Source organism: Chlamydotis macqueenii, chromosome 12 (genome assembly GCF_036417535.1).
Source record: "Chlamydotis macqueenii isolate bChlMac1 chromosome 12, bChlMac1.mat, whole genome shotgun sequence".
NCBI classification, from domain to species: domain Eukaryota; kingdom Metazoa; phylum Chordata; class Aves; order Otidiformes; family Otididae; genus Chlamydotis; species Chlamydotis macqueenii.
The window spans coordinates 18,906,798-19,129,044 of record NC_141567.1 but is presented as its reverse complement, the minus strand read 5'-3'; the positions used below and the strand labels follow the sequence as shown (position 1 = coordinate 19,129,044).

Sequence of the window (222,247 nt, the reverse complement as noted above, 5' to 3'; positions counted from 1 at the left end):
TCATAAACAAAAAGCATGTTACTTCACATGATTTGTTTGGTTTTATTATGGGATTGTTTTCCTCTCAAATATTCTACATTTAAAAAGCAGAATTGGCGATAAGCACAGCTCCCCTGTTAGAAGTGCTGTACTTTAGCATTGGGTAGGAGAATATTTAGTATTCCCTCGTTGAGCTGGAGGGCAGAAGCAGTGTCTAAGCACACAAGAAACATCTGCAAAATCTGTCCCAGAGCCAGAAAGGGATTTCAAGTTGTGAGACTGGTAGGCACTGTTGCCCTGTGGCCAAGTTTTCTGAAGCAGTATGAATTTATTTGCTAAACTATAAAGTTGTAACAGACTCCCTCCACAGTCACTAATGCATAGAAAATCTAATGCCACGCTCTCCCTCTCCTTTTTTCCCCTTGTCTCATATCTTTGCTATTTCAAACTCTAACCAGTTTATAGCTGTTTTCCCAGCACTCACTACTGTTGCACATCTCCCATCACATAGGGCTGGAAAGCACCTTGTGATGGGCTGGGCTGTTCCTGTGCTACAGTGAGACAACTTAGCTGGCACCAGGGACAAGTTTTTGGCACCTAAGTGGACTCTAAACTGACTGGGATTTCTGCTCTGCTTCAGTAAGATTTAAGCCATATAGCTCAATGAGAAGTGCTGCTGGCCGTTTTCAAGGAGGCAAAGTACAAAGGAACTAAGAGTGCAGTGACAGAGTAGCAGATGTATTTAGGCACTCAGTGATGTGAATAGACACTTGACAGAAGTTCTTTAAATGAGATTTTAAACAGCGTCTGAATTACACAGCTTGCACTTCCAGCTCAGGTGCTTTTACAGTCTGCACTGAGTCTATCTACATGGGCAGTTACATGCCTTCCTGAATGCAGCCCTGTAACAGTTCAGCTCTCACCCAAATCTATAGCAAAACATATACTGATTTCAGTCACATGCTGCATCTAGTTAAAGTCAGCTATGTCCAATCCCTTCCCGTGACTTCTAGACAAAGACGCACCTCACCCAACCTTCTCCATCTCTTATTGTAATGTTAACATCAACACTTACTGAAAAGTCACCAAAATATCTGTAAGCTAGTGCCAATTCCAGCCATTGACCAGGAAGGACCATTGACCTTTTTTCACTGGAACAAAACCCCATTTTTTTTCCATCTGGGTTGAGCTGGAAATCTGACTTACAGCCATTGTATTTTTGCTTTCTTAGATAACTGAAAAGTGAGTCACACTGGAGGCCTGATGCACACCCTGGGGCTGCAGGATGGGGAATGAAGCAGTATACCATTTAAGATGGCTGTACGGAGGGCACACTACCTACCTTACAAACAGGAAAGCAATAATGATCCCTGCTTGTTTCATGAGGCAGGCTGCATCCTGGGTTGATTCCTTACTGCATGTCATTCTTAATTTTCTGACACTCATTAAAACATTCAGTTGAGACCTGTGCATACGCCTCTCCTATGTGACAGCAGCATTGTTTTGATACTTTGGAATCATTGTCCCTACATCCAGCGGTGCTTCAACATGACGGCACCACGATCATGCAAAACCCTGGTCACTCTTATTAGCTCACAACAGATTGCAGCCTCAGCTTTGGAGAGCTTTCAGCTGAGTAAATGCAAATCTGCCTACCAGAGTGCAATGCATAAAAAGACAGGAAAGCAAGGGTGAATATCAAGCGTAAGATGATTTCATATTGTAAATCTTAACACAGAAAGGCTGCTCCTGCTTACAGCTACTGTGCTCAATTACTTGGACAGACCGGGTTCTATCAGCTTACTCCTACAGCTACTCAGATAAACTGGTACAGCAAATATCAGCTTCTATTTTCTGTTTTTGGCAAATCCTCCGAGGCCAGTATCTGCCTCACAAAAAGAAGCTATTACCATTGCAAACACAGGTAAGAGATGCTGTGCAACCATGTCCAGTTCACAGGGTGTCAGTGATGTCCCTTTCACTGTCTCCTAGGCAAAGGGGCAAATGTCCCTTTTGCTGTGTGGCCAGGGCACAAAGATCTGTGGTTACCACTACGGCAGAGATGACTTCACACTGTAGCTGCAAAGCTGGACTGCACAGCCTTCCCCTTCTCCTCCCTCCCCATTCAACTTCCTGCGTCAAATCAGTCTGTGCAACCAAAGTACACAAAACTACATTATGTTAACCAGACTGTGGAAGGTAACTACAGTATCAAAATATTTACAAAGTGATTCCAGGTTCCTAAACCTGTAAGAGAACTGCGGTTACACTTGCTTTCGCCACACTGCTATTCTTGGGCTGCAGTAGAGCATGATGAAAAAGTTCAGTTCGGGCAGGTAACAAGTGGAGAAATATCTCACATTTTTAGTGAATCATTACCTTCAAAAAGAGAGTTAAGGAAAATGGTGGGTTTTTTCCTTTCTACTTGCTCCCTATCCCCAAACATGCATGATACACAATAAACTAATGCTCCCTAGGGAAAGACTGAGATATCTGCAAAGCTTGCATGCCAGCCTTTGAGGGCAAAGGCTGGCACTGACACTGGAAAGCACCCTACAGAGCCTGTTCTGCTGCTGCAGGAGAGAAACTTCTGCCTCCCTAGCTGGTTAAGAAATATTTAACTATTTCGGTTTTATGAGTATAAAGTAACACTAAGTAAAATTCAAGTAGAACTGCTAGGGTAAATTCATAATAGGATACAACTGAATTAAATACTTCACAGATAAAAAACATTTCTGGGCAAGCTGTGTTTCTAATTTGTACGATATCTCTAGTTTGGCTCTGTTACATATTATTGAAGGAATGCTGAAATCATCCCTAAGGCAGAGTGGTTACATTTAGTACCGTCTAGCACCGCTTGCTGCAATACTCCAGCTGCCTGACTATAAAGTTATCCTGGCAACCTCGGCAGCAGTGAATGGAATAGCCCAGCACATTGTGTCACACAGGTTGCAGTCCTCACCTCTCTAAAAAATAGCTGATAAAACAGAACAATTAATCCTGTGATTTAGCTGTTGCTTCAACATCGTGCCAGCCATTTAATAAGATTCCCTAAACACCTGCACAGATAGAGAGTTGATATCTGGCAGGCCAGGGGTCAGATGCTGAGTTTAGGCTGTAAGGTATGACAGTAACACCTTTAAGTGCCTGCTGAGCCACAAAATAAGGCTCTGCCTCATCACTTCACTGTGTATTTTCTGCTTGTCAGGAAAGCAATGATGCTAGTGATAATGAGCAAGCTGCGCTAAGGCCTAATCCTGCCACACAGACTTCAGCAGGACTTGTGCCATCAACCTCAATATGTGCAAGATCGATCTGTAAAGGACAGGTTTCACAGATAAGGGCACAGATTAGCAGGACTTATGCTGATTTTCAGGATTGCAACAAGGGTCTATTGGCCGTTTTAGGTGACAGACACCTTTAGAAGACTGGTCCTTGCCCATTGAACTGTTTTTTCCTCAAAAAAAAAAAAAAAGGATGCCACTATAGACCTAACTGATTTTATCTTTTCATTTTCATTGCCACATTCACAACTCTCAACTATGATGCCATTGTGGAGACATTCAATCCTAGCTGCTGGATCTGGGCATAGAAAAAGAATCAGTGACACACAGTGCTTTGTCAGAGTGGTAGAAAAAGGCAATGCAAAGAAATAGTGACAAGCAGGAAAGGGATCTAAAGGTGCCGATAGTTACTGAAACTCTGAGAAATACGTTTAAAGTGGATTTCTTTTTTGAGCACTGTAACATGTAGATCAACTGACTACACATTTAATTGCATAGGTGAGTTATCACTGGATACTGAGGGCTGCACATTGTGGCACATTCCTCAAAGTGCAGTAGTGAAGGACAACTCATTTTTGCCCCTGGCATGGCAACATTCCTGCCAAATCCATCAATATTTGTCTCACATACAGCTGCACCTAAAATTGTGCAAATAAACCTCTATTGTATTTACTTAGATATTTGGAAGAATCTGCAGTCTGGACTCCTAGACAGAAATTCAGATCTCTGGCCAGTTTAGTGGCCATAGAAGAGATCATGCTTCTGGGCGAGGGAAGAGTATTCCATCTCATAAAGCCCGGCAGACAGAAACGGTTGGATGTCTGCCACTGGAGAAACTTATTCATTGGACTCAGCAACAATTGGAGGCATTACTACAGTTCTTTCTGGATAGAATTGTGGAAAGTAAAAGCAACACTTACTCAATGAGATGATTATTCATAGACTAACTTCTGCCACCAATTCAAAATCCGCTGCTTCTACATCCCTTCACAAAGCCTCACAATAACAAGAGCGTTCCCTGCAATTTTGACATCTGGAACAACTCTCCTGTATTTCTCCATCTTGTCACTTCTTCTGTCTTCAGACCTCGTAAGAGTCCACAGCTTGCTGCTCTGCTGGAACAGCTGAGTTCTTGCTCAATTGTTCTGCTAGTCTTTCATATTTCATTTCATGTAGGTCTAAGTATTTCATCTGTCTAAATATCCATGAATGTCTGCCAGCATTCAAAACAGTTTTATCTGAAGCTTTTTTAAAAAAAATGTTAGCTGTTTGGTTTATGTAAAGTGGCTAATGAGTAATTGTACACATTTTATTTGTAAGGCACAGTGAACGCAAGCCAACCACCAGAGCTGGCTCAAGGCTTCCTATCAGCATAAGCAAACAAAGTTGTGCTGCCCTGAGGATGAAGTGCCTATGTTACACCCAGAGCCGGCTTTTTCTGCCACTGAAAAGTGAATAGGATCCAGAAAAGGCTTACATGCCCCATTTTCCCAAAGAAGCTGCTGTTTCATACAATCTCATCACCTCTCCTGGCAGCAGCCACCACCAGTTTTGGGGGCTCTACCGGGACCTGTTCTGCCATCCCTATTGCTGCTTCCATTGCCTGTGCCTAGATCTAGCCCTGCCAAGCACCAAGAGATTAGCCTCATTCCAAAGTAAAGAAAGATCCCAACCTTGACTCTGCCTATGCTTTCTACCTGTGTATACATCTTCATCTCACTAGAAACTTAGATGTCAATAATTTTGTCTGCAAGGTTGAAACAGAACATTATGTGCATCTTTTTATACATTATGTACCACTTTCCACCTTGTCTGGATTTTAACTCTTAATGAAGTCTACAGCATTATGTTAAAAACCCATCTCTGCCCAAATTGCCAAGGTCACTAGTACGAATTGCTTCTCTCTGGTCAATTAACAAGGTAGGCATGTACACATACACATGTTTGCACAGACACCTGCTCCATTCAAAAGGGAATGTACTTGTTTTGTGCTTTATTTGAATAAGCAAATTGTTGCAAGGGCACTTAAAAATACAAACTATAAAGCCAGATATGCACAATACAGAGTGTAGGATGGTATGTAAGGGCCTAAATACGGGCCAAGTTCTCATTAGGATACATGCCCCAGTGAAATCTTAGCTCATATTTCATGATCAAGAGAGGTTTACTATCCTTTAAAAATCCCACAACATACTTTCTCCCTGAGCACAAGGCTGGAGTGACACAAGAGACCTTGTACTGTTCCCCTGCTGTGGGATACCTTTTTTCCTTAGCAACTGACCACAAAATGTGCAATAGTTCACATTCACATGCAATATATACCAACAAGGAAAGCATCAAGGATTTATCCATACAAAAGTTGGGGAGCAGATGCTTCTGCTGTGCTCTCATTTCCCCTTCCTGCACAACGAGGAGGGATTGCATGTAATACAATACAGACTAACCCATTCTGGAAGGAAAGCAAGTCTGCACTGAAACTGAGTTTTGCCCTTCAGGTGATGAATATAATCAGAGAAGAACAATCCTTTCTGCAGAATTCATTACATCTGTGGAAAGAAATCCAGTGTTTTCCAGAGTTGGGACAAGTTGTCTCAGGTCTAGCCTTGCAAAGTGCTGGGTCAGCTCTGAAAGGAAGGGGTGGCTTGGCAGAAATAGTAAAGCTAGTTAGGGAGTAAGGGAAAACTGCCAAATCCACAAGTCCTGATTACAATTAGTAGATTTAATAGACTCTTCTGCTATGAGATCTTTAAAATGGAAACAAAAAGATTAGAGAATATTTAGCCCTGTTGCAATGCACAGTTACATGCCTGTACATTAGCTCCTCAGGTCACCCCACTTTGTTTGCATTACATATGCAGCAGAAAATGGATGGAAACAGCCCATTCAAGGACTAATGTCCAGAGATGGGGTGTGATGTGCAGCACAGGGTTGGCAGTGCGGCTTCCTATAGAAATACAAGGGAAATGTGCTTGAAAGAGAGGATAGGAGAAGGAGCAATGCCAGCTGTCCTCGGTTTCCCACCACCCAGCAGGAGGCAGGGCAACTGAACCTAAGTGACACCAACTCTGGGCACTAAAATGTCCCCCAAAAAACCAGAAAGTATCAAATTGTCCCACAGCTGAACTTAAAATTAACAGAGAATCAGGGCTGTTACGTTTACATTCCCTCCAGACCTCAGGCATGCCAGAAGTAATACAGTTCTTGTTAATAATGCTGTGATTTTAAACAGGCTGTTAAATCAGCATTGACTTAATACATCAATAAGAGACCACAACAGTAAAGAGATTTATCAATGAAGTCACAGAAAAAGTAGCTTATTTGACGCAGCCTAAGATAAGAATACATAGGAAAGAAAATAAAGGATGCACTGATCTGTTTTTTTAATAAAATTATTTTATGTAATTCATATTTTTATACTAATTATGTGCTGTCAGTAATTTCATATGAAGAGTGTGAATTTTTTATTTTACTGAGGGAAGATCTAATTTGCTATTCCCATGAGTGAAAAGCTGATTATGTATGAATTTGATAATCAGAAATGATTAATTACTTGGTTGAACATGTTAGTCTTATAAACCTGGTCAGGTATGCACAAACAACAAGACGTGCTCTGACTAGAGGAGGAAGCAGATATAACTGTACTGGCATAAATATCTATAAATTCCTCTTCAAAAAGAAGAGTATCAAAAGATCTAGACATCATTTTAAGAGTTAAATACAGGCCATCCTGATACGCACAAAGAACACGCACACATGCTCAGCACTGATAGACAAGGACTCCACTTGCACATTTACCCTGAAGATACATTATGCAAAAGTTCGGAGTTGTGTCCATTTATACTCTCCCACTCAATGTCAGGAGTGGCTCTTTTCTTCCCACACAGTCCTTGTAACAAACTCATCTACTCCATCAGGTTTTTATAATATTGCATTCTTCACCCATTTGGATAGAGTTGGGTAAACTAACTTAAGACATTATTGTAGAAGACAGACTACAAAGAACCCACTGCCCTCTTTATAGCAACTCCTTTTGTCCGCTGAAGCTACATAGTTTTATGCAGCCATTTTGTTTATTGAGCAAAATTCCATCCATGTGTTGGGATCTCTTTCAGAGCTCCTCAATCTATTCAAAGCATTGGCACCAGCAATGAGGACTAACTTCCCTTATCTTCCACTCCTTTTTTTCCTCAGACATTAGGTGATTAGGTCAGCAATACAGTAAGATACTGTTGAGCAAATACTCTAGCATATTTCTACCACACAATAACCTATGTTTTTATGTAGGTATACTGCTTAACAAAAAGAAAAACAGAACTTTCCCACTTCTCCATCTGATGAGGCCCCAGGAGCTGGTTCACATACTAAAGAAACAACAAGAGACAACAAGAAACCAAATACCTGGGAAGAAATACAACCAGATTCTCACAGGGTATGGGAAGAGCTATTTTAAAAGATGTCGCAGTTCATCCCCAATCAAGACCAGACTACACAGTCTCTCTCTCACTCCCCTCACCCTCCAAGAGAAAAGGGGGAGATGATATAACAAAAACAGCTCGAGGTTTGAGATAAGGACAGGGAGAAAATCCTTAAAGTTACCGTTATGGGCAAAACAGACTTGACTTGGGGAAAACTATTCATTTATTTCTAAAATTAGCAGGAGAATGAGACAGGGAACAAGATAACCTCCCCCCACCCCTCCCTCTTCCCAGGCTTAACATTATCTCTACTACCTTCCCACCCCGAGCAGCACAGGGGGGAAGAGGGAATGGGGGTTGCAGTCAGTTCATCACACATTGTTTTACACTGCTGCTTCATTGTTGGGGGAAGAACTCCTTACATTCCTCCTCTGCTCCATCGTGGGGTCCCTCCCATGGGCCACAGTCCTTCGTGAAACTGCTCCGGCATGGGTCATCTCTTCCACGGAGTGTAGTCTCTCCAGAACAGCTGTCCCAGCGGGCCCTCCACAGGCCACAGCCTCCTTCAGGCCTCCACCTGCTCTGGCGTGGGGTCCTCCACAGGCTGCAGGTGGATCTCTGCCCCTCCGTGGACCTCCATGGGCTGCAGGGGGACAACCTGCTCCACCATGGTTATCACCACAGGCTGCAGGGGAATCTTGGCCAGGAGCCACATTACTGCTCCCCCTCTTTCTTCACTGACCTTGGCATCTGAGTCGTTCCTCACAACAGGCTGGCAGACGCCTCTCAGGATCCTTTTTACATCTTATTCACTTCTCATCTCCTCTCCACTTCCTGCAGCCAGGCTGGGCCGAGTCAGGCCCAGTCGGCTGCCCGGCGGGAGGCCAGAGGGTGAGGCCTGCAAGGCCCACAAGGCCTGCACCTCCCCCTGTCTGTCCCCACTCAGCTGCTTCACATCTTTTTTTTTTTTGCTGTTTCCCCCTTCTTAAATACATTATCACAGAACATTCTGTTACCAATCGGCTCGGCCTTGGCCAGCAGCGGGTCCGCGCTAGGCCCGGCCGAGTCCACTGAACAAAGGGGAGCGACTTCTAGCAGTTTCCTACAGAAGCTGCCACCTTAGGCCCCCTCTCACCAAACAAAACCAGAACAGAAGGTCAGCAACCTGGTACAGCAGAAGTAAGCACTCAGCAGGGCTTCCCTCTTGCTGTCCAACAAGCCAGAATCGCAAATCTTTGCAGAACATAAAAGCTCACTTACCCATGCTCAAGTTACACCTGCTCACAGCACCCACTCAGATTGCTAAGCATAAAGTAGGGTTCAAGGATGCAGGAAAGAAACAGAGAAGGGAGAAATAGACCGAGGAGGGAATGTAGGTGGCTTCCCATCAGCCAAGATGACAGATGTCTTCCTGTGCTCTGCCCGACCATGTGCCTTACATTAGAGGTAACCATCCCAAGACACCACTCCATTTTCCTGTGATTTCATTCCTTGGCTCTCCAGTGGAGATCAATAATTGCAGCAGTGCTAGCTGCCTGCAGAAGCCTGAGGCCATGCCATGGAAATCCCTGCATGGCCATAAAGAGAACACAGCAATTGAACAGGAGGCTCAGGAAGGAACAAAGCTTATCTAATGCTTCAGCTCCACAAACCCAAAGTAGTGCTGAAGTAGCATGTGACCCCAAAGCTGATACTCTGGGATGTTTTTTCTTGAGTGAAAAGTTTGCAAATAAATATTGATTTTGAAAAGGTATACTATTTGTACACATGAAGCTTACCCTGTGGGCCCAGATGTTAGTGCCTTATTAAAAACACACATGAGAAGAGACTCGCAATAAAGAATAGTGTGACTGCCGCCAATTTTTCTTTGGCAAGCTTCCAGCAGGAAATAATCCTGTGTCAACTATAGCTCTCTCCTTTGGTACTGCACAGACTCAGACAATGCATCTGTTGGATTCGTTTAAATATGTCCAAGTCTATGTTTCATTGTTTGAAAGCATCAAAGACTTTTGTTGTTATAAATCATAACAAATAATGAGTAATTCCAAACAATAAAACCACAGGATAAAAGTGAGGCGCAGCTGTTGCCAGTCATTGAAGGAGGTTGTAAGGAAACAGTTATGTACATTATAGTGCATGTTATCTGAATGATTTGTTTGAAGACAAGGTGCTAACAACATCTCGCATTTTAAAGGTGAAGATTTTTCTCTTACACTGAATACCACAGTTAAAAAAATACAGTAAAAACTACTCTTTATTCCAGCAAAAAACGTGGTGTATTGTAACATCTGGGGAGCCAGGGAAAGAGCAATGTATTTCCTAAAATACCTGGCATTGCTCCAGTGCTTTATCAGCATTCTTAAAATACAGGCAATTGAAAAAAACACCATTATTGCTGCATGGTATGAATTTCAGACAAAGTAAAGAGTTCAACATAATTCCATACTAGTCTCATGTGATTTGGATCACCATATATAATACCCAAGTAGTTTAGAAGACTAAATCCTATTTTCAAAATTGTAATACAGTATTTCCATGTGTACTTTGTGCAGCAAAGTTTGTTCTGTCTTTGGATACATACAAGAAAAAAATAAAGGTCTAAATTTTTAAAAACAAATGCTAATTTAATAGATGCTTTTAAAAACAACCATTAAAAAGTGTGTATATTTATACTCAGGAGTATCTGGAACCCAAGACTGCATCACTTACTGTTCATATTAAGAATTATCACTTAGCTAGATGCACATGGGTTTATGGACAGCAGTCCTCATGTTTACTTTCTGATCCTTCCCACAGCAATTTTGAAAACCTGGAAGTGTTCATCAGACCAGAATGTAGCTCAGCTGCAAACATTAATGTTAAAATGTGTTTGTCAGAAGCTACAGGGGGCTTGTAATCAAAAGGCAACTTGGGTTGCTGTCCAAGAGACAGCATTACAGAAGACACTGCTGTTTGGGAATTAGAATTTTTCTGATGATACAAATACCATGCTTGAGGGCAGCCAGACTGATTGACTGTGGGATCAATTTACAACCCTACCACTCTGGGTAGTATGTGGGATACACTGAGAGGGATGCTACTCTTGCTCTCAGTCTCCTGACCTCCCACATTGCCAAATCTGTGTCCCATTAACTTTGCTGGGACTGGCATTTTCTGTGGGAACCAGATCTGAATTACAATCTTATTCTTCATTCTCTTTGAGCTCTTGAAACTGCTGTTTCCTTTGAGATTAGGTACCAAAACATCTCCTTTGTTTTCTTCAGTCTTGGTCTTGAGTACTCCTTACCAAAAAAGGTTAACTCCAGCTCATTCTCTCATTTAGAAATGGCTAATTAATTTTCTGTAGGTATGACAACTACCACACAAGAGAAATACAATCTCAAAGAGAAGTTTTTCCATCATGACTGAAATTAGCAGAGCTGTGAAAAATTGATGAGGTCATGCACAGAGCTGTAGCAATCCTGAATACTGTAAGTCTGCTGGTACGAGAGGGAGGTGATCCCTTCTCTTACCTTATTTCTTTGTTAAGGGTAGTAGTCCAGAGATTTTTTTTTTTCTAGTAAATTAGTTTCTGAAAGTTACTGTGCAAACCTGAAGAGTAAGATTCAGCAATGCTATAAAGCCTCCTTAGAATAACTTATTTCCTGATGGAATTTGATCTCTATATGTTAAGTGGGGCCAGTAAGAAGTTTACTGGGAGGTCCGATAATTATGAGAACAAAAAAGCCAAAGCAAAACAAGAACACAGTTGTCATAACACAGCAATGTTGTGCTTTTTGTGTAGTGCAGTGGCATGGAATAGATAAGGAAAGTGGATGTAGTCTAAATGAAAAACACAGGAGTAGTGCTTATACAAGGCAAGCAGCAAATTTGTTACTCAAAATTCCACTTTCCCCCACATACCTAGGATCTTCACTGGATGTATTTAACATGAGATGTGGCATATGCTATCTTACACTCACTGATGGATAACATGCATCAAGAAGTAGGGGTTAAAAATGGCAAATAAAATCAGAACCATCTCCCTTCCTCTATGCCTTTTCCACCTGTAGCACAAGGGCCTTTTGCTGCCACTGCCTCTCTGCTCAGGAAGGTCTTGGGAGGTCACCCAAGGAAGGTGGGGTGAAGGAGGTGACTCTGACAAAGTCAAATGGCAGCAATGTGAGCCAAGGTAGCAGAGATACTGAAGCAGTATTTGTAAAGCCCACAAACTGCCCACAATACCAGGCACTATGGTATAAAGAAAACTATCTTTTGTGCATTCTTTGAACTAGCAGAGGTAACCTCTACAGTTTAAAACATCTATGAGTACTCCTGGATGAGAGTCTTAAGAGCAGTACAATAAGAAATCATCTAAATCAGCATCACAAATCTGGACTTGGTCCTTAAAGAAAGTTCCTAGTAAGGGCAGTGAAACACCAGAACCAGCTACATAAAGAGGCTGCAGCATCTCCTGGCCTGATGATTTTAACAAAGAGGTTAAGCAAACAGCATTTCTAGAGGACCTACACACCTTGCCATTGCACAGAAAGTTGGCCTCTAGAATTTCTCTCAGCCCTACATTTTTATAACTGCACAACTCATTATCACTTTGCATGTTATGAGGAACACCTCAGATACCTCTGAAGGCATGGTTTCCTTCTTATCTCTTTCAAACTTTCCTTTACTACAGCACTTTAAAGTAACAGACAATAGCTTACACTGCTAATACATGAAAACAGAAATATGCAATAGTGGCCACTAAGATCTTACTCACAGTCCCCACTTGTCTCATTCGATCTGCTGCTCCTTACAGCGTAGTTAGATAGTAAGCTCTTCACAGCAAGGGGCTGAGCTTTTATTCCACATTCACTTGACGGCTAACAAAATCTGATCTCCTTTTACAGTGAAAAAAAACTCCACCAATAGTATTAAAACAGTAAGGAATACATTAGTACTATAATAGTTTAAGAAAGTAGTTTGTACCTTGGCCTGTATCTGCCAGTGAGCAGAAAGTGCTAGCTGTCTCCTACACGGTGGGAAACATGGAGCTGCATACAATAACACAGCCAGCAGAGCAGAAGCCATCCCACAGTACCCAAGAAAGGGTAACAAGACCAACATTAGGAGAGCAGACAGGTTCATCCAAGAACACAGATCATTAGATAAGTTCACATCAATAAAGCAGGTCCAAGATACAGCTAGGAAATCATTCCACAGGTCAGGATGATGCCTAGCGAAGATAACCAAGGTCAAACACAGCCCAGTTGTCTCTACAGTAGGTCCATGTACCAGGCAGATCCACCCTCAGACCAGAAACTCAGTCTACAGACTAGAATCTAAACCAACAAAACCCATAACTAAAAGCAATCAATCCTTCAGCCTAGCTTGCACAGGGGCTACAAGCCCAGGGCTGAGCTTATATGGAGTTCCTGGGCCCATGGGCAGAGGGTGTGGGCAGGGGTCCCAGGTGAGCTTGGTCAGGGCAATGAAGGGCTATTAGTGTACTCAGCACCGTTACAGTATTACTGCCTGCTAATGCTAAAGTAATCACGACAGCACTGACTTTTGCCCAATGTTACTTATCAAGGATAAGTTTCAGTCATTATAAATGCCATTTGTATAACTAGAGGTCTTAAATTTATCTTTCCAAGCCTTCTAATGTAGTTATTAAAGTAGTCTGGTCACACACACATATTCTAGTTTACATGCTTGGCTATGAGTTATGCTGCATTTTAATGGACCTGTTCTGAGGCAGTGATTTAAAATATATTTGAGATGACAGATGAGAAAACTGTTTATAGTGTACTTCATTGAAGGCTTCTGCACACACGCTTGAGTAAGTTCTAGTTCCCCCGAAACATCAGTAAATATGCCAGTATTGCTGTCATCCACAGGCTATTTTAAGTACCAGAGTCCTACAATAACTCCAATACAAGGATTAACAGAGAGCTGTGAACAAGTAAGACAGCATTTATGAATAGTTTGTGTAGATTTTATGCCTCTGTTCTGGGGGATTGGTTAACATCTACCTCCTGAGATTAAAAAAAAAAAAAAATATCCCCAACCTTGCTGTCCCAGCTGGCAAACCACTAGAGAACATCCCTGATGTTCACACGCCAGTCCCATTTCACTTTGTAGAAGCACATAAGGTTGTAGTGCTTGCTCTGACAGAGCACACTTACCCTGACAGCTCTGGGGTTTAGTAATTAGGAGATGGAAAGATAGTGTCAGACCAGCTGGGATAGAAGGAAAACATAACCTCAGAAGTGAAGTCAGATGCCTGACAGAATGTCTTAATTTTAAAATGTTATCTGAATACAAATACAGACTAAAGATGTTATATTATTTTTTTTTAAATTGCTATTTTCCCACTCAATCACAACAAATCATAAACATTACCTGTTGCAGCTGGTAACTGCAACTGGAGTCTGATTTGATCTCAGGAGATTATTATGCTCTGTAGATACTAATGCAGCTATGACTGGTAAAATCAATTTAACAATATGTCCTGGTTCTGGCTAGGACAGAGTTAATTTTCACCCAAGCAGGGAGAGGGGCTGGAGCTGGTGGCACCTGTGGCTGGGCACACAGCCGGGACAGGTTACCAATTAGCCAACAGCTGGGGTAGGTTACCCAAATTGGCCCAAGGGCTACTCCATCCCCTGTGACACCTTGCTCAGTGTATCAGTGAGGAGGTTCTTACTGCTTTGGAGGTAGCTGTTCTACCGTAAGTTACGTGCTCCAGTGTTTTCAGTTATTGGGTTTTTTCTTTGTTTGTTTTCCATCTCTGTTTTCTTTTTTTTTTTTTTTTCCTGTTGTTCTTTTAAACTCTTTTAAAATTTCAATTCTTGAGTTTTGCTTTCTTTTCTTTACCACTTCTCTTCCCTGTCCCACTGGAGGGTGGGGGGAGTGAGTAAGAGACTGCATAGCTTGGTCCTGAGCAGGGCTAAACTACACGACGATACTCCAAGAAACCAGTGGCAGACTGAATAGGAAAGAAATGAAAGGCCAGACCTTCTGTAGAAATGATAAGTTGTGGATTATGTGAACACACTGATGTAAGGACTTTCAGATTCATCTATACTATAGTGATTTTCTTTTTTTTTTTTTTTTTTTTTTTTTTTTTTTTCCCTGATGGAAATGCATCTGATTAGCTGAACTAATGTAAAGGAACCAGGAAGTTATACTTCTGTTCTCTATATCCACTGTACTGTAGCAAAAATATGGATATTTCTCATTACTGAAATAAAAGCTGGATCCTCGGATTGACAGAATACCTCATTTATTATTGTAATAGTATAATAATGGATTGTTACTGTAGAACCCAGGTGTGTGCTCAGACTCCCTTGGATGTGGTATCATGCAGACAGAGAAAAATATAAAGCTGGTTTGTGCCCAAAAGCAAGTCACTAGTTGGGTACAAAGGGAGACTGTAAATGTGCCCAGACACACAGAGGTATAGGGAGCAGCGAGACATAGAAATTATACAGGGGAGCCTGGTCTTGCCATCACACTCCTTATCGTCGTAAAATTTTGTTCTTTGGGATGGGGGCTACTTTTGCTGACATCCTGATAAAGAGATTTCAAAGGAGCTGTTTGGAGGGCAGTGCAGTGCAGAGGTTTAAATGGCGTTCCTGTGAATTGAGAGGAAATAGGAGAACACAGAAATGACAGGGACAATGGAGACTGGAATTGTGGCCTTGCATGTCACTAGGCTAGGAAAAGGGATAAAAAATGAGGCTTATAAGGCAGAAAAAGCTAATGCAATGAAGTATAGCAATGGAGTACGGGAGGCTTCTTTTGAAGCAGTATTGCAGCCAGGAAACAGGATAATACTGCATGAAGAGCAGAATGACGTGATCGTTATGTACGCTGTGAGTGGGGAGGTTAAGTTGCATCCTGAATAGGGAAAGCCGCGCTGTGGGAAGGTTGTCATTGTGGCAAGTAAAAGGCCAGGAGAAAATGCTCTTCATGCAAAACGTTATGGCTGTTCACAGGTAATTTACATCTGCAAAACTACCTCCAAACCACAAGAAATACTTTAGTTATCGCTTCTTTTAATAACAGATGTGATAGTATCTCTTTAGTAACAAATATTATAATAATTACTAATTTGTAAACGAGGTATATTGTCAAGTATCTGCAAGTTATAAAGCAAGCACTGTGTAGTCTCTATTTTAGTGAAGAGGCCAAACGCTTCTTGTTCCTTTGCTGAAGCTGACGTAGTTTGGAGTGGTTATTATGGATGTTAACACTGTGGTGCTTTTAATTCTGTCGTGTGGCTGTATAAGATAACCTGGTTAGCTTCTGTAACTGCAGACTGTCTTAAATGTGCCCACCAAGAGCTGTATTGACAGAAATATAGCTACGTTGGACTGTGTCACAGTGCAATTGGATGTGAGCTCAGTGCCTTAAGGTTAATCTGTTGGGGCAAAACCAGCTGTAGAGTGGTGCAGCTCTTTTATCTGGTTACAAGGAAAAATGTTTACTAATGGCTGTTCTTAGAGAATCACAGGATGGTTTGGGTGGGATGGGACCTTTAAAGCCCATCCAGTCCAACCCCCTGCAAGGAGCAGGGACATCCTCAGCTAAATCAGATTCAATTATTTTAATTGTATGATTTTTAACTGTCACTGGGGCCTCTACCAGTAAGAAACTAATTCACATAAGGGGCTGGAGTTGGCATAACTATTGATTTTCTCATATTGATATCGACACATTGGTACAGAAACCACTCGCACCACTCTAGCAGTGGCGCAACAGTTAAACGATACCAGCAGTGTAAGGGAGGTCCTGAGCCTCCTTGGCCGCTACACCAGGCAATGTCTTGTCACTTGTAAACGCTTAATACACCCAATCCGAGGGCAGCCGGATCGCTTGTCCGGCGTACCGGCTGCTCCGCTGCTGCTCCGAGGCCGCCGGTGCCCGCAGGGCTCTGTCTGAAGCCTCGGGGCAAGGAGCAGGAGGGGCGAGCGTCCGGACAGCGCTGGGCGAGGTCAGCGCGCCCAGGTGTCGGTGCGGAGGCGGGGGGTGTGTGTGTGTGTGTGCAGGGCACGGCTGCGGGCCGTCAGCCCACATTTGCATTGTGCTGCGAGCCCGCCAAGCGCTGCAGCCCCGCGCGCCTCCGCGCCGCGCAGCGCCGGCACCGAGGCAGTAGCGGCGGGAAGCGCGCGCGCGCGTGCTGCCGCAGGGGTCGGGCGGGCGCCTCGCGCCTCCAGAGCAGCCCTTCCCGCGGGCGGCCCCCGCCCGGGGCTCGCTGCGCCCCTCAGCTCCATTTTCCTTCTCGGGGTGAAAAATCATGCGCTCCCCCGGTCTTCCTCCTCCTCCTCCCTGAGGAGCCGCCGTCCCCCCGGTGACTGGACCGGCAGAGCGGCAGCGACGGTACCGCTTCGCCGCGGCCGGCGGAGGTGCCGCTGTCTCACGGCCAGGTAAGGGGAGCCCTCAGCCCGGCGAGACAGCTGAGGCGGCGTTCCTCTCCCGCCGGTTTCCGGGCGCGGCAGAGGGCTGGACGGGCGGGAGCCGCGGGTCGCTCGGGCTGGCTGTGCGGGTGCGTGCGCGTCCCGGGCTTCCCGCGCCGTGGGCCAGGCGGTGGCGGAGCGGGCCGGGCCGTGCCGGGCGAAGGGCGGTGGAGCGGTCCCGGAGTGATGACGCGCTTCCTGCCCTCCCCGCCGGGGGTCTGCGCCTGGAGTCCGCAGCGGCGGCAGCTGCGGGCGGCGGTGGAGCAGGCGGGAGCGGGGGGGAAGGAAGGAAGGAAGGAGGCGAGCGAGCGGCGGGGCTTAGGCGCTTTGCAATGCTACAGTAACGTCTTTCCCGGTAGGAGCCCGCGAGGACCCCCTTGCCCTGCCCTGCCGTTGCACGTTGCATAGAGCGTCTGGTCCGTGCGGAGCCATGGAGAGGGGGAAGGCTCCGCGCGGGGGTGAGCGGCGGGAGCGCCGAGCCGCTCCGTGCCTGCGGCCGCCCCGGCTGCCGCTGGGTTTCGCAGGCGGGCGCTGCCTTGCCCGCAGGCGGCAGCTGCCGGTCGCCGGTTCCGCGGCGGGAGGCGGGAGCTGCGCTCGGTCCGGCACAGGCTCGCCCGCACGGAGCGCTGCCCGCCCAACAAGTTGCCGATTGCAGGGAGGATAGCAACAGTCCAGCCCAAAGCCCTGCGGGGAGCCCGGTTGCCACGGCCCGGTAGGGGCTCCGCCGCCGGGCGGTCCGAGCCCCGGGAAAGGGCGAGCGCCCCCGGCTCACCTTCCCTTCGTCAGGAGCCGGGCTGGGAGGGAAACCGCGGTCCTTTGGGATTCCCCCCTGTGCAGGATGGGGTTGGTGATGATGGGAGGCCGGCTCCTCCCGGCCCCTCGCAGCCTGTCTGGGGGAGCTTCGTGTGGCCGGGGCGGGGGCGGGGGGGTTTGCCCGAGGGACGGAGCTCTTCGCCGTTGGGCGCTACTGGTGACCGCGACGGAGGGGAAAAAAGCCCAACCCACCACCTTTTCGCAACACGTTGCGAAGCGACGACCTCCCAAGGACGATCGTGCCGCGTGTATCTGTATCTCTCCGTGTACACGTCCGCCTCTTCCCCCCAGAGCGGTGGGATGGCTCGGGTTGGAAGCGGGTCGCAGGCCGGTCCCCCGGGGCCACCCTGGAGGGGAGGGGAGGACGCGTCCGCCCCTGCGCAGCGCAGGGAGGGTGGGCGGGCGGGTGAGCCGCGCTGCTCCGCGGCCTCCCGCTTCCCCGTGCCGGCGGCTCTGAGATACCTGCCCCGGAGCAGCGGAGCGGCGTGCCAAAGCGCTAAACCTCTCCCGGTGCGAGGCGGCCGTGTGTGCTTGCAGAGGGCCTGTCCGTGTTGTGGGCTGATGTCCCCCTGTGTGTCCTGGCAGCTCTCTTTCCTCCATGCCCCTCTAGCAGATGGCTGTGGGGTGCAGGGCACAGTCTTGCCTTCGGGTGACTAGAGGGCCCCGACACAGGGCCGCTGCGTGGGAGCACCTGTCTGGGAACTGGGGCCTCTGCTGTCTTTGCGCTCACCTTCTGTGGTGCTTTTGTTCTGCTGACCAGCCACCTCAATTTATTTGGGCTCTACTTTTTGCATATTAAAACGCTACTGCAGTGTCTGGTTAGAAAGATCGTTGGGATGTGCATTGACTGAAAAAACTCTGACAGATTAAACACCGTCCGCTTCCCTCCAAATCTTTTAAGAGTTTATTTTGCAGACCTGTATTTTAGAGCCAAGTTTGAGCCATATTACGTTTCAAACCAGAAAGTCAGTTCTGCATTTGAAACTGTTATTTACAGGCATCAGTTCCACATCGTCAAGAGAGCCCAATAGCTGTGGAAAAATGTGCATATGTTTTAAAAGTGAACAAGCAATGCATTTCTGAGATTACTCTTGCTTATGTAAAACATCACTTGCTCATATGTGTATGGCAGAGTGTTGCAAGTATGAGTGCAAGCTGCCAGGGTTAATTATAAACACCATACGAATTGTACTATATGAAAGGCTTTCATATCTGTTTGAGATAATGGTCAAATGTTCTTCCAACAATACAGCTGTTAGCTAACTTAACTGGATTAAATTGGCTGAACTACCTTTTCTCCTTTAATATTCAAAACATGGTATTTTCAAGGCACTGCCTTGAGATTGAAGGTTACCACAAGGAGGGCAAGGGGGGGAATCTCTTCTTTCTGGAAGGTGCATTTCATGTGATTTTTATAATGCCTCATTTAACTCACAGGTCACTGCAAAACTAAAGGGTTGAGTGGAATTTTCGTCTAGATTGTTGGTGGCAAAATTATTGAGCTTAAGACAGACAAGAATACTTATTGTTTCTGGTTGCCAATCTAAATCTTTGGGTTAACTGTGAGAAACTTGGGCAATACTTAAGTTCTAAGTCTCAGTATAAAACTTGATAAAGACTACTGCAGTTTCATATAGGATACTCATTGATTTTACCATTCAAATTATAGCAGTTTACCCTGAATAATTGTCCTGTATGTTCTTAGAGTAACATCTGTTGCATGATATCATGTAATGGAATGTAGTACAGCCTAATTTAAGTTGATTTGAAATGTTGCCATTACACTGTAGTAGTGCCTGAGAGGGTGAGAGGTTTTTTGGTGTATGTGTGGTGGATGGATTTGGTAGGAGTAGATGGTGGTGAGAAACATGAACTTGCATTTGAACTGCAAAGGATTAAGTAATTTTACTCTGAGCTTGGTTTGTTGTACAGTTTTACTTAGAATTCTTTCATCGTTTCCCAGCTAATCTAGTCAGCGAATTCTACTTATGTTAGGAAATGTGTCTATAGTTATATTTGTAACTGACTAGTACAAAGCACGATTACAGTTGATTGAAGTCTTTTATTTTGGAGAGGGAAGAGTGGGCTTGAAAACTATCTGGCTGTGGCATAGCTTGAACTGCATAATCTTCGTGATGACTTAAATTTTTTGCTGTGAAAACCTTCTCTTATTTGGTATTGTTTCTACAAAGATTTGACTCTGCACAGCAAGGATGTTCTGAAGCACTAATATTTGGATTGTGTCACTTTATATGCTTACCTATTATATCTGTGCAAATTCAAGTTCTGGGCAGCTTCCAAAAATGCCAGTACTTAATTAGTCACTGCAGCTAGACAGTGGTACAGACATCCACCTCCATTCCTTCTTGTGGCATTGTAGTGTCAGATAGCTATTGGGATGTCAGTGTTGTATGTTCATGAAATGTGAGCAATTCTGTTTGCTGAAGCATCATTCCAATCCATAATTACGGCATTAACGTACCGGAAACACTATTTGAAGTAGTTCTCAGATCATAGTCCTATCTGAAGCTCAGAGATTTCAGTAAGCTGCCAAATGTGTAGGCATCCTGATTTTTTTTGAAATATGGAAAGTTTCTTCCTAATAAGTTCTTATCCAGATACTGCCTTTGCACCATGCCATAATTAGGAGAGAAGTGTGAATGTGTTTATAGACCACTGTATCCAGCTTTCAACATTCTTTTTTTTTTCCCTGCTCTTGAATCTTTAAAAGGTTTGGCAAGTCTGCTTATGCATGTTTTTGCAGACAGTAGAATGCTGATGCAAATTGAGAACAGCAAACAAAATGGTTGGGTGTTGTTGCAAATGGGGGGAGGCTGTCTTAATAGGCAGTATTTTGCTTATTACGTTTCATTTGTGTACCTTTGGATTTTAGTGTCTCAGTGGGGACAAATGTTACTGGGATATAGCTGGAAATTGTGGTTTCAGGTAGTCTTGTCTGTTAGTACCTGAAGGAGAGTGCAGATTTTTGCTTCTGGGGTTCTGCTTTTGACCACACATGGTTATAAGAGTATTAATTAAATTGAACTGAAGAACTTCTAGGGACAGGGAAGATGCAAATGATAGAGCAGAGTTGTTGGTTTTTTTGGGGTTTTATTTTTTTTTTTCAGAGTAGTCTGGCTCCCAAGTTCCAGAGGCTATGTTAAGCAGAATAATCAAGACTTTTGAAACTCTTTAGATTGTTATTATTATGGACATGGTGCTGTGTCTTAAGCTCTTTTATGCCGTATTTTTATTGTTGTGATTAAACAATCTGTTCCTTTTCAAAAAGAATGTCTGGTTGCCTTGAAGGTAGCCCGAGCTAGTTAGATGCATAAAGTGCTAGGCTGCTCCACAGGTTGCTGAAATCCTGGATCTGATTGCCATTTAAAGAATTGTGGCCATCTGTCTCTGGGTGCGGTAAAGACATGCCTTTTGAGTGAGACTGATACGCTTTAGGATGAGAAGGTGGCGAGGAGTCTGTGGTTAGTTTTGGTGCCAAACTTGTAACTGTGAACACTGAATTTTCTATGTTTCTGTCCCTGCTAATGCTGCTGAAAACCCATTTCACAGTAGTGTCAGAGAACCATTTCTCTGTGTTCTGCGCACACATGCTTATCTTGGAATTGAGTTTGAATTAGCCTGCATACTTGAAGCAATCGTGATAACATTTTGATGTTTTCCACTTCCAAGATGAGATTCCATCCCCAGAGATCCACCCCCTCAATTCTCAAAGCTCCAGTGCTTTTTTTACCCAAGCCTCTTCATAAAGCTAGAAAATGCACTGACTGACTTCATAAGGTGAAGTTGACCATACAACAACAAGTCTTGTCTTAAAACCCCTTTTACAGTATTACAGTGCTGACTTCTTACTTGTAGTCCCTTTACTTGGCAGCAGCCAGTTGAACTGCTGCCAAAATGGGTCAGACTGGCACTTGAAACTGCTTTCCTTGCATTCTCAGTAGGTAGCTCATCTTTCTGTCTTTGGGCAGCAGCAAGAAAATGTGAACTGTACAATTCACTGAAGCAAATTGTAAGTGAACCTGGTGTCTTGCTATCTGGCAGCTTTTGTGAGGTTGAGATTTCCTGTTTCTGTGAAAAAGTGACAGGCTCTCACTCTGCTAAATCACACCAAGTAACAACTGAGATAATAAAGGGTCCATGGTACTATGTGGGCTGTTTAGTTTTTCAGGTTGAATAACAATTTCAATTTCTCAGCTGTGGTAGAGAGGTTTGTTACTATAGTGTATCAATGTGTTCAGTGTTTTGCTGAAGTGTTTGGCATAGAGGTACGAGAACATCTTAAGTAATAGGATTGCCTTCAGAGTTGTGTGATGCTTTTCTCATTCCATGTTCTTGTTTAATTTCATATAATGATCTCTCTTACCTTTCTTAGGACTTGATATCTGTGATATGGCAAATAACCCTTTGTTTCAGTTACTTCAAGTCTAGCAAATACTGTGGTTTGTTGACAGTGGTGGTATGTACTGATGGGAAAGCTGTGATTTTTTTCCTGGGATGTGAGATTTAAAGTTCAGATAGAAATATATAAGCATAAAACAGTTTCAAAAACTTACTGATAGTAAAAATCAGGCACAAATTTGTACAGGTGGAAACATTAATTAACCTGAAAGGCACTTATGGCAAGTATCTTTTAGCTTTGAAATTAAATGTGCCAAATGCTGTGTAACAGCAAACAGCGAGGTGGCACTTGGCAGAGAGAATGGAAGCAGCAAAGGCAGGTTGTGAATGTCTGACAGAAATTATGATCCCTGTTGAATTAAAGACCTATGGTAATCTAATGGGAGGGATTGTGGCAGGAATGTGGTGGTGGTGTAGGACTGAAGCACATAATGCTTAGACGCAGTAAAAATGTTGGAATACCAGAACAGAGTCAAAATTTAGCAGTGGGGCTGCAAATAAATATGTGAGTAAATGAGATGAGGAAGCTGAACTTAAATATTATGATTCCCTGCAGCCTACAAGTTTTGTAATTCTTCCTTGTGATTTTCCCATTTTTTACTAAAATATTTTCTTAGATTATTTTTTTTCTTACAGTATAAGGAGACATCTGTTGGCAAGGAGGTATCTGAACTACCTGGAGAAAGGATCAAGTGGGAGCCACCACTGCACAGCAGAAATGCAGGGTCGAGCAGAAGCAACCAGTGGCATGTCTCCTGGGTCAGGGTATTACAAAAGGCAGTGTTACAGGGAGGAAGAGGTAAATGTCCAACTTCGATTTAAAAAAGCAAAGGTTCTGGGAAATGAGATCACTCTGTTGTGAAGTTTTAAGTACTCTTTGTAAATGTTATATGCAAAAGCTGACGATGAACCCCAAGAACCCAAGATCTTGTAGTACGTACCATCACTGAAAAATGTTTGTTTGTTTTTTAGTTTTTAAAAAATTCAGTGGCTGCATTTGCAGTTGTGAGTAAGGTCCAGATCAGCCTGATTGTAGCTGAATTGCCTGTTCAGCTGCACTGTGATACTAACCAGACTTAAAAGCAGCTGAGGAGAGAAGCATAACTGAACTGTGAAGACAAGGTAGTTAACTAAACTTTCCCTGGTGAGATTGGACAGACCAGACTATGGATTAAGTGCAGAACAAACCCAGACACGGAGAGAAGGAGAGTTGCAGTGGATCTAGTGGGCCTTGTCTGAGGCCTTTGTATGTAGAGGATGTGCATATCTAAGGAGTCATTTCAAATGGATTCACAGGTGCTGTACGGGTGAGTCATGTTTTGTCCTCTCTCTGTCCTTAGAAAGCCAAGAAAGCAAAGGCCAGGCTAAACAAAAATAACTTTTCCCAGGAGTAGGAAAGCAGTCTGTTAGTGGTGCTACCTGCATCCATTGCGCTAGCTGTGGGTAGTTGGAGGACCTAAGACCCTTCAGTCTTTTTCCTCTCCTTTTGCACGCTGCCAGTTTTGTTCAAAATGACCACCTAATTCCAGAACATGCAGATACTTACGTAGAATCAGAATAGTTTGGGTGGGAAGGCCAGGAATGGGACATCCATCACCAATCTCTTGCAGGGAGATGCTTAGCTGCTGCTGTGTGGCTGCTTCTGAAAGAAAATGGTCCAGTCTTGAAAAATCCCGTTGTAACAGTCGCAGCAAACCATCCAACATCAACATAAAGGCTTCTAGTACCATGGAAAATAATAATTTGAAGCTTGATGATCTTGAAGAGAAGAGCAGTTATGTTCAGTCAGTGACCACCTAGTGGCACAGTGCAGGTAGAAAGCCCAAGCGTGCAAATTTCTTGGTAGTATTTTTGAGGGGGGAAGGAGGAAGTGTCACTTTTGCTATCCTAACAACCTTTTTGCTGCTGCCTGTTTTGCAGCACTGACCCATCCATCCCAACAGTTGATGGTTGCCTGAGCTCTAGTGCAAATATTTCGTGAGTAAAATTGCTCCATGAGAAGATTTAGGGGTGCTGTTTGTTATCAGGTGACTTCTCCTTGATCAGTACTCTTAAAATTCTGGTTCTTTACTTCTTGTTTACTTCTTGAAAGCAAAGGCTTTCAGCAGCCTGTATTAATTGCCGTGATGATCAAGGTACAAGCCAAATTTTAATCCATTTTCTAACAAAAAGCAAGATATGTGAAATAAGAAACCATAGGATTTAAGCTTCACAATTCTTTTGCTTTCCTGTAAGGAATCCCATTTTGCCACAAGATAACTAGCAAGCCGCAGTGTGGGGATATGGCTTTCATGGTTACTCCTCATCCCGTTGCAAGGTATTATAAAGGTTCTACTATTTAAATATTTTGTTTTTATAAAGTCAACCATATCAATGACATTCTGTAGCACTTTGTATACTTCTGGCTCCAACTTTGCTGCAGTAGCTCACCTGTGAATGATGCAATGAAAGAATTTCACACATGGTTCTATCTGTAACCTTTATAACCTTTACACAGGATTTTTTTTTTTTAATTCCAGTCAAAGTGGAATCCATCAGTGATTACACTTGCAGAGTTTGTTCATAAAATGTTGTTTCTACTAAAAAAGAATTTACTGTTGAAGACATTGAGTCTTCTCCAGTACATCTTTCCTGTTGTGACTCACAAAAAAACCTAGTTCCCAGTGTATTTTATCGTTGGAACAATCTAGGATATACCCTAAGTTGAGACACGTCAGAAACATCTGTACTTTCAGCCAGCAGTATAGCAAACCTCCCACACTGCATAATTTGTTTCAGTACTTGTTACTTCAAATCTTTCGCTGTTTCGTATGAATCTTCCAGCAGTATTTGTGACAAAGGAATGTCATATTGTTTTCTGTATATTATTTCAGCCATTTTTTTTACTGCAGCAGGAAGACCAAGTGCTTCCCCAATGGTATGTGGCTTTGTTTCTGTTGCCATTGAGAAAGAAACCTTAAAAGAGGCTTCTGAAGATTTATAATTTTTTTTTTTTTTTTAGTAAAGTACTATATTGAGTATCACATGACTTGAAACCAATGCTGAAGAAATTGTAGAGATTTGTACTCATATTCTGGGTGCTTGTTTTTTCAATGTCTTGCTAGTCATGATGGCTTCATGCTATCATTAGCCAATATCTGAAGGAACAATGTTCATCATCAATGATAGCAGATGTAAATCCATGTTTCAGATAGTCATCTTCATAATTTCAGATTTTTTTGGCCAACTTTTTGTGAGATCTGATTAGATTGTTGATTTTACCTCATAATGTATCTGACAAGGAGCTTGTGCTGGGAGTAGGAGATCAGTTGATGCACATGGATTTTGAAGCAAAAGCAGTATCTGTCATGGCATCTGTATCTCTGATGTAACATAACACTTCAGAGTCCCCAAGGTCAGAGGTGACTTGAGCAAGATTGTGACTGTAGAGGGCCCTAAGCCATTTGTGCGTTTTGCTGGTTAGAATTCCTTGTCTTCATTTGCCTCACATTCTTGTACTTTAAGATATGGTATTTAGTAATGTGACCCACGTGTGTTGTGACAGCATGCAAATTTTTATGAGCATGCCTTTCTGAGTTGCGGCCTTAGGTCATACCAGTTATACTTTTAGAAATAAGCATTCCTAAATTATTAAAGTGTTGGTTGGTTGTTTTTTTTTTTTTTTTCTGTCTGGGACTTCTAAGAAGGGACAGCAGTTCTTATTCAGTTTGTTTAGCAGCCATCACAATGTAGTTCTCATCCTGCCTAAGGCTACAGCTTCTTCCCTTGAAGATAAATTTCGAGCACCTGCTAAACATCTGCTATCAGGCACCAGTACTGTCTTGGTACCCACCCAATAAGTGTATCTCTTCATGTACAGCTCAGCTTTCTGTAGCTGTCATACGAGTTGTAAGGAATGAAGTACAATTTTAGCTCCTGAAGAAGGTGCAAAAGCAAGGTGGGATTGCAGATAACAGTCCTTTGGGTAAAAAGGGAAGATTAAAGCAGGGAGTTGCTTTTTGAAAGTTGTTTACAAGGTACTTCTTGAAACCAAAGGAAGGAATGTAGAATGAAGACAGAAAATAAGAGTAAAAAGAAAAATGAGAAAAGCATCTCTTTTTTTTTTTTTTTTTTTTTAAAGCTGTAGTTTACAGCTTTGTAAAGACTGAAGATTTGCAGTAGTGTGGTATTGACTATGGGTTGTTTTTTTTTTCTGAACTGTATACTCACTTCAGATTTCTTGATTAAGGTGTGCTTTTCACTATTTAAACCAAAACTGTGGTGTTACTACCTGTGAAATAGTCTTTGTACTACCATTAGCAGATACAGAAAGCAATCATCTCTTCATAGAAACAGACTTTCGAGAACAGTTGTGATTATTTAGTAACAACACTTATTTCTGATGTCTTGAATCTATTTTTTTTTCCCCTCAAGTTCACTTAGTGTTTTTTAAGGTGTTGTTAATAATCATATAAGCTGGTAATGCACAATAGAGATAGTTATTGTTTAGGTTTTTGTGGTGACCAAGGGATGCTGAAAATTAAGGAAAATATGTTTGACTTCCTAGGGCCCTAGATTACATCTAAGTCTTATGGGTTTAGGCTTACAACTTAGACAAGTGCTTCTTCAGGCAATGTAGAAAACTGTACATATAATATAAAACACAGGTTTCTAATTAAGAGGGGGATTGTGGTAATGTTCAAGTAAAGAAAAGGTTTTTGTTGTTTTTTTGTGGAGATTTATAAACCTCACTCTGGAGATTTCCAGAGGGACCATGACAGGCTGGAGAGGTGGGCCTGTACAAACCTCATGAAGTTCAACCAGGCCAAGTGCAAGGTCCTGCACCTGGGTCATGGCAATCCCAGGCACAAATACCGGCTGGGTGGAGAATGGATTGAGAGCAGCCCTGAGGAGAAGGACTTGAGGGTGTTAGTAGACAAGAAGATCAACATGCACTCTTGGATCCCAGAAAGCCAACTACATCCTAGGCTGCATCACAAGAGGTGTGGCCAGCAGGTCGAGGGAGGGGATTCTGCCCCTCTACTCTGCTTTGGTGAGACCCCACCTGCAGCACTGTGTCCAGCTCTGGAGCCACCAACATCAGAAGGACATGGACCAGTTGGAGAAGGTCCAGAGAAGGCCAGGAAGATGATCAGAGGGCTGGAGCACCTCTCTTGTGAGGACAGGCTGAGAGAGTTAGGGCTGTTCAGCGTGGAGGAGAGAAGGCTCCAGGGAGACCTTATAGCAACCTTCCAGTACCTAAAAGGGACTACAGGAAAGATGGGGAGAAACTCTTCAGCAGGGCCTGTAGTGATGGGACAAGGGGTAATGGTTTTAAACTAAAAAAGGGTAGATTTAGACTAGATATAAAAAAGAAACTTTTTCCACTGAGGGTGGTGGAACACTGGCCCAGGTTGCCCAGAGAGGTGGTGGACGTCCCATCTCTGGAAACGCTCAAGGCCAGGTTGGATGAGGCTCTGAGCAACCTGATCTGGTTGGAGATGTCCCTGCTCCTTGCAGGGGGGTTGGACTGGATGGCCTTTGAAGGTCCCTTCCAACCCAAACTGTTCTGTGCTTCTATCGAGATGAGCTGCCATTTATAAATGGCTCTAAAAGCGTTTTATAAATAGTAGTTTGGGCTGCCTCCATGTCAAAAGAAGAACTTTGCTGTATGACAGTTACTACACTTCAAGACAATGTAAGTTACGAGATGGGGAAGCTGTGCTGTGTTGCATATACTTGATATCTTTTAATCTTCTGAACACAACTTTTCCCTTATACACAGAGGCATGAGTCAAAGCCTTTGAAGCACTATGGAAATCTGTGTATGGAAGAGTAATGACTCTGAGGGAATATGTGTTAAATAAATGGATAAAATAAGTGGGTATGATGTGTTGAATCTGTCTGAATGGGCACCAATACACCTGTGGCCTTGGCATTTGACTACTTATGGTATTTCAAACTACACAGTAAAATAAATCCACCTAATTAGTGTTGATGATCAGAAAGAACTATATATTCATTTATTTTGAAGAATGGAAATAATCTAATATTATTTGTTTAACTTCTTACAGATAAAGACTCACAAGTACATGGTATTTTGAATGCTTCAGCATGGTTATTCAAAGTCAGAGACAAGGACCAGTCTTTGTGCTGAAGTGTCTAGACGTGAATTGAAATCTGGAACTATTTTTGCAGCATTCTCTTACATAGAATGGTGATGTATCATACCCTGTATCAATGAATTCCTGCATTCCATTTTTGGTTTCTGCATTCTCTCATATAAGTGGTTTTGATAGTTCAAGGCTGAGTCTGATAGTTCATTTGCTTCACACAGCATGTGTTCAATCTATGGACTCTGGCACTCTTGAGGATCAGAGCTGGGTATCCATATGGGCAGGATTGATGTGGTTATGCACGCTATAGTAGAAGTCCTCAACTTCTGCTGCAGCACAATTTAAGTGGGAACAATTTTTTCCTTGCATTGCATATATAGAGTTGGCTGAGTAATGATTTTACTCTTCTCAGAATTGTTACAGGCATGTAATTGCGCTGTCAAAGGTGAAGGCAGAGACCTTGATAGGCAAGGGGGAAGTAACTATTTGTCTCATAGTAAATTGAGTTCCTGAGCCCAAATGTCAGGTTTGGATTTGAAATTTAATTTGAAATAGTGACTTTGCAGGTGTGTTCAGACCTAAGGCTTCAGTTTGAAGCTTTATTGAACTTGTATCCCTCTATCCCTTCTTTCACTTCTCATTCTTCAGTAATCTTTCACGTACTCATTCAGCATGACAGAGATAGCAAATCTGAATCTCTGTATTCTGATGATACTTGAGAAATTCTGAGAGTAGATTTTGCACATAAATGTTAAGAGTGTTAAAAGTATTTTCTTAATTTGCAAAAGTCTGTGCTTTTTCAGGAAACTTAATATGTTCAAATTGCTACATTATTTAAAAAAAAACAAACAACAAAACAAAAAAAACAACCCTGAAATTGGCAGCTTCCGGTGGTGGTCCACTGGAGGTCTGTCTGATAGATGCTAATTTAAATGTAGTCAACAAATTACATGCCTAACTTTATTGTTGTATGGCTTTTGTTTCTTGTGTAGCTGATACTCAGAATCCAGTGGTGTTTATAGTATCATTGAACGGGAATTACCCAAAATTCTAGGTAAAATGTAGCAACATTTTTTTCCTAAAATTATTAGTTAGCAGAATAAAAATAAACGAACAGTATAGGTGAACAAGGCTATTGTATTTAACGCTGTCTCTGTTTTAGGATAAGAACATGTGAAGCACGTCCTTCTGTTACAGGCTTGTATATCCAGTGTACTGGCATAATAATGTGAAAACCACTTCTGAAAACACTTGTTTCAGTATTTTTTTTTTTTACAATGCTGTACAGTGAGAAATTCAGTTATTTTTAGTGATGCAAGTTCATCTTCTGCCCTGGATGAGTGAATTGCCATCTCTTACAGTGAATTCTAAAAATCAAACCTAATGTTTTTGAGCTAGGTCACATACCTAATGATATTTTGTCTTGAGATAGTCAGCAGTTCAGGAAAGGTTACAAGTATTTGGTCCATTTTGCCTGGGGATATATTTCTCTTTTTGTACTCCAAGTGATGTAACTGACCCCATCTTGCAGTGACATGTAACTTATAGTTTATTCCAGCTTCCTGAGCATTAATGCCACTTTGGCCGAAGGACTTGTAAGGAGGCTTTTTTTGCTTCTGGCTTGATCTCTGCTTGTGCCTCGTTTAGGATTTTATATGTTACAAGATTGGTTAAAATTTAAATGAAGATTAACTATTAAGTGTGTGTTTTTAAGTTTCTTGCTTGGTTCTAATTGCAAAATAGAGGAAGTCATAGAAATAGTCAAAATAGTCAAAATTGTGTCTTACTGACTTACGAAGCTTTCCAGTTGCTGCCTTAGAATGTTGTGTTTGAAATATTTCTACCTTTTATTTTTCTTTCCCTCCCCTGCAGAAAAAGGTGCTTTGAGAACTGAGTGTTAAATTGGAAATGACCTTACTTGCCTTCAGTTATAAATAGCAGCAAGAGGGAAAGGGATTCCCCTGCTGCCAAACTCCATTCATGGCATTCTATTTTGGTTCAAACCATGTCTTACAATGCGCTTTGACTTCCAGCCCTCAACATGCAGCAACATATTTGGTTGTATTCCAAAAACTATATACTTGAGGTCATGATCAGGTAAAGTTACTGTGACTCAAGCGCCCTTTTTTTTTTTGTCTGGGAGTTAGTCGAGCTAGTGATGCCACAACATTTATTGAAAAAAGGCCCTTTTGATATTTGCTGCCATGTGCTATTTTGTGTGCTTCATGCATTGATCTGGGCTATGTAGAATCATGAGTTTAAAAGCTGTTAGTAGTGAAACACTACTGTGCCTGAAACTTGAAGGAAATAAGTCTTACGTGTGTGTCAGCTTGAAAGGACAATACATTTTCTTTGTTCATATGGCTTTCTCATATGTGACTACGGTTCTTGTGCTGTATCTATTATGGAAGCTAAGCACTTGAAATAAATGGTAAAATAACTCAGTAGTATTTTTGTATGTGTTCTTCCTTCAAGACAACATATTTAAACGTCATTTTAAAAAATCTGTTATGTGAAGCATTAGTAAGAATATACCCTTATTAAATAAGGTAATTAAATATTTATAGTGCAAACTGTTCTCAACCATTTCATTACATATATTGTGTGGCTGACGAGCTGATAAATTGTCTTACTAAAATACATCTTTGGTCAAATGCAGGTTAGTACTGGCATTCAGTTTACACCTTACCTTCAAGTCATACTGTTTATGTCTCAAACTTTGCAATGCAGTAAGTGTTGGTGTGTTGGGAGTGAGCATTGGTTACTTGAAATGTGATTGATGCTTGATCTTGAAAGTAATGCCACTGGGACAATGTGTTTCCTGATTCAATGGTTTCTAGTGGATTGAATTAAAAACACCCGACTTGTATAACAGTATCTGTATTGTGTAACAGCGTGCTCTGTATCTGTTAGGTGCATCACAGAGAAGAAGTAGTGGTGTACCATTATTTTTTACATCACTGTGATTTAGTTTTGAAGGGAAAATGAAGTTAAGTTTGGCTTCTGGCTTAGTTGAAGGGCTAGTTAAATCGATTTGATGTTAGTATTAGTTTTGTGTCATTTCCCAAATCAAGACAGCAAAACTGTGGGAGAAGGTAGAATTAGGATGAAAAACATGAGCTGCGGATAGGCTCATGTCAATCCTCTTCCATCCTTTTGCTCCTGTCGGACAAACTAAAACCAGATTTGTCTGGTTCATCCTCTCCATGATTGACACAAGTAGGTTTTGAGTGGTGATTGTTTCTTCACAGCATGCCTCACTTGTGTTCCCCCCTCCCACCCATTTGTTCATTGTGTTGAAATTCTCATTTAGAGATTGGACATTTTATAATTTAACAGCTTTAAACCTTTATGACATTTGTCATTTAGTTCAAAATGCTGGAGCGAAGACTGCTGAAGCAGTTAATGATGAACCAGTCTTTCAGATGTGTTCCTTGTTTCATGTCTTCCTTTCCACTATCTTCAGTACTCATTCAACAACAGCCACTCCTCTCCCAATTTATACTTAAGCCCGGCAACAAGTTTACAACTAGTTGAATTTAAGAAATGCGTCCTTAAATGCATCCTGGAGAATGTATGCTGCTTAATTTAAAAACTTCCAAACAGTTGCTGAGCATAAATCTAAGACAAATTGTAGAATTTTTCTGGTTGGAACCTGAACAGACCTACACAGCAAACCATACAACACTTAATAGATTTAGCATTGAATATCTCTGTGGGCATTTTGTAACTTACTAGGCAACATGCTATTAAAATCCGGCTAATGCTGTACTTAACTTGGTATCAGCTCAATTTCATGTGACTGAAACCCAAAAGAATGATAGTGGTGTTGGCTGTTCTCTTCCGGAATAGCTTGTGTTGCTTCTGGTGCCTATCTCCACGGTCCTGTGCAATGCATCTGCAATATGGTCATTGCAGTTTGGAGGACTTAAGCTTCTTTATGCACCAGCCATTGGTTTGAAGACTGAATAATTTTCTCTGTATGGGAAACCCTTGCTGCATAATTGAAAGTATAATGGGAAAATGTTAAGTTGTTCAAGTGGCTTGAAAAGGCCATGTCCCTGTTTTCCTGATCCTTAAGGTCAGAGGCTATATGTTTACAATTTTCCCTTACACGTGTGTGCGTGCACACGGCTCGTCTCTAATAACCAATTGCTGGATCCTCTTGACTACTGTTATACTGAAGTTGTAGGCTGGAATTGTAGCAATCTGAGTTTGAGAAACTGGGTCTACTTGCTCCTCCTGGTTCTTCTGTGGGCATTACCAGGCTCCCCAGATGATGTGAGGAGAGACAGTATAATACTCTTAACGCAAGTTTGTCACTTAGTTGGTAGCTATGGAATTGTCTTTGTTCACAGAAGTGTTTCTCAAATGTGTGAACGAAGGTGGAAACATTTTATACTTCAGAGCGATGTAACAGGAGTAATGCGTGTTTGGAGTTTTTTTTGTGTCCTGAAGACAGAAATATAAGGAAACAGAAGTCCGTGGTGGTGTGTAATGAGGAGGAAGCTGCTACTCTTGGCAAAAAATACCTCAAAAGTGGAGGTTTATATTTTCCTCCTCGTATGCACTTGAATTCTTACCTACCATGGATGAGGTATGAACCACAGTGTGGAAGGCATCTGTGGTAGGAGTGCAATGAGAAAAGAGGTTGCTCAGACTTTGCTGTTGAAGATAGGAGAGGGGAACAATGTGAGAAAGTTACCCGCAGTGATATGCACGCGGCTGCTAAATAAAAAGTCTAAAATACTGGAAAAGAGGGAACTTCTAGGGGGAGGTGATGTTGTCTAAATGTTGAGCAGGGGTTATGATGACAGATGTCAGACAAACTTTTATACCCACTAGTAAAGCTACAGAATCAGCAGAGTGATCTCTTTGGAAATGTTTGATATTTTGTCTGAGCTATTGATGGGCCAAATCCCAGAATAAAACACTGCCAGATAGCAGTCTCAGTAATTAGTCCAGGGTTTTGATACACAGGTCACTGGTAGAAGATGAGGTCCAGTGTCTTGTTTCACCTGAGTTGTCACCTCAAGTTTAAACACTTGGAATGTGAGCAGAATGCAGACAGGTGGCACAACTTTGATGTAAATTTGTCTTGTAATTGTGAACTTTTTTTGGTTTACAAATGTGACTTTTGGTCTTAAACTTAGATGACTGAAATATTAAACACGGTGATGTTTTGTTGAATAGCAGTCTTTGTTTTCAAAAAAGTATTACAGAAATTTGAATCACCCACATAGCCCTCCACAAAAAGTTTGTCAGACACTCAAAATTTTCTTTTAAGGTCAAATTCTCCTCACTTTTTTTTTTTGTTACTATGTGCAGCTGTGTCATAGTTTAGCCGTGTCATAGTTTAGCCCTGCTCAGGACCAAGTGAAAAATACCACCCAGTCAGTCACTGTCCCTCCCAGTGGGATGGGGAGGAGAATTGGTAAAGAAAAGAAGGCAAAACTGGTGGGTTGAGATAAGAACAGTTTAAGAGAACAAGAGAGGAAAAGAAAGCAGAGATGGAAAACAAACAAACAAAACCCAGTAACTGAAAACACTGGAGCACATAACTTACGGTAGAACAGCTCACAGTGGATCCTGATGCCCAGCTCCCTCCCAAGTAGCAGGATGCTCCCCTCAGCACCATCCCCACTGATACACTGAGCACGGTGTCACAGGGGAAGGTGTAGCCCTTGGGCCAATTTGGGTAACCTACCCCAGCTGTCGGCTAATTGGTAACCTGTCCCGGCTGTGTGCCCAGCCACAGGTGCCACCAGCTCCAGCCCCTCTCTCAGCACAAATGAAAATTAACTCTGTCCTAGCTGGAACCACTACAAGCCCATAGATGTTTCCTGTTAAGACAGGACTGTTATTTTAACTTGCCACTTCCCAACTCTGTTACTTACTGAATGAAACGAATATGTTATTTTTTTCTTTTAATTCTTCTTCTAAGCCAATTCTTTGCTCTTCTCCCTGAGATCTTAGCTCTTCATCTTTCCGAGAAAGGGTTGTGAATTCTAAAGGTATTATATAGATGAAGAGGAAGGTGTTTATCATGTGGTGGCTGTACACAAGAATCTAGGTATGCTTCTTCAGTGAAGAAGAGCAAGATAGTCAGTGAGGTGCCTGGGGATTTTACAGCTGTTTGTGTTTTGAGCCATAAAATTGCAGCATAGGTTAACCTCCTTCAAGTTGGACAGCAAAGCAGCTGCTCCTGCTTCATACAGCTACAATTCCATTGACTACATTTTACTACCTTTTAAGGGGTTTTTGAAACTGTAGAGCTAAGCCTAAGATAAGCTGTAATTCAAAACAGCAGAGTTGGAGTCGTGGTGCTACAGGTGTTATTAGCTCGGCATGATAGGATGGCTTTTTGTAGTGCTGAGAGCAAATATTAAGGAAATGAACTGCTGTGTTAGTCACCTTATTGCTTTTCTCCTATCTCCGTTGGTGATCTTTCAGCTTATTTCTATGGACATTTTCCTTTAAAGAAAGGAGAATAACAAATGTGAGTGTAAAATGGCTTGATAAAGAAACGCTGAACCCATATATCTTGTATGAGGAAAATACAGAAAGGTCAAAAGTCATTATCTCCTCTTTGGTGAAATTTTTTCAAATGTGACACTTGTAAATATACGGCCCAGATTTTTACAGGAATTTCACTTGCAACTGTCTAGTGCATTGAGCTGGTGTTAACGGAACAGATCACTTCTTGTCACTTGAAGTACTGCAATGAAGTGTCTTTCATACTTCAGGAAAGTGTGCTTGGTTCAGCTTTGAAGTATAATCTTTTTCAGTTATACTTTTTTGCAGAACAATAAATTCCTTAAGGAAGTATTAGTGAACCTAATACTGATACCTAAGTATTACCTAATAGTAATACCCAAGGAGTACTTAAGCAATACCTAATACTAATACCTAAGGAAGTATTAGTGACCTGCTGGCCACGTGTCTTTTTATGCTGCTCAGGACATGATTAGCTTTCTCTACTGCACGACAGTCTGATCTGCCAGTTGAGTAGACTAAAAGTATCTGTTATATGCTGCTAGTACACACACTTGTGGTGTATCCCGTACTTTCTTAAGGTGGAGAACTGCTAATCTATTAACTCTTCAGCTTTGACAGCTCCTTGATAAACTCATATCTTGTAAACATGAAGTAGTTGAAGACCTTTATGCTGTTGCATTCCAGATTGCTTGCTTGCCAAGTGTGTGGGGTAGGCCTTTCTGTATTTCTGACTTGTAAACAAAGCTTCTATTTATTCCAAATGAATGGCGGCTAAATAAAGTAGGCTGCAATATCTATGGCCTTTATTAAAAGCAAAGGCTTAAATGAGAATTGGGAGGAGGAAAAAGCCAGCTATCATTCCAGAGCAATGTAGCTTGCAAAAATTACTGTTTTTATTGTATGCCAGACTGTTTGTTCCCTTATGTTTCTGAAGGCCTGTGCTGTTCAGCTGTACTGTGCACTACAAACCTATGTTCACAAGGAGCTTTGACATCTGTAGCACCTGTGAAACCAGAAGATATGTTCATGTGTTTGCGGGGAACTCGTATTCAGTGCTGCTTTAGCTGTGAGAAAGCATCTTAATAAGACATGATAAATCCCATTTTTAGTCAAACTTGAGCTAGTTGGGGAATTTGAGTTGTTTCAGTGCTAGGAACACATTTCATGTTAAAAGTTTTAGGGACAGAATGGAGAAACTTTTGCTTTTTTAGAGAGCTGCTTTAGCTACTAAGGTAGAAGAGTTATCTCTTCTCTGGTTACAGCCCTACAGCTGAAAAATAAAATGCAGTCTCCCTAGCTGTGGAATGTTATTCTTAGGCACAAATGTAGAAAACAGAGGTGACTGCCATATCCAACCTGATGTTGATAAAATACTCTATTCCATTCTGTGTGTCTTGTAGTCTTCTACAAACATTGCAATGAAATATATGAAATCTTTATCTAAGTTAATTATTAAATGTTATCCATCTCATCCTATTAGCTATATATCATGTAAATTATGAATGCTAAGATGGATGAAGTGAGTGAATTTGGGGAGTGAAAAAGCATGATAATTTGTTTTTAAAAGGTGATAACCTTGTGTTGTCTGCCTTTGACAGAAGTTGCCATAAATGCTGTTCTTAACTTGGAATATAAACTGAATATTGATTATGCAGTTGTAAAAGCTGTGAAAGTGAAACCTGTTTGTTAGGCAGGTTTGCATAAATCTTTGTCCGGAAAAAGCTCATTGTTGTGCAAAATTACATGCACGTGAGAGCTTACCTTTTTCTGTACAGTGGAAACGGCAGAAGAGCGAGCCTAACTTTGAACTTCTCTGTTGTTCATCTACTCTAACAATAACTGCATCTGATGGAAAACCTCTTTGAGCTATTTCTTTGCTTCTGGAGCATCTGTGTTTGGGTATTTTCTCTTCATGAAGGATTTTAAAGGCTAGATCAGTAGTGCAGGCCTTCCTGATAACTTTACTATTAGACTGCAAAATCTATTCTGGTATGCTCTTCCTCCAAGGTTTCAGAACAGGTACTGTGACTGCTGTGAAGAGAAGACTTTTGCCTTTTCTGTTACCCGCAGAAGTCCTTCATGTCTAATTTGTATCCTGATAAGCACTATGTGTGAAAGGAAGGCTGTGGTGCATATAATATATGTTTACTGGGGTAGCAACACTTCTCTAAGGGTGCAATTCCAAGGTGGGTTGGTTTAGATTGAGTCAAGGTTGGTGCTGTCTTGCTCTTCCTTCCTTCTTCCCTTATGTCAACCTTAGCATTGGCCCGACTGTGCAGAGAGCTAGACTGGAAATTTCAGCCTGGTTGAAAACTAATATTGTGGAGAAGAGGGGTGCGGAGGGGGACGAAGTTGGATGGTTCAGCTTCCTGCATCTACTTGCTATGAGCAGGGCTGAGTGCCAGTGTAAGGTATGAATGGGAAAAACTGGGTAGTGGGGTAAAGGCAAGGATGGGGTTGTGGCAATGCTGACTGAGACGGGACCACACTCCCGGGGAACCTGCTTCTCTTAGTAGAAGTGATCTACTTGCTAGGGGTGAGATTCCCCATTATGAGCTTCTGTTTTGCGTTGGTTAAAAAGATTTCTTCTGGAGTGCAATTACAGATGCTAGGTTTGCTTTAATGCCTCCAAGCAGGCTCAGGTTATGCAGCAGTGCTTGACTACAGCTGACACCATTAGTCTCTTGTTTTCCTCGCGGCTTGGTAGTCTGATTGTCTGGTTGCAGTGGACCTCTGGGAAGGAAATGGTTATTTGAGCAGAGTTCAGTTTACATTGTTTCTTGTGTGATTGTTTTAAACTAAGCTGTAGTATGCAATTAAACACTGTAATGGACAATTTAATTTCTGTGTCTTTCCTGATACTCGTTTGCATGTCTCTTAAAACTCGAGCAGGAGTTGAAGAGGAGAGTGGATAGATATGAAGCGGGGGGGGAACCCCAATGTAGAAGCAAACTTATTGGGGGAAGATTTATTTCTTTATTAACCATCCTTGTATCTTGTATACATTTGTGGGCTTTCTGGATCAGTGTTGTTTCACTTGATTTCTTTAGTATTACTTTTTTTTTTTTTTTTTCTCTTTTCCTGACTCTTTCCAGTAAGCATGGGAAAGGACAGGGTCCTTTACCTGCAAAAAGGTAAATCTACTTTCAGCTGAAGAAAAGCTAGCTCTTTCAAAGATTTGAAGGTTGTATCATATCACTTTTGTTCTTTTGGCCAACTGGAGTAAGAGAATAACAAACAACTCTCAAATGTCATCTTTTACTGTGAGTAAAGATGACACTTCTTTCACTAGCATGCTCACCTGTGCTGGATTGTATAGGCATTGTAAACAGTGATGAATGTTCTTGTCACAAGGCACTAAGCATGTGTCATCTGAGAAGTAAACTAAATTATTTTTCTGTAACCCTACCTAAAACCATCCAGATGGCAGACTGCTGCTGTTCTGAGCACAGCTCTGAGAATCTCTGTGCTTTTCACTTGATCACATTTTAGAAATAGAGGCAGCAGGTGGGAGAAGAAGGTGGGAAGAGTGGACTTTAGGCACCTGTTCTGAGTGCTAATGCAAATGGAAAGGACTCAGCAGTCATTGTTGCACCAGTTTCCACTTTAATGATTTTGATAGAAGTAATTTTTAAATACCATTGGGTGACTTGTTAATTGAGACATTGACTGAGCTGTTATCTTGGCTGAGTTCATTTGATGCCCATAAGGGAAAATGGGTTTGAAGCAAGCAAACAACCCTGTGTTTGTTTTAACGGCTTTTTTTCGAGTCACAGCCAAATCAATGTGAAAAGCATGGTACTGTTTTGGAAAAGTTGTGTTATTGTGTGCCGTATAGAGAAATTTCTGTTAAGAGAAATGAATGGGGTAATGCCACTTGAATGTCCAGAACTGGAGAAGAGTATGAAGGGAAGATGCAAGAACAACTGAGTTAGAACTGATAGTGTTTGTTTGAAACCTCCTGGTCTTTGTTGTTAATAACACACAGTCTTGCATTTTATTCTGAAGGCTTTGCCCATGGAAGTGTAAGTGATTTGTGTCACAGTAGCTTTATTGCTGTTTGGAGTTTCTGAGTCCTCAGTGTTATGCTGTACAGCAAGATTACTGTTGAAGTATCTGCCTCAGGGCACTCTATATTTGAAGAGGTTTTTTATCTGAATCTTCTTGTGAGGTTCACTCAATATCAACTCCTAAAGAGCTGATCCTTCTGAAGAGTATTTCATTGCCTGCACTACTGTCAGGGAAGTTGGCTGAGCGTTTTAAAATCTGTCTCGATGGACTATTGTATATGCTGATGGTATTGTTACAGTACCAATTACAACTTAGCCTTCTGATTTGGGCAAGATTAGAAATGATAGTTTAAATAGCAGTTAAATGACCTGATAGTCTGATGGTTAGTTAATTGTGAATGACATACTTAGTAGGATCAAATGGTACTGCTGCAGGCTTTTGCAACTGGCATTGTGCATCAGAATTTGAGTGGCTGCAAATTTTTTGATGCAATTAAACTCCAAGCAGCTCTTGGATTTTGTGGATTTGGTTTTTTTTTTTTTGTTTTTGATTTTGGTTTTTAAGTTTACTTTTGTTACCTCAGTTGACATACATTAATAGGCAGAATTTCCTACCTAATTTAACTTTCATGTAGCTTTTTTTTTTTTTGAAGTGTCTAATAGGTGTTTTATAACTTGGATAAGTACAAATACTGTGCAACACACTTCAATGCGTCAGGCCATGCAAATATAGATTGACTGTTGTTCTGTTGAAATTATTTGGGAACATCCAGTGTGCTAATTAAATTTTGTCAATTAAAAGTTAATTAAGCATTATTTTCTGTACTTGAAGGCCAGTTTTGTGTAAAAGGTAATAAAATTACTTTTGTATCTGTTTCACACACACTGTTAGTACAAGCCTTGGATCAGTAGAAGAAACAAGTCATCCAGTATTGATCAGTGCTGTGCCACGTTATTTTAACACATCTAGTCCACTAGAGGCTAAGAAGATAATAAGAAAGTGCTTTGCAGGCAGCGTCATTAATGCCAGTACCCATTGTGCTTTGGAGTATGTATTAATAAACCTGAATTCAGGGGATAACAGCTTGCCCAGTGCATCTTCAATGTGTATGTGCATGTACCTAGGGATGTAAAGTCTTGTCTGGTTTTCCTGGTATGCACTTACCAGCCCTGTTGTTATTCTTGGATGCTGTGGTAAAAGGGTTGAAATGATAGCAGGAAATCTACGTAAAGCATCTCTTAGAGCTTGCGGGTTTCTTTAAAGTTCCCGTACAGCCCAGAACCTTTTCCAGTCCGTTTTTATTGTGTTGTGTTCTGGCAATGCTGACCATGCTGGTTGGCCATGAGATTGCATATGATTGTCCTAGAAAATCTTGGATCCACATGAAAGTCAAATCCATTACACTGGTAGAAAGTTGTCGTCTGACACGAAAGGGAGAGAGGAATATTTCTGCTTTTGGTTGTTGAGATTAAGAAACAACTACAATTGTGTGTTTTTCAGTGCTCAGCAGTAGTCTCTAAAATACATGAAGAAAGCTACTCAACTTCATCTCTTTCTTATTTGCACAGCTATTTTGTTGCAGCCGAGACCATTGCTTACATGTACCATGCATAATTATTTCAAGGATTAATGCATCCTGTGTGGAACTGCAGGAGATTGTAGAGTGCAGCATCAACTGTCTCTGGAGACAAGGCTGACTTTGGGGTAATTTAGCGTCATTTGATTTAGAAGTAGTAACAACAATCAGCTATTTTTTTCTTGTTGAGGAAAACAGCAACGGATCAGAATATTTATATAAATACCAGTCAGGGAAGATCTGTGACATATAATTAACTGGCTGAACTGCGTGTAAATAGGATCAGGTTTGTGTTATCTGTGTTTCACTGAGATGACTCTAATTATTTTTGAGTGACTAGCTTATCGATATTCAGTGCCTTGGCAATGTTTTCTTGATCTGACTCTGTTAACGATTTGAAAGCTGGATCTGAGCAGTAGTTTTTACTCAGCACTGCAAGGACTTTGACTTGCACAAACTGGAGCATCTTTAAATTCAACTCAGCTGTCATAGAGAAGAATCTGAATATTCTTTCAGTATCATTTACGGCCTGCTGCTAATATCTAAGTGCAGAAAGACTTGAAGCCCTTACTGTTCCCTGATCTGTGGTGGGCACTGCATATGCAGGAGAAGGCATCGCTGTTCATTGTGGAATTTTGTAGCATAGTACTACATCCTGTATCTTAAAAATCCAGAGATCATAGTTTCCCATTTTGGGAACAACCAGTCTTGTAAGAATTCTGCGAGACCTCAGTGAGTTCACCCAATGCTATAACAGTGTTGGCAGTGTTGCTTTCTCCAGAGTTGTCATCCAGTGGATTGCTGGAGTCTTACAGTTGCAGTGCTGAAACCTCAGAATTCAACGTGGCGTTTGACGCTCTGAGGTACAATTTCACCAGTATCCCTGACAGGTCAGCACTATTTACCTGGGCTATAGATAAAGATAGTGACAAACACAAATAGTATGGCTTCAGAATGCTATTCTTAACTCTTTGGATTACAAGTGGCCAAATTTGCAAGCTGAATGTTATAGAAAAATTTCTCAGAGGCGTTACTGTGAGTCTCTTCTGTTGATTATTATGGACATGACAGCTGCTACTTCTGTAAGCAATTTTAGAGGGAGAAAAATAGACTAACTCCAGGGTTGGAGTGGAGAGTCTTTGGAGCATTGAACACTTAGAGCAGGTTTATCAAGTGGATGTGCCTACTGCTCTCAGTCTAAGCAAATAACCTGCAAAACAAATGTTCAGGGTTGGCTATTGGGAGTCTAGAAGATTCTGCTGCAGTAGAAAAGCTGGTAGTTTTGTGCTGTTAGCTGTCAAGTACCTTAGGGGGAAAAAACCTAGTTTACCACTTAGCATTTTCTTTTGAAATAAATATGAAGCCACTAATTCCAGTCCTGAAGATGACAGAAATGTATTTTGTGTGCCTGGAATAATTTTGTTCTTCGTGACATGGAGATGTAAAGTTTACTTTGCGTTGGAGAAAGGGATATCTCAGTGTGACATACCCTGTTAAAGTCCCTTGAGAAGTTGCCCTGGAAATGTCACCTGCCTTGTTATTAGCAGACCAGTCTGAAAGGCAACTTCACGATTAAGCAGGTGCAGATATGTGTTTTAGTGTGAACCAGTTATATATGTGAATGGATGTGTGGGCTACTGGGGGTAAGGAGGGGGGCAGCTACGGTGCAACTCAGAGTAATTAGCTTTTATTCCATTTGGCTGAGCAAAGGAGAAGCAACACGAACTGATGCCATGGCACTTCTTGGCAACCTTTGTCTGCACCAGTAAAATGCTGTGAGTGAAGGCGTGGTGAGAGTGGAAGATATTCCTTACAATACTTTTGGCTGTTCAGGGGGAGTTTACTAGTAGTTGAGCTACTCAAAGAAAACAATTTTGTTTTACTAAAATATGGAGCTAATTGCAGATATAGGGCAAGTTATCATTGGATTGGCTTAACTTTTAACATCCTTTAAGTGGCAGACTTCCTGTTGAGCCACTTCTTTGTGTGTGGATCTGGGCACTCCAGTCTCCGACTGTGCCCCATGCCACAGCTCCTCTCATTGCCAGTCATATTAACAGAATGCCTGCACTGACAGTTTCCCTTTGGGGAGCTAGGATGGTACAGATTTGTAGTGCCAAAGATATCTTTAGAACGTATCATTAGTTATTCTTCCAAAACAGAAACTAAGTAAGTGACAGTGCTTCTAGGAGAGCACTGCTTCTCTGATCTACACAATCAATGCAGTTGCAGAGAAGGATTTAGAGCACTGACTCAGTATTTGCATGAGTTGAGTATGGAGATGAGGGATGATCTGGTCTGTCTTAAACATTTAAATCATCGAAAGATGCAAAATGTCTTAATTGATGCGTGAGGAAATAATAGTAAATATCAAATCAATGAGCTGTAAGTTGATCTCTAGTTTGCGTCACTTTTCTCGACAAGTCGCATGTGGTTTTCAGTTACAGTTGCAGATACTTATTTGGTATATGAGAGTCAATTTTCTACAATGAATTTAGGCTTTTTCTGTGCCACCTTGTATTTGTGTTTCTAAACCATGCAACAGAGACACTTGAAGAAACAAAATAAGACTGCCGTCTGGTGTCAGCAGGTAAGATCATTACCTACATAGATTACAGTGTATGTTTGTTTTCAATCGCAAATTATTTCTGCCATGCCTTCAGTTTTCTTAAGTAAAATTATTATTGCCATTATCTGTAAACTCTTGAGATGAAATGGCTTTAAATTAATCTGTCCATGTCTATGAATCTGTCTTTTTGCTGAGCCTTCGAATTGAAGAAAATCTATTAATATGCTTCAAGTTTTTTAATCAAAGGGAAAAAGCTAATATTTCACATTACTTTCATCCATTGTGTAGATGACTCTGCGCAGTTGTAGAGTAGTCGATTTTGATGCCCTTCTGTATTGGAGGGCAAGCAGGCAGACGCTCGTGCTGTGAATAACTGTCCAGCTTTACTGCATCAATGAGAAACTGTGCTGAAGTGAATGGTAATGATGGCTGCTATAGTTTCAAGACCAACAAATTACTTTATTTCCTAGGTTGGTTTTTTTTTCCTTCCTTTTTCTGTTTGGTTGGTTGGTTTTTGTTTTTTGTTTGTTGTTTTTTTTTGTTTTGTTTTGTTTTTGGGTTTTTTTTTTTGTGAAAAGCTAACCACTTGTGAAATAATCCTTGGAACCTCGAACAGCATATTACAGTGGCATGTTCGTTATTGAGACTGGCAATAATGAAACCAGTCAGAGTAAAAGGTACACTGTGTGTCTTGTATATCTGCATGCATATATATGGTTGCATGTGTATTTGCATCACTGGGTAACACATCAGCAGCTTCTAAGTTCTATTTAAACACTGTGAGTAAATCTTAAAAACTTTGTGATCATGTTACAAGTTTCAAAGGCAAATATTAAAATAACGAAAGTTATTTATTAGACCCACGTAATCTAAATTTCAGCTATTTGAAGGGAAGATGAGGTCGAGGAAGAAGCACTTCAATTGTAGACTGTACATTTCTCCTCAAATTAACACCTTACAACCAGTATTCTAACATTCATGAAAATCTGTCTTTTGATTGCAATATTTACTCCTTTACTAGCTGTAGTGTAAATTTTTTTGCTTAGTTTGCTGTGTGAAGTTTTAACCCAAATATGTAAATGTTGAATGAGAATACAACATGGGCTTTTTAAAAGCTGTGTAAAATATGACACTTCTTAAAGGTACTCTGTTATGATTTGGCCAAAATATTGTTGTTTTTTACAGTCTCAGACTGTTACTGACCCTCAGATTCATAAATGTCAGTGAGGAAAAATGGCTTTGGCATTTAAAGAGAAACTGGATTTGCAAACAACTTCTAGGTGCCTTAAGAGTCACCGATTTGCCATGGTATTTTACCACAGTTATCTTGAAAATAATAATAGTTTGTCTACAAACAAGTGTTGGGTGCTAGAAATAGTGACAGGGCATGTTACAATTATTTATCAAGAGTTTCCTTTTTCTCTACACATCTCTGATATGCACATTCTTGGGAGTGTTGATTAAACGCTGTAGATTTGCTGCAGCTCGTGTATGTTTGGATAGCAGTTACTGCTGTCAGGTCACTCTGGCTAAATTCTGCAATATGAGCTGCCCTGGTTTGTTATTAACTTCACTGTGAAGGACTGGAGCATGGGTCACTTTGCTGCCTCATTTTAAGTTGTTGGGAGTTTTTTTGTGATTTGGCTTGGTGTGCCTTATTCTGAAGAGCGGTGTCATAACATACTGTTGCTTTCACTGACCCCTTTGCTTCAGTAGACTATTAAAACTTTCATGCCCTTGCTTTTGAAATATGAACGCTTAAACTTGTCTGGAATTTTCGCCCCTAAAGAGTGTTTCAGCTGCTTACGGCCCTGTTGATACTTATCCCTCCTTTTCACGTACCTGGGCTTGTGCAAAGCATTTGACACCGTCCTGCACGACATCCTTGTCTCTAAACTGGAGAGGCATGGATTTGATGGGTGGACCATTCAGTGGACAAGGAGTTGGCTGGATGATAGCACTCAGAGTTGTGGTCCCGTTTGCATATTAACTCCTACAAGCTCCTAGTTTTAGTTTATTTAAATAGGCTGTAATAAATCTTAGTTGTATGCTAATTTTCTGTTGCATTGTGGTGTGGAGGGTTTTTTTTGAGGAAACAAACTGCTTTTAGGGAGGAGAGAGGAGTTGTAAAATTGCTTCTCCTACAAGAGGAGAGAATGTTCAGACTGACATACCCAAAGTTAGCCAACTTGCACCATTCCAACAATAAAGTTGCTATTTTGGCACAGCTTCCCAAGTTACTTGGCTTTTTGGCTTGTAAAGGCTGATCATGAGCAGAGTTTAACTTGCAACTGAAACGTTCTTTGTTGTAGGTAGGGCCTGTGCTGTATTGCTAATCCCACAGTGGTGCCAAAGTGACCTTGACTTCTGTTCAAATATGTTGTCACTCAACTTCTTTAAAAACTTACTACAACCTGACCTTACGTATTTGTATACTGCTGACAAGCATAGTTTGTGGCAGGTACAGTAGCTGACTGGATGTTATGACTACAAAATGTGCAACTCTTGATTTAATGTTTTTGTGCTGTCCTAATCAAGTGTGTTAAAAGGGGCCCGTAGCTCAAAGATGATTCTCAAAGTTCTTTTTGTGAGGCATATTGAAACTTTGTGAGGAGTGCTCAGTGCTGCTGTAATAAATTGCACTTGGAGACACAGAGCCAGTTTATGCAGCATAATCAAGAAAAGGTCAATGTTATGATTGAATTTTAGAAAGTCATGTCAATTTGTATTTGAGGAAACATAAAGCTTTAAAGAGGTTGTGTGGACTGTTGTAAAGCTAGATGGGTATTCCTTTGCCTTTTCTGGCAATGGGGAAAGGCTTCTTGGAACAGGGCTTTAAATATTTGTCCTGAAGCTAAAGTGAAGGTATTATTTTTGTTTTATTAAAAAAAAATAATAGTTAAATCAGGTATTAAATGGTATGATATAAGGCTTTTGTGACACTTGGCAATCAAGATATCTGGCTTATGAGTAGTGTTCATTATTATTATGGGAATATCTTGAGAATTTTCTGATGCTTTGTTGGTTCTGTTAGCTATTTTCAGCTGCTTTATCTTTCATTTTGTTTGAATGTCACTTTTACCTTTTGTCTTGACATGTACCATTTGTTGAGTGTTGTACAAATTTTGTTTTCACTCTTGGGTATTATCTGAAATTATTTGTAGCTAGCTACTCATGCTTTGTGGAGCTTCAGCTTATGGGAAGCATTTGCAAAGTCTTGGTGGAGAAGCAGGAAGATGTCGTAGGTATGTAGGCTCTGAAGGAATCAGAATTATTGGGGGGAGAGTGGTATGTGAAGGAATTGGAATTATTGAGGGAGAGAAGTGTTAGGCATTATATCTGCAGGAAATCACATTTGCTAGTCTTACTGCTCAAAATCAACAGTTTCTTCTTGATAATGTTAAGACCTTTTACTTGAGTGTCACAAAGATGAGGGCAGTTTGCAGATTGCTCATGTAATTTTTTGGGTGTGTCTGTTCCTATTCTAGAACTGTTGGAAGTCTTACCTATATCCTCATACATCCCAATATTGCATTAGCATTCTGCTTGTATGTCAGTCTCTCCCTGCTTTCTCCTCTCCAAAATCCCGCTAATGCCTGCTCCAGAGCAGCTTTTGAATTCAGTCCCAGAAGGCCATTGCTTCCCAAGGCAGCCACAGCAAAGAGTTGTTGCTTGGTTTGGTGTGGTGTTTGTTTGGTTTTTTTTTGGGTGGTGAGGGTTTTTTGAGCTGATGCTTTCCCCTTGCTTCTTTTTTTCCCCCTTATAGAGTGGACTTCCAACACTTTTTGTGGCAGGTCAGGGCTGCTTATTCTGATAGCTTCCTGGACATATAACTTGGGTTTAAACTATTGATGGGCTTGCTAATGGTTCATGAAATGCCTCACTGATTTCTGCTTTAAGTGGAGAGCAGTTAAGTGTTTTAGATTTGTATTTTCTTCGAGAAATGTTTATGTATCTGAGACCTGGCTTACGGAGAAAAGCTATTTTCTGAGAGAAAGAAGAGAGTGTGTTTATTTCACTGAAGTTGTGGGAGAAATTAGGTTTAAATATTCTGTCCTACTAAGTATTTTTTCCTTATATATGCTTTACATATTTCAAATAAATAGGTAAATGGTTCTGGCAGGTTGATTTTGGGATGCACCAGAAGCAGTTATCTTCATAAATAAATAGATGGGTAGTTAGTTATCTTTTGAAAATGTATGAAGAAATATTGAGTTCAAAACAGCTGTTCTGACAAAGTTAAATAGATGAACAAGATGCATTTTATGGCTAAGGAGAGACAGAAGGAAAGCTTAAACATTTTAGTGGCAGTGAAATAATACAATCAAAAGGTATGATATCCTGATGCTTCCGAGATGGATGACTTCGATATTAAACTTTATTTTTGCGATGAAGAAAAATAATCTTTATTTTAAAGTGCAACTTTTATTGCATTTTAAATTCATCTACCCCTTCAGGAATATTGAAACTGTTTGGTAAGTTAGTCTCTATTTATTAAGTGCATGAGCCACTGAGACATCAAGTATGCTGGAACTGTAGTACTAAAGTATTATACTTGGTGCATAATTGAAAATTTGTTTTTATGTCATCGCTGCATATATTCCCATAACAACATAGTTCTTTTCCTGGAATCTGAAGTGTACAGGAACTAGAAGCACAGCTAGCAGGAGGAAACTTAAACAGCTTCCAGTATCCAGAAGGTCATTGGCTGTGGTATTTGAAATGATTGAAAGGAATTACGTGTATCTATGATTTGCAGGGCCCTTTTATCAAGGGTCCTTTAAAGAAAGATCTTATATAGATGAGGGAAGGGAACTTTCTTAACTTGGAGTATTCAACATCATATAAATAATCTTTTATCTGAAATTATGTAAGATAAAGAAGCTATTAGTGGAGTTTCATACTCAGGACTTGAAGATTTTCAAGAAATGGGAGTGCTTTAGGGGTATACTGCCTTTTAGTCTTATAGAACAAACTTTACCTGGGTAAAAGCTCTGTAGCAGAAGTAATTTTTTACCCTCTTTGTTAACTGCAGATTCAATTACTGTCCAAGAGTTAAGCTACTTATTATTCTTCTTTTGCAAGATCAGTGACTTGCTGCTTTGCGTGTGAGGCAGCCAGCTGAAGAGAGCAAAAGCTCTCGAAATTGGCTCTGCAGCTTAGAATTTTTTCCATATTTCTGCAACTGTTCCTTTGATGGGTGGGAACTTCATAAGCAGCTGCTGTGATAAGATCCTTGCAAGATCTCGGGAAACTCTTTTAGAAAACTGAAAATGTAGAACAGAGTCTGTGTTGCAGCTGCGGACATTTGCTGGTCATCAAAAATGCATTCCCTGCCTGAGTAAACAAACTTTTGTAAGGTTCTTGCAAGGCAGCTCAGTGTAAATTGAGGAATAGATGGCTTTTGTATAATTGTGAATCTTAATTTTATTTTGCAGTCGAGCATTTAAAGATCCCACCACCTGAAAAATCCAGTATACTGTTTAACAAGCAATTATGTGAAACAAATAAAGCTTGCTATTGAGTAATTACATGTGCAGCTGTTGTGTGATGAGTTTTTTATTCTAATTATTTTGCTTTGACTAAATGAAAAGATATCTCTCATTTTGAACAGAAATAGGAAATACCAGACCGAATTTGAATTGCATGTGTGAACTTAAGAGGGGCTAGTTCCAGAAGCTACTTTCATGACTGGGATGTACAATGGCATCCTGTTTATCTTTCTTCTGTGATACTGTTACCATCCGCTGTTGCCAGAATATCTGCAACAAAATTCCTCCCTCCTACTTTGGGAACTGAGAAGAGCTACTCTAAGTGACAAGAAGAATATACAAAGTATTGGTTTTCTAGAGAAAGGTAAAAAGATAATACAAAGATATTATGACTTTTTTTTTGGATGTGGGATCAAAAAATCTGGGGAGGAATAAGCAACAAAGCTTGTTGAATTACAGCTTGGGGAAAAGCATAGGATCACTGTTGTAAACTAAATTTCTCTGGAAAGTGTCTACAGTACAGAATACAGTAAAGAATTTGCTAGGTAAAAATGCTGTTTTGTAGACCGCCTATTGTCTTTGGTAACTAAGCATTTAGATGTGCAGTATCTTGTAACTGTTGTGAGTGCCAAAATGTGGACAACTTGGTGTACTGCTCTAGACTGGTACTGAGGCTAGTATAAACTGTACCGTAGTCCATAAGGGAACATTACTGGTATTCCAGAGGTATGACAGTTCTGTTGGCTTTCTCTAAATTCCCTGAGATGCAGCAGCAAGATCAATCCTTAGAATTTTCAGGAAACAGATTACAAAGCGTACCACAGTAGTATGTTAAAGATGTAGCTTGAGGTAGCCTGTGTACAGTCGAAATCCAGGAGGCATGAGTCTTTGAGTTGAAGAAAAACGTTGATAAGCAGCAGGTGAACACTTACGCTCATCTGTTGTTGCTTGTATGTCTTGAGCTTGTTACAGCTGAGTTTTTAAGTGCTTACTTTGCTTAAACTCACATTATTACTGCTGCTTTCAGGTTGATTTTTCTTCAGAGGTGAATGAGGTGTTGCTTTTAGCTTCTGAAAATTTTTGGCTGTGTGGTCACTGCAAAAAAAGGGGATTTATGAGAAGCAGATGAAAGGTCTGTTGCATCTCTTGCTCAGTCCTGCTGATCCCTTGATCTGCGCATTGCAGTTCAAGCTCTCTGGGTTGTCTAGCACTGTGACTTCCTGGTGGCCACACATCTTTCCTCACTCCATGTGCCATACACTCTCTCATTTTTTTTTAATTGCCTGGCTGTTATCACACACCACCAGCCACTGGATAGGATGAAGACTCCTTAGGGTTCCAGCAAGAGATAAGAGTGAGCAAGTTAACTCAAATGAAAATTGTGGATTCCATAGGCAATGGGAGTAGGGGCTAGGGTACTCTCTTGGGCACTCTTAGGTGATTTTTCTGTGAACTGCTTGAAATTACCCTGCTGTTGTCTTCAACTTATACTCAAATTGGTCAAATGATTAGAAGTCCATATGAATGGTGGCAGCAGGGTGACATACTCATCTAGAGGTGGTCAGGGAAGTAAATGGAAAAAAAGCGGAGATATATTAGAGCTGTGGAAAACCAATATATATCACTTCGGACAACTGAGCTTTGCAAAAATTCTGTAATCAAATTCCACTGACTGTAGCACTTTTCCCATTGTCTCTAAAACTTCAACTTTGATGTTACTCTTGTGCTGCTGTCAAGATAACTAATGTGGTGATGTATACTGTATGAAGCTGAGACTGTAGAGGTCTGTTGGACTGAAGGTCCAACACTGGCGCATGGCTGTCAGTGGTTGAGCTGAATGTGGAAAAGTAGGAAGAAATAAGTGTCTGCAGCCTTTTTTCCTTATTAGAAGTATTGAGGGATTTATCTAATCCAGTCTTCACCAGATAGAAAATTTAGGAGGTTTTACATTCATTCAGTTTACGTGACAGGCTGTCCCCTTAATTTTCACTTGTTCACTTGGACTCTCTCCAAACTGTTTGGGGATCTTATTCAGGCTATCTCTTCTTCCATAGAAGATGATGAAAAGGAAACTAGTCCATATGGATTTGTCACTGTCAGGCTGCATCTGAGGCTTGATTTCGTTATTGTGTGCTTCTGTTTATTTTAATAGGAAGTTCAGCCAGGTCTCCATTTATGCACAGAAAAAAAAAAACCCTACGTTTTCATTCCCGTTGTTGCTCTAATGTAAAATTCTTTAGCTGTTGAAGTTCATAGTTGGATCATATTTGAATAAGAGTTTTGTTTGAGGTGAATGGAGTTATAGCAGCATGTCTTGTTCTAGTTATCTCAGATTTTTTTAATGTTTTCCTTCTGTTAATGCTACGGACACATATGCAACCCTTTGCTTTACAAACTACTACACTGTTGCGATTCTGACTGTCTTCAGCCTCCAGTATTGCTTCCATGTGTAGCACACTTAGCTTGTTCATCACCTGTGTGCTGTCAGCTTTTTCTTTTTCGGCACCTCACTTGGCTTTTTTACCTGCTTGCTACAGGAAGGCTTCTGAGGGAGCAACTGCATAAATGTCAAGTTTCCTTACTATCACAACTCTAATTTTTGGTTACTTAAAGTATTTTTTTTCGTGTTTTCCATTTTCAAATATTTTAAACTGTTTTCTATGGTCACAGTAATTTTTCTGTTGTTATTTAGAGTTAAGTAAGAGTGTTATGTGTGGTTTTGTTTGATTTTTTTTTTTTTTTTTTTTTTTTTTTTTTAGCTTAATATTGCTAACATTCAAGTGCCCCTACAAGTGCGGGGCTGTATTTCTTCCCATTGCATTGAGATGGAGTTGGTTTAGCCAAGAATCTGAGCTCTAAGCATGGGTCAGCAAATCGGTGATTTTTCTGTAATATTAAAGAACTCGACAGAGGCTCTGGTGATAAGGAAGCCAAAGCTGTAGCTCTGTGGTGGATGAGGCAGTGGTTTTGACAGCCACAAATTGTAGTTTGCCAGTTGTTCAGCCTTCTGTGGTTGAGCTGCTGTTACCAAGCTTCTTATGACCCAATGTGCATGCCACAGACAATCTTTTCAAAAACATTTTACAGGAGGAATTGCTGCCGAAGTCTTTCCAATATCTTTCCCCTTCAGCCTGCTATTTTCTACCCTTTGGCCTTCAGGTTATGCATTCATTACTGCTCCTTTTAAAGGCTGTATGCCTTGGAAAGGGCACTGTTACCCTCTCCACATCCAGAGAATGGAGGCAGCTGAACCAATCTCAAACTCTTGAGTTGCTGTGTTAGGCTGTGAAAGATTTCTTAGCTTGGCCACACAAAAGGAATACTCAGTTCTGATCATCTTCCTTTTGTGGTTTGTGTGGGTTGTTTCCCTTTCAGGGGTAAAGGGCTTGGAAACAGCAGGGCTAAGCTGTGATCTGGGAGTTGCTGGGAGTATGACGCCCCTGTTTGTATCTCAGCTTGGTTTGGAAAGGCTCTTCTCCACTAATAGGGAGAGCAATTAATCTCTTCCCATCTAAAATTGAGGAATTAATACAGGTACCTTTGAGAGCTAAAAAGTGGGACAAAGAAGATGTCCAAGTCCTCCCATATAATGCCCGAATTTTATATCTCTAGATAACTTGATGTAGGCCACATGAACTTTCCATTAGGACTTGTATGTTTACTCTTAACTGTTCTCATGAACACATGCGTTGCTTTTTAGAGTTAAACAGTAGTGTAATCTGAGATGAGAGCTGTAGTGCAGCAGCTAAATATATCCTTAACACATAGCCCAGAAGTCCAGCATTCAGAAATTAGTTTTTGCATATAAGGAGGACTCCAATATTTTTATAGCTATACCAGTAAACAGTTATTTTTTTTCATGTGGTAGTGTAATTTGATTTTAATTTATTTGTATGCTCTCCTGAAATACTGTTAGGTGCATAGGTGTTGGTGTAATAAAATTAACGTGAAGCAAATAAATTTCGGTTAAATGGTAATATTTAGTTTGCAGGGGCTGTGGAAATGCCTCTGTAATAAGGTGTCAGAGTTGAAGTAGTTGTAGGTGGCTGATGTATTTGTATGCTGCTAAACACACAAGGTGAAAAGCAAATTATTCTATTTGATGGCAGAAATGGGTGAAATTGTATTGAAGCTTCCAAGGTGGAGTGTGTTAATGGAATGTTAATGGGGAAATGCGTGGCCAGTGTGAATTTTTGTGTAATTACGGCAGAAAGTGTTGCATGCTAATTAAGCAGTTCAATTTTGTTTAGTCATGAGAAATGTGGAATGGAGGAAAAGTAATCTCTGAAGAAAACTTGAGTGGTCACAATTGAATTTCATGCATTTTATAATGCGTACATATGGAAATTAAAGAAACACTGGTGTTTGGCCTCTGCTCTTTGTTGAAGTCTTAACTATTATCTTTCTACAGTTGAATTGGTGTTGTATTCCAGAGGTAAGAAAATTGCCTGAGTTGCCTGACTTAGCTGGATTGTGCTTGGATTATAAACCGTATCAGTTTTCATGTAGGATTCTCCTCACTCGGAGCGTGTTACACGTTGTACTGAGCAGAGATACACAGCCAGAAAGCAAGAGGTGGTTTTGCAAACTGTGTTTTACAGATGAAGCCCATGTGAGCACGTCACTAGCATAAATGACTTTAGGTGCTTGGACAGCAAACTTTAGATTTTATTGGATTTTTGTACTTTGTAGATTCACTCATATATGTCGGTTGCAAACCAACATCCCAAAAATGGGCCTGAATGTCAACCTTTTTTCTAAACAGTTCTAGCAAAGTTACAGATGTTTATAAAAATAGTGGGCCAGTATGGGAAATGACATAATCTCTGTGAGGCGGCAACTAGGAAGGGAAGAGGATGCCAACTTCCTCCTATGACATGTGTAAGTTGTTTTGGATTTTCCACTCAATAAAGAAATAATTTTGAATAAATCTATTTGTAGTCAAGGTTATTTATCAGGTAGACTAGAAATGATGAAGATAGAGTTGAATGTTGCTAAGAACATCTTAAAAACTAGGTTTCACTAACTGAGGACAACTATAAGTAGTAAACAGGTGTCAGATTTGGCAATCTCGCCATATGGAGAGCATGACATAAAGCCATGTTGGTTGGGTCTTTTGCTTACTAGTTGTTTGTGTGGTGAAAGTACTGGCTTTTCTCTTTGAGAATGTTAGGAAAGAATTTGTGAGTTTCTGTTTGTTAACTGTAACTCCTTTGTTTTCCAAGAGCTTATGCCTTTCCAGAAACCCTGTGCGTGTAAATGAGGTGGTATTTCACAATGTAGGTTTTGGTGTTTGTCTGCCTTTTCATCATACTAATGACTGTCAGTGCTGTCCTGGGCTTGATTCTGCTCTACCTTTCCCTCCACTTGGCTAGGCCATCACTTAGACAGTAAGAAAGTATGCTGCAAAGGTGGTCTCTTGGATAATAGAGCTAAAAATGTAGATATCCACCTTTTTCCTATGCACTTTCGGCATTCCATTTCTGTAGGTTCTTCCTAAGCTGGATCAAGCAAGCTGACGGGAAGCCTTGTGAGAAACTTACCCTAGGCACGTGGGGCTGAAAGATGTGGCAAGGTGAAACACTGGTTGCCAGAGTATACATGGAGGAGTCTGTGGCAACTGTTGGAAAGGCTTCAAAATGGGTTGTAATGCTGAGAATAATTATTAGTCCAAAGCAGGTGTACGTTTTCAGAGGTGGCTTGTCTTGATAGTGGGTGTTGACAGTCAACAAAAGCAGGCTCATAGTTGCCTGTGCGGTTTTGTGTGCAAAGGAAATAATTGCAAGGTATGGCCCAAAGGATTTTGTTCAGAAAGGCAATAGATGACTGTAGCGTGCTGCCTGTCCAGAATTACCCTCTTCCATTTCTACTTTTTTTTGTAGAAAGGCAACAGGAGTCTGTTGTGCAAGAAGACTTCTTGTGTAACGCAGCAGTTTCTGCAATGCACAAGTGAATCTTAAAAGGTGTAAAAATGGTGCCTTTTGATCCTGGACTTTATGATTAAGTACAAAAGCCTCCTAGAGTGTGGAGGAGTTGTCTTCCTTTTTAAGACTGCAGGGAGGGTTTATGCAGAAACTGGTTTTCAGGCACTTTTAAAAAAGGTAGTTGAAGTAGCAGCTCAGCGGCAGAGGCTCACAAATGTGAGCCTTATTAAATGCACTGCGGCTTCCTTAGGAATGACTGACTTTCCCTGACCTCAGACACATGATGCTCAGTCTGCAACCGGGCAAATCAAACCATGCAGGAGTCAGAAGTTATTAAACTGTACCTTTAAACAATATAGTTGTCAAATTACCTGCTAACAAAGCATGCATAGCATATTAAAAGGTACAAAAGGTATTAACCTTTGATAGAGTATGCCAGTTTTGTTTTGTTTTGTTTTCCTTGCATGAGAACATTGTTCAACCAGAAACATTTACACTTAAGTAGAAAATACAAATACAGTGCAGAACTGTTGTACATTCAGGGAGTGGAGTGCTGATGCCCATTTCTTCCACACCATGGGCCAAGCCAAATCGAATTTAGTAGTTAAGTCTCTGAGCGTGCACACAAACTACCACACCCTGCATGGTGCCTCCAGACTTGCTGTTAAGTGAAGAACACTGTATTTTCTGATTCAGAATACTCTTTTTTTCAGAAGTATTTTTGTAAGAAAGAAATAACTTTCGCCACAGTTTTATTTAAGAAAAAGAAACAAAACAACCCCCTCAAAAGCTAGCAGGAAAAAATCCTCAAGAACAGTTTTTCCATGCAGGACTTCTTAGGTCAGCCTTTATTCTAATCTAACATCATAGATCCCGGAGAAACACATTTGAGAGAGATATCAGGATGCCTGATTGTGTGGTGAAAGAAGTTAAGCTTCCTGTTATGTTTTATCCAATAGCATGGCAAGTAATTGTGTTGCAGTTGCTACTTTTGTTTTAAAAACTTAGTTTTGCTTGTAAATTTGACTACTTGTTGAAGAACATTCTGACTTAATTACTGTGTACAAATCTTAGTTTTAGTTGCAGAAATTCTAGAATAACAATTGTTTTGAATATCATTGAAACTTGCAGCTTGTGTGGGTGGAGGAATTCCTTGGGTGGCTGGATCATGTAGTCCACCGAACTATTCTGCAAACTGTCTCACGACTGGGGGTTACTTGTTGCTGCAATATTTAATTTGGAGCAAGGGACCTTTGAAAATTTTGGAGTTAATAGCCACAGAAACATGGATTTTGTTCCCTGGGCTAAGTTCAAGTTTTGTGTTAGCTTGTATCACCCCACAGCAGTGTACTGGCTGAAGGTCACAGCTGGAATTTGACCATGTGGCTGAAATGTGCTTTGTTTTTTGACAATGTCTTCTCATTCTCAAACTCGTATTGCTGTGCACGTCACCTTCTGTGAAATAAAGCTCCAGAATTACAGTTTAAATTTGCTCTGGAGAACTGGATTAAAGCAGGGCTTTTATAACGCAAAGGAAGGTATGGAGGTAGAATGTAACTTCAGTGTTTTGCTGGTGTCTCTTATTGTCAGTGCTCAGCTTTATTCTACAATAGGTGTATTGCTTGGTTGCAATATGCTGTCGTCTTCAAAGTTTAATTTAGGGCCGGGGCATCTCTGCCGTAATTGTCGGCTCTTTGAAAGGCTGACAGCTTGCTAATTGTAGTCCTCAGAGGGGTGACTGCATTCGGGAAGCAGTAAAAATGGACCACAAGGCAGAAGCAACTGCTTGTTTCTTAGACCAGTGGCAAAGCTGGGAGAGCTTGTAAATCCCTGTGGAGAGTGAGAGAGGCCTTGGAAGATGTCCCGAGACTTGGTTGTTCAGAAGGAGTGCCTGGTGGGTGGAGCTGGAAAGCTGTTGTGGAACAGTTGCTGCTGGAAAGAGAAAAAAACCACCTTTGAGGAGGAAAACTCCTCCTTTGAAGAGGAGAACTTCAGGGAAACTGGGCTTCAAGGAGAGAGACAGCATAGAAGTCTCAGGGAGAATCACGAACCACTTTATGACCTTGAAGAAAGTTACTGTGTTTTTAGGACAATACATTTGGCTCCCTTGTATGAAAAACCCTAAGATAGCCAAAGAGCTGGGGTTTTTTACACTGGCCACTTTGCAGCTCAGTGTATTGCAGGTGTTGTTTCCCTCAATCTCTGAGGGAATCTTTTATTGTCCCAGAATTGTAAGGGCTGGGCAGGTGAGCATGGCTAGGTGTGCTTTTGTTCCCTGAAACCTGATCTGTGTGAAAGATTCTAGCAGCAAGTGGCCTGTCAGTTCAACTGAACTACAGTTGTCAGGCAGAAAGTTCTTCAGACACATTTCCCTGCAGATATTGCTATTAATGTTATGTATTTTGTGTTATCTTGATTTTGTTGTAAATGGCATTCTAATTGTTTTAAAAATCTACTTGCTAATAGTTGTATGACAGCCTTGTACACACTTCCTTTGTACAGAGGCATTTCCTTTAACTCTAATTTTTAGTGTGTCAGTATTACTTGTTAGTTGACTTTTTTTTTTTATTTGTTGAATGTCATCTCTGCTCCCTGTGTCACAAACAGGCTAGCATTGTGGAGATTATACACATTACACTTATGTCTAGGGAAAATAATTGAAGAAAAAAGTAAAACTTTAACTTTTGTTGGTTTTCTTTCATCTTTTTTTTACTGCTTTCCGTGTGATTAGAATTTCTGTGTCATAGTTTAAATAAAGTAGTTCTTTCACTTCAGGCATGTGTGCCCTTTAGATAGAAATGTAAAAGCTCAGAGACACTGTCAGTCATAGGGCTTTTTACTTGCTTCCCCAACCATCCAGTTGCTATGAAAAATCTTTGCTGCTGCTCAGATTTCTTAACTCTTCATTTCTGGATCCATGTCCAGAGGGACTTCTGCAATCCGAGCAAACTACGTCCTCCCAGCTTTTTGTGCAGCTGCAAAGATAAGAAGAGGTAGAACACAGTGCCTGAACAGGTCAGGCTTTTCTCAATTGCACGGGGGAAGTTCTAGGCAATTTTCAAGTCTTCTTCAGACTTAAGACCAAATCCTTGGTCTTTTCCCCGAGACAGTCAGACAGACACACACCACCACCACCCCCCCTCACCCAGCAATTCAGAAATGTTTCAGAAGAATTGATATCCTGGAAGTGATTATTTTCCATTGATAAAACTTTGTTCCTCTGCCTGTTATCTGTGTTTCTTTAAGCTGCACTGAGGCTGTACTGCATTTAGTCTTCTGTTTAATCCTAGAGTGGTACTTCCAAGCATAGGACTTGATCTGTCGTCTTCCATGCCCTCAGACTGATGTGTCCCCTGTTGCTTTCTCACCAAGAAAAAAAGTTGCCCCTCCTAAATGCTTGCCAGTTTCAAGTTCAGGGTGACATGCCAAGTGATAAATATGTCAACCAGAAGTGTGGTTCTTACCCCATACCAGTCCAGAAATGACTTGGATGTTCTTGGCTAGAATTGCTTCAAAAGCTTGTTGTCCATCTGTTCGTACAGCTACGTGCTGTCCAAGGAGCCAGTAAGCCATAGTTGTACGAGACTTGACTGTTAATCGTTCATGAGAGCAGCTGGAGTGTAAGTCAGTCCAGAAAACAGTTCTGAATTATCATAGACAAAAATTTGATGTTAAAGGATATTTTGCAGTTGCCTTCCTTTTGGATTAAGTTGATAAAAAGGTAGTTAATGTCTAGAAACATCTATGTCCCTTTAAGTGCCTGCTTTCAAGGTAGTAGCTCAAAAAAGTTTATGTACTATTAAAATGTGGGCTTGTTAATTGTGGTTTACCTGGAGGATAATTATTGTCTATACTGGGCTCAGTAATAGCTCAGAATTGTCACTAGCTTCTGTTATGGTTTAGCCCTAGTCACCACACAGTTGCTCACTCTCCCTCCCCCTCCCCAGCAGGATGGGGGAGAGAATTGGGAAGAAAGGAAAACTCATGGGTTGAGATGAAGACAGTTTACTAGAATGGCAAAGGGAAAAGACAACAATAATAAAATATAAAGATTCTAATGACACAAAATGAACAATGTACGATTTCTCACCACCCGATGTTCCAATGACCAATACAACCTGTCCCAAGCAGCGATCACAGACGCAAAACTGAGCAGCAAGCAAAGGAGCAAGAGAGGGAGATATGACCCCTCCACCTCTCCCCTTCCCCCCCAGCCAGCGAGCCCCCACTTCTATACTGAGCATGACCGTTATGGCATGGAACACTCTCTTTGGCCAGTTTGGGTCAACGGTTCTCACTGTATCCCTCCCAGCTTCCTGCACGTGCACATTAGTGAGACCTGGAAAGCTGGACAGTGTCCTTGGTCTCATTAGCAACAACTCATAATCAGTGTGTTTATCAACATTCTTCACATCCAAAATTGAAATCCAAAACACATCAGCTACTCAGAGGAAAATTAACTCCATCCCAGCCCAAACCAGGACAACTAGTTTCTCAAGTTGTATACACTCTGTACCTGAGTCGAGCTGCTCTGAATTTTCGGACAAGTCAGGAGTTTTGCTTCTAAAGTATACTGTGACAGAAGTGGATTCTATCCCTTAAAAGCATAATGAGGAGCAATTTAAGACTTTCATTATAAAATCCATGTAGTAACTGAAACACAGATTTAGAAACATAGCAATAAAGATGGAAGTTGAATTCTGACAGTCTCACTTGGCCTATTGACATGCTAAATGCATCCTACCAAAATGCAGGTGCATTATATCGCCAGTTTTCATGGACATGCTCGCTTCCCCTGTTCATTCAAATAGCTTGTGCATAGGTTTGTGGTAATAATTTACTTAATGTTGGTTCTTACAATCCTGTGGTCTATGAACAAAATTAATGTTCCCAAGCAGGTATTTTAGTTATTGCCTTCAACAACCGATTGTATTCTTTGTAGACTCTTGTATTTTAATTTTAAGGTCTTTGACTTCAGAGAGCAAAAGCTGTTTGAGCAAAAGTTTCTGACTTTTTACGCCTGTGACTAGTGTCTCTTCTCTGGTCATAGAGTCAAGCTGTAGTTGGGCTGTAACATTGCTAAGCTTTCAGATCGGAGTGTTACACATCAACTTCATTTATCGTTAACTTGAGTAGACCTGTGTTAGCTCTTGCTCTTGTTATATGACATAACTCACGTATCTGGGACAGTGAGGTCAATTGTTACCTATGTGCTAGCTTGTCCCAATAAATCCATTAAGTGCAGAATTTGATGTAGATTGTGATTATCAAATTTTGCTTTTAGTGCAAATTCAGATTTTTGGCAGAGAATGTCAAAAAGGTTAAGGAGTATTATATGCAGCAATTCAAGTTCCCAAATACTTTGCACATGTTTCAAGCAGCTTGCAATTTAAGTTTTGGTTAGTGTTCATCTTTCTTGTTAAATTGATTGTTCTGCCTAAAACTTGAATATGGGCTTTGTATACTTGGAGAATTAAGACACAGGAAACGTGTTTATTCTGAAGCGAGTCTCTGGGCTGAAAACCAGAGAGGCTTTAGCAGAGCTGTTAAGACAACCCAGCTGAGTTATAACAGTAATTTCTCCTGTCAAAATCTGGAAGCAATAAACACTTCAGATATGCTTTCTGAATTCAGGGGAATCAGTCCCTTGGGCAGCCAGTGTATGAAAAAACCTTTGGAATTAACTTTGGATATCAACGCGGTGATATTCTGAAAATATTGAAATGCTATATGTGTACTGAGGCTAAGAATGCAATGTTTTACCTTGTCCTGTCTAAAGCCTTGGTTCTGTGCAGGCTGGTGTCACAGTGACCTGTTTCAAAAAGACCAGATAGGAAAATTGCTTGATTTACTTGGGTTTTTTGGCTTCAACTCCGGGAGAATGAATGGAAAACCAGTGACAATATGTCTTTCTGGAGTCTCTGTTACTGAAAGTGTTAGGAGTCAGTCTACTCTTCCAAGTTCCAGCTTGACTTATTGCTAAAATGTAAGGGAATTTCGCATTTTGCATTGATTTTTTGGGGGGTTTTGTGTGTGTTTGTTTTTTTTTTTAAGCAATGCAACACTGTAGCTGTTCAGTGACCACTATGATAACTGCAGCTCTCAGTGGCAGGTCAAGGGCATTGTCTGTATCTGCAGCAGCAGTGTTGCCGATCTACAATCACGTTAAACAGCTGAAAACAGCGCTGAGTGGCTAAGCCAGTTAAATACTTAAGGTTTTGTAGTATTCGACTAGCTTATTTGAGAGCAAAGGCAAACAATGCTTTCTGCCTAGCAAAATGCTTGGAGTGACCTGATTTAAGTTTCTTGACAGAAAGATTGTGGAAGTGTGGGCTGGTATATGGAGGAAATTTTAAAGGTGAACCCTAGTGAGGTAGGGAGACATAGGGAGACATGAAACTGAAGCAGCTCCAGTATGGGGAGTGACTGACAAGGATAGTATTTGGGGTTAGACAACCTGTGCACACAAATGGAGGGCTAATTTGGTTGAAGACCATTTCATTGCAGAAGTGTGGTGTTTTACTTGCTCCTTACCCTACTGTATAAATACAAATTATATATATAAAAAACCCCTTGGTCTAAGACCACGTAGTTGGAAGTCGTGGAAGCATTTTGAAAAGGGTTGTTTTATGTTCTCCTACCTAGCTCGGACACTGCCTCAGTCCAGCAACACATGCTTAGAAAGCTTAGTCCTGTCAAGGGAAGACATCTCTCTTCCTTTTACTGGGAGCAGGGAGTGAGGAGAAGGAGGTTGTCCACCTCGCATGTTTGATTTTGATAAAGAGTATAAACAGCGTGTATTTCTTATGTATGTGTTTTTCAGCATTGTCTCTCCTTCTTCCCCCATTTAAATAGCCATTCCAGACAGCGTTCTCCCCTGGGACACAATGAGTGCTGTTCAACCTGACTGTGAATACTGCAAAGCATCATTTTTGTTCTTTGGGGCACTTGAAGTGAAGCAATTAAAATGACAGGAAGTGCTTGGGACTGAAAAATTTATGTCTGTGGGAAGACCTTACGAAATCCAAAGTATATTTTAATCAGAAGGAATTGATTTGGCAGCTGCATAGTTGAAGATGTGCTGTTTTTTTCTGAAATGTTAACGTCCTCCAAGACAAATCAGGCGGAAAGAGAGCTGCTTTATGCGTATCTCGTATAGTGTACGGCAGTTGTGTGTACACTCTGTAGAACTACTGAATTCTCAACCGCTGAGGAGCTCTAATAAGTAGTAGTGATTGAAGCTGCCTTTTAAATTCCTCTCCTGTCCGGTCATATCAAAAGACTTCTACGTCCTACAAGAAAACAAATCCTTAATGCAGGAGATAGCCACTCACCTTCTTAATCTATTTGATGTGGCTTCACTCACTTGCATAAATGACTGTTATTTGGAGAGGGAAGTGCATTGAAAGTAATTTACAAATCATAGATGACTAAGGTTGAAATACTGCATAGGAAGCTTGATACGAAGCCATTGTGCTGGGAAGATGAGCCTTAAGCATACAAGAAAATGAAAAAGTACTGCCTTGGAAATTCTCGTAAAACTTTATTACTGGTAATCTGCTCTGAGGAGCACATTTCTTCCTCTGGAGAGATCTAGAAAAGTTGCTGATGACATTGGGCTCGCTTCTTGCTAGGAGAATAGTGTCTGTGAAGCAGGAAGTGCTTCACTTCAGTTCTAGTCAACCACGTTCATTCTGGGTCATTTTTAATGCCAGTTGGTTTTGATCTCAACTTCTACAGCCTTTAGAGCTTGACTGGAGTGACAACCTCCATTGATGGAAGATGTCTGTGGAGCTCAGGTGGCTGCTTATTATTGGATTTTGGACTCCTGACAGCTATTTAAGGCATGCACACTAGTTACGTTAGCAGTTGCTGTTGCTAGAAAACAGATTTGGGTTTACTTATTTCATGACTGATTACTGAGGTGGTAGCAGACTAATTTTCAAGTACATTATGTTTCTTTTTTCATCTTAACTAGAATAAACTTAAGGAATTTATTTCCTGGAGACGGAAGTTTGAGCTTCGTTTCCTTATACAGTTAGACAAGTGTATAGAGGGAAAAGATATAGAATACTGAGATAGGGAACACCTGCATAATTTGCATAGCAGAAGTGTGGAGACTTCCTGAAATTTTAGCTCTTGCAATTATAAGGTGTTGTGAAACTCAGACATTAAATGATATCATAGTTATTTGGGGTAGTCTGATCCCCAGAAGTAGATAACTTTATCTACAAAGACTGTTTTTATAGGGAGAAATTGTGAGAGAACTGTATTTACCACTAAATTTTGAAAATCAAACTTTTTTTTTTTTAATGAGGTAAGTAATTTCACTTCCAAGACTTTTAAGCCAGTCACGGCAATTACAACCAACTTGTGTTAAGATATCTTACAATAAGTTATAGAGCTATAATGGTAAACATACACAGAAACCCGTAACTTGCTTTCTGGAACTGCATTTTGATACCTGATTGCCCTGGACAATCTGCTTGTGTGGTCTGTCAGAAGACAGTTTTCATTTGTGTAGTTTGGAAGCAAATTGTAACAATACTTTTTAAGATGTCTTGATAAATTACTGGCATTTCACTGGGATAATTTTTTTTTTTTTTTGAGAAGATTGCATCTCAAGCTGTGAAGTCTAAAGATTAGGCATGGTATGTGAATTTTTATTTTCTCTGCAGGAAATTGAGACTTAAAGAATAGCTTTCTGGAGCACAAGAGTGGAACAGAGGAATGAATCAATTTCATAGTTGTTACTTGAATTTGAGCACCTCTGTGGAGTTTGTTAGCAGATTGGTCTATTTTGGCATAAATTTTCTCCAGTGTTATGAAATCCTGTACTGTATTTGACTCCACATTCTTCCCTCCTTCAGCACTCTGAATTTGGTAGCATAGGTCTGTGTACTGCTGTCTCTTCAGAAATACATGCAATTTTAGTGGCTGAATGATAACTAGAATTATGTTTATGGGATTTTAACTGCTGAATTTCCTAGGCACAAAATATCGTGACTGATTTTTGTTCTAAAAATATCTAAATAATAAGAATAGAGATTGGAGGATTCTTCCAGTGGATGATTGGGTTTTCAAGCTGGAGTCTATCTCAAATGCAATAAACTTGCCTCTGTTGGAAACTTCTAGCCTTGACTGTGTCGAAAGTGCTGGGTGTGCAGTCTATATGTGATGGAGTGGAGACCTCCTGGCTAAAGCCATTATAAGCTCTGTGTGTGTTTGCATGTCTAAGGTAACAGTAACATATATGCACGTACGTGTGTGTATAGAGAGTTGGCCCGGAATCATTTATCTCCACGTCTCAGTGTAATTCTGTTTTCTTTGATAACTGCCTTTCACTCTGAGGAGATCTAGGGCTTGTTCATTTATTTGGAGATTCTCTGTAATGCACACAGACCTGGACAAGGTGATACATCAAATATTTGTTGGCATACTAACAAAAAGATTGGTTGGTAGTTAAGTTTGGTTTGTTTCGGTGAGTTTGGATCATTCTGATTTGAGTTCAATATAATTTCTCTTTCCAAATGTTATCAATTTATATGCTAACATGAACATCAAATTTTTAGTATATTTGTGATTCAGTACATTTCTACTGTCAGGGTATTTCATGTGTTGCCTAAGTTAGGTATTTAGTTATTTTGCCTGAATTTAAGGAAATGTTACAAGCCACTGTTCTTTAAAAAGAATCTCTTTGGTCTAGTAAAACCGTGACGATAATATAAAAACGAAAAATCCCCATTTTATTTCTATGGAAGTTGGATTTCCAGCAGTTTATATCTGGAGTCTCTGAACCATTACTATAGTAATGCTTTGAATGCAAATATAGAGCAGCCCAGCTTTCGAGGAATACGTTTGGAAAGTTGGCAAACTTCCCGTTAGCCATGCCAAAGAGGTAAATTGTATGCTTTGTCTGCTACAGTGTGAGTGGACGGTAGTTCTGTTGTGAACAGATTTAGCTGGCAAATTTTTTGCTAAATATAGACGGCTTGAGAATTACACCATTAGAATGGCAGGTGTCCTGTCTTGGTAATGTGCTGCGAAGAAATTGTACCAACAACAAAAACCTTGTGGTGTTGTGTTTTGTTTGGGTTTTTTTTTTTTTTTTTGGTCCTTTTTTTACCTGTCCATTGAAAGATTACTTTTGTTATTTTATTGCTTGTTCAGCTCATGCACAGACCCCAGAGATGAAATATCAACTCCTAAAACTATTGCTCATAGTGCTAATGACGTTATTTGCCGGTATTTAGCCAAAATCATACGTGAATTTCATTGCATCATTCAGGATGGACGTAGTCACATTACTACAAGGTTATAAAATTGAGGTTGCCTGTATCTCTAGAAAGTGACATAATAAGACTAATGTTGGCAATGCAATAGATTTTTGGTTTCAGTTAGCTTAACTGTCATTACTTGGAACCAGCCACCTTCATTACCCTTCCTGCAGGGGTTTTAATGTAAGACCTGGATCTGGTAATAGTTTTATTTTATGTGGGATTAAATGCTACCATGCACGTAGTCAAGCTGTTTAAAATTTTCTTATTAATGTGTTTTCTTGGTAGCTGTTGTAAAAGGCAGTCATTTTAATTGCCTAAGACTTTGGATTTTTTCTAAATTGCCTTATGCTGTAAATTCCTCTTTGATCCAACTGTAAGCCTAAGCTCGTGGTTGTTTTTGGGGTTTTTTTTTTGTGAAAATTAAGGTTAAATATGTTTCCCTGATGAGCAAAGCTTGACTGGGGATTGGGAGTAGGACCAGTGTTATGCCGTGGATTGATACGCCTTTCTTGGATGAGTAGTTGAAAGGGGAAATGTGAACCTACTATAAAAGATACTTATGTAGGAGAAGTGTTTGAGGCTCGAGTGATTCATGCCTTAACAGTAAGGAAAAAAACAGAAGTTCCCATGTTTTTTTTTTTAAATAGCAATTACAGCTGAACTCACGCTTTTTCATAAAGATGATGCAAGTATACTGTTGTCTATTTCTATTGCTGTAGAACTGCTGAGGTTCAATAGCTTCCGCTGAGGCAGTGAATCTTTGCAGTGGATTGCTGAATCATTGATGATGTAATGTATATCAGCATAAATGGATGAGAAATCTGATTAATTTTCACCGGAGTGCAGGTACATACTTGGATATTCTGAGTCTATAGCATCACAACATGGGAAGAAAATAGACCTTATGCTGAGGAATTTATTTCTGGTACTGTGGAGTTGTGTTTGCTGTTCAGGTGTTAGTAACCAGCAGAGAGCTGTAACTGTTCTAAGGCAAGCTGCATTTTGTTTTCCTGAAAAATAGGCTTAACATCTTGTTTACAGTTGTTAAACTGCTTACAGATTGTCTTGTTGGAAATGAAGGATAACGTTAGTGTAGATTCTGAATTGTAAGAGGTCAGAAATTACAGTTAATGTGAATGGTACCCTGATGAGCAAAGTGCCATGTACTCATGTTTGAAGACCTGTTATTTCGCATAATTACCTGTCACTTTCAATTACTATGTACCGTATCACGTGATTGAAAATGATGTATTTAGCTCTGTTTTTAAAAGACTATTCTATGCTCAAATGTAGAGCCAGGGATTTTATAATGAATGAAGAACCGTTGATGATGGCTGTAGTTAACTCCTTGCAGACATGGCGAGCCTGGCACACTTAATAGTGGTTGATATTTGTCATTCTGTAGGCACGTCCTGCCGTAGTTCTCGGAGGGTGCCACTTGCATTGTGACACAGTAATAGGTGGGACACATGGCACCTAGAGCGTGGTTTCTTAGGAGGGCAGTAAAGCACGACTGCCTTGTACTTCAGATCACGCCTGTGAATCAGTTAAATTTACTCTCTGTCATCAAAGGAAAGGCATTGCAGTTTGATGCCAGGGTGACATACTGTTCCGGGCAAACGTTTCGAAGAACTTGCCGAGCGTGACTGAATGTGAATATTTGCTGTAGCTTTTCCTGCTGTAGTAGTAATAACAACAGTAATAATAATAATTTAAAATTTTAAATAAGTTACCATCTACCTTTTGGTAAACCTTCTTTGCCTACCTTAAAAAGACTAAATTAACATCAAACAAGATTTTGTCTTTTTACTAGAAAATAAAGCTTGAACCTTTTTTCCTAACTTGCCTAGAGAGCGAGCTGGAGTTCAGAACAAGGTTTGAGTAATAACAACTCCTTTATGGAAAACTATCTACTGCTCCTGAAGAGCACTGAACAGGAAGACAGTAGTATTTGCCTGACAAAAACTTCAAATTCATAAAAATGCATGAAAATATTTATCTTTTATATTAATCTTAGAAAGTTTGCTCAGCCTCATAATGTAAGAGATCCAAGTTTTACATAATTTTGAAAATATAGCAGAGTATATTTGACTTTAAATGATCACAACAGGCACTTTTTCTGCTGTATACAAACATGAAGGGAAGAAATTAATGCCATGCTTTCCTCTTCTGTTGAAGAATTTACCTTTACGCCTTTTCATACTTCCTCAAACCCATCAATCCCATATGTGCGGGATGCTGTAAAGACTGACAAATAGAAGAACAGTAGTTGAGTCTTACAGAGTGAAGAAGTAATAGATCCTTAGATGTTGAAAGCTGACTTTTGGCAGACCAGTGCAGGGCTGAGCTACCACCGTCAGTGAGGTACAAAGTAAGAAAGCCTAGCTTGAGTGCTTCGGCTTGCACTGAAAGACCATTTTCATAAACTTCACAATTTTTAAGGAATAACGTTTAGTTTAATGTTGGTGTAATAATGGTTGTGGTATGATTGTTCAATTTTTCATTATTAGTGTAGTTAGAGTATCTTAGAGGAATGTTTATATTAAATATTTAAAGCTTTATCATAGTGACTTTTGGTAATGAACTGTTACCTAGATTAAAACCTAATACGAGCCACTTTGAAAATGTTTGCAATGAGAGTTTCTTCAAGTAGTGTCAGGCTAAGATTTCTGTTAGCTTTTAGTTAGACTCTCGGAATAATGGCTCATGGAATATAGAAGGGCATGACTGCCTTTCTCTGGTTTTGTTTCTGTGGCGGGCTCTTCATGCATTTGTCCTGGCATGGAGTGCGTATACCCACATCCTTGATCTCAGAACGCCCCGCTGGATGCCCCGATTGCTGGCAATTGCTGAGTTGCTTACCCTAGTTGAGCCGGTCTGTCCTGAAGAAAGGAAAGCCTGGGCATAACTGCAGTTAGCCTGTGGTTTTACTTGAGATGCATAAACTCAGTGTGTTGCTAATCCATCTGGTTTTGTGTGTGCTATAGCGTGCTTTAAGAGGAGGTAGCATATCTGTTCTCAGAAATCATCTGCAAAAATATACTTGTTGGTTACCAGAATGTTTAATGTGGTAAATGCCAGAGTGCTTCCATTGTGAAAAATCCTATCTTGGTCTACTACACAAAAACATTACTGGTGGTTTTTAATGTCAGTTTGGTAAGTAAAGTTGTATGTCAGCTCAGTTTTACTCAGGCTTATGGCCATTTCCAGTAAATGATCAGACAATTCTAAAGTTACTGGAGCTTTCAAGTATATTTTTGGTGGTGTTTTATCCCACCATTTCTTCACCCATAGGCCACGCAGTGCTATTGAGCTGAATACCACCTTAGTCTTGAAAGAGAACCCGAAATGCATGTTACTGGCACTTCCAAGTAGTCAGTTAAAATGTTAACTGACTTGAGTTTGTAGTATTTTTTTTTTTCCTTAACATTTTATCATCTGTTATCAGTAGGCCTGATGTTGTTGGCATGAATGCTATGTTTGCAAGCAGAGGGTAACTCAACATTTTTACGTGAATAAGAATGGGAAATCAGGGTCTAGATGCCTGAAAGCAGCATTCATTGCAAGGCAAACTTCTGAGTGATTCTTCTTTAGTGGTCGTGTGTATGTTTTTTATAGGAAGTGGTGAAGACCCTTGTCCGTGAAGACAGCCATCATATCAAGCATTACATTCAACAGCAACTTTGTATTATAACAGAATTAGGTTTTACCAATTATTCCTCTGATAAATTCACATGTCCTACTTAAATTGTGTTTGTACTAGCACACTCTGAAGCCGTCTTTTCTGTACTATAACTGTATGAGTTCTTATATTAGAATTTAGGAACTGATCTGTACTGGTCAGTAGGTCATCTTTACCCAATGAAGATGCTTTCTGCTTCACCTTCCAGGCTACCTGTTTGTTGTAGAGTTGGCTAAAAGCAGTTTTGAAGAGGATGGTTAAAATATCTGTGCCTCATAATATTACGTATTTCATATCCTTGTAGTAATTTACTCCCTTGTAGTCTTTAAGAGAATAATAAGAGTAGACATAAGTGGAGGAATTAAGAATTGAAAGAAGTCACACACTGCAAAGCAGCTAAATTAGTAGCAGATTAAAATAGCCATTCAATACCTTTATTGTGTGCAAGGAACATAAAGTTTTAAAGCACAGAACATACATCATAGAACTAAACTTCCCAATGTCTGGGGGGAGGGCTAGGGGACCTGTTCCCCTCTTTATAGTTCAAAATATTAAGCTGTTAGCAGATTCATTTAGCAAGGGTGATACAGTAATGTGGTGAGGAGTGCCAGCAGGATTAAAACGTAGGAAGTCCTGCTTTGTGTAAGGGACCATGTATTTTTACTTGCTTTTGGTTTTTACAGCAATGCTTGTCTAACAACAACATGAATAATTAAAAAAAAACAACAAAAACAAACCCAAACAACAAAAAAAACCACTAAAAACCCAAACAAAAAACTGCACACAAGACACAGTATAGGAAAACACACATAAACCCAAACGAAATAAATAGGCAGAAATATTTTTCACATTCAAAAAATGTAGTATAAGAGGATGCTGGAATTTATCCTTGTAGTCTTAATGAGCCTGTAATCCAAATGCTACTGAATTAAACTACATTATCCCCAAGAATTTTAAGAAAGCAGAATACTTAGGAAACAACTTTAAAGGACAAAACGATAGTTTGCCTGTAATTCACAGTGTAAGATCTGCAGTGGAATTGAGAAAGCACATTCTACTTCAGTATTTTTTTTAATTCAATCTTCTTGTTCTATAAGTAACACTACTAGCACTTGAACCAAAAACACTTAATAGAAGTGTAGCAGCAGCAAAGAAAAAAAAAAAAAAAAGGGAGTTGGGGACAGGGCATGAGGGGCTTATGCTAAAAGATACTTCAAATATTCAGAAAGCCCTGTTGAATTTTCTGTCAACTTCCAGAACTGGGTGCTTTATGCACTGCTTGCTCCCACCCTGCAATAGGTTAAGAATGTCAGTAAGTAGACTGATGCTGTGAACAAATCCAGGGTTCAGGGCAGCTGATTTGCTGACTGGGCTTTTGGGCAGTTGAGTTCCATATCTGACTGCATTCCAGGAAGTGAGGACAATAGAATAAGCAAACAGTGATTAGTAGCTGTTAGAATCTCTTTAGCTCCCGTTGGTAAGTAAAAAAATATATGTCTACTTCAGCAGTAACTAACCCAATTGAAAAATGAACCTTCTTTCCAGTTGCATTTGTTCAAGCTTGTCGTAAAATATAACACAATGTAAGCAGTTTTTGGTTTTGTCAGATTCCACAAGGTACATTTCATTTTTCTACTGTTAAGTGTTCAGATAACTGAAAATCTACTATTTTAAATGAAGTTGTAATTTTGAAACATGGTATTCTACTCATTAGCTTGCTCTGGTAGTATGTGCAAATGCTTTGGTTTGTTCTTTCTTTTGGTGTGAAATGTTAAGAGGGCAGTTTCTTCATCGCCTTCTTTCCCAGTCACATTTCTGATGAACGCTTACACGAGTAGGTAGACCCTCGTGATAAACTACAGAAAAATAAATTTCTAGGTCACCATGTTTGCTTTATAGCTTGAAAACAAGAGCAGATTTTTTTTTTTTAAGCAACAGTTCTATTATAGGACTACATCTGAAAAGAGCAGATTTCAAAGCAATTTCCCAACTATTTAAATCGCAATGAAGGTAAATGAATGTCTGTCGATTTTGAAAATTTATTTGGGGGCTTCTTTGTAACGAGAAGGAAGCAGTAGTACTAGGATGGTCACTTCACTGTCTGCTACATCAGGTTTTGTTGTCATCTAGATATGGTACGTTCTTCAGGTACTCCTTTTTTTATACCAGTCCAGTAAGCATCAGCCTTAACTGATGAAGGCTTTGGGTAGAGGTGAAGATGCTTCCAGCTAGTACTTGGTGCTCTCAGAACTTCAGCATTTGAAAGGACTTCTTATGTCTTTGTCAACAAAGGACTGAAAATGAAGATAGGTATCAGTGTTGCAAAAAACTGAAATACTTCACAATCGTGTTTGAAACACATTTTAGACATGTAAAATATGTGCAAGTATGAGAAATAAGTAGTGGCTTCCAGGAAGAAGGGTGGCTGGCAAATTCCCAGGCTGTGCTGAACAGGGTTTTGGCATGTTACTGTGGTACAAATACTTGGCACATCTTTTAATTAAACTTAATTGTACGTTCTTTGTGTGTTACTGGAGACTTGGTAGGTGTTGAAAAGTTGAATGCGTGTGGATTAGGGCTCTAGATTTCAAAGGAGCAAACTACTATAATTACAATTTTAATGCAGGTGCAGTTGATCCATTGGATGCTGAAATAATAGTCCTAATGTATTCTGCATTTAAAATGACCTGCAAGTAAATTTGTTAACCTGCAGTTAACAGTTGTCTTGGCATAGTGCTGATGTTGCTTGAAAGTCCACTGAAGGGAAAAAAAACCCAAACACTTGTCTAACCAACCTAGACAAGAAAAACATCCTATGATGAATGTATACTACTGGAAAAGTTTTTGCCAGCTTTGGTTGGTTAGAATTTGCAAGAATCCTTTAACTTCCTGGTCTTTCTGAATTGATAAATAAACTAGTTTCAAATTTGGATAGCTATTGTGGATCAGAAATTAATCTGAATTTTTTGGTTGCGGTAAGAGTGCTCCAAGAGATATGAAAGTGGGATAAAAGCCTTCCATAACTACAGGCCACGCACTGCGGAACATGCGCAGGCCTTTGCTAGCAGCTGGATCAAGGCCGTCTTCTGTTTCTCCAGAAATACTACTGTACCTGGAAAAGGGATCAATCTTGTAAATCTTCCGATACTTGAAGAGAAGGCAGTGTTTGTCTGATAGCACTGTGGGCGGCGGGACGGGGTAGGGGGCAGAATTGGTAAATTGGTAACTGTGTTCAGACTGACTCGGTCACCCTGATGAGATGAGCGTTAAACCCATATGTTCTATTAGCTTTTGTTTAGAGTAAAAAACTAACAAATGATCCTAAGAATCCTAGGAAAAAACAGATTACAAACTCTGAAAAACGAAGCCTAAAAATGTCGAAACAGCAAAGCCCACCTCCTCAAAACAGCCTTGAAATAGTTTGTCATCTTTTAAAAATGAAACAGAACTATTTATTCTATTTTTATTTTTCTGCACTAATACTCTCAAAAGGGGGTTTGCTGTGAAGGGAGGTTGCCTGGAGAGGCTTGTGCTGCACTGTTTTCTGCTAGGTTACTGCACACAGAGACTGTAAACCACAGAAAAGCACAGTTAAAGCAAAACAGATATCTTTCAGAGGTCAATGAGATGGTTTAATTTATATTAACACCCAGACTTGTGCTGCGAGTTTTTTAAGTGACTAGACAATTTCAGGGTATTTACCTGTATGAACTCAGAGTTCATTTACTGGGAGCTTTTAAATATGAGTAATTTGGAAGCCTGTATTGATTTTCACTTTCTTGGACTTAAAACTATTCTTTTTGGCAAGGCAAATTCTGACTCCCAAAGAGAACAGGAAACTTACAACTTCCTGAGTCGCTTCCTTTCCAGTGCATTGGCAGAAAGTACTTTAAAACTAGAAATGAGTGAACTGGGAATAAGAAAGTAACTTGTTTGTGTCTTGTGTTACAGACCTGGTTACTGGAAGCATTCCATATGGTCAAGCAGTACGTTCAGACAAGCTTATTTACTTTTAAATGAAGTTTGATTTTGAGGTAAGGCTCTGTTTAATTTTCTGTTATGCATACAATGACGTAAAAACTCCTCCAGTAATTAAAAAGTTTTATTTACTACCTGTATCTATTAGCATAACATTTTCTTTAGAGAATGTATGAAATGTATACAGCTGTGTCTGAAGAGAGAAAAATAAACGAGATGAATGAATATTGAAGCTCCAAGTAAACATTGTAATTAACAGCCACGAGACTAACTTGACCATTACAGCTGCTGACTATTTTTAAACAGTTTCCAGGGAGGCTGGAGAATATTATCATATAATAAATGAGTTCTCTCAGGCTTAAAAAAAAGGGCCATGCCCTTCATTGGTATGAGAACAAATAGCTGAGAAGATGACAACTTTTGTTTAATCTTATTACATGTAAGAGGAGTAGCAAAAAGAACAAGGAAAAATCATTGCTAGGATAGCTTCACGGATACATTACCATTTCTATACTGTAATAAAGGGAGAAAAGAATGTTAAAACCTGGTAAGACTGGCTTTGGGCAAAACGTTGATAAATCTTCCTCCAGATTCTTCATCTGTTGGAGTTATTTTGACCTTGTACACATTACTGTTCTAAATGTGTCTCTGGCTTTGACTGCTCATCTGGAAATGGTGCTTGTATTACTAAAAGGTCGCTAATGGAATTTTGTTCTGCTATTCTCCGTGTTTGAAAAATGTCTTTAGTGAACTTTCAAAGCAGCCTATAATTAAAGCAGCATATCAGTTTATATCAGATATGTCTAAGGGCAAGGTTAAATGAAGTAAAATCGCTAAGGAGTAAATAGTTATTTAGAATATCCATTTCATCATAGGTGCAAAACTTAAGAGAAGATGATACTACATGATGATTAGCAACACTGTTTTGTTCTTTTTGTGATACGATTGGAGATAAATGTGTATAGAGCATACTTATAATCAAGCCTATCAGCAAGAATCTTTTAAGTATTGTATTTTAAAGAATTAACACTGCATTAAGTCCTCTTTTGCAATGTCTATTTTCCTCATTTCACTGATGTTGCTGCCAGATCACTGTTATCAATTGTGGTATCAAATAAGACAGCTAATTAGCTTTTGATTTTAGACGTTTTTAGAAAGTGTTATCTCTTCTTGTAGCTAGACTAATGATGTCTGGCTGTACAACTGATTGAACTGCATTGGTAACTACTTACTAATCAGTGCTTTTGGGATTGTTCTTGGTTTACTACCTGTGAAAGGAGATTTCCCCCAGGAAATGTTTTTGATTCATTCATTCATGCTGGCCTGATTCAGCAATGAATCTCTCAAAGTCCACAACAATTTCCCTCCTTTCTGTCAGCAGTGTGTCAGTGCTGCAGGCTATCGTATATGTGAGTGGTAGGAGAGTAACCTTGTACTCAAGAAATTCAGTGACATCTTCACCAGGCATCTTGTTTAACTGATGAAACAGTATCTCAGTAGTAGCAGAAAGTAACCATAGTCACTAGTGGAATCACTGCCAGTGAAGAATATGGATAAAGCACGCTTCAAGCCCTCTTCATGCATATACTGGAAGGAAAACAGAAGCTAAAATTTCTGAAAATTCTTCCAGTTGGCTTTAAGTGGTATGTGATTGTCTTTTTGGAAATTCCATTCATTAGAAGACTTTTTGAGAGTTAATGGCATGTGTTTACTTGGAATTTACCAGCACAGAAATAGCCAAGGGAGCTGATTTTTGCCTGTCTGCCATGATTCAGTGTTTTTTGTGCATCAGGTAGTTCATATATTAGAACACGAGAAACCTGATGTTAAAGAAAACTTGCCATTATACAGCCTTGACAGGATGGCTCACTTGTCAATATTGAATGGATTTGAAAAGCTACTCGCATTGTTCCTCTTGAGTAGATTGGCTAGCAGTTCTTTGAGAAGAAAATCTTGACCTTGCTTAATTTGGTTGAAAGCACTATCGGTTTGTAAAACAGCAGAGCCAAACAAATGCTTGCATCGGATGGTAAGAAAAGTAAAACCTGTTTATAAAAACAAACAAACAAGCAAACAGGGTGTGTCTGCTAAATTGTTCTGTTTACTTATTCTTTCATAAGTGGAGAACATTCAACAGTATTGTTGTAGGAAAATGCACCTCCATGTCCTAATCCATATTATACAACATTAATTCTTAAAGAAAAAAAACCCTCATGTTTTACTTGGAGATTAGCTCACCGCAGTAGGCTGTTCCCTCTATGAAATCGAAGGCAATGAAGGCACATTCATTGCAGTAAGTTCTACCATCTATATTATTTTAACAGTGATGACAGCTGAATAACTTTTTTTTTTTTAAGCAGTCCTGATACCATGGTGGACAAAATGCTTATGGACTTACTCCAAAGATAAGTATTGTATGTCAGCATATAACTTCTGCAACGATTACAGTCATATAGGGCAGGCAGATCAGAAATAGGCCTTGTGCTGCAAGAATTCTTGAGTGTTTCTCCCTTCAATCTGATTTTTTGTTCGGTTTGAAATTTTTTTGTGGTGATTGTGTGTGTTGGATAGTTTAAATTATTCACTTTTTTCTGTAGTGTAATAGTCTTTGTAAACCACATTATCACCAATGGTGATCTGGTTTTAAGTCCTCGTCCTCGATCGCTGGATCAAGAGGATTTCCATGTACTGTATGTGTTGAATATTCAAAATCATCACCCCAAAATGGAAAGCTTTTAAATCTGTTTTGCTTCTGTTCTGTGGACTAAAACTCTCAGAAAAAAAAAAAGGCTTTGTGGAGTTCATTAATACAAGAACATGCTGATGTGTACAATTTTAGTTCTGGAAACACATAGACAAAAGATGAAAATAGTCGAAAGGCTATTGAATGACTGCTTTCTGAATTACTGTATCAGCACTGGAAGAACTTGCTCAAGTGAGAAAACATTTAATTGATTTATTGTTAAATCACTTATTCTGAAATATCTTTATCTTTTTCGTATGTGATCTGAACAAGAAATTTTAACTTCTTATTGATGCCATTATTTAGGGGGCATAAATAATCTGGTGAAAAGTTTTCCATCTATCTTCAGGGTGAATGAAAAATCATATTTAATTTTGTTACTTTCATTCAAATAGCAGTGTGTAGCTAACTTCTCTTTGAAATTTCCTATTCAATTCCCCTAAGTTTCCAGTGTTAAGATTATTAGACTCAACAAAACATAACCGTTGTCTTGAATGTGAGAAACTTGTAAGTTATTTAAACTTGTTTTCACGTACTTCAGGAAAAGCCAAATCCCATACTAAATCCAAAGCACAACTACTGGAAAGAAAACTAGGTCCATCCCAGCCGAAACCAGGACAGTTGGGTAAATGCCTAGTAGAAGAAGGCATTGTTGAAGGCCTGTGCTGGTTCTGACAAAGAATGGATGAGGAAGCAGAGACTCTCAGGGTGGAAGATGATCTAGGCAAATCGATGACCACATCTAAGTCTCTTTCCCTGAACAGTGTCTTAAACCCTAAACAGGGTCTTACTTTCAGGTTTTGTTAAGAGTGTCACTTAAACACTGAAGTTGCACTTAAAGCAACTGCTGTAGCACGCCTTTCTCAAGAGGTGAGCTCTCCAGTGAAGAGCAGTTGTGACACAGCACACAACAAGCAGGTAGGAAACTGAAATGAAATGGACATTCCTGCCAAAGCTGGGTAGATTCCTGTTTTTAAAACATGACTTGCTTGGTGATTTTTCAGTATTTAATTGTAGTGTTTTGGTGCTTTCCCCCCCATTTTGAATGAAGTGTATGTTTTATACCAAGAGAATAGGATGTAAATGGAACTGTGGAGAAATCTACTTGATGTTTTAATGCAAAATATGGAGTGAATTGGGAAATAGCGGTGTGGGGTTAAGTTGTAGTAAACAAGAAAGGTGTTACACAAGAAAACATTTCACTTTTGTCTAGTTGTTACAGTAAGGTACATTTTAGAGGGAAGGGATTGGATTTGCACAAGCCAATAAAACACTGCAGCATAAAAGGACTTTTCCCTGTAATGGAACATTGCTGTGAGAGTAAGAGGGATGTGGAAGACTTGCAAAAGTAGGGCAATTAATCACATGTTTGTGCAAAAGAATTCTAGTGTAGGTTTAAATTGTGTAATGCTCGGTGAATGCTGTACGTCATTCAGGTACGTAATATAAGATTTAGCACAGTGCTCTAAAGATGTTTTGATAAATATCTTGGAAAAATCAGTCATCTGTGGCATTTATTTTATTAACTGTGGTAGTAGCCCCCCGCCTGCCGAAAAAATGTTGGAGTAATGCCACTAGTATCAGCAATTATACTGAAGTTTTATTTCAAATTATTCCATTGAATGTTTTATCTATATCCTTCTGCTACCAGTTCATGGATAGGATTACTTCACATTTTTCAAGTATTGCATTATTAATCAGACCGTAAATATATAATTCAATATGAGCAATCCAATGAGCATTCCGTTGAAACTGGAGTTGATTAACGACGCTGAGCCTGCAGCGGCTGTAAGGAGATTGTATTTGAAATGCTTGCTGTGTGTTCTTAAATTCTTAAATGTACAGCTAAAGCAGTCAGCCATTCAGTCAGTGATGACAGGGGAGGGAGGAAGGGTAGGAGGGCTTTACACTAGAGTGCACTCCTGGCACTGGGCAGTGTACTGGGGAATTGTGTGCTCTCGAGTCCCTTTTCAATTGGGAACTCTCTCAATTACATGCAACATTTACAAGCCATGATGATTTTTAGGGATGTAGGTATTTATGTGCTTGTATCATACATACGCATATAGATATGCTGTATTTATGTAAAAGTGTGTGTATATGCACCAACCTAAAAATATAAATAGTATGTCAGAGCCAAGTAGTACTTCTAAAATTGAGCTTTGATATATCATTAAACATGTTATTTACCGTGTCAGTCACTGTAATAGCTTTTTACTGACACATGCATTTTTGAAAATAAAGCCTCTGAGTTCTTTAATAGTTTGATTGTGAACATGCTATTTGTTTCTACAGTTGTAGTTTATTTGTTCCTTTTTGGATGGTAATAGGTACCAAGATAGTTAACAGATCTTTATTAAGTACTGACGTAACCTCTTGCCCATATACATTGTGCTTTGTTATTGCTACAGAATAAGTGTGCTATGCACTGTCTGCAGAAGAAGATAACCTTGCTAAGACCAGATAAGGATGGATATGAATTTCTAACCCTTCCTTGTGTTTTTCTAGTATGAAGTTAGGGGGATGATGTTATAACATAATCTAGGTTTAATACAGGTCTATAGCTCTGTTGAATTTTCACAACATTAATAGCAGCTTAGGTTTAGGGATTCTGTTAGGCTTATTATTCCTATAAGCCAGGAATTGTTTTCAAAACTCATTTAAACACTTTAAAAGAAAATAAACAGAAAATTTAATGTATGACATCAGGACCTTGTGAACAATCTTCTGTTTCTTAGAAGGGAAGTGCTGATACCAGAAAAGATCTGTTTGCTGGGTGGCAAGTTGAGCCTACATCTCATGACAAACAGAAGTCTATGATTCTGTAGCTACTTGAAGCTAGAGAAATTTTACACAGTGATGGAAAGAATGAATCTCCCTGCACAACTGTCCCTCATGTTGTTATTTATCCAACTGTCATCTTACTGTCTTATCTTTCATGGATTTATTTTTGGAAGTGCCTGAAACTCACTGTGGAAGTTAGCAGTAAAAATTAAAGTTTTGGCACAGGAGTAAGAGCTGGGAACACCCTAGAAACTATGTAAAAATGAAAAATAAATCAATTTGACTGTGTGATGTGGTCTGCAGGAGTTACCTCTGAACTCTCCTCTGAGGCTAGAAAATGAGAAACATGAATTATAATATATTGTAGTGAAAAAGAGAGATATTCAACTGTTGTATTGCTTCTAGGTCTTTTAAATAAGTTGCCATAAAGTCATTTAGTTGTGATTTTTCCCTTTGAGGATATAGTCTGAGAAGAAGGTATTTTCAGACTATATATTTAGAATCGTTGGTGAATCTGTGAAATTTCCAGCTGGGAAATCTTGTTGCCCTACTTAGTCTAGCCTTCCTTAGCATAAGACCTTTTTTAATGGAAAATCTATTTGCAGGTAGAAAAACCCTACAGGGAGAATAAGGCAGCGTCTGTCCCCAGTTTGCAGCTCAGTTACTTGAATTGCAGTACTACTTCAAACATTTCTATCTCTGTTTAGGACATTCCTCTGATTCCCACCTAAATAACCATTAAGTAAAAAATCTTTAGTCTTCAAGAGTGATACTTGGTGAGTATCTCCTAGGCAGCCAAAATGTTAACTGTCAAAAGTTGAGCCCAGGTGAAACAAGTGGAAGCTGTAGTTGAAGTCTCGTGTATTTAGGTGATGGTGGTTCTAAATTGGATCTTGGGTTGATTATTTTCCCCACCTGCAGTTGGAAAAATAAGCTCCTCTCCTTTTTATACAGTAATTTTTTTGTTATCCCAAGTTTTTGGTTTTTTTTTTTTTGGTTTTTTTTTGGCACATTGCAAAGGGTTGTGGCTTAAACCTTTTAGGAGGCTGTAGGTAGTGCAGAATATTGCAATGAAATAAGAGTGAGTGTAATGGTCCAAAATGATGTTTCCTTTGTGGTCGCGTTTGATGTATGAATTTCCCCACTAAACTACATTCTCCATCGATGCTATTGACCATCAGCTCAGGTGGAGGAGGTCCTGGTAGGTCTTGTTATTCTGACTTAAGAAACTGGGTTTTCTGGAGAGATGGTTTCTGTGGAAAATGCACTCAGTAATCCTCTTCTGGATAGTGCTGTGACAGTGGTGGCTGGAGTTCAGTGCCTTTTGTTGTTGTTGTGAATTTATACCTATGTCACAAATACTAGCTTAAAGTCCTATCTTTTTGGTTGTGTACGTGCAAGTGTCTGTGTTTCTATACATATGTTCATGTATACATGTATATATTTATGTACGTAGGTGTAGAATGAATGTGTTCTTTGATGTGCAGCACAACCTAGTGTTTTCTTGCTCTGCATGAGTAATGAGTTGTCAGACACTTAGAGCTAATAGTTACAAAACACAAGAATCATCTAGTGGTTTGGGTACATCTTGAAATAGACTTTGCTAAGAAAAATAACGGAGTATCTGAATTCAGGCTCAGCCATTTGAAATCTGTGAAGGTGACTTCGAGCTTTTCAGTAGGATCACTGCCAGTCTCTTTCTGAGCGCATTTGATGTAGCGGGAGGTTTGACCTTAGATTAGCACACAGTTGGCAGTGTGCTAGGCTAAGTATAATCTAATTGACGTGTAATGTTTGCACACGCTGTTACACCCTGATAGAAGTTCAGCAGTGTTTTATGGTCTCTTCCTTTCTGTCTCTGTTGTAGGGGTAGCAGCTGCTTTGGGGTTTGATCCTGATCTCTTCAGAGATGTAGGTTTTTGTCAAGCTTAAACATCTTCAGAAATTTTCATAAGGATTACACCAGCTTGTAATGTCCTCTCTTATCCAGCAATTGTGAGCTTTTTGCCTTGGGAGCATGGAGTACTCTTAAAGCTGGAGTGGAATGAATACTGCGGTGCTTGCTTGAAGCGTTCACTCTGATGTGTGTTAGCTTTCTCGTGTGTCTCAGTCCGTGTTCTGTTTTGCGGCTGTCGCGGACGTTGATTTGACGGGTGCAAGTGCACTGTCCTTACTCAAACCTTCTGTTTTCGTTAGTGTCATTGATTCTGGTAGTAACTGAGCCTTCTGCAGTCTATTGCGATAGGTCTTCTTCCTTTCCTTAACAACTCTTCTTTTCTGTTTACCCCTCTACATGTTTTCCTCAATTCTTTTGACCAGCAATTCCACGTTTGCTTCTTCTGTTGATAAAGTGTTCATATTTAAAAAAAAAAAATAGTAATCAGAAAGCACAGAGAATTCTGATATCTCTACCAGGAATCTGATGTTTAGAAACATCATTACAATTAGCATTCAGCCTTTGAGCTGGCACGAAATGGTTAAGTTTGAGACACCCTGTTCTTCCTTGCCTCCTTCCTCCTCTGTTCAGTTGCTAGCATCAGTAAGGGAAAGGAGCATGCACTAAGCTCGTTCAAGCATGCTGCAATACCAAATCCATTGGTATTCCAGATATTGTAAACTATGACTGGTAACTGCATTTGTAGTAAATATCAAGATGATGGAGGTTGGAAGAGCAGGAAAATGTTTTTGGTTTTTTTTTTTTTGGTAGGCATTTTAACGTGTTGGAAGGAGATTGCATGATCTGCTGTTTTCCAGTTTGACATGTTTTATGAATTCATCATTTTGAGTTGTAGACTGTGTAAACTGTTGCGTATACTTCCGCAGCATTTGCCAGGATAGAATGAAATTGTCACTTTTTTGAAACTGCATTTAGTCTGATTGCTGTTGGGGAATAAAAGAGTAATAGTTTAAGTCTGGAAAAATATTTCACATTCACATGTATCTGATCTTAAGCAAAGTGTCCAGTGTCTTGGCTTCCAACATCCCACACTTGGTTTCAAGACTTAACTCAGCAACCTGTGGGGTAATTCCAGTGGATATAGCTATGTAAAGAAAATATTGAAGAAATACCATTAGTGAATCGTTCATGGAACTTCCAGCAAGCATTATTAAAAAATGCAGGGAGGAATTGCGTATAATAATTTACATTGTTCACTTCATGTCTTTTCAAGATGGATTTTGCAGGTGTCTACTTGGCCAGTCCTTTCCAGTGAATTGTCGCGTAACGTTTTTGCTAAAAGCTCCGTGCTATGACTCTTGTCTGAGGCCTTTTAATGAACATTTAGTGCAGAAAAAAATTGCATGGGTTGAGTCAGTAGGATCACTGTTCTTGTCCAATTGTTTTTGCAGGGAGAAATTAATGTTAGATTTCAACACTGGTAACACTCTGTGTAAGTGACTCCAGAAATGTATCTCCAATTCTGAAAAGTATCCGTGGGAAGCACTTAGTGTTTTTTTTCCATTTTGACTCCAGGCCCATAATCATATGTTCTGTGGTTCATGTTAGGAATCCAACGGGGAATTAGTTTGCTTGCAACAAATTCTATTAAAATACTACTGCCAGCTTGGTTGTTAGGTTGATGTTGACTCTTTGCAGTTTTAACCTTTAGGCTTTTTTTGTCTTACCCTAATTTAAGCTCAGTGTCAGATGGGTGATTTTACTCATGTTTTCTTTGTTCTGGGCTTCATTCTGTTTCAAGGAGAGATGTCCACAGTCACAGCAGAGTTCTGTTTGCATAACAAGTTTAAACCTAAAATTTCTGATGGTTGTTGGAAAAACAGCAATAATACTTGATGTTAGTCACAGTAAGAGGTGCCTAAATATTAAAGCAAAACATGACTATAAAATGTTATATGTACAGGTCAGAGAATCAAGGACTTAAAGTATTAGAAACATTAGTAATTCAGTCCTTTTATAGTTGCCTGTGCCGTATGGCTCCTGTACGCTTTCTAGTGCTGATTCTTAATTATGATTTTATTTAATTCTGTGTTAGCATGTAGTAGCTTCTTGAATGACCTTATCATATTTACCTCATACTTACCTATTCTTTAGTTTCTACTAATTGACTTTTCACAGTGGACTATCGGCAGAATATGTTTTTCTTTATTTTTGGACCGATGTTATATTATTGTAACTGTAAATAAGTATCTGACCTGTACAAAAGGCACATAGTGGTGGGGTTTAACAAGAAGACAGGAAGAATTAGTATGTGATGCTGCTTTGTATTTATGCAGACGTAGCATGTTATGGAAGTCAGTGTTATGTTGCATGCTGAGCATTTGGGATCGGAGGGCTTTGTACTGATATGACAGGTTCTGGACTTACATCCTGGCAGGAAAAACAAACAGATAGCATTCAGTGTACCCTTAGCTGCCTTTTTATTTGATTTTTTTTTTTTCTTTAAATCATGATCTTAGGACAAAAGACACTATAGGAATGGATGTTTCCTATGACAGTGATTTTTGCTATCGTTTGTATTCCTGACAAGCTCAGTAGCTACTGAAGGTTTAAGTAAAAATGGTAGCTCAAGCACTTGGGTTTGTATTGAACCATACAGTTTTGAAGTGCACTGCATCTGTCTGTGTATGGCTGCTTTAATATGGAATGAATTTTAGCGCATTCTGTGTACTTGAACAGAGAAAATATGAGTTAGCTTCCCTGGAGAGCAGCTATAACTTCCTGACTGGGACCTGCTCTGCTTGATTTAGATGATAGTCAGTCTCTAAGCTGTCAACCTAAATTTTCACTAAATGATTGAGCTCTTTACCAAGCATCTTGCTTTCCAAATGGGCCTGCAAGAAATAATGATTTTCCAAGTCAGGAATCTCTTCACCTTCATCCTCAATTTTGTGAAGATTCTGGATGAGCATTCATTGTGGAGATGATGGCTTGGTTGTCCACATGACTACCAGTTTGATGTAGTCCTCCTTCAAGTTTTTCTGAGTTTACTTAAATAGGTGGAATGCTAACCTGCTGGGCTACAGTTGCATTCATTCAAGTAACATTTTATAAGTTTGGAAAAAAAAAAAAAGGAAATGCAGAGTAGTATTTAGACCACAGTAGGTGAACCCAAGAGGTCATATCTTAGCCGTGTCATTTAATGACTAAATTAACAACTCTGAGTGGTTTGTTACATCCTACTTTGGAGCAGTTGCCAAGAATGGGAGGCACAGTTCAGAACTTTGCGTGGCAGCTTTGAATTAATTCAGGGCAAAAAAAACATTGAAGTGAGTGTCCTCAAAGGTTGTAAACCTAGACATAAAAGCTTTAAAATTGTCCTTCAAATCATTATAGCATTTCAGCAGTTGAAAATAGTGTGAATATACAGAACTATACAAGCCTGGATTTAACAGCCCACTGGGTAATTCAACCTATTATTATTGTTAGTGTGATTTAGAACCTGTGGGTGAAATACCTCAAATACTCAAATCTGCTGCTTTGGAAAATCGCTTTCGTATCAGCTGTAACTCTTCCACAGGGGGAAAAAAAAATATTTGTGGTCTTTCTCTATTCTTTGTATCCTGTAATTTACCTATATGCTTTTAAATTACCAGAAATCAGAAAACATATTTGAAGCTGTGCAAGTATATATCGCACGGTAAGCAACTTGCAGCCCTTGTGATGGACCTAGGTTAACCTTACAAGTCATTCTCTTGTACACACCCTCCCCAACAACAAACCCTTCAAAAACACCCGCAAAAAACAACCCAACAAAAAAAAAAAACCAACAAACAAAACCACACCAAGCAAAAATGTCTTCTGTATCTCAGATACTGTTTTAAGCATACTCCTAGCAACTGGGAACGTCTTTATTACCATCCTCCCAATGGCTTTCTTAAAAGGGTTCATTTCTACAGCAGAAACGCTTTATTTGGAGAGGAACCTAGCAAAAGGATGTTGATTCACTTCTGATTTCTACAGAAACTCATGTTCCCTGTTTTCAGCTTTCTCCTGCAGTGTTCTTGCAAAGTAAGAGCAAAAGCCTAGAAGATCTCTTCACAGAGTTTTGTCATTGACTGCCATATTGGAGGGTCCTACTCCTGAGGCTAATGGCTTCTGTGTAACAACTAGTTCCAGTCAAGCTCTGTGCTACTGTTCTCTAAAAGCTGTTTCAGCTCTGGAACAATGGCTTTTCTCCTGTAGTCCCTTGTAATTCATACTTCCTTTTGAAGATACATTCAAGCAAGTTAGTTTGCAAATATGCCTTTTGACTTAAAAAGCAATCTGTAGTTGAATTTTTAATAAGCTGTCCTATAAACAACTGTTAACCAGACTCAAATATTTTGGTATTTTACATAATTCTGCTTGAGGGTACATCCTTGCTGGGTTCTTAGCAAAATAGATGCTGTTCCTGTACAACTATAATGTGTGAACTGGGAACGGCATGCCAATGCTTACTAGTGATTAAAGCTTACTTTCAAAGCTTCCCTAGTTCACCTTTCTTTTACTGTTTTTCAAGTGGTTTGTTTTTAAGATTCAGTATTGCATGCTACATATAAATGCTGTGGTTTTTTTTTCTGAGATTCTTGAAAGTTTTAACTGTAAACTTGTTTATCAGAATGTATGGTGTGCATATAGAGGCTTTGTGACGGAGTAAAGCTTTCTTGGGGCAGGAGGCCTTGCATTTTAATTGTCCATGCACATTTTCAAACAGAGAATAAATGATGTTTTCTGTTGTACAGTGTTAAGTTTCTTGTATTGTAACTGAATGAAGGAAGGATTATGCTTTTTTTGCTTGCTTGTTCAAGCTTCAAGAGTTCTGACTAGCCACCCCAGACAACATGTGATGCGAGGGGCTGTCAGGCGTCTTTTGGGCTTGTCTGAGCTGATATCTTTGAACTCATTGCCTGTTTAGAATACCAACATTTAATCTATTGGTTTACTGCTCTTGTCTTCATCGTTGAGCTAATTAGAGGGAAATTGAGGGTTGGTTGTTTTTGGTTTGTTTTTTTTTTTGTTTGTTTGGTTGTTTTTTTTCTGGGTCACCAGAAGAGTGCATACCCACTTGCCTGCCTTGTAGTTCCGTCATCCTTGATTTTTAAAGGATGACACTTTCATTTGCATTCATAACTTCGGAAATATCAAAGGTAGCTATCAGTGCAACTGGGTTTATATTTTTGAGTGCCTGTTGCTTAAGGTCTTACCAGGCACCAGTCCACTAAACAAGTATTTGGTATGTTGCAATAGCATTAGATGTTCAACTGTCATGAATAACAGAAAATGTAATGTGTCTTGTTTTGCTGGTGCCCTGTGCCAGCAGGTGGGTAGTGGGAGTACTGAGAAGATTGGAGAACTTTTGTCCGGCTGGATTTTCTTATAAAGTTAATCTAGTATAAAAATGTATAGCTTTGCCTATACTAGCATGTACACACGCAGGCTTTTAGACTGTGACAGTCTCATGACCTAGATTTGTGTTTGCTCAAGTCTGAATGAACCAGTTAAGAAATATCTCCAGGGAGACAGACCTCTATTAAATCATAGCAGAGCTTTCTTCTAACCATAGCACTGGCGGTGGCAACTTCCCTTTATCTGAGTGGGTGTAGTCCATATTTGACAGTGTCAGTGTTAGCTGTTCCACATTTGCCTAGATTAGAAATGCAGATATTTTTGGATTGTGCTTGACTTCAAATGGGCTATTGGGATGGTGTGAAATGGAAGGTAAGTGTGTGTTCATAGCCTCGTAGCATGAAGCAGAGATAATATTAAGCTGCGATTTTTGCATTCTCTGTTTGCTTAGCAGTGTAGTTTGAAATATACAGGTAATATCATGGTCCCATCAGCTGTTCAGACACCACAGACGTTAGGGTAGGAATGATACAAATTAAGCCAGGCAGGTATGTGAATAATCAAGGAGGTCGGTGTACACTAATTGGTCTCCCCTCTAAATCTCATTTCTCCAATGCATCTGGTAAGCCATTCTTCTGCTGGTTTATTGTATGCTTTTAGCTTGATGATAGTTGATTGCTGTTGGAATTATGTGATGCAAACTTCCATCCACGTCAATATTCAGGGACACAGCCTTTTACCCTGGGTTACATGTCTCTTGAGAATCCTTGTAAAGTGCTTCTCAGGATAACTGCTCCCCCTTGCCTTAGTCTGTCTCTTTGTACAGCAGCTGATGAGGTAGTTGTAACATTGGTGCCACCACCTCAGTCTAGAAGAGCTGGGTGCTCAGGTACGATTTAGTTTCTTGGGGAATCTTTTGTGGAATTTCTATAACTGTCATTTTACTGTGCTGGATAATCTGAGCACGATACTGTGAGACAGAAACACGTTCTGTATGTTACCTCACACTCACGTGCGTAGTATTGATTTGACCTGTAAAATTTTAAAGTAGCACAGAGTTGGATCCCTCAGTGATTCAGCACTCACTTAATGGGCCTGATAAAAATCATATAAGCTTTCTAACTAGGGGAACTTAGAACTCAATCAGTATGGGTGTAATCTGTCTTAATGCTTTTAACATAGACAGATTCACAAACAGCAGACTAGTCATTACTACGTACTGTTATAGAAGGCTTTTTAAGGAGCTGGTTGGGAAAGCCATTTGTTGGAGCTGCAGAGAAGCTTACCAACAACCAAAGGATCCTCACGTTCCTTGGTGATGCTGTTTGCTTTGCTGTAGATTCTTCCCATGGTCAGAAGTCCGAAAGACAAAGAAGTTTCCCACTAGAGCAGAAGCTTACAGCTTGGGTCACTAGTACCCCTCCTTGCAATGGCTGGTGAGGTATGTCCTGGACAAAACCTCCTGACCAAACCCCATTCAGGTACCTCTCTGAAGCATGGAACCAATAGAGGAGATTGACATTGACTTCTGGACTCACTGGAATAAAAATTTGTCCAAGCAAATTTTAATACATTAAAACTTCCTTTGCTCTAGAAGTGTTTTTGCTGGGGAGAAATCATGTAGAGTTTTTCCTTAAATTTGCCTGAGAATGACTGGACAAGCTGCTGCTTAGGGCTGTAAATGTTTCCATGAGGTCTTTTTGTGACAAGCTAAGAAGAAGGTGTGCATACTGTACAAAGAAGGAAGAAATTATGGAGAAAAGGGACTATAGATTCCTGTTTCACTTCTTGTTATTGTTAACAGAAAATACTTTGGCCATGGAGTAGCACAAAGAAATTAGTAAAGATACATCAGCAGTGCACATCGGTTACTGTGATTAAGGTGATTTGGGAAACCTTTGGGTCTTTGTGAGTTTAAAAAAAAAAATCCACCAACTTCATCACTGTTAAAAAGCCAACTATTTACAATATTTTAGTGCTACCTTATATGGCAAATAACTGTAGTTCCTGTTTCTAGGAGATCTGTATTTTTTTCATTGTATTTTGATGCTGTGTTGCTCAATCAATTGGTAGGCAGACTGAGCCAGCAGCTACAGTAAGTCTTGTAAAGTGTCAGATCTGGTTGTCCGAATTTGTTAGCAATGTGTGGACGTAATATCGTGGCTAGGATTAGATGGCGCATTTTCTGAAAACTACTTTTCAATAGTTTTCATACAAACCATTCCAGTCAGTACAAAGGACCTACGCATTTGTCAGGATGTGCCAATCCTTGATGTGCTGCTTTTTAACACGTTCAGGAAGAATTTTAGGAGGAGGGGAGGTACTGTTGGTGCTAGTCGTCTGTTGGGAGGGGAAATATAGAGGACCAGGGGGAACCTGGAAGAAACGTTTTTCTTGTACCACTGGTTTGTTTTCCTATAGTTTATAGTTGTGGTAGGGAGTTTGTACCAGGGCCCTGAGTAAGGAGCACCTGTAACCGCGCAGCATTTATACGTACTTACAGTTGGGCATCCCTTAATCCTGTTACACTGCTGGTTTGGCATTGCTCACCTGTTGGGTTAATTTTCACAAGTTTAGTTCAAGTTCCAGATGCTGTTTCCTGGTTTTATTTTTTACTGATTTTGAACTGTAGTATAGTTACTCCAACAGCTGTGGCGTATTGATATTGCCTCAATTCCAGTGCTAGCTAGGTTGGCTGTGCTGTGTGGTTCTACTGAACAGAGCACGGGGCCATGAATCGCTGCTGAAAGTTGATCTGAAAACTAGATTTCTTGCTGACTGTGTACTCATATTGATGGCCCTCAACAAGAGACAGCCAAGCTGTATGGAAGAAGAAAGTTGGAGAGTAAGTCCACGTAAACGCTGATTTATTAGTTTGTGGCTTCCTGTCCATAGTTACCTTTGGTTTCTAGCTTATTTTATCTCAAACACATTAATAGAAAAGCATTTTATGGATGTATTTAACTTCAGGGAAGATAGAATGTTCTGATCTATAAATATTTGTAACTATTTCAGCAAATATCTTTTTTTTGTATTTAGTGTTCGAACTGTTTATAGAATCATAGAATGGTTTGGGTTGGAAGGGACCTTAAAGATCATCTAGTTCCAACTCCCCTGCCCTGGCTGAGGACACCTTCCACCAGACCAGGTCGCTCAAAGCCGCATCCAGCTTGGCTGTGGACACTTCCAGGGATGGGGCATCCACAGCTTCTCTGAGCAACCTGTTCCACTGCCTCACCACTGTCATTGGAAAAAAGTCTTCCTTAGGTCTAGTCTAAATCTACTCTCTGTCAGTTTAAAGCTATTTATTAACCCTTGTCCTGTCACTACATGCCCTTGTCAAAAGTCCCCCTACAGCTTTCCTGCAGCCCCCTTCAGGTACTGGAAGGCTGCTCTAAGGTCTCCCCAGAGCCTCCTCTTCTCCAGGCTGAACAGCCCCAACTCTCTCAGCCTGGCATCACAGGAGAGGTGCTCCAGCCTTCTAATCATCTTCATGGCCTCCTCTGGATTTGCTCCAACAGGTCCACGTCCTTCTGATGTTGGGGGCTCCAGAGCTGGGCACAGTACTCCAGGTGGGGTCTCACCAGAGCAGAGCAGAGGGGCAGAATCTCTTCCTTTGACCTCCTGGCTGCACTGCTTTTGATGCAGCCCGGGATGCAGTTGGCCTTCTGGGCTGCAAGCGCACATTTCTGGCTCGTGTTGAGCTTCTCATCCACCAGTACCCTGAAGTTCTCTACTCAGCCTGGATTTGTGCCTGCGATTGCCATGACCCATGTGCAGGACCTTGCACTTGGCCTTGTTGAGCTTCATGAGGTTTGCATGGGCCCACCTCTCCAGCCTGTCAAGGTCCCTGGGGATGGCAACAGCACCATGTAACTTGGTGTTGTCTGTGAACTTGCTGAGGGTGCACTCGATCCCACTGTCCAGGTCACCAACAAAGATGTTAAACAGCGTTTAACAGCATTTCCCTGAAAATACCTGCTTTACGAGAGATTGAGATGTTTGGTTTTGTAAATACTGGTCTCTAGAATTTCAGAATATGTCTTTTAATGAGGATAAATTGTTAAAGAAAAATAATTTAACTGTTCATTGAGTGTGTATCTGCTTCTAAGCCTACACCTATTGTAATTTAACAGTGATAGCTCTAGCTGTTGTGAGAATGTGTGTATGCAGGGAGCTTTTGGAAAGGATAGAATAATTTCAGCTGAGAACTGAAATAAGGCTGTGGAAATGGAAGTGCAGGTGCCTGCTGCAAGCTTGACCCCATCAAGGTGCAGTGACCAGAGGCTATGGTGACCCAGCTGGGACAGCAACCGTTCTTTACCACACATTGCTCCTTCTCTGCTGGAGAGTACTCCTGCCTTGGATTTTCTGGCAAATCATGTGTGTAATCATGCCATAAACCAGTTCTGGCAAACAGTAAGGGAAGGATTCTTCAAAAATGCAAGGGCCAATAGCAAAAAAGAAAAATCAGAATTGTTTGAGAAAGGGATTATGCGAACAGAAACGTTGGCAGCTGTGAGAGGGGCTGTCAGCTTGTGCAGCTGAAGGGGGGCTGCTTGCTGCTGCGGTTACGCTGTTGCTGAACTGCAGGCAGAAGGGCAGGCGTTCCTCCAGACTGAAGTTCCTTTACTGTAAATAACCTTGATATTGCCTCTTTCTTACGTTTTACTTTTCAGCACTTGATAATATCTTGGGTTTTATATGTTAGAAATATTTCTGCTTGTTTGCTTTGTTTGTAAGGTATCTCTGTGGGCACGCAGAGGCCTACTCGTTTTGATGCAGCCGCTGGTTATAATCTTGTTTTGTTGGGACTTCCCCGAACCTGGGCACTGTGATGGTTCGACTTGAGGTCTTGTCGTGCACGCTCTAGATACATACCTGCAGGCACTGGATTCTCTCACTGATGGTCTGTGGGTTTTTTTTTAAGAGCTCAGAGCTGCTGCTACTTCTCCCAAGCCTGTCAGATCCATAATTCATCACTTCAGTCTCCAGCCTTGCAAACACAGATCAGCTGCAGTATGATTTAGAAATTACCCACTCACAGAGCTTTAGACTTAGTACTGGGCAAGCCATTCCTTCCAAAATCCTCTGGATTTCTGGGAACGCTTTGACTTTTGGTCAGCCATTCCAGAGGCTGAGTGATACTGGGGAGCAGAATGAGTCCATTACCTGCGCAGAAAAATATTTAAATATGGTGTGAGTCAATGTATAGAAGATAAAGGGAACATGCAAGATATTTTTGTCTTCTGTTTCTCTGTGATCTCAGTGCTTTTTTTTTGACTAAGTTCTCAGTTGTTTTGAGAAAAAACAGCTGTCCTATTTTGGCTGTTACCCAGGAGATGGAAACAGCCTGTTCTGGTTATTACTGAAAGCCAAGTGGGGAGGTTTAGAGCCTGAGGGTAATTTGGAGAAGGCAGATGAAAACCTTTCTCTGAAGTTTGAGAACACAGTGCTGGGGGAAGCTGATAACTCATGGGCTCTTTTCACAAGCTATTTTTCAAATAAAGCGTCCTTTGGTATCTCTGAAACCAAGCGCACTGAGTTGAAGGAGACCAAAGTATATTTAGGTGTTTCCTTCTTTGAGGAGTTGAGTTTGACGTTGGAAAAAAGGACGGGCATTGGGAGGACACAGTAAGAGGTTCCTAACTTCTAGATTTATGCTGAAGATGATGGGGATCAATTTGCTATCTGTTTATGTAGGGCAGGGAAAAAAGGTTCTTTTGCAGAGTCAAAGACCTAGGTTGAAAGTTTGAGTGGATGGGGGGTAACCACCCAAAATGTAGAAGTAGTAAAAAGAAAAGATGGAGCAGCTTCTCTTAGTGGATGTTGTGGACTCCATTTCAGCGGAGCTTTGTTGGAACAGATTCAATGAGCATCTGGCAGGGGCAGCATAGGGATGCAGTGCAAGGGACTAGGCTAGGCTGCCTCTTGACGTTCCTTCTGACACGTTTTTATGGTTTCTGTGTGAAAATATTAACAAGCTGAGAAACTACTTAATGTATTTTAAAATAACCTTTTTTTTGTCTAAATTTTTAAGACTGGAGTCTCTACTTGTTTTTAAATTTATCAAGCGTGTGACAGAATGCTGTACTGGGTAAACTGCTTTCAAGTTCTGCCTTACTCTGTTCTGATCTCCCAGGTGAGATCAAGTTTGTCTGAATGCTCTGGTTTTCTAAATTTATGCTAGCCTAGTAAAAGCAGCAGTACGAACTGCAAAATCACAATAATTTTACCAGAGTATTTTGGTTTATTTTTTTCTTTTTCCAGTTCAATTTTCATGGTCAGTCTTCACCATTTGTTTTTTCTTTGCCGCTTTTTCTCCATTCATAAAGGGAGATGATGCCCTGGGATGAATTTGGATATTGCTTGATATAAGTTACTGCTTTTTTTAAAATCCCTTTTTTTGAGTGTTACATATAAAAGGGTTTGCTAAAAGAATAAGTGGATTTTTCTGTTTGCAAGTAACTGTATCTATTTTCATGCAATAACCTTGTGAACTTTCACCTTAAAATAAAATGTTATTTTCTGAAATATTAAAAGATTCAGCTATACATAGGAGCATAGTATTAAATCTCTATAACTTGCGCAAGACCCAATACTGTCAGTGCTGGTAATACAGAGTTTGTATGGCATGAAACGTTCAAGTCAGGTGCTAATTTATGACTGTTCAGTCACTTGTTTAGTATTCAGTACCAGAAAGCAATCAATTTCAGTACACACAAAGATTTTTTCACGTCAATCCTATTTCCTACCTTAAAAGAAGTAGTCTAGTTTCAGAAGCTGCTGCAATGCACCTGTGCAGCTATCCGCTGTTCACTTTGCTTTAATGTCAGAGAACACAAATTCAGTCGCCTGTATTACTCTGTTAGCAGAAGAGAGGAGGCCTGCTTTAATGCCTCTACTCAAGTTCTTTTTTAAAATGGTGATTGCTGACTGTGCTTACATTTTTTTCTGAATGACTGTTTGCCTTTAACCAAAGTAATGCATACAGAAAGTTAGGACTGCAGCCTCTTCATGGGAAAACTGATAGGAGAAGATCAGTATCCATTTTGCCTTTTAATCAGTATCCACTTTGCCTTAGACAAGATAATCAGATGAAGTCTGAAGACGTGTGTGTAATCTCAACTCTTAAGTATTCCCAAGAGTCTTAAGTCGTCTTCTCTTACTGCACTTTCAGGTGCAACAGAAAGCAAAGAGGAGAGGAAAGCTTTATCTAGAACTTACCTGTTCACTGGTGTCGCTTTATATCACTTTCTCTTTTAAGAGGAGTGGAAAACAGAGGGGAGAGAGGTCAGAGGGTTGCATTATAACGGACCTACTCTAACCCATTGACCAGAGAGAGGAGGGAGCAGGAGTTGTGTCTCAGCTTGCCACACTGGAAGCTAGCAGCCGGGTTTCAGAGGTCACCTGTGAGTTAGAACTTCCTTCTGAGCAGCTTGCTCAGGCTGTTTCCCAAGGTGATCTGTCTCTTTTCCAACTGTTTAGTGTGCCATCTTTTATGTTAACAGTGGACATGAGTGCACATGAACATAATTATTCTTCCTGGGACCATTCTGGATGGTGAAAAACTGTTCCAATCTGTGATTTCTTGGGATATTTTGTTTTGTAATGCTCTAAGCTTTGCTTATGTATAAATGATAAAGTGTTAAACTGAACCCAGTTATGGTGAATCTCTATGGAAATACTGCAGAGATTTATTTTTTGTCTTGCATTTATTTTTTGCTGCTGCTATACTGAACAACTACTTCTGAGACATAAAGACCTGTTGGATGGATTTTAGGACAAGTATTTGGTAGTAGGGAGAGATCTTTGTTAATTTATCAGATCTCTGCCTACAGTGATTGATTCAAAATACAGATTGTTTTGTTATCAGACACTGATAGGTGAGGAAAACATTGAGGTAAGTAAATTAGTGTTTCTTGTGTGTGTTTTCACTCCTTCACCCTTTTTCCTTTGTCAGATATATCTGGCATTTCATACTGCTAGTGAGTGGTCTTGGAAGTACTAAAAAAAAATCAGAAGTAGGATGATGTCGTAGTTCAGCCCTGATCAGGACCAGACTGCGCAGTCTCTCTCTCACTCCCCCCACTCTCCGAGAGAATAGGGGGAGATTATATAAGAAAAACAGCTCAAGTTTTGAGATAAGGATGGGGAGAAATCCTTAAAGTTACCGTCACGGGCAAAACGGACTTGACTTGGGGAAAACTATTCATTTATTACTACAAACAGCAGGATAATGAGACAGGGAACAAGATAACGTCCCCCCACCCCTCCCTCTTCCCGGGGCTTAACATTATCTCTACTACCTTCCCCCCGCGAGCAGCACAGTGGGGAAGAGGGAATGGGGGTTGCGGTCAGTTCATCACGCGTTGTTTTACACTGCTGCTTCATGGTCGGGGGAAGAACTCCTCACATTCCTCCCCTGCTCTGTTGTGGGTTCCCACCCCTACGCCACAGTCCTTCATGAAACTGCTCCAGCGTGGGTCATCTCTTCCATGGGGTGCAGTCCCTCTAGAACAGCTGCCCCAGTGGGCCCTCCACGGGCCACAGCTGCCTTCAGGCATTCACCTCCCCTGTTATGGGGTCCTCCACGGGCTGCAGGTAGATCTCTGCTCCTCCGTGGGCCTCCATGGGCTGCAGGGGGACAACCTGCTCCACCATGTTCATCACCACGGGCTGCAGGGGAATCTTGGCCAGGAGCCGCATTACTCCTCCCCCTCCCTCTGAACTGACCTTGGCGTCTGCAGCCGTTCCTCTCACAAGAAAAGTTCTTCACAACAGACTGGCAGACGCCTCTCAGAATCTCTTCACATCATCCAGCTCATCTCCTCTCCACCTCTTGCAGCCAGGCTGGACCGAGTCAGGCCCAGTCAGCTGCCTGGCGAGAGGCCAGAGGGTGAGGCCTGCAAGGCCCACGAGGCCTGTGCCTCCCCCTCTGCACCTCTGCTCCTGCTCAGCTTCTTCACATTTTCTCTTCTCTCTTTTTTTTTTTTTTTCTGTTTTCCCCTTCTTAAATACGTTATCGCAGAGGCATTATCACGGAACATTCTGTTACCAATCGGCTTGGCCTGGGCCAGCAGCAGATTCGCCCTAGGCCCGGCCGAGTCCCCTGAACAAAGGGGAGCGACTTCTAGCAGTTTCCTACAGAAGCTGCCACCTTAGGCCCCCCTCACCAAACAAAACCACAACAGATGATTTGCTTTTGAGAGGCAGATGGATGGGCACCACAATACGGGGGAAGGATGACATCTTAGAGCCAAAGCTGCTCCTAAATGTTATCAGTACATAAATGATTTGCCTGTTGTCTGTGCCTTGGAGAAGGGATGCAATCACTGAGCTCAGTGTGTTGGTGCATTGATCAGATATAAAATGGTGGTTCCATCCTATTCTTTAAAGTTTTGCTAAACAGTAGCCAGTATCTGGGTTGTAAAAAGATGCACAACTCGGGTTTAAATTTTTATTTAACTACTAGAATTTGTCCTACTCAAATTATCATTGGTGGCAGTAATCCTCCTATTTAAAACAGACATACGTGAATTTATGCGGAAAGGATTTGGGAATTCCAGTAGATTCTGTAATTATGCAGAAAGGACTTCAGTTCTGCAGAGTTCTTGGAGATGACTGTGGAAAGTCTAATGATGGAAGAGTGGCTTAGAGTGTTATGACAGCAAAGGGAGACACTTGAGACAAAACCCAGACTATCTAAAAAATGAAACAAAACAAAAAGCATCTGTAGCTTCCTGTTTCTGTAGACAAATGCTGTCAAATTCAGTGAAGTTTCTGAAATATAACGGAAATGAAAAATATGTCATTCTTGAAGCTCAGGGTAGCTGCACAACAGGATAAAAACATCTAGCAGGTCTATGTGGAAACTTGAAAAAAAATAACACAGTATTGTACATTTCAGAATTTTCAGAAAGGAGAAGGTATGTATTAAGAAAATCCTGCTTTCATTTACGTGGTTATTCCTAGCTGTTAGTTACCAGCTAATCTAAATGGTCTAATCAAAAGGTGTGGTGAAAGAAAATTAATTTTCAATCAGTAGTAAATATGTTGACAATATACCCAGTAAGTGTTTGCGTATCAAACTTTATGTATGTGTACACAAGTTTTTTTAAAAGTGAATTTCCAATATCCCGCAAAAAAATACATGTTTTGGATGGTTTCTAGCTTGATAATGCTAATGAGACTTTGTATAGAACTGCACTTGAATACATATAATTCTACTGAACTAATTTCATTTTTTTTAATGCAAAGTTGAGTATATTAAAGCATTGAAATGAAAATTCTAAGCAATAATACCCTTGCTGTTTTTTCAGATACTTTAATAGGAACTGGCAAGTGATTTGACACCATGGTAGCTCTTTCCTTGAAAATCTGTGTCCGCCAATGCAATGTAGTGAAGACGATGCAGTTTGAGCCATCAACTGCAGTGTATGATGCCTGTAGAGTCATTCGTGAACGAGTGCCAGAGGCTCAAACAGGGCAAGGTGAGTTCCTTTATTTGTCCTTAGTCAATTCATTGGCTGAATTGAAAATGAACATAGACCAATTGGGTTTTTACACTGTTCTGTTCCTCTATTTATCTTTCATGTTGGAGAGTTTGGGTTTTTTTTATTTTTTTATTTAAATCATAATGCTCTGTAATGAAAGGTACAAAGTGCAAACAGATTAAGTGACAAAAGGTACTTGTGTTTCTTTGTCTTCCTTCTGTCCTGACAGAGGTTTTTCTACAAAGGATACTTTTCTGTGGAACTTTGACTTATTAAATAAATTGCTTGTTTACTTGAAAGATACTTTTTCCTGCTTGGAGAGCAGTTTTTGTGGTACCATCTTTTTTAAAGCAATGTTTGTGGCAACGCTTTCAGGGAAAATCTGACCAGACTTATTTTGTGCCTCAGTAAAGGAAGGGAAGACACAAATTACAAAAGAATAGCTGGACATCTCCAAAATGTGCAAAGGGAAATGTTTGAAACTTGTCAATAAGTAAAAGTATCACCGTGCTGTGCATACAATATTCACAACACTGCTGTGTATTGGTCAAATTTAACTCTCTCTCTGCCTATTCAGCAAATTAGGTGAATGTAGACTGTGAAATATGACTTCGCTTGGACAAAAGCGAAGTCATACATTGGTTTAAATGTAGTAAAAGTTAAAAAAATTTCAGATTCTTCAGAATCCTGTTGTGCTGTACTGTATGTAATACCACTGGAATGTAATTCTTAATGGAGATTGTTTATTGAGTTTTATGCACAGCTCTCAACCTTTAGAGCTGTTTTGAAAGTCTTGTGCTGGACATTATTGCTACTACTTAGGAATGCTTCTCCTTTGCAGGAGACCTTAGGAAGTCTAGTTATACAGCTTCTGTTTTTCAGATACAAGCTGTGCATTTTAACATACTAATCTCTCAAGGGAGTTATTTTGAACAGCTATTGGTTCAGGGAAGCTGAGTAATTAATATCCCAGAACATTGTGAGCCTCATAGAAAAGCATAGGAACTCTCTTCACATTATACAGTAGTGCTTTTCCTGTGTATGTGATTGTGATGCAATTAAAAACTTCAAAGAACTTTATTAATTTGAGTGTTCAACGAAAATAGGGTTAGTAATATCTCCTTTCCCCTTCTTTGTGGCTATTAAAATGTGTGGGTTTGCTGTTAGTTCAGAAGAGGTACAGATGTGCAGTACAGACTGATCAAACTAGTTCCTGCACAGCAGAGAATGTAATTGTCCTGCACTGGCTGTCACCTGTGCACGTTTCACTTCCCCGCAAGCTTGCATGGTGGCACAAAGGTGGCTGTGATGTTAACTTACAAGTTGAACAGCTACTACTGTGTCGTTACTAGGTGCATCCCTGAAAAATGCCTGTCAGAGCAGTCTGTGCTTCCTCGGCAGTTCTGTGCTCTGTGCAAGGCGCATTGTGTGCTTCTAAAGGTCACAACCTATTTATAGGCACAAATTATAAAATTTTACACAACTGATTCTGTACTGAATTTGTCATAAACATCTCTACCTATGGATCACTTGGCTTTTCTGTGGAATTTTTGATTAAGGTTGACAGGAAAAGTCTTTCCTCTTACTCAGTTGGTTTGGAAAGGATTCTTCCCTCAAAATTGTTTATCTGTAACTCAGTTACACTTCTATTAATTAAGCGTAAGCTCGGTCATTTACGATGTCTGTGGTAGTGGATTGTACTCTCTACCAATTCTTCCTGCAAATGTTTATCAAGAAGAGATGCTTTGGATAGGCCCTAAATTTACAGTCATGGTTCCTCGTTTTGTGTACCTGGAGTTGAGTCTTTGAAGCCAAAGCCTGGGTTTGTTCTTCTGTCACAGTGAGAGTTTTATTACTTACTCATGATTGTGAAAGAATCAATTTGCATGTATTTAGCCTGCAACAGATGCAAGTTTTTCCTGAGATTTTTATTATGGATATAATTTTGGAAGCCTTGTATTTTTTAAATGCCTAAACCTGAAGCATTTACCAAAAAGATTACAAGCTTTTCCACATATTCCTTCAATATGTGACGGACTGAAAACAAATTGCATTTTTCAAAAAAAGAACTACTGCTTGAATTAGTATGCTATGTTTAAGCCTAAACTGCTTGTATTTTTGGTTAGTCAATTGCCAAGCAGGACCTATGAGCATTTTAAAAAGGTTGTCTTGAAGAGAAATAATTACCAATATAACACAAATCACACAGTAGATCTGACGTGTTCTTGTGTAGTGAAGCTTTTGTTCAAGTCTTATATAAAGCCTGATCTACCCTGCTATCTGCTGCTAAGCTAAATATTTTCTGAAGCACAGAAAAAAAATTCTATCCAAGTTTATTAAGAATGGAAGGTAAGTGTAATGGAAGCTTAACCCTGAAGCTGAATAACCTTGAGTTAAAACCATGCTGACTTTATTAGGTTTGATATATTTCAGTGAGTCTCTGTCTCTTCTGTTCCACAGCCTCTGACTATGGATTGTTCTTGTCAGATGAAGATCCTCGAAAAGGTATATGGCTGGAGGCTGGAAGAACGCTGGATTATTATATGCTGAGAAATGGGGTATGGTGCAAGTCTGTTGCTTCTTTCATCAACACATTTTTAGAAAATTTGTTTCCCAGATAACAAGAAGAATGTTTAGCATTTGGAGGGGTAGGAGGGTCTTGAGTTTGTTCCTGAAATTGGCCCACTTCTCTTCCTTGCTGTAGGTAGTTGTTTTCCTGCGTCTAGTTGTGACTGTAAGCTACTGTGGCCAGTAGTGTCTTTGCAGAACAGTTAGCAGGAAGATAAAAGATAAGTTTTGTAATAAGCTTTATATTTGATATGACCTTGCATTGTAGGGTAGTTTTCTTGTATCCTAAAGCTGATAAGGTCATACTTGCTCATATTATGGCCAAATTGCTTGCAACCAAAAGGCACCGCTATCCTTTTTAAATACTAAGTTAGTTTTTGCAGTACAAAGGTACTTTGGTCTCTAGTACCGTGCTTTGGTCTTGCCAGCTAGGAGAAGTTCTTGAAAAATGACATTCACAGAACTAGAGGTAGTCACTTCAGGCTTGCTATATGAATAAGTTTGCCTATACTATAGTAAAGGAAAAATCCAGCTTGGGAGGTGGGCAGAAAATCCTGGTTTAGGTATCTTAAGTTAGTGAAATGGCTTGTGTTGCCGTCCAAAAGCACTTAGAAACAGTATTATTTACTTCCTAGGATATACTGGAGTACAAAAAGAAACAGAGACCTCAGAAAATACGTATGTTGGATGGCTCAGTGAAAACGGTCATGGTGGATGACTCTAAAACAGTTGGTGAATTGCTGGTTACCATTTGCAGCAGGATAGGTAAGATTTTGTGACCCGCATAGTTTTTGTTTGGTTTTCTGCCATATTTGCGTCTTGATTCTTATGATGTTATGTGTATTACTGGCTAGGAATTAGCACATATGTAAAAAAAAAATTAAATTTGTTATCAGTTCGCACTTACCAAACACTTTCCTGAAATTTGTTTTATGGAAGTCAGTACAGTTAGCTGTACCCTTAAACTTCAGTATTTAGCGGTTGAAGGCACAAAGTTATCTGACAGTACAGTTCCACATTTTTTTGTTATATGTTACCTTTTACATACACTTTCCTGCTGTGTGGTAGAGAATTAGAAATAAACTTATACTTAATTTTAATGAGATAAAAGATAAATACTGTTGGCCTTGAAATATACCTAAGCTTAGGGCTCTATGTTAGCCCTAAGCTTAGGGCTATATGCAGCCCTGAGGAGAAAGACCTGGGAGTGTTGGTAGACGAGAGGTTCAACATGAGTGGGCAATGCGCCCTTGCGGCCCAGAAGGCCAACCGCATCCTGGGCTGCATCAAGAGGAGCGTGGCCAGCATGTCGAGGGAGGTGATTCTGCCCCTCTACTCTGCCCTGGTGAGACCCCACCTGGAGTACTGCGTCCAGTTCTGGAGCCCCCAACACAAGAAGGACATGGACCAGTTGGAAAGGGTCCAGAGGAGGCCACAAAGATAATCAGAGGGCTGGAGCACCTCTCCTATGAGGACAGGCTGAGAGAGTTGGGGCTGTTCAGCCTGGAGAAGAGAAGGCTCCGGGGAGACCTGATAGCGGTCTTCCAGTACCTCAAGGGGGCCTACAAGAAAGATGGGGAGAAGCTGTTCAGTAGGGCCTGTTGTGATAGAACAAGGGGTAATGGGTTTAAATTAGAAGGAGGTAGGTTTAGATTAGATATTAGAAAAAAATTTTTTACAGTGAAAGTTGTAGAGCACTGGCACAGGTTGCCCAGAGAGGTGGTTGATGCCCCATCCCTGGAATCGTTCAAGGCCAGGCTGAAGGAGGCTCTGAGCAACCTGATCTAGTCAGGGATGTCCCTGCTTCTTGCAGGGGGGTTGGACTAGATGACCGTTGAAGGTACCTTCCAACTCTAACTATTCTATGATTCTATGTTATGATTAAGAGTTGATCACAGTACTACATCATTTTTGAAACAACATATGGAAGCCATCCAGAGCAGCTGGTCAAAAATGTGTCATATTGGTTATAGTCTGTCTTTGTATTTATCTAAATAGAAATATTTTTGAAAACTAATTCATATTTAACTATAAACACGCATCCAACATGGATTTGTGTAAATAATCTTAAACTCTTGCTTAATTCTTAGTTAGAATTAAAATGGCCTTACTTTGAGTTAAATTAATTTACTTTGAAAGTGAATTAAGCTAAATTTAATTAATCAGTTTCAATTTTGTTTCAATGTTGCTATGCTGGATTCTTATGTACTGTAACTAATTTACTTGAAAAATCAATTTTGACTTATTTTTGTGAATGTGGTCATGTAGGTGAGCGTTTAATTTGCTTTCCTGCCTTACATAAACATGCTTTACCAAACAGTGGAAAAAACCAGGCAGAACAAAGAAATGAGAGCAACTTAGCACATATGCTAAATGTTGTGAACTGATTTTTGTTTAATGTAAAAGTGATAGGAAGAATAGAGTTTTAAAATTCTAAATAAAACATATATTTCACATGGTTTCTATTCCTCAGTCTGCTCTGCTACATTTCTTCTACACATGATGGGCAAGCTGAAATTACTCAGTTCCCAGGAGGCAATTGTAGGCATTCATGAAAAGAAGCTTACTATGATGTGTCTCCATTACAGAATTTACTGCTGTATTAAATTCCATCATGTTTTTAAACTGGCTACTTCTCTTGATAGATGACCAAAAAAACTTAATATCTTTCTGAAGGTGGCAAATGCAGCGCGTGACGAAGGAATGATGTATTTGAAGGATAATGATGGGTACTGGAGAAATGTTTTGAATGCAGCAATTGTACATTTTTCTTGGGATCTACTTCCCAATACGCTGTTTTAGCATTTCATCTAGAATATCTTTACTATACTTGAAATTAACCGTTAGTATTTTAATAATAAATAGAAAAGAATATTTCACATGTCCTAAAATGTATTAAATTTTTCTTGTTACAAACACTGGATTTATTAATAATTCCAGGAATAACAAATTATGAGGAATATTCCTTAATCCAGGAAAGCATCGAAGAGAAGAAAGAGGAGAGCACAGGAACGCTAAAGAAAGATAGGACATTGTTGCGTGATGAAAGAAAAATGGAAAAACTGAAGGCAAAGCTTCATACAGATGATGATTGTGAGTAGTGTATTCCAGGACAATTCTTTGATTAGTGTCTTTCCACAGTATAGAGCAGGAAAACTGTGCAGGAATGCATTTTTAGATTCTTCAGTGTGTTTCAGCTGGTCCCTACCTGTGTTTTTCATTATATATAATGCCGTCTACTACTAAGTATTTTTAAAATTAGATAAATGGACAAGTTGTTGCCTCTAGCTGTGAAAGTTAGCAGATCTTATGAGGTGTTTTTGGTTTCTTTTTTGGTCAGAGAGTTGTAACTTAACTGTGAAGAATCTTTTCCATAATGACCGTTTTCTTCCCTTCATTGAAGTTGAATATTTAATATTGATGCCTACTGAAAGCCATCAAAAAGTAGTTTTGCCTTTGAAGGTATGAATTTTTAGTGTAAATGGTGTTTACCACAGAGCTAAAACAGTATTTGATTGATCTGTTTTACATGTAAAGTAATGAGAACCATTTTTTTTCTGTTTTACGTTAAGGCACTAAGATAAACTGTGACTGGCAGGAAGATTTTGTAAAATTGTAGTGAGGGATAAGAAAAGTTAACAGAACAATTGCTTTTGGGGGAAAATGTCATAAACTTTTAAGTAATTTGGCAATGAAGCTTTGAAGATTAAATTTAGTAATAAGATGTTACTATAGTTGTTTCTTCAACGATATTAATGGTGTTCTATGCTGTAGTAAATTCATTTTTCTCTGTAGTGTTTTTCTTCAGTTCTCATTTTGTAGCAGCCTTCAACACTGATGACTAGAACCAGAAATGAAAGCAGCATTTTTTTGTGGAGTTTGCCCTTCCAGTGGAAATCCAGTTATCACATGATTTTTCACAACAGCTATTAACACTGGCAACACTGCCTATTTAACAATGTACATGTCTGTGGTTCTGTTACAGTAAATTGGCTAGATCACAGCCGAACATTTAGAGAACAAGGAGTCGATGAAAATGAAACACTGCTCTTGAGACGAAAGTTCTTTTATTCGGACCAGAATGTAGATTCAAGAGATCCTGTTCAGCTTAATTTGCTTTATGTTCAGGTACAGTATGTGGACTAGAAGTGCACTTTGTAGATTAATCAGAAAAAATTTGTTGCTGAAGTACTCCATCTTCTAGAATTCCAGTTCTGGATGTGTTTTGATTTGTACATATTTGTCCATCCCTCCAAGAGTGCATGGTAGTACAGGGGTAGTACAAATACTTTCAACCCAATAATGGACACTCAACCAAAAATCCACCAACTTTCACGTCCTTGTCCTGGTTTCCTTAAAATTAACGAATCTTATTAGTCTTTCAAGTTGTTATTTTTAGTTCTTCTTCCCATTCTCTTCTATAGGTGATGCTTTCTCTGTAATATAGAATCTCAGGTCAGTCTTGCAACCATCTTTCTGCTTCTCATCTCTTTTCTTTTCTGCCTGATAAGTCAGAGAGCTGCTTCCTCACTCCCTTTCCAGTCTTCAACCCAGACAGCACTCAAGGCAGGCAGGCTTCCTGTTCAAAGTGGACCATATCATGTAACATGGTGGGAGTCCACCTAGGCAGGTTCCCCAAACCGTTAGAGGTGCTATACATACCTTAGCAAAACTAAGAGTTCTATGCAAAATATACAATTTCATTCAAGGCTCCAGTGCAGTTGCCTGTAATGCAGTCTGGAAAAAGTAGGCTATTAAACTCATTGTTAAAGTTTGGTTGGTTTTTTTGTAAGTTAAAAAAACCCAACCCAACATTGAAAGTTTAATGGAATGTTCAGTTGTTACACTTGGAGCTGATTTAAGTGGAATTGCTCTAAATTACATTTTAAAACTCTGAGGCAAAAGATAAAGATGGCATTGCTTGTAAGACTGCATTATATTTTTCACGTATTTTAGAATTCTATGTCACACTGAGCTGTTCTCCTGCCACTTAAATATTTCTTTGAGGCTACTGCTAGGACAGTGTGTATTGATACTGCCTTGTCATTGTTTTGTCTAGGGATAGATGAGCCTTCTATTGCCAGCGCTGTAACATCCATCGTCTTCCGTGACCACTAAATTTAAACAAAAGGAAAATGCTGTTTTCTTTCTCCTTTGCCATTTCTATAATAGTAGTCTGGTTTTTACTTACTAGTTATGCAGATCATTTTTTCTGCTATTACAAGGTGGTAAGATGAAAGCTTGTACATATGTGTATGTACATACATACACATCCATATATCTGTGTTGTATTTTACATAAACATGGCAGGAAATGGGTGTCCAGTCCTCTTTATAAAAGTTGTTACAGTCTGGTTTCAGTAAGTCTCTGTAGATATTCACCAGAAAATAATCTAGCCCTTTTTTTTTATTTTATTAGTCATAAACACATCCAGAATGGAATAATAAAGACATTCAGACAGAAAAACATGTTGCTGGATTCTTGGGCTGTATTCAAGCTTTCAGGGAATTTCAGAGAGATAGTAGTTATTTTGGATGTCTCTTACATGTCTTTGCTTACCTCCTGTAGGCTCGTGATGACATTCTGAATGGTTCCCATCCTGTCTCCTTTGAGAAGGCTTGTGAGTTTGGAGGCTTTCAAGCACAGATCCAGTTTGGACCTCATGTAGAACACAAACACAAACCTGGATTTTTAGAGTAAATACTTCTAACTTCTAAATTTGGGTGACGTGAAGTGTAATGAATGTTGAGTTGTCACAGACTAAATGCATTTTAGAACTCCAGGCAGAGGTAATCAGATTCAGTGTGTTTTCTGTAGCAGTCTTCCTGTGAAAGGAGCCTTATTGCACAAATCAGCAACCCCAGCTGATGAGGGGACCTTTGGCAGTGGTTTATTAGGCAGTACAGAGCACCAGCTCTCCCCAGGGTGCCAGTTCAGTACACAGCCGGATTCCCCGACCACCTGGTAATGTGGGAGAACTGGGCTTTTGTTATTCCTTAGAAGTCTACTTCTGCCTGCATCTTGTAATGCCATGTGCCAGTTAAGTGTACATCAGTATATATCGCAGATGTCTGATGTTCTAGGAAAATACATAAATGGAAAGATGCTTTGTCATTTGGATATAGTTAATACTGCTGTGTGTCGAAGCTATGTTTTCTGAACTTTTTAGTGACATTAATCAGTTGTTCAGGTTCACCCTCTCATGTCACTGTATGAATGGAGATCTAGAACTGCACTCTGGTTCAGACATGAACAAGACTCCTGCTTACAAGTGACCCGTCCTTTAACCTTTATTGTGGTATTTACTTTACTGCTAGGAGCAGGGCAAGTTTAGTTTGATTGAAATTTAGTTGTCCCATTTTTCTACCAAGTTTGTTTTCTGATTGGTTTGCCTGCAGTAAAACTAACTGAGGGCCAGAGTCTGAGGAAAGGAATGTAGGAAGGTAAAAGAAAGCTATTTACTGCGCACTCCATTAAGCCTTGCCTGCTTATGAGGCTCATCGATACCTTAACGGGATACACAAAACAATGGGTGCATATTTGTTTACCGTCCTGTTTCACTGGCAGAGTGCTCAGTACTGACTCTGAAACTTCGTTTGTGAGCCTGAGTCTGGGGTTTACTGTATCTCAGGGAATCACTTCAAAATGGTGTCTTGCTTTGGAATGTGCAATGCTGCAACATTGCTTGTTGGAAACACTTCACTTTTGAAAGATTTTTCTAAAGTAGCAGTTCAGTTATGCAAATAAACCACGTGAAGAAACATCCTTCAGTTCCAATTAATAATCACAGAAGTGATTCTCTTTGCCATCTGTAGAGGAGCCTGCTCCAGAACCGTAGTCCCTAGTCATCGCCCTATAATTTCAAGTGTACGTGTTTTGTGATCTATTGTTGTGTGCATTTGGCTGTACATAGCCTTCATGATCGCCTTTTTGTGAAACCTCCTGCTTTTGGTTTGTTTTGAGTCTAAAGAAGCCAAGCGCTCCTGACTGATTGTGAACAATATATATAGTGTAGGTAAATACTGACTTTGATTTTTTTTTTTTTTTTTTTTTTTTCCTCTGAAAATGCATCTTTCATCCTTTCAGAAAAACCTATTAGGGTTTGGTTTTTTTTGTTGTTTTTTTTTTTTTTTTTAAAGATTGAGCTACTGGATTCATCCAACTATTTCCTATTGTTTGGTAAATGAACATTGATTCTATTCAAGAATGAAAGTAAAGTTTTCTCTAAACTGTATGCTGTACCTCGGTACGTGAAATACATTTGAGGTGTCTTATCACTCACCACTGAAACCTGAACATGCTACAGATTCCCTTAAGGAGAATCTGTGAACTCGTACAGCAAACAGCATCTTACACAATAGTAGTAGTATTTCATAGCATTGTTTTGGAACAGCTTAGTTTAGTTTGCTATGTGTTTATATAGAGAGATCTTTTGTATCCTTTTTTGTCATTGATAAATGATTCTTGGCACAGATAAAGATTATTGCCTGCATCTTGTTAACACTTTGGTATTGGTTGTTGGACTTTCCTTGAAGCTCATGCCAAAGTAAATTGTGAAAGCTCTTGAACTATCAGATTGCAAATAGTCCTCCTTCATGCACTTCCTCATACAGCTGCAGTTTTACATTGCACCTACAGAAGTACCCTGTGTTTGAATTTGCTGAGAGAATGTCTGATGAAGAACTCATGTTATTCACATGCAGATAGGACAGGAGCAGCTCAAACTGCCCACCTCTGCTTTTAATTTTTTCCACTTGTTTTGGAAGTGAATTTAACCAAACTGTTTTGAACCTATGAAAGCACTAGTTGTTTCAGAATAAAGACTCTAGCTTTTTAGGGTAATAAGCTGTATTCATTCCTTATCTACAGAATTAATTTGGCTCTCCAGCCTTCCTCACCCCATGATGTGTCTGTGTAAGTAAGTCCTGAGAAGAGATTTCATTATCATGTATTAGTGAGGTGTAACTACTGGAGCACTGGAAGAAAGATTAGCAAGGACAGTTGTTCTTACTTTGATTTATATTGCTAGAGCTTTACGGGAAGAACAAAACGAATTATCTCACTGAGTAGTATTTTGGAAGAAAGGACAAAATCCTGATTTAGTCTTTTGAGTTATTTTGCTTGTTGTCTGCAATGGCGGACTTCTGTGGTTAAAAACAAAAAAAAAAAACCCACAGTAAACCAAACAAAAACGCATCACAAACACACATCTCTGAAAAAACAAACCAACAACAAACCCCCTCCCTGCCCTGCAGAACAATAGAGCAAATTTTCTGGCAGTCTTGTTTAAAAAAATCGATCCTTCTCAATACTTGTGACTTTGCATTGTAGTAGGTAGTTCTACCTTTCTGTCCTAATAGTGTGCTCACTTACTGAATAAATCAAAATGAGGAGGAGATTCTCCAGATCCTTAGAAACCAGTTTTTTGAACAGTGGAAGTTTCTTCAGGGTGAACATGAACTGCTGACTATGTGATGTAGTTTCATTGGAGAAGAGTGTTCCAGATAGGAAGGTGCAATCCAGAAAGGACATCATGTTTGTAAAAGCATGATGTTGGTATGTCTTCAAGTTGGGATGATGTTTGGCTGAGATGGAAGGTTTATTTTATTATACAGCAAGGAGGTACAGGTGAGATGTTTAAAGATCCTCTCTGACTAAACTCTGTCATGGATACTGAACTTGTTCAGTTTACTTTGTATTCTGAGACCCTTAGTGTCTGAGTGCAACAGAAATTAAAAGTGGTTATTTATGACTTTGTTTTTGAGACAGTGACTGGTATTAAGTGTCCACTTAAAAGACTTTGCTGTTTTTCAGTAAAATATTAGTGTTCTAACATTTCTTGGAAGACACAAAGGAAGAACTTGGTCCTGCATGTCGGTAAATCAAAGTCCTACTGGAAAGCAATAGCAGCGTCTGAACTCAGACACAGAGTTGGTTCAAGCGTTGATGTCCCCTTCCTCCCCCAGATTACAGTGACTGTATTTGGGTTTAGATGTGAACCCCTCTGAAGACATCATATAGGTTAAGAATGGGAAGAGTCCCAGCTGTTATTTACTTTTGATGACTTTTCAAAACATGAAGAGGTATTACATGTGGATGTAACAAATGTGTTTTTCTTAATTCTGCAAGGTATCCTCTTGCTGTCAGCCTACTTAGCCAGAGTTTTGTTTCATTGTATAGGTGTTTTATGCCCATTTTAGGAAGCTTGGGGGACTTGATGCCAGTAAAGAGCATGGAAAGCACCCCTCCTCAAGAAGGCACCATTAACGAAGGAATTTTTGTTTGTTGTTTTTTTTTTCCTAGCCTAAAAGAATTCCTGCCTAAAGAATACACCAAACAAAGAGGGGCTGAAAAGAGAATATTTCAGGTAATTGTGAGGCTGAAAAAACCTACTGTAGTTTTACTTCCTTTATAAGAAAATCAGCAGCTTTCACAGGTGTATATTCTGTATATACTTGAATTATTAAACTATCAGAAAATCAAGTGTAAAGAATCTGACAGCTTTTTTTTTTCTTTCTTCAGCAGATTTATTGTCCTGATCCTTTTTTCTTCACTGATGATTATTCAGTGTACTTTGTTGAAGGGGAGAGAGTGAATATTCAGTATTCTTAAGACCTTTTTCTCAGTTGCATTGAAATGTAAGGATGTGTATTTGTACTAAAATAGAAGTACATCTAGGAAAACCATTTTTAATCACATGCCTTCATTATTCAAGCATGAGCTTCAAATAATATGGAAGCTAGGTAATTCTTGAGTTCAGTGGTGTGTCTGGGAATCACAGTTTTAAAAGACTGAAGCAATTGAATATAAAAGGTACTGATGCTGTTGGAAGTGGTCTCAGTGTAGATGCACTAAATATCTATGCCTACTGAAATACAAGTTTAGCAATACAGTGTAAGTTGAAAAATTCTGAGGTGAACAGCTGAAATCAAGTCATATGGTTTCTGGAAGGCCATACCAGTGATTTGTGAGCTCAACTTGGGAGACAAGTTGAAGAGCAGGAACAGGTCACATACTTTTCTGTGTCTATTACACTCCCAGTGTAGGAATTCTGTAACTTAGTAAGTCAGTTCTACCTTGAGCTTATAGTACTTCCTCATAGATGAGGATGTGTAATGCTTCTGTGTGTGTCTTTAGCTAGTGGTAGTGACATTGCAGTTCAGGCAAAAAAAAAAAAAAAAAAGATTCATTCACTTCTGAGGGTCATTATTGTGCTATTCATAGCATGTGGTTTTTGCCCATGTCTAACACGATCCATGAGTTGTTTCAATCATTACATACTTCAGTGCATGGACAAGAAGCTCATCAGTGAGGGCACTGATGCTGGGCAAAGATACAGCAGCAGTATAGAAAGAGCAAGCTGTCTTTTTGAAAAAAATCAGCTGTTTCCTTGAATTATGAAATTCTTGTGTTGGCAAGATTTTTCCAAAGTAGTCCATGTGCAATTGACTGCATTTCGGCTCTTAGCTCTTTTGGGATCCTGGTTGTGTGCTCTGTGCTGAACTTGACCGATATGATTGGTCTGTGTCCTTGGGATGCCAAAGGGTTTTTGGAGTTGCAGATGCTCCTCACAATGCTCCTCTGTGGAATATTGTCAAGATGGTAACAAACTGGAGCAGGAAAGTGTTTCCCATGTTCTTGGTGCTCCCCCTGCTGCTATCAGTCAGCATGAAAGAGGTGGCAACCAGAAGTTCAGAAGAATGGGAGGGGAAGGCAAACTATGACAGGGAATTCCACAAACAGTATTCAAATAGCGAGACATCGGGATAAGATTTTCAGCAGAATGGTCTAGGGTAGGAGAGCAGATGCTGAGATGAAGTTTGACTAGGTAATATTGGTAGTTGTCCTTACTTACAGGTCATAAAGTTTACAAATGAGTAAATAATTTTTAATCTTTTTTTTTTTTTCACATATTCAAACCGTAATGATTATTAACAAAGGATCTTTAAACAGATAAAAGCTGTGCCCTTTTTTGGCTTGTTCCCAGAAAGCATTGTTTCTGCCTAAGCAATGCTGAACTCTCATTACAGGAGCACAAAAACTGTGGTGAAATGACTGAAATAGAAGCCAAAGTGAAGTATGTGAAGCTAGCCCGATCCTTGCGAACCTATGGAGTGTCATTTTTTCTTGTTAAGGTATTGTAGATCTTGCTGACCGTATTGTATGGTTATGTGTTACCTCAGGTTCTTCACTAAGCAAAGGTCAAATATGTTCTTTCAGCCTTCTTCAGAAAGCAGCATTTGTAAAAAACTGTAGATTACTGTGTGGAACAGAATTATAGTTTCAGTTTAGATCCTTATCTTACTGCTTCCAGAAAGATTGTATTTCATGATTGTATTTCTTGAAATTGACATTTCTTCTTTTTTTTTCTTTTGATTACCTAAGTGCTGTCTTCAGAAAACCTTCACAGAGAACTCAAAAGTTGTTCCTGTTTAGAAATGCAATGATAATATGAATTTTATGCTGAAAAACTGCATCTGAAGAACAACTTAATCACCTGCATTATTAACTTTTTTTTTATTGCTTACAGTAAAACAGGTCATGGTCTTAAGGCTGTTGAAACAATTTAGTACCAAGATACCAACTGTGTGCTCTGAAAACAGGACTGGCAGCCCCCTTGTGATATTTACATGGGTTAGGATATTCTCATGGATGGAAAATAACTAAGATTTCAAATCCAAAATATGGGACAAATTACAGCTGATCTTGCCTAATTGTCAGCCTCAGTGAGCCTTCCTTTCCTTTATCTCTACAGAAATTTTGTAGAAAAATGGTGAGGACAACCTAACTTCTCAGTCCTCCTGATGCCAGTTTCCCATTCCACTTCTCCAATGTTGTTTTACAAAGGAAGGAGACAAGAGAGTGTCTTTTGAACTGCATAGTCAAGATCCAGTAAAGACCAGAGCTTCTTGATGTTAATTCATTGCTTGAAAATCACTGTCTGTGACCAGACAAACTGAGCCTGGAGTTTTAAATTGTCCTAGTCTGCATGCCAGTTGCTTCCCTTTGTCAGTATATTTCATCATGCTCTCTTTTCTCCTATGGCAAACTCCATTTGAATGAAAAACTATCTTTCACATCTTGCTATAGGAAAAAATGAAAGGCAAGAACAAGCTGGTTCCTCGTTTGCTGGGTGTCACCAAAGACTCGGTGATGCGTGTGGATGAGAAGACCAAGGAAGTGTTGCAGGAATGGCCACTAACAACTGTGAAACGCTGGGCTGCCTCACCTAAAAGCTTCACTCTGGTAATCTTTTTGTATATATTCAGAAGAAGAGGAATCTGTGTGGCAGGGATAAAGGAAGATGGACTTGTACACAGAACAGTTTCTTTGATGTAACTTGTTCTATCTGTAATTTTCTAGCATTATACAGTCACTGAGTCCTAAACTAATAAACTGGCCCATATTGGTGTCTAGGGTCTATCTGATTTTGATGTTTCTACACAGACCTGTTGCCCAAAAGTACTGTTTAAATTTTTTCAAAAACCACTGTTTTGATCAGTTCTGTGCCTAACCACTAAAACAGTTAAGAAAACATTATTATTCACACTTGCTTAAATCCTTAGTGTTTGCCATTCATAATGCATTTTGTGACTTGCAAGATATGAACACAAAGCTAGATTGTTCGCTAATACATTTGATAAGTATGGATTTCAAGAACTTTCATGAATGTGATGATTTGTTAATTATTTGGTCTATAAAAGACCACTGCAACAAGTATTTTGGATATGAGGAGGTTGTTTAAAGTGGTAGAGCAAGAGGCAGTGGCTAGAAAATTATATTCACTTTAATCATGTGCACATGATTTCCAATTGCATGGGTGATAATGTTTTATAATAAAATTTGAAAGACTTTTCTCCATTCTTCAGTGACTGAGTTTGATAAAATCAGACTAAGTATCTCTTGGTCCTCTGGCATTTCAATTTATGAAACATCTCTGATAAAGCTGCATTTAAAAGCATCCTTCCCCTCTCTTCCCTCACCCCCCATAAAGACTAGTTTAGAATGTTGGACCAGTGTGATTTACTATTGAATATAATAAAATGTTTATACAATTTTAAAATTGAAATTCTCTTACTTGTATTTGATACTGTTTATTCATTTATTACTTTCCATTTTCAAAGAGGTTGTTTTTTTTTTTTCCCCCCCTCTTCAGGATTTTGGTGAATATCAGGAAAGCTATTACTCAGTACAGACCACTGAAGGAGAACAGATCTCTCAATTAATTGCAGGTTACATTGATATCATCCTAAAGAAGGTATAATTTTAAGATAATGTGGTAAAAATGCAGTAAAAATCACTGTACAGCAGTGCAAAATTCAAATGTGTGCAAGCTGCAGTTTTCTTTCTCTTATGAAGCCAGTGTTGTGTCATAGGTTTTGATGTTACTTTTTTTACCTTTAAGTAATACAAGCTTTTTCTCTTTAACTTAGGTGAGTGTTTCTGGAAAATATACAGGCTGTTAAATAGAGGGGTAGTATGGGTCAGGCTCAGTGCAGCATGCCTGGGCTTTTTTTTTTTTTTTTTTTTTATTTTTCCTGTCTGGAAGGTGAGCTGCTGCCTATGAGTGCGTATCCAGAGAAGAGCTTAAAGCTTCAACTATGGATTTTAAGCTATGGATGAAAGTGGTGAATCAGGTGGGAAGAAGTGATCTTCTGGAAGCAGCATTTAAAACTACATTAAGGGCTACACAGTAGTTGTCCAGCAGCTCTTGTATATAATGCATCAAAGCTGAGAAAGTTTTTTGGCAAAACTTATGTTGCTTTAAAAATATTATGATCAGTAAAGCAAAGAATTATATCTCAGTTATGCAGAAGGAGGGATAAAATCTGTGTTTGTGAAGAGGCTAGACTGTCTTGGAACTTGATTTTATGGAGCGTGCCTGGCAGGAGAGAGGAGAGGCTGATATGCATCTCCAGCATTCAAAATATTCCCAAGTAAATAAGCTCAACAGCAAAAAATACCAAAGTTGTTGTTTGACAACAAATGTGGAGCTGAATGGTCATACTCTAAATATGTTGTATAGAAAAGTGAGATGTTTCAAATAGTACTGGTTGCTCCTTGACAATTTTTTTTCTTTATTAAGGCTCAACCGAACTACATTATTTGCTGTAATAGATTTGAATAGTAAAAAAAAAAAAAATAGAAAGCTAAGCAGCTCAGAAGAATTTATTACCTTTGTTCATGCAAACAGTGTAGGATGTAACATCACATGTTATGAAATCAGAGGTTGAGGAGGATTGCCAGAATTCATCACAGCACGTGCCTTTTCTCTGAGGCTGTCAGTCTCAGATTTAGTAAATAAACTGCAGGTTTCTATAGATGGTTTAAAACTTGATTCTAGCTGTTAAGCTTCAAAAGGAGCTTTGCTCTCTAGTGCCAAAGGACAGCAGCCTTTCTGTCTTGATAGATTACAGATAAGTGTATTTCCACTTCCTTCCAGGCCTTTGTTTTCTGCTTTACAATCTGCTGACACAGCCAGTTTTAAAATGAATAAATTATGAACAGGTTAAGTGATAAACACGCATGATGCTTCATAATGCGTATGAGAAGCATGCAGTTTTCAGTTGTCAAGCCCATGTTATCTCTGTGACGCATGCCTCAAAGTATCACAAAGGTTTATTGTTCTTAGTTGCCTAATGTTAATTATTGAGTGTTTTGGACTGATACAACTTATTTGCTCTGATGTGGATTTTTTTTTTGCTAAAGTATTATTGATGCAGTGCTCCCCAGCCTTCAACTCCTCTTGTCCCGCAATTTTAGGTCATTAATCATTTGAAAGCGAATGATGAACTTGAGTAATTTGTACCATTTTTAAATCTAGATATATTTTTTTACTTTGTATTAATATGGAAGAAAGGCACTATCTTGACTAGAAATAGGCGGTTTCAGTCCATGTAGAAACTCAAAGTATAATAGTAAGAACTTATTTGAAGTAAGTTGTCGGGGGTGTGTGTATGGATGTGGATGTGCATGAGGAGTTCCCATTAAATGTACCCACCGTCGTAGTGGATGTTTCTCTATTTATACATAGATACAGATATTCAGACTACAGATCACCTAACAAGGTGGAAAGCAGACAATATCTTTGATCACGAGTCCAAATTGACTGCTTTTACAAGGCACTACTTTTATAACTGATGATTGTTATTGTTATTTCTAGTGATTTAGACTTACTTCCTTTGTGTATATTCTCCTCCCTTGTACCACTATAAAAAACTACCTCAAAAAATCAGATGTGCAAACTGTCAGAAGCTTGAAGTAACTATGGTAAAATAACTTGGATACAGTATTAACTGTGTCGCCTCTCCTATGGGTATGTATTTCCTAGTGGTAGGTAGTACCACATAGTAAGGTTTCAGGATGCTAAGTGTGACTGACAACTGAGTTCTAGTTAACTGAGCCACTCTGATGTTCCTGAGTTAGAAGAGCATGGGAAAGGGGATGGTACGCGTCCTATTTATGCTGGGATTTGCTGTTGTTGCATATCACTCTGCCCTCAGAACGTTTTTTGTTCCATGAGAAAAGACAGTATCTCAGCACTTTCTCTGTACCGCTTTGTTCAAAAAGGCACCAATAGGCTTTTTCCTTTATGCACTTAATCTGCTGGGGCTTAAACCTGGTCTGTTGGATGCTGAAGGGCAGCTCTTCTGAGGTGGAGGTTTTATTGTTACACACTGCCAAAAAGTGTGGTGTTCAGCACGGGACAAGACTCTGCAAATTATTTGACTAGGGTTCTGATAAACAGCAAAGAAATGGTGGAGAGAAGCAAAAGCAACACATGTTGTTTAACTTTTTTTTTTTTTTTTTTTCCCCCTTTCCCCCTCCTTCCAGAAACAAAGTAAAGATAGATTTGGACTTGAAGGTGATGAGGAATCAACCATGTTGGAAGAATCTGTTTCACCTAAGAAGTGAGTGTATACAGCAGGAGGAAATGCTCTTTATTTAAAGAGTGACACCTGCTAGCTGTGGCAGCTTTTTTTCAAATGAAATAGTATAGTTATTATTATTAAAGAGTAATTTTCCACAGGATATTTTAATAGAAGGAAGTACTGTCCCCAGGCATTCAGCAGGCTCCTAGCTTCATATGAGGATTGAAAAGCAGATATTTGTCTCTAAAATTGTTGGTTAAGTCAACCAGTAGTGGTACCAGTTTGTGGTAACTTCACTGTTGAACAAAGGAACTCAGGCTGTGATTCAGTAAAATGCTGGGGGGTGAGTAATCATGTAGAGCTGAAAATGTTGTATTAGATTTTTGGTCTTCATGCAAACACCTAGGATTTGCAAGATTTTAGTTGCTTGTGTCTGCTAGGTCCATGTTTCCCTAAACTTCACTTCTGTCACTTTAATTCTATACTGTGTCGTGAACAGAGCTGGCTTATTTCACCGAACCACTTAAGACAAACCGATCAGAGGTGTGGTGTGGGTAGAGGTAAGGTTTAGGTACTTGTAGGTCAGGCTATGGTTCTGGTGGGAGGGTAATTGAATATAGCAAAAAGCAGAACTGTAAAGCTGGCCATACTCTTGAGAAGAAATATTGAATGTTTCCTTGCAGTGAAGGGGTAGAGATAGATTTGTGACGTTATAAGCTGTGATGAACCGCTCAGATCTCCTCTTAGAACTCTAAGGATGGCAGTGTCATCAGTGTGTATGTGAGAAGTCTGTTTGATTTATTGTTAAACGTACAGTTTATAGGCTATAGACTTGTTAGATGTTTAATGTGGCCTTATGTGAAATTTCAACTCTTGACAGGTCACACAGGTTCAGCTGTATTTTCTTTTGGCAATGCCCTTTCCAAATCGCTTCCAGAATATACTGTTAGCTAAGCACTGTGCAGAGAAGCCCAGAACTTGTAATAGATGAATACAAGCTTTTTCACAGTTGAAATTACTTTTTTTTCCAAAGCAAATGGTTGTTTTTAAAGCCGGAATTTCTGTCAATGCTTCTAGGTGTTGAAGCTTGAACCGTATTTAAATATGAGCAGTATATCTAGTCAAATGGTTCATGACCATGGATGACAGTAACTTTAATATTCTTGAAAGCGTCCTACCTGCCAGCCCTTTATCTGATAGGCTGCCAGATTATTAGCAAGTACTGTGTGTGCATGTGTGTATCAAGAGGGAAGAAAACATGTTAGTTTTTATTGCAAATCAAGGGATTGCCTGCAAAAGGCATCTCCTCAGGGTTCATGCTTCTATTTTCTATTGATCAGCCTATAATACAACTGAAACAAAGCAGTTGTTATGCCATAAACCTTGTTCTGGTTCCGTCTGTCGTGAATCTTAGAAGGGTAAAACCATTGTACCACATATACCAAAACTGCACATTGCCTTCTTTCCTTACTGCCTGCTTGTTAGTGCTGTTAATACTTGATCTGCCAATATCCCCAGATTAATTTAGGTTGGGTTTTTTTTTTTTCCTAATATGCTAGGAAAAAAAGACTGTAAAAGACTGTTTTCCAGTTTCTCAAAATGTTGTGAAATGCAATTTAAAATCCTAAAGGAAGAACATCTGGTAGGACTTGATTTGCAGGAGCTAACTAATTCTCCCTGTGTTGGATTTTTCTGTTTTCTTTTTTTTTTTTTTTTATTTTATGTTTTTGTTTATTTGGTTTGTTTTTTGTTTTGTTTTTGTTTTTGTTTTTTTTCCCTAGATCTACCATCTTGCAGCAGCAGTTTAACCGAACAGGGAAGGTGGAGCATGGCTCTGTGGCACTACCAGCTGTTATGCGTTCAGGGTCCAGTGGCCCAGAGACTTTCAACATTGGCATCATGCCTTCTCCCCAGCAACAAGTCACAATTGGTCAGATGCACAGAGGACATATGCCCCCGCTTGTGAGGAACCTTCTTGTTTTGTATTTGAAACTTTTTTTTTGCATTTGAAACTTGTCTGTGATGCAAGTAGTCAGAAATAGCCTGTTATACATATAACTCAGAGCAGGAGGAGGATATCGCGTATGGCTTCCTGGCTATCCTACAAAACCTAAGTTTTGAGCATTGCTGAAATATTTAGAGTATCACATTTTTACTTATTTTCTCATTTTCCTTAAAGCCAGCACTTCCAGCCTTGTGTTTACTTCTAAGTAGTTAAACTAGTGTTCGGAGATCAGAAAAAAAAAGAAGTTTAAAGACTGGCAAAAGTAAGCAATTTTAAGGAAAAAAGCTTACATTTAGCTTATCACTAGCCCACTAGTTTATAGTTTTTTAGCAGGCATAAAGCTGATGCTGAGTTTTTTCATTTAAATTAAATTAAAGGCCTTAACAGGCTGTAGAGAAGATATATGATCAATGCTTAAAACCACGACATAGCACTAGAAGTGTAGTATGTGTAGTGGGCCTTGGCTGCTTGCCAGACGCCCACCCAGCTACTCCTTTACTCCTGCTCTTCAACAAAGGGATTAGGAGAAAATAAAATTAAAAAAGCTTTCTCTCGACATAGGTCATCCTTTTCTGACATTGGTGTGTGCAGGGTTGTTTTTTGACCTTTTAATTCTCTTTACCTCTCGCTGACATGTGGTGTTTTGCCTTTTCTTAATGACGTTTTCCCAGAGATGCCACCAGCTTGGCTGCTGGGCTCAGCGGTGTCCTGTGGTGGGTCTGGTAGAGCAGTCCGGAGCCAGCTGTGCCCAGCATGAGGCCCCTGGCCTCTTCTCACAGAAGCCACCCGTGCAGCCAAAACCTTGTCACAGACATCCAGTACAGATAGCTGTCCTACTCTACCTAAAACTCTTCACTTTTATGTTAGCTTATGCATATTGATGGCAAATTAGTTTTAGAATTGTCCTTGGTAGGCTGTTCCAGGAAATCAATAATGATATCCTAGAAGGAAATTCAGTTTTCATTTTCCTAGATTGGAAGTCAATAAGACAACTTGGTGTTTTTGTGCCTGTCTGTTGGGCATTGTTTGATCTGAGGAAGTCCAACATTTCATAATGTGTGCAAGTACAGAGTATAAAATGGCACAGGCAGCAATAAGACTGAGAGAAGAGTGTTAGAGAGCTTTGCTTTCTCCGTTGCACCAGGGAAAAGCTAGCTATCTGAAATGGCCTGATGAGGTTGCTGGGTTGCTGTCTCTCACTGTCTCTTCGTGCATGTGTACCATCTGCTTTTGGAATAACACACAGCTATTTCATTGTTTTGCCTTTCAGACCTCAGCTCAGCAGGCCTTGATGGGGACTATTAACACCAGTATGCATGCTGTTCAGCAGGCACAGGCTGACCTCAGTGAAGTTGATAACCTACCACCTCTGGGGCAGGACATGGTGAGTTCTTCTAATCCCTTATAGAAGTGGATCTTAACGCTTTGGGGTGTTTACAGATCAGTTTAGTCATTTTCCCTGGGTCTAAAGTGATATCTCTAAAGTTTTTTAAATGAGATAAAAATTTTGTGCTCTCTTTAAGGAATTTGTGTAGTGTTCCACCTCACTCTCATCAGTCTTCTGAGATTAGATGTGGCAAGCTCCCTTTGCAAAGCTGTGTCTGGAATCCTATTTGTTTCATGCACATAAGTACAATTAAACGCAGACTGTGGACAGTATGGTGGGAATGCCTGCCTCCTGGACACTTGAAAAATGAGAACAACATACAATTCTGTTGGTTTTGATCCAGGTTAGGGCAGGAGGATACATCCGGAGACTATTGCTTTTGGGGGACTGTCAGTCAAGGGTTTAGCCTTCATGGATGCACTGTTAGTGGCATTTACCTGTGACAGCAATTCTGTAGTGAATGGTTCAGCAAAAGAAAATGCTTACTTTCATATTTCTCTTTAAGGCCTTAGTTGTTGTCCTGTGCTTCACTGTTAAAGGTTCGTGGAGGAACAAGAGATTGCATAGTATCTCTTCTCACAGAACCTCACAGCAATCCTTAATTCTTGTTTTTGTTATTGCTTTTCAGGCATCAAGAGTATGGGTTCAGAACAAGGTTGATGAATCAAAACATGAAATACACTCTCAAGTTGATGCTATCACTGCAGGAACTGCATCTGTTGTCAACCTTACAGCAGGTGAATTACAAAGAGCAGGGTTTCCTTGCAGTCTCCTGGTTAGTTATCAGTCTAATTCCAGTAACATAGGGACTGAGTATGGGGCAGCTGGAGAAAAATTTTCTTCAAAATACCCCAGTAGCGAAGTGCATTGACGTGTGGAACAGGCTTTCTGTCCTTCCCAAGACAATTTTTGTATCTTCAATTTATCTTGAACTCTAAAGGTACGACTGTTGATGAAAATAAAATGTAACTTGCTTATTCAGCAAAGTAAAGTAGAGAGTATGAGGTTCCTACAAAAAAGCATTATTGATCCAACAGTTGTTAGACAGAGATTATGTGTTTATTGACAGTGATTTTTTTTTTTTCTTCAGCAAATTACAAGTTGAAGGAGCTCTGAATGGGTGAAAGGGGTCAATACTGTGTTACCTTGGGTTTTTCCAGTGTTGAAAGAGCTGAAACTGTGGACTTCTCAGCAATTAGCATTGAATGAAGAGAAATTACATTAGAGGATAAGTTCTTGTAGAAGAAGAAATGTAGAAATTGGAAAAATTATAGCAGTCTCTAATTTTATTTTTTTTAAGTGATAAAGAAATTACCTAGTAGGCATTGCTTGGCTATCTTGAAGTGTCTCTTGTCTCGCACCAGAGTTTGGCTTGTGGTAGCTACCTTTTTTCCCTTTTAACCACTAAAGCATTCTAATCATGAAAAACATTTTCTCTGCAGGGGACCCAGTTGATACTGATTACACTGCTGTGGGATGTGCAATTACAACCATCTCTTCCAACCTCACTGAGATGTCTAAAGGTGTGAAACTGCTTGCTGCTCTCATGGATGATGAAGTTGGAAGTGGAGAAGACCTCCTGAAAGCTGCTCGAACGTTGGCTGGTGCTGTCTCAGACTTGCTGAAGGCTGTGCAGCCTACTTCAGGAGAAGTGAGTAGATGGAAACTTCTTAGGTTTCCTCTTTCAAGTGCATGACTTTGGCTTTTTGAGACATGTTAGCTTCTAAGCCTCATCTGCTCAGTGCCACATAGTGTCCCTTGTGCAAGCAGTTCTTTTGACTATTTCTTATTCCTTCACCTATCTCTGTCTTTATGCCTTTAAGTCTTGCACCTTGATATTAGGATGTTCTGTGTTATATACAGAGGTTAATTAATTTGTGTAATAAGTAGCTGATTTATCTGGCTACTATATTCTCTCTTAGAAACGAATTGACTCAATTCAATAGGAAGTGGAAAGATACTCATGCATTATTTTTTTTGTTACTAGCTTTGTCTACTTTGACAAATAAAATGAAAAGTTAATTCCTCTATTGCAGTGTTCCAGAAATGAGAGTAGTACTGACCAGGATAGACTGTCTTGATCAGTCTGTTATGAGTTGAAGTCTGCAGGTAATTTGCCTTAGATCTCTTCTCTTCAGGTATTTATGTTTTGAAGAACATGAAATCTCCTGATGTTTCATACCATATTGACTGGAGTTATTACAACAGTTCAAGTTCTTCAAAATTCTTTACATGTTCTCTGGGAGCAGTTGTACGTGTGGAAAACTAAAGATTTTTTCGAAGTCTTTCTGTTGCATAATTTTTTTAACCATACTGATGGCACACTAATGCAGAAGTTCCTTGAGGAAATTTAAAATTCAAGTAAAGCTCCTTTTCTTTGAATTAATGTATTTCACTGTTACATTTTTCTAGCCTCGACAGACAGTTTTGACTGCAGCTGGAAGCATTGGACAAGCAAGCGGGGAGCTACTGAGACAAATTGGAGAGAATGAAACAGATGAAAGGTTCCAGGTAATAAGGGGGTTGCTTGACACTGTCAGAACTGTGCAGCTTTCTAATGAGGAGGCCACTGTATAAAACTAGGCTTCCCAAAGTGCAGTTAGGAACTGCTAGATTTGAAGTTTCTCAGTGCTAATTGAGGTTAATCCATTATGAAATTGTTCCTAATTACACAATCTCAGAGTGCTTGTTTCATAGGAACCCCTGCTCCATTCTGTGCATCATGCAGATGCTTTCTTGCTTCATGGAGAGATGTTTGCACTGTGCTCCCCTGAGTGTTTAAAATACATGGCTCATGCTATTTGCATACTGGTCAGACTCTTGCTTTTCAAATTCTACTCTGCTTTTTACTTTCAATCCTGTGTTCACCACTGGTTTCTTTTATGGCAACTTTCAGTACCTCAGAGTTGCATGCATTAATATCTTTTATAGCTTTCCTGTAGGATTTGTAACTGTTATTCAATTTTACCAGTAGAAAATCTGGCATGGAAGGCAAGAGATCTGCTAATTTGAGATACCCTGTGACCTGTTGATCTTTAAAATACTTGACATGGTGTCACGCTTAGTATGTTTGAATTGTAGTTCCCATTTGCTTCAGTTGCAGCAGGGTGCGAGTTGTATTGCACAGTGCCAGGTCAGATACAGAAAATAAGGAACAGCAATCAACTTATTTTTAAAAACTGTGCCTGTCTTCACTAAGTATGCCCTATCAGATGCAAGATTATAACCTGAATGCCATTGGGATTTTGTGGGGAAGCACTGTGTTTTAAAACCTGCACAGGCTGTCATAGTTCAGCCCCGATCGGGACCAGACTGCGCAGTCTCTCTCTCACTCCCCCCATCCTTCGAGAGAACAGGGGGAGATGATATAAGAAAAATGGCTCGAGGTTTGAGATAAGGACGGGGAGAAATCCTTAAAGTTACCGTTACAGGCAAAACAGAACTGAGAACGAGAAAGGGAACAAGATAACCTCCCCCCACCCCTCCCTCTTTCCAGGCTTAAGATTATCTCTACTACCTTCCCCCCAGCCCGAGCGGCACAGGGGGGAAGAGGGAATGGAGGACACGGTCATCAGTTCATCACGCGTTGTTTTTTGCTGCTACTTCATTGTTGGGGGAAGAACTCCTCGCATTCTTCCCCTGCTCCTTCGTGGGGTCTCTCCCACGGGCCACAGTCCTTCATGAAACTGTTCTGGCGTGGGTCATCTCTTCCACGGGGTGCAGTCCCTCTAGAACAGCTGTCCCAGCGGGGCCTCCATGGGCCACAGCCTTCTTCAGGCACCTGCCTGCCCTGGCGTGGGGTCCTCCACGGGCTGCAGGTGGATCTCTGCTCCTCCATGGACCTCCATGGGCTGCAGGGGGACAACCTGCTCCACCATGGGCTGCACCACAGGCTGCAGGGGAATCTTGGCCAGGAGCTACATTACTGCTCCCCCTCTTTCTGAACTGACCTTGGCATCTGCAGCCGTTCCTCTCACAAGAAAAGTTTTTCACAACAGGCTGGCAGACGCCTCTCAGGATCCTTTTTGCATCTCATTCACATCTCATCTCCTCTTCACTTCTTGCAGCCAGGCTGGGCCAAGTCGGGCCCAGTTGGCCCCCCCCAGCGGGAGGCCAGAGGGTGAGGCCTGCAAGGCCCCCAAGGCTTGTGCTCTGGGCCTCTGCCCCCACTCAGCTGCTTCACATATTCTCCTCTTTTTTTTTTTCCTGTTTTCCCCTTCTTAAATACGTTATCGCAGAGGCGTTATCACGGAACATTCTGTTACCAATCAGCTCGGCCTTGGCCAGCAGCAGATTCGCCCTAGGCCCGGCCGAGTCCCCTGAACAAAGTGGAGCAACTTCTAGCAGTTTCCTACAGAAGCTGCCATCTTAGGCCCCGCCTCACCAAACAAAACCAGAACACAGGCACACAGACAGCTTCAGTCCTTGCCCTTCCTTATGTTTCACTGTCTTTGCAAGCTAATGACCTATTATGCCATGTATTTATGAAGAATAAATGAATGTTTACTAATAAATAAGCTATTTTTTTTCTCATTAAATATAGTGTTTTACACATAAGTGTTTGCTGTGTATGTGTGCATGTAAACAAAAACTTCACACAACCTTTTGGTAAACTAAGTAGAACAAAATTATTGTATTACAAACATAATTTCTTTAAGATTATTAGTATTATCATATCATAATGCCTGTACGACATAATGGCAGCGTTAACTATTAGCAGTTTAAGACCATTGTTCTTAAATGCTCTGCTAAAAACATTTCTGGGTTTTTCCACTCAATTCAAAGAACAGGTTTGCATCAGCAGCAAGGGGAGGTAATTTACAGCAACAGAGATATCCCTTGTTTGCACTGTATGCAAGAGATCTACTGATGTAACTTACAGGCCATTTTAAATACTTGATTTACTAGTAAATCTGTCTGCAAATTTCATCAAGGTTCTTATTTGTATTCCTGGTTGAGTATTGCAGCCCTCTCTTTCTGGGGTAAGGGAAATAACCTAAACGTTCTGGTAAGTGCTACGGAGTGCTGGAAAGGGTGGGTAAGGAGAGGGATGGTTTATCATGCCTTCATAGCCTAACAACAAAATGAAAACTAGTCCTCTTAATTTGTGAAGTCCAAGGTTTTCCTTCTGCTGTGAATTTCAAATTATGCGTAAGTGTACCTGTAGTGTCCTTCTAAAGGAAAGCCAGACCATTTTAGCAGTAAAAGCATTAGGAAGGCTCCATCCCACTAAAAAACTGAAGTGTGTGGAATGTAGCATTTTAAGTGGGGAAGTGGGAAGAAATTTTCTGAACTTTTTCATTGCAGGAATTAACACATGAGGGTGTTTTAATTTTGCAGTTTAAGAGTAAACTAAATTATTTTTGTACAAGGGGAAAAATGTTCTGGAATTAAGAGCTGGTTTTGAGTTATATTTTGGAGCAGTAATTTATAGGGCTGTATTTACGTCACGAACAAGGAAATACTCTGGTTGGAAATGGCATTTTCAAAAACGGTGTCGCAGTTGTTACTGTTTAGCACAATTAAGTACTTGAATTTAGTTTTAACTGTCTGTCCTCAGCAGTTTGCTCCTTGAGGTTGTCATCCTTATTGCAGGTATTTATCGCGTGTTTCGTGGTGAACTTCAGATGGTTTTGTACTAATCGGGTATTCTCAGGAGGTAAAGATAAACCCATGGCAATGTGAGACACAGATTGCTTCTCATGGACCCTGAGCCAATTCAAAATTTTGACAGTTCATACTCATTCAGTCCAGTAACTTCTTAAAATAAATAGAGAAATGGTTGTACTGATAACAGAAATCTGTAGATTATTTCTGAGTAATAGCCATGTTTGCTGCTTTGCACAAAACAAAATGTTTACGTTTTGACACGAGATCTTACTGTCAGGAGACATGATCTTAATATAAACAAAGTATGCACTTTTTTGTTCATAATACTTAGTTTTCCCTTTATTTTGCTAGGATGTTCTGATGAGTCTGGCCAAAGCTGTTGCAAACGCTGCTGCCATGTTAGTGCTGAAGGCCAAGAATGTAGCGCAAGTAGCTGAGGATGCAGTGCTGCAGAACAGGGTCATCGCTGCCGCTACACAGTGCGCACTCTCCACTTCCCAGCTTGTGGCTTGTGCGAAGGTGAGGCTAGAAGTGTTCCTGAGGTGGCAAGGCATTGTCTCGTGTGTACGCTGCTGTGTATTTCCAACCGTCTCGGACAATATACTGCATTAATGTCATAGTTCTAGACTTACATAATGTCAAAGTTGTTGTTTAATAAATTGTCACCCATAAAAGCGGCAATCAGGAGCCCAGAGGATGTGAGGTGTTGCTGTAATCCCCAGAGAAGATTCTACAGATAACAAAGACTATCTGATGAATTACTAATATTCATAAAATAAAGAAGTAAAACATATTAGTTCAAGAAGCACAGTGTACCTGGGGACCTGTGCAAGTTTTCTAATAAAGCCTAGAATTAGGATGGGTTCATCTAATATAAACCTAAATAATTAAAAGTTGATGTTCTTGCTGAATATAAGATCAAATTGGTGTTCATTGATTTTAAATGTATTTCCTCTAATTTACAGTAGCCCAGTTGTATTAATAGATCCATTGTTTTTGGCCAAGTACTGGTTTTCAGTCTAAGCAAATGACAAAGGAATTGAGATCAGACCTCAAATTCTGAAGTTTGCAATTGAACCATTACATCTTCTGCAGCCTTTTTTGTCTTAAAAATGAATAAATAAAGCACTCGTTTAATTTTTAAAATTAAAGAGTTTGCATTTCCTACTTGGATGCTGCTTTTGAAGTCTGCAGTGTCATCTTTTGCAGAGAAATGGATATTCAACTGTTGTGAAATATCCAGAAGGTTTATATTAAAATTAATTGCTGATATTGTGTATGAAATTTTCAGTATTTTCTACTTTGTTTTGCTGGCTGCAACGGCTTTTTGTAATGCATATGTATGCCTTCTCATTATTTAGACTTGATGTTCTTACTGCCTGTGAATTTGTTCACTATGGCATAAGACACCCAGTGGCATACTGTTTTCCTCATAAGATATGCACAGCTCTCCAGATATGCCTGAACAAAATGGGGGATGAACGAAATGGTGGTGGTTTCTGATCTGTAGATTTTATTACTGTAGTTTATTACTTGTCCTGTGGCTTTGGAAGTAGAATGTTGTTCGGCTTCTGCCAAGCACTACTTTTGTTTAAACAAACAAACGAGGCTGATAATAAGAAGGCTTTACAAGACCAATTCCAATTAAGATTTAGTTTCATATGGAATTCCAGGGTACAGAGGTGTGCCAATGGAGGTAGTTACCCTGGAGGAGTTTGGCCCATGCTTGCCCTCCAAAACTACTGTCTAGTGTTTGCTCAGTTCAGCAGCTGCTGAAGGAGCGTGAAACAAGATGGAAGCCTCCATTCTCAAAATCTAAATTTGGGTTAAATCAACAATATGCAGAGCCCAGATTCCTAATCTAGATGTTCTGAAGCTATCTATTTAAATACTCACTTTCAGGGTTTTCTGTTTAGGGACAACAGATAAGTTAAAGGTTAGAAACGAATGTGGTAGATATTTACCTTATTAGTAGTTAGGAAACTTGCAAATAAGCCTTTTCTGAATGCTTTGTGTCCTTTCCCCATGCAGGTGGTGAGTCCCACCATCAGCTCTCCAGTGTGTCAGGAACAGCTGATTGAGGCAGGGAAGCTGGTAGACCGTTCAGTGGAGAACTGTGTGAGGGCCTGCCAGGCTGCCACAGATGACACTGAGTTACTGAAGCAGGTCAGCGCAGCTGCCAGCATTGTCAGCCAAGCCCTGAATGACCTCCTGCAGCACGTCCGCCAGTTTGCCAGCCGGGGAGAGCCCATTGGACGCTATGACCAGGCTACGGATACCATCATGTGTGTCACAGAGAGTATTTTCAGTTCCATGGGAGATGCTGGTAAGCTTCTCTAATGGACAGTAGCTTTCTGTGATTCAGAGATGTGCGCATTTCGAATAACGCAAGTAAAAAAACCTTTTCCGAAATGTTCTGTGCTTCTAGGCTAGCGGTGTTGTAACAGGTAGTCATTCCACCCATAGTATTAAATTAGCAAAATACGCATAACTGTGCGCTAGACAGAATGAATATTCTGTGAAAACTATCAATGTCATGCAAAAGGATCGTTGTAGTATTTTGTCTGGTTTCTGGCACTGCTTCGTTTCACAGAATTATGTAGTAATTTCTTATTTCCAGCTATGGAGACAGCTACCTGAGCGAATGCTTCCCTGGGATTGATTTATTATGTTAAGATTTTGTTGTAGGTTTTGAAACTTATTTCTGCTTTTTCCTATGACATTTCTAAAATGTGCAGCTTCTAGAATTAGTCAAATCTTGAGATGCTTAACATTTAACTGATCCAATATGAAAATTTAGTAAAGAACAAGTAAATTACTTAGAATGGTGAAATTTCAATAGGTATAAATGTTGTGAAGTAGGACACTGTGAAGGGGCAGTATCAACTTGAAATCAAGACAATTCATAGAAAGTTTAAAATGGGGTCCATTTTTAAAAGCAGTTATGGTGAATAGTATAGTGTTGGTGTTTTCTTCTGTGTTACATAAACGTAAGGCAAGGAAAGTAAATATTTCAGTCACAGTTGTACAGTTGATATGAACAAACTAATATTTTTTGTAGAGTCATCTTCATTGTTACATTTAAGAGGTAAAGCTTTCAGATGTTTCTTTTTTTAAGGAACTGTCATTTCAGCCGTGCAGCAGTTCTCTAGAGGAATATGTGGAGGGGAGTAATAAGTGAAATTCTCAGTGTATTCTGACCCTAGAATTCTCTTTGTGAGAAATCTGAGTGATTAGGTTTTTTTAAAAGATGCATAGGAATGTTTGCTAAACCACTCTCAATCTTGCAATTGAAAGTGGTGGAAAAAGTTTTGTAATGCTCTGTAGCTATCCTAAGGAATTGACTTACTGTAGCTGTGCACAAGAAAGCATCTCCAGTTTTATGTTTAGCTGTCACTTATCGTTCAGCTTCTGTGCAGAAGGATGCAGTAAAAGAAATTATCTTGGATAGCATTTGTTTTCTGTTCACGGTCAAATATCTTGTTGTGCATTCAGATTCCTGTCGCTGTTTTCAACATATCATTGCACTTTTGCGCTCGCAATTTTAACAGCAACAAGGCTCTGGCTTGTGGCAGCTGTATTATAGCCCAAGCAGGTTATTCTTTCTGTTTGAAATACTATAAGAAAATTTTAATTTTTTTGCCTATGCCTGATCAAAGGAGCCTAGTAAGAAAGTATTTAATTCTGAAGCCCACAAGTCACTTCTACGTATGAGAAAAATGCTGCTTTGGTTTTTGTTCCCATGATTCTTTTAAGAGCATTTGGAAAGAATAAGATCTTAGACCCAAGCATGTCTTGCTTGTTTGGATAACCTAAAGAAAGCCAAAGGCTTTATGGGTTCAAGTGTATGTTTTAGTGACCAAAGGAATTTGCTCTAGAAAGGGCACTTCAGAAGCATTGCTGTTTCATCTCTGTGCTTCACCGTGACCAGAACATGACTCCAGTATGTTAAATATACACCTTATTTTTGGCCAAAATCGCCTAATTGGTGCTGAGTCTCTTCTGGCAGAGTTCTTAGTTTATATTAGACAGAAGATCTTTCCCAAAGGTAGAATAGGTGAAAGAGGTGTAGTTTTTATTAGAGGAGTGAAATCTCAGCTGTAACTTGACATCTTCACTGAGCCAGGAGGTTCCCTGAACTGTATATACAAAATTACTTTAAAGTAATGATTTTTTTTTATTTTTGTCTTGCTGTGGAGAATGCAAATACCGCTTTTTTGCTTCATCTCCTCTGTAGCACTTTCCTTTATGTTGCAATCAAAGATTTTGTTTATGAAGCTTCTAAGTTTTGAACTATTTGTGTATCATTTTCAAGTTAAAAGAATACTTCAGCATTTGTAACTTTATTCTCATTCTGTTGAGATGACTTTTGAAGCTGAAACTAAAATGCAGAGAGAAGGAAAGTAAAAATATACTTATATACCACAGGTGAGATGGTACGGCAGGCCAGGGTACTGGCTCAAGCCACTTCTGATCTTGTCAATGCCATGAGGTCGGATGCTGAAGCAGAAATCGACATGGACAACTCCAAGAAGCTTCTGGCTGCCGCAAAGCTCCTGGCAGATTCTACAGCCCGCATGGTTGAAGCTGCAAAGGTACCAGGAAAATAAACTAACTATCAGCTTAAAGTTGTATGGTTATACAAAAAGAAGAGGTGGTGTGTGGGCTATTACAGATAGGGTCTCACTGATAGCAGAGATGATTTTTCTTACCTTGTAAATGTTCTGTATTCAATGACTTATCCTAGGTACGTTCAGAAAAAAAAGCGTTTATTAGTTACCTGGTTTTTTTTTTTTTGTTTTAAAAACTGTTTGCACTGCTTTGACTCAAGCCATTTCGGGCAGTTAACACCAGCCATAACCACTGTGATGCAAAGTCTTGTACCAGTCTAACCAGTGCAAATGGAACAACAGACCCATAGCAATCTCTTGCAGATATCTCTAACAAAAGCCATTAATAAAGCAACTTTGCCTCTGTGTTAGAAACAGCTTCCTCCACCTGGGGAGTCCTGCCTATATTGTTCCCCCCCACCTTGTTCTCACAAGAGAGACAAATATCTAACCCCGTGCTAGAAATCTATTAAATCTACTAGGGAGGAGTATGTTATTTGAATTGTTTCCCAGATCCTGCACTGAAATGACTTTTTACAGATCAGGGCTAGCCATTCTGCTAGGGCTCTGGAAGCATATCACAGAATCATAGACTCACAGAATGGTTGGGGTGGGAAGGGACCTTCAAAGCCCATCCAGTCCAACCCCCCTGCAAGGAGCAGGGACATCTCCAACCAGATCAGGCTGCTCAGAGCCCCGTCCAACCTGGCCTTGACTTTCCGGTGCTTTCTCAGACTTCAAATGGAGAAAACCTACTGTGTTACATCTCAGAGTTTGGACTGCAGTTACTGAAAAGCAGATTGAATTGGGAATTTTAAAACTGGTTGGTTTGGGGTTGTGTTTTTTTTTTTTTATCAAAACCTACATTCATATAATCAATGTACATTATTACGGACCATAGTGTAAGCAGTTTACAAAGGCTTTTTTCCCAAGCACCTAAAGTGGTGTATGGTGCAGTTAACTCCCTTCCTTATAGTACCTAGCATATACAGCAACAGCCTTGCACTAGCAATAGATTTTCTGCTTCCAAGTCTTGTAACGTTTAAATGTTCTTCTAACTTCAGTTAAGATAATATAGGGAAAGTAAAGGCTGATGTAGCAGACACTGTCTGGAACTAAAGCCTCGATATTCATCTACGTTTTCTCCAGGAACTTCTACCGAGGCTCATGGTTTTTGCTCTGAAATTTTCTGCAGGGAGCTGCAGCCAATCCTGAAAATGAGGATCAACAGCAGCGCCTGAGAGAAGCAGCAGAGGGACTGCGGGTTGCTACAAATGCTGCTGCACAAAATGCCATTAAGAAGAAAATTGTCAACAGATTAGAGGTTGGAAACTACATACTGTTGAATTTTCATTTTACTCCATTTTGATAACTGTTATCTGTAGATAATTTCGAGGAAGTAGAAATGCATATTTCAGGAAGAGTGCTAAGCATAGGATGATAGCACTGTAAACTCGGTTCCAGACTACAAGGCTTGGAATTAGAGGTGCCAGCATATGATACCATAATCCTCAGGGAACTGAGCAACTTGTGTCACTGATGCAGTAAGCTAGTGTAAGAATTTGACTCAGGAGGCGTTTGGTGGTGGCTTAGTCATAAAATTAGAACAGCTGAAGTTTCAAACAACTGAGCTGAAACTACCTCATTACCATTTTGATTTATCTTTATGATCTGTCATTTACACACAATATTTTTTGGTGGTTTTACTAGTGTATTTGCTAGAGTTTCATGTAAATTTCCATACAAAGATATGTTGAATTGCACCATATCCAATTAAACTGGTAAGTTATTCAGAGAATCAAAGAAGAAGAAATGATAATGAAAAGATACCTCATAGCTGGTAGCACAGCCAAGGGGGAGAAAGGCAATTTACTGTGCACGAAGGATAAAGTATCTCTGGAGTTTTTCTTGTAGGCGAGGTTTGATCTTCCTATTCTCAGCTAAAATGTAGAAAAATAGATTAAAAAAAGAAGCCTTTCATAATTCTTAGTTTCCAGCTGTGGTTTTACAGTAGTCTGATTCAAATGCAACAAGATTAGACAAACAAGGAGATCTACACAGGTAACCGTGTTTCAGAAGTGCATTTAAATTACTATACCTGGCTAGAAGCAAAAACTGGAAGTATTTCAGGAAATAAAGGCTAATGTCTCCATTTTCTAACTGCATGCAAGAAAACTTTATAGAAAGGACTTTTTTGTTTTGCTGTGATAATATACACTGCCTTACAAAGGAGTGAAATGTGTGATGATGAGAATGAACTTCATGCTTGGTTGTATTTAGCGAGCCAATTAAAGGAAATTATTATGCAACATGTTGGAATACCTTGGATAAATTGTTGGATTTAAAGTTTTTTAATAGGGAGAGGTTGATGATAAGGCTCTTATATACTTGAAGAAGGTCTTCTCATTGCTTTTAGACTCAGTAGGAGCAGTATTTTGTACCTCTGCATCATTTTAGTTATCTTTGCTTTTGCCCTAGAGCAATCTCAGTGGTAGTTGGCTCCCTCGAGTCTTTGGTCAGAGGAGTTAATATAGCAGTGTGAAGCACTGTATGTACTTTGCCTGTTTTCTCTGGCCTTCTTTGTAAGGAGCTAACTGATTAGACCATTTCTGCCCTCTGCAGTGGACTTATGGTTTTATTGCAACCTAAGCTGTGAAGGAGTAAGAGCTTAGAATCCTTCTACATCCACCTTTATTGGCAAGTTAGAGATGGAAAACAGTGTTCATCTCATTTTCATCTTGAGAGAAGAGCAATCATGAGTTACCTGAAGGCAAATCACATTAATCAAGGGATATAATGTATTAATCCGTCCCAGCTGTTACTATCAAAGTTACCTATAATGTATATTACATCCTCTGAATTACTCAGACTTTTACCACTGATTTAACTCTCTTTCTTTTTCTTCAAAGATTGCAGCCAAACAAGCTGCAGCTGCTGCTACCCAGACTATTGCAGCTTCTCAGAATGCAGCTGTTTCCAATAAGAACACAGCAGCCCACCAGCAACTTGTGCAGAGCTGTAAGGTAAACATATCACAACCCACTGACAGACAACTCGAATTCTGCTTTATGGAGAACCGAGGATTACCTTCTATAATAATACTATTGCAACCTTAAAAGAAGATTTAAAAAAAAAAAAACAAACCAACAACACACGAATTCATCTATGAATTCTGGAGAGCCCTCATTATTGTGTTATCCATAGTTTCTATGCTTTACTTTATGGAGAGCTTTGAAAAGCTAAGCTACTGTAAACGCTATGTAGTACTTGCCTGTTACAAATACTCCTGCACACACCTTACTGAAAGTATGGACAGGCTCATATACCTCAGCATGTATCTCTTTAGTAACAACCAATTCACCTGAAACAAGTGCTTTAAGTAGAAGTGTTGCTGCAGATCAGTCAGTGGTACTGTGTATGCAGAGCTATGCTAGAAGCACTGTGCAGAGGGGCTTGGTTGCTCAGATTTGGACACTGGCAAGGAGTCTTGGCCATGCATTCAGCGCATGAGTGTGCTCTTCAGAAGGCTGTTGAGTGATACATGCGGTGAAATGGGACTGAGAGCTGCTATGGAATAAAGGTAGCTTTTGAATTTTCCAGAACAAAGGATGAAGTAGCAATAGTGATTTATACTGTAATGGGGTTAAACTCTTATTTAATGTGTGGGTTATATAATTGAGTATGTAACTAACAGCACTGATCCTGCTGTTCTGATGTTCAGCCTACAAGCAACTGCGGCCTTAAATGTCACTGTGTAAAATAGGTTATAGACATTACTATGGGGTTAACATGCTTCCTAACTTGAAGTTAAAGCTGCCAAGACCACAGATTTCAAGGTATGCCTGAAGTCATTGTTATAGTTCCAAGCTAGAATTTAGAGTCTGGTGAGAAGCTGTTCTCTTTTGTGTTTAAGCTACATTTGGCAGCTTAATTTCTAGCTCTGACTAATGTTGCTTCAGGGTTTTTAAAGAAATTGCATTTAAACAAAAAATGTGAAAAGACAATAGAATACAAAAGGGTTTTCTTCTAGATGTAAGAGCAGTTATGTGGGGAACGAGAACGAAACTATTAAAGAAGGCATCATTAAAAGCCACATTAACATTCAGCAATTATTTCTTGTCACGGTGGTATTCCGAAAAAATGTTGGCATTAAATAAGGTATCTCAAGTACATCTCAAGATTGTGTTTTAGGCAGCTGCTATTTCAGTATAAATTAAAAACAAAAAAAAAAGCTGAATCACTGTGGTGTTCACAGTTCATTCTAATTTTATCTTTATGATGATTTAATTAGATAGCAGAGATCATCTGATACCTACTTTGGGGGGAAGGGGGAAACTAGTATTGCACTGCTGAAGTGAGAGTTACTTTGAAATGGATGGACAAGGAGCATGAATCTGGGCAGTCCAGGAATAAAGTTTTATCAATACACACTTCAGAATGCTCCAGCCTTACTATAAACAAATTCTTTGAAGGCACAAGAGTCTTGTACCTGTGAATACTACAGGTTGTCTTTAAATCATAGAATCTTAGAATGGTTAGGGTTGGAAGGACCTTCAAAGGTCATCTAGTCCAATCTCTCTGCAAGGAGCAGGGACATCCCTGACTAGATCAGGTTGCTCAGAGCCCCGGCCAACCGGTCATTGAATGTTTCCAGGGATGGGGCACCCACCTCCTCTCTGGGCAACCTGTTCCAGTGTTGTACAACCCTCATTGTAAAAAATTTTGCCCCAACCCACGTGCAGGACCTTGCACTTGGCCTGGTTGAACTTCATGAGGTTGGCATGGGCCCACCTCTCCAGCCTGTCAAGGTCCCTCTGGATGGCATCCCTCCCCTCCAGCGTGTAGACAGCACCACACAGCTTGGTGTCATTGGTGAACTTGCTGAGGGTGCACTCGATCCCACTGTCCATGTTGCTGACAAAGATGTTGAACAGGGCCAGGCCCAAAAGTGAGTGGAGAGAGGGCTTGCTTTAGTGTCAGAGGGTTTGGAGTTCTTATTTATCTACGAAAAGCATCTCCCTTTGTTTATTGTAGAACGTTGCAGACCACATTCCTCAGTTGGTGCAGGGTGTAAGAGGAAGTCAAGCTCAGGCAGAAGACCTCAGTGCCCAGCTTGCCCTAATAAATTCCAGCCAAAACTTCCTTCAGGTAAAGTGAATCAATCGCTACAGTAAATTCCATCAGAGCAAAAAGCATTTTTTAGTGCTGTGTGTTTTTATTTGTGATAAATAATCTGTAAACTGTTAAGAACCATGTAAATAAGTTCATCACTGACTGCAGGCCATTGTTAAGGAGAATTTAATTCCTCAGTTCAGATGGCTGATGTATGTTGAATCTGTGGAGATAGAAAACTGCCAAAATTGGGGATAAAAGTAACCAGAAAACTGAAGTGTATGGAGAAGAAACATTCGTTGCTGTGGCACTTGCCTTCTGGGAAAGAATTTAAAGAACAAGGCGGAGAGAAATCAGCCTGTTTCTAGGCAGAGGTCTGAATATGTGAGATGTGGTTGTAATGTTTCTTAGTAAAGTTAGTTTTGCAACAACAAGCTCCAGAATTCTTCATAAGTAAAAGAGAGTATTACCATGGGTTTTTTTAGATATTAGTGAAGTGTTGAACAAACCACAAAATTTGACTCTGTGCTTCTTCCAAAACATCTTAAAAAATAGATAAAATATTGAGCATTGGTAACAAGAGTATTGGCTTTATTGTTGTTATTACAAGAAACAAAGAGAAGAAACCAATTATCCATGTAATGACGTGATCATTACTTGGTACCAGTTAGTCCTGCCTTAAACGTGGAATGGAAATGGACCCTTTCATTACTTGCTGTTAGCAGGTTCTTTGTGGTCCTGTGTAGGCAGAGGTATTGCAAACAATGCTCTCGCTCTGCTTCGGTTTTTTGCTGTATTATTCCCTCTGGAGTAACTAAAATGATCCACCTCCTCTCTGGCCGTATGTGTGTACTACGGTGCTGGTAAGAATCAGCAAAGTATTGTAATTGTATTAGCAGCAAACCCTGTGAAGAGTCATTGCTTGAATTGCAGTTTTCAGCTTATAGAATTTTGCCAGAATTAAATATTTAGAAACACTGAAACAAAATTGCCATCTGTGCCACCTGGACTTGAATGTGCTACATGGATGCTGAATGGCAAAACTGCACATTTAAATATTTTTAAGTAGTCTGCGTGAGTACTCAAAGGCCTCAGGCAGGCATTGGTACCAGTGAAGTAGTCGTTGTACCAGTAGAGCACAAATGTGTCCTGCTGCAGAGGACGTTGCAGTGTGGAATTGTGAGGAGGTGCAGCATATGAATAAAAGGCTGGGATCTAGAAGGTGCATGGTTAAGGAGCAGGGAAGCACATGAAATGGTCGTTACAGAATATCTAGAAACCTCATGAGTGTGTGAATGGAGGAGGCGGTTTGTTTATTGAACCCTAAGCTTGCTTTAAAGAAAATGAGCTAGTAAAACTTATGCACTGCTCTTCTTTGAACAGCCTGGAAGTAAAATGGTGGCATCTGCTAAAGCTGCAGTCCCCACCGTGACTGATCAAGCTGCAGCAATGCAACTAAGTCAGTGTGCGAAGAATCTTGCTACCAGCTTAGCTGAGCTGCGGACTGCCTCTCAGAAGGTAGGTAAATGCTAGTTTTAATCAGCTAAAGCAAGACGGCTTGGATGGTGGTCACAGGCTTGCTCCTGCCTGGCCCACTGTTGTCTCCCCCAAGGGAATGGCTCACGCTCAGGCAGTGTTCACTTCCCAGTGTTGCTTCTTCTGCCGTTTGCTCAGACTCCCAGCTGGCTTCTGTGTCATAATAGAAAGCTGGGGGAGAAGTGGCAAGAAAACTGAAAAGTTTGTGCTGCCCTTTACATACCAGAAAACCAGGAGGAGGGTACACACAGGGCAGCACATCAAAGCTCTGAGCTGCTGTTACAGCTGAAGGAGAGCAGGGAGAGGGGAGCAGATCTCATGTACCTGCCAAGCTGGGGAGAATCCAGATACAGCACTGCTGTGGTCAGTGTTGTGATTGTGAACTGGAGCTATCATCTCTAAAATTCAGGGAATGAACACACAGGCTATGTGTGTTTTGTGCACACATTTCTAAACTATTTATGAGTTCAAAAAAAATAAGTTATCAGTGGAAAATCTGCTTTTTTTTGTGTGGACACTGAGGCCCAAAAACAGGATTGTAGCACACAGGTGGCTACACCTGACCTAACATGAAAATTTCCAGTTCAGGTACTGATGATTGTGGGCTGCCCCATCAGAGCATTCAGTGTGACATCAGTTGCAATGCGTAGTTAGGTTGTTTGTCAAAGGTGAAGTCCAGGCTGCAGCAGTTATTTTCTCAGTACCTGGACTGCCCAGTGTGATGGTGTGTGTACGCAAGCATCTCGTTCCCCTGGTGGCTTTTAGCAGTGTGTTATTCTATTCACAAGCTAAGAATATTGTGCAGGAGTTTGGAATTTAGGATGTGTAACACTTAGAGTGCCCACAACAGCCTCTAAAGTCATGAGACCAATAATTTGGGAGGGGGAGATCATATCTGGAGCATTTACTATTTCTGTACAGCTGCGAACAGTGACATTGTTCTGATTTCTGAATAGGCTCATGAAGCATGTGGCCCAATGGAAATTGATTCTGCTTTGAATACAGTCCAGACACTCAAAAACGAACTGCAAGATGCGAAGATGGCAGCTGTGGATGGACAGTTAAAACCTCTCCCAGGAGAAACTGTAATTGTAGAAGGATGTTCTTCGTTTAAAAACAAACAAATGAAGTTAGCTGTTAAAAATTTTAAGTATTAGAGGCAAAACAAGTCTTGAGGCTTTGGATAATGATGATACTGATAGGATTTTGCACTAATTCTCTTAAAAAGTATGTATTCTTACTACACCTGAAGCATGTTCTGCAGTCGAATTACTCTGTAGGACTGTAGGGCCTCCTTCTTTATTGTACAAATTACAGCAGCAATGTTTTGGTCTGTTCTTGTCAAGAATAATTTCTTTTCAGTAGTGACAAAGATGAGAATTCAATAGTTCTGAAACTGTCAGTCCTGGTAGGCTTAGAAAGTGCTTTATTTGGAAAAAAAAAAAACAACCCTTCTTGGAAGAAAGTATTGATTTCCACTGCTAATTACAAAATAGTTTTATACTTCATATTATCTAATATGTTAATTTACTTCACCCTGGACAGGGAAAGCATGCTAATCACGTTTAAGAGAAACTATATGTGTGTTTGGTAGCTGAGGTAAAAGCTTGGGTTTTGTGGAGTGAGGAATTTTTTAATATTGTTTAAAAAACAACTCTGTTTTAGTTGAACTTAAGCAAAGAATTTTTTCCTTTGCAATTTTTCACAGCTTGAGAAATGTGCTCAGGACCTGGGAAGTACATCCAAAGCGGTCGGTTCGTCAATGGCCCAGTTGTTAACTTGTGCTGCGCAAGGCAATGAGCACTACACAGGTAGAGTTTTACTCATAACGGCTCTGCGAAAGCTCTGCTTTCTCTAAAATACTTGATAGAAGATTTTCTTATCATAGACTACTTAAAACAAGGCATTGCCTTTTTTCTTTTTTTTTTCCTTTTGGTTTTTTTTTTTTTAATCCCAATAGTGAATTGTGGCACGTTACTAGGAATTGCTAGTAAACAGTGTGCTTCATGAGAGATTAGTGTTGCAATCTGCTATGTGTCTGTATACAATCAGAACAGATTGAGATATCAGTTATTTCTGTAAATATATGCCACTCAAACTCTGTGAAAGACACAACTGAAACGTAATGCAATTTAAAGGTCAGTGCCACTAGAAATGTTGCTGTGTTCTTTTTCAATGCGTCACTGAGATTTAGTCACAGATGTAGAACTGTGCGCAGAACGTGGTCCTTGGGGTATAATTGTTACTTTATGGCTTCACTGCAGGCATTTCTCTAGGCTGTGTGTTTCACATGTGTTCATGTCTGAAGATTTTCTTTTAAACTGCATTTGTAAGGTTACTTTGCAATGGGATCATTACCTGCAAATTCATCTGTCATAAAATACAAAGATTGTCTTTAAGGGTACTAACAGAACGCTTCATAAAATCTGCAACAGGAGTTGCTGCCAGAGAAACTGCCCAGGCTTTGAAGACTTTGGCTCAGGCAGCACGAGGGGTTGCAGCGTCTACTACCGACCCTGTGGCAGCACATGCAATGTTGGATTCAGCAAGGGATGTCATGGAAGGCTCTGCCATGCTTATTCAGGAGGCGAAGCAGGCCCTGGCCGCGCCTGGGGATGCAGACAGTCAGCAGAGACTAGCCCAGGTAAGTGGTGACTTGAGCAGCCACATGAATTATCAAACCCCCAAAATAATAATGACAACTGCTAGACTACAGGTGAGCAAACCAAGAAAGTCGCAAGCCTCAAAAATTGTCTTGTTAGAGCCAGAATGTAGGAATTGCTGGCTATAGAATGTGCCTTCTTTTAGATAAATGACCACGTAAGCCTTTCTCAGTGTGGATGTGTTTACTTACGTGTTGTAGGTGGCGAAAGCAGTGTCTCACTCCTTGAATAACTGTGTGAATTGTCTGCCTGGACAAAAGGATGTCGATGTGGCCTTGAAGAGTATTGGGGAATCTAGCAAGAAACTTCTTGTTGATTCGGTGAGATGTCTTCTAACATTGAAATAAATTTCAGGAAACTGAAAAGCAGATTTAGGTACCCCATGTGTCAAATTATTATGTAGTAAATGTGCCCTAAGTATACTTCATGTAAGTTTTGTTTAAGTTTATGCAACTTTAAGTAGCTGCTACTTTTCCTGAAATGCTATTCTCCTAGTTTATGGGAAAGGTAAAGTGTGTCTGTGTCAGGAGTTTAGAGTCATTGTGAGGAGCTAGTGATACTTGTATGGTGTTCTGGAAAGCTTTTTTGTGGAAGTAAGTAATGACTTGGAGACCAGAATTCTCCAGCTTCTGCCACTGAGTTAATCACTTGGAATTCTGTAGTTGAACCATAAAATAGCTATCATCATCTCTGTCCCTTGAAGGGCTTACGTATTTGTCTGTCCCTTGAAAGAAAAGCGGGGCTAAGGTTGTTTTATAGATTTCTGGTTGATAGCTGTCCTGTAGTTGGACTATTCTGCGTTCAGAACTGAATCACTGGCAGTCCAGTTGCAGTACTCCCTTCTAGCTTGTATGTAAAGCTCACGACTGGATTGCGTTTACTGTTCTTGATTTGTCTTGAACTTTGCAGTTGTGAAGGGCTGGTGTGACATGACAGAATATAAAATATGGTACTTGGTCTCTTACAGCTACCTCCAAGTTCTAAGTCGTTTCAAGAAGCTCAGAGTGAACTGAACCAGGCAGCAGCAGACCTAAATCAATCAGCAGGAGAAGTTGTCCATGCTACACGGGGCCAAAGTGGGGAACTGGCTGCAGCCTCTGGAAAATTCAGCGATGATTTTGATGAATTTCTTGATGCTGGTATTGAAATGGCTGGCCAAGCACAAGTAAGTTTTTTTTCGTCTTGCTAATCGGGACCAAGGATTGTCCTGGGCATGGTATCTTGGTTATCTTGTAGCACAGTACAGTATGCTAGTGTGAGCCTATCGAAATAGGTGATGTTTGTTATGAAGCAGTCAGCTGCAACTGGTTATCCGGTTGTGAAGTCAACTCAGCATTTGCATTTTACACAGGATACTGGTTCCTGTAGCAAGTCAGAATTATGACTTTGTGCTCCTTTGGTTTGGGCTGTTAACTAATCTGAGCTGTACATCTGAAAGTACAAAGGTGTTCTGAACCTCTCAAAGCTTATGGAAAGGGTTGCTTCTATTTTGGCAAAACAACCATGAAGCATAATTTATGTGAACACTGTTCAAAATTTAGCGCCTTTATTTGCTAACTTTCAAATGCTTCAAGTAGAGGCAGGCAAAGATGCTTTTAAAATCCAGACTTGTTATTGCACTATGGTGGGTGCTGGTGTGGACCTGCTACAGGGTGGAGCAAGCGTTTGAGTAGGGCTGGCTAAAATGCCATCGATCTGACAGCAAGCACTTGGGCTTCTGTTTAGTGATTTAAAATCTGGCAGAGTTCTATTCTGATGAACTTGGTAACAGTAAGGAATGTGTCACATGTTGCCTAGCTTATTCCTAGTTGTCTAGGTCCTCATTTGAAGAGATACTTCCCTCATTTTATCTTCCTGGATTTAGGTGTACTGAATTACACTAACTGGTCATTTGGAGCATATCTGACATAACAAATGTCAGCATATAAAAAAGCATCATGTGCCAGGAGACCTAGAAGGACTTGCAGAAATAAGAATCTGCATACTGTTTTGCCCTAGTTAGTAGGAGGAACTTGCAAACCCAAGAAATGATTGCCGGAAGAAAACTAGTCAGAAAGTCCTGAGTGTGCCAGTCCTTTGAAGTAATTTATGAAGTGTCTCTGTAGAGCAGACGCTTTGAAGATAGAGCTGAGTAGAGAGATTGGACAATGGCTGCTGATTATTCTCCATCAAAACTTAATCACTGAGGTTCTAGATTTATGAAGTGAGTTAGGTACCAAATATCAGCTGATTCTCTGAAATGGAGTAGGAGTTAGGTACCTGACTATCGTTTTAGCCATGGGCCTCACTGACTTTTAGAATGTTTTGTTTGAGGCAATTTAGTGAAGGCAAAGGTAGAAATGATACTGCAGATAGCTACTTGAGAAGAGAATTGCAGTTGCTGATGACCCTGTGGCCCTTGCTGATTCGCTTATCCTGCTGACGCAGGGGGTGATCGCCATCTTGGGTATTAAGGGCTGATCTTACCAAAGAGAGTGCTTTCTGTCTGTGTCTAGTTATTTGGCCTGAACAAAAGCAATACCAGGTAGTTTGAATGCCCAGCAAAGTGGGGGGAAGAAGCAGAATGTAAATGTAGAGTAAAAGCTATTCATATCGACTGAGTAATATGCAACTTCATTACATAAAACCCGGAACAGGCTGTTAGAGCTGATTCACTTCTGATCATTGAGAGAAGAATCTAGTCACAGCTGTTTGCTGTGGTAATGCAGTACTTCCCTGTAATTGCGTGTATATGCAGGTTTGCCTTCTCAAGCAATGGCTTAAATAAGAAATAGAACATCCAAGTCCGAATGTTTACCAAGTACGCTTACAGAAACATATTTTCTTGGGATAGAGGACTTTATAGAGGGATCTTTCTGTGTGTGTAGTCCTGGTTAGATGCTAGAGGGACTGTCAGTTACACAGAGGATGCTAGAATACAGACAGTGTACACTGAATAATGTTGCTCAGTTGTGCCAGGCAGAGACACATGAGAGCCTTGACAACAAAAGCATTGTTCAACAAGTAGTAAAGTTTCTCCGTTGCTCGTTTGTGAATACTGCCATTGTTAGAAACCAAGCTAGTTGTTATATGGGTTTCTTCTTCTGTTGTGTAAGTGAAGCTAGAGGCACCTGTCTGGTGTCCTGTCCTTCCCTGGACTGTGGTCCCCTGCATGTCAGTGACTTCAGCTGGATAAACAAACTGGGTTTCCAGAGGTGATTTTAGCACACTCTATTTGTTGCAAACTCTGCACTTAATGATGTGCTGCTGTGGCTTTGCAGACTAAAGAGGACCAGATTCAAGTAATAGGTAACCTCAAGAGCATATCTATGGCTTCCAGCAAGCTGTTACTAGCTGCCAAGTCTCTGTCTGTTGATCCCGGAGCTCCTAATGCCAAGAATCTCTTAGCAGCAGCAGCAAGGTAAGGATGTGTTGCTTGTTTTAGGTTTTCCTAAGATATTTGTTTTTCTCTGTTATATATTCTTCTGCTGTTGACAGTTAACTGCTGTCAGGAAAACTGCTTATTTTGAAGTAGTTCCTTAATTGGCATAACTTGTTACCCTAGTTGGAAATAAGAACCAGGAGCTGAAGAATTGGCCTGGTATTTGAAAGGGACTAGTGTGTTTTACCTATTCTTTTTTTACCATCTGTGTTCTGGCAAGGCAGTAGCTAACAGTAAGCCTCTCAATCCCCAACAAAGAAAAGAAATTGAATCGTGTTCTATAGAATGTGCTTAAAAATCTTACTGTGGCTACCTGTCACTGACAGTGTGTACGTGTGTATGATCAAGAATACTTGAAAGGGTTAGGTGCTGTGTTTATTTGATGGAAGACAATAGAATCATAGAATGGTTTGGGTTGGAAGGGACCTTCAAAGCCCATCCAGTCCAACCCCCCTGCAAGGCGCAGGGACATCCCCAACCAGATCAGGTTGCTCAGAGCCCTCTCTAACCTGGCATGGAATGTTTCCAGGGATGGGGCATCCACCACCTCTCTGGGCAACCTGTGAGATACACTTACTTTAAGGATTCTGTCAACCAGGCCCTGAATTTCATCTTGTGGACCCTGTTTCTCTGTCAAGGTGCTCAGTGTTTATGTGAAAAATAACACTGCATTTCAGTGTTTGACTGGATAATCGCCTCTTCTTCACTTTGTCAAATCCTTTTTACATTTTTTTTCCCCAATTAACTGTTTATTCAGTTGTCTAAATTTGTAAATGGAATATTCAGATATCAAACTGGAAGGAGACTGATGAAGGACACATAGACATCACACCTTGAAATGTCAACATTAAATAAAATTAATGTCTGAGGTCGTCTGGATGTGACTTATAATATTGTCTTCCAAAATGTTTTCACCCACAAAGGTTAGCCGAAAGAGGAAGTAAGTTAAGACTGATACTTGCTTGGGAATAATGTGTTTAATGTTTGTCCTGGACCTTGCAATCAGCCCTTTCTAATAGCAATAATTGTGTTTTTTAAAAAATAAATCCACTCCTTTAACAAAGGATTTCTTAAAGAAGTTATGCTACTTTACTTTGTCAGATTTGTTAAGAAAAAACAGAACAATTCTGACATCCGTCTTGTCTCCCTGGAAATAAATAATTTCTAGGAAAATTGTAGGTAATCAAAGTCACACCGCTTAAAAGTGAAGGAGTTGCATGAGCTTTTATTTCCACAGTGTCAGACTGCTACAGATTTCTGCTTTGGCCTTGGAACATTCCTGTTTGGAGCACAGGGGAAGTTAGTGTCCCCAGTGAAGCCCAGTTAGCTGTTAGTTTCTCCCAAGCTGGTATTCCCTCTGTACAAGCATGTAATTAAAAAAAGGGAAACAGAATCCATGCAGAGCCTTTAGATTTTCTATTTTGCCATGCTGTTAGCGTGTGTAGGTGTGTCTGCATGTATAAGGCTTTACATAGGCATCAGGTAACAGTGAGAAGTAATTACTGTATCAGTTCTCAGTTTGTGTTTAAGGCGCTAAGGAGATAGCGCATTTCCCTCTCAAATCCTCTGTGGCTGCTTGTTGACAAGCTTGGCATGGCTCTGTTCTCTTTCCCTGCTGTGATATGGTCGGAGTCATGTATTTTTGCTTTCTCTTTCCTCATGAAAATGAAAAAAGAGGCACAGTTTCCTTTGCTTCCTGTTTATAAGCTGGCTTATCTTCTCATTTTTCTCTCGTCTTCTATGGTACTGTGATTAATCTTGTATTTCCTTTCTTCCCTCTTTGTTCCAGCTATGATAGACACTCCAGCTTTTCAGGAGCTTTGCCCTATTTGTGGAGGCATTTTTCTTGACTTTCTCTGACGGTCTCATAGGACTGCAACAGTGGCTGAGTTCCCTGCAGGATCCAAGTATTTATGTGCTCTATTTGCTGAAAACAAATGTGGCTTTTAGAGTCCTAGCAGTCCTCTTCCACTCTGGGGTTGGTGTCTGAGGGACAACCTTCCTGGTGCTACTGCTTCCAAGTAGTTTTACAAGTAATGCGTGTACACGGGATGTATTCCTGGGTGCAGGTACCTGGGTGCAGTAGTGGTATTCATGAGACCACATTGTGTCCTCTACAAAGCTGACAATTCTGGTCTATTATCAAGTTTTTGTGTTTTTTTTTTTCTTTAATCACTGATATTCCCTGACTCAACGTGCATTGTCTCTCTTCAATTAAAATCAACAGTGGACAAGAAATTTTTACATGAAGTTTGAGTGGACAGAACCTTCCATTTGTGCCATCTATTCATATGTCTGTATTCAATGGCGGTTTTTTGATCCAAAGAAATCAGTGATGTTTAGGAGGCTGAGTCTGTCATTTGTATTGATGTTAGGTTGATGAAGCCATGCATGTTGTTTTTCAGAGATAGATAATTGTAAACATGTGTATTTACACGCACACATAGACTTGGAGAATATCAGTGATTAGTTAAAAAAAAAAAACCGACTTTGGTAACAGACTACATAAATATATAGCAGGACTAAGTGGGTTTAATACAGTATGTCAGACAGGACACAAGACATATGTAGAACAGTCCTAAAAGGTGGAAGAAGTCAGGAAAAGTGGCTCCACAAGGACACCAAGCATGAATCCCTGTCAAATGCTTTAGTGAGAACATTTTTACTCCTCTGAAGCTTGTTAAAGAGGAGGTCTCTGGGAGAACTGTTTAACATACAGTTAATCCCCAAACACTGAAAAGAAAATATGTAGTACAACATCAAAGTTGAAAATCTTTATGCAGTGTACAGGTAATGAAATGGAGGTTCTAGTAAGATAAGTAGTTTAATTTTAAAATACACCGTTTTTCCTTCTACTCTCCCTAGAGCTGTGACTGAGAGTATAAACCAGCTCATCACACTGTGCACCCAGCAAGCTCCCGGACAGAAGGAATGTGATAATGCACTCAGAGAACTGGAGGTATTCATATATTTCAGAAGTTATTATGAATAGAAATGGGCCCTAAATGTTTGTTTCCTTTGTTTTCTTTGTCCAATTAGCTGCTGTCAGTGTTTTCTCACTTGATATCTGTGGCAGGGGTTTTAGTTGCCTACAAGATAAGCATAGAACCTCTGTGAACATCTTGTAGTTTTGGCCAGAATGAAATTTACTGCCCTGTCCCCATCTTCTCTTCCCTGCCCCTCAGAGGGTACAGTTTAGTCCTTATTATTCATAATCACTGTGAATTAAGGAAGAATCGTAGTGAGATGGACGTTCCTGCTACCAGTGGGAATATAGAATGTTGTTACATCCACTTTACGATGATGTTTACCGTCTTGTACCCTGTTGCTCCCTGACATTTTTTAGTGTAGGTTTTTGATGCATTGTGTATGCGTTGTCACAGCCAAGCTGATGTGACGTGTGTCAATACAAGGTTTTTGCAAGGTATGTTCTGGTTCATGAGTGAAATGTTTGGCTGGCTAAATAGTGGGGAGCAGGTCAGTTGAAAGACCTCATTCTGAAGCTGTGCATTGATCACAGAGACAGCTCCTTACAATAGTAGGAAGTAGCATCTTTTAATTAAAACTTAGATGTTTGTTTGCTGTCAAGGTCAGAACAAGGGAGGACTGGCCTGTGTGGAGAACATAAAACAACTTTAAGCTTTTAATTTCTACCCCTTCATATCAAAAGGATACAAAGGTCATTGCAGTGCATTCCAGGATATTGTGAGCTTCTGTAATATGCAAGTCCACAGTCATCATCCCAAAATGTTGGTAGGAGTTTGCCTAGGAGCTGCATTGTACTTCAGAATGCTTAGCTTCTTGAGCTTACAAGTGTTCTCCCCTTGGTTAAAAGGGGTGGCAGCAAGTCCAAATAATAGAAAGAAAAACCTGGAAATTTGGTAACCCTTTGTATCTAGACAGTACTCAACAAATGGTAGCTGGTTTTCCTATCACTCTTGTAATTCTGTTTATGAAATTTAAAATAGTACTGAAAACATGTGTTAGACTGTTGACAACTGACAGGAACCACGATTACCTCCAGTCAGCTGAGCATCACTAACTGACCGTAAATCACTCATCACAAACATAAGGTCAGCCACATTGGCCTATACTTCCAACAGCTTCGTAGGGCGCAAATGTGTGGTTACCGCAGCTCAGTTACTGTAGGGTGGCATTTAGAGCATAGCACGCTCATCTGTATCTGAGCGTCAGTGAGTGTGTAGTTTTGTTTGCTTGCTGGAGTTGTAAGATTACACTGGTAAAAGCAGGACAGTTGTGGTGGTCTATGTTAATCTCAGCTCAGTATTTCAGGCTTTGTCGATAATCAGTGTGTCTTTCATTATTTCAGACAGTTAAGGGAATGCTGGATAACCCCAGTGAACCTGTGAGCGATCTCTCCTATTTTGATTGTATTGAGGGCGTAATGGAGAACTCAAAGGTAATTTCCTTTTCCTACCTCTGTGCCAATTGTCAAGTGTGTTTTGATTATCAGAAGTTTCCACATGCACATCAAACACGTTAGAAACGCAGCACAGTGTTTATAGCTAAAATGTGTGCTGCGTACCTTGATAAAACTCAGCCTGAGGTAGGTCTCTTATTTTCCATCGCTTAGAAGGCATATTTCCTCAGTAAGAAATTTGTAATTAAGTGGCTGGTTTGTAATGCTGTTAAGGTTTCTCCCATCTCTCCCTTCCTTTCCTGTGTATTGGACAGCATGTCATACTTTCATGATATAATTTGACTGCAGCTATGTTAGATTGGCCCAAAGTGTAAATGGGAGGCTTGGCAGTGTGTCTTTTGTGCACAACAGCTCAGAGAAATGTCTGAGCAGTCCAGACGTTCCAGCACATCAGAAAATCTGTGTGAAATCTCTTGAGTTATTTTTAAACACACCGTGCCATACATCTTTCTTTGAAGCTTTGCTTTTGATGTCCTTATTATTTGATGTGTTGGAATTGTCTCAGATCCTTCCTTCTGTAAAAGAAAAATGTGCTTGATGGATGTGCATGTCAGCTTGCAACTAATGCTCTACTGCAGTCAGATCTTATTTTGAATTTTAAAAGAAAATAAACTTAATTCAGTGGGAGATACTGTGGGGATTAATGTCTCTTCTGACATTCAGGTGGTTCCAGCAGACGAGATGCAATTTCATTTCCACTGCGTTTCAATGAGTTTGGGGGGGCAAAGGCAATCCCGGATGTGTTGGCAGCAGCTGCAGGGTTGTCATGTTCTGCAATCTGAAATGTTCCTAGTGCCAGGCTAGGTGTGATTGCCGGGGGATTATAGCAAAAATAATGAGGGTTAATTCTGTATCCTCGTAGTCATTTGCACTATAGTAGTGTTTGTTTGGCACTGTCAATCCAGTGTTGATCTGCATGCCTTATCCCTTACACTGCACACAGGAGTGTGCCCAGTGCAGTGAAGTTGTTAACTCGCTAAAATTTTTGGAACCCAAGTCAAAGAGGTTTGTGGGCCAGAACTGTCTCAAGGTCAGGAATCACTTGCTACCAGTGCTAGGGAAGCATATTGGGAAGGTAACTTTTTGTTTTTTAATTCTTGAGGTTCTTGGAGAATCAATGGCGGGCATTTCCCAGAATGCGAAAACTGGGGATCTTTTAGTCTTTGGAGAATGTGTTGGAGTTGCATCCAAGGCTCTTTGTGGCCTCACAGAGGCAGCAGCTCAGGTAAGCTACTGAAGTCTATAAAGCAAGTGTATGTTTTTATTTTTTTAGAAAGTTTGTTGTGAGTGTGTAAATGTGAGATTCACTTCCTTGTGGCCAGACAAATTATGACCTTGTACTATGTGGCGTGCTCTGTGTAGATCCGCAGAAATTATGCGTGCACTGCTGTACATTCAGAGGCAGCAGAGTGCAATAACATGCGCATTTTATAAGGAACGGAAATGACGTCAAGAAGGAAAATTTTCTGGGGATAAAACAAATGTCAAAGCTATAGCATATGGAATTTGTGTTTGCAGCTCAAGCTCTGAATTATTATGTTATAGAGAAGCACACAAAACCCAGCCACAGTTAAAATGAATTAATCAAGTTTGATTTTATTTTATAAAAGTTCATAAGGAGCACGACTAATTTCAGATCTTTTAAATAGTAAGACCTATTTCAGCTGTTCAGGTACTTTCAGAATAACCAAAATTCTTAAGCTACAGCAATGAATTAGAGTCTGGAAGTGGTTACTGTGGTTTCACTGATCTGATAACCGGGTGGCTTGAACTCTTGAGAGCTGATACAGCCTCTTCAGTGAAGGGTTTGGCTGTGGGGGATCATGCTCTGCATCTGGAAACCGCTTCTTCATATCCCCAAATATGGAATGTCTCAGTATCGACTTAGTCTCCTCCACATCTAGCTCTGCATTGCCTTGCTGGCTTACCAAGATGACAGTTAATTGTATCTGTAATGGAAATTCATCAAGAAATCTTTGGTTTTGACAGTTCAGACAATTCCTCCTTGTTGAGGGGCATGAAACTTTTATTTGATTAAGGACAAAAGTTAGTTTGGCCATCAGACATCTTGAGCTGCAATGAGACCAGCAACTGCAGACTTGGGTCCTACACTCAGCAGTAGCACATTTGCTGTGAATTGGTTTTCTACGCGGGCTTGACCAAAATCCTCACCACCCCCACTGGGGCTAATCCAGTAAATAATTTGCTGATGTTTGTGACCATTAAGGCTCTTTCTGTTGGCTGTGCAAGTGAAAAATAAAGTTTCCAGGGATATCAGCTGCTTAAGCAGTGGAGAGTTTTGGTTTTGGCTAAATACATTTCAGAAGTGTAAGGGTACGTTTTCTTGGTTTCAGAGGATTCTGGATATTTATTAATAAAAAAAACATTGTAATAGTACTTCACAGTATGATTCTTGGATAATCTCTGACCACCATGTGCTATGACATATGGCAAGCTTATCAAAGAACCAAGATGAATCTAGCATTGTTTCTTAGGATTGTTTTCTTCCTTTCTCCATTTCTAGGCTGCTTACCTGGTTGGCATCTCAGATCCAAACAGTCAGGCTGGTCAGCAGGGTCTTGTTGACCCAATTCAATTTGCCAGAGCCAATCAAGCAATCCAGATGGCTTGCCAGAATTTGGTAGATCCAGCAAGCAGCCCATCACAGGTGATTCCAGAGGATTGCGGTGAGACCGTCATTGTTAGGACATGTGACTTCGCTTTATTTGTGACCAAGCAAAGGAGTTTTGGTTTGAAACTGTTGCATGGCTTTGAACTGCAACTTTGCGGAGCTGGAGTATAGTAACTGTCACGCTCCTTTGACAATTTGCTTCTTTTGTGCCATCTATTTTTACAGGTATTATCAGCTGCCACAATTGTGGCTAAACACACTTCTGCTTTGTGCAATGCTTGTCGCATTGCTTCGTCAAAGACAGCAAATCCTGTTGCCAAGAGGCACTTTGTGCAGTCTGCCAAGGAAGTTGCAAACAGCACTGCTAACCTGGTTAAAACTATCAAGGTACGAATGCTGCTTGCTTGTGCTTCCATCTTCCTTTGTGTTTTTATTGCTTTTGTGTGTGTGTTGAGACAGAATCAGAACACTTAGAAATATCTTTTTACCCTCTGTGATATGTATGGTTTAAGAAATCTTTGATTACATTTTTCAAGACTTGAATTGGAAAACATGTTGAGTAGTGTAACTGTGCTGTAGTCAAGATGGAAAGAACTGAGCAATATTAGTGTTGGGAGAGGGAGCTGGCCCATCCAGTATGAGACACCTTGGTGTTGATGTACTTAATGAGCTTGCACCATGAGAATAATGTGCAAACAACTGACTGTGAAGGTTTTTAATGCTGGTACATTGCTACATATATCCAGAAGTTTGTGGAGGTATTTGACAACTTTACCATATTTATAGGAGAAAAAATAAAGAAACAAATAATACTGGGAACCAAGCAGAAGCTGTTTATGTTGCTGCTGTTTCATAGTCTCACGTTAATAGTAATCTTTTTTCCAGATACCTGCCTGCAGTTTGGCAGGAGGTAGCTTTTCCTCATGCAAGCAGAAATAATTCTTGTTAAGCTGTAGAGGACTCACAATTCCAAACCCTTCCGGAAGCCATTGGCTGGTCTGCTACTGAAAGTCTTTTAAAATGATTATGCTCTTAGAAATGGAAGATGACCTTTTATGTTACACAGAAGGTCCTTCGTATTGAAATCTCTCCTGTGAGATTATGAAAGAGATCAGTTGACTGGTGTGAAAATGAGACCAATAAATTATTGATTTGCTTAAAAAAAAAAAAATGTCTTTTTTAAAATCAGTCTATAGGAAAGAACCACCTTGTTAGCCACTTCCACCCTTTGGAGCATGAGGTGCTGAGACATGATTTATGAGAGTCGTCAGAGTGCAATGACAGAAAAGCTTTATTCAGTTCTTGTGGAGCAAAGCAGCAATTTTACATTTAGGGTCAATAACCAGCTAAGTAAAGAAACACTCGCTTAAACGATCACATTCTTTGCGTCAACCTTGTTTGTGGAGTAACTTTCAAATGCCATAAGCACACAATAGTTTAAAACATTGAAGAATTACAACAAAACCCATTCAGACAGAACTCAGTCATGGTTTAATTTCCAGGCCTTGGATGGTGATTTCTCTGAAGAGAACCGCAACAAATGCAGAATTGCTACTGCACCTTTGATAGAGGCTGTGGAAAATCTGACAGCATTTGCTTCAAATCCAGAATTTGTCAGCATACCAGCACAGATCAGCACTGAGGTAAGGCAGGATGTTGCACTTCCACCCTCAAAAAGTTGAAAATGTTGAATTAATCATGTGTCAAGAGAGAGGAATTGAGTGGAAAGACCTGACCCCGGAACGTCTGTGTTCCTGGGTGTTCACAGGGCATGCTGCTGTCTTTGGCTTAACCTTGGACCTTGCATTTTGCACCAGTAGGATAAAACTAGTTAGGCTACAGTCAGCACAGCCGGTCTCCCATTAAAGTGACACAGTACAGGGGACTTGCATGTCTTGTTAGCTGGATTCTTCCATGTGATAAAGTGATAAATATCCCTTTTTCACCTTACGAGCAGCTTTAACAAATGGAGCCTAATCAGTTCTGAAAAGGATTGAAGGGACATCACTGGGGTTTTTCCCTTCCCAAAATAATGCAGTCACGATGACAAGAAACACATTTTCTGGGAACAATAACTTTCTGAGGGCCTTCTGTATTTTTTCCTGAGTTCTCTGTCCTCAACCACTGTAACTACAACATAACAGTATTTGAAATAACTCATAAAGGTTTTTCCATAAAAGCTTCAAAGTAGAGGTCATGTATCGTTACTGATTCTCCAACTGCTCCTTCCTGCTTTTGGCAGCCTCAGTTCCAGCTGGCAATATTGGATGGTGCAGTAGCTGCTGCAGTCTTAAAGCTGGGGGCTGTAACGGAAATCTAAGCTAGTCCTCCAGGCCTGAGGTACCTGGGTTTACCAGATTACTGAGGATAAAATAGATACAGAGATGATGACCCAGTTAGAGTGCTGTAGTGCAACCAGTTCCTGCGAAAAGAGTGAGCTTGGTTGGTTCTTGCAAGTTTTGTGACAAATAAAATTTGTTTTCAATGATATCTCCATAGCCTACAATTAGACAAGTGTAACTGTTGTCTCCTGTTTCTCAGCTGGGTGATGCCTTTCTAAACTTGAGAAGTGTTTTCTTATGTGTATTAGAGATAAAACGGTTGGACTGGGATGATTTTAGTAATATTTTCATGTTGACCATCTGTGAATATAATAGTGTGATATGAGAAATGACAATGCTATTTTAATGCTGTTAATGAAATAGATTTTTAGGAGCAGAAATTGTGGGCGAACTCAAATAATTATTTACATGTTCTTTGCGTTCTTGTACTTTTCTGACCACAGGGATCGCGAGCACAGGAACCAATTCTAGTTTCTGCTAAAACAATGTTGGAGAGCTCATCTTTATTGATCAAAACTGCTCGTTCTCTGGCTATCAATCCAAAAGACCCTCCTACATGGTCTGTACTAGCTGGCCACTCCCATACTGTCTCAGATTCTATTAAGAGTCTTATCACCTCTATCAGGTACGTCTTTTGTAGTAACATCTCTGCGTCCACATTTAAGCTGTAATAATTGAGCAGCCATTCGTAAAGAATAATATTGTATGGCCATTAGCACTGTGTTATTTTTCACTAATGGAAATTATTTGGTCTGTGATGCACAGTATCTCCCCACTTAATCATAATTGATGACTGCAGCACTCTGCAGCATAGGGTGGTTCTGTGTTTGTGTTCTGTTCTCCTTCCCTGGTTCCACCTCCAATTCAATTTAAGGTAAATGTAACAGAGAATATTGTAGAATTGAAAAAACGTAGCTAAAATTACGTACCAACATATAGTAAGTGGTAAACAGCATTGCTTTTTTAAGGTGAGTCAGTGTATAAATTTCCTTTGCTATCTATTCCTTACTATAGTGTTTTTTATTTAGTTGCAAGAATGCTGTAGCAAGATGTGAATATTCTTTATTTTTGGACTAAATCTGTTTGTCCCTTTCTTAATGAAAATTTTAAAGTGTAGTTCTATACTTAACCTCTTAATTTTCGTTAAATCAAACAGTGAACGAGAAGGTGTGTTGACAGTTCTGCTGATTTTTTTATAAAGATTGTACTGAAATAGAAAACTGCACATCAGCAAAAAGTACTCCCAAACTAACCTTTGTGAAGAGACACCTTGGACTGAGTGTAACACCCAGTACCTAAGGAATTGTTTTCTGAGGCAGTCAATCGCACTGTACAGAAACGTGAATATTTTTTCCTAGTGTTTGTTGTGTTTTCATGATGACCTTCATCATTGGGCCAGTCTGGCGGTCACAAGGAGGTGGAATTTGCACTTTTCTTCTGAGGCAACAAACTTTTTTCTGTTTAGTCATTAAGAAAGGAGCCATCTGTGTGTGTGTGTATGAAAGTGTGCAGAGTTCTCTGTACACACATCAAAATCCCATAGGTAGAACAAAGCTAACTTTTGTTCTTGTTGCTCTTGTCCCACGTGCTTTATGTATTGTCGGGTAAGGAAGTACGCTTGTGTGCGTTCACAAAAGAGCCTGCCTCCTTCCACCATGCTCAGCTTCGTATCTCTGTCTTTCAGGGACAAGGCCCCGGGGCAGCGAGAATGTGATTTCTCCATTGATGGGATCAACAGATGCATCAGAGACATTGAGCAGGCCTCCCTTGCAGCCATCAGTCAGAGTCTGGCCACCAGGGATGACATCTCGGTTGAGGTAAGGGAGATAGCGCAGGAGCAGGATAATGCTGAGCACCCTTACCCGGCTGCTTTTCTTTCCACGTGAAGATTTGGAGCTGAGCGCTCAGCGCAATCTACTACCAGTGAGGGGAGGAGTATTTTTACTGGAATCTTTCTAGGCAAAGTCATGCACTGGCCAAAGTGTATCACTTCTGGAAAGATACCAGAATCACCAGGCAAAAGTAGGGGTGAAAGCAGTTATTTTTAACCGCCACACATTTTACTCTGACTTCGTGTGCTGACGTGACCTGCTGAGTTAGTGTTTCTCTGGTGCCTTGCCCTCTGGAAATCGGAGTGTTTCAAACTAATCTATTCCTAGAAGTCCAGTGGTGCAAATGTCAATGTCATTTTTCTTAATGCCTGTTGTGTCATTAAATAAGTGAAATCTGGAGTTTATGTTGATATGTTCTCATTAAAAAAGCTTCCTTCCTGCCACCCCTCGCTCTCCCCCTGTCCCCTCCTGCCCCCCGTAGTAGTGTAGACCAACCCTGTCCTATTTCAGCCCTTATCTCATGGAGGAAGGGCTGTCATGTGAGGCTGCATACGGAAAGCCAGCAACTCGTGATCATGACTTTAGTGTTTAGTGTCTTTTTGTGCTATTGCTCTCTGAAATTACATGTTTATTTGTGTATTCCAGTGGTTTCTTTGGGCTGTAATGCTGCATACTAGAAACATCTCAGGCTAAGTGAAACTATACAAAAGAAGTTATTGCAGGAAATATGTCACAGATATAGTTCTTCTCTATTTAAATAATGAAGTCATCTTGGACACTACATCAAACTGAAATAAGTTGTACTGAAAATGGCAGTTATTTAGAAAGCAGTACAGGAATGTAACAAAGTGCATAAATACTATTTATTTTCTCTTGCCTTTCATGAGAGTGAGCTAAATCCCAGTGGCTGCCAAGACTTTAAGTGTCTCTGAATTAAAAGCCAGTACTTGTGTCTTGACAAGCCTAGTAATATACTTTTCTTATGCTCCTGTCCCGCAGACGGTATTCAGGAGGCTAGTCCACATCTCTGTCCCTCAGAGATGTCATTCCTTTGTCTTTCCTTGTAGGTGAATTTTTCCTGCTAGCTTCCAAGTCTACAGCAGAGCTTTTTGCTCTTGTGCTGTATTTGAAGAATGTTTCTTCATATTTAAATTGGAGCTTCTGCTGGTGTCTCTGATCAGTGCAGAGATAATAAATCCTTGGTAGGACAAGAAGAGGGGGTGGGTTGTCACATTGCAATGAGAAAGGAACCTACTCCTCAGTTTGCTACTATTTGCTACTATCAGGAGTAGGAGGGAGCCATCTTCCCCGCTCTTTCCCTGGGCTTGCCGTATAAATCTAAAGAGGAGCAGGCCTCTCTCAGGGTTCTTGTTGAAATAGGGTAATGGAGAAGAAATGAACAAGTATGTAGAGAAAGCTGGCAGCGTGGATTTCTGCATCCTGTTGTAGTAGGTCATTTGAACAGCATTCTGAGGGTGATTGTTGTGGTATGGTACCACTTGATAAAAGAACAGCTGTGATAGTAACTGAGTTTCTCTTTATATTAGGCTCTACAGGAGCAGCTGACGTCAGTCGTCCAGGAAATTGGCCACCTCATTGACCCCATAGCTACTGCAGCTCGAGGAGAGGCAGCTCAGCTTGGGCACAAGGTACTGTCCTACCATTGTGATGGTATTTGAAATCTCAGACAGCTGGACGTTAGGGGAGACCATGATTTAGTAGCTTTTTCCACTTCCTATGAAAGAGCAGAAGAAAGCATGTGGAAGGAGGAAAGGGGATTTCCAAATACTTGGAGCTGAGACCAAATAAAGCTGTTTATGTTTTGGGCCATCAGAAAGATATTTTCATTGAGGTTTTTGGTGAGGCACATATCGCAGAGAAAGGACAAATGAAGAAAGGAGAGGAAAAAGCAAAGATGAAAGGGCAGAGCACAGTATCATAGATCTCCCTACCTGTGACTGTTGCAGCCAGCAGCTGTACGTGTGTGTAGGTGGTTCTGTCTCTTGTGCTGTGTTAAAGGGGGCCCATCACACTCTGGGATCGTTCAGCAGGTCACAGAGTGATCGCTCAAATACATGTATATACAGCAGAATTTGGCCAGTTGCTGAAGTCTGGCAAAGGTTTGTGAGGTCCTGTCCTGCTCTGAGGTCCTTGCATAAGGCACACTACGTTTCTTGGCCAACTCATGACAGCAAGCAGGGAAGTGTGGGATACACATTTTGCTTTAATCCTCTGGGAAACAAAATAGAAAGAGAAGTCTGACTAAAGTCCTAACATTTTACTGGCTCTTAGCTATTCACGTAGTCATTTAGGTGGAGTAAACCTTGCAATATATTTTCCTGCATGTGAAGTACTGCTATTTTTCTTCCCCATGCCAACCTTCAAGAGCTGCTTATAGCCCATTCAAAACATATGCACCCTTGAACTTCTGAGGTTTCAGGTGTACCAGACGGTGCTGCAGTGGGCTGTCTGTGCATGTTCTGTGACGTCATCGACCCAAAGCTGTACAGGTGTTCACATCCAGTAAAAAATGTAAAAGCAAGGTCTCATGGATTTCTGACAGGAGCCAAGCACTATTGTGGTTTTGTAGAAGATGGAACAGATGACAAGTAGACTCTAAAAATATCCGTTCATATAAAAATATTTGCTTATTTTCTTGGAATATGTGTATAGATCAGAAACTGAGGAAAACAGAGAGACTGACTCCATGTATTTCTGAAGACTAAAACATAGCAACAGAAGCAGCTAGCAGAACCCCTTCTTTAGGTATTCCAAAAACTCTATTGAGCCCAAGTAATTGACTGAGGGGAAAATGCAGCGTATTTGGTATGTAATCTTTGCAGCGTGCCAATTCCTGCTGGCCTGTACCAGCCCCTGGGTTGCAGTCTAGCACTAACAACCAGCCCCCTTTTCGGCAGCCAGAAACACTGCAAGGTTGGGCCGTGCGCTGTCTTAGGCAAGTGTTTGTGCATTAGGAGTGATGAACTGTGTCCAGAGGTCATGTTAGCACTTCTGCCCGCTCTGGTGTCTTACACAGCAGAGAACCGTCAGCACTGGAATCTGATGAAGGCAGTTTGAGAGGTTTAGGGAGCGAAGGGTGCGAATACAAGCAGTCCCTGAGGTGAACAGAGGGTCCAAATCCAGTGTGGTCCTATTTGTTATCTGTTGTCAGCAGTGAAGGCTGAGAAACTCCTCCCCTGCATGGAGGAGACACTTGTCATGGATGTTCCGAAGTAGTGTGCAGCTCCTGTGACACTGCTGAAAACAGTTTTCTCTGACCTCAACAGATCGTGTGTGTCTGAGGGAGGAGACACGTGGCGTTATCAAGGAATTTGAAAGTGAGGGGAGGCAGAATCACACAGGCTCATAATACAAACTAAACACTGTACAGCACAGAAGCACTAGGTCACTGTGCTACTTGAGCTAACCCATGGTCTGATGGTATTTGGGGAATAGGGTTTTCTTGGTAACACCTGAGAAACGGGGTTAATGGCTTTTGTGGTTGTTCTGGCTTTCTTAGGTAACACAGCTGGCAAGTTACTTCGAACCCCTGGTTTTAGCCGCAGTTGGCGTGGCATCCAAAACACTAGATCATCAGCAACAGATGATAGTGCTGGACCAGAGCAAGACGCTAGCAGAATCTGCATTACAGATGCTGTACGCTGCCAAGGAAGGGGGAGGAAACCCCAAGGTACGGTTGTGTGTGTACCTGAGGGACTATTGGAGATGGGCAGGGGGAGAGGGCAGGTGGGGCAGAGAAAACAGTACCTACTGCATGGCACAGGGGTACCTTTGCAGTGAGAATGCTGTCGATGACTCTCTTGACATCTCTCATGGGAGAGTGAAAACATCTGTCAAGGACAGGATCACAGCATCCTCACAAGGGACACGACGTCAGGGTCTGACAGCAAATACATACGCACTGCTACAGAAACCAGCCAGGTAAAAGACAGGACCTGTCTAATCCGTGGCCCAGTGGGTGGGGGCCTGAAGGCCATGGTGCTCCTGGGGGACACCCCACACCACCTGGAAGAAAGGACAGGGCTTGCTTTCTGCTGCTGAGCTCCACTTGGAAGCATACACCTTCCCACAAGCCACCCAACAGCACAAGGACTGTGCGTGACCCGGACTTCGTGCCTGCTTCCAGTGGGCAGCCAGCCACACCCCGTCCTGTCCCCACAGGCATGACAGACTGTGCCCCATGCCATTCAAAAACTGTACACCAGGCCACGCACACTCCCATGTATACACACGTGTCATGGCCATCTCCAGTGGTACCTTGCTCCTGTCATTTTACAGCTCGCTTCCTGCACCTTTTGCTGATGGATGCTGATGTCCGCTGATTCTTTTGGGGCTTGCTGCACCCCTCCTTCTTTGAGGGACGCTGTCATGTGATGCTTTGTATGCAGCTGCCATCGTGTGATGCTTTTTTCTCTGCTGCCCTCAGCACCTTTATACAGAGCCACCAATGCGTGACAGTTTTTCTCTGGCACGCGCCACGTGCTGTTACATACGACTGCCAGCACGCGACACTTTCACTCTGGCGCGCTCTGCGTGCCGGTGTTACAGAGCCCTTGTTGCACAATGCTGTTGCTCTTGCGTGTCTTTCTCTAGAGGCGCCCTGCACACCGGTTCTCTGGCATGCTTCCCGCGCCTTTCTCTGAGTTTGTGCACCCTGTTGGTTTTGTTTCTTTTTCATGTTGTTTTTTTTTTAAATTGTTTTTGTTCTAGATTTTTGTATTTTGTTTTCTTTTAAGAGCTTTTCATGAATATCCAAGCAGTTGTTTTGAATCTGCAATCTTTGACTGAAGATAGAGGATTTTTTTGATTCGGTGTTTGTTTTTATTTACTCTTTTAGAAAAACCGTTGTTCTGAAATAATTCCTTAGAAGTGTTTTTGTTTCAGTCTTTTTTAGTAATATTACATGACTGTCATATTTTTTCTTCCTTTCATTTTTCCTATGTCTACGTATGGCTTTTTTGAACATCTTTTTTTGGTACAGAAGTAGACTGTTTCACTGTTTGGTGTTATTTTTGCCTTCCCTTATCTTTGTTGCTTCTGTTATGTACAAGTAATTTTCATCATTTTTTCTAGAAAAGATCTTGTCACTTTTCTAAGCGATCACTACTAGACATTGTGGGTTTTTCCCGAAGCAAGATTTGTTCTGTCAACATTGCTATTAGACTTAGCTTCTCATCTTTAACCTGAAAGAGGACTTTCAAAGCCACTATTATGTTGTCTTCATTAATGACGCTTTTGATTCACACATTGATCTGTGTATGGAATGCTCTCTGATGATCTGTTTTCTCATTTTCTCGTTTCCAGGCATCCCATACTCACGATGCAATCACTGAGGCCGCTCAACTGATGAAAGAGGCTGTGGATGATATCATGGTTACCTTAAATGAAGCTGCTAGCGAAGTAGGCATGGTTGGAGGTATGGTAGACTCGATAGCAGAGGCAATGAGCAAGGTGAGCATAGAAATCCAGACCCCTTTTTCATTTTGCACTTGAAAGCCAATCCAAATTGCAGGGAGCTGAAAGAGCTGCTGCTGATTCACCTCAGCGATGGTTGGTAACTGACACACTGTGACAGGAAACCCAAAGATTCTTTGCCTTTGCAGATTATGAAATCAAACTGATGTGGGCGACAGCGCTCACGTTAACAACCTACATGGTACTCTTTTCTGTTTCTGTTCAGTAATATGCTGGTACTTAACTGTGCTCTTAGGTCAGCCAGCCTTCTGTTCTGCCTTCCTTTTCCTAGTTATTTTTCACATTAGTTTCCTAAACGATCAACAGACCAACCTTGAGGCAAACTAATTTCAGAGAAGAAGATGCAGAGCCTGGTGTGCTCTGCTATGCTTTGTGAAGTATTTTACTGAAAATTTGTAGTTGCAAAGTGTAAATTAGTTCAGTCAAAACTATTGGCTTTTCCTGTCTCAGGGTAAAGGTGTGCAGGATTGAAGCCTTTACCGTGTTAAGGAATATTACATTATCTTCTTGCAGGAACTTTTTTTTTGTAACCGTTGCACATTCCTCTCTACACTAGCCAAGAACTATATGTGGTTTGACCTTGTATGAGAGGTTGATCTTGCGTTCAAAAACTCTGTAGTGTAAATTCTTTGCATCTTCCATGCTCGTAACATGGGCTAAAGTATTTTCTGAGCTTCTCCATACATCCTGGTGGAACTGTCTTCACTTGTATATTTGAGCAAGGAGTTTATAAAAATTAAAATAAACTACAAATTCAGTATTACATGTAAACTATGCTATTTGTTATGACCTTATTATTTTTGCCTTGTTTTTCCATCTTTCTTGCAGCTGGATGAAGGTACGCCTCCAGATCCCAAAGGAACATTTGTTGATTATCAGACCACTGTGGTGAAATATTCTAAAGCTATTGCTGTAACTGCACAGGAAATGGTAAGATATTTGGCTAGAACTAAGTACAAACTCTCCTGCATACGTAAGGAACATGGAATGATTTGCACAGTGTTGTGAAACTTTTTATAATGCTAATTTTCAAAAACCTTATTTCTGTAAGGGTAATGGAGCAAAGGAAGTGATTATTTTGTCAATTTAACTCTTGGATCTTAGTGGCATGTTCTACAGCATGGCCCTCTACATGAGGAGTGCTGGGTTGTCCTGTGGTTCTTCTGCACAAGAACTTTTTATTTGGCTCCTTTTCTCTGAGAAAGAAAATATTTTACACGCATTTTCATCAGCCTATTTAATTATCACTGAAATACCACCTCACGTTTATTGATGACTTCAGATTACCCTTTCACACCTATTGTTCTATTTAGCCTGTGAAATGTCAATATTTTCAGACCCCTGTAATACTTATGAATGAATGCAGATCAACATCTAAAACTGTTCTTTTCTTGCATTTCTGTGAGTCACCTGGGTTTCACAAAAGATAAGTCACTTGTTGAATCGAGATTTTATTAACTCATGTTTCACAATAATGCTTACTGTAACTTGTTTGCCTTTTGAAGATTGCTTCCATTGCTTGTTTGTTTTTAAGAGAGGCAAGGGGACTATTTATGTATGCTACAGACAGGATTTTTTATAAAACTGATAGATGTTGCAGTTAAGACGGGTTGATTTTACTATCTACGATATTGCAGCTTATTGGCAAAAGTATAAATTTGTCTAAAACTAGTTTTGCCCCAAGCATGGAATTCTGTGGCCTTTACTAACATAAATTTGAGACAGAAGAAATATCTCTGTTAAAAGGTAGGCTTTTTCTAAAGAGGATTCAGTTATTTATACTGACGTTCTACCGAGGCCTCCTGTGTAGTCCTACCTATTTCTTCTTGGTCCTCTTACCGTATCTGAGGCACGTTTTGCATAGGTCCTCAGTTTTTTTCCATTTTTATGCTCCAGTGCTATGCCAGCTGAGACTGCTGTAGGCTAGCTCACCTTTGACAAAACATATTGCCTGCGACACACAAAACCCGCTTCCCTGCCCGGTCCGAGTAACTGTGTACCTGGCCCGTAGCCTCGCTGTGTCAAAGAGTGAATTACCAGCTCTAAGTGCTGCCCTTTGAATACTCCGTATGTTCTGCGGGTGCCTGGTTACTGTGACTCTAATAAGCATGTTTGCTTGAGTTTCCTCAAGGAATTCTTCCTGGAGGACAGGTCCCGTACATGGCAAGCAGTTTACCCCGTTTCATCAGTGTGGCTAAATAAATGAGTGTGCTTCTAAACTGGAGTGTATTAACAAATTATTCTCATGCCTGTCATTTTTTTTTTTTTCTCTTGCCTGTGTTCTTTTTTCAGATGACTAAGTCGGTTACTAACCCGGAAGAGCTGGGAGGACTTGCATCACAAATGACCAATGACTATGGGCATTTGGCTCTCCAGGGCCGAATGGCTGCAGCTACAGCAGAACCAGAGGAGGTCTGCAGTTTTTAGACCTCTTTAATCTCTGTACACGGTGGCATCCACATGAGTATTCTTTTACTGTAGGGAATACAGTAAATACAGAGCAAAGTGACGAGGGGTATTCACCTCGCTCGGTTGCAGCGAGACGCTTGCAGCCATTGTGAAATGCGATACAGCCTGTGTATAATCAGACAGATAACAGGTTTTGAACTGTTGGGTAATGTGTTTTATTTCAAATGTCTTTGTGATTATTCTAAAATGAATGCGGTGAACACATTTCCACTGCATTAGATTTGGTAGCAGCTCTTATATGCAAGCACTGTCTGTACTATGTATGCTCTGATACCCAAACGGATGTGCTGCCTCTGGCCCACTAACATTTAAAATGTGGGACGGGACACCACATCTGCTCCCAGAAGAATTTCATTTGGCCTACTATCGCTTGATTGAAACCATGACGTGAACCAAGTCAGTATTATAGACGTACTTTGGCTGTACGCATTTGTGTCTTTTACGATCTACTATTTTGGATAAAAACAGACTTTAAGACACAAACTATCTGCAGCCAGACAAAAACTGTACCGAGTTTATTTTCATTGGATGGAAAGGAACCAACAAGCATAGAGAAATTGTGTGTCTTTTCAAAATGCTGTGAAATCTTAGTTTGTGGAGAGATATCTATTTTGATCTTTGATATTGACCTTTCCGTTCTCCAAATACGCTGTCTATTCTGCGTGCCTTCACAGATTGGGGCGGAGCTGCATACAGTACTACAGAGCACGTATCTTCTGGTAGCACACCTCTGTTTTACTCACGGCTTGTGCACAGGTGTATAACAACAGGAATTAGCGTTTACTACAAAATGTTTTAAGGGAACATTCAGAGCTTCAAACAGGTTTACCTTCTGTTTCTCTTCAGCCCTCCTATTGCTCTCTGTGTAAATTGTTGATGGAACAAGTTTTCTAGGAGTGCTATGAATCACCAGATTTTGAACAACAGTTAGGAACTATGCAAAAGACAACATCTTACTTCATAAGTGTGGCTTTTTATGCTACAAGCCTTGTAATAAGCGTTACTCAATCAAAGAACTGAAAACTTTTGCCAAAACCTCAGTGAAGCTTCAGAAAGAGGTTGTGATTATAGCAGACAATTCCGTAAACCAGGACAGAACCTCCTAAATTACTTGGGGCTTTCGCTTACAGACAACTTGCAAATACAAAAAAACTCTTAATTATTTACTCTACAGCATTCCTTTGATCTCATATGTTTTGATGAATTACAAATATATATATATATATATGCCTTTTTTATCTTGCCTGTAAGCGATTGCAAGACCCCACCTGGAGTACTGTGTCCGGTTCTGGAGCCCCCAACACGGGAAGGACATGGACCAGTTGGAGAAGGTCCAGAGGAGGGCCACGAAGATGATCAGAGGGCTGGAGCACCTTTCCTATGAGGACAGGCTGAAAGAGTTGGGGCTGTTCAGCCTGCAGAAGAGGAGGCTCCGGGGAGACCTGATAGCGGTCTTCCAGTACCTCAAGGGGGCCTACAGGAAAGATGGGGAGAGGCTGTTTAGTAGGGCCTGTTGCGATAGGACAAGGAGTAATGGTTTTAAAATAGTGGGGGGTAGATTTAGATTGGAAATTAGGAAAAAATTTTTTACAATGTGAGTTATAGAACACTGGAACAGGTTGCCCAGAAAGCTGGTGGATGCCCCATCCCTGGAAACGTTCCAGGCCAGGTTGGACGGGGCTCTGAGCAACCTGATCTGGTTGGAGATGTCCCTGCTCCTTGCAGGGGGTTGGACTGGATGACCTTTGAAGGTCCCTTCCAACCCAAACCATTCTATGATTCTATAAGTTCCTGTCCTGAAAGTGAGATGCATGCAACCAGTAGGAACACAAGTATCTTTTTTCTTATTATTATTGCTTGCCTCTGGTTATGGAGCATAGACAAACTTTGTTGAGATGTGGTAAGACAGTATCTCCCCATCACAGATGTATCAGATGATCTAGATAAAAGACCTTGAAAGAGTTTTGACTTTGTAATTACAATCCACCACTGATAGACTACTTGAGTGTTTCATGCTCCATAGCTACATGAAAAGCAACGGCTTGCATTCGGCTTGATATTGTTAAATTGAATTACCATTTCTGCACGTTACTTTCTGCCTGAAGTTGAAGTAATTCCATTTATAATACTAATGGCTGTGATTCCTGCTTCCTACTGTTAATCCCAGTGCACACCTATATGCCTAAGTACATGCAGGTACTAAAACTATCACGTGTTTCTAAACAGGGACCGTGCAGCTTATGCTGTAGGATTATTAATAAATCAGAAGTGGTGAGGACAGGATTTTCCACATTTCAGTGCTCTGCGTCTATGTGATCAGTTCTGTAGAGCAGAGACACTGTGTGAGATTCAAAACCAAACAGTCACAGACTTTTTGAGCCAGTTTCAGCCGTGTAGAGTAAATGTGTACTTTTTACCCATCGCATATACCTTGAATACAGCTCACGCTGATGGGACAGCTTTGGGAGATGGAGTAGTGTGGTGAAGATGTGTATGTTTGAATTACGTATGCCTGACTTGGGTACACGCCTTAAGCCTTCTCTTCCCTGGGGCCCAGTTCACTCGTGCTTCTGTTTTATCAGTAAGCCTTTTATAGGGTTGTGCTACATGAGTAGATGGTATTACATCTGTTCTTTTTTTTCTGATCTCTGCAGAGAGCATAGCGATGGGTGGAGTATTAGTAATAAAGATTCACCAGAGTGATCGCGTTTCCATTTGTGTTGACGCAATGTACCAGCATGACATTCATTTATTCACTTTGCTCTTGCTTCCTTTTTCCTTGTGCCTCCTTTGCCATCTAGATAGGATTCCAGATCAAGACTCGAGTGCAAGAACTTGGCCACGGCTGTATCTTTCTTGTGCAAAAAGCTGGAGCTCTCCAGATTTGCCCTACAGACAGCTACACCAAAAGGGAGTTGATAGAATGTGCTCGTGCAGTCACGGAGAAGGTAGGACATCCATCTGTGTTGCGCCACAGTGTTTTTCTACCGAGCATCCCCAGGGAGTAAAACCAGTCTAATTGTTTGGCTTTAAGATTTTTTTTTAACTGCCCATTCCAGTACAATATTGGCTGAATTACACTAAGTTCTCACTTTTCTTTCAAGTGTTCAGTGCAGTTCATGTGCTAGATTAGCTTATGATCAGCCTTTGCTCATGTCTCGTAATAAAACTGCAGCCTCATACCAGAGGGAGACTGCTCCAGAACTAATCCCTAAGATGTGAGATGGCACTTGTCCCTTATGAGGCACTCCCTTGGAAATACGTGGCTGGCCACAGTTACTGAGATGGGGTTGGACGATAACACGTGATTTGATGTAGTGACATCTGCCCTTTTTAAGACTGGATCAAGCTAACGCACTTAGAACTGCATCTTCAAACTGTCTTGGACTTTCTTGCTCTTTGGAAACATCCAAAACAGGTCCTGGGTAGCTCAGCTTTGAACCTTTTTGACGATTTCTCTCTCCTTTTCTTGGGCACGAACCTTGAGAGTCAGTTACTTTTAGATTTCACTACACGTCATTTATGTAGCCTGTGTTAGTGTGCTCTCATCTGTACAAATTTTCCATGGTGTCATGCCCCAGGAGTATCAGCAATTCCAAATTTAGGCAGAGGTAGACAGTATCTTGTAAGAAGAGTTAAAGCTGAAAAGGAGGGTAATAATGAGTCACAGGGACAACCTGTTCAGGGACAGCTTTGAATCTGAACAGAGCCTCGGGAAGAACTGCACAATTAGAAGTCAGTTCACATATCCCCAGATGCGTCCTTTCTTGCAAAAGCTGAATTTAGGACCATAGTATGGCATGAGAACAGCATCTCAGCTGTGGAGCTTTAGAAGTACGATGTTAATTAGATGAAATTGAGATCTCTACCTCTTTTAGTCATCAACAATGTTGCTAGCTATAAAGCCATACACTGTCTTTTTATAATTTTCTGTAACTATAGTAATATTTAGTATCTAGATTCAGAGAGTCTATACTTCGTATTTCTCTGATGTTAAAGTTTGTATCAGTGTAGTGTACTGTATGTGACTCTGGGGTGCTCGGGGCTGGTGTTTATTTGCACGTGTCAGGGAAAAAGCAGTAGCCCTTGGCTCTGACATTTGTCGTGGCAGGAGTTCACTACATTACCTCTGCTGTGTCTCAAGGGAGTTTTAACGGATGTGCTTCATCCTATGAGGAACAGATCGCTTCTTCCTGTCTGAGAAGTGGCCTTCCTAGCTGAAGTCCCCTTTAATTTGAGACAATCTTTAGTCATCACAATTACTAGGACACAAAGAGAGCAAATAAGGGAAAGGGGAAGAAGAGGTTTATAGAAGACACTGCGGAATGAATTTCCATTGTTGATTCCAGTCACATTTAAGAGCTCACTTAACTCACCATCCCATAATGAGGCTTTCTTTTGATGACCACCTTATTGCTTTATGTTCTTTCCAGGTCTCCTTAGTTTTATCTGCCCTTCAAGCAGGAAACAAAGGCACGCAAGCCTGTATTACTGCAGCTAGCGCTGTGTCCGGGATAATCGCAGATCTAGACACCACTATCATGTTTGCTACTGCTGGAACCCTCAATGCCGAGAACAACGAGTCCTTTGCAGACCACAGGTCAGTGTAACTGAAAAAGATGGAAGAGTGCGTGCACAGGGTAACAGTGGAGCTGGTAGAAGCAACTGGCATGTGGATATAAATTTTTACCTTTCTAGATTCCCATGAATGAAATTGAATGAGGCAGTGGAGTGAGAAGGGAAATAGGAAAATTGGGATATTGATAGAAGACAACAAACCTCACTTGGGTTATTTCTGTGAGGAAAGAATTTTTAAAAGCTGGGAACATCTGCTGAGAGAACTTCCAACAGAAGACTGCAACTGTAGTGCTATTTTGGCTTTTTTTTTGTTTAGATTTAAGCAGTCTCATTGCATAGATTACCATGTGCTGTTATTCCAGTAGAGAAATTTAGCTGTCCATGACACTGAAGAGGAATCTTCTGTATGGTTTTTTCCAACAGCTATTCTTGACTGTCTGGCTGTTTGTCTTGCTAAATCATGCTTATGGTTTGTGCTGTTGTGGACAGCAGTGATAGAAACAGCACAGCTACACCACGCATTTTCCTCTCTGGCGGACATAAGCCCATTTTCCCTTCGAGTAGCATCTGCAACAAAATACTCCCACAGCATTTGCAGGATCTGACTGTTACTGCCTTTGTAGTAAAACCCAGGGCTTCACAGCCAAGACACTGACTTACTGCTTCACAGCCTACTTGGCCGATGCGACCACTGTGTGGCCAGCGTTTATTCCCCGCCTTGCCAGTTGCTCAAGAGGAAAGATGCAGTGGTGTGTAAGGTGCTGCCATTCTGCAGACTGAAAGTCAGGGATTTTCATACAGGTGTCATTCATTTCCAGGCTGACATTTTACATGAGTATTGTTCTAGTTCTCAGTTCAACTTCATTTGCTTGTGAAGTGCATGCTCAAACGGTTTCTTCTTTCACCCAAATGTTGCTTTGGATTTGTTGTCCTGATGTGTCAGAACATGTATATGGTGGGGCAGAACCCTGACTAGCTCACATTCTTTGTTCCTTTTGCCGTTCTTGATACTGCCTTCCTCACAAATAATTATTTTAGTTTTATTACAAGATGCTGATTAAGACAGAGGTTTGACAGCTGTTACTTTTCTCACAGCATGACCAGGTTTTCTACCAGTGTTAAAATGCAGTTCTCTTCTGCTACTGCCCTACCTCATTTCTTGTCAAGACAGGTCATTTTAATAAACTGCCTTGTATCTGGCCCAAAATATAATGCTACTGTTTTAATAGTTGTCTCTTTTAACTGGCAGTGTGGCCTGTGGTATATTATCATGAGTGATGAGTGGGCACTGGCGTGATGACTTACATCAGCTCTTCTATGTAGCTGTTAGTCACTGCAACATTGAAAAACATGTGTTTTTCCTCTTCTCCTTTTCCACTTCCTTCCCTGCATCCTCTTTTTTTTTTTTTTTTTTTTTTTTTTTCCTACAGGGAAAACATCCTGAAAACAGCAAAAGCTTTAGTTGAAGATACAAAATTATTGGTTTCTGGTGCTGCCTCAAGTCAGGAGAAACTGGCCCAAGCAGCTCAGTCATCAGCTAACACCATCACTCAGCTTGCTGAGGTAGTAAAATTGGGAGCGGCTAGCTTGGGATCTGATGACCCTGAAACCCAGGTGAGATGTTTTAAGATTCTTCTGATACATTTAAAGAGACTGGAGACAGTTTTCAATTGATAAGACATTGTGGGACTTCTGCTTTTAAGCAACACAGTAGGGTTCATCTCTTCTGGGACTTTTCTGGGTTTACTCGGACATCACTGTTGTCGGTCCAGCTTAAAGCACTGAGTGGAACTAGACAGGCCTTTGTATTACACTTTTGCTTTTACTTCATGGGTGTGTTCCAGCTGGGATGTTTTTGGCAAAGTATTTGTCTCATTTTTACTAAGTTGTGATTGGACCCCTGACTCATCCCATTTGTGTTCCAAAGAGCTTGCATGATTTCAAAGCTGCTTATCCAGCTTACAACTGGGCTGTGCACTGTGTGTTACTGGTGTAGGCTGACAAGCTCCTGCCAGTCTCCAGCTGTACCTCAGTTGTTTTTCATTTAACTCAGTAACTTCAGCCTTCATGGTAGATTATCTCAAATATTTCTTCCATTGTTTGTTTGGATCTTGGTGAAAGGGAGGTTGGCAAGCATATTGCAGATGTGCCTGTTGTGGTACCAGATGAGTTTGAAAAAGCCTGCTCGTTTGCTCTGAAAGGGATGTGTATTCTGTGTTTCTTGACCTGTGTGATGGAGTAGACTTCTGAGATGTTCCTCTCTAGGAAAATACTGCTGGAAGCACTTTTTTCCTCTTTTTTTTTTTTTTTCCTTTTCTTTTTTTTTAACAGAGGACTTCCATAAACTAGTAACATTTGCAAAATGTTTATCACTTGTTTTTCTCTGTAGAAGTTGAGAATACAGTAGTTAAAATAAAAGCTATTGTGCACAAGTAATTATTTATTTGGAGCAATTTTGTATTGCCAATTTGAAATTGTAGGTTTGTCATATCTCCAACATAGATTCTGACTGGTTGTATGAAATCCTGGAGCTGCCAACACAGTTTTTCCTGCTCCATATTGTTAGATCTTTTACTGGGGAGGAGGGAGGGTGATACTATTTGTGAATGAGTAGTAGATTGTTTTTAGCTGTATTCAAAAATTCACGCCATCACCCGGGCTACCATTCCTTGCCTGAGGCTCACGGCTATTTCACATTCCTATAGGTTGTCCTGATCAATGCGATCAAGGATGTTGCAAAGGCCCTTTCTGATCTCATTGGTGCTACCAAAGGAGCTGCCAGCAAACCAGCGGATGATCCATCCATGTACCAGCTGAAAGGTGCTGCCAAGGTAAAACCTTACTCTTCGTTTTATTTCAAAGTATCTGTGCAGTCACACTGGATAGACAGGCAAAGCTTGGATTTCTGCAATTTCTCATTGCCTGAAATCTCTTTTCTTTCTTTTTTTCATTATCATCCTGGGACGATACAGAAAAATAAGAAGATAATATTGAGTTTCTATGAAGCTATCAGTTTTTGTAGGTTGTCAGATGACTTTTGTGTTTTTGATGAAAGAACTGTAATCTTTCTGAAGAGAAACATTTCTTTTGCAAGCCTGAATCAGAGGGCAGATTCTCCTTTAATAATGTTATAGACTGAAATTTAACCTGAATGCTACGTTCTGAATAATGACACATGCTCAGGGTAAACATGTGGTCTCCTTATTTAGACCTTGCAGCTTGAGGGGGGAGGGAGGGAGGGAGGGGAATACCAACCCTCCAATACAGTAGGACATTTCTGACCCCTCTCTCCTACATCTTTCCAGGAAGTACATAGGTATGTATCAAAGCTCAAAACTCGCAGATTACGCTATACCTGTGGCATCTTTGCGCTTTACTTTCCATGCACCTGAGATGTATTATGACATTTGCCTCACAAAGAGTGGCTTCATGTCTACAGACTATTTCCAGATCTGAAGATTTAGGTGATACTACTTCTGCTTTCACGTTATGAGAGCACCGTGGTAGCTTCTTGCTTGGCTGGAAGCTGTTCTCACGCTCACGTCTGTTGCTTCCCTGTAAGACTTGTGCCTTTCTTCCTTTCAGAGCACATGATGCTGTTGAGGCACTACTTGAAAATGACCCATCTAGTCCAGAAAAGTGGCTTCTTAGCTCTTCCTGCTGTTAAGAGCTCTCTGTGTTTTAAATTGGAATTGTCAAGAAGCTGGCCTTTCTGTCTCTTCTTTTTTTTCATTACAGCTATAATTTGTATCTCAACACACTTGAGTGTAGGAAAGGTGATGTTATTACAGTGACGATTAGGTTATTCTGCATCAGGACTATTGGGTTTGTAACAGGAACAGTAACACTGATTCTGTCTCTGCATTTGGGCTTGAGGCTGGTGTTTGGCTGCCTGCTTACCTGGGATTTTATCCGATTGCGGAGAATGTACTGGGTAAATTTTAAAAAGAAATGTCTCTATTCGTATCTCTTTCAGCTTGCACTGTAAGATGTGTGGGAAGAAAAGACACTACCAAAATCAATCTGAATAAGAGACCTACCCTGGAAATGTTCTGAATTTTCAATTTTTTTTTTTGTAAAATTTTTGCCAGAACACTCACACTTAAGATGGTACCACTCTGCAGTGAGTTGTGCTACATTCCTGGCACTTACAGGGAGCTTCAGAAACTGGCCAGCAGGAAAGCTGGTATTTATTCCCCTAACAAGTACAGTTCGTGAGGCCTCAGGCCGTATTAGAAGTAACAGTGCTACTTAGCTTGATTTGCTTTGCTTCATACCTTGCTGTCTCTGAAGAATGTAAGGAAGGAATCATGTGTTTTTGTCTTCACCTCTCTCTCTTTCAGGTGATGGTAACAAATGTCACATCGCTTTTGAAGACTGTTAAAGCGGTAGAAGATGAAGCTACCCGAGGGACAAGAGCTCTTGAGGCCACCATTGAGTACATCAAACAGGAACTCACGGTACAGAACAAAATAGGTTGTCCTGATCTGCCATATTTGTGGCAGTTTCTGAAAGTATGCTCTTGCACTCAAACCAGTCTGCCCAGGCACTCCTCCTCAAGCTGTGCTTTGCTGCCTTGCAGTGCGTTGGATGCAGTTTGATTCTCTACCTGTTGCAGATCATCTCTGAAAACACAATTACAATGCCACTCCAGCCTATCTACTTTCAAGTGTTACCAGTCTCCACTTCGAGATTGGAGATGCTGCTGTCACATACAAATCTAGAAGCAACTGCTGCTTTGTTCTTAGACATTAAGCTTTCACTACAAATATTCTTCTCTGAGCCTAATGCTGTTCACTTTTTTGATCCTGGCTTCGGTTATGTCTTCTCAGCATCATAGCTGTCTTGCACCTGCAGTTTAATCTTGTTTTTATTTTTCCTTTATTATGAAATGATACTGCCCGTGACACAGCCTGCTCTCTGATATTCTGTCAGAGCAGGAATTAACAATAGCATGTGCACTGGCACAGTTTTGCTTTGTCAAGTGCTCTCCATAAGCCATTTATTTCTCATTGTGTGAGCAATGCTTTTGTAATGAAGAAATAACTCTTGTTTATTTTAATTTTTTTTTAAATATCTGTATATAGTTGTTGGGAATTCATACAGTGTCTGTAGTGGTAAATCTGTAGGATTCAGTACCTGATCAGGAACTGTACAGTATCTAGTGCATGTTACTGTCAGTGATCCTCGTTGAAGGCCTGGCTAAGTTACATTCCTTCCCGTAACTCTGATCTAAAACCTGTCCACATCTGTCATTGAAGGATTGTGCATTATCACATCTGCTTTCTCAGTCTGGTTGGTATCTCTTTGAAATGTTCCTCGTCGTCATTTTCCTTTTGTCGACATTGCTATGGAATGGGTCTGTGGTGGTGGTGTTGCCATCTCTTCCATGGGGAGACAAGTGGAGTACCAGAAGAGGGTTGAAAGGAACCGAGGATGGCATGTGTATGTTCAAGAAAATGCGCCAAGGTTGACTTGGAACTCCAGCGACTGCATCTGAGCAATGTTGAGGGCTGTCCTTCACATGCTTAACTAGACTTTATTTTTTAACATGGCTTCCGTTTCTGAAGAGAGAAAGTGAAAACCTGATTAACTGGGAGCATGAGATAGACAAGGCTTGTTTTTGTCCAGATATTTGCATTCTGTAACCACTAGCCTGCTTAGGTTGCACTGTGTGTAGTCAAGAAACCTCTCCTGATGAATTGTGCACTCCAAATTGCCCCTGCACAGCCAAAGAATGGCAAGCAAATACAGACTAAAGCTTGGGAAAAGGAAATATAGGATAACAAGAAAGGTTACCCAGCTCTTACTACCTACATCTTACCACAGAGTAGTCACATATTCATGAGAGTAGTGTGTACTGTCAGTTAATTTGAACTATTTTCACACGATTCACACTGCAAAATTATATCTTTAGGTTTCTAAGGGAGACTAAGTATAGCGTAAGAGACAATGCTCTGCCTCCACTATTTAAAGAGATATTTGAATATTTTAGTGATGTTCTCAGTCTGTCCTGCACTGTGCTATCAACCAGGGCTTGGCAGGGCCCAGCCTTTGCAGGGGAAGGATCTCCTCATGTGAGTTGACCAGCCTAAGCAGCAGTCAGGATGGAAAAAAGAATATAATTAAAGGAATAGTAATTATTTTGATCCTGTAACAGTCTGAACAGCTGTCAGTAACAATCTATCGTCCAGGTAGTTAAATGGCAGATGAGATGAATGAGTTAACCTTTTTTTGTATGCTTCCCTCAGCTTATTCTTTCTGTCTGCTGCCTTTAGGTGAGCAGGCTTATCAGGACCAGGCTCATGACAAGCAAGACTGATAGTCAAGTACTCTGAATATGTTTCTAATTTCCTGCTGTTCGAGGGCTGATTCCAGTTGCTGTCTTTTTCTCATGGTTGTTCTGCTTTGACTTGAATGGTATCAGGCTTTCCTTCTGCTTTCACTTTTAGGTGTTTCAGTCAAGTGAGGTTCCAGAAAAGACATCATCACCTGAAGAATCAATCCGGATGACGAAAGGAATCACCATGGCAACTGCCAAAGCTGTTGCAGCTGGGAACTCATGCAGACAGGAGGATGTGATCGCTACAGCAAATCTGAGCCGCAAAGCAGTAGCTGACATGCTAACAGCTTGTAAGGTAAAGATTCAATTCCTTGCCTAAGACTGACTTTTTCTGTGTGTGCGCGCCTCTAAATCCCTTAAATGTTGCAGTTTCTGTTCAGTTTCTTTGTATTAATGCTCTACTTTTCAGATGAGAAAGTTAATGATTATGATAATTTTAAGGGAACATGTCTCTCGGAAGGGATTTTCTGTGCTGTGCATAAAAAAAAAAAAAAAACCCAGCACTAATATTGGCTGTTTGCTTCTTGTGAAAATGAGAAGTTTTATTTGACCTGAAATTTCCTAGTTTTCAGTCTCCTGTTAAACTGGAAGACAAACAATCTGTGCAAGTAGTAGAATATACACATAATCCTATGGTTACAAATATGATTTCAGTATTTCTAGGAACAGTGAAAGGAATCACTTGAGTTTATTTTTAGTAGTCCTCTGCCCCATAACTAGCCTGTCAGCTTGCTCAATGTCTTCTGTGGTTTTCAAAAATAGGTTTTGCCTTTATTGTTACCCTGTTTTCCACGCTTGCTTGAGCTAGACAACTTTCAAAACTGAGGGGAAGGTTATGTGTCATAAAAAGGGCTATTAAGTCATTTTGCTTTGTTCTAATGATAAAAAAGATCTAGTCACAGATTTAGAAAACAGGATTATAAGGACTTTATTTCTTTTGGTCTTCAGTAGTAACACAAAAGTGCCTGTAAATTATATTTATTTACTTTTACATGTATGGAAGATGGCAGTAAAAATAATGGTGCTTTCTGTGAGGTGTCTGATTTTCAGTATTTGGTCAAATCCTAACTGCCTACATCAGTCCCAGATTAATTTTTAGCATAATACTGCTAACCCAGGCAGAAGGTTTAATTTTATTTTTAATATGATCCTCATAAGAAAGTGCAAGTTCTACTACAACTAGAACAGGATTTATACAAAACCATGGAATGAAACTTTTAATTTTGACTTCGTTTTCTGACAGGGTTTTTAGTGTCTGACAGTTCTTCACCACTTTGCATGCTTCAAGTTTTGATTCTGTTCTCTCCACTTTATAAACTCAGAAGGCCAACAAAACAAAGCAGCTCTAATTTGCATGGGAAAATTAAACAACTGTGCTGCTTACAGGAGAACTGCTGTAGCCTAATAAGTCCGAGGTACAATGGAGTTCACGCACTGCTAGCGACCAGCAGGATGAAACTTGCTGCAAACTGAACAATGGAGGTCTGGGATGCTGGAAAAGCATTCTTGATGTCCCAGGAAATTACCTTCGCAAAGAAAGCAATCTACAGAAGGAAGGTGGCTGGGAATCAGTTTACTTACCTGTGATGATACACTGACAAGGACTCTTTCTCAGAAAATTGATTCTTCTATGAATTAGACTGCAGTCATCTAAATTAGTAAGGGACGTTCAAACATAATAGCAAACTTGGTATGGTGCAGTTCAGACTAGTAAAGGCAAAGGCTGAAGACCTAGTTTCATCTTGTCTAGCTTTCCTAAAATCAAGAGCGGTTATCGGGCAAACAGGAATAAAAGCCTCCAGGTATTTTATGCACTGAAATGTATGACAAAATCGTCATGTCATTTAACCAAGCTTTTATATAAACAGTTTATACCAGACTTTATTTAGAACATCCTGTTTCTACAAATTTTGCTCAGAGACTTAAAAATCATATGTCATTAATTTCTACAAATCGATTACTGTACATTACATTTCCATGATAAGCCGTATTCCTTGAATTTTAGGATAGGAACCAGCAGTTTTAGCCACACTATACCATAAAAGCTGTGCAATGCAGTGCAACTTGGGTTTTGTGATACTGGACAGGAGGAGTTTCCTGTGTGATTAAGCTAGTCTGTGCAATAAGCACTGACAGATAATCAGATTTTTATGCTCTTTGTGCAAAGATAAACGTGCGTGTACGTGATCTATGGTAGAATTGTATAGAGCATAGCTCTGACTTCCCTGGTGTCATGAATTTAAATTTAAGTTCTATTTCATTGCCAGCTGCCTAAGGCAAGCAGTATAAGGGGTTTGACTTCTTAGCAGATATATGCTTGTGCTGCTTCTGCTAGATGTGAATTTACAATGCTCGTTACTAATTTTATGCTTATGAGTAGATGCCATTTCAAAAGACAGTGAGGTTGATTACTGCGGGATCTAATGAACCAAGACAACTCTCATTAAAGTCAGTGGAAACACTGTAATTACATTTACTGATGGTGAGAGCAGGCCCTAAGATAAAACAATTTTTGTCTTTATTACCTATTTGTATATAAATAATGTAATGCAGTAAGTAACTTGTGCACAATATCACTATTTTTAATGATTGCTGTGGGAAAAGAGACAGGTGCGAAAGGTCTGTCGAAAGCATAGAAAATAATTGAAATGACTAACAACTTAGATCGTTACATAGCCAGTAGATTGAGGGAAGCAGTTATTCACCTTTCCTCAACACTCATTAGACCACATCTAGAATACTGTGTCCAGTTTTGGGCTCCTCAGAAGAAGAAAGGCACCGATTAAAGTGGAGCCAGCTGAGCAGAGCTCACCCAGACTGGTGGGGCTGGAGCAGAGGTGCTGTGAGATGCTGAGGAGCCTGTTCAGCCTGGAATGAGACGGCCTGGGGGGACCTCAGAGCAGCCCTCTAAAACCTACCAGGAGGTTGCTGAGAGGAGGCTGTGTCAGGCTGTTTACTTGAGATGTATGGGAGGGGAATGAAACAGAATGGTCAAAAATTGAAACGTAGCATCTTCCACTGTGATTCCACCATGGGCATAATAAAGCTGTGGGAAGGGGCCTGAAGAGGATATGAAATCTCCCTCTTTGGAGGTTTTAAAAGACCTGAGTGATCTGGTCTGAATTTAATTTGACCTGGCTTTAGGCAGGAGGTTGGACTATGTGAATTCTCAAGGTTCCTTCAAACAGCACTGATTTTTTGACTCTGGCTATCAGTACCTTTTACCACCCCAAGTTATTCATCAGTGCTGAGAGGCTGGAAGTCGTAGGACTGGAGTCAAGTACTGCTTCTGCCTTACTGTTTTGAAAGCCTGTGAAGAGATGATGAGGGCTGATAGTGAAGAGAGGCCTTGGCACAAGGAAATAAATGTGTATTCTGGTTCTTTGGACGCGTGTTTAAGTTTGAGATGCTTCGACAGGCTTTCTGTGCAAGCCTGGAAAAGTAAATGTTTCTGTTGCGAGTCCTAACTGGTGTAGTGAGATTTCTTTTGCGATGTTTCTGAGTTACAAAAATGTCTTCTTAAAATGACTTTATCACCTCTTTAATGTCTGCTGTGAAGTATATGGTTTGTTTTAAGACGCAGTGATCCTTAAAAATGCTCCCAAAATGTTCTGATATCAGTCTTATTTATGTATGCAAAGCATAAAAGGAAGTTTATTTTTCTTTCCTAGAGACGTTTGCTCTAATTGCATGTGCAACAATAATATTTTAGTGCAGGAGAGGCGTATTAGGGTGCCTACTATGTGTTCATATGAAACACTGGGGGATCCTTCTGCCCTATTTGAAAACAAAAAATAAGCTGTTCTGGATGTTTTGGGTCTCTGGAACTTGTTTGAAGTATGCTGAAGATGGGGAAAATCCCATCATGTTTGCTCCCATCTCCTTTCCCTTCAGGTTGGTTGTTGCCCAGATGAAGAGATGCAGGTGGTTAATGGGAGCCGGGTTTGTGCTCTGCTGGTCTGGAAGGTCCCGGCAGAGGGAGCCCGTAGACCAGCGCCAGGCCCGCCTGGCCACAGTGCTTACTGGGTATAGTGGGGGTACAGGCAGGGCTCAAAATTTCAGTGAGCAGTGAGATGATCCCCCGTCCCAATGGAAGAGGTGAGGCTGCAGGCCTGGAAGGAGATGTTCTGTGAGGGGAAATGCTAATTTTGAAGATTTTTAGGAAGTCTCACTTGTCAACAACTAGCACCTCTGTTAAGTACAGAAGTTCCCTGGAAGTTTATTTGAGAAAACACAAGAGTTGAAGAGGCTGCAGTTTTCACATTTTATTAAAAACAACTTAGTTAATTAGTCAGGCCTCTGTCAGGCATTATACTTAGTGGAAGTCCTTAAGAAGTCAAAGAACTGACTGCTTCTGCTTCTCTATGTTTAAACAGATGGCTCCAGCACTGCCTATTGCTGTGCGAAAGCCCTGTGTCAGGCTAAAGCCATTAATTAGCCTTTACTTACAATGTGTTACAATAGCAAAAAGCAGCTAACGCTTGTTTTGGGTAGGTGATTGGGCTGGTTGGTTGGCTTTTTGTCTCTCTCATGTAGAATAACGATATCCTGGCACTTCCAGAGCACTTTTCATCTGCCATTTGCAAGGCTTTCTATAAGGAACAAATTATTCCCTTTGTTTTGCAGAATGGAGCAGGAAAAATGAGACACCCATGTTGACCTCTGGCCCAAAGTCTTCCAGGGCCAGCGCAGTGCTTTGATCTCTAAAGCAGGTGGCCATTTCTGCTTCCATTTGTTGATGGCAGGCCACACAGACTTACAATAAAAAACTGGGTTTAGCCTGTAAGATGTAAACAGTCATATGTGAGTAGCAAAACCAAACTTACAATTTTTATTTTTGTTGGTATTAGTAAAAACCAAGAGCCACGATAGCATAACCCTTGCACTGTAGAACAGTCTATGTGCAACTCAAGAGCCTGTTCCAGCTCCAAAATATTTTCCAAGTGATCTGTTTTCATTAGAGGAAGCGATAAATCCAATCCTCCTGTATTTTCAAATGGTTCTTCAGGGCTTTCTCTAATGTTCTCAGCTGGCAGAAAGAACTAGTACTACTGCTGACAATAGCTAAGGAAGGACACTAAGAAAGACTGCAGATGCATACCCAGACATGAGGATGTGCTGATAAAAGGAAAAGTGTTCCCAGTGCCGTTCTCAGAACTGGAGCTCTGCTGCTCTTTAAGCACAGTTTGCTTACACCTTTACAACAGAATCAGCTGGCCTTCATCTCCGATGTCATTTGCTCGTTATGAAAAATCTTTCCTTCTCTTTCCCCTAACTTCTCAATGTTGACCTCCTCTTGCGGGAGCAGTTTTGGGGTACTAACGTTGTTTTGCCTCCTCAGCAAGCATCATACCACCCAGATGTGAGCGAAGAAGTTCGAGAGAGAGCCCTGCGCTTTGGAACAGAATGTACTCTGGGATACCTGGAACTCCTGGAACATGTTCTCCTGGTAAGCAGTCTGCATGCACATACTGGGTCCCTTCCAAGGAGAATAATTTCTCTGACCTTTTTCTGTAGTGGCTTCTGGTCTGGTGGAAGGTGTCCCTGCCCATAGCAGGGGAGTTGGAACGAGATGGTCTTTAAGGTCCCTTCCAACCCACACCATTCTATGACTCTATGATATTAAAGTCTCTGAAGCTGAAGTTTGCAGCCACACACAGCAGATTAGCAAATCCAAGTCAACTTTACTGCTGAGAATACAGCGTGTCTAATAATTTACATCAACTTGTTGAAATATACGTAACCTAGAAGTACAGTCACAGTTATGCTTGACACTAGCAGGGAAAATAGTTCAAGAAAGATGGAACTTGTAATTCCTAGAGCTGCATAGCAGTAAGTAATTTAGCATTAGATGTGTGATTCATTTTTAGTTTAGAAGTACTTTGGGGAATTTTTCATATTTGGTCTCCCAAACTCAGTCATAGTACTTGTTTCAAACCACATGCCAGAACAGATCAAAGACCTGAGTCAATTTTTGCTCATTTTATTTTTCTCTCTCTGCTGAATTAAAGAGACTTAAGGTAAGAAAGGTTTGTTCTTCCAGTGAGGCGGAACAGGCCTTTCTTAGCTTAAGCTGGTTTGCTATCAGGGCCCCAAAGCCACGATAAAAGTCCACCCCCTCCTCAATGTTTGCTGCCTTAGAAAACTGACTGTGACTCAGATTACAACCACAATTGAAGAGCATAATGCCCGCATGGAAAAAAAGATATGTGGAATGGCAACTTCATCTTGAAGTCTGCCATCTCTTTGCTGAAGTCTCTCTAGAACTATCACATACACACATAATACACCAATGCTGTGCTCCATAAACATAAACAGAATCTGGAAAGTAGATGGGAAAAAAAAAAATCACTTTCAGAGAAGCATTGAACCAAGTAAGTGACAGACTTTTTGCTCTAGGAACTTTTGCCCTCTTTCCCCTGAGTTCTAACTGTCGGGAGCTGTGGCAGAGATGCAGTCTAGGTGTAATCCAAGTGACTTGTTTGCTTCTTCTATAGTTACCTGAGCTGTTCTCCTGCCCTACACAATCTTGCTAACTTAACATCCTAGCTCAGATTTGTTTCGCTCAGATAGCAAGATGATTGCAGCATCAGAAAATCCTGTTCCTTCCTGATGCCTGTTACTCTGGTAGTTTAGAACCCCAGGTCTGCAGTCTCATTTGATTTACAACCTCCAGAAATGCAGATCATCTCAGATTAGAACTCTCTAATTAGTCCATGTGGCAATTGTTAGTAAGTTCAGTCATGCCCTTGGTAGTCAGGCTAGGGATGATTGCAGGGGTGTCTCAAGGCAAGGATGCCTTCAGCAGCCATATTTTTTTGAAGATGGTACTTTTTAGGTGCAAGAGTTGTCAGATGCAATATCTAAGATTTCTTAAGGCAGTGCAGTTACTTGTGCAGAAGTTGCATTGAGCAAGTGGCACAAAACTGCTCGAAGGAATATTCCTCTAATCAGCTAGGTGAGGGTAGGGCGCGGGAGCACACTAGCTAAAGCTGTTAGGCATGCACAAATTCATATAAAACCGCTTGTAAGTTGTATTCTTAGCAAGGTTAAAGACTGACCTGCCCTCCTACGTATCTCAGTCAGTATTGATGCATGCTGAGTTGAGGGGAAGGCTGAAGCTTTTCTTATTGTTCTCATGCCATGCCTGTACATAACGCTGCAGGGATGAGAATCTGCTGTGAGTTCTAAATTGACTTTAAAACAATGCAGTTTGTAAACCACCTAGTTTTAAAATTTGCATCAATTTGTTTAATTCTTATATTGCCACCGCTGTCATACATAGGTAGCACTAGTGTCGCAGTTGCTGGAGCAGAAAATGTCATTCTTTGCTGTAGTCCTGACTACATTTGTGTATTTTTGGAAATTTTTTGCTGTGTGGGAAGATAACCCTTGAGGTATTCAATGCTTAATTTCTACCATGCTGAGGGATTATGCAGTGTATAAACCTTGGTTATCACCGTGTTGGTACATTTTGTTAGCATTGCAGATTGTTTAGCTATCAAAGACTCATGTACTTTTCTTTACTATGGAAACTACTTGACTAAAGAGTATCCTTTGGAAGCAGGAGACCAGTCCACCCATTCCCTGACATGACAGTTCCAGAGAGGTAAATTCCTCATGTGGCAGAGTTCTCACCAGGCAAAGTTAAGGAAACAATTCAGTGTGGTTTATTCTGTCAAAGTAAGGGGGTAGGCAATTGACTGCAAAGTTGGAAAGACACTTACAAAAAGGTAAAATGTATTTTCAATGTGCACCTAGCTTTCAGAGCTGCTTTGTGGGGGAGTTTTTAAAAACATTAAGAAAATGCACACCTGAACATGACTTGGGAGACTCAACCTCTTGTTTTGCTCTTAAATCTCTCTATCTGTCACTCTCAGACGTAGTTTTTGAGTATAGATGAATTTCCAGAACTTAATCTTTTTTGTCTCCTTACAATATGGTAGTTAAAAATGCAAATCTTGTTCCTGTTCAGGGGAAGAATTCAACTTCACTGTCTGATTGTCTGCTGATTTCCATTTGAAGAAGCACAGTTTAATACTTGATGCAAATTGAGTTCAAATGTGTCTGTCTTTCCCTTCCCTTTAAGAGTCTTGCCCAGGGTTGGCATTTCCATTGTGTTCCCCACTGCTGAATTTTTCCAGAACAGACAACTAGCGCTAGCTTGCAGAACTCTATAATTCTATTTCTTAGAAATAGTGACCAACCTGTTTGATACTAGAAAACCAGCTGCTCTCCAGCAGTTTAGAAAGACTAAGCCTGCTGCATAAGTATGACTATAATATCTGAGAATGGAGCTGCATATCCCTCCCACATGCTCACACATGCACCTCTGCTTTGGAGAGTTCTGTCCTAGTTTTAGAACTGAGCACTTCCAGACAGTATTGTCAGTTCCTGAAGAAATGCCAGGCAGTGCCACTTTCCTAGAATGCATCAGACATTGCAGTGTAGGTCTTTGCTCCTAGCGATTCATTGACGACTGTACTTCGCTCACTGGACTCAAGTTCTCTCTGAGCCGATTGCTGTATAAAATAAAACTTTCACCTAGTGTCCCTTGGGAATGTTCCAGCTTTCTTTGGAATCCTTACTGATATGCATTATTACATTTTATCTTTTTCTCTAGATCCTTCAAAAACCAACTCCAGAACTGAAGCATCAGTTGGCCTCTTTCTCCAAGCGGGTTGCTGGTGCTGTTACGGAGCTCATCCAGTCAGCAGAAGCAATGAAAGGTGAGTTGGGCAGCCTGGCTACCAGCACAGGGTGCTTTTTACTCCAGAGATTATGATTTGTAATTTTTATAGTTTTAAAAAAAAAAAATACAAACCAAAAACTAACAAAGACCTTTTTAGTATGTTCTAGGTGTCTTGGTACTACCAAGTAGCAGAAAACAGTACAATATCCCTCCTCTTGAACTGGTGGCTGAATTGTAATTGGATGGCTGATTCCTTTCCTTACACTCATGTTTGTTCAGTCAAAATAAGTTCTGCACTGATAGTTGCTTTCCAACTTCAGATAAAAGGGGATACCATCATCTTACTGAATTAACGCTCAGCCTCTAGCAATGCTGTCCGTTTTACGTCTGTAGTGCTTACAGTCCTCTGTCTGCGTCCTGCCCTCACAAAATATGTTAATGCAACAAGGAGACTTCATAAAATTGTGGTCTGGATGATTTCTTGAATTCTTAGAATGGAACAACTTTTGGACAAACATAAATTCAGCATTCAAATAAACAATCAATTCCATTGCTTAGTGGAAGTTCACTGTTCTTATGACAGATGAGTGGTATTTTTCTCAGACGCTGAAGTCCTTTAGTAAAATTTTTATCCAGTGATGCATGTGAAGTCGTAGGACAACAGTTCTAAGATTCTACATTTTAAGTGAGATTAATCCATATTAAGGGGTGGTATTATTAAATGTTAGATCTCTACTGCTGAAGCACATCTACTACCAGATTTACTGGGAACTGTAGTCTAAAGAAATCTTCAGCCATCAGAAAGGCCTATGAGCATTCTAGATGATTCACAGGTAATAGAATGTTACAGTATAATATTTTTAGTAAAGTATTGTAATGACTTTTTATAATTCTGCCCCCCTAACAAAGGCTTGTAGTAAATTCATATTGATTCAATCATTCTTTCCTAAGCCAGGCCAGAGAACACTGCACTAATTTTTCTGATTTTCTGTGTAGTATACACTGCAGGTTTTCCTCAGTTATTTCCTACTTTTGTCATTACACATTCCTTGGAAAAGAATCCTGAATAAACACTTTTCATATATGGGAATTCCTTATTATTTTCTTATGTTAGGGGGTTTTTTTCCTCTATGTCTAAATACAGTTACTCTGTTTCATATAACAGTGATCTCCATTATGCTTTTTCCCTGCTCAGGTAAATGTATTGAATTTTTCATCTTTTGCTGCACAATTTTATGTTTTGAAATTTCCATTTTCATTTGTTAACAAGCCAAGCCAATATCAGAGTTTTTCTGTTCCCTGAATGCTTTTTCAGAATATTTTTATTGTCCTCATCTTTGGAGACATTTATTCATTTCCAGTAGTTTTTGCATTTTAATTGATATTCATTAAAATAAAAATTGACTTTTTATTTCTTTTTTTCACTTATTGCCCAGAGGGGATTCACTTCAGAAGCATTTTTTTTTTGTGGAAAGTAAAATGTTTTTGAACCAACCCCGCTTTTCATTCCTAATTTTCATTTAACATGACATGATAACATTCTGTCTCCTAACCGATTTAGCATGTAAATGTTTTAACCTTTGTGAAACGCCTTTTTTTGAAGAGGAACTTCTACATTTTACAAGTTTGGTTTTGACTGTGTTTATACATGCTGCATGTATAAAAAATATTTTTTCCCTGCTTATCTGCCAATATTAGGGTTTAATATGGAATTCCTTCATCTTGCACACCATTTGAGCTGAGAAGTTGTCTTTGGTAATGTTTTGCTATTTGATATAAAATACATACATACGTACTGTATAGGAATTAGCAGCATGAGATACAGCTCCCTAGGATTGCAGTACCCTGTACTTGTGCTTTCTCCCAGCACATCATAAATAGGAGCCAGTTATTTTGTATTCTCCTGGGATTTGGTCACCCATAGCAGAAACTGCCTCGTTCTTTAGCTGGTGCAATGTTGATCCATAAGCATTCAAGGTTATTTCCTTTGATGTTTGATGAATCAGACATGAGTTATGCCATTCCTCATGCGAAGTGCCAGTATCCTTCTCCCCAGTCACTCTTCCTTAATAACAATTAATGTGTCAGTTGATGTTTTAATATTAGGTTCACCCAAACTTTCTGATTGAGTTTATGTAAGTTTAACAAGGCTTTAAGATATTTTTATTTTTCCTTTGTTTTTTTTCCATTCAAGTTTAGTCTTCCTCTTCCCAGTGTACACTGCTTTTCCATCCTCTTCTGTTTCCATCTGTGACGCCACTTCCTCCCCTTGCAAGTTTTCTTTCTATTTTCCTTGTCTCTCTCCATCGGATTTTCCTTTTGGCTGTTTCATTGCTTCCCTCAATCCAGAACATAGACGCTTTCTGAATCTTGTCACCCAGAGAGGATCTGAGTATTCATTTAGCGGACCTACAAAATTTCTTTGAGCCAAGAGAAATGCCAAAAACTAAACCGAAAGAAAAAAAGAAAGTTGACCTTTGCGTATGTTGCAGAAACTGCTTTGGCCTTCTGTACATTGCTGTTAGAAACACATTCCCAAAAGCATGCTTTTTTTCAGTCAGTACTAGCTTTATCTCTAACCACTGCCAAAAAAAAAGAGACTCTGAAAAGTGGGCTGTGGGTGATTATCTGTTGTCTGTAACATGTGCTCTTCACTGTTGTCAGACTTCTCAATGTACCTTACAGCTCGGTCAGGTTAAAAACCATCTTAGTAAGAGCTCTGTAAACAGCTGAGTGACAGTCAGTTTTGTTCCCAGTATGGACAGTATCCCTTTTTGAAGCTGCTTTGCTTACACAGTTCTTAATTAAGTTACTGTCATAACAGAATAATCCTGCTAAATACTTCTTTTCATTCTGACTTGCATTTTGCTCTCAGTGGCATAAAGGATAGTTATTTTTATGCCATTATGGTACTAAAATCAGCTTTTTACCATGTGCCTTCCATATGTGACACTTGAAGTGTGATTGTAAGTCACTCTGTTTGAATGGCAGCTCACAGTGACACTGAAGTTATTGTCTTCCTCTCCATTAATTTCAGGGACAGAGTGGGTGGATCCAGAAGACCCAACAGTCATTGCGGAGACAGAGCTACTAGGGGCTGCAGCATCAATTGAGGCTGCAGCAAAGAAGTTAGAGCAGCTGAAACCAAGAGCCAAGCCAAAGGTGAGTGTCTGTCCCCATTGTTTCTTTGAAGCTAATAAAGCAGATGATGCATGTAGCCCATATATTGGTGTATACTTTGTTACTGTCCACGGTAATGGTGTAAACAATCAAACCTTGCATCAGTCTCAGTGCCACTAGAGACTGTGCTGAAGGGAACTTACTCCTGAAGGAAGAGGGTAAAAAGATGCTTTTGAGGGAATGGGTCAAACACCAGCTGTGAGCAAGCAAAGGAAGAAAAGCCAAATGTTAGAAATGCTTTTAAGAGTTACAGTATCATGACTGTTGATTATTTAGTTTTCTGTTTCCAAACACATTTTACTGATGTGAAAAGTCATTCTCACTTGCTTTCCTTTGAAGACCCTTTGTTCTTCTCTGAATGTGTGTAGTATAGCAGGAGAAAGCAGCAGCAACACAGAAGGGATTCAACAGAATGCAGAAGATCTTCAGGGTTTTCTAAGATTAAAACCATAACGTTTTATGCCATGCTAAAGAGTAGCTACTTCAGTATCAAATCAGATATGACCATTTCTAATTTTCCTGAAGGAAAATAAATTACAGTTCATTATGAAAGCAAGTAATGTTGCATGTTGCCGGGTCATTTCAAATGTGTTTCTGATATCTATTACATTAAATTAAGCCAACTCTTTTCATACATGGTACAGAGGCATTGTAAGAAAACTGCTGTTACTTATGGCTGTATGTATAGCTCACAAGACTGGATCACAGAGAATTGCTGCCTTTTTGCCTCGTGTGGAATAACAGGCAGGTTTTAGAAGAAATTACCAGGTTGTCTAGAATTGTATCTCTTTAAAGTGTAAATCATGCTTTGGCTGTGTGATTGACTTGAGGAAAGGGCTATATGTATCTATTTCCCTGTTTATGCTGCTTTGTAGATTCAAAACTGTTTTCTAAGTAAAGCTAATGAGAAGTCTTTCAAAAAAGCAGGGCCTCAAGAACATTCAGTGTTAGGTGATTGTTTTTGGTGCAGGGTGGTATTTTGTCATTCAGGAACATCAGATGAAATAGTTCTTGGTAGCTTCACTCTTTGAGGACTTCTCACCCACCCCCCCTGCTCAGCAATAGGAATAAATTAGCTCATGAAAAAGAAATGCTCTTTGTCCTGCATTTTTTAACAAGTACATCCATTTTGTTTATAAAGAAAAATGGTCCTTTATAATGAGATTCTACAGAGCAGAGGACACAGGCTGAGTCTGAGGAGAGGAAGAGTCCTCCATCACCTTTTCTATACAATCACTGCACAATAGCATATGTGTGTTGCCTAGTAACCATGGAGCAGTTTCCTTCCAACATCTAAGCCACTCCGGGGTCATTGTAATTTTCCAGTGAATACAGATCTCACACCTGCTCCTCATTTAACATGTTAATTTGAGTATCCAGTCTCCCTGTGATTTATTAGTCTGGTTATTTGTCATTTTCTGAAACTAAAATTCATATCCAACTGTTTGTTTTATTTGGGATTTAAACAGCCTTTACATCATTTTTTAGATGTTTAATCCCTTTCACAATGTGGATTGTAAATACACATCAAAGGTACTAGGAAGATCAGAGTGGCTGAAATGCCACTTTTTCTGCCGAAGACTTGTAGCTTGCATCCTCCCAGAGTAGGATTTCCTGCTTTGAACAGGCTCTGTCTTTCTGGTGCTCTTCTTTGACAACATATGTAGTGTTGCCGTGTGAGTGCCTAGACTAGGTAAGGGGGTTGATAGAATTGATGTTTCTTATGCTCAGCCTAAGAAATGCAGGAATAGTAGCTATCTTCTACAATGGAACGGAGTGCTGGTCCAGCTGGGCCAACATCCTGCTTTGGTTAGCAGTAATTATCATCAAGTGGACTTGCAGAGAAGTCCTCAGTTGGTAATTTTAGAATAATTTTCCTGCAAGAAATCCATCATCTTATCTATTTTGGGGTAAGCTTCTGTTATTGGGGCAGGGAGTGGGAGTTACTTGATTCAGGCTTGAAACTTTCATCTTTGTGTGTTCCGCTTTGTCTATTACCTCTACAGAAAATAAATCAATAGCTGAAGGTGGAGGTTTTGCTCATTTGTTCCACTACCTTAATTTTTTTTATATATTTTTGGATTTTGTAAATTCTTCTTTTCCTTATTTTCTCTTCAGATTTTTGTACCTGTCATGCTCCCTTGATGTCTTAGAATGAGACCAATAGCACGAGATGTCTTCATTTTCTGCTGCTGGCAATCATCTCATCCCAGAGAACAGTCTCTCATATGAGACTGTTTTACTGTGAGATGCATATTCTGTTTGCTTTAAATCCTGGCCATTTGGCTGCTGGTGAATCTGCTCCTGGAATGCTTAGTCCGCTAGTCCACTGCCCCCTGTTAGTATCTGTCTGTCTTCTGAGCTTCTATCTTGCAAGCACTTTGAGGACTCTCCTAAGTAGGTGATGTTGGCTCCTCCCCGTAACACAAAACTTGTTCTGTATTCTCATTGCAGTGTTCAAGGTGGGGAATGATCTGGGAAGCAATGAGATCTTTATTGTTTATGAAGCAAGTTTTGGCTCCTATTTCCTTTAAATATACTGACATTTTTCTTGAGTGTGGACTCTTTTTTTTTTTTTTTTTTTTTTTTTTTTTTTTCCCTTGTTTTCAGTTTTTGCAGGGACAAGTGTCTTTCAATGCAGCCACACATTCCTCCTGTTATGCAAATACTTCACTGGCTGTAAAATAACAAGCCCTCAAAATTAGTGATTTTTTTGAAGAAGAAAATCATTTTGTCTAATAAAAACTACATACCTCACTAATACTGGAGAAAGAACACTTAAAGGAAAAGTTGTGGTAGACGAGGTACAACAGCAGAGAGCATTGCTGTACCTACCCTGTTCTGTTGGTATGCTCTTCTTGCTTCTATGCAGGCTTATGCCTTCAGGCACAAGTGTCTTTAGTAGTCAAAAAGAGTTCCCTGCTGTTAGCTTTCAGCAGTTTGTCCTTTTGTTTTTTTTTTTTTTCCAAGATGAATCAAACCTGGATGCCTTTTTCTGCAGGACTCTGTGTGATATGTTTGATATATTAGGTTGTTATTTAATCCAACTATATATCAAACATATTCCTACAGTGTCCTGCCCTGTCTCCGGGGGTTTTAACATAGTAGAAGGCAATATGAAGGAGTACATTCACTCACAAGCAGGTTTAGAAGACTTCCTGCAAACTCCTAATCTAATCTGATTTAAAATACATACTTTAAGGGCTCCTTTATCAGTAGAGTTGCTCTTGGAGGGACTTAAGTTGTGTAGGGCCTTTTATGGTAGCGAGCAGCAGCTGTGCCAAGAACTGACTTTCACTGAAATGGTTATTGTGTTTGCCATGGCTCAGTGCAGTAAGTTACCCATATTGTTGTTCCCTTTATGAAACACAAGATGAGAGCTGCTTCAAAATGAAATTACTTGTCTTTTGGAATCTTTTTCTAGTGTTTAGCAATGAGATTGGGGGCTCATCTGTTCTCCTATTAACCCTGACTTTATTTATGCTACTCCTAATAATGGAGATTCTACAGAAAACTGGTTAAAATGCAGTACAAAACCACCTCAAATTGTATCTTTTTATGGCGTAATCAACAGTTTCAGGATATTTCATGCTACAGACTTCATAGCTAGCCTAATAATTTTGGTTTTTGTGTTCTGATGACTTCATTTTCCAATCCATTTATACCTGTACATAGCTTATTAGTTTAAGCTTGTGGAAAAAGAGATGCTGATTTTCATGGGGGCTACTTGAGGAAGGAGAAATGTCCTACTTCTCTGTAGGACATTTTTGCTGTGTTCAGTCTGGGGCTGCTACGTGTCCTAAGGAATGCTCCTTGGCAAGTAAAGGCGGGTAAACATACCCACAGTGCTGACTGAGCGTTGTGCCTGCTTCCCCGTTTCCAACGTGAGCATCCAGGCTTAGATGCCATACCTGGTAATGCTGCAGGGAAAACTGCAGGGAAGAACTAGAAAACAGGGATTTGTTAGAAAAGAGGAAAACTCAACAGAAGTTCCACAATTTGAGTGCAGTATAACGCTGCTTCAAAAATAATTTCTCCACAGAAAGTATCAACTGTCAATAGAAAACTTTTTTTTTTTTTTTTTCCCCCAGAAATAAAAGAAGTTGTGAGATGGCAGGAAATGTAGGATTTGGAAGTTTGAGAAACTCATGATGTGGTTTCTTCTTTCCATCCCTGAAATGTCAATATAATTGGAAATAAATTATTTTGGTACACAGGGAGGGGGGTGGAAAATCTGTTACCTGATGAGATACTAAGGTTTAGCTCCCTGTTTTCCTGCTAAGCTCTACCTGCTGCTCCAGGGTGGAAGATAGTCCAGCCATTGTACAATAGCATTCTCAGCAACACAAGATTTGATTTCTCTGCATTCCCTTTGAAAGCAGTCATTTTTGCTTAGCAGTTATGTGCAGTATTTAGTCCGCTCACTATGCTGAACGGAGTTCAAACAGCTACTTTTCCTCAGCCTCATTTTGGTGGCTGGTTTTTTGCAAATTGAATATCATCTGGGCACATACACAGCTGCCTGGATCAGAGTATGGCTATGGGCATTTTATTAAACTTTACCAAAGAATGACACCTCCTTTGTAATAAATAAGCAGATATCCTTTATTCTAAAGGATAAGAAAAATTTCCAAGTGTCAAACAACTTCATCTACACATCAGTTTCTTTTTTCATATCATTCAGTTTTTCTGGTGTCTATGAATGCTACAGTTTCATCTCCTGGACTTGGTTTTAGTTAAGTGGCAGTTATGTGAAGCGCTGTAGGACTGAGCACTGCTTGATGTGGCATTTTGTACTGATTTGTAATTACTCATAATTATCTTACATTATTTTATACTTAACTGCTATTTCATCAGATCGCAGTAACAGGAGAACTAAACCTGACTGAAATTTAGATAGGTACACTTAACCTCACAAAGAAAGTGCCCAGTTTTCTAACTCAAAGCCCACTGAGCTGGTATTCCCAAAGTTAGTTATTTGACACAAGAAATGCTGTGGTTGAGTAAATTGGAAGAAACGTCTTTCAAAGGCCTCATCTCTCGCAAGGTGGCCTGTTCTGGTATAGCATCCACTAGCCCTGCTGGTCATGTGGCATTGGATTCTGGTAGGCTTGTGATTTGATCACAAACAAAATATATTCTGATGGTTTATTTTGTGTAGAAACCAACCAGAATACATGGCCCAGGCATGGTTCTGTTCAAAATGACAATAACCATTTATCTCGATGTATTTTGTTAACTGTTCAGAAGCTAGTAAGTGTGCTTAAATGGATAAATGCTTTCAATATTTGTTTAAACAATTAGAAAGTGAGGGAAGTTACTGTTTTATGAAAGAAGATATTTGCATTTTAAGTAACAAGAAACCTCATTAGGAAGAGCTGATCTCCCTATTTGCACATGCTTGTTGAAAGACACGTTTGGATGACTGAAGTGTTCCAGACAGACCTTTGGGACGTCATAGCTCCAAGATGACTAAACTGGACTGCTTGACAATGCTGCGCTCTGTGAAATGACAGCTTTTACCAAAAGCCGTTAAATCTATGCACTTGCTTGGTATCTGTGTTACATTTATTAGTACAAGTGAATGAGACAGTATACACTTAGCACTGTTCTTTTTTAATGCTTTCAGTCTGTAAGTATTTAGAAAATGCTTTACCTAGTTTAGCAATTCTGGAAGCCAGTATTACAGCACTGCAAAGATAATCTTGGTAAGGAAAAAACGAATTTATTTTCAGACCTGCAGTTTTCTGAATGTAGTTTTGAGTAGCCCTGGTGTAAGTAATGTATTAGAAACTTTGAAGGCAGTTCTTTAGGTATCTTGTGTGACATTTGATTTCACACGTGAGCAGCCACAGGGCAACTTCATATTTTAATTCACTTATGTTGACTCCCAGCTTTAGTCCCCATGAAACTCCTTTGCAGAAAAGTATGTTGTAGGTCTTACTGAATTTACTGATGTGTTCCAAAATCTTCTTGTCTCACTTTGTATATGTCCTCAATCTTGAAAATAGAGCTGCTTTCATGTGAATAATGTGTGACATTGTTCTTTCTTGGTTATAGCAAGCAGATGAGACTCTGGATTTCGAAGAACAGATCCTGGAAGCAGCTAAATCCATTGCAGCTGCTACCAGTGCCCTTGTGAAGTCAGCTTCAGCAGCCCAGAGAGAACTGGTGGCACAGGGCAAGGTGGGTAAATGGGACAAGTAGCAAGGGTAGGGGGGAGAGCATCAAAATTGAATCTATTCTCTTAACTATTCTATGTTGAAACAGTAGCAAAGGAGTTTGGGAATGACTAATGAAAATGTAAATCTTTTCATTGCTTATCACAAAACATGACCCAGATCTGGTTCTGTTTAAAAAAAAAAAAAACAAAAAAACAACAAACAAACAAAAAACCTATGTTTAGTTAAACCTCACAAGTGTAATCAAGTGTTTGACTCTCAGATGTTTCAGCTGTGGGGAGTTTTTGTGTTGTTAAACACAGTTTCAGCTCTGTTTGTGAGTTTTTCATTTCATGAAGAGCTGCGATTCAAGCTAATAACGTATAGTCCCACAACACAGCTTGGGGCTCCAAACCCAAATGTACCAGTATACGGTACCACTCTGGACCAGAATAGCAAAGGGCCTCACTAATTGTGCCCTCAATTTTTTATTGTCTGCTTCAATGGGGACACAGACCTGCATGCAAATTTAGTACATTTAAGTGGATGTGTTCGTAATTATTGTTGGGACCAATGGAAAGAGTACTTGTAACATATGTCGTCCTTTGGGTCTGGTCAGGACTGAGGTCCTTGTAATTCATTTCATATCCATCACTGTTGTTGGGTTTTTTTTCCCAGTTAATATACTTTGAAACTTAAAATCTGAACGTCCAACAGATATGTTGCCTGTGAGAACAATTTGTTATAGGATCATTTTGTATAGTTATGGTTTCTGATTTCGTCTAATTCTTTATTCTGAGCAGACTGTGCCATGGATTCTGTCACAAAAGCGCTATGCGGTCTGCTTCAGCTAGGATTCCTGGGGAATTTGTGCTTTTAGTTCCAGCAGGGGCACAGAGCACTTGTTTCAGAACAATTGTGATGTAACTGTTTGAAAGGACCCACCGTAAGCTGTAGCTATGGAACTTACCAATAATGCATAAACCAAGATACTATTACTACCCATTGAAATCTGGCTGTGGAGACAGTGCAAAAAATGAGGGTTTTTTACTTACCTGCTTCCCTTAGCTTATTCTGCAGTCTGCTTTTATGTGGTAAGACCTGTTCTTATTTAGTTTCATGATGACAGACAGCTCGCTTTACTTTCCCCACCACCACCACTGTAGAGTTATACAGAATAATACAGAAGGAATTTCTATCCTGGTACCAGCCCTGAGTGTCCCTCAGGTAGTTTAGGCTTCTTTGCTCCCACAGATACATTTCTATTTACATCTTTCACATTGAAGCTAACAGCACTTGCATCCTTCTCCATCCAAGTTCAGACAATTGCTAAAACCACTTTAATCAGTCTGTTTGAGGAAAGCTGTAGCTTGCTGCTCTATTAGAAGCACACCTGTGAAATTCAGGGCTGTATTAGCAGACCTTTCAGCTTGCTTTACTGATTTTAGCCATTTTGCTTTATCTGTCACTCTTCTATAGCATCTTGCTGAAAGATCAGGAATTTTTGCAGCGAATGGCTTGTACTGATGGCTTCTTGCCTGCTTGGAGGATCTGCAAATAATACTGTGATGTTTAAGGGGAAAAGTTAATCCCAACCAAAATAAAAATTTAATGAAACATCAAACTTCAGAATTGTTTGTGGCACATCCTCTCATTATGATATTTCTCTCAAATAAATAAAACCATTAAGATATTTCTGAAATAAATAAGCCCTAACCCATTTTCCTTCTCTTCTTTCTTTACTAAGTACTAGTACGTAGGTCATTGGTCACTATGGAGTGTCCTCTGATGCCTGTATCTCCAGGTCAGCCAGAAGTTCAGGCAGCTTCAGGAAGCTGACTTCCAAAATGACTGACCAAATTCCTGCCCATAGTGCATGGCTCCAGCCTGCCTAATGCAAAGATTTTGTTATTGATATTGGGGGAAATGTTTTACTTTTCAAAGAAACCTGCTGAGACATGTGGTATGGACGCCTCCCAGAAAAGCATGGCTGGCTTGTAGGCAGGAAGGACAAGTTTGATCTGCTCCACATCCATCGTTTCAGTACTGAACAGCACATGGTACTGACTGGTGGCTTACATTCCTCACTGAACTTTTTATTTGGTATGGAGGCAGTGGGAAATTCTTACCCAACTGCATGGATGTGTGTGAACCAGGCACGTTCTTGTCCCAAATAAATTCCCAACATTGCTTTGTAAAAGGCTGTGAAAGTATCTTACAGGGCAAATTGGTGCAATACTGTAGTTAAAGAGTTTGCTGAAGAAATTGTAAGTGAAACTACTTTCCTGTGTGAAATTGTCATAAAAGAATTAATTTTATTTTAGGCAGCCGTTTCCATTTCTGCAGTATAGGTGAAGTCAGGGAAGTTGGATCTGATGTATCTTCTTTCACACCCCTATTCAGTCACTCACACATAGAACCATAGATGAGTATGGGTTGGAAGGGACCTTCAAAGGTCAGCTAGTTCCAGCCTCCTTGCAAGGAGCAGGGACATCTCCAACCAGATCAGGTTGCTCAGAGCCCCGTCCAACCTGGCCTTGAATGTTTCCAGGGATGGGGCTTCCACCACCTCTCTGGGCAACCTGGGCCAGAGTTCCACCACCCTCACTGTAAAAAATTTCTTCCTTGTATCAAGTCTAAATATGCCCTCTTCCAGTTTAAAGCCATTACCCCTTGTCCTGTCACTACATGCCCTTGTCAAAAGTCCCTCTCCAGCTTTCTTGTAGGCTCCCTTCAGGTACTGGAATGCTGCTATAAGGTCTCCCTGGAGCCTTCTCTTCTCCAGGCTGGACAGCCCCAACTCTCTCAGCCTGTCCTCACAGGAGAGGTGCTCCAGCCCTCTGATCACCTTCATGGCCTCCTCTGGACTCGCTCCGACAGGTCCATGTCCTTCTGATGTTGGTGGCTCCAGAGCTGGACGCAGTGCTGCAGTTGGGGTCTCACCAGAGCAGAGTAGAGGGGCAGAATCTCCTCCCTTGACCTGCTGGCCACGCTCCTCTTGATGCAGCCCAGGATGTGTTTGGCTTTCTGGGCTGCAAGCGCATATTGCTGGCTCCTGTTGAGCTTCTCGGCCACTAACACCCACAAGTCCTTCTCCTCAGGGCTGCTCTCAATCCATTCCCTGCCCAGCCTGTATTTGTGCCTGGGATTGCCACGACCAAGGTGCAGGACCTTGCACTTGGCCTGTTGAGCTTCATGAGGTTTGCATGGGCCCACCTCTCGAGCCTGTCAAGGTCCCTCTAGATGCTGACCGTACCACACAGCTTGGTATCATTGGTGAACTTCTGAGGGTGCACTCTATCCCACTGTCCCTGTCACTGGCAAAGATGTTGAACAGGGCCGGGCCCAATACCGACCCCTGAGGAACACCACTCATCACCAGTCTCCACCTGGACTTTGAGCCACTGACCACATCAAAATTCAGACATCACTAACTAGACTCCTGCATTTGTGGTCTACTTAAAATACAGGTTTTTTGGGATTACTAGGCAAGAAAAACTTGAAACCTAAAGAATTCAGGGACCCTAGCGTATTCTTTTGTGTAAGTGATTTCTCAGGTTTACAAGTGTCACCATAGCTATGAGAGAACAGATCTTCTCTTTATGTTGATGCTACACATAAGGATTCGATTCCGAACCCTGGGATCCTCATTATGCAGAAATTCCTGTTTACATTTCTTTTAAAATACAGAAAACTTCTGACCATGTTTACATTTCACATCTTCCAGCTTCTCTCCCTAAAACTCCCAGACCCAGGTAGCTGAGGATGGGAGGCTGGCAACCAACTGTAGAATTTTGTTTCATTACTTTCATCTGACATGGGAAGAAAACTGTCTCTTGGTTCTTGCTGGTACTGCTGATGCTGTGAATGCTTTGGTGGATGAGCCATGCAGAAAAATGGCTCAAATGCCATTATTAAGCACAGAAGCAATTAGGGGGCTTCCCTGTGGAACTTTCCGGTTTGTACCTTCCCATGGTGCCAGAATCAGAAGAGATTCAGGAATGATGTAAATCCAAATGTATTGTGAAGACAGAAGTAAGTTATTTTAAAGGAAGGAGATTAGGAACCTACTGCTTCAACTGTTACTTAGGCCAAGGTCTTGGCTGCAATAGTCACTACTTGGAATCATAGAAGCATAGAATCTTAATGTTGGAAGAGACCTCCAAGATCATCAAGTCGAACCGTCAACCTGACACCACCATGCCTACTAAACCATGTCCTGGAGTGCCACCTCTACATGTTCTTTGAACACCTCCAGGGATGGTGACTCCACCGCTTCCTTCGGCAGCCTATTCCAGTATCTGATCACTCTTTCAGTAAAGAAGCGTTCCTTAATATCCACTCTAAACCTCTCCTGCTGCAACTTGAGGCCATTTCCTCCTGTCCTGTCACAAGTTATTTGGGAGAAGAGACCAACACCCGCCTCCCTACAACCTCCTTTCAGGTAGTTGTAGAGAGCAATGAGGTCTCCCCTCAGCCTTGGACTTCTACACATGTTCCGAGGATGGGGCAATTCAGTCAACATAGCAAGATGGACACTACCTGAGCAGGCAGATGTGTGCTGGAAGCACTTTTACTCTCACAACCAACTCTCAGTTGGATTTTCTGCTCTTGTATGTGCTGGGCACAGTCCCAGGTGCAGGTGTTTACTTTTTTTCATGGATTACTGTTTCTCTAAATCTGAGACAAATAAATTGTGTTTTCTGTTTCATTGTAAGCCATCTCTGAACTGTTTTTTTTTCAGGTTGGAGCAATCCCTGCAAATGCAGCTGATGATGGACAGTGGTCTCAGGGACTTATTTCCGCTGTGAGTACCTACTTCTCTTAAGGAAAGCTAACACCTTCTCTGGAGAAATAATATCCTGTGAGAATACACAGTGACTTTTTTTTACTGTCTCCTAGGCCCGAATGGTGGCAGCTGCAACCAGCAATCTCTGTGAAGCAGCTAATGCCTCAGTGCAAGGCCACGCTAGCGAGGAGAAGCTCATCTCATCGGCCAAACAAGTGGCAGCTTCTACAGCACAGTTGCTTGTGGCTTGCAAAGTGAAGGCTGATCATGACTCTGAAGCCATGAGGAGGCTACAGGTACTTGTGTTCTTAATTACTGAAAACTCATAGTAGTGCTATGTAAATGCTCTTCTAGCACTGTGTGAAGAAACCCCAGATTTTAGAAATAGTTTTTTGAATTTTCAGAATTCTATTCAGTTTTTCTTCCTTGTGGGATTCTGGGGCACTTTTATTCAGCAAGGATGAAGTGATTACGCATTTGTCATTCAGCAGTAGCTACAGCTCACTTCACTGCTTGTTTTATTTTTCATTTTTAAAAGATGTTGGGACATGCAAATGTTGAGTGCCCAGTGCCAAGGCCTGGTTTAGGTGCAATACTGATAAATTCATATTCATGATAAGCCACAGGAATACAGGAGTTGAGAATGTTTACTACGTGCATTTTCATAGCGACTGAGTATAGTTGGTTTCTCTGCAATTATTGTGCATTCGGTTAGACTCCCAGTGAGCCTGCAAGCAGGTAAGCACAGCCAACTTGGTTGCAGGAGTATCCTCCTGAACTCTGCAGGAGTATGCATATGTTAGCAAAGGACTTCCCAAAGTACCAGCCTGGGTTGTGGTCAGTTTTCCTTTGTTCCTGGGAGTAGAACGTGCATAGAACGCTGCTAAAATTGAGAATCGTTGTCAGACAAAAACAAGAACAGAAGCTGATGCAACATCTCAGCTAAAGCCTGATTTAACTTCTCTACATGAAACTGATTCCCTTTCATATTACACGTACATTTCATGTTGAGCTTCTCTGAACTATTACTAACACGTAAAATTCAGTGTCTCCAGAAGTTTTGCTGTTCATTTTAAAAATTCTCTGACATCCTGTCCTGCAGGCTCAGACTGGCATGTAAGAACTATTTCAGCTCCTTTTTTCATAGCATCAACGTGGAGTATCTTTGGTGGTAGTGAAATGTCCTCTTTTCCTCTTATTTGCACAGATACTACTACTGGACACTCATTATAACAGTTCATGTGTGAATAGGTAAAATCAATTCCAGCAGAAACACGTATGACTCAGTGTCTGAGCAAGAGGAACTGATGTCATTTTTTTCGAGGCAGGAAGATGGGTTAAATATTTAGGAGGAAGAAATAAATGTATGTGTTTGTGAAAAGTCTCTTTCTGTAGAAAACCATAGGATGTTAATGTTATCTCTAAAGAGGAGACAGTTCTAGTGCTTTATAGTGGATTCGCATAGATTGACTTTGTCAAGGGTCTGTGGGGAGGTATCAGTAACTGGAAGATGGTTCTGACTTGTAATGCAATCTGCACTTTAATATCCATGTGCCAAGATGGATCTGAAGGAACTTTAAATGCAGAACAAACGACAGAAACAGGAACAAAAACAAGTACTAGAGGCTGTTTTCTCAGCTCTGCCAGGAAATTCAGGGTACTCAGTCCCTGTAGGCAAATATTATTAAATAGACATCACATGTGAAAAGTTGGAAGGGAATGTGAAAAGGAAACGAGCCCTACCATGGATTGAAATGAACTTTGCCGCTTTACCAAGCTTCATGTTAGTCTCAAAATGAATAATGAAGGGAATAGCAGTTTGCACTTGGAAATTATGTCCTTTATCATAGCAAAAACAGTGAGTTGATATCTACCAAATATTTTACTGGTGGATTTGCCATAACTACTGAGGTTTTTCAGCTGGCTTTGCCCCCAGCACAAATGTTTTCACATATTGTCTTTGGATGAGGGCTAGACTGAGCAAAGCAAATTTCAAATAATTTGTCCTTGGGTCATTTCAGGTGGGAGGAGAGTTAAGTTGAAAGGGAGATGAAGCTGGAAATATGCAATAGGATTGGGGGGAAGGGGGGCAGGTTCAGAGCTGGTCCTTCTGGCTTCCCCACCTAGTGCTGGTGTGGCTGCAGCCTGTGAGAGCAGGCTGTCTTGGCCAGTGGCCTGTGTCTGGAGCAAGCGTTCCCAGCACAGGTGACACCTGGGAACATCAGGAACCACAGGACAGAGGACGCTATTCCTGTGGTCTCTCACTGTAAGCTACTACAGTTTAGGGTTTAATACAAGAATAGTCTTCCTGGATCAGATCAGAAGTTCATTAAGCTCAATCAATATCCTGAGTCCAGCAGTGGCCACTAGGAAATGCTTAGAGAAGCAAGTAAGAATAGGGTAAGCATGCGTGATACTATTCCCTGTGTTCTTAGATCCAAGCATTTTTCAGCTCAGGAACTTCCCAAGCCAGAACCACATTCTGTATGTTTACTAAGACTCTGTGGTTTTCTCCTCTTAATTTATCCAGTCCTCCTTGACCCTGTGTAACCTTTTAGAGTTTAATTAACACTTCTTGGGCAGTAGATTAAGCTAGGACAGCTGTACCTGTCCGTCTCAACCTGCTTCTGCTGGTTTAAATCCAGCCAGTACAAACAGCTGAATGACGTGCAAATCCACTCCTGTCACACACAGGTCTCAAGTTTCATTTACGTGACAGGCATCTTCCCCGTGCAGGGGCTCCAGCAGGATTTAACCATTCACATCCTTCTCCTCATGAAGTATTTGGTCGCTCTTCAGAGTACCTGGTACAAAGTAATGCTGCGCAGCATTACTGAAGTCAGTCTGAGCAGTGATAAATTCATGTCACTTTGACCAGTCTGTGTTACTGCAGGAGTGTTGATCACATGTAGCTTCTGGTATCTCAGCTAAATACTTCACAATTAAGTGAGGTGTCTCTCCATAGCATTCCACTGTGCACTGAAGACTTACCCATCGTAACAGGTGGTCTAGGTGTTCCCCTTGCTCAGGAGGTGGAAATAGTCTTTGAATGGTGCTCTGTCCCGTTCTCTGAAGTTGTTTCTTTGCTAAAGCACTTGAAATACATTTTGGGGCCCACCTTTCAGTGTTGGTATGTATAATTGTGTAGAAAACATAGAGCTAGGTCCCCCAGTCAGTCTCTCAGAATGAGTGACCCATGATCTCTCTCTCAGTGCTAAGTCTACATCAACACAGAATTTTCTTTTCCTGCCTCTGTCCTGACATCAATAAAGAGGTGGAAAGGAGGAAGATTCCAGTAAGAGCCAAGAAGGAGGCGTAGGTCAAATTCTAGTGTATCCACCAATTTAAAATACAAAGTATCAGACAAGACTTACCTGGGATTCACAAATTTAAAGGACTGCCAGTGGTATATGACAGATCTCATTTGCACCTCCATGTGCAGTACCCATTAAACCATGGACCATTCTTCTCCCAGAGCCAGCTTTCCACCCCTTTCACCAGCTTTTAGTACACTGAAGCAAATTCAGTGCCAGATCTTACAATGCTGAGCCCTATACTACCATCACATGTCTGCACAAGGTATTTCCTAGCCAATGGTCTTCAAGACCTCAGTGCTTCACAAAAGGTGCCAGCTCCATCTTTTAACTGTAGTAGAAGAGAGGTTTGAGTTTTGTTTGTGATAAGGATTCTTCTTCCACTCATCTCCATGAGGACCACAGTAGGAGATTCCAAGGCCACTCCTCTGGTATCCTCCCCTGTATCCGTTAAACCAGTGCCTGTGGACATGGTCATTACTGAGCATGTAGTGTGGAACCTCTACTGCCATGGTGCATTACTGAATAGCAAAGAGACCTTTGTCCATGTTAGAATGCAGGTAGCTTGGTTACTTATTGATTCACAATTGCTGACACTACTCAGTTTAGACAACAAAAGACATATTGCAAATGTTTGACTGTTTATCTTTAAAAGTCTGAGAATGTTTAAGGAAATTTAATTTTAAATGATATAATAATGGCTGTGTAAGTGGCTAATTTGCCCTGATGAAAGTGCACTAATTTAAAAACTTCATTGCCTTAAAATGTTTCTTTATAGGCTAGCTTTCATTTTCTGTTTTTCCTCAAAAAAAAAAAAAATCTGATCAGTGTTCTGCATAACATAACTTGCTATTTCATCCACTGTTTTATTTCAAACTGTAGGGAAAAAAACCTCATTTGTGACTTTCTCAATTTCTAGCTTCTTCATTAAAGGAATTGTGTTCCTCTCTATACCATTTATTTTGAAATATTATTTTGCTTTTCCTGTGTAGTCAAGCAAAGATGTTTTAGTTTTGATGCTCAGGTGAATCAACGTTACAGTTAGGCTTTTCTGTTATTACTAAATTTCTTTTGTCTTTTTCAAAGGCTGCAGGAAATGCTGTTAAGCGAGCATCAGACAATCTTGTCAGGGCAGCCCAAAAAGCAGCATTTGGGAAAGCGGAGGATGACGACGTTGTGGTTAAAACAAAGTTTGTGGGTGGCATTGCTCAGGTGAGTACAATCACCCAAGAACTAAAGGAGAGAAAAACTGTCACAGAAATGTATCATAGTGTTACAGTGTCCATCTGCCGCGTTGCAGGCTGGACAGATCCCTGTAGAAATCTAGGATAAATTCCTTGATGCCTCACCGTTAGGTAACCACTGACAGAGCAGCAAAGCGATATGCTGTAAGATGTCTACACTTCTTCATTGATCATCTACTGTAATAGCAGTTACCATTGTCCAATATATTTTATTTTTGTTCTGATTAAGTTAATGGTTCTTTTCAAACTTCTCTTGTGTACTTTAAATATTCCCAAATCTTAATGAAACACTAGTTTTGTATGAATATAATCAAAGAATTAGAGAGTGAGAGATAAGAACTGATGACATTTTGTTACTGTGAACATAATAAATATGGGGAAATAAAAATAGTATTTAAAAATCGATTTTAAGATGCAGGAAAATCCTGTGGATACTGCAGCAATGAGTGTTCAGTTTCACTGTAACTCAAACATTATGTTAAGACTTGGTGCTTATCCTACATGTGCAAACCTCTCACCCTGATGACTGCTGGGGGAGCACAGCACTATAAAATCCATCATGTATGTATGGTAGAGCTATGCTCGTAGACTCTTTTATTTCTTTTTTCAGTCTTCTCTAAGAAACAAGCGATAATACAACACTGTTCTTGATGGCATAGTCCTGGAACCTGGAAAAATTTTAGCAATCCTGCCAGGTCATTGAAACTGGTGCTTCTCTGGAGAACGCTCAAGGCCTAGCTGTGACTGGTGTCATAGAGAAAGGAATCTTGTTTGACAGGCAGTATTCCTTGCTATCATAATTCATGCTTCTGTTTTCTAGATCATTGCAGCCCAAGAAGAAATGCTGAAGAAGGAAAGAGAGCTGGAAGAGGCAAGGAAAAAACTGGCTCAGATCCGCCAACAGCAATACAAATTTCTACCCACAGAGCTGAGAGAAGATGAGGGTTAACCTGCTGAGATTTTCTTCTTTTTATTTCTTTTTAATTTTTTTTTTTTCCTTTTGAAGAAATAAGCTAAAGGGGGACAGTATAGTGAGAACTGCTCTGACAACATTCTGGTATGCCAAGCACTTACCTAAATAAACTGCCTGTCATAGCTTTGGATGAGCAGAGGGCAATAAACACTTGTTCTTTCTCATCTGGTCAGCTGAGGTGCATGATGGTCAAATAATGGTACAGTGTTAGGTTCATCATTCCTGTTCCTTCCTTGACTTGTATCTCAGGAGAGAATGTTTCACTTTTTACTAAAGATACTAAGTCAGTATTATTGTCACTTTCCTGATGCTTGAGATATTTATCATTCCTTGACTTGTTTTAAAACATTCATAATATTAATAGGAAAGGAGTCAAGAAATCTTTCATATGATAAATATCACATGAGCTGGTGGTTCTCCCCCAGCTACCCTTGGAAAAAGAAGACCAAGGCAGAGAAAGATATATGTCTGAGTGAAGAAACATGCTTGAGTGCGGGTTTGAAGAAGATGCCTGTCCTCTGTCAGTGTTATATAGCTGGTTCACCCCAAAACTGGAGGAATTGTCTCTGCACCTGTTTGCACTAGTAGTATTACTCCTTACCTGATACCAACAAGCTTCTGCTTGTACAGTATTTAGGTTTACAAAATGTGGCAATAGCCATTCTTCAAAGAGCTCAGAAAACAAAGAAATTGAAACCTTGTCACTGCCTCAATAATAGCAGGTTCATGAAGGAAAATGCTGTTTCAATTATATACCTCTAATGTGTGACTACTTTTACAGTATTATACACACATACACATGCTCTAACATTGGACTGACTAGTTTGCATTTTGTTTTTAATTGAAGTTATCTGGTTCGTACTGGGAGATTTCTGTTAGAATGTATGTTAGTTAAAAAAGGGAAATGCCCAGTACAACAAAAGACTATCACAACCCTTATTTTAATAATTTCATTTATAACTGTTTTGTTTTGAAACCTGTGGGTATTGTAGGAGAAAAGAATAAGTGATTTACAAGTAGACTTTTCCTGTAATATAGTTTTTAAAACTCTGGACTCTAGGGAGTTTGTTTTTGTAGTTGGTAATGATGAAAATTTACTCACCAAGGAAATGCAGAGAAGGAATAGCAGCAATCCATCAGCAGTCTCTGTCTTCTGCTGCAGACAGGTACGGTATGCTCTCAGTATCTCTGTGGTGACCTAAACAATAGCAATAAGGGTAGAGTGAGTAACACATTTTACCCTGGCACAGACAGAACACAAATCACAGCAACTTCAACTACCAAAAGCTAAACTGTTTGACTAACTACAGAAGAACCATCTCTCCTGTCGACAATTTCCAACATGCCTCCAACTCCACTCAAGCCCTCTTAAACAATAATGTCAAGTCTGTTTAGGTCACTGGATGTTGCCACCCTGGTCCTTCTGAAGGCTGTGCTGTCACCTACTTACCTGCCAAGTACATTCACCTGAGCCTGTTATGTTACATGCATACCCACCTAGTTGTCATTGTTGCAGAAATACTTGTCTTGTAGACTCAAAAGTAACCCCTCTAGTGGTAGATTTACCAGTTTAGATAGTGCTAACTCCTCATTTAAGTTACGTGCATGAGATACAATTATCAGGAATTTTGTCACACTAGTGTTAAATATATAGCAAACAATGACTAGAGAATTAATAAATATTAAAGTGTACAAAGATTTTTATTGTTAGAGTCTCTTCTCTGGTACTGAAGTATTTCAGACTCAGTAGAGTTGCTGGAGAATCCACAGTCATAAGAGGAAAAAAATTGACAAATCCCAAATGGAATCACTGGCCTCGACAGATGTGCTGTGATGTGTAGGCTTGTGTGCATATGCAAACCCTGACTATCAGAGACATGCAATTCTGAGTTCTGTATTTTTCCACTTTAGCACAACTGGTTTGATTTTTTTTCCATTCAACTTTGCACAGTTAATTCAGTGAGCAGTGCCACAGAATCTCGACGTTAAGAATTCCTACACAAAAAAAAAAGGCTTCCTGTAAATTTTTAGGCAGAAGGCTAAATTGGTGTTTATTGCTGTAAGACCTAAGTAAAGACAGCTCTAGCGATGGGGATTTTCTGCTGCTGTTGGTAGGTTCAGCTTCTTTGCAGCTTATGGCTGTTTCTCTGTTTTGACCTGGGTAGCCTCACAATACCCTCTCTTTTTCGGAAAGATCTGCAAGACAGATTTGTTACTGCTTCCCTTTCAACCTGTGTTTAACCTATTATTTGGTCTCACTAAAGCACGAAGAAAGATGATGCTGTCCTTAGGACCATGCCAGTATTTTATTGTAGGTATAATACTGTTGTAATATATTTTGATCAGGATGGTGTTTGCCAGTTTGAAAGAAGCCAAATGCCTGGTCAAATGCAACTATGTATGGAAATTGTATAGCTAGAAAACTTTATCAGTATGTAGAAGGAAAGAGCATGTTCAAATTGTGTTCAGATAAATTTGTTTGGGAAGTGCATTTTAGCACAGTTACCTTGAGACCTCTCTATTTCTGATTTCATGTTCCCTCTTATTTGACAGTAAGTATTGTTCTTTTTCTCCTTACTTATGTGCTCCATAGAGGAACCACAGTCAGATGAGTAGCTGAGCTGAACAACTGAAGTATTTTTTTACTCTGAATTTCGATTCTTCATTTGAGAAACATTAAGAGAATATATGCTCATCTATAGTCTTTCTATTTCAATTTTTTTCTTGTTGTTATAACTTGCAGTACCACTGAAGTCCACACATGCACGTCTGTGGTTTGGAACTAGTCCATGCATTTATTTGGCATGGAGACTTGCAGCAGGAAGTGACAAGCTGGAGTAAGTGGTGGAAGCTAATTAGTTAATAAGAAGGACAGATGTTTACTTTGTTCTGTTAATTTGTGAAATGGTGAATGAGCTCTGTTGTATCTCACCCTTCTTCATGTGGAATTCACTTTAAGGAATTGTATGCAAATTAAAAGTAAAATGCCTCAAAGTTGTTTGTGTACAAATAGTCTAGTGTCATTTTCCTAGCTGTTCAGAAAAGAATTTGAGCATTTTATCATTTGTTTAAACTTTTCTACATCAGAAACTTCAAACTAAGAAATGTCTTGAAACAAAAATTGAAGGCTAGACTCTTTTCATCTGTCCCTTTCCCTTTTTCTGCATCTTCATGACTTGATTCCTAATGAAGGGATGAATACACAATCTAGAAACTTCCACAACATAAATATGTTTAGCTCAGGAGCACATTTTTGCTTTTAATCAGTCCAAAGTGATAAGGTATTCACCCCAGGAGTAACACACGTGCCATAACTACATTTATCTTCCCTACATTTTTCTTAATCTCTAGGTTTGGAATTTTTTTTTTTGTGCCTTATACTGTAAAAGTTTTGTCCTTCTGTAACTGTATCATGATTAACAAAGAGAGAGTTATCTGCCCATAACTGTCATGATTCCTAAAAGCTGCTTTTCCATATTCACAGTAATACACATTAAACATATTGCGGTTGTTCCCGTTAATGGAGCACCACATTTCTGTGGCACAAAGTTTATGATGTTAAATGCAGAAACTGTTTGGTCATGTGAGTTACCAGTCTGTTACAAATTGCTGGTTTTGCCTGACCCTAGTACCTGCAATGAAGTCTGATAAAATAGTTTGGAGGTAGAGGGATGTGCAGACTGGATCTGGCTCATAAGCTGCTCTTTAATGTGTGAACTCTGCCCTTGTGGACAGTGCATCGTTGCATCGTTCCGTGGAGATCCTTGAGCGAATGTCGCTAAGGGCACACAGCACGGGGTAGAGCCACGTGGCTGTACTTCAGCCCAACAGGCAACATCCTTGCTTTCACCACGGTGGTCAGGGGGACACACTGCCAAACTCTCAATGCTCTGGTCAGCACTGGGCAGGAGGAGGAGCTGGTACTGAGGCACAGCACAAGCAGCATTCATTTCTTCAGCAGCTGGTAGTTTCAGTAATTCTGGCAGAGTAGTCCTTGTGTGAACTGCCTGGTACCAGATCTGGCCCTGAAGCACATCATTCCTAGTTGGAGTCAACAAACTCAGCAGTGCTGGACTGTGTGCGTTGCTGTTTCCAGCCTGCTGTGTGTGAGCTATAAGAGAGGTCTCCAGAAGGCACAGTAAAGATTGTGCCAAACTGTGTCACCTGCCCAGCCACTGCATAAAGCAGGTACTGCAGAAGAGTTCTGGGCTGCAATGTGTCAGCCCCAGAGAAATTTAACAAGAGGATCAATCTAAACTAGGCGTGGCCCAGCTCAAGGGGCAGGCTGAGCAACCCTGCATCCTAGAGTGTCGAAATGCTACACCCATGACAACATGGTTCATTTTGTCTAAAGATTCTGTTTTTCATTGAGCTACAAGTAAGTGCCCTTTTGTCACTTTTTTAACTTTTTAAAAATAATAAAGCAGTAGAGATTTATGTTTCCTCTCAAATTAGTACACTTTGTTGCAGTGGAAGAACCTTCTGTTAAAGACAATTTTGTAATTATATGCTGAAGTTTCTAGGCAGTTGAGCGGTCACTTTAATGTCTTCCCTTCTTGTTAAAGTTTTAACCCCAAGAAAGGCACAAAGGAGTTTGTAGTCATGCTGCCACACCATTATGTATAGTCTTTCTCTGACCACAAAAATAATTAAATATTTTATTTTTGCCTTAACTGACAATAAGCCCTGGAAGGAATTCCTTTTTCTTCTGCATGTAAGTATTTTTGACTTGCGTTGCACTGGTTGTTATGCAAAGGGTCATTGAGCTCCTTAAGCAAAATACAGCAGAAGTTGTCTGAAAGGCTTGGAAAAGGTAGAATTCCCAGCTGACAGAGAATGTTCTATTTAAAGCTCTGCTGCACAGACAAACAATGAATGCTTACTTTGTGATATATGTCGGTGACCATTCAATATCCTTAAAATAAAGCACGTTAACCACACACAAATATATACAAAAGGCAAGCACCAGTTTTTCAGGGGTGTTGGCTGCTTGGTGGTGTTGACTTATTTGGTGGGAAGGCTAGTTTTGCTGTTACATATGTTACAATTTCCATTTCGTTCAACTTTTTTCCATGTCAAACATGCACTTCAGTTCTCCATATGAAATGAATGCCAGAACTCTTAGCACTGACCAGTTGCATTATAAGGAGTTTGCGGTTGCTCCCAGTAGGGGCTGTTTCTGGCAGGACTGCATTCATGTCGAAGTGAGATCTTTTTGGCATTCTGTGTGCTTATTAAGTGGATCCATCACCAGATGTGTGTATCAAGTCTCTGATTACATGGTAGCTTTCTTCCATGTATTCTCCATGATGGAAACAAGACTGAAGATGCTCCTCTTTTAGGGTTGGTTAGCTGAATATTTAAATAGAGGCTATAGAGGTCCTAGGCATGCTTTAGGCTAAAATTAAAATATATATATATATTTATTAAAATCTTTTAAAGTAGATATTTTAAATTACTATAAAAAGCATTTGGTGAGTTTGCTGCCTGTTCTTATTTTCTGTGCAGCATGATTTTAATTTGTGTTGAAAACATTCTAGGCCCAACTTTAGAGACTGTAGGGAAGTTAATTCTTTGGTTTTGCACAGTAACACCTAAAGGCCTGAAAACTAACCCATGGTGTTTGACATGCTTGGGTCCCTTTTGACCTTATCTTTCTTTCCAAGTTCCTTTGCTTCTCCATTTCTCTTTTGTTCTGAGCTTTTATGAGGGCTGGACTTGTTCCTCGAGCATCTTTTAACAGTACATACACTAAGTTTTCCACCTGTTCAAGTCAATCAGTTATGTGTAACGTGGCAGGAGAAATACTAATATATGGGGTTTATCCATGTCTAATTTGCATAAGGTAAAGCTTATACAACAAACATGGTTTATTTCCCAACTGGTTATTTTCTTTAAATATATTTATTTCTTTTTAAAATGGATACTAGGGGTTGGTGACTTCTTAACATCCTAAAATGTCCCCTGCGAGGGTTCATCCCAGGTGAAAAGGGTTTCTTTGGGCATGTTTACCCATAACTGGTATTGTTATAAATTCAAAATACCTTTGTTAAAAATATACATGGAACATTAAGTTCAGAACTCTTGAGGATGAAAATTAACTCATGGTACAGAATCAAATGTTGATTTAGCAGTCTCATGCATTCTGAAGTCTGTGGAAAAGATACTGCATTAGGACAGTGAGAAAATGTTGATGGCTGTTTTCTGAATACAATTCTTGCTCTCAAAGTGCCAAATTTCATAAAACTGGTTGGAATCTTCAGTCCCACACAGATCACTATTGACTACTTCCTAGGCTGTTAGTGTAATCCTTTTGTTTTAGAATAATTGCCTGTACTATCCTCCATCTTCTCTGAATATGGTTCAAAATCAGTCATCTTTGTCGCTGCTTGTATTTTGTGAGGTGTAACTGACTGAGTTAAAACATTAATACAGAGATTTCTTCCAGCTCTACAGCTGATGATCTCTGTATTCAAATTGCGTTGTATATTCTAAGTCATAGATTAAAATATTTACTTGAACATAAGTCACTGAACTATTGACCTGATTAAGTCTTGGAAAGAGCGGTCAGATTCTGCAGCAGTGGGTATACTATAAATACGTGTTTGTACTCTCTTCTACGTTTTCCAGTTTGACAACAAATACATGACATTTTATTAAAGACATACTGCCACATAACAGTTTTACCAGCCTTGCTTCTGAAACAAAAAAAAAAAGGTATTTATGTACCAGTGCTACACCAAATGCTCTAGCACATACTAGAATATTTTTTTTTGGGGGGGGGGGGGGGGGGGGGAAGTCCTTCATAATCTGTCTACAGTGTAGTTATCTCAACTTGACCTGAGTGGCCCATGCTTAAGGGATTTCCCAAATGGCAGTGCTTCAGATGCGCGAGAGAGACAACACATGGCCCATATGCTTTACTGCAGGCTACTAGTTAGAACCATCTTCTCCATCAGACCCATCCCAAGATCACCATAGTGGGTTTCAAGTATTAATAAGAATACTCTGCTCTTAGCAGCCATTTATTATATGTGGTTCATAAAGCACTACAAATGAGTCACTCCTATTTTACAGATGGCAAAATTATGTTGCAGGAAAGGAGATAGTTTGTTCAAATCCACAGAGCAGGTTGCGCTGAACGCAATAGGGAGTCCAGTTCCTGTGACTGAAGAACTAGATAGACCAGTAGCAGCTATATCCAGGAAAGGGTTAATATTTATATTCCCATCTAGTTACTAACTGCTCTACATTATTTTTTGCATTAATGTTTCTGCACTCCGTCAGTTCCAGAGAAATCAAATGCATTCTTTTTTGGTAACTGTATAGCAGAGGGACTTAAACAGTGATTGTGATTAGTGCCAAGAACAACCATCTTTCACTGCCAATGCTTTAGACAAACATCCTGTCCTCCAGAGTCGGATTTAATCTGCAAGAATCTCTGCTCGGTGCCTTGGCTTTGCCTTATGTTGTAACCACTTCTGTTAAGGCACCAGCCTCAGTTCTCTTCCACTGTAAGTTAAGACTTAACACAGTGTTTTTCTCTGACTTTTCGTACAAGTGAACTGACTGCTTTAATATTTTGGACAAAGCTCTTGGAGATTATTTAAATCAACCTCTTGCTTTACCAAAGCTTCCTACGAAATATGATTACAATCCTGATCCTTTAGTGTGACACTTTTAGCCACAGAACCAGTTTTGAAGTTTACTCAGAGATGCCTTTAGTCATCTGTGGTTACGTGAGACTTGGACATAAGGAATGCCACACTAATGATTCCTGGCTGTCTGCAATTACTTACTCTTTGCCCTCAGCTATATAAGCATGAGTGTTTTGTCTCTTCCAAATATTCATCTTTTGTTTGCTTTTTTTAATGATAATTGAGTTGAAATGACACTATATTTCTAAAATGCTAGCACAGTTTCTCAAGATCCAGTCTGAGGATTATGTTTAGTTCTACTTTTTCTGTGTAAATTGTTAGCTATTTTAAAAACAAAAAAAAAAAGTGGCATGCATTACAAAGTTGGTGTGAAACCTCTAGTAGTAGCTCAAGCCCATATTAAATGCTTGTACCTGAGACAATTTTTTTTTAATCTTTTACTAAGGGGGAAAGCACATTGCTTTACTAACAATTTAAAGATTGTTAGTTATTGTTATTCAAAATTTAGTGAGTTGAAGCGATACAGTCTCTGTGGGAATATTTGAGTTATGACCTAAGATGGAGGCGGTTAGGAAACAAAATGGATGTATTCTTCAAGCCTAGAGTGAACTTTTGTCTCATGAAATCATTGGAGACTTCAGCTGAATGTTTATTTCTCTTCTCTTTTTGGTTATTAGTTTTGCCTGCATCTGGTTTTGCCTGCTTTCATCTGCTCATGGTTGGCTTTTTTCCTTGAAAGTCAGTATGGGCAGGTTTAGTCACAGTCGTGTCTATCTGTGGAGAAAACATGGGTCTTAAAGATTTATTACCAAATTCAGGAACAGTATCTCCTGCAAATCTGGATCAAATCTTCCAGTGGTATTTATCAACTGTCATTAGTGCACGACACTGTCCCTAAATTCATGAAACTACAGTGCAGGAATTTAACTTGTCCCCTTATATGTGTGGTCAATAAATATGAGTAATCACATTGTCAAATAGATTTTAAAATGAGTGAGTTCAAGCAACCTGGAAAATGTAGGAATATCTGTGTTATGACTTCAGATAGAGGAGTGTTAAGAAACCAATTAGATACATTCTTCAAGCTTAGACTGAACTTTCACTTCATGAAATCAGTAGTGATTCTAGCTAAATGTTTGTGTGCCAGCCTAACTTTGAGTATGTTTCTTTTTGCCTCTGAAAAATGAAAGTGAGTGAGAACTTTAGTATGAACATGTTGCTGTTCTTGCTGATCCTTTATACGTGTTGCTGATCTCTTCTGATCTGGGACTTTGTGTTACTGAGATTTCACATACAAAAACTAGAGGGGAGGAAATATGACTTCAAAAATAAGACCTCAGAGAAACAGCTTCATTGGTCATTCCGTTGTGCTTAGCTTACAGTCCAGTTGCCATCCTTTATCATTTGGTGGTGACAGTAAGGCTATTTAGGGTAATTGCCAAGCCAAACCACTGCTATGACATGCCTGTGATGCTTCCAGATCCCACAGCCCAGCAATTCAAACTACTGAGAGAATTTTATTTTCTGGTTAGTTTCTTGACTGTCCAGAAGTCATCTCAGATCTCTTCCAAATCATGAGAGTAGCTCTTGATTATGTGACCAAACCACTCATATTTTGATTTGTCCAAGATCTTGTTATCTGAAAAGAGGCTAGATGTAACAATTTCTCTTTAAGGGTGTCCTATTCCTCTTCTAGAACTGGGAAAAAAACTAAATATGCTGAATATCTCCTAGACTAACTGCTTTGTAAAACAAAACAGGCTGCCAGTGCAGCCATCTCAGAAGAGGTCACAGCCTATTCAGATCTTTTTCCCTATCTTAAGGATAACACTCACTAAAAAGAGAACCTTCAACCTGTAGTCCCTTTTCAGAAGTGTTTTGCTAGCAGCAGAGTTCACACTGTTTGGTCCCCAAGTAGATTAATAATGTCCATCAATGAAGATTAACAAGTATTCCCGTTTATTTCATTGTTCCAAAACCTTCTTCCTCCTTGCTTAACGTACTGAATGGTTCCTAATATACTAACTGCCTTTGAGTGGAGGGAGAGCTGCTGGATACGGAATAGAAAGTTGCCTGTTCTTTTCTTCTGGGACCGTAAAGCAGGCACAGGTTAGGAAGTGGCTCTGTCACTCTGTCAAGTGGTTTGTCATATTATTGCAGTGGAATTGAGATGCCGGTACAGCTTTGGATATGTGTGAATGTGTACTGGAAATGTGGCTGGCCAAAAACCACAGCACAGGCAAGTCTAAATCCTGTGCTGGAGAGAAAAAAAAAAAAAAAAAAAAAATCACTGTGAGCAAAAGCAGGAGGGGCAAAACATGAGATAACAGCTTTCCACCCTTCTGTAAACACAATGAATGACACTGCTGCATCTCTACTGCGTTGCAAAAGAGAAACAGAATAAGGATTGGAAGGGCTATACTTGAATTTTCCTGTAACAGGTAAATGCTGGGTTACCTTCAAATTCCTAGTGAAACACTAAAAATACATAAATTGAGACAGCAAGCAGATCATTTGAGGCTTGTTTCAGGTATCTGCTTCGAAGCAGGGATTACGCTATCCGTAGTTGTTCCCGGCTGGTAAAAATGGCAGCGCTGAAAGAACAAGTCAGACCTGCAGTGGCACTATTGGTGGTGAAAGTACAACTCATTTGCTCGTTACAGAATCATGTTTAAAATCAGGTAAATTCAGATGTTGCTTTGGTCCCTTTGATCTTGCAGACAAGTAGATGGTGGCTTTTCAGACATCCGTGCATTTCTGAGAGTCCAGGCCACCTTCAGAGTTTAAACAGAAATACGTGCTATAACCAGGGCATGCTGAAAGCCATGACTTCATTTCTTAGACCTTTAATAGCCGTATAGCTCAAAGACAAATAACTCATCCCTGGCTGGTCCCTGTAATAACACAGACATCCAGAAAATGCCTGGCATTTTTTGGTTCACTACTTGGGATCAAATTCCTCTGGTTTTTGTTTTCCTCCAGACTAAGAACAGACTATTCTTAATGCTGCAGCCCTAAGGAGAAATCTTGCATCCCGCTGTAGCTTTGTTTCCACACGTGTTATATGGTCCCTGGAAAATTCTACTGCATTAGCAGTATTTGTCCAGTCTCACGTCCAGCCCCTTCCATCAGCAGCGAGTTCTTGTTGCTTCATTCGGATTTTCAAAGGCATCTGTTTGCTCAAAACCCACTTGGCAGCCCTTCAGCCTAACTGCTTCCTCAGAGCCGCAGGGAGCTCTGTAAAGAAGCGAGTTCCCGCAGAACTAATTCTAGGTGCCAGCACTGAATGCCCTGATTACTTTTTTTTTCCCCTACAGAAAATCTTCTGTGATCAGAAACCTCGAGCTGTCAAAGCACAGAATTTCAAAAGGCAGAAATTCTGAAATAGAAAGGGAAGGAGTGTGTGTCCTGGCATTCAAAGGGAGAAGTGTTTTGTTCAACCTTAAGAGTCTGAGAGCTGATACAGCTCCTCTGCATAAAAACAGCGAGAAGGTAAGTGCAACATTGGGAGATAGAGCTATTTAAACTCACAAACCTGTTGGCGTAAGAGGAATTGATATGTATTGGTTCTGAATTAGTTTATGCAGGAAGGGAGTTCTGGACTAGTCTTTAAGTATGGCTAGAGGGGAGTAGAAATCAATGCACTTCTGACATCAAGAATGAGAAACAGGCTCATACAGTCACAGTGAGGGTTTGGCCTCAGGGCCCTTCTGTCCCTTACAAAGTGTTACTGAAATTTGTGATGGGAACCCAGTGCTAGGGTTACAGGTTAATCAGCCTGAACCATTTAATCCAAACAATTGCTCAGATTACTGCAGTCTGGAAACTGATCTGAGCTTTCTGGGAACTGTATTTCACAGTGATATGCTTCTCAAGCATGCATCATGTGAGACGTGCTCTGAGGTCAGATACAACCATGGCTCTACATGGCTGGAGTTAGCGTCTAAGCCCCTTCTGCCGGCTGTTTTGTCTTAAAAGCACTCTTTCTAGTACAGGCTTCAGGTCCCTGCTTGAGTCTGCAGCCAAGCCAACCCATGTACAAGCATGTTAGTGCATCCAGTTAATTTCTCTGTGTGGCAGGTTTTGGTGGTGGGGGGGCTACAGGGGTCACTTCTGCCAGAAGCTGCCAGAAGTCTTCCTCTGGCTGGTGGAGCTGGCTGGCTCCAGGGAGGACCCACCGCTGGTGGGGGCTGAGCCAACTGGGTGATAACACCCCCATTCCCTATCCCCCTGTACCACTGGCGAGTAGGAGGTAGAGAAATTGGGAGCGAAGATGAGCCTGAGAAGAGGGGAGGGGTGGGGAGAAGGTGTTCTTAAGATCTGGTTTTATCTCTCACTATTCTACTCTGGTGGGGAGAAGGTGTTCTTATGATCTGGTTTTGTTTCTCGTTATCCTGCTCTGGTTTGATTGTTGATACACTAAGTTAATTTTCCCCAAGTCAAGTCTGCTTTGCATGTGAAGGTAACTGCTGAATGATCTCTCCCTGTCTTTACCTTGACCTTCGAGCCTTTTTTAATATTTTCTCTCCCCCTTGAGGAGGGTGAGCGAGCAGCTGTGTAGTGTTTAGTTTGCTGAGTGGGGCTAAACCATGACACTCTGCTATTGCAAGTACTACCACTACAGAACATTTTCCAGTGCTTTCATCCAATCTACCAATTTTAATATACTTTCTAATGCTTTCCTGGAGATCCCCATTGACTATGCTGGGAGTTGGTTTTTCTTGTCAAGGCACCTGCAGTTGATTAAATCAAGAAGATGGAAATGAGAGTATACACTGTCTTGCAGGGTTCCTCTCATGCAGTCCTGGGTGTTTATAACCTGCCCTTCACTGCCTCACAGCCAGGTTTATTTTAAATCTCTACCCTTCTCTCACAGCCTGGCCAACTCTTCACAGCTTTTTTTTTTTCTCTTATTCCTTCATTCATGTTATTCACTGCTCAAAATCAAATAGAGAGTCTTGAAGTTGAGGACTGGGTAGAAAGGAAGAGCATTTGAGTGCTGAGAAACGGGCTGCAGACAGAGTGTGGTTGCAGCAGAGTCTCTCTGCTGCTGTTAAATGCTTCGCTGTTTCTGCAGCCCGTTTCTTGCTGGGGCCACTTTCCAGCGAAGCCTGATCTGCTGTTGAAAGCTGCATTTCCTGCTACACAGAGCTCTCAACCAGAGCAGAAATCAAAACAAGAGCAAACCCAGTGTGGACTCTGGCAAAGATCACCCTCTCTTCATATATAAAAGGGAAGCATTTAGCCTGACCTCATAAAAGAGAGAACTTAAAGGACCGTTCTACACTTTGAAACCTTACCCTCGATGGCATGGAAACAAAATGCTGACTTGGGAATTTCAGCAGCTCATTTCATGTTCTGCTCAGCCCGCTGTACTTCCTGAGCATGAACCGGCCATTGCATCATCCCAGGAAAATGAAGGTTATTGGGTCACTGGCTGCCCTTATAATCTGCTCAGTAAGGAATTTCTCAAGGCTATAGACCAGTGCCCAGAATAACATTTAACATGGTCTGCAAAATTATGCCTGCTACAAGCAGAGACTTCTTAAAAGTTTGCAGGAGGCCTACTGTTTGGATGAGTTAGCAGCACACCCCTCCTCTATAAACATCTCTTAAAACTACTGCTCCCAGGAACCAGGGAGAGCAATAGCTGAGGAGAGTCCAGATGGCTTTGCTCGTAGCTTAGTCTGTTTCTTAACATATGGGCCTGTGCTAAATGGAGAAAAATCAGTGTCAGGATTGTCTTGATCCTGTTTGCCTCCAGAATGTGTCAGGCAAATATCTCTTACAGCCACTCACTGTACACGCAAGCTATACCCTGGAGTGCAGGAATGGCTGAAACTTCATGCGAAACAGTACTGCCTCTTCCCTTACAAGGGCTGTTTATTCCCTGTATGTGCGGTATACAAGTCTGTCCTTTCGAGTGACAGAACAGTATCTGCTTTCTCTGGATTATGTACCAGATCATAAAGGGCAATTCAGTGGCTTTGTTCTCGATTGGATTGCACCGTTTCACCAGGAAATAGATCCTAGAATTTAAAAAAAACCTCACACCTACTGCACAAATGCCGTGACAGACAAAATTCAACTTTGGGCTACAGCAGAGCACAAAGTTGAGGCCTTCATCCCTCACAGGGAGTGCAGAGAGGTACGATGCTCCTGCATAGCAAACTCGCACCCACAGACGCTGTTTGCACTGTCCAGCTGTAGGGAAATGCAGTGGAAAGCATTATGAGTATTCTTCTCTGGGCAGCGTTTCTGATTTCAGCTATTTATGTCTTGCGATGTCAGCTGCTCCTAGGCCTAGAAAGGCTGCTGCTTGTGCTCTATCACCTGATCCCACACCACAACTACTGTTCACCTCTTCTTCAGCAAGCAATGCTGAACTGTATCACAGTTTTTCTTCAGGCAGAGTGTGAAACTGCAAATAGACTGGTGACCACAATTCCACATAGCATCCTCATTACCATAGAGATAGATGAAATGTCTATAGACAGGCAGAATGATCAAAGCTTAAAAACATTTGTGGAATAATTTCTGGTTAACAATCCCATTTTTATAATGGGTAACATATGAGAGCAAAAGGCATAGGGGAATATAGGCTCTGGAAAAATCAAGCTTAATACAAAATTATATATTGCATATTGTTTTTTTAAAAAAAAAACAATGTAAGTAATGCTTAACTGTGATTAGAAGAAATCTAAAACATCTGCAAGAGCTCTTAAATAAACCATGGAAAGTGGGAAGAATTCAACAAATGTTGGGAAACAAAAGAACAAAGAGCTGGGTGGAATTTATGTGTCTGCATTAATATGCCAAGCTTTCCCCCATACTTGTTGTCACTACCACCAAGCAGAAATTGTACTTTCACTATTTCATTGTGCAAAATTCCCATTAATAATCTATAGCCCTCAAGCCTGAGACCTGAATTTCTTTTTACCATTAAGCTACATGGCTCTTGGCAATTATCTCTCCATTTTCTTACTGAGTGTAGATAATGGAATTCATTTTTCTCAGTAGAGAGAGATATTTAGGATTAACTTGGGCAAAGAGTTAATTTGGCATCACTTCTAAACTGTTCTTAAATAAAAATGATTACCTAATAATTTGAAAAATGGGGTAAACGTCAATGCTAATTTTACCTCTTGTTAGATTATCTTTCAACTTATTTTGCTTCCTCTTTATTTATATCCCCTAAAGACATTTGGGTGAAGTAGATCAACCAATGAACATTGCCTTCTTTAAAAACACCTTGAAATAGCCCACAGTTCAGATGCAGCACAACACTTACCCAAAGTAGCAGCGGCACAGCTAGGCACCATTCCTGCCCCCTTCTTGTGGAAAGAGTTCTGCTCACACCTCTAAAATCCAGAGGCACAAGACAGTACCCATCAGGTATGAGGACATAGGAAAATAAATTATTTCACATACCTGTGGAGAACTTTTCCTATAACCTGGGAAAAGATTGGTTTGTCTGTTTTAAATTAGAAAAGCATCCTTTTTCAGGAGCTTAAGGCAAGTAGGATTTGGGGAAAACCACCTGCATTGGCACAAAACACTGAACTGCGTTGTAGGAATGGTCAACAAAAGAATTTCTCTTAATTTAGTTTTCAAAGTGATGCAGACAGCTCTGTTTAAACAGGTTTTTTAAATAAAATCTATTCAGAACACTATTGGACAGAGGCATGAGACCCAGGAAGTGGAATGATAGCTTCTTTCCTTTTCCCTTCCCCCAAATTCAAACTAAACCATTAATAGTTTTTCTCATTCTTGTTATGTTTGGCTCAGAATCAACTGCTCTCATCATGAAAAGCAAATAAAATACCGGAAATTTCTCAGTTGTGGTACTCTGCAGTATTAGCTGTAATGAAGAGACAGGAAGGTCTTCCTTGGAAGTTTTTTATTTTTCATATGACTGCTTCTGGTGTCCAGTCTCTCATTTAGGACTAATCTGAGTACCTGTGTGCTACATTGCTGTGAGAAATCCAGCTCCACAAATAGAAGTGGCTAACACCAAGTGTATTCCTTCTTGTCAGGATAATTCTTCTTCGAGGAACGAATCATTGTTGTGATAAGGGAGGCAGAGATCCATTTTGTACAGAAAAAATGAAATTAGCCCTTTTCTCCATTGTCAGAATCATCAGGACTGCACTCCCACACAATACACCTGCTCTGTCCTGATTTAACTTATCCGCTGTGCCCACAGCGAAGCACTGACCACTCCACATGGCCTTTAACTGCTAACTTGGATGCCCGCAGCTGTCATCTTGCAGCACCAGGGAGCTCTGCACAAGCTGTGAAACCCTTCCAAAAGCAGACTTGCTCCTTCGCATGTGCCAACAGACGGAGCTGCTGGCAGGGGCTGTTGCGCTACTGCTGAAGAAGCCTCCTCTGGCTTTCACACTGCGACTTTCCAAGCCACTATCTTAATTAAAACAAAAAAAAGGGGGAGCGGGGGTGCAACTACTTGTAGTTTTTGCAGTAAAAATACAGCATCAAAAGGTTCTCTTTTATAATCCGATTGTTCTGTGTTGTGATAAAAACTTGCTGCTACTCAGGCACATGTATCAGCAAAGGCATTTTGGGACACTGAAGCAGCACCATATTTGGCCACTTCTGTTCATAGTCGCTGTCTGGTTGTAAAGGCTTTTGCATCCTGCTAGCATTCCCAAACTGCTGCTAAACGTGCATTAGAGAGCTCTGCTTTCAATCTTCAGAGTTGTCAAACAGCTTTCAAGAGATGCTGACTTTTTTAAAAAGGAAAGAGGAAAAAAGACTTTCCAAAGTACTTAAACCGATCTCTTACGTACTTCTCTCCACCCAGGTAATAAGTATGTTCTCTCAGTTTTCAGCTTTGAACTTGTTTGTATCGTACTTGCTTGTACACATAACATTTTTAGGGACTGCTCCAAATTAGTGTAGTGCATAGTAATCTCTGAATTATCTGAGCCCCGAGATAGTTTGTGCAGCTAAACTGTTCTTAAGTGTCCTCATTTTTTCCATCATTGATTTGAGTGTTTAGACTTCCTTCCCAGGTAAACTCGGTGTGTAAAGAAAAGAGGGAGTCATTCAACAAGAGCAGCTTGTCATAGGGAAGGCCTGGAGCAACAGTATGTCATGTGGAATGGTTTTGAGGAAACATTTTAAGAAACTCATTGCGATCACCAAATCCCTGAGGAAATTAGGGTGTATGGTAGGAAACGGAGCATTGTAATGTGGACCTGAAGTGCTCACTAAAGAAGGGAGAAAATTCAGAATTTAACTCTAGTAGTCGCAAAGCTTTCCAGGCTAATAAGGGTAAGTGATGGAGGCAGGGCAGAGAAAAGTAAGTAGCAAGTGTATATAAATCTGTTCATCTGCCTCTAAAATCTAACAGAAAACAAAGCTGGAGACTAAGAAAATCTCTTAAATTTTTTTGTCCTTAATAGAACAAGTAATTTCCCTCAGTAATTTCATGATACATCTCTTTTAAAATCACATTAGAAATAAATGTCTGCTTGCCAGTATTAATACCAGCCACATTTCTAGTAGCTGTTTGGTATTTACTGGCTGCTGTAGTTCCCGGGCCCCTGAAGAGTTTTGTCCCTCGTAAGAACCATGCAATTGAAAATGCTAATGACTTTCTTCTGCCTTTCTACCCCAGAGCAGTTTTGAAAGACTCCTGCTTCCAGGAGTAGATGATGTAGTCTGATGCTAGAAATTAGCTTTCCAAGAACATTCTGTACCCTTAAAGACCAGGTAAAAAGATGCGCTGGGCACATAAAAGCACTGTTTGAAGGGCTGTGGTTTCTCCTTTGGTTTTTCTTTAAATTAAATAAAAACTACACAGAGTAGTCTCTTCAGGCATAGGGAAAGAGTAACTGTAGAAAAAGGAATTCTTATTTCACCATAGAAAAGGTGACACGTTATCCTGTCATCTCATGGTAATTTTCAGTTTTGTGGCCATGTACGCGTTTTAACCTGTGACCTCAATGAAACAGAGAGTTGTAAGATTGCCTTGTTGTTTAGATACATGGACAGATCGGAAAACAGGTTATGCTTCTTTACACTGAAATGTTAGCAGTGTTGGGAAATTTCCAGTAACATGATGCGCCAGCGCAGAAGTCTTTGATTTCAAACACTCAGTTCACAGACTGAAGGCAGAGTTGGTGACAGAGCTGTGAGAGGTCTGGTCTGGCCCTGCACTACCCAGTCTGATACAGCTGCTCCAGGAGGTGCTCCACAGCTCTTGCACCTCTGTCGGGAGACTCTGACACACCTACAGACTGAAGGGGAAGAGGGCAGAAGCAGAGTGCCTGTCGTGTAAGACTTGGATACTTTTCTGTCTTTGCAAGCAACAAAGGGGTGGTGGCTCTGACTGAGGGATACACTGTATCTTGGCCCAGAGGTGTTGCAGGGCAGCACTTCTGAAAGTACAATACATTTGAATAAGTCTTGTTATTGCATTCTGAGAAAATTCACAGTCCTTGCCTTGAAACATGAAAAGCTCATTGTGTTAGGCTTTTTATAATCTTTCCATAATTTATAACTAAAGATCTAATGAGTTTCTTTTTTTTGTAAGAAGCTGGGTGCTGTTCTTTGTATTCTGGCAAAATTCCAAGCTGAATAATTGCATTCTTAATTCTCACCACACTTCCTCCCCTCAGCAACAGTGGTGTGGCATGCAGGCTCTTCAAGTGTCAGCATGTCAGAAGTATCACTTCTAGTACAGCAGTTCCAGCATGCAAAGTGTATGGAATCAAAGGCATTTAAAAAGCTATTATTTTTAATCAATAAACATCCCACAGCTTGAACCAAGCCTTTTCATCCCAAGGGGTTTCAGAGCCCCCCATGGCAGGGAGAGGAGCTACATTCTTCTTAGGTTTCCCAGAGCAAAGCGACTTGCTTTTCACTGCTAACATCTTAATCACAGTACTATAAACAAACTGATCAAAGCCACAAACCCTCCCATACAATTCCCTTCATCCCTTTCCTTTATGAGTTCACGTAGATGCATTCAACATTAGCCAGTTCGATACCTCATCTTCCCACAGACTTCCCTGAATGACCTTAATTATGTCTTTTAGGCTCTACATTTTCTGCCCCATCTGTAAAATGCAGTAATTGCATATAAACCTCACAGAGATAGATGGAAAGATTAAATGCACTGAAGGCTGAGAGATCATTTCATCTTACACTGATCCAGTTCTTAGAGAGCTTTGCAGGGATGTGAATATGAATCTAACTTGGAATGACACCAAGCGATTCTCCTGTAGAAGAGGAATCCCAGTGAAACATGCTGGATAGTCAACTTGCCTTTTTGTTTAATGTTTGTCCATATTTTCTGAAGGAGCATGTAATTTGTACCCATGTTTTTATCTCTACAGATAATTGCAGGTAAACAGGACTGAAAAGAACATCCCAGCCCAGTGCCATTCTATCTAGGCAACTATACTGGAAGCATTTCATTCTCCAGCCCTGAGGAGAAGGACTTGGAGGTGTTCGTTGATGAGAAGTTTGACATGAGCTGGCAATCTGCGCTTGCAGCCCAGAAACCAACCGCATCCTGGGCCGCATCAAGAGGAGTGTGACCAGCAGCAGGTCGAGGGAGGTGATTCTGCCCCTCTACTCTGCCCTGGTGAGACCCCACCTGGAGTACTGTGTCCAGCTCTGGAGCCCCCAACACAAGAAGGACGTGGACCAGTTGGAGAAGGTCCAGAGGAGGCCACAAAGATGATCAAAGGGCTGGAGCACCTCTCTTATGAGGACAGGCTGACAGAGTTGGGGCTGTTCAGCCTGGAGAAGAGAAGGCTCCGGGGAGACCTGATAGCGGTCTTCCAGTACCTCAAGGGGGCCTACAGGAAAGCTGGGGAGAGGCTGCTCAGTAGAGCCTGTTGTGATAGCACAAGGGGTAATGGTTTTAAAATAGAGGGGGGTAGATTTAGATTAGATATTAGGAAAAAATTTTTTACAATGAGGGTTGTAGAACACTGGAACAGGTTGCCCAGAGAGGTGGTGGATGCCCCATCCCTGGAAACGTTCAAGGCCAGGTTGGATGAGGCTCTGGGCAACCTGATCTAGTCAGGGATGTCCCTGCTCCTTGCAGGGGGGTTGGACTAGATGACCTTTGAAGGTCCTTCCAACCCTAACCATTCTATGATTCTATGATTTCTCCAGCACGCTAGAAGTCTACCAGCTCAGTCCGAGGGAACAGACTGCTTTCTGTATTAGTATTACTCAGGAATGTCCCTATTTCTACTTGCCAGGATTAAAACACTTAACCTGGAGGCAACAGTAACAAACTGAAGCTTGCTCCCTACCAGACAACCCTGTTAAGCATATCTTTATAGAGGGAAGATACGATAACGCCAAGTTATCTAAACTAATCCCTTGTCAAATTCCCTAGATCCTTTAGGCAAAGTGTGTGCAGTTAAGATGTTAATTGGTATGGGAATGTGTTGGGTGAGTTACGACAGTTATTGCTGCTGGAGATACGCTTATCATCCACAGCTCAGTAACGCACTTTGTCTGGCACTCGCTAGTGTCAAGTGCTTCAAATGTGTTACTGGGGACAGCAGCCACCTGATCTGCCAGCTGTAAATGTTACAGCCTACTGATTGTCTGCATGTTTCCTCTGTTGAGATTTATGTGCCTTCTGCCAGAACTTGGGGATCTATGTAGCCCAATACCAACAAGCAAGAAGCCATGACATTCTTGGTCCCTTGCTTTTTTAATTTTCAGACAATATATTCTAGACCACAAGGCTAAGAATCCAAAGCAAGGAAAATTCCCTGCCCCCAAAGCATGGATAATTGTGGAACATAAAGAAGTTAGGAATGTCTAGTTTTGAATGCAAGTAGCCAGATGGTATTTCTTCCTTTCCCCAACTCCTCACACCAACATTAGTCATCTGGAGGAGCAGAGGAGTGCAAATGTGCCAAAATGGAATAATGGCCATTTTGGGGTAAGATTTTTGTGGAGATGTTCAACCAGTGTAAACCGAAATGGCTTTGTTAGAATTACTTTAACACAAGTCATGCTAGTTTATGCCGTCCTGGAGATCTGACCCGCTGAATCAATCCTTTAGTACCTGCTCTTGAACGGGAAAAGGAAAACGTAAACGAGCTTTTGGAAAATACAAAGATGAAATCTGCTCAAGCCCCCATGTCGTTAGTGAGGTTCAGAGGAAAAATGCAGGACCAGTGGCCAAATTTGGTAACCTCTGCTTCTTTGACAGGCAGCAGTGGTTTCAACAACAAAGAAAACATAGCCATGCAAACTTGTGGTACAGCACAACACTCAAACCTCAGACCCTCCTGATGTACTGAAAACCCCTCTCAGCACAGCTGATGCCTTCGGAAATGCACTGGAAGGTACTGGAGCTGATGGTGCTACTAATAAACACTACTAATGCTGTTGGAAGAGAGAGTTTCCTCTGAAGCAGCTGATTTGCTCTGACACTGTTTAAACAACAGTTGTGCTTATCACCATCTTATTCCAGTTCTACTCCTTCTCATACGTTGGCACTTGCCAGGTTGGGACTCTTTCTTTGTGATTAGCAACTACTTTGACATTGCAAAGATAGAGTCAACAGCACTGCGCTTAGGGCAATCAGTTCAGATGTGGGAGACATTACTTCAAATGGGAGACATTACTTCAAATTCCAACAGTACAGGGACTCCAAACCGAATTTCCAATGTCAGAAGTCAGAGGTGAGTAAGTATGGATGTCTGATCTCAGGAACAGGCATGTACATATAAACCATGAGCTCAGCAACACAGTGTTATCTTGCAATAAATGTCAAATAATCTGCAAAAACATCTTTTTCCTTGTTCATGTCCATAGGCCAGACAGAGCTAGGGGCTACTTAATAATCCAATCTGCACCATGATCTGTTGCTATACAAGTTCCTGTGATGTTTGGCTTCTATCCTGCATGGGAATCCAATATCCTTAAACTCCACTGGAACTGATGTGAACAAAGGCAGGAGACAACTTCTCAGTGGATAAAATTCCTTTAACCAGTAAACACAGGGTTGGGTGAAATCATGTGACTGATGTGGAAAGTTAAATATGTGTTACAAGTTCACTGTTCAGCTTTACTAGCAATGCAGCCAAGATTTTAATTTTAAGTAATGGGGCCTGTATATCTTAATTTGGAGAACTAAATTCTTCCTGATTCAGGGATATCTTGGAGTTCTACAAATCATATAATCTTTTTCTGGTAGCTTCAACAGCATACACCCAAAGATTGTCTTTCATTAACACCTCCACAGCTAGCATTTCAGTTCTGCTCTTGCCTCAGCAGTAAAAATCCAACAGTGATAGTTATCACCATAATTTTGTGGGCACTATCAGTGCACAGTAGGATAATATGTTTTGCAATAATACGGCTGTTGCCAGGTGAGCTGCCAAGGCAGCTTTAAAATAGCTCCAGACTAGTGGCTTTTGATTAAAGCTCTGTTCTCTAGCTCATTCCAGTGGCCAGAAAGAAGCACTCCAAAACTTACATCACCTTATGGTTTGACAGATCCTGCTTACTGTTGCCACTTGCTTCTTGAATAGCCAAACCTCAGTCCTCTTCAGTAGCTGCTGGTAGCCACCAAATGACTATATGGGGAGCCAGGAAAGAGGCATTTTAAAAAAAGGACTACTCAGATGGCCTAAAAATTCTCTGCCTATCCTGGAAAACTCAGCTGAAGGTTTTGGCAATGTCTGTGTTGTGCTTGGGAAGCTTGGATAGTTGAATTTAAACCACAGCCTTAGTTCTACCCAGATCTGAAGCAAAGTGGTGATAAGAGGGAGAAGTGTTTGCCAAATGGAGGAAAAAAAAACCAAAACAACACTTAATTCTGAGTGACTATGTATAGCAGTAAGAATCTGTTATTTGATGCTGTTCTGGTATCTTTAGCCAAAAGGTGATTGAAATCAGTTATTTTTTAACTTTTTTTTTTTTAATATTCCCAGGATCTATTGCAGTAATAAATAGGAGTTTATGGCATTCTGATGTACACCAGGCATCCTGGTGTGAGTTTATCTAAGTATATGACATTAGGATGCTTGGTAGTAATGCTGACAAGACAAAACTCCTGCAATTGTGGTGTCCTAAGGTTACAGGGCAAGTAACTTCAAGTGATCCCTCCCTTTTCACTCCTGACTGCTGTGGATCCTGACTGTTGCAGCATTCAGGCTGTTTTGAGATCTGGGATTTTACGGTTCTTTTTTAAATAATCAGGCCAGATCTGGGCATCAGAACTTATCCTACTGTCCTTGGCTCTGATGGATCAGAAATGTCTACATATACAGACTGTCTCTTGGGAGGAGGCAGAGTACCTGTATTCATAGGTAATACATTAAGTTGCAGAGATTCCTTTGTTACAGCATGTCTATGATGGAAAATTTCTTCTGGTGAGGTACTTAAGCACAGATTTATTTTCTTTGATGGAAGTTAACTGAGGTTGTGATTCCAAAGGCCCAGAAACGCTGTGTGTAATGAAACTTTGGCAAAGGCAGATTATATGACTCTGGCACAGCGAAGCTTGCATCTATAAAAGGAAAGATCTGTCCTTTGTTTATTC

The 222,247-nt window shown here is 40.3% G+C and overlaps 1 protein-coding gene across 1 annotated transcript; it reads left to right on the top strand.

Annotated features, from left to right (window-relative positions):
- The first annotated feature begins 17,433 nt into the window (after window positions 1–17,433).
- Window positions 17,434–202,027, top strand: TLN2 (talin 2). The gene is made up of 58 exons (XM_086756871.1): window positions 17,434–17,473; window positions 72,429–72,511; window positions 95,590–95,760; window positions 98,224–98,321; window positions 98,967–99,096; window positions 101,272–101,424; window positions 102,317–102,459; window positions 103,900–104,027; window positions 107,635–107,698; window positions 109,362–109,466; window positions 110,422–110,577; window positions 111,488–111,589; window positions 114,166–114,242; window positions 115,985–116,165; window positions 117,479–117,592; window positions 118,224–118,332; window positions 119,038–119,246; window positions 120,008–120,106; window positions 123,557–123,724; window positions 125,237–125,531; window positions 127,634–127,800; window positions 129,011–129,139; window positions 130,725–130,838; window positions 132,850–132,963; window positions 134,311–134,445; window positions 135,420–135,548; window positions 136,172–136,274; window positions 136,899–137,107; window positions 137,327–137,446; window positions 138,094–138,291; window positions 140,387–140,526; window positions 143,413–143,506; window positions 144,878–144,967; window positions 146,091–146,213; window positions 147,513–147,656; window positions 147,846–148,007; window positions 149,123–149,263; window positions 150,406–150,587; window positions 151,647–151,779; window positions 153,342–153,443; window positions 155,315–155,485; window positions 157,120–157,266; window positions 158,119–158,220; window positions 159,583–159,702; window positions 162,561–162,707; window positions 164,193–164,359; window positions 165,768–165,951; window positions 167,043–167,168; window positions 168,681–168,797; window positions 170,790–170,975; window positions 176,022–176,129; window positions 179,304–179,409; window positions 182,410–182,534; window positions 188,613–188,738; window positions 193,458–193,520; window positions 193,616–193,798; window positions 197,903–198,028; window positions 198,881–202,027. The coding sequence occupies exons 3-58, from the start codon at window positions 95,625–95,627 to the stop codon at window positions 199,007–199,009; spliced, it is 7,629 nt and encodes a 2,542-aa protein (XP_086612997.1). The 5' UTR covers window positions 17,434–17,473; window positions 72,429–72,511; window positions 95,590–95,624; the 3' UTR covers window positions 199,010–202,027.
- The last annotated feature ends 20,220 nt before the right edge of the window (window positions 202,028–222,247 follow it).

What these genes read in the sequence shown, in the direction of transcription:
- TLN2 (XM_086756871.1), top strand. Translation starts at nt 95,625, where the DNA reads ATGGTAGCTCTTTCCTTGAAAATCTGTGTCCGCCAATGCAATGTAGTG. An exon ending in TGCAGCCTACTTCAGGAGAA is followed by an intron (nt 119,247 to 120,007) that starts GTGAGTAGATGG and finishes ACATTTTTCTAG; the next exon opens with CCTCGACAGACAGTTTTGAC. An exon ending in TCACAGAGGCAGCAGCTCAG is followed by an intron (nt 146,214 to 147,512) that starts GTAAGCTACTGA and finishes CTCCATTTCTAG; the next exon opens with GCTGCTTACCTGGTTGGCAT.